A 287,609-nucleotide genomic window follows, 5' to 3' on the forward strand; every position below is an offset into this window, starting at 1 on the left:
GCCGGCCCCATGCGATCTGGAAGCCTCGGCAAGTCCTCCCTTCCCACATCACTCACACCTCAGAAAATGCCTGCTTTGGTCTTCTGAGCATCTCCGATGTAAGATACAAAGCCCCCACCACTCCGAGGGTGACAGCTAAACCGTCTTCCGTTAATGGTTTAATGTGAATTAGTTAATTGCTATCATTCATTTTAATTCATCTCAGCCGGTCTTTCCAGAAGAATCTTCCATAAATCAAGGAGGCGGGTTTTACCTATTGCCCGGATGCCAGCTTGCAAAGACCGGTGAGACCCAGGTCCCGGCCTCCCCAGCAGTCAGGAGGAGGGGGGTGGAGACACAGTGAACCACCGCAGACCCAGGGGACAGTTCCACGCAAAGCGCTGTGGACACCTGAAAGAACATTCCAGAGAGCTGGAGCAGTTGAAAGCTAGGACTTCGGGGAAGCTGAGCAGAGCCCTGAAAATAGAGCACATCCCAGGGACGGGCCCAGCAATGAATGGGCCGGAAGTGGTTGGGAAAGGGTCCAGGAGGTTGATTGAGACCTGGTGATGACAAGTCAGGGCAGGAACACCTTTTCCTTTGTTTTGTTTTGTTTGTTTTGCTACAACAGGCGTAGAGGCTCCAACTGTAAAGAAATCATTGCTCTGTGAACGTATATGCGATTTTTCTTTTTCTGGGAGGAAGGTCCACAGAATTCCTCAGATTTATAAGGCATATATAGAGGCGCCTGGGTGGCTCAGTCCGTTGAGCGTCCGACTTCAGCTCAGGTCGTGATCTCACGGTTTGTGGGTTTGAGCCCCGCGTCGGGCTCCGTGCTGACCGCTGTTTCAGATTCTGTGCCTCCCTCTCTCTCTCTGCTCCTCCCCCCACTAGCACTCTTTCTCTCTCTCTCAAAAAGAAACAAACATTAAAAAAAATTATAAAGCATATATAGTCTGAATAGTTGGGCCCCCTGCCTTCCTCAATGGCAAGACTTGGAGAGCTTTTTAAATTTTATTTCTTTTTAGGGAGAGAGAGAGAGAGAGAGAGAGAGAGACAGAGTGTGAGCTGGGGTGGGGGCAGAGACAGAGGGAGACACAGAATCGGAAGCGGGCTCCAGGCTCCGAGCTGTCAGCACAGAGCCCGACGCGGGGCTCGAACTCGTGAACTGGGGGATCACGACCTGAGCTGAAGTCGGAGGCTCAACCGACTGAGCCACCCAGGTGCCCCAAGACTTTGAGAACTTTTAAGCAGGGGTGTCTCTCCACGGGAACGCAGCTGTGCTCTGGCCCTTCCTCCTTTGGCCACGGGGACCACTGGGCACCTACTTTCTCCACTTGAGAGGAGCCAACATAGAAATGGATTTTTTATAAAGTTGCTGCCACCATCTTCCTAAAGAGAAACATTCAGCAGAGCGCCTGGCTGGCTCGGTCACTACAGCATGCGACTCTTGATCTCAGGGTTGTGGGTTCAAGCCCCACATTAGGGGTAGAGCTTACTTTAAAAAAAAAAAAGAGAGAGAAACATTCATTCTTCATGTAGTTCCTTACGCCTCTTCGATAGACTTGACACTGTTCTGGGCATCGGATGTCCCTGTTCTGAAGGATCTCATGTGCCGGGGGAGAGCCATACAGTGGACATCACACGGAAACAAGAACATTTCAGAAAATGTCATGGAAATAGAAGAGAGGAGGGGCAGGGGCATGAGAGCCATCACAAGAGGCATCTCTGAGGAGGGGACATTTGAGGCTTCTCTGCCAGTGAGGAGGAGGCGGGTCCTTCAGATTGGGGGGCAGAACATTCTAAGCAGCGGAAATGACCAGAGCAGTGGAAGTCAACTTTGTAGCTAAAACGGGCAGCAAAAAAAAAAAAAAAAAAAAGACGGGGCTGGAGGGGCCAGAGTGACTGGGGGCAGCTGGCAAGTGGCAGGGCTGAAGGCGGGGGGCACAGGGACAAAGCCCGGACTGAGCGGGCCCCGGGTGGGAGGGACTAACACTAACAGTATTTCGAAGCCTTTTCAGTGTTTTCGTTTTGTTTTTTATTTATTTATTTAAAAAAAATTTTTTTTCAACGTTTATTTATTTTTGGGACAGAGAGGGACAGAGCATGAACGGGGGAGGGGCAGAGAGAGAGAGAGAGAGACAGAATGTGAAGCAGGCTCCAGGCTCCGAGCCATCAGCCCAGAGCCCGACGCGGGGCTCGAACTCACGGACCGCGAGATCGTGACCTGGCTGAAGTCGGACGCTTAACTGACTGCGCCACCCAGGCGACCCCATTTTGTTTTTTAAAATGTGAAACCTGGGGCGCCTTGGCGGTTCAGTCGGTTGAGCGTCTGACTCTTGATTTTGGCTCAGGTCGTGATCCCAGAGTCGTAGGATCGAGCCCAGCGTCAGCGAGGAGCCCGCTTAAGATTCTCTTTCTCTCCCTCTCTGCCCCTCTCCCCCGGCTCATCCTCTCATCTCTCTAAGATAAAAACAGTAATAAAAAAAAATACAATGTGGAAGTAACCTCATCTGAGGTCTTTTTTTTTTTTTTTTTTTTTAATTTTTTTTTTTTTCAACGTTTATTTATTTTTGGGACAGAAAGAGACAGAGCATGAACGGGGGAGGGGCAGAGAGAGAGGGAGTCACAGAATCGGAAACAGGCTCCAGGCTCCGAGCCATCAGCCCAGAGCCCGACGCGGGGCTCGAACTCACGGACCGCGAGATCGTGACCTGGCTGAAGTCGGACGCTTAACCGACTGCGCCACCCAGGCGCCCCTCTGAGGTCTTTTTTTAAAATTATTTTTTTATTTTGGGGCGCCTGGGTGGCTCAGTCGGTTACGCGTCTATCTCGCGGTTCATGAGTGTGAGCCCCGCGTCGGGATTCTCTGTCTCCCTCTCTCTCCGGCCCTCCCCTGCTCGCTATTTCAAAATCAATCAATCCACTTTACAAAACACTGACATATGGTTTATTTTGAAGCAGCTGAAGACTCACACCAAGAAGTGGCAAAAGTCGTCAATTTCCCATGTACCTTTCACAGGGTTTTGGGGGGACAGATATTTTCCTTTCTCTCGGGCAGGTGCCTTGGGGGTGGAATTGTGGGGTCCCGTGGAAACCCTAGGGCCCAGCGTCGAGGAGGCGCCAGGCTGTTTTCCAAGGCAACTGCGCCACTTCGCATTCCCACCAGCCATGCGTGAGCGTCCCAGTTTTTCCACGTCTTGGCCGACGCCTGTCCTTTCTGTTACAGCCGCCCCGGTGGCTGTCACGTGGAGCCTCATCGTGGCTTCAGTTTGAACTCCCCGCACGATTACTGAGGTTGAGCGGCGTTTCACGAGTGATCTCTTTTTTGAACGTGGCTTTCGCTCTCGGTGGAGACAGCAGTGGAGGAAGGCGATCGTGGACACGAAGAGGCCAGTCTGGGGGGCGGGGGGGGGTGCCGTCCGGCACCAGAGGGCAGGAGCGTGTTCTGGGGCAGCTGAGGAAGACAGGAGCAGCCTGTGACCTGGGATACATCTTGGAGGAGAGAGTAAGGAGAGATGACTCTCAACCACGTGTGGACCACAGGTCAAAAAACAGAGCCTCTGTTTTCCGGGTTCCGTGAACTTGGCTATGGGGCCCCGAGTACTTCACTTACTTAAATCACTTCTTCTTGCCTCGTAACTTGGAGCGCCACTCTGGGCCCCTGGAAGAGTTCCCAGTTGTCGAATATTTGAGGGGCTGTCAGGACAAACGGATTTATCCGCTACCGCTCAGAATCAGGGCCAGCGTTGGGCTCCATATGAAAGAGCTTCTCCTAATAATTTGAACAACCTGCAGCGGGTCGTGCCGCCCCGGCGGCTGGGAATCCGTTCACTGGACGGCAAGCTGCTGGCGCGTCTTAAATCGGCAGCCCTCGAAGACAGTGCGCCCTTGGTGAAGGGTGAGGTCCACTAGGACCCCAAGCCCTGGACGCTTTTGGACTCTAGTTTCACCACGTGTAGAGTGAGAGTTGACACCGGGTAATGTGGAAAGGCATGCGGGTGCTTTCACACCGGTGCTCTCTCCGGGTCTGGAGGCATGGGGTGCCCAGGACAGTTCTGGGTGGCGTGGCGGGGGGGGGGGCGACGCGGGGCTCGAACTCACGCCCCGCGAGATCATGGCCCGAGCTGAAGTCGGACGGTTACCTGACTGAGCCCACCCAGGCGCCCCTCTATTAGCTCTCTTCGACCCTGACACTAACCTTATGAAGCAGGCACTTTTATTATCGCTAATCTACAGGTGAAGAAACGGGAGCACAGAGAGGTTAAGCCACCCGGTCAAACCTCACAGCGCGTGGGTGATGAAGCCAGGGTGTGACTTCCCGCAGCCCCGCCCCCCGAAAGCCCGGTCTCTCAGTCATTACATCACATCACTGTCGCATCAGCAAAGTGTGGCTTCCGGGAGACTTTGAGCCAACTGGGGAAAATCTGATTTTACCAGGTAAAGCTGTTCCGAAAATACGCAAGGCAGCATTAGAGTTCACGATCGTTGTTATGGACAGTGATAGGACACCGAGCTCTGGGAGGTGGGTGCTCCATTCACTCATTGACTGGGGACACCCCGTTTTTAGCAGAGAACTTGCAGAGAAGGGGTTTAGTGCCTTCCCACCATGCAGAGCTCGCACCCCAACGAGCAGCGTCCGTCCCGATGTCCTGCTGGCCTGACCCTGGCGCTCGCTACTCTCAACGGCACGGGAGCTGGCTCACTCTGGGGCACCTGAGGGACACGGTCCCCAGGCAGGCCTGCCTGGGCCGCCCGACAGTATATAAAGCAGCCGGAAGCCCACAGACCCTCAGAGATGCTGAGTCCCTCTGAGGCCGCCACGGGTCCAAGGCCAGGCCAAGAGGTCAACCGTGCTCACCGGAGAACGTGCCACGGGGCTGGTGGATACTGAGAATCCGGTCATAGCCCCGAGGTCACTCTGTGCCGCTGCAGACACGGTATTGACAACAGTCTACCCCAACAGGTGACTCACGCTGAACTGGGCACATTCCTTGGGGGAAGAAGCTTCATGCAGAAAACAACCCCAGCTTTTTTCTTTTTTCTTCCTTCTCTTTTTCCTTAACTTTTTTCTTTTCTCCTCTCTTTTTTCTTTTCTTTCTGTTTTCTTTTTTTTCTTTTCTCTTTTCCTTCTTTTCTTTTTTCCTCTTTTTTCTCTTTTTTCTTCCTTCTCTTTTTTTCTTTCTTTTTTTCTTTTTTTTCTCCTTTCTTTTTTCTTTTCTGTTTTCTTTTTTCTTTTTTCTTCCTTTTCTCTTTTCTTTCTTTCCTCTTTTTCTCTTCTTTTTTCTCTTTTTTCTTCCTTCTCTTTTTTCTTTTTTCTTTCTTTTTTCTCCTCTCTTTTCTTTTTTCTTTTCTTTCTGTTTTCTTTTTTTCTTCCTTTTCTCTTTTCTTTCTTTTCTTTTCTTTCTTCTTTTTTTTTCTTTTTTTTGTTTTTCTTTTCTTTTTTCTTTTTTCTTCCTTCTCTTTTTTCTTTCCTTTTCTTTTTTCTCCTCTCTTCTTTTTTCTTCTGTTTTTTTCTTCCTTTTCTCTTTTCCTTTTTTTTCCTCTTTTCTTTTTTCTCTTTTTTCTTCCTTCTCTTTTTTCTTTCTTTTTTCTTTTCTTTTCTCCTTTCTTTTTTCTTTTCTGTTTTCTTTTTTCTTCCTTTTCTCTTTTCTTTCTTTTTTTCTCTTCTTTTCTCTTTTTTCTTCCTTCTCTTTTTTCTTTCTTTTCTCCTCTCTTTTCTTTTTTCTTTTCTTTCTGTTTTCTTTTTTCTTCCTTTTTTCTTTCTTTTCTTGTTTTTTCCTCTTTTTTCTTTTCTTTCTTTTCTTTTTTCTTCATTTTCTTTTCTTTTTTCCTTTCTTTTTTTTCTTTTCTTCTTTTCCTCTTTTTTTCTTCCTTTCCTCCCTTTCCTCTTCTTTTCTTTTTGTCAAATTGGGAAAATAAAGCCATCAGCCGCTTGGTGTTCCCTGTGAAAGTTCACAGCTCAGGGGCGGGGCCCCGCCTCCAGGGAACAGAGGCTGCAGGAATGGGGGGGCACTGAACTTCTGGGGGTTCGGGCCCTGGGGATGGGTGGTCTCCCGGTCTCCGGGGCACGCTGCCTTCACTCCTCCCCGCACGGCCCTGCCAGCCCTGCAGCCCTTCTCAGCGGTCACGGTCACGTGTCTGCACTTGCAGGGCGGAGGCGGTGTCCCCGTGGGAAGGCCGGCACCTTCCAGCCGGAGGGTGAGGAGGCCCGCGGGGCTCCCGACACTGGGGAGCAGCAGTCAGTGCGGTGGGGGCGCAGCTGGCACGGTGACTCCCTCTCTCAGAACAGCTCATTTGCGAACAGCTTCACCTGCTCCTTCTCTGGGGTTTTTCTGGAGCGGGTACCTCCCTCTGCTGCAACATCACCCCTGAGGGACTCCCAACGTTTCAAAGCCCAGGGGCTCTTGGTTTCTCTTCCTTTCCTCCAGCCGCATGGACACCACGGAAGCCCCCCTTCCCCCTGCTGGCCTCCTTCCAGGATCCCCATCTCCATAGCTCTCTGGCCAGCAACCCTCTCAAGACCAGTGGGCCAAAGGGCACAGGTGGTGAATGTGTCACCCTTCCCTGGGGACACCTTCTCTTTAGTGATGCCCATCAACACACGGTGTCTTTTTTTTTTTTTTTTTTTAAAGTAGGCTTCCACACCCAGTGTGGGGCTTGAACTCACGACCCGGAGATCAAGAGTTGCATGCTCTACCGACTGAGCCAGCTCGGCAAGCGTCCCCAAGACACGATGTCTTAACAGAAGGAGCAGTAGAGAGAACAGTGACCCTCAAAGGTGTCTCTCCCTGGAATCTGTGAATATGCCACCTCACGTGGCAAACGGGAACTTAAGTGGCACACGGAAGTAAGGTTGCTAGGCAGCTCAGCTGGAGACGGCGAGCTGGATTATTCTGGATTATCCCAGTGGGCCGGTGTCATCCCCAGGGTCTTTATAAGTGAGCCCCTTCCCCAAGTGTGTTCACAGGGGAGGAAGAAGGGTAAGAGGTGAGGTGCTGCGGCCGTTGAAGGCGGAAGGGGCTGCACGTCGAGAGGCGTGAACAAGTTCTAGAAGCTGGGGAAGATGTGGCTATGGGATCCTCCCCCAGAGCCTCCAGAAGGGAGCACAGCCCTGCAGACACCTTGGTTTTAGCCCAGCGGACCCCAAGCCAGGCTCGGACCTCCAGACTATAAGACTGAGCCACCAGGTTTGAGGTCACTTGTTTCAGCCCTGGAGAGACCCGAGGGCAGTTGGGACATGGAGGAGTTTCTCGATAAGCACGGCGTGAGCGGCTACCCAGCCTTGCAGGAGCTCCTGGCCTTGCAGGAGAGCAGAGGGGGCCGGTTTTCCTGGAGAGAGTAAGAACCCGGAAAGACAAGAGCATCTGACTCTTGTCCCTTCCGAGTGCACGCGCGGAGGCCAGCCTCGAGACAGACTTCTGTGTTTCTGATCCGTGGGGGCAACGAGCAAGACAAGATTTTAACAGAACTGCCCCAACGGCCAACCCACATGGTCACGGCTGTTGTCTCAGGCGAAGCCCCTGCACGGAGCCCGAGTTTATCGCCACCGAAACCAAGGAAGACTGTAACACAGGCAGGTCAGTTGTAATCGGGCCAGGAAGAGGCCGGGCCCTCAAGTGCCACCTGCCGGGACGGGACGTCACGCCTAGGACAGAGACGCAGCGGGCAGCGTGGAAGGACGTGGAAGGCAGGACCCTCCCACCAGGGGAACACCTCCAGCCCTTTTCCTGTCTCTCCCACCCCGTGTGCCTCAGGCTGACCCTGCGTTTAAGGACAGAGGCAGGACCTGGGCCTCACAGTGACAGGCCACATGCCTACACGAGAGGAGGCAGCTCCCGTGTGGCGGGAAGTGTGGCAACAGAGCCGGGACTCTCGGACTCTCGACTGCATTTTTTAAAGTTGATTTTTGAGAGAGGGAGAGAGAGAGAGAGAGAGAGAGAGAGAGTGAGCGGGGGAAGGGCAGAGAGAGGGGGACAGAGGATCCAAAGCTGGCTACGTGCTGACAGCAGCGAGCCCAACGCGGGGCTCGAACCCACGAACCGTGAGATCGTGACCTGAGCCGAAGTCGGACGCTCAACCGACTGAGCCACCCAGGCGCCCCTTGGGGGGCCATTATTGAACCCACCACCATTCCACACTCTGGCGGCCAGATAGTCACGTCTCTCCCACGTGCAACGTATATTCACCTCATCCCAACATCCCTGAAAGGCTCAACCCACGACAGCTTCAACTCAAGTTGAAAAAAATCTCATCTTTATCTCATCGAAAGTTCCGAATCACATCATCTAAATGGGGTATCGGTGAGACTCTGGATATGGTCCAACCCGGGGAAAATTCCTCTTTCTCTCTCTCTCTCTCTCTGGGCCTATGACACTAGGAAATAATCTATTCCCCAAACACAAGTGGTGGGCAGCCGGAGAATAACAGTTACACGATTCTCATTCTAAAAGGGCAACAGTGAAAGGGAGAGGGGGTCAGCAGTCCCAAGCAATTGGGAAACCCAGCAGGGCAGATTCCCTTAGGTTTCAGGGTCTGGGATCTCTCTCTCTCTCTCTCTCTCTCTCTCTCTCTCAAAAATAAACATTAAAAGAAAAGAACATAATACTTTTGGGGCACCTGGGTGGCTCAGTCCGTTAAGCGTCCGACTTCGGCTCAGGTCACGATCGCGCGCGGTTCGTGAGTTCGAGCCCCACGTCGAACTGGAGCCCGCTTCGGATTCTGGGTCTCCGTCTCTCTCTGCCCCTCCCCCACTTGTGCTCTGTCTCTCTCTACCAAAAAATAAATAAAACGTAAAATAAAATAAAATAAAATAAAAAGAACGTAATACTTTTAAGCACGATTGTATCTTAGGTACAGGGCAAGCCTGCCTCATGACCATCACTCAGGGCACCTGGCCCTTCCTGAACTTTCTTTCCAGGCCCTTCTTTCTTCCTGGCCTGGAGGTCTGGCGGGTGGCCGGCGTGAGTGGGATCATGACGAGGACGGGCACAGCCCGTTCTCCGGGGCACCTGTGCACAGCTGGTCCCTGCCTCGTTTGCATCCCCTCAAACACGGCCGTCTCGGCCACTATCCAGGCGGTGACGCCGGACGGTGACGAGCAGGACAGGGGATAGAGGGCGCCAGCCTTTCCTGAAAATGGGTTTTACCGACTTGCTCACGGCGACACGGGAGGCAAATCGCTTCACGCAAGGTCGGCCGTGCCAGCCGACACGGGCTGCTTCTTCCGTCACCCTGTGCCCTCCAAAGAGCGGGCTTTCCTGAGGGGACACCACGGATTCCTGCGTCAACAGCGTCCCCGCCCGCAGCCTCTCGCTCGGCCTTTCTGCCAAGTCGTCCCACACATCGCGCCGGGAAAGGCCCAGACGTGTATGCGCTTTGGAGACGCCGGCAGGACCGGGAAGAGGCAGGTGGGGACGTGGCCTCGCGGTGCGAAGGTTCCCGGGAGCAGCGGGACCTCCTTCGGAACCACAGATCCGTCTCCTTCCCTCACGAGGACCAGGAGGTCCCCAGGCGGAGGAGGAGGATGGGGCCGCAGTCCGCGGCCCAGCAGCCTGGGTGCCAGCGTGGCGTTTAGGTCAGCCGGGTGTGCGGCGAGAATCCACGTGTTTTCCCATAACACAAAATGTCTTAAGAAAAAAGCACTTAGGGGCGCCTGGGTGGCGCAGTCGGTTGGGCGTCCGACTTCGGCCAGGTCACGATCTCGCGGTCCGTGAGTTCGAGCCCCGCGTCGGGCTCTGGGCTGATGGCTCGGAGCCTGGAGCCTGTTTCCGGTTCTGTGTCTCCCTCTCTCTCTGCCCCTCCCCCGTTCATGCTCTGTCTCTCTCTGTCCCAAAAATAAATAAACGTTGAAAAAAAATTTTTTTAAAAAAGAAAAAAGCACTTAGGAGCTCACTGGAAGGGGCGGGAGGTGCTGGGGGGGCTCTTCGTATCCACAGCGACAGTGGACACAACACAGCCCTGGGCCAGGCTTGGGGAGCACCGGCATTGTGCACCGGCACCTAGAGACCCCCGCTGCCCCGTCTTTATATGGACGGTGGACCTGGCTTCCTCGCAGGCGTCTGCCCCCTCTGGCTGCCCATAAGGCTACCATCGCTCTTCTGGAAAGCTCTGACATCCACGGGACAAACGATTTTAGTGATAGCACGGCAGGTGGTGTGACAGATTGACAGGTGGTGACCGTTTGGAGAAGGGGGGTCTGTTGGACTCTCTCAATCCCATCACCCAGGCAACCTCTCTTCATAATCACTGGTCCCGGACCCCGGCCGCCGGGAGGCAGGCTGTGTCCGTGAACCTTGCCTCCGGCCCTCGCCTCCCCGATGGGGCCCACGGACGTGCCAGAGACCGTCGCTGCTTTAACGGGCTTCTGGACGTGGAGACATCTTCCGCGATTTGGATCTTCTGCCTCTGGGGCTAGAAGGACAGCAGGGCAAGAGAAAGGAGGAAAAGCTGAGCTGTCACCGGCGTGGCTGATGAAATTCGGGTCAGGTATGTGACAGCTGCGGTCCTGAGCAGTTCTTTCCCTGGAAGTGTCATCAGGGAGAGAGACTTTTTTGACAGACAGCAGTGTTGATCACCCTGGCGACTCTGCTCCAGGCCCTGCCTTGGCGGGAGCCACGGGTCCTCTCGGGGACCCCCAGCAGCGGGAGGACACTGTGCGTGTCCCCGGGAGGCAGCGGTGTGCTCACTGCACAAAGCGAGGACTCAAGAACCCGCTCCCCACCCTCCACTTCCCCACCTGCTCCTGGCAGGCAGAAAGGCTGGGACTTTGTCGGAATAACAAAGGGACAGCTTGCGGGGTGGGGGGTGAGGTACAGGCTGCTGCGAGCCTTGCCTCGGGAGTGAGGTGGAGAGATCTGTCACTCACAGGCTCCTGAACCCAAGGATCCCACACCGAAATCGCGAAGTGAGGATCCGTGATGTGAAATCCTTTCGAGCAGCAGGTGCCCGGGGTGGGGATGGCTTTCTGGCAAAGAAGGTCCGGGTAAAGGCCGAGTTGGAGGACCCCACCATCTTGTCCCGGCAACTCTGTTACTATCATATCCCCATTTTTACCGACGAGGGAACAAGAGTACGGAGAGGTGAGAACACTTGATCCAGAATCCTACGACCTGGGTTGGTGTGGGCATTGCCTTTTGCGTTTTTGCTTTTAGCTCCCAAAGGAATGGCAAGATGCAGCCAAGGCTTGAGAATTACGGGTGTCAGACTCAGAGCAGGAGGTCTGGGATGTTGGGAAGCTTGTCATCTGCTGTCACCTTTTCACATTCTAACGTACTGGGGGTTAGCACTGCAGCAAATGAATTGCGGGGGAAGGGCGGACCTAAGTCCTTTGGGGCAGGGATAGAACACCCTGCTTCGTGACTCCCCACACGATGTCTTTCTCATACGCAAAACACATTCACCCCGTCCCAACAGCCCCAAAGGTCTGGACCGACCCCAGCATCCACCACAGGTCCAAAATCTCATCCAAACAGCACCCAAATCAGGCGTGGGTGAGACCAGAGGTAAAGGTGTTCTCGACGGTCTCAAGCTGGGGTCTCAGAGCAGACGACAAGTTGAAAGAGGACTTCATCCACCTCCATTCGGACCTCAGTCGGCACTAATTAAATTCGTTTCAGCTTCTCTCTTCACTCAGGCAAAAGACCCCCCACAGGCACAGCATCCCGTGATGAAACTACCCCCTGGAGAAGCAGGGCTGCTCTGAGCCACAAGACCCCGCGTGCTTGACCCCGAGACAGTGGTCCTCCACCTGACCTTCATGCCGGGGCCACTGACCTTTGTCCCACGTTCTCCAAGTCTTTTCAGCACTTTGGAGAGTCTTTGAGCCGCCAGTCGGCTGTCTTTCCGGTGTTGGCCTCACGGAAATAAATTCCTTGCTCTACCACCGCTCGTGTCTCTGCCTTTGGGTTCTACCAGCGGTGAGAGGCTGAACCTGGTCTGTTTGGGACCCCCCTGCGCCCCGGGTGAAGTTAGTTATCTGCTTCCAAAATAGAACAGTGGATCAGAGGACAGATGTCCCCAAGCCCAAAGGGAGAAATTGGAAAGAAGAAAGGGGTGGCGGTCCCAAGCACGTCTGAAACCTACAGGGCGAGTTCCTCTAGATTTTAAGGCTCAAGAATAACCCTCTGGCTCCAGGCTCTGCCTTTTGGGCCCACCAGGGTGGTGACCCTGACCCTTAGCCCTGACCCCTGTGCCCCTGGGGCTGTGCCCTCGGGCCGGTGTGGCAGTGATAAATGCCTGTGACCTTTGAACTGTCTTCAGGGTCATCCTTCTCTTGGCCTGAAGGGCGAGGCATGCTCACAGCTGGATGGCTGTGCTGTGCTGTCCCGCAGAGTCCCAGAAGTCCGACAGCCTTCCTCCGTTTTGTCCCGTCTCTGGTCCCCTTGGTCTAAGTTGGCATTTCTGCCGGTGTACAATTCTTTCAACACTTGAGATGGGTCTCAGGAGTCCCAGCCCTCAGACAGGAGGCTCGTCACAGACCTGGATAAGCCTGCTTCTATTCCCAGCTTCTGCGGAGATGGCTATTGGGATCCTCGGGTGACAGGCCTATATTCTCTTTAGCAAACTTGGCCCTGCCTCCTGTTGAGAGATCTCTCCAGAACACGCTTTCCCACTTTGGGAAGTGCGGATAGGTGGAGAGTTTTCCATATCTTCAAGTTCTGGTTTTTCTTCCAGTTTGTCTCCTTTCTCTTGCATTTTTACTATAAATAGCAAGAAGAAGCCAGGCTGTACTTGCAACCATTTGCCTGGAAACCTCCCCAGCTCCGTACCCGGCTTGGTCACGTACCAGTTCTACTGTCCACAAAACACTGGGACACGTTTCAGCCAAGGTTGCGGCCACTTTTTGACAAGGTCTGCCTTCCTCCAATTTCCAGTCAATGGTGCCTCACGTCCATCTGAGAACTCTTCGGGAGCATTTCATGGCCTTTAACTTTTTTTCTTTTTTAGTTTTATTTATTTTAAGAGAGAGAGAGAGAGAGAGAGAGAGCGAGCATGTGCAGGAGAGGGGCAGAGAGAGAATCCCAAGCAGGATCTGTGCTGTCAGCAAGGAGCCTGACTTGGGGCTCGATCTCACGCACCATGAGATCATGATCTGAGCCGAAATCAAGCGTCGGACGCTTAATCGCCTGGGCCACCCAGGTGCCCTTTACTGGGAACACCTTTCCCCCATATTCTAGCAGCATTCTGTGATGATATATGCATCTCCCTAAGGCGATGTAAGCCTTTTCTTTTCTTTTTTTTCTTTCTTTTCTTCTCTTTCCTTTTCTTTTCTCTTTTCTCTGTTCTCATTGAGCCTTCAAAAGAATTGCTTTCATGCCTGTATTTCTACCAACTGTTTCTTCAAGGCAATCCAGGCTTTTTCTAACATTCTCTTCAAAACTCTTCCAGCTTCTACATAGTACCTAGTTCTGAAGCCATTTTCATACTTTTTAGGTATTTATTACCCAGCTCCTGGTCCCAAATTCTGCGTGAGTTTGCTAGGGGGGCCAAAAAAAACCCACCACAGACCGGGTGGCTTAATCAATACAGATTTATCTGCTCATAATTCTGAAGGCGCCAAGTCAGAGACAAGGTGTTGGCAGCCTTGACTCTTCCGGAGGCCTCTCTTTGTGTGTCGACAGCCGTCTCCTCCTTGTGTCTTCATCCGGTCTTCCTTACGTGTGTCTGTGTCCTAATGTCTTCTTTTTTTAGAGACACTAGTCATGGGGCACCCAGGTGGCTCAGTCGGTTAGGCATCTGACTCTTGACTGTGGTTTAGGTCATGATCTCACAGTTCGTGAGTTCAAGCCTCACATCGGGCTCTGCGCTGACAGCGCGGAACCTGCTGGGATCCTCTCTCTCTCTCTCTCCTACCCCAATAACCCCACTTTAACTTATTCACTTGTTCCAAGACCTTACCTCCAAATATAGTCACATCCTGAGGTGGTGGGGGGACAGGATCTCAACGTGAATTTTCTGGAGGTGGAGGGAACATAAATGGAGGCTCCATAATGAGTCTTGAACACTTTTTTTTTTAACGTTTATTTATTTTTGAGACAGAGAGAGACAGAGCATGAACGGGGGAGGGTCAGAGAGAGAGAGAGGGAGACACAGAATCTGAAACAGGCTCCAGGCTCTGAGCCGTCAGCACAGAGCCTGACGCGGGGCTTGAACTCACGGACCGCGAGATCATGACCTGAGCTGAAGTCGGACACTTAACCGACTGAGCCACCCAGGCGCCCCAAGCCTCGAACACTTTATTTTCCACTTCCTAAGACCTGACCCACATGGCTTAGCGATGTCGCTCTGTGGCTATGCCCTGCCCACCCCCCACTGTTGCCCCCTACTGGAGAGACGCGGGCCATGCTCTCACCGGGTCTTGCTCCTGGCATGTGGCTGGGGGAGGGGAACACATAGGATCGAGAGGTGCTTAGCTGTCCCTCTTCTGAGGCCCCTGGCGCCACGCCCAGGGTGTGTAATGTGCATGGAGAACTCAGCGTCTCTAGCGCGGATCGCCTCAGTTCCCCTGTTCGGCCGCCTTTCCCTCTGTGGCCCCCACGTGCCCACAAGCCCGCAGCAGAAACCACGCTGGCTGGTGGCTGGTGGCAGGCGCCGCCCCTGCCGGGGAGGGAGGCGCTCTTCACGACTCCCCTCTTCTTGGCAATCATCCCGCGTGAGCCGACTGTGCCCATTTCACGGCCCGGGTTAAATGACGCACCTTGGGTGACACAGGTGGTGTGAGGAACCACGCCCGCCCTCTGTCCCCTCAGCCCCCTCCGGCCACCGCCCTATCCCCCCACGGCTCTGGGCTTGGGCTCCACGCTCCCCTTTAACCACCCGCGGCCCCTGTCTCTTCACTGCTCTTGTGAGCAAACTGGACGAATGGCTTGGCTTATGGGAGCCTCAGTTTCCCCGATGGTGAAACGGGGGTGGCAACTGCTTTGTGGGCGGTGAAGATTAGAGGGGATTCGGAGGGTGGCACTTTGGTTCCAGGGCCTGGCAGGTCACAGCCAGGCTTCTTGGGGTCACCCCCTTCCACTTGCCTTTCTCGCTTCCCCTCAAGCCTTACTCTCTATTCTGAAACTCCCGCCCCGCATGGCACCCGGCAGTGGTGTTCCATCGATCGCACACCTCGCCCCCGTCGAGTGCTGGTGCGGCCCCGGGCAGGCCTGCGGTGAGGAGCTCCGTGGAAGCAGGTGGACCGTCCACGCAAGGCGGGCTTGGGGGTGACGGGCTCCCGGAAGAGGCCGTGCCAGTGGCCGTCGAGAAACCTCTCCATCCCTCTCATCCCGAAGCACTTCTACAACATCCCCATCCTGCTTCCTTGCTCCCTGGACGATCTTCTGCCTCCTGCATTTCCCGTGCGGATCCAAGAGAGCGAGAAGTCGGTCAGAGAACCCCAGGCCCCTTGGCCCACAGGTCATAGGTTCAACAGGCGCTTGGACGTCCTGAGGACGAGGGGGCCTCCCTGCGGCCCTTCCTGGGCTCCCTCCCTCACCCGCCCGAGGCATTTATTACCTATTATTTCTCAACACGAATGCAAATTCAGTGACCGTGAGTCTCGGGTGCGTGGCTCACACAAGTCTGTCCCCAAGGGGCACCTCTTCTCACTTGGCCTTCAGCATCAGGGCGGGGGCCGAGGTCCAAGGTCAACGTCCAATTCACCTATGCTTCACTCTGCCTCACACACTGTTCCCATGTGATGCTGCAGCAAGGAGACGAACCCCCCGAGGCTCAGAGATGGTCCCAGATCGCAGACGTAAGTCGCGAGTGTCATCTACACTGGGGGTCTTAGAATTCAGGGCGTCCGGAAACTTCGGTGGGGCAAAAAATGACATCTTTATTTTCACGAACCTCCAGCTGAATTGGAGAAGTCCAACTGAACCGAGAACTTTGTCACCAGTTAAAAAAAAAAAAAAAAGGAAGAAGAAGAAGAAGATCACAGGGACATCTGGCTGGCTCTGTCGGTAGAGCTCGTGAGTCTTGATCTTGGGTGTTGTAAGTTCGAGCCCCGTGTCGGGTGTCGAGATTACTTAAAAAAATAAAATCTTTAGAAAAAAAGATCACAGGTATTTTCATATTACATTAATTATTGCAGATTTTTGAAAATCCTGCTCATGCCCATCACGACTTTGAAATAACAGTAGCTACGAGAGTAGAAGCCTCGTTATTTAATGCGCTAAGAAGCACATATCACAAAACATTGTGATAATTGTGTCTCCGTCTAATTAGTCGTCTCTGTAATCCCAGGCCACGGGTTTTATTCATTTGAAAACCTCAGAAGAAACCCCACGTTGCCGGCAGACATCAGACACCGGGAGACCCAGAAGCCACCGCTCTCGAGGATGTAGGGACGCTGCGACCACATGGCCGTCCAGCTGTCCACAGGCCCCGCCTGTCCAGCTGCTTCCAGGACTCTTGCAAGGGTGAGCAGTTCTCCCTTCCTGGTCCTCCTTGCCAGCAGAACCCATTTCCACGACTGAGGACAGTGGCCCTGGGATAGGACCGTTGCTGGCTGACTAAGCACCTGAGTGCCCGGTTCTGCAGGGGTGGGGTGGGGTGGGGTGGTCACTGGGAAAGATGTGTCTTCTCCAAGGAGAGAAAGGAAGGGAAAGAGAAGGGAGAAAGGAAGGCAGGCAGGACAAAGAAGAAAGGAGGGAGGAAGGGGGGGTGGGGGAAGAGAGAGAGAGAGAGATAAAGAGAGGGAGAGAAGGAAAGAAGGGGAGAAAGGAGAAAGAGCCTGGGTGGGAGGGGGGAGGCGGGCAGTCAGGCAGAAAGCGGTTCGTTTTGTTCACGACAATGTCAAGCCCCAGGATTGACCTAGAACCCTGTCACCTGTGGATTTCTTGTTATACAAGGTAACAAGTGTCTCTTTTAATCTAATCTGTATGTAACTAGGATTTCTCCCACCCAATCCAAAAAAGTGCTCTAACAGAGAATCTTCTGCAATTCAACAGCAACACGACAGCTCATTTCTGAAAGTCCTTCGGTGAGCCCGCATCGGCCACTCCACGGTCTCACATCTTGACCCTCACCTGGTGACCCCGCCCCCAGGCAGTTGCTCACACAGCGGTGAGGCGGCCCGGCCAATAAAGAGACTCAGTCTTTATTCTCATAACTGTGTTCAAGGTCTGGTTCAAAGTCTGACTCCCCCGTGGGTGGAACCCGGGATGAGGACCACGGTGGTCCTCTTTGCAGCCCTGGCCCAGCAGGGCCCGGACCCCCAGGAGCTCAGGCAGGAGCCGACACGCCAATCTTTCTCATTACTGCTTTGAGACCCTACGGTTTTTTGGAAATGACGTATGTCATTTGCTGGCACACATAATACAGTAAATCAAGCATCTATACGCTGTATTATTGGTAAATTAGTTAGGGATATTGGTAAATTGGTTTCGGGAGAGAATTTTCTTTCTTTCAGGTGCGTCCATAGACGGGAGAGAGCATAAAAGATTTTATTTTGTTGGCTGAAGTTTTTTTAAGGTTTATTTATTTTTGAGCGAGTACAAGTGGGGAAGGGGCAGAGAGAGGGGGACAGAGGATCTGAAGTCGGATGCTCAACGGACTGAACCACCCAGGCGCCCCCTGGCTGAATATATATGTATATTCTTTCAATGTGATTACTGCAGAATCAAATAGCTGGGTCAAGTCACATACTTGATTATAAAAAATGTTGCAGATCTGGTCCTCTTGCTCCAGTCCAGAGCTCATAGAGCTCCCCTCCCCCTGGACCAGCCCAAACTCCTTCCAGAACATTCCAGAGGGCACAGCTGGCTGGACTACCCAGTCTCGGTCTCTGCAACGACCCCAAACAGAGGCTACAAAGCACGCTGTCCTCTTTCCTGGCATTTAATGTTTCCTCCCCTCCTACGTCTTCGGGACTATCGGGACAACATAGTTTCTCAACAAATAACGAATAAGCTTTTCCCTGATGTCAAAGCAAGACCCCCGCCCCCAACCCCACCATCCCTAAAGGACTCTGAGGGATACTGCACAATTATGCTAAGAGCTCTTTTTAAAAGATGGCAGGAGAACCAAGTTTTTGGTTGTCTCGAATAATGGAGAAAGGGGATGCAGAAATGTGGCTTCCGGAACATTAAAAAGACTCATCTGTCCAGCCTTTTCAGTGACGCCCCACACCCCCCAACCGCAATCCAAATTGCTCAACAAAAAATCAGTCATTTCAGTGTTTTCTTGATATGCCGGTGGGGTTTTCCAAAGGTAGGTATTTCATTTTATTGAAAACAATTTTTTTTTTAATTTTTTTTTTTCAACGTTTATTTTTTGGGACAGAGAGAGACAGAGCATGAATGGGGGAGGGGCAGAGAGAGAGGGAGACAGAATTGGAAACAGGCTCCAGGCTCCGAGCCATCAGCCCAGAGCCTGATGCGGGGCTCGAACTCACGGACCGCGAGATCGTGACCTGGCTGAAGTCGGACGCTTAACCGACTGCGCCACCCAGGCGCCCCTATTGAAAACAACTTTTAATGTTTGCTTTTATAATTTATTTTTTTAATTTTTTAATGTTTTAATCTTTGAGACCGAGACAGGGAGACACAGAATCCAAAGCAGGCTCCAGGCTCCGAGCTGTCAGCACAGAGCCCGACCTGGGGGCTCGAACCCACAAATCGTGAGATCATGACCTGAGCCAAAGTTGAACGCTTAACTGGCTGAGCTCCCTGGGTACCCCAATGGTAGCTATGTTAAAAGACAGAAGGGAAAGCACTGAAGAGCCCCAGGAAAATGGTAGGCAGGTATATAGACTTAAAATACTATAGAAGCTGGGGTGCCTGGGTGGTTCAGTTGGTTAAGTGCCAGACTTCGGCTCAGGTCATGATCTCACAGTTCATGGGTTCGAGCCCCGCGTCAGGTTCTGTGCTGACAGTTCAGAGCCTGGAGCCTGCTTCAGATTCCGTGTCTCCCTCTCTCTCCGCCCCTTCTCGGCTTACACTACTCTCTCTCTCTCTCTCTTTCTCAAATAAATAAACATTAAAAAAAATTAAAATGCTAAGAAGCTGTGAAAATATTTGCCCCCTGCCCCCACCCCGGTTTGGCATGCAGGCTCTAAGTGCCCAGGGCAGACTCCAGGTGAGCACTTAGAAGTGGCATGACCTTGAACACGTTATAGCCCTTGACCTTGAGGAGGTTAAGGGCTTCCAGCAGCAGCCTCTCTGCCCAGCTACAAGAGGCAGCCCATCACTCTGTCTCACAGGCTACTGTGAGCGACGAGAGTATGTTCCGAGTATGTTCCGGGGCACGGCTCAGGGCCTGGCAGGCACATCGGGAACGTTGCACAAACAATAACAGTAACAGTAATTATTACAAATAAGAATAAACCCCGCGAGGGCACCGCAGTAAAAAGTGAATGTGTTTTAGAAGTGTGATAGGAAATGGTCACTGAGCGGGGTCCCCAAAGCAGACAGACCGTCTTCCTGGTCCTCCCACACTAGTCCCCTCCATCCTGTAAAGCCCGGGAATGACGTTAGCCACCAGCACAGAGCGTTATCTATAAAGTATCTTCTCTTTATTTAAGTTAAACAATTTTCGAGGATGGTTTCCATCTATAAAATGGACAAAGTACAAGCTCTGTACAGCAGTTCTTTTTAAAAATCAACTGGAAAAAAAATTTACCAAACTATATTTTGAGTTTGCAAAACATACTCACAGATACCATCGTTTTTAGCGTTTATGAGGACATAAGAAAAGACCACCACAGAGAAGACGACTCACTTTGCCACGCTTTGCTCAAAGGGCTCTTAGGAAAAGAATCCGTACTTGTAAAAACGGGAGAGGGTGGGATCGTCCCGATGACTAAAAAAATAACGCAACCACAGTAAGTCACTTTGGCACACTGTGTCATGTAAACATAGCTCACCTGTAGACACTGGTTCCCGCCCCGCCTGCGTCCCACAGCCTCGCGCGGGTACCCGACGCTCTCCCCAGGGGCCCACCTGGAGTCGAGACCAGCCTCTGAGGACACAGGTGTGCCGCGTCGAGCCGGCTAGGGCCTCCCTGCCCGCTGAAAGCACCTCTGGGTGCTTGGCAGGGGGCCAGAAAGGAAGACACAGGACAGTCACCCGGCCACGCCTCTACGCCCGAGCCCAGCGTCCCGGAGCAAACACGCGCAGGGCTTGTGCAGTGGAGAACAAAAGACCGGGAAGATCCCCTTTCCTAGAGGAACAGGCAGGGAAGAGAGTGGCACTTTGCAGAGCGTCAACCCAGCGGAATCTTCTGGGGACGCTTCTCACTCCATGACCTCCCAGTCTCTGCCCAAAGGGGCCCGAGGAGGTGAATTTCTGATGCGCGCCCCACGGTGCCGCAGCTTGTGGGTGGCTGGCCTCTTTGAGACCGGGCCCGGGTGTGGGCAGCGGGCAGGAGAGGGGAGAGGGAGGCAGTGGCCGCGAGAATGACCAAGGAGCCACTCTGTCCCTGCGTGCGGGGCCGCCGCAAAGGCCAGCAGGACTCTGCGGGGACATTGCCGGGTGCCTCTTCCTGTAGTAGCTTTAGTTCCGGTCTCGTGGTTTATACCGACAGCTGCTTCCTAAAGCACAAGCCTTGTGTTCCATGCCCTCCGTGTCAACGGATCAGGCGTCTTTCGGTTTGTACCTTTCCTAACGGTCGACCCAACGCCCATGACCGACAGCAGTCACCTGGGCCCGGGAGGGACAGTGTGGGCAGGCCAGATTCCAGAGCCCAGGGACCGTGGCCAGCCTTGCCAGCTCGCCCAGACTCTCCCGATGAGTCCGGTGCTGGTCCCTGACAGCTTCCTGCCATCACCTACTGAGGGCCGTGGGAAGGGGTGGTTTTTTTTTTTTTTTTTTGTCTGTTTCTGTTTTTGTTTTTTTTTCCCTAAGAGAAAAGAAATTGGAATTTAAAAAGACCCAAAGCAACGTCTGCTAAAATAAGTAACCCATCCACGTTTACAGATTACCGAGGGCACAGAATGTGGATCCCAACATTTGGCGGTGACTTCCGGGCTGAAGCCAACAGAGGCGCCCTGTGTAGGGCAGCACCCCCCCCAGCCCCCCCCCCCCAGCGGCCCCCATAGCACCTGCTCACGAGGATGCTCCAGGGGGCAAAGGAGACCACCTCCTCCCTCCGGGAGAGCCCCGTCCCTCTTCCTTCCGGCTGTGAACTGCTCTGTGGAGAATTTACAAGATGAGAACAACCTACAGAAACCATAGGGAACTGACCGTACGTTCGTTCTATATACTTATATTTAGTGTCCCACTGTAGAAAAGTTCATACTCAGATACAGCAAGTACATCATGTGGAAGAGGGGGGGGGTCTGTGCTGGGAAGACAGCTGGGAATAGAGGAGTGGGGACAGGGGACTACGACGTAAACCTGCAAAGCGACGTGGTTCGCTGCTGTGGAAACCCGACATGATTTCAATGGGATCAAACATGGAGATTTCGAGAGAGTTCTCCTCGTGGTGACGTAGCAACGACACCCCTTCCACCCTCCCTGCCCCCAACTCGTACGCGTTCGGGCCGCTTCTCCGCCGTCCCTGGGGGGGTTGTCCGGGGCTTCCCCGGCCGAAACCGGGGGGTGGGGGGGGCACCGGGGGGGCCGTGGCCTCGGAAAGGGGGCCCGGCTGTCTCCTGTGAGGGGAGGAGAGCCGTTGCTCTCTCCTGGCCTCTTCCGTGTCCGCCCAGGCCCCGCGCCTCGCAGAAGTTCTCCGACTTTCAGACCGTGATGGAATACTGAGGTATATAGTTTCGCGGAAAGTTCAAGAAACATAATCAATAACGTGATCACCAAACTCAGCCCGACGGTGTAGGAGACAGGCCGGCGCGGCCTCCCCGGCTCTCCTACTGCTGCAGGTTGAGCGTGAACTTCCACTGCTGGGACAGGGCCGGGCTGCACACCTCCACGCTCAGGCCCCCGTTCTTGGCCGTGCGGCTGTCCAGGCACAGGTTGCTGCCCACGTGCCGCAGCTTGGAGTTGCCCTCGATCTGTTCCCACTTCTGCAGAAGACAGGAGAATGCCTTACAGTAAGGGCGCGAATGGAACGGCACGAAACAGATCCTTTTGGCGGGGTCTTCTGGCTACATTAAAAACCCAAAGAACCAAGTATCTTTTTTTGGGGGGGGGGTGTGGTCTCTGATCACGATGGACGGGAGTGACCAACGGGCCCCCCACAAAGCAGCCCCAGGTGCTGTGAAGCGCCCAGGAAAGAAACCTCCGCTCTCCGCCTCGGTCTGCAACTCAAAGCCTCCTTTTCCAGGCCGCCGGGGACCGCTTCTCCTGTCCCGCCCTCTCCCTCCTGTGGCTGTGCCCTTGTCCGAGCACCAGCGCCTGGGCACCTGCTATCCTCAGTCATTACAAGGACTTGATGTAGGGACTCTGCATTCGTCCCCAAGAAGGCCTCATCTGATGATCCTTCACCTCAAGGAAGGAGCCCTAGGAAGCTGAGCCAGCTCAGAGGGGACCCCAATCGTGCCCCTGGTTACTGGAAGGCAGCCCTGCCCAGAGGGCATGGCCTGGGCACCTCCACATTCTCACGTAGGCCCTCCTGCTCGGCTGAGCCAGAGGAACTGTGTCAGGTACAGCGAGAGGGAAAGAGATACTTGAGTGGCCAGAATATCATGTTGAGGAACCTGCTTCTGGACTGTCCGTTTTCTCTACTAGTCTGTGGCCTCCTTGGGGGCCGTGTGTGTGAGAAACTTGCCTCAGCCACACTAGAGTCTCCCAGTGCTCTGCCTGGCACAACCGAGTTCCAAATGGGGCACTTGGAGAGCACAGGGCAGAACGTCTTCTTACTCAAGCGTGCGCACCCTCCCCCCTAGCAAAACCAAACCCAGCAGCCAACCCGCCAACCTCATCCCACCAGCTAACCAAAAACTCAATCAGCCAATCAACTCACCAATCAATCAACTCACCAATCAATCAACTCATCAACCAACCAACCAACCAACCAACCAACCAACCAACCAACCAACCGACCAAGTCAGGAGACAAAGCCCACAGCCTAAAGGAAAGGGAAGGAAAGGCAGGAAATCTGAGCCCCCCCCCCACCCTGCTGTTTACCCCCATGTAGAAATCTCCAGTGTTTGTTCTTTAAAAAAAAAAAAAAAAGTATCACACTTTTTTCTCCCCAAAGCTCTCCCTTCATTAACATAGTCTGCGATTCTAATTAATTTTTTACACTGTGTGCGCTAAAGCTCCTTTCCGTAAGTATTTCTGCAAATCCTTTTGACACCGTGGAATTGAATTTTCTTCCTCCTGCCTCCCTTTCCCCTCTGACTCTGCAAATGCACACACAACACGAGCACACAGACGTGCCTGGAAACCAAATGGTCCAACTGGCAGGACGGTGCGGCTTCAAGATAAATTTAGCTGAGAAGCCTCGTCTCAAATGGCAAATGAACGAGGTGGGGAAGGAGGCAGAAGAGGCAGAGGGGAGCCCAGCTCCCTGGGAACCGACCTTCTGCACAGGGACCCCGGGATACACATTCGCACGGCCCGCTAACCTGGAGTTTTTGCCAACAGTGAAATTCAGCGTGATCAGATGAACACGCGGGAGGTCATGGCTACCTGCCTGTCATCTCCTCCTTTCTGGCTCCCTGGCCGTCAGTCATTCCTCACGCAGGTTTCCTCCACTGTCATGGGAAGTGTGTACGCCCTGCCCACATCCCCGTGTCACTCTGAGGGGCCAAGAATCAGGTTTGAAAAAAGAAAACGGAATGAATGGAATCTGATTTCCTTCTCTGGAGGGGCTCTGCCTGTCATGTGTCAGAACATCAGCTAAACGGAAGGTCTTTAAAAAAATAACCCGACCCCAGCTGTGTCTCTGGAAGGCAGCGCCCTCCGCCCGGGCTCACGGGTCAGATTTCTGGGGCATCGAGGCTCTCCTGAAACAGCCCCCACATTTCCACGTGCCACAAAGCCAGAAGAGTCTGCAACAATTTTCCATCTCCTGGTGTGAGCCTCTCGGGGGGTCAGTGACACTTCCTAAGACCTGGGACTACAGCAGGATTACCTGTCAACTCCTGAGATAAGACCAGCTCCCGCTAAAGTAGCTCCTCCACAGGTTACGCGTCTGTTTTGTTCTGTTCTTTTAGGAGGTTTGGTGACCAGATAAAATCATCAGTTTGTCCCTTCTTTGTGCCTCCATGGGCGCCCCTGCCCCGTGACACTCCATGGTAGCGTGGCTGCACCCTGAGCGGGGGGCATCATGGAATCCTGGGTGCATCGATGCCCAACCAGCAGGACTGTGGGCGGCCCGGGTCCAGGGGACAGGGGCCTCCCCGTTGGGCGGCCGCGCTCGCGGACTAGGGGTACCGTGCACTCCTGAGACCGTGCCGTCAACACAGATGAACACTTGAGGACGGCAGACTGTGGGCAGACAGCCGTGCGGGGGAGGCACCCGCTGCTAAACCAGGGATTCCGCTGAGTAGAGGATGCGGGGACACCCAGCGGTCAGGCCAGCGGCGGCCAGAGGCAAGCGTTTCTCCGACAACGGGATCTAAGCAAGGGACCTGGTTTTGGCCTCGGTCCTCCCGGGGGACCCTGGAGAGAAGATGCGGGTCTCAGCCTCCCCTTTTGTGAAGCCGGTGTTGACCTAGAAGCCCACTCAGGCTCCTGGCTCTGTGCCTCAGTTTCCCTACACCCACCTACCTGAGAAGAAGGGACTGTATAAAGACAAGCCTGCTCCACACGTTGGCATGTTGGAAGGTCCTTTTGCGGCTACGTTTCTATTTCTGACACTAGCCATCACCCCAGGCGAGAAAGGGCATGTCTCCATGTTTACCCCCTGGGAGTATGGCAGAGCAAACCCGCTTCAAAGGCAAAAACATTCTAAACTGTTTGGAAACATACATACATACATATGTACATACACGTATATACGTGTGTGTGTATATATACATATACGCGTGTGTGTGTGTATATATATATACACGTATACACTTGAGAGTGTGCGTATAAGGTTTCATCCACTTGAACTTACGTGGCATTTTTGTAAGTTTAAAAAGCAAAGATATTTAACAAATAAGAACGTACGTTTTCTTTAAAATACCCAGCGGCAGGGAGAGAATGAGATTAACACGAGAAATAAGCAACGCCAGACCACTGGCTTAAGAAAGAAATACAGGTGTGTCTGCACAGGTCTTTCCTTCGGGGCTGAGGGTTTGTCAGCACCCCAAAATGCAACAGAACGAAAGCACCCCCCCCTTCGGCGATGTTGTTATGAACCCCTTCCTTTCCTAGCACTTATTTGTGGCTCAGTGTTTCACTAACTTCTCAGCGGGCTCTGAGCCCGGCCCACGCTCCCTCTGCCCGCACGCACGCACACACGCACGCACGTCGCTCCTGCACGCCTGCTCGTCCCACCCCGCGCTTCCGGCCGGCCCTTCCGCTCCTGGGCCCGAGGTCCTGTGCCCCCACGTGCAGGGGGGGGGTCTGACGAGGCGGAAAGTTACGGGGTTGCGGTCATCCCGTCCAGCACTCAGACCTACGCATCCACAGCCGCCACCGTCCGTTATCTCCTTGGTGCTCACCGACGTCACCAGATACTTTCAGGGTGCCCACAAACGAGCAGCTGCTACAGAGAAGCTTCTGGACAGGGGACCACCAGCCCTGCTTCCCTTGCACAGCACGGAGGGGAGGAAATGACCTGCCCCTACCACCGTGCCCGGGCTAGAGAAGGCAAGGCGTTCACAGACCTTCGGAGGAGCCGAGCATACAATCGCGAAACAGATCGGTCAAGGAGTTACGGGGAGCCATAACCCCAGGACGGGGCACTCATGGGAGAGCGGCCCACAGGGGGCCGAGGAGAGAAAGCACCGCCACCCAGAGCCGGTGCCCACGGAGACCGAGGAGCCTTCGCAGCACTCGCCCCCCGCGCCCTGCAGAGACACGACGATCCCACGTTCGCCCAGCACGGGATTCGCGGGCAGCCAGCCACACACGGGGGGCTGCCCGGCAGGGTAGGGGGACGGCCGGCAGATCGCGGGAGCTGGAGTCCGGTAGGGCGGCCGGCACGGCAACAAACACGGCGTAGGCGCTGCCGCCGAGGCCACGGAGGAGGCACCGGGAGGCCAGGCCGAGGGGCACGGGCGCCCTACCTGTCTGCTGTCGTTTTCCCGGCAGCCCTGCAGCTTTATGACCGAGCCCGGCGTCCGGTCCACCACCGTCAGGCACAGGTCCATGTGTTTCACCGACTTCTCCTTCGTCAGGGCCCACTCCTGGAACGCAAAACTGCAGGTCAGGGGCGGGCCACGCGCGGGCCCGCGAGGGGGCGGGGCCCCCAAAGGGAAAGGGTCACGCTGCGGAGCCGGGATGTGGAGCCCCCTGGGCCAACGCAGGGCCCACACGCGACTTTCCGCCTAAGGGCGGGTCTACAGCTGGGGGTGTCCGGGGGTGCCTCCCGGCACAGCACCAAGGTTTTTGCAGACCGTCGTGGCAGCAGGGCTCCGAGGACGCCAGGAACCAAGATACGCAGTATTAACTATGTCAGCCCCAGACGCAAATCAGAGCACCCTGCTCATCTTCCACCCTTAAATGCGAGCTGGAGACACCGTGGCTCGGGCGTGCTTCCCACAAGATGGACGGTGCAGGGCCAACTCTTCCACCCACGTCGTTTTTGGGAAGGCTCTGCGCCCCCTGCAGGCGTGGTCTGGAAACAGCCTTTACGAATGTGGCTTGTAACGTGTGAAAATTATAAACTACACAGGGCCTATTTAAGCAAAACGTACAGCGTGTAGTAGCCTCACTACTGGGCGGTGGGTGATTTAATGCTCACGAAGGTCTGAGATCCCTGTGGCTGGGCCTATGTATTTACACACACACACACACACACACACACACACACACACAGCACAACTAGTTATTCTTTTTTTTTTTTAATTTTTTTTTTCAATGTTTATTTATTTTTGCGACAGAGAGAGACAGAGCATGAACGGGGGAGGGGCAGAGAGAGAGGGAGACACAGAATCGGAAACAGGCTCCAGGCTCCGAGCCATCAGCCCAGAGCCCGACGCGGGGCTCGAACTCACGGACCGCGAGATCGTGACCTGGCTGAAGTCGGACGCTTAACCGACTGCGCCACCCAGGCGCCCCTCGTTATTCTGAGTACTCGATAAGACTGTCTCAAACGGCAGGAAGCCAGAGAATGGGGAAGAAGTGGGAGTGTGGCCATGGGCAGAGGGCTCCCGGCAGGGCAGCGGGTGGGACAGGAGGAAGGTGGCTTCTGACCTCTGCTCTAGGACAGGACCCTTTCGAAGGGGTAAACACCCAAATGAGCGCTCAGGATCCAGAAGCAGCAAGGCGTCTCCCGACGCAGAATTCTATCAGGACAGACTACCCGCGGCGTCATTTCTGCTGCGTGCACGGGAAAGCTGCCACCATACAGCCGTCCTCGCAATGGCCCCACTACGCCCTGCAGCGACCCAGGTGCTCTCGCAGGGCCGGGCCCAGGGCGGTGAACAGACAGGCAGGGCCCCGCCCTCGTGGGGCTGGCTCTCCAGCGGGGAGAACACGTAACACACACATGAATGTACCACGGACACTTAGGCGCTATTAAGCGCTTTGGAGAAATTATTTTCCTTTTCTTCTAAGGGGACAGAGATGAGAGAGGGAATAAATTATCATTTTTCTAAAGTGTATTTATCGAGAGAGAGAGAGAATGAATATCTCAAGCAGGCTCTGTGCAGTCAGTGCAGAGTCCAATGTGCGGCTCAAACTCACGAAGCATGAGACCATGATACAAGCCAAAGTCAAGAGTCAGACGCTTAACTGATTGAGCCACCCAGGCACCCAGGGAATAAATGACCTTTTAAAGAAGCCTCACTATTCAATACCCAGGTCACCCTGGGACAAATGGTGGGCCCCAGACAGGCAGCCCCTGCAGGGACTGGAAAAGCCGTTAGCCTGTTCTCCGGCTTCCTCGCTCCTAACAGGGAGGGCGACTCGGGCCAGTGCCCTCACTCCCCTCGGCTTCAACGTCCTCCCCTTTTAACTAGCATTTCTCAAAGTGTGCTCCATGAGGAATTCTATGAAGTTAGTTCCAGGTCAAGTACATTTGGGAAACGGTGAGTTTGGGCCACGTTTCCCTCTGCAAATTCGGAAAGAAGTCTCTTAAAGGCTCTGAAAGTCCGAGGATAGAAGAGACCGCCCGGGCTGCTTTCCTTTGCGACTCTCAGACTCGGGAGCTCGGAGCCCTGTCCCCACCTGTCCCCACCAGCGCCTCTTGGCAGTGAGCTCTGCAGAGCGCCCTCTGGCAAGGGCCACGTGCCGCCTCTGAGGGGCGACTGCAACCTTCCACGATGCCGTCACTCAATAGTCGGTGCTTCTCAAGTGCCAACAGGTGCCCAACGTCACCGGCACTTGAGGGCGTCACTCACGGCACAAAGGCCCCCGGGAAGGAGGACGCGCATGCGGTCTTTCGTCACGTGTCCAGCGAGGCTTGTGTGAAATAATGGCACTGAGACCCCCCCCCCCCCCCAGCTCCGGGCTAAGATTTTAGATGGTTCCGGGAAGCAGGTGTCGAAAGCCGCTGGAAAGGCTGCAAACAGATACCCAGTTAAAGCTCACGTCTCAATGTTTCTACGAGCTTCTTGCCACTGTGCGCTTAATTATTTTAAAGCCGACTTTAGGCTGAATTTCAGAAAAACTAATTCAGCTGTGCAAACAACACAGCTAGTTGCCACTTTGTTCTTCTGTGTTGCATCTCAATGATCTGGATTTGTCAAATAAAGTTCATAAATATTTAAGGAACGCTTTTTTGAGCCGCTCCTCTTAAAAAAGCCCGGCCATTAATGTTCCCATTTCCTGTGTGTCTGCTGGGGCTCAGCCAGAAACCACATAACAAACCTTACTCTTCCAGAGCACGGGACCCTATTTTCGTGAGGGAATGTTATCTACCCTCAGTTTTCACCCATGTGGCACACTCCTCAAGAAAGCATCACTTTCCGTCAGATCAGATGGGGCTCACTCGTGGCGGGTTTACGAGTCGGGTTCCCTGCAAGCGGCAGCCGTGAGCTCTGCCTTCCAGAACCACACTCCCCAGTACCGTGGGAAAAAGAAATTTTTTTAATCCTTTATTTTTGAGACACACACACACACACACACACACACACACACACACACACAGAGTGAAAGCGGGGGAGGGCAGAGAGAGAGGGAGACACAGAATCCCAAGCAGGCTCCAGGCTGTGGGCTGTCAGCATAGAGCCCAACGTGGGGCTCAAACCCACGAACCACGAGATCGTGACCTGAGCCGGAGTGGGACGCTTAAGGGACCGAGCCACCCAGGCGCCCCGCCTCGGTTCAGTTAACCGGAGCAAATGCCTCGCACCCTCGGTCGCATTAGCTACGTTCTGAGCGCTCTGTCGCTGCAAGTGGTCGGGGAGAACCGCACTGGACAGGGCGGACCAGAACACCGCCCCCACTTTACAAAGCACAGCTGGACGGCGCTGATCTAGAAGGCGGCTCTCTCTGGGCCTCAGGCCGGTCCACGGAGGAACGTGTTCCCAGGTGTGTGGGTGAAAGTACACCACGTCGTCATACTGCCTCCCGGTCCCTCAGTGATGTGGCCTCTCCCTCGAGGAAACTCTTCACTGTGCAGCTGCTCCTTTAGAATCACCCGCCTCGGGAGCTTTCGAAAGCCCCAGTGCTCTGCGGCCCCAGGCCAAGTGAAATCCCAGGCTTTCTGGCCATGGGACCTGGCATCCGCATTTCTTAAAAGCTTTCGGGGCTATTCCAGCACAAAACCACAGGAGGAGTGCTCAGGGCGAGTGGAAACCTGCTCCCTGGAGAGGCGGGGCTGTGTCCTCCCGTCTATGACCCCTGAGGGGGCAGCGCCTGGCACAGCGGGTCCCCCGCAAATATCTGCTGAAAGGGAGGAAAAGTCACCCCATGCGAGAACAGCAATGGTCTCACAACAGGAAAGGGGAAAAAAGAGTGGGAACGGGTTGGCTCCGCACAGGCCGTCACGTGTGTTTGTCACGACAGCCCCAGGCACGGCACCGGGGTCTGCTCTGCGCAGGCTCTGGGACAGGCCAAGGTCGGGGCTGGGCCACGGCACAGCACTGTCGCCTGTGTGCACAGCTGGGAGCAGCCGTGTCTGGGTGGCCTCCTCCACTGTCCCCAACTACTTCCTCCCCCGAAGACGGTGCCCTGAGAGCAGCTCGCCACCAGCGAGCTCCGATGCCTAGACATCAGGGGACTATAACCAGGACACCTCGGACACTGAGAGGGGGAGCAATGAAAAATTTCACGGGGAGAAACAGGTGTAAACCGAGAATGTCCGGGGCAGGCCAGAGGAGTGTTCGTGGGCTGAGATACCAACATGCAGGCGGGATCTGGGGATCCAGAGCCACAGCCACCAGCCGTCACTGGTGGGGGTGATCACATGGGCCACTGAGCGGTCGAGAGCCAAGCACAGAGCCCGGGACAGAAGCTGGTGCCTCAGACGCTGAGGGCAGGGTGGGCGGTGACGGGAAATCCTTCACGGCCGGCCGGCACACTTACTTTTAGAATGCCCTACAGAGGGGCACCCGGCTGGCTCAGCAGGCTAGGCCCCCGACTGGATTTCGGCTCAGGTCATGATCTCACGGTCCGTGAGTTCGAGACCCGTGTCGGGCTCTGTGCTGACGGTGCGGAGCCTACTTGGGATTCTCTCTCTTCCCCGATTATGCTCTCTCTCTCTCTCTCTCTCAAAATAAGTCAAGAAACATTAAAAAAATTACTTTCAGATGTTCTACAGAGTAAGACTTCGCAGCCCCGTAGAGGGAGCCATCCCTGCACGGCCTCCCACAGTCAGACCTGCGCTGGGACAAGGATGGTGGCAACGCCACGCGACCCTGTGTCATCCCCTGTTGTGTGAGGCTGAGTATGTCACAGAGGCCATGCGGTCCCCAGCAAGAGGTGGGATCACATTTCATTTCACTGCCTCGGACTGAAAGGCAGGAACAGTGCCTCCCCGCCCCCCCTCCCACCTCCTGTCCCCAACCAACAAACTGCCCGACTTGTGTCCTCCCTCCTCCTCTCCTTCCTTCCCTCTTTACGGGTCTTCCTTCCAGCTGACCCCTCACATTTGGGGGGCCTGGGAAAGAGTACAAACGGGGACCCACATATCACAGGCTGTGAAATACTTGAAATCCGTAAATCCGGCTGCACCCAGAGGCTGGCCGGGCGCTCACGCAAAGCTCACGGCCTGTCCAGAGGGCAGAGGCTCTGGGGACGGAGGGGAGACCCTGGGAGCCCAGGCGGGGGGCGGTGGGGGCGGCACGCAGGTGCTGGGCCGGCCCTGGCTGCCGCCTGAAGCTGGCTCCCCGCCCCTTGTCTGATTTAGGGTGTCCGGACCACTCCAAGCATCTGCTAAGATGCCATCGCCAAGTGAAGGGAACATTTGGGGATCGCAGTCTGCCTAGATACTCCCTGGGGGTGGCGTCTGGAGCCACCAGCTGTACATGGGAGGAGGGGCCCTCTTTTAAAAATAATCCTTTTTAGGGGGGTGGGAGGGAGGGGAGGGTGGGTGATGGGTATTGAGGAGGGCACCTTTTGGGATGAGCACTGGGTGTTGTATGGAAACCAATTTGACAACAAATTTCATATATTAAAAAAAAAATAATCCTTTTTAAAGAAGGCCCTGGGATCAATAAACCTGTATACACCGAGTTCAACTGCCTCCCGACCCCCGCCTCACCCCATTTAAACTGCAGGCCCTCTGAGAGCTTGGCATATTTTCAGGGAGGTAAGAGTACTTAGCATTGCCCAACCTTTTTTGCGTACAAAGCCCATGGTTTCCCAAATACCTATTATTATCTCATTACAAAATGGCTCTCTAGACCGTTGTCTTCTGGAACACGTAGGCCACGGTTAGGCCCATCAAGGCTTCTTGGTCTCATTTTCAGTGAAGATAGAAGGTGCTGGGGTTTTATGCTTCCTGGAAAAGTTGCGCGCGCGCGCGCGTGTGTGTGTGTGTGTGTGTGTCAGACCGAAGCTAGTAATTATTAATTTTTCTATCTAAGCCGTTGCTGTCTAACAGGCAGGGGGACCAGGAATGACTCTGGCGGCCGCCACAGGGACTGTGGTTAAGTACCCATTTAACGGGGGCATAGGTAGGTGTTGACAAGCACATTCGGAGACGGGACACAGATGGGGACACAGAACAGGTGCTCTGGGGATGAGCACACATCACAGGGAGGAAGGAGGCAGCAGGAAGACAAGGAAGAGGAGGAGGAGGAGGAGGAGATTAAGACTGGCCCAAGGCTGCTGACAGGCTCCACGCCTCTGATCCGGGACACCCCACCCGATCTGGTGGCCGTCTGCTAGCGGGTGACCGGCAGGAACTGGGTGCTACCTCATGGAAAACTGGGGTCACAGGAGAAAGGCAGCAGCTAGGACTTGTAACGTCAGGGCCCCTTCCCCGTTATCTCCGGGTCTCCGGGAGCTAAAGTCCACCCCACGCACATACCTGGTTCCCCCTGCATTGTGGCACTCGTAAACTCCGACGACACCGTCAGCAAAATGTCCCAAAGTGTCCAGGCAGTTGGTTCCCTGCTGCAAGGCCCCAAAAGCTATATCCTGGTGGTCGGGAACCCTGGAAAGCAACGGGAGAATCGTCTGCTTAATTCCCTGGGAGCCCCCAGCTCCCGCCATCCACTTCCTCTACTTGGTGACTTTATCTCAGGCAGCAGGAACCACGCGAGGAAGGCCTCCACTAGGCCCCGTGCCCCTCCCCCACTGGCGGGCGGTCTCAGCGAGGCAGCGTTTCGCCCACGTCCTGGATTTCTAAGCCCGGCTGAAGATCACGTTGGAGGACGAGTCTTTGTATTCCACGTCAGGGAAACGTTTCTGGAAAGGAAAAGCTCCTGTATTCTTCGGTGTTGGTCCGTTGGAAGTTCTTTAGGAAAGCAATGAATGAGGGGTGCCTGGGTGGCTCCGTGGGTTGAGTGTCGGACTTCGGCTCAGCTGATGGTCTCGCAAGTTCGTGAGTTAGAGCCCCACCCTGGGTTCGTTGCTGTGGGCCCAGAGCCTGCTTTGGAGCCTCTGTCCCCCTCTCTCTGCCCCTCCCCCGCCTCGTGCTCTCAAAAATAAACCTTAAAAAAAAAATAAAAAAAAAAAAAGATACGTATTTAAAAATAAAAAAACAGTAAAAGAAAAGCAGTGAGCGTGGTCACGTGCCACTTGAACTTCCCAGAAAAGTTAGGATCTGACCTTCGCCCGGCAGAGGGGAGAACCTGAGTGGGTTTGTCGGGCGGCCGCGTGGGGGGGGGGAGGGGGGGGAACGACACGCCTTGGGATTCGACCCGCATCTGCACCCGGCCTGGGCCCTGCACCAGCTGCGTCGTCTCTCAGACCTCCCGCTCTCTCCACACCTCACCCCCCTCTTCCGCACGGCACCCGAGGAACAGTTCAGCTGCAAGTTATCATGTAAAAATACTGCCTCGTAAGCCAGGCTCTTGGGAAGCACTCGGTAAGTGGCAGTGATTACCACGGCCACAACACAAGTACGAAGTTGGTGTCTCCCTTGCCTGGCGCAGGGCGGGGTCGGGGGCAGCGGAGTCACCTGCCGGCACGGTGCGCGATGCTTCGGACACGGTCCAGTGTCACCTCGGGGTGAAACCGCATTTGATGTCGCTCTTGCCTGGCATCATTACCCACCAAGACCCAGGCCAGCAAATACGAGGTGGGCGCCATTGGGGGGCTACGATCTGCTGCTGGGAGGCCCCGCATGAGCTGAGAGAGACGACGACGACCGGGGGGCTCCCGCTGGTGACCGACACCGTTCCCAATCCCCAGCGAAAGCCATCCTTCACAGAGGGGGCCGAAGGGAGGACACCGTCCCGCTCTGCCCTCTCTTCCGGATGGGGGTGGGCGGGGGGAGGGGGGCAGGACGTCGTACGTTGCTTTAAAAGCCAAGGCAATGGTTCCAGGGGGGCGATGTGCGCGAGTAGCCGCGATGAGGCCCAGCCGCATCATCTAACCTTCCAACGCGTCTCTGTGACGAGGGCTCTGGAGGAGCCGTTAGTGCAAAAGATCACGGTGGGGGCTGTCGCGTTCCCGGTCCCCGGGCTGGGAGACACGGGACTCGCGGTGAAACGCTCTGGGCATACTCAGAATAAGGGATGTGCCGCATTAAAGCCAAGAGCTGTCTGGCAACCCCTTTACGAAGATGAAACGGAGATGGATCCCGAAGGCTGGAGGCCCGCGCGCCCGCCGATGAGGGCATCGGTGCTCCCTCGGGACGCGGGGCTCACGTTAATTTACAACGAGACGCCGGGTGTGGACGGAAGGCGCGGAAGAGTGCTTCTGATGAGCTCTCCTGGAGGGAAGCAGGGCGCTGGCATCATGACTCCCATCTTACGTGGGGTAGAGACCAGCCTGGAGGAGGGAGGCGCCGTGGGCGGGGTCCCGGTCCCCGCACCCCTGCTGGGTGCCACCATCGGCGGTTGCAAAGGCGGGGGCCAAATGGCAAGCGGCAGAGCGGAGGTATTCTTGGATCTGCGCCCGGGTCGGTGCTGGGTCTCAGCTCCCGACTCTCGCCAACTGGGGCGAGACACGCGAGGATGGGGAGGCCCGGGGCGCCAGAACCGGGAGGCCGGACGGAGGCAGCCGGGCAGGGTGGGCACAGCGCACACACCTGGGGCGGGGGGGGGGGGGGGGGGCGGGCGCTGCTCCTCGGGCCGCTTACACGGCCGGTTAGAGCACAGTCCTCGGCCGCTTAGCCCCTGCCCCCCTTGCCAACAGGGAAGGAGTTAGATGAGGGGACACCTGAGACTGTCTCCACCTCTCCGGAGAAGGGCAAGGGAACACGCGGCAGGAGGCCGCCATTCAGGGAGCACATTCTCAGGGCCGCTTGGCGACAGCTTGGGGGGAAGGACACGCAGCTCTCACGGGGGTGGGGGGGGGTCCAGCTCCTGGCCTCCTGTCCGAGGTGCAATCTTCACTTCCTCACCTTCCGAGGCCTCGCCGCCTCTCCGATACTTGCTGCTCCTAAGCCCCGGCGAAGTGAGACCCCACCCACCCCGCAGGTCCCCCCGGGGGGCTTACCTTAACTCTGGGTAGACGTTTTCGAGGTACCATTTGAAAGGCTTGCAGCTAAGCTTCTTCCTAAGCTCCAGGCGGCTCTGAATACTGGAGAAGAGGGAAACAAGATTCCTTTACCAATCTGAAGAACTGACCGGGTCCCTCCATCAAATCTGCTCCTGAGAACGGCACGGAGGCGGCAGTGGACCTTGGACCCCGCACGCTCCTGTCCCCATGACCCCGGGCACCTCCCGCACCCCGCCTGCCCGAGGCCCTCGCCCGGTCCCGAGCAGAGGCCCCTGCTTCGACCCCCGGGCGCCTGTTCTCGACTCTGGAGGCGGTGTGGTTCTTGGGGTGCGGGCTGACCACGGGGCTCCCCCCACCCCCAAGGATCCCGAGCAAAGCAGCACGAGAGGGCGCAAGTTACACTTACTTTCCATAAGGGACGTTTCTGGCAGAAGGCACTGCTGCGTAATAGAAGTTTTTGTATTCATCCATCCAGACCTCTGCTGCCCGGCGGGTGTTACTAGAAACAAAACCAATCTCCTTGAGCTGTGATCTGCTTCCTTTCCATCAGCGTCACGCTGTGTGCACCCGTCCGCTCGGAGTGCCACTCAGGATGGTCCTCCGACGCCGGCCGGCAGCTTGGGCAGCGGTGTAGAGAGCGGGCTGTCCCCGCTCAGCACCCAGGCCCGTGTCTGCGGGTAGCTGGCATTCAGCGGGTGCTTACTGAACAAACAGAGCTCACTTTCTCGGGTTGTGCGAAAACGGATTGTCAAAGAGCAAAAGTCGGAGTCAGAAATGCAGCACAGGAAGGGGCTGGGAAGAAGAGACTGGGGCTGTACCATCGGGAAGGACAAAGCGTCACGGCAACAACCCGCGCGAATGTGTGCGCAGAAGGAAGCACCAGGGAGGACATCCGAGAACCCCTCGGCCTCCACGGCCCTTCTCATCACGGCTCTCACCCTACCAGACGGCCCCGGGCAAAAGTTAAAAATAGATAAGAATTCCTATTAAAAAAGACTTTTTTTTGCCTACAGACCTGAGCTGACAGAGAGTCCTGTTTGGACAAGGAGTCGTCACGTGAAGGGGACAGCAGCTTTACGCCCCACACGTGGGGCTCTAATCAGCTACCCCGTGCTTTTTCTAGAAGGCAGGAAAACCACATGCTTCGGTCTCAAAACCATGATGCGTGATCAATAAGGCCGCTGGAACAAGCTACTTTTGCACACACGGACTGCGTGAAGGGATTCACGCGCACGGACGTCCACATCTGACCCTGCCGGCATTCTTTGCAAAGCAGGTATAGAGCAGCATTCATACAGGGGGCCTCTCTGCTCCCAAGTCCTGGACTCGGTACCAAAGTAGACTCACCCCTCCTTAAGAATCCGTACAGAACACATGACGTTCTTCCACAATAAATTATTAGGGAGGCCGCGTTCACCTTCGAAAGGAATTCCTTTTCTCTACCAAAAAGGTCTCTTTTGAAGCAGGGAGGCTTTCAAATGATGTGAGCTACAATTATGAAGATAATTTCTATGCGGGGCATACATCTTTCCCCTAAAGTGATGCAGAGCCCCTTTTTCTCTTCCTGAGATAGAAGATGAACTGTTCCAAATGCCATCTACTAGACAGACAAGACAATACGAAATAACATGGCTGTCCTCTGACCTGGCAAGTTCCCGCTTCTACAACCTACCTCGTGGAAATTTATCGGCTAGGAAGGAAAACATACATGTGAAAATACGCTCACTTCAGCATTGTTTATAATGGCGAAGAAAATTAGAAACCATACGACCATCGACAGGGAAGTGATCAAATAAATGGACTTCCCTGCAGCCACTGAAAATACTGGTGTGCGTCCTACATGCTGCCGTGGAATGACGCCCTTGACTGGCTGTTGGGTGGAGAGAAAACAGGCTAGGGAACAGCGCGCGCGATAGATATGTGCGTGCAGGGAAGGGAGGGGGTGGGGAGGGGGCTGGAGAGATGGACCTACCACATTAGAAGACTACCATCTTTGTTAATGAAATTGGCGATATTTCATTATTTTCGCTCTGTAAGAAAGACGTTCAACAACGAGCATTTAAAGATCTGAAGTGCCCGGGATGCGGGATCGTAAGTATTATTTCTCAGAAGAGCCATTAAACATGCTTACTGGGATTCGGAGTCTTACTAAGTGGCCCATGCCTCAACTTAACACCCAGTCAATCTCCAACAGGCTGTGTGACGTCAGTCCTCTGGGACCGGGATTGCTCATCAGTTGGATGAAACGGTTAGATTCAAGCATCTCCTAGGTCCCTTTCAGCCCCGAACGCTTCCAAGGTTTTCTGAATTCCAATCACACAGTGGTTTTGAATCACCTAAGTCATTAACCCATTTCGCAATCCCTAAACGCAAAGCAACATCCTTCTGTCTGCTGAATAGAGAAAGATCCATAGGTAAGACTCAACCAATAAGCTTCACGTGCTTCCTCCGCCCCAGTTTCCATTCATGCATTCAAATATTTATTCAGTACCTACTATACGCCAGTCTTCTTGGTGCTATGGATACAGCGGCACCCAGAAGGGTCCACTTTGATTTATCCAGGTTTTCCTTGCCTTTGCTTCCTCTCTGCCCACCCCTACGCTCAGCGCAGACAGGGTAGCTCTCTCAGAAAGCAGGCAGCAAAAGAAGGTGTGAGTCACACGGGCCAGTTCTACTGCACGGTGGGAATAACAGAAAACAGTCCGGTAAGAAAGTAAGTTTACACCGCTGGGTTTCCTGTATTTCATTTCAATCGCATTGGTGAAGTCTCGCCATTAACTCGAAACCTAAAACCCAATACCCCTCTCTAAGGGATGTGCCCCACCGCCGGGCTGCTCTTCTGCCTGGGGCCATCTCTGGCCTCCGGGTAAATTCTAATTCACACATACACTCCAGCACGCACACAACACCCTACAGTCTCTTGAGGGGCCTGCAGGAAGCAAACTGGACACGTCGCGACGTCGCCCAACTGGCCCACTCTCAACTGGTCTTGAGGGATGTGGCTGCCACAACCAGAGCCACGAAGCAAGGATTTGCAGGTGGGTCACAGCCTTACCCTTTCTAAAGTGCCAGTGCCCACATGTGCACACGGGAGGGGTAAAACAAGGCAGGATCCCACTGGGGCTGCTTGCTCCATTCATTCACTCATTCATTCATTCATTCATTCATTCCTCACTCACTCACTCGCTGACAAACTAACCTACATAAATGAGATCATCCTCTGCGTGTTGTTCTATCGCCTCTTTTAGCATCTAGATAAAAAGATCGGTATGTGGTAAGGCCGTGGAGACCGGAGCCCGGCTCCCCGAGTGGCAACCTGGCTCAAGTGCTTTCCGGTTGCGTGAACTTGGCCGGAGGGATGACGCTTCCGCCGCCTCAGCTTCCCTTATCCCTGAAGCGGGGACCAATCAGAGTACTTCGTTCATAAGGTTTTAGGAGAATGATGTAAGCTAATGTTGGTAAAGTACTGAGAAACAGCCCGACGCACACGAATCGCCACATACGTGCTAGCTCTTGTCGTGAAGTCCCAATTGTTAATGGTGAAATACTTACACACTTGATGCCGCATATCAGAGGAAACCAGAGAGAACGCGGAACTGGAAAGGGACCTCAGAAACCATCTAATTCGGCCCCCTTATCTTTTAGATGAGTCAGCTGCGGCAGAGGGCCGCAGAGATGCGCCGAAGGCCAGCAGATCTCTGGGGGCCTGGGTCAGTCTTTTGTCCGGGCCTCTGGTGCGCAGACTTCTCAGGGGCCGTAAGTTACGGCGAAGAAGTTTCCCTTCTAAACAGCTTAAAAACGACACTGCGTAAAGCAATGTTCTGTGTATGTTAACAAATACCTTGCGCTGGTAGCGACCAACGGCTTTAATACGTCCACACGAGAGGCTTTTGGGAGGAATCTCATGTTGTCCCCGGGAAAGAACAAACCCCTCACTGTTTATTTCGTGGAGCTCGCTGTAGAAGAAATACTTCCGTTTCTGGTAAAGAGCAGAAATGACGTCAGACGGCATTCGGGAAAGGACGTACTGTTCAAAGAGGGTAATTTGGCCGGAAGTTTTATTTGATACTTGGCCTCGCTGGAGGCTCCCAGAACTCAGACCCTCCGTGCTGACATTTTCACTTCTGCTGAAATAATTTTCACTTCCGGGTAATAATAACATGTGTGGTGTGCAACCTGCACTTGGAATCTAAGCTGTAAAACAGTGGACCAGAGAGAGGCTGTTTGTTCTCCCGGGCTCACTTCTGCTCTCTCTCCAGCTCTCCGGGTTCGGTGGGGGCACCGGGTTGGCAAAGCTGACCGCAGGCCTGGGGCTCGCTCATAATTCCCAGCTGCCGGTCTCCGGCCACAACCAGGCCACCGTAATCGCTGCCTGTCGGCGCTCCGCTGTCACGGCCACAGCCCCGTCCGCGCCACCTTCTCTCTGCCTGGGCCCCCGCCCCTGCCATCGGTTCCTCCTGAGGTCACCTCCTCGCCACCCTCTGCCCAGAGGCCATGAACACCTCGCTAAAGCTTAAAACAGAGAAGTCAGATACCTGCTCAAGAGTCAGGTGCCTACGGTAACTCCCCCCCACTGGCACCCAAACACCATCCCGAGTTTCCCCCCACCTACAGGGTGCTTGGCTGGGGCTGGTCGAGCTCTCCCACCCTGTCTACCGTCCCCTTATTCCCTAGGCTCCGGGCCCACCTGCTGGCAGACACCGATCTCAGCGCCGAGGACCTGCTCGTCCTGCAGGGAGCGCTGCCCCCCAGGAGCCCAGAGCCCCTCCCTCCCACCTCTGGGTCTGAAACGAGGGCGCAGAGGGTCCCTCCGTGTCCAGTCCGCTCCCGCTCAACCATGTGACCACCGGTGATCCTTCTCTGATCCTTCTGGCAGCATTTATCAGTGGCTGCCGTCTTACTTAGCTATTCAGATGTGGGGCTGACCGCTCCCAGCTCCCTGGGGGCAGGCTGGCCACGGGCCTGCGTGCCGTTTTATCTTTAGCATCTGGAAGAATTCCCCAGAAGACACCCGTAGGCCCACGATGGGTAACTGGCCTGTCTTCTTCAGAAAACTCTTGATCTGGTATCTTCACGTTTGCGAAGATATGTTATCTACCATAAACCATTTCCGTACGCCGCGTCTTTTTGGCGTGAATTTAGCACGGCCTGACTTTCGTGTTGTTCACATACGGTGCCCTGAGTGGTAACATATCAAGTTCCTCTTGTTCACAATAACGTTTTCTCACACATTCTGCCGGCGGGGGCGGGGGGGGGTGTCCAGTTGTCTGAGCTTTCACACGTGTACAGACTGGTGTCATTACTACCACATCAGGATGCAGGGAGGCACGGTCACCCCGGATACCCCTCAGGCTGCCCCTCTGTACTCACGCCTCCGCCCCACCCCTGTCTGCTCCCTGTCACCGTAGCTGTGTCCTTCTGACACCGTCCTAGAAACGGGATTAAACACCATGCCACTTGTCACTCAGCAGAGTGAGTGGCACCCATGCTGCTGTGGGCACAGTCGGTGCCCGTCCTTGCTGAGTGGCACCCCAGGGAAGGACACCTGCTTCCATACAGCCCGAGGTTAAGTCCCGTCTGGGTGGTGGTGGCCACCGGTGTTCCTGTCCCCGCTCAGCCCCTCATAGCCACTCACCGGGCGAAGACGGTGCCGCTGCCACCCGGGAAGGTGTAGGGGTGCTGCTTCCGGAACACGTGTCCCACGCGGCTGCAGGGGACGATCTCCAGGCTGCCGCCGCACTGCCACACGCGGAACGAGATCTCTGAGGCGATGAATGAGACAGGGTGACTGACGGAGCCCTGGACTGTTCTGAGCAGCAGCCACCCCAGACAGGGTACAGACATCCACCCGCCAGTATCCCATCAAAGGGCTCTCGTGCCCTCGTCTCCTGAAGGAGATGTGAGCAGGGAGCCTGCCTCCTTCCAGAACCTGGTCCTGAACATTCTACGGTGGGGACATTGGACACACCCAGTATCTCCTGGCTCCATAGCACAATCAAGAAAGTATGTGCAGGCAGATCAGCCTGACTGTAGCGAATACAAGTTGCGTGTCTTAAATATACACAACGTTAAATCGTCAACGGCGCCTCAATAAAGTTGAAGAGAAAAAAAAAAAGATGGAACGAAAGTTCGTACTGCGGTTCACCAAGAGGGTGTCTCCACAGCGGTGTTTTTTTGCAGAAATGGGAAGTGGTGTAGACAAAAAGAAGAATGTCAAACAAACTCCCTACCCTGGGACATTTACTAGCTTAGATTTGAGCACAGATCCAAATTATGGAGTCAGCTAGATCTGTGCTACCAAATCCCATGTTTGCATTCAAGAATTCGGTTCCAAATTAAAAAAACAAAACAAAACAAAAAACCAACAAAAGAGCATGCAGAAACGTTTTTCAGATTCAGACGAGACACCTGCAGACAAGTGCGATTCTCTGGTCTATTCTGAACATGGAGGGACTCTAGGCACAAGACCTCGCGTATCCGTGCAGCATCACAGGTATTAACTGATGAAATGCTTGCCCTGAATTCTTCACCAGCGGGTTCGTGATCAGGGGCTATTACATTCGCACTTGCTTTGTATCGACACCCTTAGAAAAGGCACCAGGAAGGTGTATAACATCCATGAATTAAAAAGCATGAAACACCCACAATGGACCTTCGATGTCAGATGTAACCGGCCACCGTATAGGCCAACTTCCTCGACAACTTATTTTCAGGGCACTGACCACGAGTAAGCAGCTGGACTTTCTCTCTTCCCCTTAAATTCCAAAATTTACGCTTATCCAGAACTGTGCATTATTAGCAGACTGCAAGTCACCTGGAAAGTTCACAGGTGCCTTTGGACTGTGGTAATGACCAAAGATGCCCGAGTAACACAGAACCCTCAAGAGCTGGCCATGGACTTCATTGGTCAGTAACCAATGGTTCACCTGCTTCGACACAGAATCTACCTACAGGAGTAATGAGATGCTCAGGCCAACTTCAACATACACACTGCCCTGAGCGTCTGTACTGGGGAAAAGCTCGGCGCGTGGCTGGCTTCTGGAACAGCCTGGCACCCTCTGACCAGGCACCTGTCCTCCTCACCAACCATCTCAGTGGCCGCAACAGTCTTCATGGTTTGTATACAAAGGGCACTTCCTCGACATCATTTCACACCCGTAAGAACACGGTGAGGAAGCGAGATAGAATGCACAGAATTAGCAGTCACTGCTGGAAGCATAGAAGGGTCAGAAAGAAGGTGGGATTAGGGCACACCACAAGCGAGCTGCTGGATAAATCCTCCAGGCAGAGCCCTGTCTGTGGCAGCAGGCGCCCAGACCGCACCGCTGAAGGCACGTAACACCCCCTCGGGCATGATGGGAGTTCCTAGGACTGGATCTAGCAAACTCAAGCAGGAAATCCCTCATTGGCTCGAGAGGAGTGATCCATGCAGCTGCCGTGGGCCTCTCATAACCAATTCCCTTGCAGCCTTGAAAAATGCAGGGTCATGACCGACCCAAGTCTCTGCCGTGACGGGTTTCTGACTTTCTCCGTGTCCAACAAAGCTTTGAATAAGAAGTTCTCTGCGTTTCAGGAGAATAAAAATTTAAATATACGCTTGCCTAACTGGAACATTCCATCTGGGGGCTAGGAAGGCCCCGTGGCTTCCGTGGAGGGCGCGTGTTAAGCCAGGAAGGGATCCGTTCAGAGCCCTGGCCACACAGAAGTACGATTACGTTCAACTCTGATTGCACTTGAACTCGGGGACGCTACAACTTGGGAACGATTACGCAGGATAACTTGGTGGCTTTTGGATCAGGCCACTTGTTTGCTTCTCGGCTCTGCTCACAACCGGCCGTGAGGTCTCGGGCAGGACCTTGGTCCTTCAAGAAAGCATGAGACGAGACGCACAGCGCTGGCGAAAATCTCTAGGTTGCGCACCCGAAACTAATGAAACCGTGGCGCCGTGCCTAACTACACCTCAACCGAAAAAAAAAGAAAGCAAGCACAAAATGAGATGATGCACCGGAAGCAGTCAGCATCTGGCTAATGCTGTGGGGACACGGCACAGAGGACAAATCACGTGTCCAAGGAGCCTAACGCCTACGTCTCACGGGGGCCGGGGACCAGGTTCTCCGTCTTTCTTTTTCATTGCTTACGTTAGACTTACGTTGCCAGCTAGGAAAAGCGGAAGGTGCAGTGGTTTTGGCGGGGGGGGTGCACCTCGAGGTGGCCTTGGGTGTCACTCGGAGCACCCCACCTCTCCCGACACACGTCCACACCCACCCGGCGCTCAGAAAAGAAGTCAGAGAGGTGTCAAACAGACTCAGATTGGGGACTTCTCTTGCTGAAGCCCTACGCCTGTTCACCCTCCAGAGCCAGTGGGAGACTCCTCGAGAGCGCCTTTACGGAGCCGGGCAAGGGAAGGGACGATGCCAGACGGCACCCACGCAGGGACTGTTCCAGCCCCTTCCTCCCTGTCCGGCCCCACCCCCACCGAGGCCCCTCGAGCCCTTCTGCGGGACTTCACACATGGCACAGCTACATAAATACAAAAACCAAACCAACAAAAACTCCAGGGCATTTAAGAAAACGGCTTCCCCTCCCTCAGGTCTCTGGTGAAATGTCCCCTTTGGTATTTATATCGACACTCTTCTGTGACACAAAGGCTGGCTGCCACATCATCGGCCTAATCCATGCTTTCAGCCAACAGCACACCTTTTGAAAACCACGGTCACCCAAGTGATGCCCTGTCCTACTGGGTGGTCCCGGCTGGCCAGATTTCCACGAAGCCCATCAGGAGATGTCTGGGGACCGAGGGTGACGCGGAATTCTCTTCAGAAGGTTAATCATTCTTCTGAAGCCTTTCGTGCTCAAACGACTTTCATACAAGTCCTCCCTACCTGTCACCGTGTCATTAAAAAAACAACCAAAAGGAGTTTGACTCATGGTCCTTTGTCCCAGTGTTGTTACTGAGCCCAAAGAAGCTTTCAACATCAAACCGAGGCAGACAAATCTCCACAGAGGAGACGCTATCACTAACTTTAACATCATAAAGTCAGAGAAATAAAACAGGCGCGGCGAGCTTTTTTCTTCTAAACCAACAAAAAATGTCAAAGTTTCTGTTACGGGCAAAAACTCCTAAAACTGACGGTGACATCATTTGTCCTCTCCTTTGTCCCTGCCCTGCTTTCTCCCAGGGTTTGCCCACCCAAGGGCGGATGGTACCGAACAGCGTCAATAGCTGAGGACAATCAGTTCAGGACCCCCAGCAAAAAACGACGACGACAACGACAAAAAACAAAACCAACCGAGCAAAAATCAAACAAAACAAGAAATCTTTTCATCTGAATTCAGTAAGTATGGTGCAGGTACTAACCCAGACCAAAGTCTATAAAATTTCATTGTATAGAATTGGGCGCCGGGGTGGCTCAGTCGGTTCAGCGTCCGACTTCGGCTCAGGTCATGATCTCGCGGTTTGTGAGTTCGAGCCCCGCTTCGGGCTCTGTGCTGACGGCTCGGAGCCCGGAGCCTGCCTCGGATTCTGTGTCTCCCTCTCTCTCTGCCCCTCCCCTGCTCAAACTCTGTCCTCTCTGTCTCTCCAAAATAAACGTTAAAAAATAAAATAAAATTTCACTAAACCTGAGGGAAAACGATTAGCACGGTTAGTAAAAACAAACAAACAAAAAAATCAAACTAAATGAGAACCGTTCACAAAGTAGTCAAGGAGGGATTAAATGCCAAGGCCTCTTCACGCCGTCTGATTTCCGGGACTACGGTCAACCCCACGAGGCTGGCCCGGACTCACTTTCCACTCTACACGGCTGAAAGCAAATCCTACAGCCTGAAGTGCTTCCCCGTGTTTGTTAAGCTCGCTTTCCAAACCCTTGGGTCCACACGACATTGAAAAGTTTGCATTTTCCTTCAAAGACAGTGTCTGCCTTCTAGCATCCCTCATTCTAACTTAGGGCGACGGATTTTAACGCCCAACCCAAGACACCCTGAAGAGAGAAAGGTAGGTTATCGATACTTATTCGGGGACGGACGGGGTCTGATGAACGGTGACTAACGTCTTTATAGCTGGTTGCCAACTGGCCGCCTGTATACCACAAGCTCTTGCCTAACAGCCTCTTCCAAGCTTCCGCTTTTCAGTCGGGCGCCCTTGCTGGGCGGAAGGCCACGGCTTCACCAGGCTCGGAGAGCCAAGACGCAGGCTCACACGTACCCAGGTTCTCTCCTCCCCACACGTCCATCATCATGTCGTACTTCCCCAGCTCTTCAAAATAGAGCTTGTCCATCACGAACAGCCCTCCAGCAATCATAGGGGTTCTGAAAAGGCAGAGAGGGTGGAAGGGAAGAGAGGGAGAGGTCAAAGGTCAAGGACAGCGCTCCTGCATTCTACCGCCAAGGTCAGGTCTATAAGGTGAGCTTAAAAACGAAGCCACAGCCACCGTTCCCCAGTCGGGGCTCAGGATGCTGTCGTGGTTTTTTCCGCTGCTGACTTCAAATGCTTCCCACCTGCCCTGCTCAGACGCTCCCACAGCGCAAGGGGCCGGACCCGGTCCCCTACGAGAGAGTGACCACTGAAGCCGGGGGCACTCACTGACAGGTGGCCTTTCCGTGCCTCCGTTTCCTTAGAAGATTACAAAGAACGATACGTATAAGCTCTCAGGAGATTCTGCAAGCGACCCAGTAATATCAGCTGCCCTTATCCTGGAGCTGGTTCCTCACCAGCTGTGTCTCCTGGTCAGCCTGAGAGGCAGTTAACTGAGCCCCTACTTCCTTCCCAGTAGATGCCCTGAGAACTCAATGTCAAGTGCCGGCAGGAAGAGGAAGAGCTTAACTGAGTGTCTAGAAAACACGGGGCCTGGGGTCTCACCTGTGAGGGGCACCCCAAAGGATGCCCGGCACTTACTTTATGGGGGCGACCGGGTTCCCCTGGCGGGATCTTCTCTGCTCGGGCGTCATGTAATCCCATTTGAATACCAAGTTCCAGTCAAAACCTGCCGGCCACAGAGAAGACACAAAACACAAGGCGCCGATAAGAACGAACTGTGCTCCTGCCCCTCCGTCCCTCACGGCTTAGACGTATTTGTATTTGATGTTTGGACTGGACTCAGTGAAACCACACACAGCAAAAACAAAACAAAACAAAACAAAAAAAAACAAGAAAAGAGCGTGACCACGAAGGCCGCAGCAGGAGGGAGAGGGCGCCCGGGGCACCTGGGCGGGAGACCGGCAGGGAAGGCGCATGCTGGAGAGGCTCCCTCTGAACAGAAAACGCGGGTCAGGCTTTCCTAGGATGAAAATGCCTGAGGGTAACGGACCCAGGGAGAGAAGGGGGGTCCGTGTGGAGACACCCTGCACACCCGAGGGCTGTAGGGAGGCGAGAGAAAAAAGAGGGACAAAGTCAAATCTGCCACCGGGCCTCCAACACTGTCCTGGGGCAAAAGAAGAACCCAGGGGAGGGGACAAGATGACAGGGTCCCTGGGCCTGCCACCTGGGATCCTCTCAGCGTCTCCTGGCTGCAACCAAACCGTATTGGGGTGGGGGTGGGGGCAGAGGGACCACTTTTTGGCGAAAATGAGCCAAATACTTCCTTTGGCCGCCAGCGCAGTGGGCAGCAAGCTGCAATTTCTGAGAAATAACGGCCGCCGTCCCACGTCACTTCTAGAAGCCACAGGCTGCTTGGGACAGCCGAGCGCAGGCCCGGTACCTGCCCGTGGTTTCTGATGTTTGTATTGCCGTGTCTCGCCCTTACTCAGAAGGCACCCCGCACCGAGCCGTGGGTGCCCGCACACCCCACCCGCTGATGCTCCAGAGATGCACGAGGAGACCACTTCTTGGTGACAGGGGGCTCACGATACTGCGTTTCCAAGGGTCTGGCAGCTGAACCTAATGACTCCAGGGCCATCTGTCCTTCAGCTCTGTGCCATGGGGCCTGGGCCGGCAGGGACCGTGCAAGGCCTAGGTTCGGATCTCTCTTCGGGGTGCTCTGAGGTCAAGGTCTGGCTGTCCTGCCAGCCCCCACGTCTGTAGCCTGAACAGGGCAGGGTGGGAGGCGTGAGCCGGGGGTCTCCTGGGCTAGCACGGCACGCCAGATGGCCCCTCCAGAGGCATGGGACCACAAAGGCCCCCCCTGCTGGTACCGCCGAGTGCCACAGTCTAGCAAAGAAGAGGCGAGTGGCTGGGGGGGCCAGGGGGCAGAGACGGGAGCCCAGGGAGGAAACTGAGGCAGGCCCCACACTGGCTTTCCCGAAGAGCCCAGCGCTCCCCGAGGCCTGCCTCAACCAGGGAAACGACAAACGTCCTGCCTGTGTGATCAGCAGACAACGCAGGGGCCCCAGCGGGCCAGGTGACTTTAACACCTGCTTGCGAATGTTCATTCTTATTTTATTAATTTGGTCCAAACAGACAAACTATGTTAGGTTTTGAGAACGTGCTAAAAGTGCCGTCCTTGATTTTTTTCCCCCCTAAAGGGCTCCTGGAGTAAACCTGCTGCCTCTTCTTCTTCCGACCCCGGCAGGAGGCCTGAGCCCTGCCCTGCAGAGCATCTGGGTCCCTGCACTGGCTCTCACACAGGAAGCTGCTCTGGGAGCAAGAGAGCCCATCAAATCTCAGCTCTTGCAAGTCCTCGGGGACGAAGACATTCTGAAGACCGGCGCTTTCTTGGTAACTAAGGATCTGTCCCCTTTAAAGCGGCCAAACCGTCTCGCCGTTTGCGGAGAATCGTTTTTGAACTCCGTGTCTCCTGATGCGCGTAGAGCCCTCCCACGGCGACGGCCCCGCTGCCGATGGCTCGGGACGGGGGACCTGCCTGGCCACATCACGGACCTCGTGCCGGCGAGGCTCATCCCTTCGCTGCCCACGACACTAGCACCCCGCTTCTCAGACGGGCATGCGGAGGAGCAGAGGTCAGCTGGCAGGTGGGGCCAAGAGCCGGAGTTGCCCGGACCGCCCCGGCATTCTGTTTCCTGAGGCTGCGCCCGGTTTGAGAGTTTCACAGTCTTCTTTTCTCCGTGGCAGGCCATCAGTGGCTCCCGTGTCTGTCTGCAACAGTCCGTCCTCCTGGCATCCACCCAAGGTGTTGGAAGACTGGCAAAGCGACCCCTAGGTTCACACAGAGCAACTGGGGTGCCGCTGGGCAGGTAGAAAAGACTTCGTGGACCGTAGGTGGGAAGGGTCAAGAGCGAAGACATTACACAGGCAGAAGGCACAGGCTCTGACGTCTCTTTCAGCTGCTTTGAGCGGTCTCAGCTGACCTCCTGGCTCTCAGCCGGGCTCTGAGAGGCGTGACCGCCAACCGGCCGAGGTTCAGAGCACAGAGCGTTTATGACCGGGCGGTGGCAGAGCCCTGTGTCACCAGCCACCCCCTGCCCCACCCCCACCCCACAGTCCCAGGGACAGAAGGACACTAGTAAGAGCCGCGTGTCACATGACAAGTCCCTTCGAGGGGCCAGTGTGATCCCTACGCTGCCATCAGCACCATGGAGCCCTGCATGAGACCGGCGGGTCCCCAGGCAAGGCCCAGGAGCCCGCGGGGGTCCACAGACCCTTCTGGGGGTCTGCCATGTCAAAACCGCGTTTATATTTACATGAGACCTTATGTAAGTGCCTCTTTCAGGCTCACTCTTTCAAAAGCCCATGATGGAGCTTTCCAGAAGCTGTAGGACGTACGAGATCAGCACTCTGATGGACAACTGGATGTATATTTGCATCGCCTCATGTTTTAACAAGTTCTCGGCTTGAATTTCTAACCCAGCAAATGCTGATACATGCAGCCAGCACGGTATAGTCACACAGGGGTTCTCTGGGGCCTGTGATAATTTCTGGGAACGTGAAGAGCACGAGAAAAGTCACCAACGGGGCCCCAAGGGGGCTGGGTGTGACAGAACACATCCAGAGGCTACGAGGATCAACAGGAAGCTGGTGTGGCCACTTACACTCGAGGTGACCCGAAAGTGAAGCAGGATGTGAATGGTCGGCTGGGGGGGGGGGGGGGGTTGTGTAGGGGGGGACCTGCAACCAAGCCACGCAAAGGGGTAAAATCAGCAGGACTTGGTGATGAGTGGGCTTGGGTGGTCAGCGGGAATTGGGGATGACCCAGGTGACCCGGGCGGCAGGGCAGGTGACCTGGATGGCTCTGCCACCAGGGGGAGGCAGGCTGTCGCTGTCAGAGGAGCTGGCGTCACAGGGGAGGCAAAGCCAGGCCCGATACTGAGCTCTGACGCTCACCGCACACGGCCTGTCGGCTCTGGCGGATCCTCATCCCAGACTCCGACCTGGGAAGGCTTAATCTTCCGATTAAAAATGACACCAGTCGTGTGTACTGAGCCACACGTGTCATAACAGCCACAGAAGGCCAGCGAGATAAGAGAAGAACAGGAAACACAGGAAGTCCTCTAAGGGAAATAAGGCTATTTTTCGCTCTCTTTAGGAGATCCCACTTGTCGAGCACAAAGACACCCTTTGCTCGCGGTGCGTGCACCGGCAGCGTGAAAGCTGCTGTCACTGTCACTCGTGACGCTGAGAAGGAGCGGCGATCAGACACCACACAGACAGCAAGAGCGAGGCGGGGGGGGGGGGGGGGACCAGGAGCCGCGCTTACCGCCTTTCAGGTCAGCGGATGCCCCCACGTACTGAAAGTTGTCCATATTGATGACATCGATGATGGGGGACACGACCCGAGTCCTGTCCTGAAACACAAATGAACAAAAGACAGGAGTAGGCATCACAAACAAAACAAAGGATCCCACCCCACAAAAGGCAGGCATTCGTGGCAGACAGTTTCAGTGAAACCCACCGCCTGCCATCGCTAACCACGCTGTGCTCCAGGGGACCTTGGGGCCCCCCCATCCAACGCGCACGCCCTGCCCTCAGCCGTCCCGTGGACGGGCCCTATTCTGTGCCGAGCAAGGTCGAGGGTGAGCGGGGAGAGAGAATCACTCCCTGAGAGGAGGCAGCCGTGGGCACGGGGTGCCTCAGGCGTGCCAACTCGGCTAGAGAATTCCAGACTCTACGCAGGTCTTACCTGTGATTTCTATCAAACAAGAACATTTTTTCCCTTAGACGGAGGCATTTCTTTATGCCGCGGTTATTATTCTGGTAAGAGTTTGTGAACATAAGGCCTTTTAACCTTCCTGCCCTCTTTCAAACGAGATGCTTGATGCTGGGGAGAGGCGCTGCCCCACGCGGCTAGTTAACGGAAGAGGAAGTGCTGTCCTCCAGCCATTTACAGAACCCGTGTTAACCAGAGGAAAGACTTCGAAAAACAAATTGGTAACAGCATCAGCAGAGCTAAGAGCCTAATACATCAGAGGAACACGTAAAAGAACAGTATAAAGTTCTGACATCACCCAGGAGCGAGTTTACGGGACACAAAACCCCGTGCCTGGGAGAATCAAGTCTTCCCTTGCCGGGCTCGGTCCGGACCTGGGGATGGGCACCAAATAGCATAATTTGCTCTCCTTCTCAGTCCACTTCTTTTGTTTTGACTTCTTTTTTTTTTTTTTTAAGTTTATTTTGAGAGAGAGAGAGCGTGAGCAAGAGAGGGGCAGAGCGAGAAGGAGAGAGAGAGAATCCTAAGCAGGCTCCGAACTGTCAGCGCAGAGCTCAACACAGGGGCTCGAACCCACAAACCGTGAGATCGCGACCCGAGCCGAAATCCAGAGTCAAACGCTCAACTGGTTGAGCCCCCCAGGCGCCCCTTGACCTCTTCTGATAGGACTGGAATTGGTGAGAGTTGCAATTTTCCACTCCTTCTGTCCTTACTTGAGGAGAGAGTATTTGAAAGAATTCTGACAGTTTGATGGCAGAAGCCTGTGGTCTCCACACACGCTAATATCTTGGCTGTGGCCGTGTCCTCTGCGACCAGGGAGGAGTCTGGTTGTGTGAGAACGGGCCTGGAGAGGACGGGATTCCAGAGGGTTCTTCTCTCGGCTAGGTGCGTGTATAGGTGTGAGAGGGCTCAGTGAGAGGGGATGCAGCAGAAACTGCTTTGCAACCCTGGCTGTGTCTCCTGCATGAATTTTGGATGTGTTATTAAACACGTTAACCCCCAGGTTCCTCGTGGGGCAGACGGGGTCAATGTGTAATTTATCTAACACATAGTTAGCGTTCGGTGAACAGTCCCGAATATCGTAGTATCACTAATAACTGGGACACGGAGTCAAGATCATCAATACCGTCATAACATCATCATCGCTGGTAGCTTGTGGTTATTGAGTATTTCATGATTCAGTGTCCCTCAGCCACCCGTGTCACGCGTGACTCGTAAAAGGCCTCACTTGTTCGTTTCCGATTTCTCCAGTACTTCCGTTAGGTTCGCTTTATCACCCCAAAGAAACCCTTTCTCAGTACGGAGAAAAGAAAAGTCAGGAAAGCAAGCAGAAGGCAAGCGAAATGACAAAAGGCCGAAGGTAATACCAGCGATGACGTTTCTAGCGACAGAGGTACACAAATTGCGCCCCGGGGCTCCCTGACAGCCTCTAATGGTCAACTGTGTGCTCACGGGCACCCCGTTCCGCCACGAGCCGGCAGGCTGGGTTCGTCGGCGAGCAGCATGGCTGGAGGTGGCCAGCCTGCCCTCCTGGCCCTCTGGAGGCAGCGATGGCATCAGCCGCTCCGAGTGCACTTGCTGGACGCCGGGCGCTGTCCTCAGCGCTCGGCCCCTCCTGAACTCAGAGAGAAGGCAGACCCTCCTAAGAGGAAAGGGACCGTGGGAAACTGATCAGGCTCTCGCCAGCCTCCGCCGCTCCTCGCCTCTGACTCATCAAAGTGATTTTCTCTCCAGTGATAAGATTCCTACAGTGAACGGAATACTCTTGGAGAGGTTGTGCCAGAGGCACGTTCAACCCCCCCCCCCCCCACCTTCCAGCACGCGGGAGGAGCCCAGCACGAGCCCCGGGCCTCACCTCAGCCACCCTCTCCAGGAGGGGCTCCAGCCAGTGCTCGTTGCATTCACAGTGGCTGTCCAGGAACGTCAGGACCTTGGCCTGGGCCGCATCGGCCCCCCGGACCCGTGAGCGCATCAGGCCTGCGGAAGTGATTTCAAAAGCGCATCAGAGTATCTGAGAGAAAGGCAACAAAACAGCACATACAGCACTGACATCCCCCCGCCGCCCCCCACGGCTCTGTGGCCCTCTTGCCGGGCACAGTCTAGTACAGAGTTGGGGGGCAGGATCGATCCTGCCCCGTGGTTACCGAGACAGGCTTCTGTCAGGATCTCCGTTCCTAAGTTCATCGGAGGACGAGGAAGGCAACTTTCTTAGAACGACTGCCCTCTGAGTCAGGCCCTTAAGAACCTGAAGTCTCCTTTATCAAGCAACTGAAACGTGGAACTTTTCCGACTACCTTCTTCTAACGCAGCAACAGTTTTCTCCTTAACTGGGGCAAGGGAGGTGTTACTCGGACACCTTCAGGCGCTGGTGGTACCGATTTTAATGGCTAAGGGTGCTGCAAATATCTTTGCCTGTCCGAGACCTACCACAGCCAAAGAACATCGGTGGCAAATCCCGGCTGACCGGCTTTTACAGAAAATTAGTTCCACGACAGGTCAAATTTCCACAGTTTACGTACTATGGTCTGTTCATAATATGGATCCTTTACTATCACACCAAGTCTTATCACAAGTCGTATCTCTGTCACTGGATGACGCGGTCGTAAATGGCTTTTGCTGTGCACGCCGGGCTTTCCGCAGTGTCCCCGTCATGATTACCCGTGGTTGTGCATTTCGCAATTTCAGGTACCTGTGGTCAACTGAGGTCCGGAAGCCAGGGGATCCTCCGTCTGACATATCATCAGAAGGTCAGCAGTAGCCTAACGTTATGTCACAAGTCTGTGTCATCTCCCTCCCTTCATCTTATCATGGGGGCATTTTATCACCTCACATCATCACAAGAAGGGTGAGGACGGAACGATAAGATATTTTGAGAGAGAGAGACCACACTCATGTAACTTTTATACAGTACAGTTATAAATGTTCTCTTTTATTATTAGTTATTATGGTTTATCTCTTACTCTGCCTAATTTATAACTTACACCTTGCTGGAGATACGCACGTAGAGGGAAAAAGTTTATTCAGGGTCCCTTACTATCTGTGGTTTTAGGCGTCCACTGGGGGGTCTTAGAACGTATTCCTGTGGATGAGGGGGCACAGCTGTATATGAAGATGATGTGACTATTCACGACCCGTGAGGACAGCGTTTTCAAGTTCCTTTATACAGAGTAGTCAAAATGGGTTTTCAATGATTCTTCTAGATCTGCATGCTATGGGAGGGGGAAAAAAGATAAAGGCTTCTAATTCTGGTAATTGCAAAGTCGAGAGTCTTAGCTTGTATTAGACAAGCTCTTGCTCAGAGAAGAGTTATAAACTCTGACCAAAAGAGAAAAAGCAAGAATCGGAAAGGGCCAGACAGCAGTGAGAAGCAGGCAGAAACTGGAGGGGATTCAATCCCTGAAAGGAGAAAAATCACAGGGAGTGAAGCCCAGGGGTGTGTGGTGTTTCTCCCGAGGTTACGCCACGACCCGCTGCGACACAGCCTTTTTGGCTGGAGGTGTCAGAGCACAGAGTTCAGGGTTTCGAGAGGGGCTAGAAACTGAAAGATGGAGATCCCGGAAAGGAGGTTCGTTCGTCCCAAATCTGGAGATAACCTCCTCATAAATCCTCGGCTGACTCCTGAACTTCAGGCACAAGGGAGACCCCGCGGAGTCCGTGAAAAGAAACAATCAGAAGGCAGAGAGAACTGAGATTTCAGCCGGTAACCACCACGGGACACACAGTTTGGCACAGGGCTCCCACCAAGTTAGAAGGGCTGGGTCATCTTTGAGGCTCCCCAGCCGATTCTAATAAGCAGCCAGATGAAGTCACTGGCACATTAAAACCCCCGCTAAACAAACCGAAGGCCGTTCCTTCGCTGCCATAATGTTTCACGCAACTGATTTTCTCTGACATCTAGTAGCATTATGAAGCACCTGTATAGATGTTCAAGTACATGGGAGACATACACGCACACACGGACACCCAAGCGCACACATACATTCCTGTGTGTGCTTTTTCTCACTCACTACCACCGGCTTCATTTGCTTACAGGTTTCCTTCCCACACTCTGTCTTCCCACAGCGGCCCCTCCCCCTCCCTTTCCAGAACAAAGCATCAGCTCATGTTCTCACCCAAGTGAACATCCTAACTTAAAGCACTCAGAGGCACTGATGTCTAAGGTTAAACTCTGACAAGGCCAGCAAGTGATCTGTTAGTTATAAAATGCCACCATGAAAAATGATTTCTTTCTTTTCTTCCTCTTCTTCTTTTTTTTTCTTTCTTTCTTTCTTTTTTTTTTTTTTTTTTTTCTCCTTGTGCTAGCAGGCACTTTGGGTTTCAGTTCAAAAAGTTATCATGCAGTTTGTCTGGGGGCACATGTAATGAAGATTTCGGTTTGACCTCAAGGTTTTGGCTTATTCTAAGCTTGGGAGATAGATGCGAGCCCAGCAAATAGAGCTTCCCAAGGGCAGGGCTGATGCCACTGTTTACGTATCTTGAACCCGAGGAACGATGATCTTGGTTGGTTAAAACATGGTGCTGATGGCACTGTCCTAATAGGCTCAATCACTTTATCGCTGATGAAATTCCTGCTAAGAAAAGCTGCCCGGATTGGCTCTGACCGGGCTACACGGGAACCGGAAGGAAGAGCATATGCACTGATCAGAGAATACAATCACCACTCCAGGATCAGCGGAGTCATCCTCAAATAACTAAGATGGCATGTTTTAAAGCTGTGCCGTCTTCCTCTGGACCATGGAGGAGCCTAGAATCCAGCCACCAAGCCCTTCAAACAGCATCGATACACTGGATGTTAATTGCGTTGTGGTTTTAGCTTCCTTTCCGGACGCTTCAAAGTAATACTCCACCCCCGCCCCCCCCCACCTCCACCCTTTGGAGTCTCTCTCCTAACTGCCAATAAAGTGGGCTCGATAAGCCCAGTTCCGGCAGACAAGACTGACCGCAGGTTTTGCGGCTGGCCTTTGCAAAATCCAATAAGCATGTAATTGCGGCAACATCTCCCTTTTTGGGATGGTTCACCTTCAGCAGGCTGTCAAACTTGAATCCGTTATTTTATCAGATGCCGGGAGCCTGGCGTCACCAAACTTCTCATTGCTAAATCTTTGTTTTCCTTCTAAACTCTGGTACTCCAGGGACTGATAAGACTTCCTGGGTTGTAAAGGGAAGAGAGACGCCAATTTTCTAAATACATAAATAAAAATGTAATTTGAACTCCTGCCCTAGTATACAAACAATTTCAATTAAGCTTTGAATGTCCTCCCTCGGCTTTGCTGGGAGAGGCTCCCAAGAGGCTCCCGTAGAGAGAGAGAGAGAGAGAGAGAGAGAGAGAGAGACACACACACACACACACACACACGAAGACTAGAAAGTTAATTGTTCTTTTAGCTGAAACATTTCGGGCTCAGGAAAAGTCGGAATTCAACCGTCTTGGTAATTGAATTAAGAAAAAGAGTTTAAAAAAAAAAAAAGAAAAAGAAAAAGAGTCTTACCTTCTCGCCGATCATTTCTGAGAACCCGCACCTTCTCAATTTTCCCCAAGAGAGCCCCGTCCTCAGCTAGGGAAAGAGAGAAGCAGAGAATTTGGAACCTCGTTTGCAAAGGCTCTGTATTCAAGTATTGTGATTCCCAGTCATCGGTGGGCGGATCTCCGGGGGCATCAAAGAGGCACCTGTTTCTTTACACAGCCCAGATTTCTGACCTTTTCGGGCACTAAGGAAGGCCGGCCCCCAGGAGAAGGGCCAGGCAAGGGGCAGGAATCCGTCTTGGTACTTACGGTCATTGCTGTAGTCATCCACCAAGATGATCTCTTTTATGAGGTGGGGTGGGCTTTTCTTAAGCACGCTGAGGAAACAGAAAGACAAAGGTTGGGGCGCCTGGGTGGCTCGGTCGGTGAAGCATCTGACGTCGGCTCAGGTCATGATCTCACGGTTCGTGAGTTCGAGCCCCGTGTCGGGCTCTGTGCTGGGAGCTCAGAGCCCGGTGCCTGCTTCGGGTTCTGTGTCTCCCTCTCTCTCTGCTCTTCCCCTGCTTGTGCTCTCTCTCTCTCTCTCTCTCTCTCTCAAAAATAAATAAACGTTCGGGGCGCCTGGGTGGCGCAGTCGGTTAAGCGTCCGACTCCGGCCAGGTCACCATCTCGCGGTCCGGGAGTTCGAGCCCCGCGTCAGGCTCTGGGCTGATGGCTCGGAGCCGGGAGCCTGTTTCTGATTCTGTGTCTCCCTCTCTCTCTGCCCCTCCCCCGTTCATGCTCTGTCTCTCTCTGTCCCAAAAATAAATAAAAAACGTTGAAAAAAAAAATTTAAAAAAAAATAAATAAATAAACGTTAAAAAAAGAAAGACAAAGTTTGGAGGCCTTGTAGGGGTACCACTTGGGGTGGGGGATTCTCCTGCGACGGTCCCAATCCTTGGCTGGAGAAGCCATCAATCAGCCGCTCCTTGTGCTGGAGTCAGGTGACCCGTCTGAACCCCCAGCAGACAGCTCTGGCCTGGCACGCCGGGGATGCGAGCCGGCTCCAGCAGCCCTGCCGGGGACCACCGCCCGTATGGTGCAGCAGGTGGGCACTGGGTGGCCTCCCCTGCCCTTACCTGACCACTGTCCTCAGCAAGGCCGACCTGGCTTCGTTGTGGAACGTGATCACCACGCTGGTGGCTGGCAGGTCCACCCTCCACTGCTTCCGCTGACATCTGAGGGAAGAGAGACATCGTCCTCTGAACGCACCTGGACCAGCCTCGGAGAGGCCCTGGAGGGCACGAGCCCGAAGACCCGCCGGGATGGGCGTTCTCGGCTGGACCTGCTGTCTGCAGGAGGGGCTGGCCTATTCTGAGGGAAAGTGACAACAGGACATAAGGAAACAGAGAAACACAACCGGAGTTACGCGTTACCAGAGGATTTCGGCGAAAAGTAACATATTGAGAACATCTTTCTAACGCGGAGAGAGGGGAAAAAAAAAAAAAAGCGTGTTTTAAAACAGGGAAGTCCCATTTCTTCCCACATGCAGATACACCTCTAGAGATGTGCTTTTCACAATTCACAGTGGTTATTTCCGAGGGGTGGAACCGACTGCGAGTCGACGTTCTTTTCTCGTCTTTCCGGCAAGCACGTGGGGCCTCTGTGGTTCTCGGCAAAGCTGTATCTGGAACCCGGCTCTGTCCCCCTGACTGCTCGGCCGTCTCCCCATGCCCCCCACCCCACCCCCGCCAAGGGCAGCCGGGACACACGCCTGTCACCCTGTGTTTGGGGGGGGTGGGGACGGGAAATGCAGCCCGTGTCCCAACAAGGTGGGCGGGAGTGGTGCAGGCTAGGGCGGGGCGAGGGGCGGGCCCGTGGGAACCTGAGCCCGGCCGCTCTCACGGGCCATGTGGTCACAGGGACCACAGATAAGCTGCGGGCAGATGGAAACAAGTCACGTCTCGAGTCTGGCCTCCACAGACAGACACAAGGCCGCAAGGACACAGGATGGCTGTGTGAAAAAAAACGGGACCCCGGCAGCTCTAGGTCGAAGATGCTAACGTAGCATATGCTAGAGGCAGAAACGGCCCATCAAGGTAGAGCCCGGCTCAGCAGAAGCCGTCTTCAGGGACCGTCCCTTCAGGGCAGGCTCCACGGACTTGGAGAGCACAGAACACGCCAGCATAAAGGTGATGGTTCCAGAGAGACAGCAATACATCTGGGGTGGGCTCACAGCCTGTCAGGACCGCCGGCAACATTCGGGCAGTTACCAAAACGATGGGACCACTGATAACCCGCTTGGGAAAAAAAGGCTGGGAAGACGGGAGAGCATCTTTGCCCTCAGGGAAACGGAAACAGTTCTCAACATCTTTTTTGTGTGTGGAAGCGTGCAAGCGGGGGAGGCGCAGACAGAGGGTGGGGGGGGGGGACAGAGGATCGGAAGCGGGCTCCGTGCTGACAGGTTGACGGCAGTCAACCCGATGCGGGGCTCGAACGCACGAACTGCAAGACCACGACCTGAGCTGCCATCGGACGCTCAACCGACTGAGCCACCCAGGTGCTCTTTGACCAGCCGTGTTAACACCCCAGGCCCGAAGGGTGCAACAGTTGTGCCATGAGCCTGCACGAGGGTAGGAACCTGTCAGGTGGCCCCCAACGCGGTCCCTCCACCCCGGCCTCTGCGATAGCTGCACAACCTTCCGTGAGGCCAGTGCACTTGACAAACCCTGTTTTTCCCTGTCAGCTCTTCACGGAGGCTACCCCAGCTGTTGAGCGATGGGCTTCCAGAATAAAAGGGGTCTATCTGAAATGGCCAATCAGTGGGAAAGGGAGTCGGGTTAGAAACAAACAAACAAACAAACAAAAAATCTCTGGTGCCCAGCCACGGCTGAAAGCGTGTAAGCAGTGAAGGACTGAAGCCTTCACACTAAATTTCCATGACTGGGAAAGACGACCTCAGAGAAGCAAATTTGGCAAAGGAGCAGAAAAGCGGTGCAATTAAAAAGCGATGAGGTCCAGAATCGCAAAATGGGCTTCCTTTGTTTATTTTGGTTTATCTGGATAGCCTGATTTTAATTGCTCACGAGGACGCCGCATAATATACCGGTCATGTGTTGGGGGGGGGCGGGGAGGGACGGGAAATGCATTCTGGAATTAATAGCGGACCTCGTTACGGCTCCCGACAGCTAAGTCCTTAATGACAAGTAGATAGACAGGCTGGTTTTGTTGTTTTTCCTTTTCTTTCCATTTCAAGAATTAGCTAATTGTTGGATGAAGGAAGGAAGGAAGCCAACTGGTGGATGCCAGGTTCAGCTGTAAACAAATTACCGACGAGTGCTGTTCCCCAGAACTCCATCCGTAATGCCAATGAGCAAGAACTCGCGTTAGGAGGGTAATACCCTCTCCAGTGAGGTCCCACCTAACACAGCGTGAGGTGCTGAGCTAAGCAGGTTGCGCCCTGACTCACGGAGCGGGCGACGCGGCCACGCGAGGATTAAAACTGGGAAGCATTTTTCATGCCCAAATCACAGTCCACTTAACCAATCCGATCACGTCCTATTCTCCCAGTTTGCTGTTCTCCGCGGGAGCCTCATTCTCCGTGAGCGCTGGGAAGTCTCACGTGTTTCAGGACCCAAAAGGGCTGCTGCAGGCACATTATTTTATTAAAACTCTTCTACGTGTCCATAAGGCACCACGTTTTGCCAGGATTTGGCAGTCAGGAAATTTAAAAGGCATCCCGTTATTTTTTTTAAAGGTTATTTTATTTATTCATTTATTTTTGAAAGAGAGAGAGAGAGAGAGAGAGAGAGAGAGAGAGAATCCCAAGCCGGTTCCACACTGGCAACGCAGAGCCCGGCAATGGGGCTCAAGCTCTCGAACTGTGAGATCAGGACCTGAGTCGAAATCAAGGGTCGGACGCTTAACCGGCTGAGCCACCCAGGCGCCCCCAGGTATCCCATTTTTCAAGGCAGAGGGCTAACAAGCAAAAACGGAGAAATATCTTACCCCCCTCCCCACCATGAGTTCAGAGTGGATGTGTGTATGCATGTGGATGAATTCAGATCCAAACTCCTCACGCTGAGCCAAGAGAAGTGGAGGGGGGGGGGGAATGGGTGGCAGGGAGTGAAGAATTTCTTTAAATAGAAACGGAATCAATCTTGCATTTAGAGTTCCATCCTTGCCAAGCAGTCTTCACTACTCCGGAGCCAGCGAAAGGCGGCCCGATTTCGAAGATCACCAGGGGAGCTGGCGGCCGGGGGCACGTTCATACTTGAGCGTTCTTTGGGAAAGGGATACAAACTGCAGATTACTTCAAGTCAGCGCAGGAAGAGTGTGCGGCCAGTCCTGGCCTCCAGCTGATGCGAGCTGGAAGCGGTGTGAGGCCGAGGACACGACACGGGGCTCTGGGTCAGGCGCCGAGGACTGGAGCTCGCCGGAGTCTCCACGGGTCTGCTACTAACCTGGTCATTCTGGTAACTTCCTGTCTGGTCAAACGGACACGTGAACAACTGGAGACAGAAGTTGTGTTTGGGTTTTTTTTTAATGCTTAATTCGGTTTCATACTTCCCTGAGACCACATGGCTCTCATGATCTGAACTCGTGACTGGCTGGAAACGAGAAAAATGGCCCATCTCAATGACAACGTGCTCCTGAGCCCTTCAGGGGGAAGAGGGGATTTGTCTCGGGGACAGACTCGTCTCTGATGCAGGTGTCCTATTTGGGGCTGGTCACAAAGTTGCTCAAAGAACCAAATGCGCTGGGACGCTAGGGGCTCTGGGTAATAGTGCGGACGAATAATAAGGGATGTTTTCTACGCCGCCCCCAGCACGCCACTGCTCACTGTCACCCAGCTGACCTCGTATTTCTGCAAAGGGCCTGCGGTAACCTTGGTCACTGACTGTGTCATCTGTGAAGATGGCCCTCGTAATCTCGCATAGTTGTTGGGAGAATCGAATAAAAACCTATGGGAAAAAAAAAAAAAAAACCTCCGAAAAGGGGAAAGGTCACTACTTGTAATGCAGGGTTGATAACAGGTGTTTGGTGGCTGTGTCATCGGTGCGGGGAGCTCGGCGTGGAGTTTTCTCTAGTAACTTGGAGTTGAGGCCGATGTGATGGGCATGGGACAGACAAGCACACACGATGGTCTATGGGAGGACAGTGTGGTCACTCGGAGGGAGAAGGGTTCTCAGGTCTCCACGAAAAGCGCGGTGGATAGAATGGTAGGGGGATGGAAAAACAGGCTTCGGTAAGAGAGAGAGTTCTAGAACCTCTACAAGATGCAGAGCAAGGTCACGCTTATTCTGAGATGGGCATGATGGCCAAAGGGAGGGTCACGGGAATGAAGACACACTGGGTAAGTTCCATCTCCCTGAAACGTCTGTTCGACTCAGATTTTGTAAGGAAAATACCAAGCAACTTGATCGATGAGTAGTTAATGTAGCAATTAAAGTAGTAATTAAGCATTATTCGATGTTAGCATAAAGACGGGTGTCTATCATGGAGGAGATGGGATATGTATACCCTTTAAAAGAATAAAGCAAAGTTGGGGTGCCTGGGTGGCTTGGTCGGTTAAGCGTCCGACTTCGGCTCAGGTCATGATCTCGCGGTCCATGAGTTCGAGCCCCGCGTCGGGCTCTGTGCTGACAGCTCAGGGCCTGGAGCCTGTTTCAGATTCTGTGTCTCCCTCTCTCTCTGCCCCTCCCCTGTTCATGCTCTGTCTCTCTCTGTCTCAAAAATAAATAAACGTTAAAAAAAAATTAAAAAAAAAAGAATAAAGCAAAGTTAAAAGCCACGTCAAGCTCATGAAGGCATCTTCTGGGTGCCCGGCACTCAGAGGCCGCTTGGCCCCTCTGTGAAGCCAGTAGGGCACTTCCAGCCGGTCCCGCAAGGGGGATGTGCAGACCCCAGGACCCTGAGCATTCGACACACAGCCCGTGACCTGATCACAAGTCGGGATTCTGGCGTAGGTGGAAATGTGCCGGCAACGGGAGCCTTGAATGATTAGTTTCTGCAGCCCAGACCTTACTGTGTGCCCCGCCCCCCCTCCCCCCCCCCCCCCCCCCCCCCCCCCCCCGCCCCGCCAGCCACCTTCCGGCCGCGTCTCTGCTTCCCCGGGAGCAGCTCAAGGGGAAAAAAACACCCGGCTGAGGCAAGGCCATGGTCTCGTTCGAGATTCTGGTTGCTGTCGTATGCATTTCTCTGTATAAATCGTGAAGCTGGCATCCTGGGTTCCTTCAATCTGTGAGCGCAGTTCGAGTCCGCCTCTTAGAGACAAAGCTGGCTCTGGTTTGCGGACAGTGAAACAAAGCGAAGCAGAAGGGTGGGGGGAGCGAAGCTTCCGTTCCTGGGTTTGCAAAGCCAAGGGTCCAGCCTTGGACCACGATGCACTCGCCGGGGCCTCTGGGGAAGAGGGGCAGATGCCGCCTTTTTCCCAGGCCGCCTCAGCACCGGCACCCGCGTCGTGTGTGCGCGGAGAACTTCACACCTACGATCCGGACAGCAACATACAAGCACCCGTGCGCCCCCTGCTCGGCTTTAGTAAATCTTGGTATTTCACGCTCACCGCGCTAAGGCTTTCCACGGCGGGCCAACGCCACGCCTCATCCCTTCCCTGCTGCTGGCTGACTTCTCCCTGTCAGCAATAACACAGTGGTGGGCGAGGTCTTCTTACATAAAGCTTCTCGGCCATTAGGTCCCCGCAAGGGGCCAGTCACAGATGGATGTCCCTCTTCAACTGAACGTGAGACAGTCAACTGCTCTCTATAATGGCTGTTACCAGTTTCGCTCCTGCTCCCAAGGCCCCGAGTTCATGTGGCTCCACGGCCTTCCCGCCCCTTGGTATCGCCGGAGTGTTTTTATTTGGCCAGGCAGACTGGTACGAAACAGCTGTTCGGGGTTCCACTTTTTACTACCTCCTTACTACTTGATGACACGAATTTAGATCTTCTGGACGTCATCCTTCTGTCGGCCAGATGCACTGTAGAAACCTTTTCCGAGTCTGTGGCAGATCCTTTAACTTTGTTCGCGATGTCTTCTGTCAAACATGCGTCTTAAGTCGGACTTTTCAAACTGTGGCCCTGGGGTAACGTTCTGATGACCTAAGGTCGTTAGTATATTCTTTGTAGGTTTTCTTCCAGATGTTTTAACTTTTATTCATTTATTTATTTGAGTGAGAGAGAGAGAGAGAGAGAGAGAGAGAGAGAGAATCCCAAGCAGGCTCTGCACGATCAGCACAGAGCCTAACGCGGGGCTCGAACCCGCGAACCGTGAGATCATGACCGGAGCCGAAACCAACCAGCTGCACGCTCAACCGACTGAGCCGTCCAGGCATCCCTGGATGTTTTAAAACTTTTACAAATACGTTTCGCATTTACATTCTCTAGCTGCCCATGTATATTTTTATGAATGGCAGGACTAAGTGATCTCATTTTTTCTACATGGATGATTCGTGTCTCAGTACCGCTTAACAGCTCATTACTTCACCCCTGGTTTGGAATGTCACTGCTGTCACATTGCATTTTTTGTATGCAGACGTCTACTGCTGGTTCCATTTCTGCTCTGTTCACGTAACCTTGCCATGCTGCCTTAACTGGAGGTAAGACTTCGCCTCCGACAAGGCAGGCTGCCTACGATGTGTAGTTCTTCATTCAAGATACTTTATTGGCTATTCGGGGCCATCTGCCTTTCCTTATGAATTTAAAGATCAGTTCTTGAAGTGCCATGAGAGAGAGCACCATAGGACACTGTACTGAATTCACAGATTAATTTGAAGAGAATCAGTATCTTTATAATACTGAGTGGGTTTGGGTTTTTTTTTTTTTTTTTTGCCCTTCAGTTATGTTTTTTTTTTTTTTAAGTAATCTCTACGCCCAACGTGGGGCTCGAACTCACGACCCCATGATCAAGAGCTGCACACTCCACCAACTAGGCCAGCCAGGCACCCCGCCCCCCCTTCAATTATGTTTTGTACTTTGCTAGTTTTCTCCAGAAAAGTTGTGCACATTTTTTGTTGAATTTATTCCTAGTTACCCCTACATTATGCTCGCTATACACAGTGGGATCTATTTTCCCGTCTTCTAACAGGCCAGGGCTGCTGCTCAGTTTTGCACGTGGCCGCAGTACTGAGCAACCTCACTGAACTCCTTAGTTCTTTTGTTTTAAAAATATTTTTTTAGAAGTTTATTTATTTACTTTGAGAGAGGGAGTACACGAGCCGGAGGAGAGGCAATAAACAGTTTATAGGTTCTCTTGGAGTTTCCACTAATCAATTCATCCACGTTTTGTTTTTTTCTTTCCATTTCTTACAAATCTTACGTTTCTTGTCTTAATAAGGCACCGGTTATATGACCTACAACATAATATGCGATTTAAAAAAGGGGGGGGGGGCAGAAAACATCCTTACCTCCATCTCATCTTTAATGTGCCCACAATTAGATTTCTTTCTTTCTTTTTTTTTTTGAGAGAGAGTGCGAGTAGGGGAGAGGGGCAGAGGGAAGGAGGGATGGAGAGAGGGAGAGAGAGGGAGGGAGGGAGGGAGAGAGGGAGAGGGAGAGGGAGAGGGGGAGAGAGAGAGAGAGAGAGAGAGAGAGAGAGAGAGAGGATCCCAAGCAGGTTCCACGCCCAGCATGGAGCCCAACATGGGGCTCGATAAGATCATGACCTGAGCCGAGATCGAGAGTTGGATTCTTAACTGACGGAGACACCCCCACGCCCCCAGAATTTCATCATTACGCAGAATGCTTCCTGGAGATGTTTTATAGACTGCCTTTAATTAGGTTACGGAAATTCCCTTGTAAGTGCTATATTTTGCTGATTTTTTTTCTCTTCCATCTATTAAAGATGATCATATAGCCTTTCTTCTTTACTGCACTGAGGTGGTAAATTGTATTAATATAGTTTTCTGTTGCTCAGTCAATCCTCTTTTCCTAAAATAAACTCTAACTGGCCATGACTGTTTTTAAATAGAGCTGTGTTAGATTTGCTAGTATTTGGTTGAGATCTTTTGAATCAATAACGTAACTGTGACTGGTCTGCAAGTTTCTGTTCTTATACTTTCCTTTTCCAAACTCTAGCAAGATTCTCCTGCCCTCACGAAAGCATGCACGATAGCTTCCCTCTTTTTCTATTCTTTAAACCAGTCTGTGGTTTATGTAAACCCACCTGAGCCATCAATGCGGGGAAGGCAAACTTTTTATTGCCCAGACGGTCTTTCATGGCTTGTGTTTATTCATATTTTTAATTTCTGGAGTGATTCTGGTAATTTCCATGTTCCTAAAAAACCATCCCATGTAAGTCGCATTTATTTGCATAAAAGTGTACTCACAATTTTCTTATGGTCATTACAAGCTCTACTGTGTTAACAATAATGGCTGTGCTATTTTCCCCAATACTATTTTATCATGGTTTTTCTTTATTTTGGTTAATCAGTATTCTTGGAGATTTCTGTTTTTTGAAGATCAAGTTTTACATGATCCTATTTTGTTGGGTGTGTCTTTCTAGTTCATTAAATTTTTCTTTTTCCTGCATTATGTCCTTCCTTCCGCTGTTGAGGTTTTTTTTTTACCCTGTCTTCTTCTACCTTCCAAGGTCACAGAGTGGGCCGGGGTTAGCCTATGCAACAAACAGGTGGCTTCAAATCCAGTCAAATTCTCTAGACGGAGAGACAAAGGCAGTTCTGTGCTCAGCCAAGAGCAGGGCGGGGTGACGCGGGGAGAGGTGGCCTTAGGTTTCGGAATGACTGGCTGTTTAACTCGGGGAAGGAGCCGCGGGCACAGGTCTTCATCCTCTGCCAAGGTACACACCGAGGGCCGGGCGCCGGGGGAGACAGGGCCACCCTGGGGGCTGCTCTGACCCCAGTCTCTCCAGCAGACCCAGCGTCTGAAAGTGTGCTGGCCCCCTCGCACACCTGTGGGGCCGGGGAGACAAAGGAAGAGAAGCTGTGTGAGGGTCAGGCTCAGACAGCAAAGCCCCGATGTTTCGGAAACCCTGACATAGATGAAAACAGATCCGGTCACTTCCCAGCCCCTTTGCTCTCTGCTTGTGTATGGAGTATGTTTGGGGGGGGGAGGAGGGGAGGTTAACACACAGGCCACTGGGAGGAAGGCCGTCAACAGCAGGTGACCCCAAACAGGCCCTGAACACACATTTGTCCCCTTGCTCTCACCCACAGAGACCACACTTCCACGATTTCCATTCCAAAGGGAAAAAAGGGTGGGTCTATTTGTCCCCGTGGGAGCCACAGAGCCCAGATGGTTAGTGTCAGACTCTCAGAAGGGCCTATTTCTTTTATAAATGTTTACATTCATTTTTGAGACAGACAGAGAGAGAGGGAGAGAGAGAATCCCAAGCAGGCTCTGAGGCCCGATCCGGGGCTCAATCTCAGGAACCATGAGGTCATGACCTGAGCCGAAACCAAGGGTCGGATGCTTAACCGACTGAGCCACCCAGGCGCACCCCCCACCCCCTCAAGAGCCTATTGAAAAGTAGATGCCTTGGCCCTGCCCACCCGAGTAAGTCTGAGTGACGCCTGAGAATCGGATTTCAGAAGCTCCCTCTTCCCCAAGTGATGCTGATGCAGGCTGTTCTCAGGCCTCGTTTTAGGAAAGTTTGCAGAAGACCGAGCGACAATGGTCCTCTACTATGGAGCTGTAACTAGACTCATCTGAGGAGCTCTGGAATTATCCATGGAATTCTGATACAGACCACAGGGCACAGAGGCTAAAAACCACTTCTCTAGAGGACTGTGGTTTCCCATTCCCCCTCCACCTCAACCCGAGTCCCCGTGTCCATCACGTAAGGACCCCGCCTGTGCCGTGTTCCTCACACTCCGGCCAAGGTGAGAAGCCCGACACTTAGAGGGTCAGGTGCGAGGCTTTGGAATAAGGCTCCAACGCATCTGGGCGCTGTGGATCGAGACCCGGCCCACACCTCAGATCGGGACTCACAACAAGAGGTGGGCGGGCCTTGCGACCGATCGTTGTCCCTCTACCTTCAGAGCATGAGGAACATTTACAGGCCAAACTAGGTGGGTGCACCCTTCACCCCCAGGCGCTTCCTCTCTGGCCACCCACGGAGATCAGCCTCCCGTGGCCACGTTCACGGTGCGTTTCGCTACGGAGTTCTAGGAAGGTTGGACAGACCGTGGGGTAGAACGGGTATTAGAAACGGAACAGAAGAGGGGCGCCTGGGTGGCGCAGTCGGTGAAGCGTCCGACTTCGGCCAGGTCACGATCTCACAGGTCCGGGAGTTCGAGCCCCGCGTCGGGCTCTGGGCTGATGGCTCGGAGCCTGGAGCCTGTTTCCGATTCTGTGTCTCCCTCTCTCTCTGCCCCTCGCCCGTTCATGCTCTGTCTCTCTCTGTCCCAAAAATAAATAAACGTTGAAAAAAAAAAAAAAAAAAAGAAATGGAACAGAAGAAAAAATTGAAAAGGCAGAAGAAGAAAAAAAAAAAGAAGCAAGCTAAAGACCTCTCGTATAATGTTCATTTAATTAAAACACACTCTTAGTACTCCTCCAAACAGTGATAACGGCATAATATTCCACCTAATCAACTAATTTCTGGTCAGTCCTAATAGCTAGAGAGCTTAGTCTACAGAGGTCTTTTAAAGCGGAAGAGAACCAAATCCTAAGACATTTGAAAACCTCTACAGGACTCATCTGAAATTAAGCTTCTTAAAAATCTAGTTGGCAGGAGATTTGAATAAGCCCCATTAATCACCATGGGTTTGTCTCGCTTTGAAATTACGAGTCTAAAACAGCCCCCTCGCCTCCCACAGGTTCTCGTATTCCGTACTGCATTGCGAAAGGGAGCACGTTCTAAGACAAAATATTTATCCTCGCTGTGACGCCAGAAGCTCGAGCCGATCTGATCTCCCACACTCCCCGTGGAGTCCTCTAGACGCCCCGGAAAGGCCAGGGTTCCAGAGGTGAGAGCGCACACACGCCCGGGGCGGGCGGAGGCCACGCACGAACACACACTCTTCACGCACCAAACACTCCAGGCTCAGCACCGGCTATAGGAAGGGCCGCCCGGATGCACATGAGTGCTCTCCTCCCGAGCCGGGGGGAACCTCAGGGTTCCCCTGGCCGCCTTCAGCAAGCACGCCGTCTGATGGAACCCAACTAATCTTTCATTCAGAGGGCGTCATCTGCCCTTTACTGCCTCCGGTTTTACAGACACTAAATGGTAACTGAACGCTTCTTCAGGAGTCAAGAGCCGTTGCAAGCTGAGAAAATAACAGCCCTGGACGAAGCCATCTGAACTTCATCAAGCGTCCGAGAGCACTCGAGCCATCAACCTCCTGCCCACCGATCGGGCGGAGGCAGCTCAGAGGCAGAAAAGCGCAGGACTTGAAACGATCCTTCTTCCTGATGCCACGGAAGACGCTGTCCTCTCGGGATAGGAGCCCACGCCGCTTACGAGACACTAAGAACCACGTGTCCCATTTCTCGCCCCTGGTCTGCCCCCAGGGACATGAGGAACCCACTGATTGGCTCAACTCCACCACCTCTGCTCCCAAGGGCGGCCACCTTCCTCCCTGATACGTGAACTCCGGTTTCCGAGCTGCCAAGGGTTTAGTTTTTATCTTCACTGCTCTGCGAAGAGATGTGCGTCTATTTTTATCTGCTCCCCACAGTCTCGAGGCGGCTAATCCTTAGGAGTACGCCCTCTTAGGGATTCCTCGGGCAGTTGGCTTTCTTTTCTTCCCTGTGTCTTTCTCTTTCAGCCGTCGCTGCAACACTCGGGCCAAATGGTGGACTTCGGGTGGCCACTGAGCCGCGGTCTGACCTCTGAAACTTGGCAGGAGAAAGCTACGTCCTGTCAAGGGTGCCGTCTGAAGGGACCGCCCTTTTCAAAGATACCGTTAACTGCTCTACGCTGTTGACTGCTGGAACAAAGATCGACTGTTCGGATAACGATGCTAGGAATCAGAGGTTGTAGTGGACCCATTCTCCCACAAAGCCCAAGGCAAACAGCTCAGTCAGGCCACTGGACAAGCCTAAGAACGTAACCCTGACGTAGCAGGTTCCCTATTCTAACTGCTCCCTTGGTCCTGGACTATCAGCGTTCCATGCAGAGAACAGAACGGAACACCCAGCGTCCGTCTGTCCCGGCATGGCTTGTTCACATTTTTTTCCAACCAACGTCCGGATGATTTGTTTGCTCGTGTCAAACGTTAACAGCAATTTCTGGAATCTTGGGGGAAAAAACATCAGCTTCTAGTTGGTGACAGAATGGTATGCTATGGTGAAGAATGATAAGGTTATTTGACCTATCTGGGCACTGACAGTTACTACGTGGATGTTCAGTCCTGCTGAGGCTACCGATCCGTGGGATGTCTTCTCGGCACACCTGAACGAGGGGGTACATGCTTCCTGGAAATGCAGAGATCACCCTCTCTTGCTCCTTTCGGACAGATTTTGTTTGGGACGAATTGCCAAGTCCTTGAGGCAAGTCCTGATTGGCCCAGGACAAACTCGTTTTTCCCCGCCTCGGTCATGGTCACAAACAGCCGTGACTTAGTTCTGGCCCATGGACTGTAACAGAAGGTCCGCTGGGCAGACTTCCAGAAAAGTAATAAGCTGCTGAAGGAAAGACCACTTCTGACCCCTTTACTTCCTGCCTTCAAAGTGATCACGATGCATGGAGCTATGGCAGCCTTTTTATAATCAGAAGGCAAAAAGGATGGGACTGAAAAAATACTGAATACGGTGGTGAGGAAATCAGAAAGTTCTCAGTCCGCCCGAAGCCTTAGAGGGTCACCCCCACACTTCTTAATTTAATACGCTGTCTTTTTTGCTTAAAGTACCCTAACTGATATGACACGATACATAACAAGCAGAAGGGCTTTGGGCTTCTTGGTGACAACACAAACAGAAAACAATGAAACAACATACACAGAGTTTCAAAATAAGATGTCCCACTCGAATTCTGTGCATTGTGAATCTACCATTCGAATACAAACGGAGTGGAAAGTAATTCTCGGGTGAGCAAGCCCACAACGCATTTCAGTTATCTGAGCTGCCTGAAAACGTATTTGAAGATCTACTTTAAAATAAATACATAAAAAATAAATACATGAAACCAAGACTCCACTTACAGCCTGATGTGGTAGGATGCATGAAGATGACGTCAGCATTAGCGTCTAACAGGCTTACATAAATATGCTTATGCAAATAAAAACTGCTTAAAAGATCGTTATATCAAAGAGAATTTTATTAAGTGATTATACAAAATCATGTTGACAATAATCTGTGTCGAATTCCAGATAAATCAAGCCCATCAGAAAATGAGTGGGAAAAAGTAAAAGCATATTAGTTCCTGACCTGAAGATACATACGGTTTCATTCTTGGCAATAAACCAAAGCTCCTTCAATTTCAGTGGTTTCGTTGAACTTTTTTTTTTTTTTTTAACTTTTTTTTTTTTTTTAACGTTTATTTATTTTTGGGACAGAGAGAGACAGAGCATGAACGGGGGAGGGGCAGAGAGAGAGGGAGACACAGAATCGGAAACAGGCTCCAGGCTCCGAGCCATCAGCCCAGAGCCTGAGGCGGGGCTCGAACTCCCGGACCGCGAGATCGTGACCTGGCTGAAGTCGGACACTTTCGTTGAACTTTTTTAAGTAGGCTGCACACCCATCGCAGAGCCTGAACTTCCACCTGAGATCAAGACCTGAGCTGAGATCAAGAGCTGGAGGCTGAACCGATTCAGCCACCCAGGCGCCCCGTTGAACTTTTATAAACACGTAAAGCGGCAACTAGTGGACTCCCATGTAGGAAACAACTTTCCATGTAGGAGGGAAAAACAACCGACAAAACAAAAAGACCAGCAAAGTCAAGCGTTTTCCACTGGATAGAAGAAAGAAAACGGGGGCAAAAGCACGCATGGAAAAAAACAACAACAACAACAAAAAACCAGAATGACATAAAACATCAGAGAACAGATCTACCGTGAAAATGGCAAAGTGTTCTATTAGACCATCAGGTTGGCCTAAAAATAAAAATACAGTGCTAGGGTTGCTTAGAAAAGACCAACCTCGGGGCGCCTGGGTGGCGCAGTCGGTTAAGCGTCCGACTTCAGCCAGGTCACGATCTCGCGGTCCGGGAGTTCGAGCCCCGCGTCGGGCTCTGGGCTGATGGCTCGGAGCCTGGAGCCTGTTTCTGATTCTGTGTCTCCCTCTCTCTCTGCCCCTCCCCCGTTTATGCTCTGTCTCTCTCTGTCCCAAAAATTTAAAAAAAAAAAAAAAAATGAAAGGACTCGTGAAATTGGTAAATGACCAGAACCCTTACCCTTGCAAGTAAACAACAAAAGGGTCACCCAATGTCTAGGATGCAATGAAAACTCTAAGGCGTTCAGACATTGGAAGGTCAACAAGAAGGAGCCAAGAGAAAGCCATTTAAATAAAATAGCATTTCAAGCTGAAGACCAAGTGGTCTCGTAGTTAACTATAATAGCAAAAGAGGGGGCGCCTGGGTGGCGCAGTCGGTTAAGCGTCCGACTTCAGCCAGGTCACGATCTCGCGGTCCGTGAGTTCGAGCCCCGCCTCAGGCTCTGGGCTGATGGCTCGGAGCCTGGAGCCTGTTTCCGATTCTGTGTCTCCCTCTCTCTCTGCCCCTCCCCCGTTCATGCTCTGTCTCTCTCTGTCCCAAAAATAAATAAAAAAATAAAAAAACCCCAAAAAACCCACACACACAACAACAACAACCCATGAGATATTTATAGAAATGAGAAGTGAAGAACGTAGCCTCCGGAGTCAGGCTGCCGTAGTTTATAGACTCCAGCAACCCTGAGTTATGCAACCTTGTGGATTCTGTTTCCTCACGTATGAAATCGCAGGACCCAGAGGAAAACCGACTTCAGAGCCGTTGCAGGAATGACATGCATAAACGCCTAAAAAGTGCTGAGCATGGCGTCAGGGAACAAAAAACACAACTGCACAGAGTTGCCACTGCTGACACCAATCTCATGCCACAAATAAACCCCCCCCCTCCCCCATATCCGCCAAGTCAAATCACCACTACTGATTTCTTCAAAAAGAAAAGAAAAGAAAAAAAAAACCCACATCGATTTCTTACAATTTTGAAACTCTCTCAGAAAGACGCGTGGTATTAAAAAAGAAACCAAAAGAATTCCAGAAGGGTGAGAAATAACACTTTGGTCATTTAAAAAGTAGGTTTAAACATAACGAAAATTGTAATGCTACATTTTGTAATACGGGGAAATTCAGCCAAAGCTGCCTTCCGGAAACGAATGTAACAGATGTGAAATAAACATTCAATTCTGATGGGGGGGGGGGGAGGAAAGCAGAAGGAAGAAAATATAAATAGATAATATAAAATATAAATATAAATAGCTATGTAAAATATAAATATATAAAAAATATTATATATACTTAATTTAAATATAAATTTATATAAAAATATAAAATATAAATAGCTAAACAGATATTAGAATTTATATAAAACCCAAGCACTAGGTTCCTAAAGGATGTAAAGGAAGAAAGAGTAAAAGGCAAAGAAGAGCCATAAGGAAAAAAAAAAACCCAAAAAACAAAACAAAAAAACACCCAAAAAACAAAAACAACTCCAGAGAGACAAACCCCAGGCATTTCTACACAAAAAGGAAATTTAAGTGCATATGCACACAACGCTATGCCAATAAGTTTGAAAAGTGAAGCTTATGATCTTCTGGGAAGATATAAATTATCAAAATTAATTCAAGCACAACATAGATAAACCGACCATATGTCAACATCCAAGGAAGCATTTTAAAAAGTCATCAAAGGACTACTTTCAATCAAGCAAAAACAGTTCTAGGTTTAGATGACTTTTATAGGTGAATTTCAAGAAACAATTCCTTTGTAAATAAGTTTTTCTTAAGCATCTTTTTAAAAAAAGACAGTTGTTCCAAAATTCATTTTACAAAGTTAGCTTAACCACGAAGCCAAAACCAGATGAAGGGAAGGGAGGAAGGGAGAAGGGGAGAGCGAGCGGGAAACCACAGATCATTTCAATTATGGATCTTAATCCAAAACCTAAAATAAAGTAGTAGCCAAACTCAGCAATATACGGAAGACATTCTGGTAGATTCTCAGAACCGAGTAATACACTGACATTTAAGACAGGACTTCCTTTCAAGTGAGGGGGCAAAAAAGGTTGTTCAAATATACTCACCCCCAACACTGCTGGCATGAAAAATGAAAAGAAACAATCCCCACTTCCGTCCCCAGAGAATCAGCCACATAAACATAAAATGGAATACATAAAGCCACGAGAAATGAAAGCTATATTTAAAATGTTTCCTATGGATCACTGAGTGAAAAAAAGCAGAATGCCAAACAGCAAATATAGTATCGTATTTTTATATAATTACATGCACCTCGCTATCAGGGGATGGAAGAGACACATGAGGAAGGTCACTCCCAAGAATGCTAATGCTTACTCCAGTCTACTGAGGTTTTTTCGATAAGGTTAATCCCTTTTAACCCTTTGGTGTGATTTCCTTTTTTGGAGGGTGGGCTATACAACAAACACGCGTCTGCTTTTTAATAGCTATTAACGAAAGAAAAAGAAAACCGTTTAAGAAACTGGGTGTCTTTTGGGAGGGTCTGATACAAGCTGTCCTACGCAAGGCAGAACAGATCTTCTGGTGGGGATCACTGCGGTGTAGAAGGCACAGGGACAGACTGCAGAGATTTTGAGCTACTATTTGCTTAAGAGGCAGTCTGCCAACAACCGGAGGGGGCGTCACCACCACCACCACCACCATCATCCGTGTCTGACCCTGGGCTCCTTGGGGCTGGTACTGCTTACACCCCAGAATGGACAGATCCTGGGGTCGTTTTCCCCTCAGAAGGCTGTGACAAAGATGTGTTCCGAGGATGACACCACCGAGCGCTGGTGGACACCTCTTTTTTTTTTTTTTTTAATGTTTATTTTTTGAGAGAAAGAGACAGAGACAGAGCATGAGCAGGGGAGGGGGAGGGGCAGAGGCAGAGGGAGACACAGAATCCGAAGCAGGCTCCGGGCTCCGAGCCCGATGTGGGGCTTGAACTCACGCGGTGTTCCGAGATCATGACCTGAGCCCAAGTCAGACTCTTAACCGACTGAGCCACCCAGGTGAGGTGGACACCTCTTTGCAAGTGAGATTCTAGAGCCGACAGTGCCAACGGAGTTATTTCATAAAAGCAGCCGCCAAGGGAGATCCAGGTGAATATACCAAGAGCTATGTATTAGGTGCTAATCTCCAGGGTCACCTCCAGGTGACTCCAGAAGCCTTCCAGGAGGTCGAGTTGGCTGAAGACGACTCCTGGCATCTCTACTCCCCACTACGGCCTCTCCTATCCCACGGAACATACCAGAGCTCATACATCTGGTAACTTGGGTGGTCTTAATCTCAAGCTATGGTAACAGAGGATGAGGCTCTGACCCTCCAGGACGAGCTATGCATCATGTGGCAGCAGAATGACATTTACTTTCCCACTTTTCTTTGTCTACCTAGCAGGACCCCATACTCCCTAATTTACAACTCCGAAATTTGGCACTCTGTACAACAACAACAACAAAAACCCTCCTAACCTATCTGGTGGCAAGACCTGGGCCCACGTGCATTCATTTGGCAGGAAAACCTGACCCGGACTGCTGTCTGTCATCTTTATTCATCTTGCCTCGGGTGAATGTTCATTAAAGTTTTCCTGCAAAAAATACTGGCACTTAATTGCAAGGTATTGCCCCAGAATTAAGGATCTCATGTAATAAAACCGTGAAATGTATGTACCGCGATATCTGTCCGGAGTGGACAAAAAAAAAAAAAAGAATTCCTCAGGAGTTTAAGTGAGGGAATGGGGACTCGTATAATTACAGACAGTCTGTCCCCGAGAAGCTTCCTAATAAGATACCTGGAGAAAGACTATGGGCAGCTCTGGAACAAGGGAATACTTGGAATAATTCTTCCTTCCTTCCTTCCTTCCTTCCTTCCTTCCTTCCTTCCTTTTTTTCTTCCTTCCTTCCTTCCTCCCTCCCTCCCTCCCTCCCTCCCTTCCTCCCTTCCTCCCTTCCTCCCTTCCTCCCTTCCTTCCTTCCTTCCTTCCGGGGACAGTGCAAGTGGGAGAGGGACAGAGAGAGGGGGACAGAGGATCTGAAGGAGGCTCTGCAGTGACAGGGTGAGAGCAGCGAGCCCGATGTGGGGCCCGAACTCACGAACCGCGAGATCATGACCTGACCCAAAGTTGGACGCTCAACGGACCGAGCCACTCAGGCGCCCCAGCACGTGCAGTAATGCTGAGGGGGAGAAGCCAGGGACTGGACTGAGAGGCAAAGAAGGAGTTCACTTGGAAGGCATGCCAGGAGAACAGAGAGGCACTCCGAGCCCCGCGGACGGTTCACAGTCCCACGTTCGACAACCAGAATCAGACAGGCTTTCCTCTAGCTCCCGACAACATACGGGGGCCGTTCCAGGTTCCACACACGGCACCTGCACATCGACATCAGGAACAGGCAGCACCGTGGCCTTTGCACTTAGTGTAAGAGAACATAAAAAGGAATTGCCAGCCATAAAAAGGTGTTGGCTGCAAGGGTCACAGCGTGGATACCGGAGGAAATACAACAATCACCATAAAGGGGAAAAACGCCGCGGAGAACAAACCTGCCAACGCGGAAGCCGTTGTGGCGATCGGAAATCTCTCCGTGCTTAATAACACACATTCAGGGATGGATAATGGAATGGTTTTAAAGACCACGTTGAACTGTTTCCAAATCCCAAATGTCTGGCCTCTATGCAGGCTTGTGCCCTGAACTCTAGATTTTCACGTATCTCCACTGCCCACTTGAGCCTCCCACTTGGATGCAAAGTTCCCTCCTGGGCTTTGTAGCAAGGCTGCCCTACCCACGGCTGACGTTCATGCAGCGCCTACTGTGTGCAGGGCACCGTGCTGAGGGGCGTACAAGTGTTAACCCATTCATTCCTCATCGCGGCCCCATGACATGCCCAACTTATACCTGAGGAAATTGGCGCAGGGGGCTCAGCGCTGTGCCGAAGTCGGGTAGCTCGTAAGGGACACCGGGATTTGAACTTGGGCAGTCGGTAGCAGCACCCGCTAGCCCTCCTGCTCCTCCTCTCAGGAAGGGGCGAGTCCCTTCTTCAGGCTGTTGAGACAAGGCCCTTGGCTTCATCCTTCACCCTCCACACCCAACCATTCAGCATCACCTCGACTCTACCTTTAAGATGCATCCAGAATCCAACCACTTCTCATCAGCTCTTCTGCTAACCCACGGCTCTGAGCCAACGTCAGGGTCCCTTCCGGGGGTTTCTCTGCTTCTGTTCTCACATCTCCCACTCACACCCCCAAAACAAGCCTGGTCCTAACACAGCCACCTTGAAAAGACCGACGCTTTGCACACCTAATTCAGACGATGTTCCTCTGCTCTAAAACCTGCAGCGGCTCCCCTCTCTCAGAGGAATACCCAGCGTCCTTACAAGAAGCCTCCAAGGTTCCCAGGGGTCCTGACCCCTCTCACACCTCCTCCTCCCCCTGCTCAGCCACGCCGGCTTCCCTGCCACCCGGATATGCCTGGCACACTCCCTCTTCGGGGACTTTCCCTTGCCACGTCCCCTAAAGGGAACCCTTTCCCTGCTATCCAGATGGCACTCCCTTGTCCCTCCCTCAGATCTTTGCTACATGCCTTCCTGCCAGTGAGAGCCTTCCCTGATGACCTGTTTACTTTCCCCTGGTTTTACTGAGATATAATTGGTAGAAAGCATTGAATAAGGTGTGCGGCATAACGATTTAACATATACTGTGAAGTAATTACCACAGTAAGTTTAGTTAACATCATCTCATATAGACAGACACAAAGGAACGAAGGGAAGAGAAACTTAGTTTTCCTTGCGATGAGAACTCTTAGGGCCTACTCTCTCAGCGAGTTTCAAACATGCCACACAGCAGTGTTAACGAGAGTCACCGTGCTGCCTAGGACACTCCCAGTACTTATGGATTATTGCCACTGGACGTTTGTGTCTTTCGATCACCTTTCTTCAGATCTCCCTCCCCCACCCCCACCTCTGGCAATCACAAACTTGATCTCTTTTTCTAGAAGTTTGTTCTTTCTCCTTTTTTTTTTTTTTTTTTTGGATTCCGCACATATGGGAGATCGGAGAGTAATATTTGTCTTTTTCTGACTTATTTCACTTAGCATAATGCCCTCAAGGTCCATTCATGTTGTCACAAATGACAGATTTCCTACTTTTTTCGGGCTAATGAATATATCATTGTGTGTGTGTGTGTGTGTGTGTGTGTGTGCATGAGACATTTCTTTATTCATCCACCTATGGACACTTACACTGCTCCATGTGTCGGCTGTTATAAATAGTGCTGCTATAAACATTAAAAAGGATGCTGCTATCTCTTCGAGACGGTGATTTCATTTCCTTTGGATAAATACCCAGGAGCAGAATTGCTGGACCAAAGAGTAGTGCTATTTTTACTTTTTTGAGGAACCTCCATGCTGTTTTCCAGAGTGGCTGCACCAGTTGGCATTCTCACCAACGGCGTGTAACAGTTTCCTCTTCTCCACATTCTCACCAACATTTCTTCTTTCTTGTTTTGATGACAGGCATGCTAAGAGACGTAGTGGTATCTCCTTGTGGTTTTGATGTACATTTCCCTGAAGATTAGTAATTCTGAGTACCTTCTCATGTACTTGTTGGCCACTCATATAATTTCTTTGGAAAAATGTTTATTCAGGTCCTTTGCCCGTTTTACATAAAATTACATATATATATATGTATTTATATGTACATTTATATGTACCTATAATATATATGTATTTAAAATTATATATATTTAAAATTTACATGTATATACAGATATATATACTTAAAAGTATATATTTTAATTATATTAAATATTAATAAAATAGACCAAAAAATACATAAATAAAAATACCCAGAAAGAGCTATCGAGTTGTATGAGCTCCTTATATATTTTTTTATATTAATCAGATACACGATTTGCAAATGTTTTCTCTCATTCTGTTGGTGCCTTTTCATTTTGTTGACTGTTTCTTTTACCGTGCCTTATCACTTATTTAATATTGGACCTCTGACCTTGACTATCATACTCTGTGACCCCACGCTTAGTTTATTTCTCTCTGTTGCATTTAACATCTTATTATCATAGAGTTTAATCACTCGTTTTTGCTGTCTTCCACTCCTACCCCCTCAATCTAAGCTCTAGGCAGCAGAGAAATTTTACAATCAGTTTTGTTCATTATCGTTTCCCTAGTGACCAGAAGAACACCTGTCACACAGGAAGCTCTCGAATGCTTGCTAAGTGAACGCATGAATGCAAGAGTCAAAAAAATACATATATAAAACTTCAAATCTGAGTGCAATTTTCTTATTGGGGTATTCTTTTATCAGATTCAAATTTCCAAAGACGTGGATTTTCTTCTCCCATCATTGCCTGATAGAAGAAATCACAGTTGATCCAGCGTAGTTGAGTGTTAATTTTAAGTCTGTACTTCTATTTTTACAGGTTGGGATAGAGATCGGGGTTCTCAAAGATTCGGCCACACCACTTAGCACTCCAGGGTATGTGGGGACTGGTGAGCTCTACCAGCGAATGGGCAGACGTTCCAAGTGCAAGAACGCAGGTACCATGAGCTGGCAATGCCGCTCCTCTCGAGCTCATCAGAGAAGTCACAAGTGATCTCTGAAATCACAGTGTTCCAGAAAAAGTAAAATATACAGCCTAAGGGGCTGAGAGAGTCGAAACACATTTTACACTGTTTTGACTGTTTCCTAAAATAGACAAAATCCTTCCCATTAAAAAAGAAGAGAAAAAAATTTTAACAGTTACATGGTGGTGGCGAAGCAACGGGTTTAAGACGGTGGCTGAAACAGGATGGTTTGTTCAGACCCAAAGATTCATCGCATTTACCAAGCAACATACTGAGGACCCATTCTTGCTCTACTTTCCTTTTGAAACAGGTGGAAATCGCTATTTCGGTTACTTCCTCAACTGTTTTCGGTCAATGCCAACAAGCTCCAGGGTTGCACTGCACGACAAGACTGAGACCTACAAGACCTCAGCACAACAGAGCCGTTCAGACGAAGAAGGCTGAACGTCTGCCCTCAATGGCACACACGTATCGAGAGCAAAGCTCTCAAAGCTGATTTCACATATACACAAGCTGCTCGTCACACACGGTAACAATACGATAATATTCTGTGGGGCTGTTTGTAGTTTATGAAGCTCTTTCACACATATCTGAGCCTAACGACTATGTGTAAGATGGATAGGGCATGCACTGCTGTGGTTTTGCAGATAAGAAACTCAGGAGTTCAGAGAGATTGTTCCGACCTTAGTCTGGGAGTTAAGTGACAGAGCCATTAACCACTCAAGTCCACAGCTACTTCCTTTTCTCCTTTTTCTTTTTTTAAGTTTATTTATTTTGAGAAAGACAGGGAGAGTGAGCGTTGGAGGGGCAGAGAAAGACGGGGGGCGGAGAGAGAGAATCCCAAGCAGGCTCTGCACTGTCAGTGAGGAGCCCCTTGTGGGGCTGAAACTCACAAATTGTGAGATCGTGACCTGAGCTGAAACCAAGAGTCAGACACTTAATCGACTGGGCCACCCGGGCACCCCCATAGCTATTTCTACTTATTCGGACTGGGGATAGACAGTGCTGCTCAGAGAAAAATTTATGAACCGTCAAGATTCAGACTGAATTTGGATTCCAAACAGAACACTCAGGGTTTTTTTTCCCTGCTTTCAGTAATAGCAAAGTTCCTTGGTATAGACCAATCTGCCCACAAGAAGCAACTAGAAATGTTGGATGAAACACACCAAAAAAATCTATTTGAAGGCACTGGAGAGTTAACAAGGCAGCTGGGTGTTACAGGGCCGGGTTCCCAGAAAGAAGAGAGGCCCCCAGAGTAAGGCCAACATTCTCTGATCCCTCTTCCCCTCACGAGGCGTGAAGCCGATAGACTGGAGAAGCTAAGCAGAAGTGATGGCTTTGCAGGAGGCAAAGCAAGGTAAGTTTCTGCAGGTGTCACGGAGCTGTGGAGGCCAGAACTGCAGTTCAGGTCTCGCCAAGGAAAAAGGGGCTCTAATAACCATCACAGACTTCCAGGTGGAATCCCAAAGGGCTCCCTTCCAATAGCAAAAGAGAACTGGGGACTCATCAGTGTTTTACAAAAGACTGAAACCCAGCTGATGCCAGCTCAGTGCCACACCTGCCCGAGGTGATCTGCCCTTTTTCCCCTGTCACAGAGCAAAACGAAATCCTCTTTGGAGGATGAAAACATCAAGGAGGCCCTTTAAATATCTCTATTATTTGTTCATACACAACAAAATAAAATAACTGAAATTAAGAATTCAGCAGATGGACTTAAAAGCCAAATAGATATGGGAGCACCTGGGTGGCTCAGTCAGTTAAGTGTCTGACTTCCGCTCAGGCTGTGATCTCACAGTTCATGAGTTCGAGCCCTACATGAGGCTCTGTCAGCCCGGAGCCCACTTCGGATCCTCTGTCCCCTCTCTCTCACTGCACCTACCCACCCCCCTCCCACCACTCTCTCTAAAATATGAATAAACGTTAAAAAAAAAAAAGCAAAATAGAGATAGCAAAGAATCAGTAAACCAGAAGGAAAGCCAATAAAATTACACCTAGGTTAAAGCACAAAGAATAGAAAAGGATAAATAAAATGGAAAAGAGCACAAGAGGGACACAGGACATGCTGAAATCTCTAACAAAGATGTATTTAGGGCCCAGAGGGAGACAGGAGAGAAAATGGGGCACAAGAGAAGCTTGCCAAAGACAGGAAGCAACAGATTCAGGAAATCTACAAACCCAAACAGGTTCAATACAAAGAAGACACTTAGGCACATTTCAGTGAAATTTCTGAAAACCAAAGACAAAGAGAAGTATCTTTAAGGAAGCCAGAGGAAGAAGTTAAAATGCCTTCAAAAATGCTACAGTAAGATCAACAGTTGATGTTTTACCAGAAACCATGGAAGCCCGAAGACCACAGAATGACTCTCGAAAAGTTGCCCAAGCTTGGGTCAACCTGGAATTCTAAATTCAATGAAAATACTTTTCAAAAGTAAAAGTGAAGTAAAGGACAAATTTATTTGGAGACAATAAAGGGAGAGAATTCATTGCCAGAAAACTGGCACTAAGGGAAATACTAATAGTTCTCAGACAGATGAAAAATGGTCCCAGGAGGAAAAGTGAAAATTATAAGAAATAAGGAAAAAACATAAATACGTGAATAAATCAAAAGGATATTTACTACACAAAACACCAGAAGATGTCCTGTGGAGTTTACAGATAGAGAGAATTAGACCATAAGGCAATAAAGAGTGTCAAAGAGGGTAGGAGAGCTAATGGGGTCAAGTGCTATGAGGTCTGTGCATTATTCAGGAAATAATAAAATTATTCATTTATATTAGACTCTCATAAGTAAAGAATGCAACAAGTTAACAAAGAGAGAAATACTTAATCTAAAAGAAGCAGGAAAGAGGAGGAAAAGGAACACAAAACGTGGCATAAATAGAACATTGAGAGAGATGCCAGTGTTAAACCCAAATACATCAGAACCTGCACTAAATGTAAATGGAGTAAATATTCTAATTAAAAGACAAGATTGTTGGGGCGCCTGGGTGGCTCGGTTGGTTAGGCGTCCGACTTTGACCCAGGTCATGATTTCTCGGTTCGTGGGATCGAGCCCTGCGTCAGGGCTCTGTGCTGGCAGCTCAGACAGAGCCTGGAGCCTGCTTGAGATTCCGTGTCTCCCTCTTTCTCTGCCCCTCCCCTGCTTGCGCTCTCGCTCTCTAAAAATATGAATAAACACTAAAAAAATTTTTAAAAAGGACAAGATTGCCCTTCCCGGACCACCCAGTGGACTGGACTACGCCACTGTCCATTAGCCACCGCCTCTCCCCCTGCACTGCGAGCTCCTCAAGCACCGAGAGGACCTTCGTGCACACCGCTGTATTCCCAGGATGCTGGCGGAAAGGGGACCGAAGAAGAAAGAAACAAAATCACGTTACTCATTTAGGACCATCCGTCTCTGCCCAAACTATAAGCCAGAGTCCCAGCCGGGGGAAACTGAGCCACACGTGTGCACAGGCACTCAGGGATTGAGCTTTCAAAACGTTTGCTGCTGATCTTTTTACGAGAAGGCCTCCACCAGGCCCCTCGGAGCTGCTCACACAAGGCACAGACAGCGTCCGTCCACTGTCTTCGCCTTATATCATCTCCCAGTCCGGGGCATTCTTTGTTTTAGATGCAGAGGAGGCCTCAAATGGTCAAAAAGGGGAACGGATAAGGGGAAAAAGAAGAGTAGCCTGTTGCCGGAGCTAGTTTTTATAAAAACACTACAAATAAAAGCAAGCAAAACAAACACAGAACACAACAGGCTGGTGAACGGTGGCCAGGCCGTGGCCGGGATTGCGAGCGTCAGGCGCAGGTCAGGCCGTGGGATGGGGCGGCGGGGGGCCCGTGAGAGCAGAGAGCCTGGAGGCTGGCCGCCTGCGACTGTCCAGGTGGCACGCAGGTCCCTCCCCCGCCCCCCGGGGAACAGAAACGGAGCACACTCTTCTATCACGTTCCCGCGGAGAACTGACCCCGGAAAGACAGAAGCAGAAACCTTGCTTCTTCTCAACCTCCCGGGATTCCACCAGCAATGGCAGTGGCCAATCGGGATCGATTGCTTTTTAGGTACTTTCGGGCCTCGTGCCTGAAGACCAGGCGTGGGAAAGCCACCTGCCAAGGGCGAGGGCGAGGCGGCACGCTGTCAGCGACTCTGCTTCCCGTGGGGGCGAGGCTCCTGGGCTCTCTGGAGGCGGGCTCTCCATTCCCCCCCGCTTCTGGAGACTGGCGGATGATGTCATCAGGAGAAGGATCTCCCCACCCACCTCGCAGGAGCGCCAGCAGATTAAATAAAATCAATGCACATAAAAGGCTGAGCGCAGGTCATGACACTGATAAAACGTCCCAATAAATATTTTGTTGCCGTTACTATGCAACAGAGCTTAAAGCCTCGCTGTTGTGCCGCAGCCCAACCCCCTCTGCCCCACCGGCCACAAATGCCCGCGAGGCCACCTGAAACTCAGAGGGAGCTGGGGGGCCCCTGCTTAGAGAAGCACCTGTCTCCTGTCCCAGGACCCTGCCGGTGGGACACAGGAAGGTGACTTGGGTCTGCCAAAGCAGGTCTGAGCCCCGCTGAGCTGCCGAGGGAGCAGATCAGCTCTGTCCCAGAGCAGCCGCCACAAAAGAGGGTCAGCTGCTCATGCATGTTTGTAAGATGCCACTTTTATAAGAAAAATGTGAAATGAAAACAAAGCCCCGGGCCCCAAGAGACCCCCACCCCCCCAGCTCAGGAGAAGCCAGACTCCTCCGGAGCCACACTCCTCTCCTCTTGTTTCCCCGGATCTTCTGCTCTCCTAAAAACCAAACTCTGTGTCCCCCTAACGTAACGGCCCACACCAAAGCCTCACTCCGGGCAGCTGAGTTGACATAGAAAACTTTTTCTTGGCTTTCACGGTGTTTACCCTCACTGAGTAACAATGAAAAGTTGGATTGTATCTTTCCCCACAACCCTTAATCCCGATTAGCTACTCTTAAAACCACTGACATCAAGGAGGACACTCCAGCCAGACTAAACAGCCCAGCCGGTTACTTCAATGCCTGCCCTCGTGTTGAAAGGTTTCTAAAAAATAAAAGCAGGAAAGAAAGAAAAGAATAGCCCCTCAAGAGTCCTCCTCTCTGGGTTTAGGCTGCATTACAGCTAGACGTTTAAGAAACTGGTTCAAAACACAGCCCTTGGGTGATTATCCTGAATGGAACAAAACCAAACCTTACAAGTAACCCCAAATTTACAGACAGAGTGAACACAGTGTTCCCTTGATTTCAAGGCTGCCATGAGGTGTGCACCTTGGACAAACTTCTCTCTTAGAGAGGGATCCTTTGTGGGATGCAGTTGAGACCACCCGTGGTCAGGAGCAGTATTTGAGTTTTAGACGCAAAAATGTTTCAAAACCCTTCATTTTTAATTTAGTGATCAAAAAAAAAGAGGGGGGGTAGCACAGAGAGCAACTTGCTAGAAATTCAACTTTTGACACCTGAACAAAATCTGCCCTTTTATCAAGCGGTTCTCGTTTTTAAGGGACTTGGATAAATAAATGGAAAGGAATGGTGTGTGGCTGACAGGGAAAAGAAGAAAACAAGGGAATAAGGCTTCCCCTCCTAAAGGTTTGTTTGATTTTACTTATATACACAATTTTAAAGCAAACCAGCTCCAGCTTTCCCCAGTAGACAGAACGATACTCTATATAAACTCCTTGGGTTGCACCTGATTCCTGTACTTGACTTTCCCGACAGATGCATTTCTGGGCAAACAAAACAAAATACGCACGCACTAACAAAAAACAGCGCAAAACTCTTCTGAGTTGGACTCGGGAGGGGCTTTAACACACCCCTCCTCACCCCTACTCTAACAGGGTAACAAGAGTACTCCTCCCCTGGGGCCTCAGCACCCAGAGGACACAGTCAGCGGTCGACCATGTTGGACTGTACTCCAAGTGTTGGCCTTGGCGTTAATTCACAGCTGAATTTCAATGGCGGTCTTTGGGCCTCTCCTCCTTTCTATGTTCATTGCCCTGGGGGGTGATGTCCATTTTATAGTTCTAAATGCCATCTGTATACTGACCATTCCCAAGTCTACATTCCCACTAAGACCTTTCTGCGGAACACCAGACACATATCCAATCACAGACAACGTACCTTGGACTTAACATGTCCAAACGTTAACTGCTGATGTGTCCCCTGCACCCGCTCCACTCAGCCCCCTCATCTCAGTTAAGGCGACCCATCTCTTCCCTTGTTTTAGCCATACATCCTAGAGCTCTGCTTCACAGAGATTTCAAATAAAATTAAATGAAGTTGGGGGGGGCACCTGGGTGGCTCAATCGGTTGAGCGTCCGACTTCGGCTCAGGTCATGATCTCGCGGTCTGTGAGTTCGAGCCCCGCGTCGGGCCCTGTGCTGACAGCTCGGAGCCCGGAGCCTGCTTCCGATTCTGCGTCTCCCTCTCTCTCTGCCCCTCCCCTGCTCATGCTTTGTCTCTCTCTCTCTGTCTCTCTCAAAAATAAATAGATATTAAAAAAAATTTAAATGAAGTAGGGGAATTTTTTTTTTTTTGAGTGGGCAACTGTAAAGACTAGGATGGGCTCCTATTTTCTAATTTCTAAGGCTTATTAGAATAAGCCAACATTTCCTGTATGTCAGATCTAGGATTTCACTCCTGACAAGCTTTTCTAGGCTACTTGCTTCTATGTATGTATTTTTTTTTTTTTTGGCGGGGGGCGGGGGGGGGCAGTATATTTTATATACTTAAAAAAGGTAAATAAAACATTGCCCAAATATGTGAAGTTTTGTTTTGGTTTTGGTTTTGCAAGGCTCTGAACACCTGATGCCTTGTATCTATCCCAAAGGACAGGAAATAAAGGGTGGGACGTAACTGCATTGCTTTTCGGTCCTGGAAGAATGTAAACACGTTATGTTTACTTGGGGTTCATCACGGGGTTCCTATGATCTCTACTGCTAAAAATCTCCCTTATTCTTTTTATGACTCTTAGTATCACTGATGACTTAGTAGGCGCTCACCATATGTGCTGAGCAATACATTCACTCAACAAATATTTACTGAATTTCCTGAATGCCGTCAGTCGTCCAGTAACGATCCTGGCGGCAGTATCTCACTATTCTAATGGGTAAAGACAGATGAACATGTAAATAAGTAAGACATATGGTGTGTGGGTGGTGATAAGAATTATGGAGAAAATCAAGGGTGGGGGCCAGGCGACTGCACTCCTCGGGGAGGTGGTCGAGGTCAAGGGCCGCCTCGCTGAGGGTGCCTCTGAACAAAATCTCAAGGGAGGAGAAACCAGCACCTTGTAGACATCGTGTTTCTCCTCATGGTAACCAGAGGTGATCGTGTGCCATCACTGTACAAATGCTACCGGCCACAGGATTAAGGACTGGAGGGTCTGGGATCGCGACCAAGATCTACGTGACTCCAAAAACCTTGTTCTTAATGAACCACGTGCATGGCTTTCAGATTCATCACACAGGAAGGCTGGATTCAAACGTGTCCAATAATCCTAGACGAAGGGAGAGACGGCGAGACGGGGAAAAAAAAAAAACCCAACAAAACAAAACAAAACATTTATATAGAAGGTCAAACGCTTTAATAGTTCTCAATGAGAGGTATGGTGGAGGTCGGGGGAGATTCACAGAGGCAGCTTGATCTCCTTAACCTGACATTCAGTATGAGCTTACGCTCCGAGGACAGCACATTGGCTCAGTTTCAGGCATCTGACTGACTTGGGGAGACATTAATTTAGCCAAAGTCAAACCAACACGGAAGGCATCCCAGCTGTTCCTTTAACACATGCAAATGAAAATGCCACTGTCGCTGGCACTAAAATTAAACTCACCTCTAACACATCCCACCATGGGAGGAATAGTCAAACATCTGCTTGGACAAACTCGTATTTCAAAAAACTGGAAAAAAAAAAGCTATATACGCACATATATTTAATTTGGGGGACTTTGAAGCCCACACACTGATGAGCCATCACAAAGACACTACTTTCTCTCAGCTCTAAGGAAAAGTCACAGCCGAAAAACCACTCACAACCCAACGGTGCACACTCACACCGTCTCATGAGATGTGATTTGAAGCAGTTGATTCAAACCACCAGGTAAGGTTTCTGAGCCAGATTCTGCTGGAACATCAACCACGCTCTTGAGTTTAGGCAAAGCCCCTCTTAAAAGCCACAGTGCCCCTTTCTGGCCTTAAGTCTGCTGCTCCTAATCACTGGGCAGGTTTTTAACAAAGGGGGACCCTCCTCTCCCTCTCCGTGCAATGAAGACAACCTTTGTGTCCAGAGTCTGACTCTCAAGGACCGTCTAAGTGCCCCCGAGGAGCGCTTCGCACAGGCGGGGTGCAGACAGTCTGGTTAGCCTGGGGATGGGGTGGGGCGGGTGGGGACACCGGCACTCGTGACCTCTCCCCAGAGATGCAGGCATGTGCATACACACAGCTCCAGGACTCACAGGGTCCCAGAGCCTCCGTGTGGGCTCCCTGGGGTCCGTGGATCCCAGGTCAGCAAACCTTTTTAGACAGGCTGTTCAACAGCTAACCCTGCTGAATTTAATCGGGAGCACAGCCTAAAGACTGAACAAAGCTGCCTGTGAAAAAAAAAATGAATGGATTATAGGAGACATTAAACAAAGACCATCTCCTGGACTGGATTTAGAATAACGGTAAGATTCTTAATATTATGTATCACATATAATTATATATCAGCCGTATGTTTCATATATTAAATCTCTCTCTCTCTCTCTCTCTCTTTCTCTCTCTGATGCACACACACACACACACACACACACACACACACACACACTGCGCACTTAACTCCTTGGTCCAAAAGTCCTGTAAATTTACCTGCTTATGAGCTGCTGTGGGAGCACAGAGCTGTCTAGAACACGCACACGCAATAAAACAAACCCGCGAAAAGACCGTTAAGCAAAGGGAGTGATAACCTGGCAGCTAAATGGTTAACCGACACGGTTAAGTCAAGTTCCCCTGAAAGCAGGAGAGGAAAACACCCTTTCCGTGCATGCTACTAATTTACAAAATCAAGCCAAACTTGAAGAAGTGTTCACGTGTAAGGTAGCTGACTGTCGTCCCTCGCCAGCTTCCCCTCCTCTCAGTCCCTGGGACACACACGCAGGGCGATCCGATCGCTGATGGGCTCTCTGGAAGCCCAGCGCTGCCTGTCACAGCCTTGCCCCTGTCCTTCTTTCTGGATGCCTCCAGCTCAGGACTCCCCCCTCCTTCGGGCGTTTCCTGACCTTCCCACCTCCTGGGGGCCCTGGCTGCACTGCTTTAGAGCAGACTGTCCAAGCCCTGGGGTACCACCCCCCCCTCGCTTCCTGGTGCACCTGTTACCCGCCCCACCCCACCCCCGCCCCATCCCCAGCCAGAACGGGACTGGGGCCAGAGACTCTTCTGTCTGGAATCCCAGGACCCGAACACAGTGTCTAAGTCGCAGTGGATGTGTCATCCATGACGATGAATGACTCCCTAAGTAACCCGGTGAGCAGGAACGCCTACCAAACAGCCAGGAAACAGCTGTCCTCCAAATACAACTCTTTATTTTTTAACAATCTGCAACAAGCCCAACCCCCGCAATGATCTCCATGCGACCAGCCTCCCAGTCAGAGCTTCTCACCAGCAAGGCTGAGAGGTGCGGCGGCAGTGAGGCCTGACAGTAAGCGGTGACAAACTCACGTTAGAATGCCTGGAGACCTCATCAGCCGAGCCCGATGAACCCCGGAGTGCCCTCCGCCCTCGGGTCCCAGATCCCTGAAGGGTCCGTAGTCCTCCTGTGTCTCTGTGTTTCAGCTCAGTTTCACATCCACCCTGCCGGGGTTGTTCCTTTCGCCTTTCCAGTCTCTAGAACATTTCTGAGCTAAGCTGTCCTAATAGAGCAAGCATTCCGATTTCCTTCCTTCCGACGACGCTACGAACTATGGCAAATTACGCGTGTTGGGGAAGGGGTTTGAGAGATGACGTGCCCTTCTCGTGCTGACCCCCCACCCTCTGGCCAGCCACCCACGGCCTCTCGATACTGCCTTGGGGGATCCGAAAGACTAGAATCCCATCCCCAGCGGGCCTGTCTCTTCCAGGGAGCGGAGCCCCAATGCCGTATGCCTTTTCCGAGTTTTACCGCCCCGTAGAGACACGACGCGCGTTCAGTCTCCCAGAGTGAAAGAAAGATGCTGCGTCGTGGCCAAAGCTACTTACCAGGTGTGGGAAAGCAAGCGGAGGCCCCAGGCCGACACACAGCTTAGTACTTACTGGTCATGTCTGGTGTCCGGGATGGCTCTGTCCATCCGCAGCTTATCACTTTCCACTTGGTTGAATTTGTTGCGGGCGTAGGGGTCCTGCCCGGAGCGGACCATTGTCCCTCCGACGTAGGCTTCCTGGTTGAAGTCCCGCCACCGCACTTTTCCTGGGAGAAAGAGCAGACACAGGGTGTGGGACGAGGGGAAAGTGAGAGCAGAGGCCAGCATCCGCCACGTGAACGGTGTTACCAGAAGCCCACGGCTTCCTCTGATGGCAGTTTTCGTCCGCAAACTAGCTGAAAACAGCCCAAGCGGGCATCGTCACGTGCCCAGATTGGAAAGCCGGATGCTGACAGTTTGCAACGAGACTCGGACCTCCTGTGCTGTCTAGTGAGCGATATTCTGTGCCAGCCAAGGTATCCGTAAGCACGGTTCCACACACACTTGGTAAGAAAGGAGGCTGCTACCTGCTTGTTGCACCTTTCCAGGGATTACGGTGAGGCCCAGAAGCATCCCAGATACGGTGAAAAAGATAATGTCCAAATTAACACGCAAGGTTACCCTGTCGAGCCACATCGGGTGACACGGAAGTGTTTAAACGTGACATGACCAAGAACAGGCGGTCCCCACATCCCTCGGCGAGACGCTTCTCAGGGCTTCTTCTGGAAGCTGCTGCCACGTCTGACCCCACGAGGAGGTGAGAGGAACCAATCCTAGCACGGACACCTTCTAGCACACGTTTCAAGAGGGAATGGGGCCGAGGTGACCCGTCCATGCGTGGGTCAGCCCTGACTCGTGATCAGATTAGCTGCTGCCACTCTGGAAGGCCAAGCATGAGGTTCTCCAAGAACAGGACAGCGGAGTGGGGAGGTTGTACTGGGACCTGGGGTAGGGGCGGTACTGGCTGTAGCTGGATCTAGAGGAAAGGGCACTGCAGGCTGGGGCGAGGCTGGGCAGGCCTGGGCATCATGAAGGCAGACCCAGAGACACAGCAAAGGCATCAGTGCTCAGAGGGAAAGACAGAAGGAAAGACCGACTCCAGGCAGAGGGGATATTCAGGACTTGAAGTTCGCCCTGGCTTTTAGACCCCTGTCTACCCGCTTGCTACCTTTATGATCTTGGGCAGGTTTTTTATTTTTATTTTATTCTTTGAAATAAGAGTTTCCTAAAGATCAATGAACTTAAAACAATGAAAAAAGGTTTTTCGTGAGGACTGAATGGCCTACTATGTGCCAGTTTGGTAGGTGTAGCAAACTTGAACCAAACTCAAAAAAAAAAAAAAGAAAAAAGAAAAAAAAAGAAAAAAGAATAAGAAACCTGTCCCCAGGAAGCTTATGAAATTCCCAATGGTCACAGTGCTCTGAAGAAAAGGCCTTAAGGGGCAAATAGTTCTGGGGTCGTTTTCTGTGGGGTGTCTGATAGGGGCTCTAATGTCCGAGTAGACACCCAGAGAAAGGGAGGGAGTGGGCCACGGAGCCCTCTGGGAACAGCATAGGAAAATGCTCAGGGAACTGCGGTGCAAAGGCCCTGGGGTGGCAGTGAACTACCTTACCCCATTCAGGACCGGCCAGGAAGCCAGTTTAGCAAAGAGTGAGGTGCTGGCCAGAGACGTGAGAGCAGGCCTGTTGACAGCTACCCACAACAGGCACATGTGTGCAGGCCACAGGTCTTCTGCCTCCTGTCAAATGCTGGGCTGTTCAGTTAAACTCAACAATACCTACATGCGTGCTTTTCCAACATGGATCTCTCCGCGTCCAATCAAAGGCACGTCCTGTTTCTTTCTCTAGTTCGGAGATGAGGAAACTGAGATTCGGTTACATGAGATCTGTTCAAGGCCATAGAGTAAATTTTCTATCCACAAGCTCATCTGTTTCTTGCTGCGATTGTCCCGCGAGGTCAGAACCCCCATCTCATCACAGCTGGTTGCCGTGGAAATGATGCTTGGGGTCACAGAGGTCCGGTCTCTCAAATGGAAAAGCAGTTTCAAAACTCACGAGCTCCCTGGCTATGACGACGCCGTGCCCCCGAAAAATGTCTGGTTAGGTTATGGGAGCTGGCCAGAGTGTCAGCGTTTTCTCCCGCCTAAAATAAAACGTTTCCAAAACACCTTTTTGGAAACATGTCTTTCATGCTAGGGCAACCCTGGAAATACTTCTGGATCCTCCTCTCTCCCCACCTTTCTGCCTTCACCCTCACAGACTCTTGAGGATAGGGAAGAAAAAAACCACCCATCTGTGCTTGGACTAACACAAATCAGAGCCTCAGCTAAGATCTATATCTGCAGTACTTACTACGGAATCCAAATGAGCTGGTTCCAACTAATGTGTAAAGGCCGGAATATTCGTTACTACCACGAGGAGCCAGGAACCGTGGAGCCCCAGCCACAACCAGAGAAGGGACCGTCACCCAAGAGAAGTTCTGTCTGTCACTCTGCTTATGCTCTCCGTGACCCTCACCGGGAGCGCTGGGGACAGTAAGAAGGGAGTCAGCTTACTCCTGGCCTGTGTGGGGCAAGGCTTCTGCTGAGTTCCTGGGGCTTCAATCCCACCTATAGATCTCCTTGTAATAGAAAACCTTCCCCCCTTCTAGAAAAGACATGAGGACAGCAGAGGGTTTTACGGGGTTCCTGATGTCGGGTGACTGTGGGGACTTGGCCCCAAGCCATTGGTGTATACGAAGTGTGGACTATATGCTAGGCATCGTGCTGGCTCCTGCAGATACAGTGAGCAAAAACAGACCTGATGCCTGCCCAGTGGAGGTCATGTTCTAGGAGATGGAGGGAGACAATAATAATAAAATGACTATACCAATCACTGTCTCATGAACAACTGAGCTAGGCGTTCTGATACTAAGAAATGTAGTTCTACGGAGGCACCTAACAGAGGAAACTGATGTAGACAGGGGGAGTAGGGAAGGCTTCCCCAGGGGAAGGAATATTTGAACTGAGAATTGAAGAATGAATAGGAGCAATGTAGGAGAAGTCATCCTCCAAAGACTGCAGGAACCCCCTCTGAAGCAGCCCACAGTGACTCCTTCTGACTTGGGAACATCTTCCACAGGACCCCTGTGGACTCTGCCTTGCCTTGGGACAATTTTCCCAAGGCATGCGACCCTATTACTGGAGACAGGTTATAACTGGTTTTTCTGTCATGGAGGTTCAGCAATATGTCAGAATACGGGAGGGACTCTCAAACACGTTTGACTATGACACACATTTTATATCATGTCCCCGACACATGAACACACATACGTAGGCACACAATTGAAATGAAGGTTTCAGCCTTCCTCTGTGTGAACAGATGGATCTATCTGACCTGTTTTTCTTATGTGGGTGCAGCACTACAGAAGTGGCTTCATGCTCGAATAATGGGTCACACCCCATAATCTGAAAACCACTGGGCTAAAGAACCGTTATAGAAATCAGTTCTGTATTATATCGAATTCCTAGGGCTGGAGCCACCCAAAGAGCAGAGGCAGGAAAGAGAGAGCATGGCTCTCAGAGGGCATGCGTGCCCCATCCCAACCCGGGCATTAGAGGAAGCAGCCAGATGCAGAGACAACGGAACAGGCTGGGCCTCAGTTACAGGTTGGAGAGAAACAGTCAAAACAACAGGTACAATGTCTGAAGAGCCTGACTTTCAAAAAATGCCATTCATAAATCATCGTGTACTTCTTTCGCTGTAAAATTTTTAGAAAGTGCATTGGAAATTAAGAGCTTTAGAAAACAAACAAAAAATACACGAACACCTACAGACAGTGAACTTGGCTAGCTAGGCAGAAGCAGAGGCCATGAAATACCCCAAAGATATAAAACTGTACGAGAAAAGGGGGTGCCTGGGTGGCTCTGTCAGTTGAGCGTCTGACTCTTGATTTCAGCTCAGGTCATGATCCCAAAGTCGTGGGATCGAGCCCCGCATCGGGCTCTGTGATGAGTGTGGAGCCTGCTTAAGATTCTCCTTCTCTCTCTCTCTCTCTCTCTCTCTCTCTCCCGCTCCACCCCGTCCCCTGCTAGTGCTTTCTTGCTCTCTCTCTAAAATTAAAAAAACCAATTTTTTTAATTAAAAAAAACAAACAAAAATCTTTGCAGAAGAAGCCAGAAAGCAGCTCCATCACCAAAGACCATAGAAAACCACCTGCGATTAAAGAACACAAGAGGAGAAAGTGGGCATTATCCTAAGAACGCCTGGGAAAATTGTTTGCTTATTAAATGAGTTATGAGAGTATTTAAGAAGAAATCCATTTCTGGACGACAGACAGATTCTCTGAGAAGGAGGAGCCGTGTGGCCCCATGAGTGTGGAAACCGAGGCTTCTGTCAAACAGACTCTTCCCAAAGATTCCTGCGCAGGCGGGACAAGCCACCTGTCTGCGACCTCGTGCTGACTTATGGGGCTGGGTGAGGATCCCCACCCGATTCCAGATTCCAGCCCTCTCTCTGGCAGCCTCCCTGGGTCCCCCGTTCCCCTCTGTGAACAGCACAGCCGGCTCAAGCCTTCCCTGTCCTTCAAGGTCAAGCTCCTCTGAGAAGTAGGATCTTTGGATCTGCCCCACCCCCAATGCCTGCCACAGGCACACCCCCTCCCCTCCCAGCTGGACTGGGAAAGAGTTCCTCACCCGAGGGCCAAACCTCCTGTTTTCTTGCTAGTTCTTACCCACAGACGCCAGCACGGGACGCACACCGCATGCACGAAGACTGGCCAACCCTACAGGTGGTCTCTACCTGGGCCCAAGGCACCTGAGACTGATCCTAAAAAAGCACCCCAAATCCTGCACGCTGCTCGGAGGAACCCAGCCTCATACTGGCTCTCAGGGGTGGCATCGCGGTGCAGACACCCGCATCTGAGAAGCGCTCTCCGCCTGTGCTGGACAGCGGCTTTTCTGTTCGTCTGGCTGACGGCGCTGCCCTCTGGAGCCTGCTGGTCAGATCACGGGTCCCGGTGCAGAGAAGCTGAGGACGTGGGGTTAACAGCGGTCCCATGCCAACTCCCGGGACGGATGGGGCTGGGAGGCCCACAGCCAGCGTTCACGGAACACAGGCTGAGGAGCAGGGGCCCAGGGGTGAGTTAAGCTCACCCACCCTTCCTGACCCTCTAGTCTGTATGCAATCAGAACATTCTGCCTCTGAAGTTGTTACAAAAAATGATAGTGATGACAGCGATAATAATTCCTAAGCCACTGACAACTGACCGTCCAAAATGAACTGGCTTAGTAGGCGGAACCGGCTAAACAGAAACACAATTACCTCCACTTTGCGGGTGTGGCCGCCTCACTTGGGAGGGTCGCCAGGAGCTGCTGAGCCCGTCCAGCCCCTCCAGGGGGGTGTCCCACCTCTGCAGCTGACCCTGAGAAATGAGTGGGAAGCACTGCAGGGGATCCTCGTCTGCCAAGGTTCCCGTGGGCACCTGCCCAGGTGAGCACAGGCCGGAACGTGCAGGCCAACAGAGTCCACACCTCCCTGCTGCCCACGAGCACCTTCTGCCTCTGATCTTAGGGAGAAGGGGGCCCGTGGCCAAGTTCATCTAAGTCGGGGCCTCTATCCTTCCATCCCCATCTGCTGTGCCCAGGAAACACGTGGCAAAAATAATAAACACAATGTCGTTCTCCACTTGCTTCAGGCAGGGGAACCATGTTGATACCATCACATTTCAAAGGTGGGGCAGGGGAGAGGGGAGAGAAGCATGGCTGTTAGTGACAGGAAGAAGAGTCAGGAACACGGAAGTTCTGGCGGCCTATTCTCAGATCATACTTGTTTTACTGTCGGTCACGTCGTGATCGGTGAGGCCCCTCAGTGTCTCACTTGAGTGGCTTCGGAATTTCTTAGGGGGGATATCCCAGGGGCGTAGGCAGGAAGTACAGTGCTGAGCAGCTTATCTTCCATTCCTCAGGGTGCCCCCCCTGTCCTGCCCCCTCCCCACCCTGAGGCCAGCTGCAGACGGACATGCCACCCTTCTTCCCAGAAGGGGAAGGGGAGGGAGGGAGAGGGTCTCCCTGTGAAGGCCATGTGTGCGTGGGACAGGGTGGGGTGGGTTTCCCGTGGAGCCCCAGAACCCATGCTGTCACATCTTATGGCTGGAAGATTCTATTTTTTTTCTTGAGAGAGAGAGAGAGAGAGAGAGAGAGAGAGAGAACACTCGAGTGGGAGAGATGGGCAGAGAGATAGAGAGAGAGAGAATCCCAAGGAGATTCCACACTAAGTGTGGAGCCTGAGGTGGGGCTCGGTCTCATGACCCTGGGAATCGTGACCTGAGCAGAAATCAAGAGTCAGAGGCTTAACCAAGCGAGCCACCCATGGGCCCCACGAAAATTCTCTTTTAAGGGGCATCTCAGCCTTTTGTTCCTGCTAACATGTGCAGTCCTGGGGAACTACTCAGTTCGTAAGACGGCCATTCTATTTTGGGCAAACTCACTGTAAGGAAGTTCTCAATTCTGGAGAAAACATTCACTGCCTTCTGCTTTCCCCAAGCTGGGTGAAACGGGCCAGTACGGAGAAGATGCCAACCCTGAGCGCGTGAGCACACATAAAGGAATGTAGCCTCTGTCCTCGAGCTGTATATGTCATTAGTGGGAAAGGGATGCCAACAAGTGGTGTGGACAAGGAGTCTATAATCCAGGGACAGGGGCTCAGAAAAGTCCCCAGAGAAGGGGCATTTGGGCTGGGTCTTGAGGCACGGGCAGAAGCCTGACGCACGGAAGGGCTGTGTGGGAAGACGCGACAGGATGGAGGGAAGGATGTGTGAAGACAGGGGTGACAGGAGAGGAGAAGGCCAGTCCGTGCCCAGCCCCGAGGCTCACCCCTGGCTCAACTGCTCAAACTATAGTCCACGTTCTGGGGAGCACAGAAGTCTCGAGCAGGTGAGGGCCGACCAAATTTGCACTCCAGGAATACGATTCTGGCCGCAGGAACAAGGATGGACGCTCAGAGGGGGAAACCTCCAAGGTACAGACGTAGATGATCCCCCCAAATCACCTGCTCCCTCAACTCCCTGCTCAGGAAGACCCTGCCTGCACCCGAGGATGAGTCCCGGGTCCCCACAAGCACATCTTTTCTCCTCGAAGCCCAGCCCTCGTGGACCCTGAACCTGTGAGGGTCTCGGCTCACCCAGAGCCAGGTAGGGCTGCTTCTCAACATGGCCACCACCTCCCAGAGGCCCTCGCGTGTGTCCGCAGCTGTGGCCTCGTCCTAGGCCATGCCTCTTCCCTCCTCCTCACACATGACTCCATTCCAGCCACAGCTTTTCCACAGACCTGCTCACAGAGGGCCTTGAAAGTGCTCCCTAACCCTCTAATAATTTAACTCCGAATTCTGCCGAGGACGGGGCCCAAGTCCACCCCTGAAAACAGAGATGACCGCGTATGCCCCGTCCTCCCCCCAGGAATTGCAGACAGCCGTGGGTCCTTGCACACCTCTTCACCCAGATGAGCCCACAATATCCTCCTAATGCATGGGTGCCCTTTTCCGTGTGAATATCAGTGTCTATAGAAAGGCGATGGAAACTGAATGGAAACTGACGAGCTCTGCACTCTCTCCTTGATGCCCTGGCTCTGAGCGCAGAGGGTGGGTGGAATGGGGACTGGCCCTACTCTCCGGCCCATCCCCCAGCCCCGGTGCACCTTGCACCCGCTGTCTTCGCTGCCTGGTTTCTTTGCTCTTTTTTCTCTCCGCTTCTAGGCAGGGGCCTCAAATCTGCCACACGGTGCATGTTGAATAGCGCCAAGCAGTATCCCGCAAATCCCTTCTACAGCCTGGCCATCCCCCGAAGCCTCGGCTTGTCCTGTCGCCCCTCTCACGGATCCGCGGTGCAGCTGGAAACCTGGCCCTCCTCTGCTGCCCGCCTGGCTGCCAGATCCGGTCTCTGCTGGGAGCAGAGGCCAGTCCAGGGAAGGCCCGGCTACTTCCCACCGCCCCCCACTCCCCACACCCTCGGACTGACCTCCGAGGCCTGCCAATGTGGGCTAGCTGAAGGGCACGGTCCCCTTCTTGCCTTCTAGCATAAGAAACAGTGTCTGGAGAGGGGGGAGAGTGAGGCCCGGGGCAACCACCTGCTGGGACAAGAGTCCGGGCCTGAAGGGAAAGATCAGACCCTCATGAGTCTCGGCTCGAGGGCCCCGTGGGGACGGGGTCCCTAGGGTTGGCAGTGAGAAGACACTTCCAGCCACCTGTATGTGCTGGTCCATGCCTCAGACACATACGTGCCCGCTCGGTGCCAGCCGTTACCACAGTGCTTCCCTGGCCACACACACCTCAGCCCCAATGATTTCTTTCGTTTTCTGTTCCCGTCTTTTTAATTTTTTTTTTTTTATTTTTTTTTTTTCAACATTTATTCATTTTTGGGACAGAGAGACAGAGCATGAACGGGGGAGGAGCAGAGAGAGGGAGACACAGAATCGGAAACAGGCTCCAGGCTCCGAGCCATCAGCCCAGAGCCCGACGCGGGGCTCGAACTCATGGACCGCGAGATCGTGACCTGGCTGAAGTCGGACGCCTAACCGACTGCGCCACCCAGGCGCCCCCCGTCTTTTTAATTTTTAAAAATGTTTATTAATTTTTGAGAGGCAGAGAGAGACAGAGCGTGAGCAGCGGAGCGGCAGAGAGAAAGAGGGAGACACAGAATCCGAAGCAGGCGCCAGGCTCCGAGCTGTCAGCACAGAGCCCGACGCGGGGTTCGAACTCACAGAAGGTGAGATCATGACCTGAGCCAAAGTCGGACGCTCAACTGACTGAGCCACCCAGGCGCCCCTGTTCCCATCTTTGACTCACTGACATTCTTCTGTTACACCTGCTTCCTTCACAGGACAAGCTTTGCAGCCTGAAGTTTCTTGAATCCAGAGTTTCTTCTCTCCCTCCTAATCCCCCCCAGTAGCCTCCTGAGCTACTTCTAAAAGCGTTTCCCAATCTTTTTCTTCCTAGTTGAGGATTAGCAGTCCACCCGCCACACACACACACACACGCCCCAATCCAATCCACACGGGAGGACAGCAGGGCACCCCGCGGGCAGAGAGACCAGCTGGTCCTCATAACCATGCATGGTCCACGGGGCCCAGACGGAGGCTGCAGGCGGGACAGGTGCTGAGGTCCATAGCGGGGAGCCCCCTGCTCTGTGGCCTGAGGTCGGGGCCCGTTCCAGCTGGTGCGGGGGTCCTAAGTGCCACCCAGGACAGCATTTCCACGGGAAAGCTCATTCTCCTCTCCTAAATAACCAACCCTACAACTGATCTTTTGGAAAAGACACTTTTAAAGCCAGGGAATTGCTCGCATTTGGAGGACTTGTTCAGTTCGTTTCAGTTTAAAAGAATACATTTCCACACCACGCCATTTCTTTCTTAAAAGTTTTTCCCCTAGGCCTCATCTTTAAGGAAACAACGACCTCCATCTATGCAAATGAACTTCCAAAGGGTTAACCTCACAAAACGTGTGAACACCCAAGTGCTGACATGTGCCCCCAGGCACCGGCCCGTTGTCCACACTCACAGGCCTACGCGGGGAAGGAAAGGGACGAAAGTGACGTGGCTGGTGCGGGTCCCACCGGGCCAGCGGATTCGGGTGGCTGGAGACTTCTGGATGCTGCGGTATCATGGCCGTTCCGCAGTGCCTCACTCAAATCCTCCCTGGGAAGGACGGCTTAAACAAACTGAACGCTAGTCTGTATAAAACAGAGCCGCTTCCTCCCGGAAAGCAGCCAAGAAGGGAAACAATGTATTTTACATCAAAGGACAAAGCTCTCAGATTTATTTTGACCTCCTGGTTGATCTCAAACGGAATGTAGTTTTACTATGCTTCAAAGAAAAAAACAATTCTTCCTATTTTCCCTCTAGAAGGTCATCATGCTACCAGATGAAGGAAGAGAATGGGTCAGGGCTAGGATCACAGACAAACGTGTCCATTTAAATGACGACGACACGTAAATGACACTTTATTTTCATTTGTCACTGGGTAGCTGGTGTGACAGGACATGGTGCTCACTCATGAGAAACGGTCTCCTGGAATAAGAAATCCTACACAACGCATTTTTAAGGATGAAGAAATAGGAAATGCAAAGATTACAAGCACTTTAATCACTTAAAGAGACATCAGAAGAAAAAAATCAGAATCGCTACAGCGTCAATGTTCTTAATTTATTTAAATAATTTATTTAAAATTTATCTAAATTTATTTAAAATGTATTTAAAATTATTTGGTGCCATCAAAATAACTAAAAAACCACACGGGGACACAGTTCTGCTTTGCATTACGACGTCTACACCTGGTTTGGAATCCAGGTATCTTCGTGGATTCCTTTTCCAAACTTGAAATAGGAACTCTTCATTCTCCCTCTATGTGACAGTGTCTAATTATTTTTTTTTTAATTTTTTTTTTCAACGTTTATTTATTTTTGGGACAGAGAGAGACAGAGCATGAACAGGGGAGGGGCAGAGAGAGAGGGAGACAAGATCGGAAACAGGCTCCAGGCTCTGAGCCATCAGCCCAGAGCCCGACGCGGGGCTTGAACTCACGGACCGTGAGATCGTGACCTGGCTGAAGTCGGACGCTCAACCGACTGCGCCACCCAGGCGCCCCGACAGTGTCTAATTATGAATAATTTGGTTTGATGTCCATGGTCTCTCCTGATCATCTCTTCCATCCCGAATATTAGTACAAGTATCAGAGTGAACAGAACCGAAGCTGATACACGGGTGGGAAAGTCTCTTCACCAAGACCCCTGTCCTCTAAGGGGTGCCCAGGCAGCTCAGTCAGTTAAGTGTCTGACCCTTGATTTCGGCTCAGGTGATGATCTATCTCGTGGTTTGCGAGCTCGAGCCCCTCGCGGCGCGCGGACAGGGCAGAGCCTGCTTGGGATTCTCTCTCCCCCTCCCTCTCTCTCTGCCCCTCCCCTGCTCATCTCTCTCTCTCTCTCTCAAAATAAATAAACGCTTAAAAATAATAATAAAAGAGGCATCTGGGTGGTGTTAGTCAGTGAAGTGTCTGATTCGGCTCAGGTCATGATCTCATGGCTTGTGGGCGCGAGCCCCACATCGGGCTCTGTGCTGACAGCTCGGAGCCTGGAGCCTGCTTGGGATTCTCGGTCTCCCTCTCTCTCTGCCCCTCCCCCGCTCACGCTCGGTCTCTTTCAAAAATAAACGTTAAAAAAAATGTTTTTCAATACTACTAAAAAAAAAAAAAAAAACCCTAGCATCTAGCCACCGCTTACAAGTTTCCAATGATGGGGAAATCATGGCTTCAAAAGCAGCCCGTTTCACCAGACAGCTGGGATTGTTGACATCGGCTTCCTTATACCGTAACAAAAATTGCTTGCCTCTGACTTTCACTCTCTGGGAGTCTCAAAAAAAAAAAAAAAAAAAAAAAATTAGTCTTCAGCCTCTTTTGTATGGCTGCCTTCCAAATATTTGGACATCACGATTCCATTTTCCCCTCCTAGGCCCTTCCGTAGAAACATCCAGTTATTTCAAGTGCTCCTCATCAGATGCTGTTTCCGGCCCCCTCACCGTCTGAGTCATCATCATCTGGACGTGCTCTAACTTATGAGCGACTCGGAAAACCCTGTGCCCGGAAGGGAACGGGATACTTCAGGGGTGGCCTGTCAGCACACACGGCACTAGATGCCATCCGGATTGTTCCGGATGCCGTACTTCGACCTATTCAAGCTTAAGCTCATTCTACTTTATTTAAAAAAAAAAAAAAAATTTTTTTTAACGTTTATTTATTTTTGAGACAGAGAGAGACAGAGCATGAACGGGGGAGGGGCAGAGAGAGGGAGACACAGAATCCGAAACAGGCTCCAGGCTCCGAGCCGTCAGCATAGAGCCCGACGCGGGGCTCGAACTCACGGACCGCGAGATCGTGACCTGAGCCGAAGTCGGACGCTTAACCGACTGAGCCACCCAGGCGCCCCAAACTCATTCTACTTTAATAGCTATATCACACTTCTGGCTGCTGACCTGATCTGTGGCCTCGCTTTTGCTTTGCTACGTGTTGGGAGGTGGGGGGGGGAAAGGACGTTAGAAGCTTTGTTTTCCGATGGCGGCTGAGATGCAAGGAAATCGTTCCCCCTGGAAGACCATTTGGCGATTAAGATGAAAAAAATCCTTAAATACACGCACTGCCATTGACCCTGCGGTTTCAGTTTTTGGAATTTATTTCAAGGAAGTAATTAAGGGCATCTCAAGGGTCACCTCAGAAGATGTTCGCTGGAAACCCTCTCTGTGTCCTACAACACAGGACAAGTTCAACGAGCTTATGCTAACGGATACACTGCGGTCATTGAAAATGCTGTCGAGGGGGTATTGACGGACACGAAAAGGTGTTTGTGATGGAAAACGCCAGGAAGAAACGGGTGGAAATACAGTGTGGTGCCACATATGTAAAAATGTTGACAGAACCAGCTGGTAGGGGCTGTCTGTGGCCTGTCCTGAGCCGAACCAGGAGGAAGAGGGAGGAGGGGGGTGGGAGGAGGGAGGAGGGGGGAGGGGGGAGGGAGGTGGCCTCCAGGACAGACGCAGGGAGAACCCTGAGGTGCTACCGCTGGGAGAGAGGGGCATGTGTGGGGACACTTCTCAGGTACTCCTCCAAATCGTCAGCAATGTTACTCACCTCGCAGGCTTGCCTATTTTTTTCCTAAGAACTCACAGAAACGCTGAGAGGCCCAGGAGCTGACTCCGAAATTGTGTCTAGGGCTCCAGGCCTCCTGTCCCTGGGCTCGGCACAGCCGAGGGGAGGCAGACACCGGCTCACCTCAGTCAGGTGGGACACATGCCCAGAACGAGTCCAGAGGAACACTCGGTGGGAGAGTAACAGTGGTTAGTTTGGGGTGGCAGAATTATGTGTGAACAGTTGTCTTATTTTTGCTTATCTGAATTAAACGTTCCACAAAAGTATATTACACTTACGTTTGTGCTTATTTTAACATTTATTTATTTATTTTGAGAGAGAAAGACAGAGAGGGAGAGAGAGAGCACGGGGAAGGGGCAGGGAGAAGGGGGGCAGAGAGAAGCCCAAGCAGGCTCCGCACTGTCAGTGTGGAGTCTGATGTGGGGCTCGATCTCGTGACCGCAAGATCACCACCTGAGCTGACGGCAAGAGTTGGGACGCTCAGCTAACTGAGCCACCCAGGCGCCCCAGGTTGCTTGCTTGTAGGGTATCCTTCAAGGATACTCAGCCACTTACTTTCCTAACAATGACACTGGGCAGACCTCTGGCTCGGGCCCGGGTCACAGCGAGCCACACAGAGTTAGCCGTCCCACGGCTGTCCCACCGCGCTACCCAGGCAATGCGGCTCACCGGGCGCACGGCGCACAGAGATACAGGGGAAGCGGGTTCGGTCGTAAGAAGTGAGGAAACTCTAACACGTGCTACAACATAGATGAGCCTGGGGGACACTGCACGGAGCGAAACATGCCAGTCACCGAAGGACAACCTTCCCTGGGGTATCTGGGGGAGTGGAGTTCAAGGAGACACATAGGAGAGTGGTGGCTACCAGGGGCTGGGGGGGGGGGGCGGCGGTGGTGGGGAGAACGGGGTTTGTGTTTCACGGGGACAGAGTTTCAGCTTGGAAAGGGAGAACGTTCTGGAGACGGATGGGGGTGACGGCCGCACAACGGTGTGAACATACGTGATGCCACTCAGCTGTGCACTTAAAGACGGCGGCCACGGCAAACGTTCCTTATGTGTATCTCACCACGATTTTTTTAAAGAACGCACGACGCCGGAGCCCCGTAAATCCCTCGAAAGGAGAAAAGGTTCAGGAGAGCACTTCTCCCGACTCTGTAGCAATGCAGGATGAACACACAAGTGGCTCATCTCCTGTTTCTTCTGGCAGGTGGGAAGTCGAAACGCTAAAACGTTCCCATTAGCATCAGCGGCAATTTGCACCGGGACTTGGGTTCTATTACGCATTTCGCCATTCCCGTGTCATTCAGCTCTGCGTAAATGCAAGCAATTTCTGTTTTGAGAAGTCAACTGTCTCGGGTAATGAGGCAGCGGCGGGCAGGGGAGGGGCGGGAGGAGACACCCCGAAGGATGGGGGTCCTCCCAGACGACGCACACCGTAATCAGGACTCTCCTCTCCCTACCCGTGTCTCTCCGAGGCCCCGCCCCCTTCCACGAGGTTGTAACGAACACAAGAACGATACCAAGGTTTCGGAAAGGCAAAAACAGAATCTCCTCTCCAAGGACACGTCCCCATCTGAAGGACGAGAGCCCTTCAGATGGCCCCTGTTCCTCGCTGTCCTGGATCATCGGCCATCCTGCCCACTGGTCTCATCAGTCAGACGGAGAGAGGCGGAGGGCACAAGAGGAGAGGACACAGGAGGGCATTTACTGGGAGAGACTCATTTTTCAAACCAGAGAGCTTTTTCTGTACCCAGGGGCGGGAAAGGGGGGGGGGGGGAGATAAAATTCGTCTCCATCAGATAAATTTTCAAAAAACACAAAACCTGACTAACACTCTATTTGCCAGAACACTTTGAAAATCAGCACTGAAGGGTGCCTGGGGGGCTCAGCCGGTTAAGTGTCCCACTTCGGCTCAGGTCACGATCTTGAGGTTTTAGAGTTTTAGCCCCGAGTCCGGCTCTGTGCTGACAGCTTGGAGCCTGGAGCCTGCTTCGGACTCTGTGTCTCCCTCTCTCTCTGCCCCTCCCCCGCTCGCACTCTGTTTCTCTCTCTCTCTCTCTCTCTCTCAAAAATAAACAGACATTTAAAAAAAAAAAAACTTAAAGGAAGAAAGAAAGAAAAAAAGAAAGAAAGAAAGAAAGAAAAGACAGTCAGCACTGAAAAGCAACTTCAGTGACCAAAAGGTAAGAAAGGGGCCCAGAACCTAAGGACCAAAGGCCTTCTGCTCCAGACCTGAAATCTACAAGGAGGGCGATGGGACACGAAGACATATCCTCACCCCGTCTCCAAGACAGTACGATTGGTGGTCCTAATCTGGGGACAGAGACTGGAAGGCAACAGAAAGGTATAGTTTAAACAACAGAGTCGGGGCGCCGGGGTGGCTCAGTCAGTTAAGCGTCTGACTTGGCTCCGGTCATGATCTTGCGGTTTGGGAGTTCGAGCCCCACGTCGGGCTCTGTGCTGACAGCTCGGAGCCTGGAGCCTGCTTCAGATTCTGTGTCTCTCCATCTCTCAGCCCCTCCCCTGCTCATGCTCTGTGTCTCTCTGTCTCTCAGTAATAAATAAACGTTAAAAAAAATTTCTTTTTTTAAAAATAAACAACAGAATCAAGGGATCTCCCCGAAGAAAGTGTGGCCATTTCACAGATAAGGAAAATGAAGCTGTAAAATAGTCACTATCCGTCTAAGGTCAACTACCTGGTGGCAGCGCTGAGCGCCGCGCCCCAGTGCCTAGCTTGGTGGACAAGTGTCCTTGTCCTCGAGCCCCACGCTTCTCGCGGACAGCTCTCACATTCCAGTTCCTATGAGGCCACTATTTCAGAAATGGCCAGAAAAACTGTAAAGTGGACAAGGGCTGGGCTATCCCAGTGCGTTCGGGACGTCAAGAATCTCACAGTTCCTCCTCAACTTCTAGAAAGCAGTCGTCGTAGAAGGACGTGCCAACGTGAGCATGCTGTGCTACCTCCGTGAAGCCAGCGGCCTCCCAGGAGGCAGGACTCTCCCCATGAGCATGACCACAGCCTTCTCTCCAAGGCTCCAGGAAACCGGCCCAGGGAGCAAAGAAAACAAATGACTCCTTCCTTCTTCTTTTTTTTTTGGGGACAGAGAGAGACAGAGCATGAACAGGGGAGGGTCAGAGGGAGACACAGAATCCGAAGCAGACTCCAGGCTCCGAGCTATCAGCACAGAGCCCGACACGGGGCTCGAACTCACGGACTGTGAGATCATGACCTCAGCCGAAGTCGGACGCTTAACCGACTGAGCCACCCACGCGCGCCACGACTCCTTCCTTCTTTAGCCAATTTGTAGGCATCGATCCGGCTTCAAGTGCCTGTGACCCAGACCAGGTGCAGTTCTAACAAGGGAAATGCAGGATTCATTGAGTCACCCTTGACCTTCGGGAGCTTCGACAGAAGGACTCCTGGCCAGAGTGACCTGAGTGAGATGGGAAGCAAACTGCTTCATAACTGCCCCCCACCCCCAGCCTCTCCCAATGACAGTGGGATCCAAATAAACAGAACTGAAAGATGACGCCGACCAGATCTCTCACTCCAATTTTCAGATGTCCTTCACGGACCGGGTTGCGACTCAAGAGCTTGGTGAGGAAATCCTAGGTCTCTAACAGGCAAACGCTAGATCTGGGCTGTTCATAAATCCAGCTGCTGGTGCTCACGTTTGTGGTTCCGTTCCTGCACCCCGGTCACAAAGCCCTTCTAGGCTGCGCTCTGGCTCAGCGTACAGGCTTCTCTGTGCTCCTCAAGCCCCGTGAATCGACTGCTGAGCGTGGACGACTAAGCTTCCACCAGAAAATGAAGGCCAGGACCCCAGCCTCCGGGCCTCCCCTCTGCCACAGCCACTTTGCTGGTTGGCTTTATTAAAAAAAAATCCCAGAGTCTACCGAAAAGCAGCGCGGGCTGGGACGGGAAATCGAGTTGGGAACAATAATCTGGGCTTTTGGAAGCCATGGCGGACCCAAGAGCGGGATCCCCAGAGTGGGGCCATGCAAGGCAATCTTTAGGGGTAAAGCCACAGTGGGTCTTCCCGAATCCTTCATAATATTTTATTTAAAATGTGCTTTGGAACGTATCACTAGATTCGCGTGATAATATGTGTTTAATCTGTAAGTGTTTTAATATAGACGGAGGAAGGAGAGCTATCCTCAAAATATTTTTGCTAATAGGGCGTTTGGTCAAAAAAGCGGGAGCCGTCGCGGGGGGCATCACTGCTATCTTGAATCTGGTTCCTACATCTGTCAGTGGGTTTTGTGGCCACGCTAAAAGACACCAGGCTCCTATATTTGGCTGCGTGCTGCCTCCTCCCACCCATCTGTCTACAACTGCTAGATATCCAACACCTAGAACACAGGAAGCTGGGTTTCTGAACAACCCACTTTACCCAGAGGAAAGAGCTGTGCACAGTGGTTCCTTGCCGACCACAAAATACTGGCAAGCATCCATCATTCTTGCGGAAAATGTGTTTCGCAGCCAGAGCAAAGTAACTTCTTTTTCTTTTTTTTTTTTTAATTTTTTTATGTTTATTCGGTTTTTGAGAGAGACAGAGTGCAAGAGGGGGAGGGGCAAAGAGAGAGGGAGACACAGAATCCCAAGCAGGCTCCAGGCTCTGAGCTGACCGCACAGAGCCCGACGCGGGGCTCGAACCCACGCACCGCGAGATCGTGACCGGGACCAAAGTCGGATCCTTAACCGACTGAGCCACCCAGGCGCCCCAGAGCAAAATAGCTTCTAAAGAAAAAACTCGCGTGTACGTGGGTTTAGCGAGGAAAAAGGTTACAACTAAACAGGTTGAAGTTCTTCGGCAAAATAAAAGGACACGGTGCCTTTAGCAAGTTATCGGTAATAACTCAAAAAAAAAAGGGACCGTCAGTATATTCCTGTCCTGTCTCTGAAGAAAATCAACTGTGTTAACAGCTACAAACGTGACAGCCAGGGTCAATACCACACTGAATTGATTTTTAACTAGAGTATGACTCTTAGTAGTAGCTGGTTTACACCCTGAAGATGGCCTCCCCCTCGCACTCCCGCTCCATATAGGACTTAAAATCCACTAGAACACTTGGTTTTAACGGAAGACAACCCACAGGGAGTCTCTCATTAATCCACACAGTAGAAGCGTATCCTATTATTATAATAAAGAAATCCTTATTAGCGAAGTATTCCGTTCAGATGCTCCCCAGTGCGTGGGAAATGCCTATTTTCCATAGGAAGGAACCTTGGTTCAGAGCTGCATGACTCATCCAGGAGCTGGGGAAGAAGGGAGGGGGCCGGCCTAATAGATACATCTAATGTGCTCACACACGCATGCTCCCGTCTAGCGCAATTGGGACAACGGAAGGGTACAGGCAAACGGTATAGACCTGCACTCCCTGGGGTGATGCGTATCCAACCTCGGTTAGACACATGCATATACAAACCCCCCGTCACCACAAAGTAAAAATTTCGTGAGCCAACTTCTGGTTTTCCGGGCCAGCGTGTGAAGAGTTGGGAAGTTATCACTCCATCCCAAGCTATCAATAACTCTTCTGCGTTCCCTCAGAGAAGTGAGATCATAGAGCAAACCGCTACTCCAAAAACTGGAGACACCCAACGGTGAATACAGAGAATCACAACTTACTGGAGGACCCATCTGTGCAGGAACCTTGTCCGGGTAACGAAATCAGCACGGTGACAGATGAACTGCTGGAGGGAGGTCGCTGTGGACAAGCCTGAGAGCTAAAAACTCCAGGGGCATCAGTCATAGGTGGCCCCCCATACCTCTGTGAGTTTTTACCTCCAGGAGCTTAACTAGGTTTCTGGACGACAGACCCCTTCCTTCATGCTTCCAGCAGGAGAGGAAGAAGGATCATTTGGAAATATGCCAGAGCATTCTGTTCTTGACAAGGCCTGCCCTCAACAGAGGCTATTTTACCACAGCCTAACCCCATGGAAGTTTATCAGAGCCTAACCAACCCGGAGAAAGGAAAATGCTGGGCCCCAGCCTGCCCCTAGCCTTCTGCGTGTTAGAAGGGAAATACTCCTTTCTAATCAACTTTAGCTGCCCTGTCCCACCCATGTGGGAGAGAAACTGGGAAGCAATTGTGAAGTTCACAGCCCAGGGGCACAGGCTCACTAAAGGATGAAACCTAGCAAATGACTATGGAAGGCTTCCCTTGTCCCCACACCTTACTTGAGTTCCTTTTACCCAGCACATCATACTCGGCTTTTAAGAAAAACTTACAAGGCATACTAAAAGGCAAAAAACAAAGTTTGAAGAGACAAAGCAAGCATCAAAACGGGCTTAGATATGGTAGGGATGTAGGAATTACCATACCAGGAATTTAAAACAACTACGACTCGTATGTTAAAAGCTCTAATGGAGGGGCGCCTGGGTGGCTCAGTCGGTTAAGCGGCCGACTTCGGCTCCGGTCATGATCTCGCGGTCCGTGAGATCGAGCCCCGCGTCGGGCCCTGTGCTGACGGCTCAGAGCCTGGAGCCTGCTTTGGATTCTGTGTCTCCCTCTCTCTGACCCTCCCCCATTCATGCTCTGTCTCTCTCTGTCTCAAAAAATAAATAAACGTTAAAAAAAAAATTAAAAAAAAAAAAAAGCTCTAATGGAAAAAGTAGACAACATGGAAGGACAAATGAAGAACAGAGAAACAGAAATGGAAATTCTAGTCAAGAACCATACAGAATTACTAGAGATCAAAACATTGTAACAGAAATGAAGAGTGGCTTTGATGGACTCATCCCACTAAACTGGGCACAGCTGACGGAAGACTCTCTGCGCTTGAGGATATGACAGTAGAAACTTCCGAACTGGAAAGCAGAGATTTAGAAAACAAAGAACAAAAGAACACTGAAAGAAATCAGAATGGAGTTATCCAGGAAATGCTGGATAACCACCAAAATGTACACACACGTATAATGGGACTACCAGAACGACAAGGAAGAGAGGCAGGAATAAAAGATTTATTTGAAGTGGTAATGACTGAGAATTTCCTCACGTTAATGTCAGATGCTGAATCACAGCTGCAGGAAGATCAGAAAATACCAAGTGGGATAAATAACAAAAAGACAGAAAACATAAAAAACCAAAAACTACACCTAGACATAGCATATTCAAACAGCAAAAGTCAACATTTTATTTTTATTTACTTGTATTTATTTATTTTTTTAAGATTTTATTTTTAAGTCATCTCTGCACCCAACATGAGGCTTGAACTCACAACCCCGAGATCGAGAGTTGCATGTCCTACCAAGTGAGCCAGCCAGGTGCCCCTTTAAAAAAGTCTTGAAAGAAGATGGGGAGGAAGGAAACAGAGAAACAAAGATAAGAATTCTACCCAGCTTCTCATAAACCGTGCAAACAAGAGAATGGAATGAAATATCTATAGTTTTGAGAGAAAAAAACTGCCAACCTAGAATTCTATACTCCGTGAAAATAATCTTCCAAAGTGAAGGAGAAATAAAGACTTTCTCAGATAACAGAAATTGAGGCAATCTGTGGCCAGTAGACCTGCCTTGCAAGAAATATTAAAAGGAGCTCTTCAGAGAGAAGGAAAATGATACTGGGCAGAAACTCAAATCTCCATAAAAAAGTAAGAACATCAGAGAAGGAATAAGTGATGGTAAAATGACAACTTTAATTTTTTTTTAAGTTTATTATTTTTGAGAGAGAGAGAGAGAGAGAGAGAGAGAGCACACAGGGGAGGAGCAGAGAGAGAGAGAGAAAGAGAGAGAGAGGGAGGGAGAAAGGATCCCAAGCAGGCTCCGTAAAGTCAGCATAGAGCCCAATTCAGGACTCAAACCCACAAACTAAGATCATGACCTGAGCTGAAACCAAGAGTCAGAGGCTTAACCGACGAAGCCAGCCAGGCGCCCCCAACTTTAATTTTTCTCATCCTCAATTGATCTAACAGGTAAAGGTTTGTTCAAACTAATAATAGCAACAATTTTGCATGCTTATCTATAGTATATATATTTAGGTACACACTATACATATGAAATGAATGACAGTGATGATTCAAGGAACAGGAGGGAAGAATTCTTAATATGTTGTTATAAGATACTTACACTAACTATGAAGCAGTCTAGTGTTATTTGAAATTAGACTTGGATTAGTTCTGAATGCATATTGCAAACACTAGGCCAACCACTAAAACAATGGGAAAAAATAGGAGAGAAAAATGGAATTATGTAAAATGCTCAATGAAAGCTACAAAAGGCAGAAACAGTGTAGAAGACAAAAATAACAGAACAAGGCAAGGAATAGAAAAGGCTAACAAATATGGTACATATCAATACAACTATAGTAATAACCACCTTAAATAGCAATGGTCTAATACACCAATTAAAAGACAGAGTCAGAGAAGATCAGTAAACAAGACCCAACTAGCTGTATGTTGTCCTCAACAAATCTACTTCCAAAACAGAAAGCACTGAGCCTACATGGGTTTACTGATGAAGTCTACCAAACACTTAAGGAAGAAATCATTACTAATTCTCTACAATCTCCTTCAAAAGATGGAAGCAAAGTTAATACTTCCTAACTCATTCTATGGAGCCAACATTACCCTAATAACAAAACCAAAGACATCACAAGAAAATGGCAAACCAATATCTCTTATGAATGTAGATGCAAAAATCTTCAACAAAATATTAGCAAACTGAATCCAAAACCATGACAAAGTAGGATTGATCTTAGGTATGCAAGACTGGTTCAACATGTGAAAGCCGATTAATGTAATCCATTTGACACAATCCAATACTCCTTCATGATAAAAACTCTATTCTAGGAATAAAGGGGAAACTTCTTCAGCTTGATAAAGAACATCTACAAAAAACTTAGAGCTAACTTCATACTTAGTGGTAGGAAACTAGAAGCTTTCCTGCTAAGATCAGAAATATGGCAAGGAAGGACACCTGGGTGACTTGGTTGGTTAAGCATCCACTCTTGATTTCAGCCCAGGTCACGATCCCAGGGTTGTTGGATCGAGCCCTTTGTTGGGCTCTGTGCTGAGTGTGGCGTCGGCTTGCAACTCTCCCTCTCTCTACCCGCCCCACCCCCTGCCACCCCTCTCCCCTGCTCATGCTCACTCTCCAAGATAAGAAATAATATGGCAAGGATGTTGACCACTTTTCAACATCATGCTAGAAGTCCTAGCTAATGCTAGGAAACAAAAAGTACGCTATAGATTAAGAAGGAAGATGTTTGCAAATGATATGACTGTCTATGTAGAAAATCTGAAAGCACTGAAACCTCCTGGGACTAATAAGTAATTACTGCAAGGCTGCAGGACACACGGTTAATATACAAAAACCAACTGCTTTCTTATATACGAACAATGAACAAGTGGAATTTGAAATTAAAAAAACAATACCATTTACGTTAGCACCCCCAAATGTAAATACTTTGATGGAAATTTAACAAGATAGGCATAAAATTTGTATGAGGAAAACTGTAACACTGACAATGGAAAAAGAGAAAGAACTAAACAAATGGAGACAGTCCACGTTCATGAGTAATAAGACTCAATACTGTCAAGATGTCAATTCTTACAGCTTGATCTATAAATTCAACACAAACAAATGAACATCCCAGCAAATTATTTTCTGAGCATCAACCGATTCTCAAGTTTATACAAAAGGCAAAAAAAAAACCAAAAAACAAAACACAAAAAACAGAATAACCAACACAATATTGAAGATGAAGTATGAAGTTGGAGGACTGACGTCACCCAAATTCAAGAACTACTATAAAGTTAAAGTAATCAAGACAATGTGGTATTTGACAAAGGAGCAAAGGCAATACAATGGGGCAAAGGTAGCTTTCTAACAAACGGGGCTGGGACATCGGGACATCCACATGCAACCCATCAACCAGCCCATCTAGACACAGATCTTCCACTCTTCTCAAAAGTAAACTCAAAATGGATCAAAGACCTGATTATAAAGCCAAACTATAAAACTCCTGAAACAAAATGTAGGAAAAAAATCTAGGTGATTTTGGCAATGACTTTTCAGATATAACGTCAAAGGCATGATCCATGAAAGGACTGATAAAGCTCAATCTCATTAAAATTAAAATATCTGCTTTGGGAAAGACATTGTCCAAAGAACAAGAAGACAAGCCAAAGCCTGAGAGAAAGAATTTACAAACGACATATCTGATGGGGGATGGTTATCCAAAATACGGAAAGAACGTTTAAAGTTCGGTAAATGGGCAACCCGCTTAAAAAAAAAAAAAAAAAATGGATGAAAGACCTGAGCAGGTACTTCCCCAAAGAAGACAAATGGAGGGTAAATAAATTTATCAAAAGAAAGTCAGTATCATATATCGTTAGGGAAATGCAGATTTAAATAACCAGATTCCACTTCCAACCTATTAAAACAGCCCAAATCAGAAACACTGACCATACCAGACGCTGCTGAGGAAGCGGGGCAAAAGGAACTCTCATTCGTTGCTGGTGGGAACGCAAAATGGTACAGCCACTTCGGAAGACAGCTTGGTAGTTTCTCGCAAAACCACACGTACTCTTACTATGTGATCCAGCCGTCTGATTCCATGGTCTGCACCCAAATGAACGGAAAACTTACACGTACACACAAACCCGCCCAGAGATGTTTACGGCAGCTTTAGTCACAGCTGCCAAAGCTCAGAAGCAAGCAAGATGTCCTTCAGGAGGTGGATGGATAAACTGGGGTCCACTCAGGCAACACAGTCGTATTCAGTGGTGAGAACAAATACACCACGAAGCCACGAGAAGGCACGGAGGAAGCGTCGATGCACGTTACTAAGTGAAAGAGGCCAATCTGAAAGGCAACGGGCTGTATGATTCTAACTACATGACGTTCTGGAAAAGGCCCAACTATGGAGACAGAAAAAGGATCGGTGGTTGTCAGGGACTGGGGCGGTGGAGGGACGAATAACTGGAACACCAAGGACGTTTAGGGCAGTGAAACTATTCTGTAGGATAACTCAGGGGAGGATTCACGCCACCGTATATTTGTTCAGACCCACAGAACGTACGGCACTAAGAGTGGACCGTAACGTAAACTAGGGACTTTGGGGGATTACAACGTGCCGGCGTTGGTTCCCTGAACGTAGCAAGGGACCACTCTGCAGGGACATGCTGACAGCGGGGGAGGCGCGCATGTGTAGGGGCAGGAGGCATGTATGGGAATCTCCGCACTCTGTGCACAATTTTGCCGTCAAGCCTAAAACTGCTCTAAAAAATAAAGTCTTGTTAAAAAAAAAAAATCTGTGAACCGATATATACCATCCTGTATTTTCTATTTTATTCCTTTTTTTTTTTCCCAACAAATTTTGGTCACCTCCTAAGTACACTTACTTCACCCCCCGGCTAAGGAGCTTGAAGGAAGTCAGCCAAACATGAGTAGAGGGCAGTGTCTCCAGCAGCCCTCTGCAATCCATGCTGTCTACTCCGTGGGCTCCACAGGCGACAGAGGGCCACACGGGACTCATTCGTGGTTTCTGAGCAAGAGGGTTTCCCAGCCCCCAGCCCCCAGCTCCCAGCCCGAGGCTAGATGGGTCCCTGCAGTTACCTGGAGGGAGGGTCTCCATGCTTTGTGCTTTCTCATCCCCGTTGCTGTGATGTAGGTCTTTCTTTTTAATTGGGTCAATTTCATTCCAGTCCTCCTAAGGGGAACAAAGACACGAAATGGGTTGATCGGTTCCTCAAGCACACCTTCACTCACCAGTTCAATAAACACTTGAAGTCTTGGGACGCCAGAGAGCCCTGGGGACGTAACAAGGAGGGAGAGAGAATTCCCATCCCAGAACTTCTCGGAGGGTGGAGGTGTGGGGGGGGGGGGGGGGAGAAAAGCGTGGGAATGACCTTTTCCAAGGAAGGATTTGCAACTTCTCTCTTCATTTTATATTTACACTGCATATCTCGGGGAAGGCAATACTCCGGAAAACCCAGGGCTTTGTGGATTTGTGAAGGTAGGGGAAGGGAGGTAGGGAAAGTAGATTAAATAAAATAATTCAGTAGTAGCTCAATTAAAGCCATTAAAATGATGGTAGCTCTCCAGACATCTTGGATGGTTAAGGACACCTTAGGACCAGATTTCTCCCTCTTGGGTCCCTTTGAGCCCTCCTCTGACGTTGCTAAATGATTTGTTTAATTCTGCTGAGTAACAGTGGAGGGAGGAGGAAGGACCAGCCAAGCTTTTCCTCGGGCTTCACTCTAATAGGACTGCCAATGGAACAGAGCTGTAAATTAAGGGTTTAATGTGAAACCAGAATAAGATATAAGCTCTGGCAGAACTTATTCAGCTCATCTGCACAAACAATTTACTCTAATCCATCAACATTAAATCAAACCAAAAAACAGCTCCATGACCACAGAGCTAAACATATCTTTCAACCACTTGGAATCTGATTTCTCTGAATCAAGGAAGAAAGATTTCTGTAGAAGAACCCAGATCAGAAATGTCCTACGGCTAGTCATTTTCCTCCACAGATTTCCGTGAGCCAAGCCGTGGCGACTGGCCATTCTCTGGAGCAGATGTTGTCGGGATGAGCCCTCCCTGGGGACAGACCAGACCAGTTCTGCACAGGTTTGTCCGCTAGCACTCCTCCAGACCAGCGTGGGCTGCGTGTTGTGCAAAAGGGGGCCACTGGAGACATTCTGGCTCTTTCAAACGTAAAGTGAGATCTGCAAGGAGGGTAATTCTCAGGTGCTGGGCCAAATCAGGCATTTTTCCCAAATGCGACTTGCTTTGCCAATAACCTCCATTTTTACTCAAACAGTACAGTAACGTAAGAGAAACCATGCCTAAGCTTCCCCCCCACCCCCCTCTTGAGGCCAGCTTTTTCTTCAGCTGCTTCTTCAGTGCTATAGCTGGGTTGATCCCACCAGGGCCACCTCGGGAATGATGGGTTGGGGGCACCCGGGAGGTGCAGAACAATGGGCTGGAGACGAACGCTCCTGTGCCTTGGTGGTCCTGCCCCTCCCCACACCTGTCACAAGACCCCTGCCCTTCAAATGCCCCAAGTCCTGTGACCTCTGAAGGGTTTATCCTGCATTTTAACAAAAGTATTAAAATGCACCAGCATCCCAATTTATTTTTTGCGGCAAGCAGTTTTTCAAAGGTATTCATAATTTGGCTTTTGAGACCATTTGGTTAAAAATAAACTTTCAATTTACTATCAGTGATGATTTCGCGGAAAGCTTGGCAAAGGCGTGGGAGGAAGAGAATCTAACCTACTGCCTTTACAATATACGGAAATGTACGAATACTAAATCCAGTGAGTAATGAAGTTACCAGAGTCATGCTGTGCGTACTTTTAATTAAGCATTATTAATTTTTATTTTGTAGCTCGCTTGTAGCCTTTTGTGGCTAATAACTCTCTCCCCCCTGCAGGCATTACAGTGGCGAAATGGATCAAACCATTTAACCTTGTACTTGAATAAAATCAAAAGTGAAGGGTGCTGCTGGGGCCAGTGCCCCAGAACCAAGGCATTGTCTGTACTGTTGACAAAATCAGCATTGAGGCAGGTCAACCATCAGTGCTCTCTCAGAAAATAAATGCTTCCTTCTTCCCGCAGGCAAGACGGACTGGGTCCAGAGGCGACATTCCTTAGCCTCCCTTCCCCCTCCCAAATCCACCATGCCCACCATAAAACCAAAGCTGGGGATGAGAACATGTTGAACGGCCAAGTCCCAAGCAGGTGAAATAACGTTAAGGGCCAATTATGAATGCCTGCGACACATGTGGCGTTGCGCACGGATGCTTCACAGAGAACTCCTAGTTCACAACGGGATGTGGAGCCACCTGGGTCACATAGTGGGTAAGAAGCTAAAGTTGGCCTTTGATGAATCAGGCCTCAGTTCAAACCAAGTTAGAAGAACCCGACTCTCACAATATCATAAAAGTCCAAGGATACGGGGCGCCTGGATGGCTCAGTCGGTTGAGCGTCCGACTTCGGCTCAGGTCACGATCTCGCGGTCCGTGAGTTCGAGCCCCGCGTCGCGCTCTGGGCTGACGGCTCAGAGCCTGGAGCCTGCTTCGGATTCTGTGTCTCCCTCTCTCTCTGCCCCTCCCCCGTTCATACTCTCTCTCTGTCTCAAAAATAAATAAACATTAAAAAAATTAAAAAAAAAAAAAAAAGCCCAAGGATACGGTTCCAGGAGGTCGTTCGCGAAGGACTCGTTCGTTCTGGACTCCCAAGTTAAAAATTGCAAATTACCACGTAAACTACCTGCTCCCAGAGTAACATGAGGAGGAGGAGGAAGAAAAGGGGGAACTGTCTAGGCCACTCAAGCCCCATTCTAGCCACTGCGCACACACTGAACTTCCTTCCAGTGCTATTACTACCCCGATTTTACAGATGAGAAAGCCGGGCACTGGAAGCTTAAGTACATAATGAGGTTGGATGGATTGATTGATTTTGAAATTTTTAATGTTTATTTATTTTTGAGAGAGAGAGAGAGAGAAACAGAGCATGAGCAAGGGGGGGGGGGTGCGGGGAGAAGAGAGAGAGAGGGAGACACAGAATCCAAAGCAGACTCCAGGCTCTGAGCTGTCCGCACAGAGCCCGACGCGGGGCTCGAACTCACAAACTGTGTGATCGTGACCTGGGCCAAAGTCGGACACTTACCCGACTGAGCCACCCAGGTGCCCAAACCCCAGGGGATTCAGTACCGGCGTCCACGGTCTCAATCATTCTACTGTACTGCCTTTAGGTAAAATAACTTCCCCCACTACCAGCTAGATAGACACGAGTAAAGCAAAACAATGTATTAGCCATTCATTCATCTCAGGATATGTCTGATCACTGTAAATTCCTAATTGTTCAGGATGATTGATCGGATTCACTGGCTGAGACAGCCGGTGCCCATGTACAACGCACCCCCTGTCAACAGCTCACCCTTCCAGACGCTTGTCATGTCCCACTCTCCTCCTGTAACCCTGGCCCATGGCCTTTGCTAGATGGAAGAACGTCCCCAGAGATACAGTGAGGAGTGGGCAGGTTCACCTTGGCTGAGCGTGCCCACTCGGGCGCAAACAAGCATCCCACCTGATGGCACAGTGCCACAGACCCTGCAGAGTGTGGGGAAGGCTCCGAGAAGCCTGTGGCCAAGAAGTGACACCTTAGCAGAGATCTGAGGGGTCAAGAATGGACCTGGCAAGGAGAAATGATGGGGCTCTGGGGGAGATGAGGGTTCTGGTGGAGGGAAGAAAATGAAAGGTAGAAAATGGGAAGGCATGGAAGTGGTGAGATACTGAGACTTGAGACTTCCGTTCCAGAAACATCGCGTTGGCTGTAGTGTAGGGAGCAGATGGAGGGGGCAGAAGAGAGGCCAGGGGGCCACGAGGGCAATGCAGCAAGGGACGGCGGGGAGCCGGCTCAAGCCTGGGTCCTAGAGATGCAGGGAGGAGACCGGTGCGACCACAGGGCAAGGATTGGAAGAGGAAAGCAGGAAGGAAGGAAGGAATCCGAGATGGAGAGTTCTGACCTGGGCGTTTCAGACAGGAGGGGCATTCACAGCTAAGGAACACGAGAAAGTTGTCTGGGTGGGGCAAGGAGGGGAGCTGGGAGATACAGACGAGCCTGTTCAGGAAATGTGGAGGTTCCCGCAAGATACCGAGAGGAGGTACCTGGCAGACACAGGAGACACACGGCTGGAGTTCTGGAAAGGCAGGAGGCCATCGAAGCTGCTGGCGGGCATGTGAGACCATCGGCTGGGGGTGGGGGGTATGAGCCAAGTGAGAACGGGTCCCAGGGCAGAGGGAGATGCAGGACACACGACAAATTGGGAAGAGCCCTGGCCCACGAGTTGGAGCCTCGGGGTCTCGCCACAGGGATCTGAGGAAGTCACCAGCCTCCCTCCCTCCACTGGGGCACCGGGCTGAAGGCCTCATGGTCCCTGCCTGCCCTTGGCGTTCCTGGGTACCGGGTATTCTCAGCACTTTTTTATACTTTCCACCCATTTCACATGGTTGGTATGCAAAAGCTCTTCAGGTCCTTGGAGGGCAGGAGGGCTCTGTCACATTTCTGGTGTATCCCATGGCACCAAGTGTGGCACTGGTCTCAGGTTGGTCACATGATAATAAACAGAGTTGGGACCAAACACCCTCACGCTACTTACTCAGATTGATCTGACTGGCTTCGCCCACTTTGCAGTGGAAGTTTTTCATGACAACACCCCCCCCCCCAATACATCTACATACATGATGAAACGCATTTACACCAGCGGGGGGTGGGGAGGGGGTGTGGAGGCTCGTTTCAAAGGGGAAACGTGTGAAATGCAACAGTGTGGAGAAGGCTCCAGTGCCCAGGACCTGCTGACAGGCGGGACGTGTTACCAACTGATCTGTTTGTTTCCTCCCATTTAAGAGAAAATGATGCGGTGACAGGCAGGTCCTCTTTTCAGTGACAAGTAGAAACGGCTAAGATTAGAGGAGTAATGATGCGGTTTGATGCTGGGTCAGAAGTTGCAGAGCATTCCAGGCCTGGGATCCGGTCAGCCTGCTGTTATTCCCCGGGGGCGGCAGCCTCCTCTCTGCTTTGTGTCTCTGGCTTGCAGAGGAGGGATACTGACATGGAACTGACATGCGGAATGACTAACGCAGGCTGAACACGGGACTGCGGATCAGGCTGCAAAGTGGGTTCCCTCAGGGAGGTTTCTTTAGCCAGAGGTCTGCCACCCATATCAACGATCATGGAGCAGGGAGGATGCTGGAAAGACCCGGAGAGAGCCTCACCTCTGGCACTGAGGCTGTCTCTCCCTTGGGAAAGGGCATATGAGCCCAGATAATGCAAAACGCAATCTCCTGTCCTCCCACTTACTCACGTACCTGGGCTCATAGCTATTATTAAGCGTATTTGAATTGGGTGAGTTTTCACAGAGTCTTTAGAAGTTCTAGATACACACTGTGCCCACGCTGTTCTTACGAATGGGTAACAGAAGCAGTCTGTTACCTGAAGCACAAATGGTGATCAAGTCAGGCTGGGACTGAGATCAGACGGAAATAAATGACGGAGGGATGTCTATTTATCTAGCATAATTAGAGAGAGCAGCAGCCAAAATTCATCTCGTTTCTAAGAAGATAAAAGAGCAGTAGGTTTTAATAAAATGACACGTTTTTCAGAAATAGTCAATCCAATAGGTTGGTTTATGGCATAGTTACAAACATTAATTCAGTGTAAATATAGCTTTATTTATTTAAGGAATATTCCCCATCATATTCCCAGTATGATCTGTCTTTGTTTCAAAATAAGAAGAAATAAAAAAAATAAATTAAAAAAATTAGAAGCGGGGGCCTAGGTGGCTCAGTCGGTTACATGTCCGACTTCGGCTCAAGACCTGATCTCAGTTTGTGAGTTCAAGCCTCGGGCCTTCTTGTCAGCACAGAGCCTGCTTTGGATCCTCTGTCCCCACCTCTCTCTGCCCCTCCCCCCCACTCATGCGTGCACTCTCTCTCTCTCACAAAATAAGCATTAAAAAAAAAAAAAAGTAAGAAGAAATAAATAAAAATTGGGCTTGGCTTTTGCCAGAGAGGTGTCAGTGGCTGCGGAGGGAAGGGCTGTGAAAGCTGCTTCTGGGTCACGGGTGTGGAGGCAGAAACTCCTCTGTGGTGGTGTTGGGGCGGGGACAGCGAGGGTCAGCGGGCTGTGCAAGCAGCCTTTTCCCTACTAACAGATCGCCATCGACTTGTTAAGGGCACCGATGGGTCCAACCCTTCTTGTCCCAGATGGGAAAAGCGATCGGCAAGGGCTAAGTGACTTATCAGGTTATCAACCAGCGCAAAACAAGTTCCCTCAAAACCGAGGAGCCTGAAACAAGAAACGTTTATTATCTCACCCAGCTTCTCAGAGTCAGGAATCTGGGTGGTTCCGGCTCACGGTCTCTCATGAGGCCGCCGTGAAGACGGTGGCCAGGGCTGCCAACCATCTGAGGGTCTGACCGCGCTGAGGGGCCGCTCCCAAGGGTGGGTTTACTCACACGGCCGCCGGTGGAGGCCACAGTGCCTTACCACGGACTCCTGCCCAGGGCTGCGCGAGTGCCCTCGCAGCGCGGCAGCTGGCCTCCCCCACGGTGAGAGACCTGACAGGAGGGGAAGGTGGGGGGGGGAGACAGACAGAGGGAGGGAGGCAGACGCCAGGACTCCCTTCACCACTTAGTCTTGGAAACCACACACGGTCACACCGGCCACGTTCTGGTGGCGGGGAGCACATCCCTACGTCCAGCCCACGTTCAAGGGGAGGGGAATCAGAGCCCACGTTCTGGCAGAGGAAGACTGCCAAAGAACTGGTGAACGTGTTCTGAAACCACTACGTTCATTCCATGCCCAAGACCTGAAGGGTGGCGGAGGGGAGGACAGAACACGGCTACAGCCCAGTCAGTTATCCACACATGGGGGCCACGAGGCGATGAGAACCCGAAAGCAGAGTCACAAAAGGGTCAAGCCTGTGCAGTAAAACGTTCCCTCATCTCACGTGGACCTCTTGTCCACAGGCCAACATAAAGACTAATGCCACTTAGGGTAACGTGTTTGGATCCCGAATCACCCCAGAAGCAAACATACCTCCACGCGTAAAACCAAGACGAGAAAGGTGGATGCACATTGTGGGCGCTTCAAAGGCTGCCTTTGTAAATGTTAAGTGGCTAACACTTGTATTTGGTAACAGAGATAAAAATATCACCGTGGGGGGGGGGGGAGGAAGAAAATAAATAGGTTGTTTTTAATCTCCCGTTACTGAAATATAGTTTCTCACTGTTAAATTTTTTCAGCTGACGAGACCATATGCTCGGAGGCAGATTAAGTAACCAAAAATACCTTCTGAATGACTACTTGGCTTTTTTTCTCCTCAATTGTCTACTTTCCACTGTTACTTAATGACTGTTCAGTAGCACCTCGACCACAACCAACCCGTACAAAAACATTCAAGTTCTGGGGGCGGGGGTGGGGGGGAAAGGCCAGATTTGTTGAAAAGATGTGATCATTTATATTTCCATAGCCCAGTGACACTGAAAACTAACTGAATTGTTTACCTGGGGGCAAATTTAAAAAAAAAATTGTTTTTTAAATATTTTGGAGAGAGAGAGGGAGAGAGAGAGAGAGAGAGTCAGAGCGTGAGTGGGGGAGGGGCAGAGAGAGAGGGAGACACAGAATCTGAAGCCGGCTCCAGGCTCTGAGCTGTCAGCACAGAGCCCAATGTGGGGCTCGAACGCATGAACCATGAGATCATGACCTGAGCCGAAGCTGGATTCTTAACTGAGTCACCGAGGCGCCCTGCAAATTTTAAAAAAAAAAATTTTTTTTAACGTTTATTTATTTCTGAGAGAGACACAGCATGAGCAGGGGAGGGGCAGAGAGAGGGAGACACAGAATCTGAAGCCGGATCCAGGCTCTGAGCTGTCAGTGCAGAGCCCGACGTGGGTCTCGAACCCACAAACCGTGAGATCGTGACCTGAGCCGAAGTCGGACGCTTAACCGACTGAGCCACCCAGGGGCCCCCACCTGGAAGCAAATTTTTAAGAGTCGACTTAGTTCCCTGCTAAAGACCAAGAACTCCCACACCCCAGCATTCTCACTATAAAGTGATCTACAGAGGCACCAGAAGGACTATTTATTGTTTCTAATGTTGCCGGGTGGGTATCCTCCCCCCCCCCAGAATAGTGCCAGGAAATAATTCCTAGGTCTTCTTATGAGAGGATGAAAAAAACCTGCTGATGTGAGGTGTCACTATGGAAATTCTTCTTTCCAAATAGGGTGTGTGACCTGTTAATAAATTGGTGAATGGAATTTTAACTCACCGGGAAACAGTCTAAAAATGTTAGAATACCCAAGGAAAGCCCCTTTAGTTAGGCTAGTAGTCAGATCACTTTGAACCCTGACCAAACATCTGTTAAAACCAGAAGCCTGTACCCTACAAACACTATGCATTTATAAAAGAGAGAGCTTCTATAACATCATACAGCAACTACACTTAAATAACATTTTTTTAAATCAAAGCAATGAGACATGACAGTAATTAGAGGGAAAAAAAAAAAAAGATTTCCACTTCTAAATAAGTTCCCACTGAAAGCAATAACTTAAGAGGAAAAGTATTCCCCTACCTCCCAATCAGAATAGAAAGGGAGCATAACATACTGTAGAGACCAGAACTATGCTGGCTCAGTCGCTCAACCATTTCTGAATATTCTCCAAGGGCACCAGTGAGAACTCCCCCACCCCAGGTTTCATTGCTGGGGGAGAGCTGGTCACACAAGCTGGAGGAGTAGAAAATGCTGAGGGTGAGCTTCCAACAGCAACCTCCGGCCAGTTTCCAAAACCTTTATTCAGGTTAGTGTCAAAACACAGGAAGGGCTGAAGAATCGGGACCCGTGTAGAGCAGCGGGGAAGGAAACAAGACAGAAAGCCCAAGTCTCCCAGCTTTCTCCAAGGCCTGGTCCTGCCCCAGCCAACTGAATCACAACCTCTGGGGATGGGATCCAGCTGGACTGTTTTCCAGACGCTCCCCAGGCAGCGCTAATGCACAGTCGGGGTTAAGAGCCACCGGTCTCGCTGATCCACTTACGGTTTTTCCCATTCACGACTCCAACTGAGCTCGTGAAACCCAATGCTGCTAAAATGGAAGGGCCAAGTGTCTACGGTGGGTTCAAGTCACAGGCTGCTTCGTACATGATCGCTTGCTCACAGATGAAAAACACACCATGATAAAGGTCACGGCTTTGTTTGGTTCGCAGCGTCGTCTCAGAGAAATGCAGGCTGCCGAGCAGTACCGTGGGGGCTGCTGGTTATTTGGAAGCTGTACCGATCCCGTGGACCGAAGTCGTGAGTCGGAATAGCACTGCTATTTCTCCCCTGTTATTCAACTTTTCTAACATGCAGAGGGCCAGGGGCATCACCCTGCCCACTCTCTCCGTACACGGCCAATTGCCTTAATTTAGTCATCATCTTCCTGTTTAGATCCCCGTGGCCACGTACAGATGCAAGGTCCATCGGTGCCCCAGCCCGCTCAATCCAGAAACTCTAGAACCTGAGATGCACCGAGGAAAGGTTTTGGGGTGTATCGTGGGCACGGCAAATTGATCCGTCCTAGCCCACGAAATGTTGTCAGGGCTCCGCTAGACTGTAAGGCACCAAACAAGTTAGACATGAAGTCTCATCACTGAGAACATCAAACTTGCCTTCCTCCGATTTGAGGGACCTGCCTTCCCTCATTAGCTCATTCACTGATTGGTTAACAGGTATACGTCTGTTACTTCTGTGGTCTTCTTCCCCAAAACCCTTAACCCCAGTCTCATCAGGAGAAAAACATTAGACAAACCTCAAACACGGGGTAGTTTCTTTTTTTTTTTTTTACCAAATCCTTGACCAGGACTCCTCAAAACCATCCAGGTCACCAAAGGCAAGAAAGGCTGAGGACCGTCATAGCCCAGAGGAGCCTAAAATGATCACTCAAAGAAAAACTCAAGAAATCTGACTAAAGTAGGGATTCCAGTTCATAACAACATATCAGTATTGGTTCTTTCACTATAATACATGTATCATACTCATTTTTTTAATGTTTATTTTGAGAGAGAGAGCGAGCATGTGCACACGCGAGGGAGGGAGGGAGGGAGGGAGAGAGAGAGAGAGAGAGAATCCTAAACAGGCTCCAAGCTGTCAGTGCAGAACCCAACGTGGGGCTTGATCCTATGACCTGTGAGGTCATGATGTGAGTCTAAATCAAGAGTTGGGACGCTTAAGCGACTGAGCCACCCGGGTGCCCAGGTAGGATACCAATTTCAGATGGTCGTAATAGGGAAAACTGGGTGCAGGGTCTATGAGACTCTCTGTACTAAGTTCCCATTTTTTTTTCCTGCAAATCTAAAGCTATTCTAAAAAATAGTTTAAAAAATTTTTAAATTAAATGTGTGCAGAGATCTTATTTACATAAAAGGAAAATAATTACATTAAACACTCCTGGTTCAACGTCTGTCAACTACGTATTTCTAGGGTGTCTTGTCACTTTCTAATAGCAATTTCAATCCCACGCCCTCTCCCGGCAGGGAGCTAAGGTGTGAATCTCTTGATAAATGCTGATTTTAAAGCCAATTTTTGCAATGAGACACAGAGCCCAGGAGCAATCTATTTCACACCACCATTTTCTCTTTTCAAGAGCAATCAATCCACCCTAAACGCCCATGCTCACAGTAGATGACCAAAGCACTAGGTGGCCCAGGGCGGGGGCACGAGGCAGGCTATTAACATGCAGCTTTTCTGCATCCCTGCTCCTAAATAAGATTTTATGAAGCAAGATGGCTCTGGGGCCAAGTCATAAACATTCCCGAAGGCAAGAGCAGCAGTTTTTTAATCCAGAGCCCCCAAGTTAGCTGAGCACCTGCTATTTTGAGTCGTTTACAGCCTCGTTTTTTTAATCGCGTGATCGGATTCCACCTCTTTCTTCCTAGAATCAGAGAAAGAGCGTCTCCGATTTCGGGGAGGGAGGTCTGCGACAAAGCCGCTTTCTAACTGCTGCTTCTTGTTCTGGAATTTTCAACGTTAGCTGAAGCAGGTTCTCTTACTTTAGAGAAATGATGAATTTCCGCAAACTTGACAAGAAAATGGCTTTTTAAGAAATGTTTATTTTGGAGAGAGGGAGCGTGTGCACAGGCATGAGCAGGGGAGGGGCAGAGAGGGGGGGAAGGGAGAGAATTGCAAGCAGGTTCTGCACTGTCAGCGCAGAGCCCGACTCGAGGCCCGATGTCACAAACCGTGAGATCATGACCTGAGCTGAAATCAAGAGTTGGACGCTTAACCAACTGAGCCATGCAGACGCCCCAAGAAAATGTCTTTTTAGGAAAAAAAATGGGTGTTTTAGAAATACCATTTCTCCTGTGACGTGTGCAAAAATCAACTGCGTATTAAAGTGTTAATAAATGATTAATTCCCAACAGAGGAGAAAAAAGGGGTAAGAGAGAGGTTAAGCAGGCAGTCAGCACGACAAGGTATCGAGCAGCCAGCAGGGACAGACAGGTGGCATCCTCACGTCCCCCCCCCCCAACCATTGCCCTCTACCCACGCTGCCCCACCTTCTCCCTCACCCCGATCACCACCAGGATTCCCCTATGCCTGGCAGCAGCCGGACCTCTCTGTCAATACCGTGGCAAAGCTGCGACCCCGCTTTGCTTCAGCTCAGAGGTGTATGGGGTCTCACAGAACTAACCGCGCTGCAATGCTTGCTACCCCGTCAAAAGCAGGTGCCACTAACTCGTACATTTACTGATGAAATCCCTCCCCTGGGCACCTAAGGTCCATACAGTTGGTTCCTTCCTTGCTCGGTTCTGTAACCACTGGCGTCAAGAACTGTCTAAGAGAAAGAGCCTCCCTAGGCATCAGATCTGTTTTCAAGAGCATCTCCGGGAGAAAAGTGAGTTCTAGAATGACACGCCTTAAAGCGCTCCAAGGGGCCCCGGGTTGGGAACTAAATGGAACATTTTCAATTAAGTTTTTGTCCCTCCCTTACGTAATCGCAGAGCGTGAGGGTCAGAAGTTCCTGGTGGCACAGCCCAGGTACAGCTGACCAGGTGCGAGCGGGAGGGGGGATCTCTTACCAAACCCTCGCCCCATACCCAGCACTGGGCCGGAACTGGTGCTTTCTCGCTTGCTCCTCTGCCCACCAAGGCGGATACGGCAATTCTTCCCCACCCTGAGGCTCCCCTCACAGCACCTTACCCGTGCCCCTCAAAGGGGAGACGCTCAGTTCAAGTACAGCTCGGATTTCAATTCCTTTTCCTTTGGGGACAATTAAATTCAGAGAGACCTGGGCGTTGGAAAAAGGAAAGAAACAGAGAAGCGAGGGGGAGAGGAGGTGGCTTCCCCAAAGCTGCCCTGGGATAGAAGGGGAGGGTAGCGGGAGCCCAGCACACCTCCACGGCCAAGGCCAAGGCCGTGCAACCTGAGGGCTGAGGAGGGAGGTGTTGGGAAAATATATGATAATTCGTGGCAAGGTGAGTAGGTAGGACGATGGTGACCCACGTGGGTCTTTTCAGAAAACCAATGAATGTGGCCGGAGGACCGGAAAATAGCACGTGTGAGGCACGCAAAGCAAGGAAAACACACTCAGGAGCATCTCCGTGAGGCGGTGGGGAGAAACCATCTCAAGTTTCTAACAAATGAGCAGCAGCACACGGGATCTATACAGCATTCACCTTGATTAGTTTAAAATTTACATGTTCTCATGAGCATTCTCTTCATTCAGGGCGCGATGGCTCCCTGCCCGCCGTAGGGACGAGGACCCCCCCCCCCCCAGCCCTAGGATGGCTGGCCCAAATCTGTTTTTTCTCACCGGGACTTCCTTTTATTAGTGGCAAATTCTTCTTTCACAAAGGATTTGTGCAAACAGAACACGGTCATACATCGTTAGCCCAACTTTACGGATAAGTAAACAGACGGGGAAAGTAGGTTGCCGTAGTACAGCCTGTCCCCAAACACTGTTTCCTTCCACTGCGCCACGCTCTTTTCTTGGGAGGTTATTTAGATCAGATCAGAGGGGGCCAAGTGGGGCGTTCGCATCCAGCCCCTAGTTTGCGTGGCACGTAGTGGAGCCCTGCACCCCAGAACAGGAAAAGCCCCAGCCCAGCCGGCAATGTCTGGTCCAGGGATGCTGGTTGCCCCGGGAACCTCCCTCCCTCTTGTGTTCTGCCAGGGGACAGGACGGACAGTGCCGGTCGGGGGCAAGCTGTTTGATCCCTCAACCCCTGGCAGGTTTATTTACACGTCCATTCTCTGCCTGCAACAGCTGGGACATTTTCCACACTATTCCAGCACGCGGGATTACAACATGGGTTGCAAACATCCCGCTATCTTATTAAAAAGCAAAAGGAGACAGTGTAGATTAGCTCAACCTGACCGGAACTCAACTGGGCACCACGTATCAAGAGCCGGAAAGACACTTACAACCTTTAAGCTGAGAAATCTCATTTCTGTGAGTTTATCCTAATGCACTAACCCGAGATCAGGAGCAAGTGTTCTGCATGAATGTTGTAGCATTGTTTCCGAGAGAAAAAAAAAAAAAAGAAAGAAAGAAAGAAAAAACTTAAAACAGCCCCCAGGAAGAAGGCTGCTTAAATTGTGTTATAGCCCCTCAAAAGAGTATTATGCAACCATTAAAAATTATAATTATAGGGATCACACAGCCATATGCAAATGCTTATAATGTGTTAAAGGGAAAAGCAGGAAACAAAATTTTATGTACACAATGAAACAACTATATAAAAATACGTAGCCATATGGATTAGCTTGGAATGAAATGCACTAAAATAAAAAAGGGTTGTGTTAGCGTGAAGAATAATGAGTTTTTGTCTCTACTTCTCAAACTTTCTGTCATGTTTTTAAATTACCTTCATGAATAATAAATTTAAACACAGACATGTTTAGGTTGGAACTTCAAACCTATGCACTATTTCATATCATTAAGGCATTATGGCAGTTGGCTTGTATATCTGGCGGCAGGCTGGGAAGACCGCCCAAAGCAGCTGGAGGACCAGGGGCGGCACAGGAGCTGTTTCTAGAAAGAGGTTGTGAGCCTGGCCTCTGCTCTCAAGGCGTTAGGTGAAGACGCTATTCTAGAACCCAGGGAGGTCTCCACCTTCCCTCAGGAATTGGGAAGGTCCCTGCTGTCCCGGACAGGGTTTGGCTCTTCCAGGCCTGCCGAGGGGCCCTTCTTCTCTGTGTCCATCTCCTTCCCTACCGAGCATTCCCTCCAAGAAACTGGTCAACAAAAGACGAAACTGATCTTGTGTGCTTACGGCCACTGCTGGCACTGACCTTCGGAACTAAGAGGTACACTGGACACGAACCTTGAGTTCGCAGGAACCTACGTGCTCAACTGCCCCTGTCCCTCCAATGCAGACCATGGACGGGATGAAGCTAACAATAGCAGTGCCGCCACCTCCACGGAACTGACTATACAGAGAAGTGGGGCCGCTCTGCGCCACGAGTGGTGGGGTAGCTGTAGGACGCTGCCTCTCTCATTCTTCACTGAGATGCGGTATTAATTCCCCCATTCAAAGACAAGAAAACTGAGAACCAAAAAGAGGATCAAAGGCACGCAGCCGCGTCCAGCGTCACACCCCGCTCTGAGTGGTCCAGGGTCCGTGCTCTATCCACAACGCCCAGCCAGTTCAGGGACGGACTGGCTGACCCAGTGCCTGCTCGGATGGTTAGAATAGCTAAATCCGGCTCATCAAAGTGAAGTGTCTGGCTCACAGTTTGTTAGACAGTAAGTGGGGGCCGCCCATCCTTCCTCTTACCGTCTCTGATTCCATTTCAGAAAAATTGTAAGTTACGCTAATGTGGCGTTTCAAACGTTGTTCTCCTTACTCACACACTTTATCTCGTTTAAGCATAATGGGAAAGATGGGGAGAAGGTGATTTGCTGCAAAGAGCTCAGGCCTTGCAGGCAGATTCAGATTTCCTGAGCCGGAGCTCACGGCAACAGGAATCATGTCTTCCATCCACGGTGAGGTTGCAAGAATTAAATGAGGTAACATGCATCGTGATGATGCTGGCAAGGACCGACAGTAGGTTCTCGATAAAAAGTGAGCCCCTGTCCTACACAATCACCTTATAAGTCATACGGCACTCCATTTTGTCGCAGAGAAAACTAAGGCACAAGAAATCACCTGAGTTACCCAAGACCCCATAGTTACTGATAACCAGTCACAAGCCTTCGTTCCACTGCAGACCCACAGAGTCTATGGAATTCAGGAATCACCACCAAGAAGTGCGGACTCCACAGAATCTGTCCAAGTGGTGCTTGTATCTCATCTCTGCACTGAGGTCTGAGAAATTAACACTCTCTTTCAACGTAGGGTTCTGTTTTTTTAATGCTGCATTCCAAAGAGCCTATTTACATGCTAATTTACTCCCTACAGGCCAAAGATTGATGTGTCCATTGGCTTTGGAACAAGAAAGAACTAGATGCAAATCCAGGTTCCAGAACTTTATAAATGATCCATCTAATACTTTTTTTGTTTAATGGTTCTTGTTTGTTTGTTTTTGAGAAAGAGTGAATATGTATGAGCAGGGGAGTGGCACAGAGAGAGGAAGAGAGAATCCCAACCGGGCTCCGTGCTATCCGCGTGGAGCCCGACACGGGGCTTGAACCCACAAACCGTGAGATTAGGACATAAGCTGAAACCGACAGTCAGACGCCCAACCCAGAGCGAGCCACCCAATCACCCCACAGTCTCTCTAATTCTTGGCTGCATTATCCAGAAGGCTAGACTCTGAGAGGATTAGAGTAGGTGTATGGGAACACCGCATATGCTCCGATATCCAAGCCGCATCGTAACAACCTTGACGATGTGTCCGACCAGATATAGTAAGTGCTGGGAGGAATGCACTAGAGAGCTGGCTGGCTTACATGGTTGTGAAAAACGGCAAAGTTCATCTGAGTCCAATCAAGCAGGACATGCAAACTCACTTTCATTCCTGTGTACACGGGCTTATGCAATAGCACTATAACCCTGAATCTTCCCAGCACAACTTCCCAATGAACTAGGAGTGCCGGGAAGTTTTCAGTTTTTAGGAAATTTTGCTAGTGGGTCTTACCCAAGGTTTATACCCGATCTGCTTCCAAAAGGGATTGGGTAGCTTAAAACCAAAGACCTAAATAGCAATGTAAAAGAGATGAGACACCGAGACTGAGGAAATGAGGAAGCAAAATGCTGTGGTCGCCTTGAATTTTAATTCTGAGCTTCCCAGGGACAGAAGTAAAAACGGAGTAAGAGGAACGAGAATTAGGATATAATGAGACTCCGTCATAAGCCAGAATATATGGATGCAAGTAACCGGCCAAAGACAAAATGGTACGTGATCAAGTCGGAATCTCAATTCAGACCAGACTCCGAAGGCTATGTATGCTGCAACTAACTGCGTTTTCGGCTCCCAAGTGAAGTCATAAGTACCTCAAGAGAGGCTGAATTTCTGGTGGAAAATCCGCAATTTGTCCTGAAAGTAACGGATTGATTGCAGTGGATTAAACAGGGTCACGTTTCTCGGCTCCTCCTCCCACGGGCGCTGGAGTAAAAGGGCCCTCCCCTCGCGGATGCTAGGCTTGGCCACGTGACCTCCTCTGGCCAATCAGAAGCCTGGGACCACCAGTCAAGGCGGGGCTTGTAACCGGACTTGCCCTCTCGGAACACAGCCCCAGGGACCAGGCCACCACGTTCAGGGTGACTTGCCAGGCAGCACCAGATGACGACAAGGATGGGGAATGAAATAATACAGGAAATCCTCAAGAGCAGCTTACACAAAACAGGAAGCGATCTTCCGTGGCCGTCGCCCATAAAAACCCTGGGAGCGCGAGGTGAAAGGCCAATCAGTCAACGGATTCTGCATGAAGCAAAACCAGTACCGTCCACACAGTCGGAGCCAACAGCCCCCATTTTAGATATTATACCTCCCCCTGAGTAAATAGAAAAAAGGATCCAGGAGAGCCTGTGTATCAGCCGGGCTGAGTTTCTGCGCTTCAGAAGCCATCTCTGATATAGTTATGCATTTAACAAGTTTTGGGGGTTTTTTCTTGCTTAATGCTTACTATACGCCAGGTCCTTTGCTAGCTAGCTGGCAGAGAGGCAGAGATAACTGTGCATGGTCAGGCCCTGTCGCCGAGAATATCACAGGTGTAGTGAGTATAAGGTGTGTGCTGTGCTCTTGGGCACGACGACCTAAGGCTCAGCTCTCGTCCGTAGAGTGCGGACAGCAGTCGCTGGTCACCGCACGGGATTTCCTGCTAGAGTGCCTGACGGATACTATATATTCAGTAACATCGGCACTGCTATTAAAACTACAACCCTGAAACTCGTGAAGTATCCCTTCCCTATGATACGGACGACGGGCTGGGGAAGTCATCGGTGGGAGGAAGTGAGGAGGGACTTTGAGACGACAGTGGTCATCCTGCAGAAAAGAGAGGAAGGTCTGACCAGTGAGCAGAGACTTACGACACTGGCCCAGAAGCCAGGGAGGAAGCACCCGGGTGGGTGGCTCCTGGAGAACACGCCGCACGAGGTTATGACTTCAGCCTCCTTGTCCTACCCTCCAACGCTCTCGGGAGTCATTCTGGGTCACAAGGCAGGAACGGAAGGCCTGTGGGCTAACTCCTCCAGAGCTAGAAACAAACTGGCAAACAGGGCTTGGCCAAGGGCTTGAGAAAGCTGGCACTCCCCCAGGATTCCGGCTCCCGAGAGGCATCTTGGTCTACCAGGTGCCAAGAGAAAAGGGACGAAGGGAAGAGGGGGAGCACTGTGGCCTGAGCCAGCCTGCCTACAGGTGGTGGGGAAACACTGTTTCCCTCTCGGAGCCGACCAATTTTCACCTGGCCCTGCCCCACTTGAGACATCCAATTCGGTCTCCACTGCGTTTAGTGGTACAGCTACCCAGTCGGAACCAAGATGGCCCTGGGTGATCTGGCACCCCGAGGCCACCGCACACCCCACGGTTGCACCCCGAGGCCACCGCACACCCCACGGTTGCACCCCGAGGCCACCGCACACGCCACGGTTCCCTGTGGGCGCGGTGTGTGGTCCTCCGGCTGGCCATGGCAGCGTCCAGCCCTGGGGCCGAGCACAGAGCAAAGTGACCACCCTTTTCCCACTGAGAAAAGTCTGGCTCGTGTGGTCCCAAACGAGACTTCAGTTTTCAATGTTTTGCTCAGCTCCGGCTAACACGCCGAGCGGGGATCCATGGAAAGAAACAAAATAATTAGGCGAACGTTTCTCGTTGACCCCAGTCTCACATGAGTATCTCCTTTCTTGAGACCCTTCTAATAAACTCCAGGGATTACTGAACACGGGAGAGAAAGCAGCAGGACAACTTGGCTTCAGGGGCAAATACAAGTCACGCGCATATAACATTTCTGTGGAGGCAGGAGCAACCAGGAGGAGAAGGGAAGACAGCTCCCTGGGTAAATAAAATATCACATCGATTGCAGCCCAGAGTGCAGGGCGGCTGGTGTTCTCCCCGGGGCTGGGCAAGCTCGCGTGTTTACAGACGACGGGTGAGACAGCACGCTTGTGATATGGCTCTATTTCAACCCCGGATTTTTGTCTCATCAAAAGACAGTGTCGGCGTCCTCAGCAGACACGTGGGGTCTGCCCCTTCACCCACTTCAGGCACGTGATGCAAGAATCAACAGACCGCTGCACAGGCGCCGGCCAAGCCAGCGGCAGGGGCCGGGGCGCCGTGTGGAAACACTGCCTCGGAGGCTGGCGGTCCACAGCTCTGCGGATACGGGGGCAAAGCCGTCAGACAGCATTCGTCCAACCGACTGTCGGTGCACAACTTTTAGCTGTGCTAGGATGGCAAAAGGCATGAGCTCCCGAGGGAGAGTGAACCTGACTTGATCGGCCTCCAGGGAGAGAGGGTAGGGACTCTCACCATAGGCCAGGCCGGCTGTCTCATGGGATGTTTCAAGAACTGCCCGCCTACTGGCCAATCCTGCTCTCAGGGGAAGAGGGGGCCCTCTGGCTAAAAACGTTCTGCAGACCAGCCACCGGTCCAGTATGCAAAGTCTGGCAGTGTCACAGGACGCCTGAGCTTTCGCCCCAATATCAGGCATTTTTCCAAAGAAAAGCCTAGGGACTTTGCATCTTAGTGTCCCCATCTCCAGAAAGGGGAGCATACGTTAGCAATGGCCTCAACCCCCCCACCCCTCCACACTGTCCTCAACAGATCTGCTGCATGCAGGCTTGACCCACAAGCTGGAGAAACGCACTGGCCCCTGGCTGGGCCCTTATCTGTCCCCTGTGCGACATGAAATGCCACCATCACCCTGCCGCCCACTGGCTGGGTGGTCCTGAGGGCTCACTGTTTTATGTTCCCTCAGGTACAGACACTTCCAATCCCCCTGCAACCAGGCTCCACCCGACCCACTCGGGATCATTTCTTTCTTTAAAAAAAAAAAATTTTTTTTAACGTTTATTTATTTTGAGAGAGACAGAATGCGAGCAGGGGAGGGGACAGAGAGAGAGAGTGGGAGACACGGAATCCAAAGCAGGTTCAGGCTCTGAGCTGTCAGCACAGAGCCCAACGTGGGGCTTGAACCCACGAGCTGGGAGATCGAGACCTGAGCTGAAGTCGGACCTTCAACCGACTGAGCCACCTGGGCGCCCCATTTTTTTTAATATTTATTTTTGAGAAAGAGAGAGAGAGAGAGAGAGAGAGAGAGAGAGAATGAGCATGAGCGGGGGAGGGGCAGAGAGAGAGGGAGACACAGAATCCGAAGCAGGCTCCAGGCTCTGAGTTGTCAGCACAGAGCCCGACCCGGAGCCGAAACCCACCAACCGTGAGACTGTGACCTGAGCCGAAGTCGGACGCTTAACCAACTGAGCCACCCAGGCGCCCCACCACCCGAGCTGACTTCTTACTGACCCTCCCAACTGCCCGCTCCCGGGCCTGTTCCAGCAGGTTCCCCACATACGATGCGCTCCTTCTCGGTTCCTTCACTTGGCTCATGATCGGTTTTGAATTAAGGTATGCTTTACATGCGGTGAAATCCACTCTCGTGTGCGGCTCTGTGAGTTTTGACAACTGCGCACATTCATGAAACCGCCTCCACAAGCAAGACGTAGAGCAGTTCCCCCACTCAAAAAATTCTCCCGCATACCTTAACTCGGCCTCGGGCATCCCCTGAGCAGCCTTCTGTCTGTCTCTATAGCTGCGCCTTTTCCAGAACGTCACGTGAGTGAAATAATACGGTAAGTGACCTTTTGATGTCAGCTTATTCCCCGCACCTTGCGCATGGAGATCCGTCCACCAGCACTTGCTCTCCTTCTGCCGCGCGGTGGTAACCCACCGTGTACCTGCCACGCTCCTCGTGGGGGTACCACAGCTCGTGCGTCCGATCTCCGGCTGGGGACAGCCAAGGGACTTCCAGTTTGGGGCAAATGTGAACGAGGTCGTCATGAATTCCGTGAGCACACGCACTGCCACTGCTCTTGGAGAAACGTCGAAGCCGGACTCCTGGGTGGTACGGGAGTGTATGTTTCACTTGACAAGCCGCCCAACTCTTTTCCAAGCCAGCCGCGCCATTTTGCCTCCCCACCGGTAACACGAGAGTTCCAGCCGCCCTGTATCCTTGCCAGTACTTGGTATTATCGTTTGGGTTTTTTGTTTTTTTTTTTAATTAGGTCATTCTGTATAGGTATATAGTGACACAGGGCAACTTATTTGCTGGAATTATGCTTACGACACGCTGGGCGCTGTGCTCAGTGGCTCATTCCCTTTCAATTAATGCCCATTCCAAATCGCCACAGTGAGTTCCGGTATTTTCTCTGCTTTTAAATGAGGAAACGGAGGTGGCGTTCGATCCGAGGTCAAACGACCACAACGTTCGCGGCCTTAAGTAAGATCTCTCCGAGGATGGCCTTCCTTACACCTTCACGGATTCTCTATAGGCATTTGGGCTCTTGCTCAAATTTCGCCGCCTGTGTGACGGTTTCTCCAAATCGTAGCGTAATACAGCCCAGTCTGACCCCTTGCCTTTTAGGGCCCTTGATCAATTCCCTAATTATTTCCTTTCTCTCCAATTAGAGAACCAAAGCATTCTTCAAGTAACTCACGTGTCTGGTCTCCCCAACACTGCTTTTCATCTTCTCCATTTTAGGCACTGACTGAAACGAATCAGAACACGTAGAAAGTGTCTGGAAATTGAGGGAGAAGGCGTGCTATAAAAAACAGAGGCTACAACTTGCGTGTCAGGGCCCAGAGTTCCACAGGGCTTTATGCAGCCACAACCTGCGGGTCGTATTCTGCCCCACCAGGGGGATCAGAAAGTTCAGGCGGTTTAGTTAGAGAAACTGTGGCAGGTTATGGGTCACTGTAAAGCACCCCCGTCCCCAGTTGCCACAAACTGCTCCACGACCCATGATAATAAAAGAGCCAGTCTCTGGAAAACAGGGTGAAAACAGCTGGTGACATCACAAAGGACGAACCAGTTTTAGGAAACAACCTTGAAAGCAAAAGAGGCACAAGACGGACTACCGGGGACAAGGCAGACTTCTTAGGACGACAGTGCAAACCAGTGCTAAAGCCAGACCACATCCCAAAACAACACAGCAGACCTCAGCCATGTAACCGGAAGCTGCTGGAAAGCAGTCACACCTGGAGGCCAATTAGCACACGCAACCAATTCGTCATGTGCTTGACCCCACCATGTTCCTTTCCCTACAGGATTCAGAAGCCAAGACTTTGCTACAAATCTCCGTACTCTGCTCCCTCCTCTTCCCCAACCTCAGCCCCACATCATCGAACCAGCTAGGCCTACGTGCTGTCCTGTCCGGTGAGCATTTCAGATCAATGACCCCACATCCTAGAGAACGAAAGCCTTTCCCCCTATTTCTATGCATCGCCCACAGAAAGCTCCCAGTCACCTTCACCTCCTCCCTCCCCTCACCCCATCTTCTGTGTTCCAAGGGTCCTACCAAAGTGTCTCTCACACCGCGCCGGCCATCCACAGGGCCAGTGCGCCCAAGTCCGTGGCACGGACTCCACGGTGTCTCCTGACCGGACGCAACGCCTCCCTCTTCTGTCCACGTGGAAGCCACCGAGGAATCTGCCCTTTTAAATTTTTCTTACGTTTGCTGATTTTCGAGAGACAGAGAGAGACAGAGCACAAGCAGGGGAGGGGCAGAGACAGAAGGAGACACCGAATCCGAAGCAGGCTCCAGGCTCCAGGCTCCGAGCTGTCGGCACAGAGCCCGACGCGGGGCTCGAACTCAGGAACCGCGAGGATCGTGACCTGAGCCTCAGTCGGGACGCTTAACCGACTGAGCCTCCCAGGTGGGGAATCTGCCCTTTTAAAGCAACACTTCCATCCTCTGTTCAGAGCCCTGGAACAAACCGTGTGGGCCTCGATGTTTCATTTCTTAGAACTCGCGGGGCCTTCTCTTGACCTGGCCCCTTATCTCGGCTCTCTTGGTCAGCACTCCCTCCTCCTGTCAGCCTGGGTGATTCTTGACCTTCTGTGACTTCCTCCCTCTGCACTTCTCACTTGGAAACCCCGTTTGGGGTTTATAATCACTCTTCCTCTTGGAAATGGTCTTCAGATTATAAAAGCTTTAGACCCACAAAGCCTGGATCTGCCCGTGGGACTGTGCCCGGAGGGTCTCGAGCCGTTGCTACCGGCTCTCCCAGGGACCAGACGCCATTCGGCCACACACACCCGACGCTTTACCCCCCCTCGTGGCACCTGGGGTGGAGGGAACTTAATGACCTACGCCCAAACACTTCAATTTCTGATCTGTTTTTGAAGGTTCTGGAAGAAGCCAGAATTTCTTTATCGTAAACATCTGAAGTAAAGGCCATCCTGAAAGAGCTCCCGGTTGAGTTGTATGCCGCTTCTCGGTCCGCGGACAGCCCAGCTGAAGCACCGAGTGGGAAAGAGAGGTGGGCTGTGATGGGTCAGAGGCAGCGGGCCCATCTTCGGGAGCAGACAGAGATTCGAGACAGAGAACCAGAGGCAGGCGGGGCAGAGAGAGCCAGAGCTCAGCACGCATGGCTTCGACAACCCTCGGGCAAAGCACAGTGGGTGAGTGCCCTCTGATTTCTGCTCTACAGATGTGGGGGAACGTGACGCCCTTTGACAGGTTGGAACCCACAAATCCGGGAAACTGCTCGGAGGCCAGACACAGGCTCCGCACCTAAACTCAAGTGCTTTCTCTTTTCTTCCTCCAAATTTGTTAGTGAACATGTAGTGTAATATTGGCTTCGGGAGCAGAATTTAGTGATTCGTCACTTCCATACAACGCCCAGTGCTCATATGTTCATCCGTTTTGTTTCCTAAATTCCACGTGTAAACTTCAGTACTTAAAATCGAGCGGGGGGGCCGCCCTACCTGGGAGTGCTCCGAGGTCTGGAAAACAAAGTCCCAAACCTAGACCCTCCCACCCCCCCGCCCCGCCCCAGCAAAGTCTCAGTCCAAATTTCCCCATTTTCTAAGGACACCAGCCATGTTGGAATAGGGCCCACCGTAATATAATAACCTTAGCTTCATCTGACGACCTCTGTAAAGACGTTGCCTCAAAATGAGGTCACATTCTGAGGCCACGGGGGTTAGGTTCCATCAGATCTTTTTTGAGGGGACACCTATAAATAGCACCTCTCTCCCCGAGATTTCGCAGTGGGGGGCAGAGTATAGAGATAGAAGGGCCCAGACACCTCTCACTCAGCGGCTGGTTTTCACACTGACCTGTGCGTATTCGTTGGCATTCCATCTGGCTCAAGGCTGTTTCTTAAAAAGGCAGAAGGCACAGCTCTGGCCCAGCGGGGGAAAGCGGGTACAGAGGTCAGTGAGCTAACGGCCTGTGGCCCGTCTCTATTAAGCATCCGCCCCACGTGGAGAAAAGCTCATCCATCGTGGGACGAAGGGCACACATCTTGATTCCAAGCACAGGGTGTTAGGGCAGCTTGATTTCTGACAGGACTGAACAGTGCACTATTCAAAACGTACAAAATATACATTCCCCTTGCACAATGGGGAAAAGTTCTTGGCATAACAGCTCAACAGACACTCTGATTATGCGAGCTCTTTTCAAAAAGCGTCGGGCCTCCAAGAAGCTAATCTGACAGAGACTTATTGTTCTCTCCAAATAATGGGTGAAAAAAGACACCATTTCTGAGTCTTGAGAAGACAGACACCCAGGCAGACAGGCCCACACCATCAATCTGTGCACAAGTTGGTAAGAGGCCGGGGCACCAGTCGCTTTTAGGAACGTATCAATTCCACCAGACTCCAGGGAAGGAAAGACAGTGAATGTTGAGGGCCACCGGCTGGAGGCCCCCAGGCCCCACGGCCTCCTGCGGGCTGCGGGCGTGCCAGGAGGGCCGGAGACCAGAACAATGGCTGCAATCCGTTTTGCAGGAGTGGGGAGCAGGGCCACAGCCAGACGGGCTGAGCTCACCGTGTCTGACAAAAGGAACTTTTCACAACCGAGACCTTTGGGTTAGAATTATGAAAAGAGAGCAGGGGTGGGGGTGGGGGGTCAGGAGGGCACTTGGGGAGACGGGTGACTGGTGAGTTGAGAAGGCGTCCTCAGACAAAACTGGACGTTCTCTAGGACTTATTTTTCAAGAGGACTGGGGTAAATTAACACCAAGGTCACTGTAATGCTTGTTTCAACGCATTACCGGTATGTTTTCTGTTTTTCTAATATACTCAAATGTGCTTATTGTGAAAGAAAGAAAGAAAGAAAGAAAGAAAGAAAGAAAGAAAGAAAGAAAGAAAGAAAAGAAAGAAAAAAGGAAAGAAAAGAAAAGAAAAGAAGAAAGAAAAGAAAAAAGAAAAAAGAAAAGAAAAAAAAAGAAAAGGAAAAAAGATCTTTAAAATGTTAACTAAGGCTGAGCCCTCATAAATTGCTTTTTAGGGTGTCTGTCGAATCTGACCACAGAAATACTCTCATATGTAAGAAAAACTGAACTGACGATCCGTGTGTGTCTGCTGCATCCCAGGCATGGCACCAAGCAGATTTGTTTTCATTATCTCTTTTCGTTTTCTCTCCTTTAAATGTACTTAGAAGGGCTGAATGCACTTTAGTCACGTCACCAGGTATTAAGTTTTACTCACAGTGGTGGACAGGAAAACCCAAGGCTCAGGGAGACGCGAATGATTTTCTGTCCCGAACCAGAGCCAGGCACAAGGCAATAAAACAGGTGACAGGGTAAGAAGGCAAAGCCTGAGAATGCGAACGAGGGTGGGCCAATCACTATCCGGGCAGGTGCACCGGGGAGCCGGGGCCGGGGATGGGGCCGGGGTGGGAAATGAAGGGAGATATGGGGAACGGCCGTGGAGGAAGATGGACCCTTCCTCATGACAAGTGATGTGAAGGAACCATCTGAAGGGCGGACCAAGGCTGCACATGACGATGACGGTCATCTTGTCACACACAAAACATAAAATACACGTCCTTTTTTTTTTTTTTGTAATTTTATTTATTTGAGAGAGAGAGAGACAGAAACAGAGACAGAGACAGAGACAGAGACAGAGACAGAGAGCACGCTAGCAGGGGAGGGACAGAGAGAGGGAGAGAATCCCAAGCAGGCTCTGCACTGCAGAGCCCAGTGAACCGTGAGATCATGACCTGAGCAGGAACCAAGGGCACTTAAGCAAGTGAGCCACCCAGGCGCCCCAAGTATGTGTTCTAAACCAGCTGAGCTACTTATCCTGCTCCCCAGTCTCTCCCTTTATTCCTCTCCCGGCCATGCACTAGCCCAGCAGCTTTCAAATTTTTTTGACAAAACCCACAGTAAGAAATCAATTCAATGTAGAGACCCAGTACTCAATTCATACGTCAGTATATATACTATATATATATAGTACATATACCTGTACACATATGCACACACGTCCCTATATATGTGACGAGCCTTATAAAATAGACCTCTTTTTACCATGTGTGATGTGCCCCAATATCTTCTACTTAATTTTTCTTTTAAATACGGATGCCATCCCTCCTAAATGAGTTTCACGACCTACTTTGTGGGTTGTGACTTAAAATCTGAAAAACCTTGCTCTAGCCTTTGGAAGAGTCACGGTCAAGGTTCCAGACTGGTATCAGGTACACTTACCGGCCACGGGTTCGAGCCTGAGTCGAAGAAGTAAAAGGGAGCCCGACACCCGGACCCTCCGAGGGCCTTCCTTTTGTTCACCTGTAGCTGAGGACCCAGATGAACACCAGGGGCTGTGCTGTCCTTCTTCACACCTGCGTGGCAGGGGCCTGGCCCAGGAGGGAAGGTGCCCCAGGGAAGGCAATCCTGAGATCGGAGAACTGGAAATTCTCCTCCCGGGGCCATGCTGGGGAGGAAGGGCAGTCAGGGTCTCAGTGCCCTACTAAGGAAACATGGGCCATGCACTACCTCCTTAGGATCCTGTGCTCTGAGGACATTACATTTCTGGCTGGGCCGTCACCACTGGCTGCCTGGAGGCACGCAGAGGGACAAGCCCACCTTTGTCCTACCCTCGTCTGGATCTAACCGTGCCGTGCTGTGTCTCAATGGGAACGGTCAAATCAAGAGATCCAAGCACGAGGCTCCTCCGGAACCTGTCCTCAAGGCTCCTCCCTCCCAGAGGATGCAGGGACTCGAGGCACAAGGAGGGAGAAGGCGACCACAGGGACCATCAAGCCACTATGCTGACGAAGCTACAAAATCTGATCCAGGAGGCCACACAAAACCTGACCGTATTTCCCCAACAGGAAGAATGTCATGTTCCGGGAAGGAAACAACTCAGGTAGTGGAATTTAAACAGAAAAGAGCAGGGGCGCCTGGGTGGCTCAGTCGGTTAAGCGTCCGACTTCGGTTCAGGTCATGGTCTCACGGTTTGTGAGTTCGAGCCCCGCGTCGGGCTCTGTGCTGACAGCTCGGAGCCCGGGACCTGCTTCGGATTCTGTATCTCCTTCTTTCTCTGCCCCTTCCCCACTTGTGCGTGCTCTCGCTCTGTCTCTCCCTCCCTCTCTCAAAAATAAATAAATGTAAAAAAAAAAATCTCTTTAAAGAGAAAAGCACTGAGTCAAGTCACACAAAAGCACGAAATACACCTGCACCCCAGCCCGAGAGTTGCATACAGTGGCCCTAACTGGGGGTTATGGGAGTTGCTTTGAGACTCTAGGAACAGACCCCTCAGGGAAGGAAAGGCAAAGGCGAGCTCCTCTGTGCTCAGAAGACGGCAGGCTTCCATCCGGGAAACTCATCAGAGACGAGCAACGGAGCAGCCCCCATTCAGAAGGCTGACTCCACTCCCTGGATGGGAAGGCGGCAGTTTCTGTGCCTCCTGCCATCTTGCAAGGGTGAGGGGAGGGCCGGGTGGTCCAGCACAGCCTCTATCGGAAGAACAGACACTGCAGAAAACTCTACAGAGGTGCCCTGGACAGGATTTACCAGCAGCGCTTTAAGTTTCAAAACAAGACCAAAAAAAGAAGAAAAACAAAACCAAGCAACCCAGAAGAACCCTGAAACCGCGGCACGGGGAGGAAAGACATCTCTAGAAGAAAGGTTTATGCGACAGAAGAGAGGAAACGTTCCTTTCAGAATAAGAGCAGACACGCAACCCCCCCCCGCCAACTCCCAACTCCAATGGAGACATTCACTTCTGGGCGCTGGGGGGGGGGGGGGGGGAAGCTATTGACTAAAACAAAAGCAGAAGAAAAGAGGAAGCTCGAGGTAGCTGTTTTAGCACAGCTTCCTAAAGTAGCTTTCAGAAAGAGGTTCAAAAGTTTTTTTTCACAAAAAGGATTTTTGTCCGTTTTATCCCAACAGAAGTCTCTGGGAGCGCGTATGCCACCTCGGGAGACGTATGCAATCCCGTCTCTTATTTCAAGCCTGTCAACTGTCTTCTGGGTGCTCTATCTCTGGCGTCCTTTGGCGGAAAAAAGGAGCGAGTCCCCTGCGCAGAGAGAGAGGAGCACAGGGAGGCAGGCAGCTGCCCAGACACCAAATCACCTGACGGCTCCCTGAGTGAAGCCCGAGGGTGGACGGCAACCTAGCGGGTGTCGGGCGGCCCAGTGGCTCCCCAAGCCCGTGCAGCCATCCCCACCCTGGAGGCTGTCACACTGGGGGGCTGTCACTCTGAATTGCAGGGTAACTAGGGAAGGCGGCGGCAGGACATGAAGGGTCCGTAAGGATTAAATCAGAGCGGGAGGCCCGCAGGGGCACCCCCACACGTGCTCTGATGTCCCCCCAGGGAAGCCCTGCCACACTCGTTCGACAGCCCGCCCAGCCCCCCCGGAGACGAGAGCCCAGAAGCAGTGTCGCGGGTGTCCTGTCACGCCACACCCTTTTAAGAGCGAAGGGAACTCGGCTGCAAGTTTTCCGCTCTGGACACAGAACCGTTCGATAGATCTGTCTGTTTGTATTCACACGGCTGAGATGTGAAACAACAAAACCAAAGTGGAGCCCGTCGCCCACCTCGTTAGGCCGGTCTAGGCGCCACCCCCCCCCCCCCCCCCGCCAGAGAGGGACGACACCTCGAGCAGGTGGAGCTTTCAATCCCCTAAGTACAAGGATCCCCACACTTGTGTTGTACTCCCGTGTGCCACAGGAGTCCTGCGTGTCCCTGTCACGACCGTGGCCTGTCCCGGAGCCACTGCAGAGGAGAAGGGACGCGTTCAGCTCGGGAACCTCCCTCCCCGCAACACCAGACCCGAGAGCCACCACAATCACAGAGCGCCCCAACCACTAACGCTGCACACACGCTGTGGGCCCCAGAAGCCTGCAATTAGGCAGCAACCACGGCCGATGCTCCTAAACCCTAAGTGGCCCTGCACTGCCTCCCTGCCGGGAGACACGAGATCTGGGCCACAAGACAACCTCAGGAGCTGGAAAACGGCGGCAGCAGCTGTTGCAACCAGACGACCAAAAATCCGACGAGGAAAACCCTGGAGGAGGCTGCACGCCCCAGAAGTGACTTCGAGGGAGCGAGACATCTAGCCATCTCTGCAGCAGGGCGGGGCACAAGGGGCTTCTCCAGTCTGGCAGGCCCTACGGAACACCTGACTCACAGGTTGAGAACAGGGTTCCGCCGTCACAGAGACTGTACTGAAGTATTCCAGAAGGCCCCTGGCGGGTATCACGTTTCCCGATTGCAGTCTGGGAGAACAGGAGCTCGTTGCCGTGTGCTCGCCCCGAGTGAGCACTGGGTAGGTACAGGGCTCTCTCGGGTGATCTCGCTGTCCTGGGGGACAGCCCTCATCTGTGGGCCACTGCCTCTGTCAGCTGGGTCAGCGCCTCGGTCTTTTAAGACTCAGAGCCTAAACACAGGGGCGGGGGAGGGGGAGGGGCGGCCTGTGTCCCCTGGGCTGGGCACCGACACGGGCATGGCGAAGGCTAGCACCTATACTTGTTACCGACGACAATGGTCTTAAGGGCCGGCAAGCGTAAGAGTTTCAGAAGTAAGCTGGATGGCGCACGGGGTGGTGTTTGCCACGAAGATCCGGGACAAGTGCCTTCATCTGAGCCCTCTGATCTAGGGCCTCCAGTGAACAAACATCCTTCGGGATACTGCTCAGCCAGAGGTCCCAGGCTGCAAACCACGACACCCTCCAGGTGACACTGACAGAGAAGCTTCCCATGCAAAGGAGAGGATGGCAGGGGCAGGGTCACCCCCCCCCCCACACACCAACCGCGGGAGGAGGCAGCCTCTATCAACAGTGACCCCAGACCCTTAGCCCCGGCCGGGCAGCCTGGTGAGGTCATCAGCCAGCAAATGCTCCTAAATGGAGACAGGATCCGCTGAAAGCGCCCTGGCCTGAGATCCCACAAGAGGGGAGGGAGGGAGGGATGAGGGACCACAGGGCCAGGAAAAGGGAACCAGCCCCGGATGTGTCTGCTGCTTCTCTCCCAGGGGAGAGGCGCTCGCCCGCCCGACTCCGCAGTAGTCCCAACTCAGAGCCTGACCAGCTCTCCAGCACTTTCTGACGGGAGTCAGGACAGGCAGAGTGAACCCCGGGCAACACCACACCTTCGCCAGGAAGGAGGCTGTCGTCTGAGACAAGTTTTCAACCATAAGAATGTTTTTCACGAAATGAAAGTCACTACAACTCGCGATCAGTGGAAACCAGGCAGTGACAGAGGAAAAGGCTTGTGGGGCGCGTTTCCTTTTCTTTATCCTTTGTATGGGTCAGGGGGCAACAGGCTGAAAGGAATACAAAAGCAATTTCTCCCAACCGAGGATTGTGTCAAATCACAGAACGGCATGGGACTGTCCTCGTGGGCCATCTCCCGGGACTCAGTGATGCCACCCCCCACCCCCCCCCAATTCTCCAGACTCAGCCTCCATTTCTCCAACTCCATCCCTCCTTCCCGATCCCCTCAGAGAGACCCTCCTCATGGCCCACGTGCCTCGAGTCTGGCTTCTCCCTCCTCCCACACATGCTGCCAGGGGAACATCCCATGCACTTGCAGGGCCCTACGCGACTCTCACCTTCTGCCTTCTCACAGGTGCATTTCCAAACACCCCCCCACCCCACCCCACCCCTGCCCCAAGCATCCGAGGCAACAGGAGCCACGCCAACTCCCTGACATGCCCTCACACTTCTTAGACAAGACCCCCTGCCCCACCCCAGCACGGACCACACCTCCGGCTCAGTCCCGATCACGCTGCACTGAAATCAAATGATTTGTTCGGGGTGCCTTTCCTTCCCCTAAAGACATCAGCCCCCTGACCGCGGGGTGGGCTCCCTGCTCTGACAGCCAGCGTGTGGTGCCCGCGCAGTGACAGGCGGCCCGGCAGTTAGGGCATTCCTGAGTGCTTCCCCAGCAAGGTTCCCAGGGCCGCACCTGCCTCCCCCCAGCCTGGCAGGGAAGGGAGAGACGCAACGGCCCGCACGCAACACTCAAACAGAAAAGGGAGAATATCCTTCTTGGAATGAGGACAGATTCCGAAACATGATTGAATCATTGACAAAAAAACGCTGGAGGCGGAAGGGTGGTCGAGCTCTCGGCCCGGTGGGGGGGGGGGGGGGGGTGCTGGGGACGGGACTCGGGACCCTCCAGCCCTGCTCCTCCAGGGCCCCATAACCAGTCACATGAAAAGGGACGGGCAAGAATTAACCAGTCGGCCTTTATCCGCTTCTCGTGTCCGACTCCAAAGAACGGAAGTCCGACGGCTGTCTTTTTAATTCCCGGCTCAGGAGGAATGAGGAAAAAGTGCTTATTTTTAGCCAAGCCAAAAAAACGTAAGCGTCCACAGATCAATAAGGAGCCAAGGCCAAGAGAGAAATCTCACAAGAGATCAGAACTGCCAAGAGAACCCCCCCTCCCCGGGCAGCACGGGAGACGTGTGCAGGGACCGCCTGAAGCAGCCTGGACAAGGCGGGGGCCGTCCTCTCTCTCTCTTCTCTGGATAATTAATCTCAGGATGATGAAAGCGCCTGCGACAAGCTTCTCGAAAACACACACGCTTCCCAGAGGAGCTGGGCAAGTGGGTAAGTTGTTTACAGAGACCTCGTTTCACATGTGATCTTTCCCAGTCCAGACGGAACCACTGCCACCAAGAGGACAGCCGGTTCTCAGCGGGGCGTCCGAGCTGGGCCTGGAGACACCACTCGGCTTCCTCCTGTGCCCGCTGCTCGGAGGCGGGACCCAACACCCACACGGCCAAGCACACCAAGGGGGGCGGCTTTCAACACCAGCTATGAAGCGGAATTTTATTTTTTTTAACGTTTACGTATTCATTTTTGAGGAAGAGAGAGAGAGAGAGAGAGAGAGAGAGAGAACGCCCCAGGAGGGGCAGAGAGAGAGGGAGAAGGAGGATCCCGAGCAGGCTAAGAGCCAGATGTGGGGCTCGAACTCACGAACCGTGAGATCGTGCCCTGAGCCGGAGTCACAAGCTCAACCCACTGAGCCACCTAGGTGCCCCCCAGAAATTTTTAACACAGAGGTGCCTAAGCCCCGGCTTCAGCAACTAAATAGCGGCGTCCAAGCATCCCCAGGTGATCTGGCGGGCTGAGAGCCACTGACTCGGCTGCATTGCCTCACCCACCCACGAAGTGTTTCAAAAACAAAATACAAAGGGAACTGGAGACTGGCTTCAAATACTAGACACACAGGGGGCCAGTGGTTTCCACGACAAGCCACCTTTCGAGGCCGAGGCCTGACCCAGAGGCTCCCAAGCCTTGGGTGCCCAGGGCAGGGACTTAAAATGTGGATTTTGGTGCTTCTACCCTCAGGGATTCGGATTCAGAGGGTCTGGACTGAAATCGGCCTGCTCTCAAGCAACACAGGGGCACTCTGGGCAACGGGGGTCTGAGGACAGTCTTGGCAGGAAGGTGGAAGAAGGGGGATAATGAGTGAGAAAGTCCGCGGACCGCACAGCAGAGCACATACCCTGGCCCGGGAGGGGCCGCCGGGGAGCTGCTGGGGCGCTCGGCCTCTGCTCCCCCTGCTTCTGCAGGTTATCAAGCAGGGAGGGTCCGACTTCTCTCAGAGAACTTTCCCGAAGGCCTGAGGAGAGATCCCTGAGGGTCGCCAGAGGCAAACTGCGTGGCCACCCTCCCTGCGATGTTTGGCAGCCACGATTTCAGAAATGCTCGCCATAACCTCTACGCCCATCAGCCACCATCTCTCGGGGGTTCTGGCACTTCCTGAAGGCAGCTCGTCCCCAGTCTTCCAGTCTCTTCCTGCCCTTGTGAGAATACAGACACAGGCCAGCGAGGCTTCCTTTGAAGTAGGCATCGCAGGCAGAAAAACAATGCCTGGGATTTGCTTGAAACTACAGTGGGGGGGGGGGGGGGGGAAGCACAAATAGGAAAAGACAAACCAAGCACAGCAAAATCCCCATGACTACTGACGGGGTGGTTGGCACACAGGAGTTCACCGCTTCCACTCCTGCGGGTTTTGCAAAATAAGAAAATAAAAAAAACACTGTTGAGAAAAATTACTAAAAGCCTATATATTTATTACAATCAATAATCGTAATTCTAGTAGCAAGGAACAGAGGCCACATGGAAGCCACTAGATCTGTGGTCTTTTGGATAGAGACAAGTGACCCCAATCGCCCTGATCTGGAGCTACCCCCCCACCCCAGTAATCATTAACACTCCCCAAAGCACCCTGGACCCTAAATTGCACAGTCCCTCTAGACACAGGGAACAATGAGCCTGTAATAACAGGGTTGGCTCTTTGAAACGCGGCCCCAAAGCAGCAGAGTAACATTTACTCCCCTGACCTGCTCTACATCATGATCTAGGTCAAAATACTGACCCAGATCTGCTTTCACACACCTCCTCGCTAAAGACACCAGGCTGTAAAGCGTTCACGACTGGGTGATGCTTTTGGAAGCTGAGTGTATTTCAGCAGACTTCAGACGCATGGTTGTGTTCGAAAGGGTGCTATTTTAAAACTGATTAAGATTCAAAGGTTAGCAATTAAAGCCATTAAAAACAAAACTCCTGGTATCTGACAAATGCCCAAATGACAGGAGGAACATCATCTGGGAGAAACAAAACGAGCTATTTAACGCCGAACGCGGTGACAGTCAAAGGCTGCCCGAAAGAAACGTCAACAAACAGCTGTTACAGCTGGAAAGCCTGGCCGTCTTATGAATGTCACCCACTTGGTGTCACAGATAAAGACAGGCCCAACCCCCTCTGAATTATCAGAGCAGCAACAGAGGCCTGGGAAAACCAGGGGCTTCTATAAGGGCGTGGGACTGACATTTTCCCAGGCGAAAAACAATATGCTGCATAAAGCCAAGAAAAAAAAAAAAGTGTTCAGGGGCAGTCGGATGATCCCTTTCTCCTTGGTCCCTTCTGCATCTGTCACGTCTCTTTACAGAGCAACAGCGGCATTCACAGAAAAGGCAGCTGGTCTCCGAGGTGGGTTCCTCCCGGAATGTCAGGGTCACCTGCAGGGTGGGAGCCGGCACAGTGTGCTAACGTGCCCACCTGCGCACACCCACGCTGCTGCCCCTCCCGTTTCCCCGAACGATCCAGTTTCTGGGTTTCATTCCCGCGGCCGCTGCAAGCGGTGGACAGATGGACAGAGTGCCCCGTTCATCTCTTGCCAGAAAACAACTACTCGCGCCACAGAGCCAGTCACGTGGTGTCTTCCCTGGGGTGCTCAGATGTGGACGCCGAGAGCCAGAGAGTAGGGACCCTGTCCAGGTCGCGATGCCCACTGGTGACCGGGCAGAGAGTGCCCCAGGGCCCTGATTCCTAGAGTCCACTGCTAGAAAGGACTCCTGGGTCCTGCCTCTGGGGTCAGGCTCCAGAAACCCCAGAAGCCAAGCCGATCAAGTACCATCACCTCTGCCAGCTGCTCACCCAAAATCAGCCCTCCAGCCCACTCCTCAAAGACCAGCTGGGCCCAGGGGCTGACCTGCTTACACACTGGGGCTCTCAGTGGTAGCCAGTGCGAGGACCCGGTGGGAGGGGGGTACTCCCCACCTTTTCCTGGTATGGATACAGGCCAATCCCCGCTTTGGGTTTAAAATGAACATTAGAATAATAGAAGTGAGTATTCAGGGGAAGGAAGGAAGGAAGGAAGGAAGGAAGGAAGGAAGGAAGGAAGGAAGGACCCATGAAAACCAGCCTACCCAGGCTGAGAAGTACCCAGAGAGCATTTAGCAAATAAACAATGTATTTTATTAAGGAACTGAACAGAACCGGCAATGCCCAGTTTATAAAAGACTCACCAGCAGCCTGGCCTGTCTTCACACTGCATCTCCACCTCATCTTCCCCACCCTCCCTTGTCCCTGCAGGGGGGCGGGTGGAGGTTCTTGATCCTGAAACGGCCCAGCCCTTTGGACTGACACAAACACCAAGTGCGATGATTTTTCAAGTTCCAAATTATCAACTCACAGAAAACTTAAAAAACAATTGTTTTAACGTTTATTTTTGAGAGACAGAGCGACAGAGCATGAGGGGGAGAGGGGTGGAGAGAGAGGGAGACACAGAATTCAGAGCGGGCTCCAGGCCCTGAGCTGTCAGCGCAGAGCCCGACACGGGGCTTGAATTCACGAACTGTGAGATCGTGACCTGGGCCCAAGGTGGACGCTTAACCGGCTGGGCCACCCAGGAGCCCCCCTAAAAATGTTTTATAGTCCCTTTGAAATCACTTGCCAAAACCAGGAGGCAGCCCGTGAGGACGCCAGGAAATAGAAGAAAGAGAAGACTTTTCCCATCCCCCATCCTGACGTGGCCCCATGGTGACTCTGGTGCCACCCCTGACCTTCAGCAGGTGGCCCTGAGGAAGGGCGTGTGTGGCTGTAGTCGGGGTCTCGCCTCAGCTCCCCTAGCCACAAACACACTTGCCACGAATCGCTCAGCCAGGCTTGCGGAGAATTTCCTAGGCTCTGTGTTCTTTACACGTGTCACCTCCTCTAACTCTCTTAGCTGCCCGAGGTCAAGAAGCCAAGTAAGCCCATCCAAAAACACATTAAATACATAAAAACAGAAAACAACCAGTGCTGGCCAGGATGCGGAGAAATCAGAACCCTTGTGTGCTATTGGTGGGAAGGCCAAACGGCACAGCCACTGGGGAAAACCGTATGGAGGTTCCTCAAAAAAATTAGTTGGGGCGCCTGGGTGGCGCAGTCGGTTAAGCGTCCGACTTCAGCCAGGTCACGATCTCGCGGTCCGGGAGTTTGAGCCCCGCATCGGGCTCTGGGCTGATGGCTCAGAGCCTGGAGCCTGTTTCCGATGCTGTGTCTCCCTCTCTCTCTGCCCCTCCCCCGTTCATGCTCTATCTCTCTCTGTCCCAAAAATAAATAAACGTTGAAAAAAACATTAAAAAAAAAAATTAGGTAAAAGCGGAATTACCCTACGACCCAGCAATCCCACTTCTGAGCACAGACCCAAAGCAACGGGAAGCAGCGACTTGAACAGACACACGCAGACCCGTGGTCACGGCAGCTTCTTCCCAAGAGCCGAATGGTGGAAGCAATGCCGAGCGTCCATCTGCAGGTGAACGGATAAACCAATCCTGATACGTACGTACGATGAAATACTACTCAGCCTTAAAAGGGAGACCGATTCTGGCCCAGGCCACGACGCAGAAGAACCCTCGGGACATTACGCACGTGACGCAGGCCGGTCATAAAAGGGCGAATACTGCGTGACTCCACTCGTATGACGTACCCAACAGCAGTCAAATTCACAGAGACAGGAAGTGGCCTGATGGGGGCCGGGCGCTGGGGGAGGCGGAGGGGGGAATGAACGGGGGGGGGGGGGGGGGAGTCAGTGTTGAATGGGTTCAGAATCGTGGTTGGGGGAAGGTGAAAACGTTCTGGAGGTGGACGGTGGCGAGGGACGCACGACAGCGTGACTGTTCTTAATGCCGCTCAACTGCACACTTAAAAAATGGTTACGTGGGGGGCGCCTGGGTGGCGCAGTCGGTTAAGCGTCCGACTTCAGCCAGGTCACGATCTCGCGGTCCGTGAGTTCGAGCCCCGCGTCGGGCTCTGGGCTGATGGCTCAGAGCCTGGAGCCTGTTTCCGATTCTGTGTCTCCCTCTCTCTCTGCCCCTCCCCCATTCATGCTCTGTCTCTCTCTGTCCCAAAAATAAACATTGAAAAAAAAATTAAAAAAAAAATGGTTACGTGGAAATTTTTATGTTATACATATTTTACTACAATTAAAAAAAAAAAATTCGTTTTTTAAGCCAAGTAGGGAGCACAGCCAGCGTCTGAGGCCGGCGTCTGGACTCGGAGCCTGTGCCTATCTTAAATGACGGGTAAGGCTCCTTCTTTCAGTGGTAATATTAAGACTCACTCTTGAAAATAGGGTGAACATTTCTGAAATAGATCAGCTCCCACCGCTCTCCCGTAGGGTGACCGGATTCATATGTGGAAAAAACAACCAAAAAAAAAAAAACAAACAAAACGTCATCCGTTTTCATGTTTTTAAGAATCTTGTTATCACTGGCTATGCATTCTTATTCAGTTTGCGGGTTACTCCCGAAACACACACCTTTGTAAGGAATGCTGATGTTTTCCCACGAAGGCACAAAACCAGAGAAATGAGGATACAGCTCTTCCCAAACCACAAAGGATGCGGGAAAGCAGAAGTCTCGTTTTTAATTCCCTTTAACACCATTGTTCGGTAATCAGAGAGGAGAACCTCCGCATATATTTAAATACTGTGTAAATGGGTTGTATAAAGGCACACGCTATGGGCATCACCTTATTTTGCGTTATGCTAAACGATTCAGACAATTCATTTACCAGGGAGATACACACAAGCCTCTCCCTGAGGAAAAAGGGAAGGGGGGGGCTGGGGAGGAGGGTTTGTAAACAAGATGATATCTAAACACTGACACAGACAGAATCAGGCGTAGGAGGGGAAAGGATGAAACTGTAATACATTTGCAAAAAAGCCCTCCCGCGGTGGAAGTTAGCCACTCTAGGAAAAGCAGACACAGACGGATGCACCTGTCATCAGAAGAACGCACAGGGAGAAGAAAAAGCACTCGGGCTTCCACACTGAAACCATGACTCTTCCGATCTACCAGTCAGACCTTGGTGTGCCGAAACTTTCTAAATATAACATATGCCCACGCTTAAATTTCACCTGATTTCCTCCTGCAAATATAAAATTTCCTAAGTTCTCCTCTCAATTTCTGAAATTTCCTCATTTAAACATATAAACTCAGAGAAGGGGAGTCTGTTTTAGAAAGCAAGGAAAGGGAAGCTTAGGGATGTGGTGACTGCCAGCGGTCGATGGTCCAACAGTGGCTAGAAAAAGCCAGAAGCTTCTACTGGTCTCAGAAGACTGTAACTCCCTGAAGGCGCTCTCCGCCTGGGTCCCCAGCAGGTGCTTGGGCATCAACGGGTGAAGCAGGAGGGCGGGGCCGCAACCGGAGAGCTGCAGACAATGACCTTCGAGGTCACTTTTTTTCTATCAAGCTGTGCTGGGACAAAACCCAAGGAGAAAAAGGTAAAAGGGATGGGTGAGAGAGATCAGGATGAGGCAAAGCTCCCTGTAAAAGAAATCACAACTTAAAAGCTAAGGAGTAACCACAACATCGAAAGACTTGGAAGGAAATCTTTTTCTCCAACATCAAGTCAATCGAAATCCAAGAAGGGTGCGTTCCAGTGTTCATTAACGAAGCAAAATACAAGCGACGCCACATACAATGGCAATCCTGCGCCACATCCTACTTTATCTCTGTTCTCCCTTCTTTTCAGTGTGTCCAGTTAACTCGAGCTGGGCACATCCAGAGAGCCCAGCAGACCCCATGGGGGTGGCAGGCGAGGGAGTCTGCAGCAGCGGGCCCCCACCCCGGAGCCAGGAGAATTCAAATGACGGCAAGACCCTTCTGCAAAGAAGCCAGTGATTCACGTCCACTCCTCAGCCTTGGAAGACAAAGAAAGAGATGCTCCCCTCGCGGCTAGAACAGCCTCGGGCCGGCGGCCCAGCTGAAGGTCACCAGCAAGCGGCCTTTCGGGTGGCGGCAGGTGAGGAGGCGCAAGGCCCAGCCTCCGCGCCTGATCACGCGCACTGCTGGGCGACAGCGCTGAGCACAGTATGAGTCAGAAATGGACTTGGCTCCCGGCGACATCCTCCTGCTGCGTCTGCCATGCAGCACAGGCCCAGCCTACACTCCGTTCCACCATGGGGCCCACGTGACTCCTCTCCACAAAGCACCTGTGCCTCCTGGCACCCATTCATGCTGGAGTTAGGGATACCATCTGGCTCCACCCAGTCAACCCTGGAGAAGCCCCCTTGCTCCCCTCAGGAAACGGGTATTAAACAGAAGCTCCTGGTGGGGAAGGATTCGCCTTTGTCTCAACAAAATGGTCTCTCCGCGGGGGCGCCCGGGAGGCTCAGTCAGGTAAGCGTCCGACTCTTGATTCAGGCTCAGGTCACGATCTCACGGTCTGTGAGTTCGAGCCCCACGTCGGGCTCTGCACTGACAGTGCAGAGCTTGCTTGGGATTCTCTCTCTTGCCCTCTCTCTCTGCTCCTCCCCTACTTGTGCTCTCTCTCAAAATAAATCAAGAAGCTTAAAAAATAAATCAATAAACTTAAAAAAAAAAAGGGTCTCTTAATGTAGGGACAACCCACCGACCACTGGAAGCTGCTGTCATTCCCAGGCCCCCGTCTATCTGACTCACTTCCCCGTGCACGAAGCCTGATGGTGAAGGAATCCAGGTCAAGAGCTGGGCTAGGCTGTGGGAAAAGTAAGCCGATCTCAGCTCTCAGGTCGAGGATGTTCTTGCTGAATGACCTTGGACTAGATAAACGACATTTTACTTTCCTGGAAAATGGCATTACCAGAATCTCCTCCCTCTTGCCCCTCTCCAAGTCCTGTAAGGCTACAGACAAGCAGTGGTTGGAAGCGTCTAATAATAGCATCAAAGCAGAACACTGCCTCCAGGATTTCTCAAGTTACCCTGTCACGCCCGGTGCTCCAGAAGCAAAGCCCTAGACACTGGCGATCCGAAGAAAACACCTTCCTCTTTAGGGCTGAATGTACTGTGACAGGGAAGGTTGTGGGTCTGGGTCAGCAGGAGGTCAGGAGGCCGCTCTGTGCTAGAAATCACAGCCGGAAGAGAACACGAGACAGGCCTTACGGACTTCACTGTATTTGGAAATGCGAGGCTAAATGTCAAAAGTACAGTTCACCGACTCGGGCCACAGGGTAGGGACCTTAACTCTCTCTCGGGAGCTCTGTGCCGGGGTCATCCGTAGACAGCTGACAGCCAGACCCAGCGGCTCGAGGGGACGCTGGACAGAGAGACGAGAAGGAACGTGGTGTCGATGGAGTGTCTACGATGCGCCTAAGAAACGCTGCCAGGGCTTTACACACATCAGCTCATTTCACTCTCTTGACAAGGCTCCAGAAAACATCCTTTTCACCCTTATTTGTTAGAAGAAAAAAACCGAGGACTGCAAATATGGCACGGGTCTCAGACCCCTCAGACGATAAACGGCAGACACAGAATTCAAATTCAAAGCCAGACCGCGGAGGGTCCTCCCCGCCCCCCGCCCCCCAATCTCTGCAAGGGGACAGGATAGAGGGGCCGACTTCCCCCTACAAGGCAGAGGCTGACGGCTTCTGTGGCTTACGCCGGACAATTCAAAGAAAGACCGGAGGAAGACACCTGGGCCGAACTCAGTTTCTCGGTCAGCACGGTGGAAATTTGGAGACACCCGGGCCGAACTCAGAGTTCGGAATTCGGAGACTAGCGTCCTCTCCGAGAAAAGCATCACAACGTGAAGTTCCGAAGAGGAAACACAAGCCTCAGGAATCGGCGCGAGAGGAAAATTCTGTATTGGAGGAAAAACTGTGGGTGTCTCAGTGACCGCCTTCCTCTGCGGCCCTTACAGGTGCACCCAAAATCCACGCTGGCGCCTAAGACTTGCATTTCCAACTCTCCCCCCTCAGCAGAGTCAGGCCCACACATCGAATGTCACCTGCTCAAAGATGCACGGTCTTTCCCATCGCGACGTCTCTGAAATGGAGAGGCGCCCTAAAACCGATGGCGAAACACGCTGGTCACAGCTTTCTTTTCTCTTAGGGGTAACGAAATAAATGATGGCGCCTCTTACAATCCGTAGCGCCTAAGGGCGAATTTTTGTCTTGTTTTGTTTCGTTTTTCTAAGATTGAGTTTAACGTTAGAACGCTTTGAAGTTCTGTAACATTTCATCGTTTAACATTTAGATGATTCAAAACACTCTAAAGTGTCTCGTTGGAGCTTCGCAAGAGGTAGTAAGCCAGATAGGTTTTTTTTTTTTTTAATTCCCATCCTTCTTTATTTAAATAAAAATGGAGAAACCGAGGCAGACCGCCCGGTGATTTGCTCAAGCAAGTGACAATACCAAGCCTGGGCTTGAATCTTCCTCAAGCTGGGCCCGTGGGGAGGAGCCTGGAAGTCAAGTGCAGAGGACAAAGGTCAGGATGCCCTGACGCCCTGTGAACTCACTGTGTTCTTCCCCAGCCCCGCCATAACTCTCCCTCCGGTAGCGAGAAGGGTGAAGATTCCAATCAAGAGAGGTCCCTTAAGCGGATGTCGGGGGAAGAGCTTTATCAATACAGATCATCACTGGCGTCAAAAGAGGCTGAGCCAAGGCAGCTAGTCCTCCCCACCCATCCTGGGACTCCTTCCACCTGGCCCCAACCCAGAAGGAGGGCAGGACAAAAGAGGGACACTTAGAAGCTGCTCCCCTGTAAACGAAGAAATAGTGACTGGCTGTGGAGCCTGGACCACTGGTTAGCTTCCTGCAGGGGAGGGGGAAATCAACTCACTTTCACTTCTCAAAAATACTCAAAAAAAGGGGCACTGGGGTGGCTCAGAGGCATCTGACTCTTGATCTCGGCTCAAGTCTTGATCTCAGGGTTGTGAGTTCAAGCCCCTCATTGGGCTCCGTGCTGGGCACGAAGCCTACTTAGAAAAAATAATAAGTATAGGGGCACCTGGGTGGCTCAGCTGGTTAAGCCTCCAACTTGGTTTCAGCTCAGGTCGTGATCTCACGGTTCATGAGTTTGAGCCCCGCATCGGGCTCTGTGCTGACAGTGCAAAGCCTGCTTGAGATTCTTCCTCCACCCCTCCCCTGCTCACGCACATTCTCTTTCTCTCTCTCGAAAATAAACAAACATGTAAAAATAAATAAATAAATGCATACGTACATACTTGGGGCACATGGGTGGCTCAGTTGGTCGAGCATCTGACTTCGGCTCACGTCATGAGCTCATGGTTCCTGAGTTCGAGCCCCACCTCGGGCTCTCTGCTGTCGGTGCAGAGGCCACCTCAGATCCTCTGTCCCCCTCTCTCTTTGCCCCTCCCCTGCCCATGTTCTCAGTCTCTCAAAAATAAATAAATAAAATTTAAAAAATAAAAAAAAAATTTAAATACCAAATAAATTCAGATAAAGAGTTAAACACAGAAATCAAGCCAACACGCCGAACACCAGAGTAATATGTAAGTAAATATTTATCTGAGTTCTAGATGAGAAGGGCATTTCTGAGGTTAAAATCAATGGAAGAAACCATGGAAAAAAGACTGGGAATCTGCATACAGCAATGTCTCCCTGTTTAAAAAAGAAAAGAAAAAAGGGGAAAATACTACCCCTAGAAATAGACAAAGGGATGTAATCTGTAACCTCTATTACAAGGCGCATACAAAGTGATGGGAAAAAAACGGGCTACAGAATCAGTTAATACACGCGGGAAGCTGTTCAATTCAATAGAATTAAAGTATTGAAAATGGCAATGTCTGTCTCCCCTAGGCTACGAACAAAGACTCTATTTGCAAACGTTAACATTTCCATTGGCAAAGGTATAAAAGAGGCTTCTGGTCCAAGTATAGACTGGTTCGACCTTTCTGGAAAGGAGCGGACAACACCTATCAAAAGCCTTAGAAAGGTTCGAAAGTCTCTGACCCTGTAATTCCACTCCCAGGAATTTATTTGAAGGAAACGGTGAAAAATGCAGCCAAGGTTTGTGTAAAAATGTGTTCGTTGCTAAGTTAAATGACCAGCAGGGAATTAGCCAGGTAGACATATCCATGCAATCTTAATAAAAAAAAAAAAACTTGTCAGATCATGTAAAAACACTTACGAGGTAGGGTTAAAATTTTCAAGTGAGGGGGAGAAAAAAAAGGGAATAGGCTATTATTACCTCTAGTATATTTTTTTTTAAATTTTTTTTTAACGTTTATTTATTTTGGGGACAGAGAGAGACAGAGCATGAACGGGGGAGGAGCAGAGAGAGAGGGAGACACAGAATCGGAAGCAAGCTCCAGGCTCTGAGCCATCAGCCCAGAGCCCGACGCGGGGCTCGAACTCACGGACCGCGAGATCGTGACCTGAGCTGAAGTCGGACGCCCAACCGACTGAGCCACCTAGGCGCCCCAACCTCTAGTATATTAAGAAAAAAGAAAATCAAGCTTAGAGGGAACCATGGCCATGGTGTTTATACCTATGGATGATGTATTACTCCTTTCCGCTTCCCATGGTCTTCTGGAGTTTTATCATTAACGTGTGGCCATTCTATAATGGGGGAGGGGGTGTAAGCACCCTCTCACCCCACGCTCAAGAAACACAATTCCAGAGCAAAGGGAGGCCGGCACAACAGCTACTGGAATATTCCTAGAGGTATTCAGAAAGAAACATCTAATACGGCAGGCCTTTATTCTGCAACAAAATGCTCAAAGCATGTTTTATTTTTTATTTTTTTTTCTTTAACATTTATTTATTATTGAGGGACAGAGAGACACAGAGCGTGAGCAGGGGAGAGGTAGAGAGTGGGGGAGACACAGAATCCGAAGCAGGCTCCAGGCTCTGAGTTGTCAGCCCAGAGCCCGACGCCGGGCTCAGACTCACAAACTGTGAGATCATGACCTGAGCCGAAGTCGGTTGCTTAATCAACTGAGCCACCCAGGCGCCCCTCAAAGCGTGTTTTTAATCACCCGTTTAATTCTTTCAACCACTGGCTTGTACAGGATTCAGGAAACGTACGAAAATTGCCCGTGTTCATTGGAACGTTGTCGTCCCATACTTCTTTTTTTCCCAAGTCAGCTCCAAGACAGTTGGCAGGTCACCGTGGCTCACTGTGGTGGTCCCTTCCTTAAGCCTCCTAATTTCATATTTACCAGCGAGACCCAGCCCTGAGACAAAACCAGAGGAGGGGCCCCGGCAAGCTGACAGACAACTCTGCTGTCTGTCCCACGGACCCCCTGGGGGGTCAGGCAGAAGGGGCCCAGGACCCAGAGGTCCCACGGGCTTTCCGGGCAATCCATGTAAACCAGGTACCCACGCCACAGGCCCAGCCAGATGGCCACCAAACCCCTCCTAGGAAAGGAGTCGAGGATGTTCTTTCCCCAGAAATCTGGTGAGCTGGTGGGTTCCTGGGTCAGAGGTCCTGACGTCCCCATCTCTGTCATACAAACTGGCTCAGAAGACGGTTACCCCAGGGACCCCACACCTGGACCAGCCAAGTCCCTGCGTTCCTAGATCTCTGGGGCTCACCCCCCATGTTTCCACTCCCATGAGAAACAGAAAACAGAAAGCAGTCGGGTGTGGAGGGAGCATGGGGCTGCCCCCCCCCCCCCCGCTGCCTCGGCCCGATCCACCCAGAGCTCATCCTCCCCCCCCAAGGTCCACCCATCCCCCCAGCCGCCATCCTGACCCAGTTTGCTGCTTTGCTGGTGGCCCACAAACTCATTAAAGCGATTTAGCCATCATCAGCCAAGCGTGACTCTGAACACACGGAGCTGTCTCAGAGACTATCAAACCTGTCTAAGTGGAAATTCCAGACACTCTGCGGGGCACAGCAGGCAGGGGCTCCCTGCTTGGGCAAGGAGACAGGGTCAGCGGAGGCCCCAGCGGGCTCCAGATACAGCGTGGCTGGTGCCGGCTGGCTCCCCCCTGAGCCCCAAACTGCCTCTATGTGCAACCGGTGTTCCTTTAGGCAACCCAGCCAACAGCGGGGGTAAACACAGGGCTCCTACCCCTCCCAGCTGGGCTCCCAGCACAGTGGAGCCTCTGCGTAAGTTAGCGAGAGCACGCACAGCAGCATCTAGAAAGGAGCATTTAATGAGTGCTTTCCAACTGCCAGACCCCGTGTTAAGTGCTTTTCCAAAGCCACTTAATTTACCTAACAAGGAAAGCAATAGTGGCCTCTGCTCCGCGCTGACAGTAACTACAACGGACGGAGAGATCACACACAAAGCGGAACACCGCTCTGGTGGAAGGAACTTCTCAAAATCCTAACATGTGAAGGATCCGGAGAGGATTCTTGCACTTGCGGGTGGTAAGAGAAGGTGGTAGGAGAGTAGTTTTCAAATATTTGGGAGATTTTCAGGTGCAAGACGTGGGAGGGCCAGGAAGTTCCAAAGTGGTGGATGTCAACTAACCGGAAGTTTCAGAGGCACAGAGGACTTCAGGGGTTGTCTACCCGACCCCCCGCACTTCACCAATCAGGAAAATGAGGTGGCCCAGGCCTTTCTGCATGGCTCAGACAACATCCTGAGGCTGCTGGGCTGCCTGCTCGGAGTGTTCCAGCAGGAAGGTGGTGCCCGTCCTCAGGGATGCTGCAGAGGAAGCATCTGGACCAGACCAACTGTGGTCCCTTTCGGTTCTAAGACTCTGACGCCAAGTGAATTGCAGGACGCAGGCACCTTTTCAGGACCAGGGCGCGTGGCCACTCCTGAAGGACACTCGGGTATCCTGTCTGTCCTGTCTCCTCTCAAAAGGTTCCGATTTGTGGATTTTCTCCCCAAATAGCACACGGGCTATAGGATAGGAAAGACAGAAGTATTAAGAAATAGCAAAATTCACAGCCTATCTGCAGTCAGAATTTGGCTTTAAATCCTGGCAACATGATCTATTTTGAGCATGAGACAAGTTTGCTAATTCCTAATGAGCCAGATTAGAAACAGACTACAAACGAACAGCACACTCATCACAAAAGTATGAGAGTACCCAAAATACACCGCATTACTTATGCACCGCTAACAGCGGCATGTGGCCACCGAGCAAAAACAGTGTCACAGTGCTGCAGGAAGAAAGGGCTTGCGGAAGTATGACAGATCATCCAGAAAATCCTCTCTGCCGACTCTTAAGTATCCAGAACACGCCGGGCTGAGCTGCCCCGAAGGATGCTGAGGCGCAGGAAGTCCCGGACGGGGCAAGCACAAGGGGCTCTGGGACAGAGTTTAGGGGCGCGGACCCAGATTTGGAAAGACGGAGGTTCAAGAAGCCTCTTCTCGGCTGGGCCCTTCATGGAAGGGGGCTCTGGCACAGGCGAGGGGGAATTTCAGGAGAACGGGGGTCTGGGACGCAGAAGGGGCTGGGAGATGCTTCCCTGTCCCAAACTCAGGTCCTCTGACCGTTCAGGCAAGACACATCCAGAAAAGAGAAAGGTCTCACGTGGATGCCCCAAAGTCCCTTCTCAAAGATAGTTCCTGCTTTTCTCTGTCCCCTCCCCACCAGAGAAGCGGTGAGTCTACGGAGACAAACCTGGAAACCAGTGGTTCCAACCGCACTACAAGAACCAACTGAGGATCGTTATTGAATAAATGGGAAGGACCACAGATGCCTGGGCTCCACGCCTTCCGACCGACGGGCACTCTGGGGGACAGGTGGGGCTCCACCAGCTCCCAGGGACTGAGGAGCCCAGAGCCAGTCAGCCTGTGGCACCACAGCACCCACGTGACCCTGTCGATGCCAGGACAGCGAAAGGTTCTGCAGACACCGCTCCTCTCTATGACCCCACGGACGCAATTCTCAAGTGCACCTGCATTTAGAACTAGCTGCATATGGTGAGTGGGGTGTGAGAGAGCAGCTATAACAGGAGGCCCGTTGGAAGGCAGGACAGATGGCCTCACGTGGGCTGGGAGGGCACTAAGTCACAGCCCAGCCGCACAGTGGCCTCTCGGGGGCCCAAATGCCGCCCCGCCCCCACAGGCACTAGAAAGGACCCAGAGACCATTCCTGCGACCATCAGGCTTGCAGTGAGAAACTCCAGGGAAGAAAAATGACATCTGAGGCAAACGGCCCAGCTCTGTTTGTTCCGGCACCCCACAAGGGCCACGGGGTTAATGAGTCCTCAGCGAGCACAGAGGGCCGCAGTCGCCCGCATTCAGGGCAGGACCACGAGGACACTCTGTCTTCGCCTGCAAAGACGCTCTATATTACACACCCTGGAAGCAACACTCTGGCAACAAGGAGTGAGTTATAGCACAATTAATTCACACCTGGAAAGAGTTCACGCAGCCAGCGGTATGCACGGGGTGGCAGACAAACAGCACTGATGAATGGAGAGCATGGGCACGTCGCTGGGGACAATTAAGGCACATAGCGAGGGGCGTCGATGCATTCGGTTCTTTCCAAAAGCGGCTTCTCGCGAATTTTAAAGCAAACGATTCAGACAGTTCTCCAAAGCAGGCGAATACGGAAAGCCACCGAAATGAGCAAGGGCGGGGGGGGGGGGGGGGGGGGGGGCGGTGCCACCAACGCCAGGCTTGAGGAGGGGTCTCTGACCCTGTCCCTCTTTCCAAACAAAACACGGCGCGGCACCCAATGTGGGGGGGGTGGGGAGCGTTTGCTTTATGGATCTTTCTCAGGCTCTGGTGCTCTGCAAAATATTACCATCCATCCCGTTAACCCACCACTGGGAATATAAAACCCCCAGACTGAGCAATTAGGTTGGAAGTTTACAACCTCGCGGCTTAGGTCTGGAAACCGAAGTCAGCCACGTCAATCCTCCCCCGCTCACTCCCAGCCCCGAGGGGGAGAGCCATCAATCGGTGGGTGCCACATGTCATCACCCCCGGTGCGCCCTGGCTGGCCTCAGGAAAGCAGACGGCCTCTGCCCCCCTCTGCCCCGCGGCCCTCCCCTCCCCTCCCCCCCACCCCAAAGCCGATGGCCCAAGGCCCTGGTACAACTCAAGAGACGGGCCTTTTTGGGGCTGGCCCAGAGCGTGGCCACTGACGGGTCCCCTGCGTTCTGGCTCTTTGGCCTAGTGGTGCTGGCATTTTTCTACTCGCCTCGGGGTGGGGTGGGGTGGGGTTTGGTGGGGGAGGGGCCCTCTCAAAGCATCCGCATCCATGAGGCCTCAGCCAAGGGCCCCTATAAACTAAGGTGAAGAGTCACGTGGTCCCGGGGTTGGCAGGCTCCTTCCTCATCCCGTTCACGCCCATTTCCTCACAGCACCCCAGGAGCCCTCGAAGCCCACCCTGACCTCCCCCTCTGGACTATACACCTCATCGGGCACCTCTCTGCCTGCCCCACAAGATCTGGCCCTGTCGGTGCCCCCACTCCAGGCTTCGGACTATCCCCGCACCCACCCCTCCAGGCACCCCGCTCCACTTAGTTCCCCATCTCGGGGTCTCTGCTTGGGCCGTCCTGTGCACACCCACTCTCGTCTGTGTAACTTGCCTCAGGCTTTAGGTACGGCTCAGGGGTCCCCCGCTCCAAAAGGCCTTCCAGCGTCCTCCCTCCCCATCGATCCAGTAAGGGTCCTTCCTCTTTCCCCTTGACCCCCAGCCTTCCCACACCGCAGGGCCGCTATCCATTTACACGTGGCCTCCACCTACACCCCGTCCTACCCCTCTCTGGCGTATCTGGCCAGTGAAAACACAGACTTGACGGAAAGAAGGACAGACAGGAGGGGGAAATAAGAACTCTGCCGAAAATCCGTTTTAGAGGGATTGGCATACGTGCTCCAGTTCTGAAGAAATGATGATATAAAGCATGACGAGAGGTTTAAAAACAGCTTAACTTTTCACTTAAACGGAAGACTGGAATATCACTGGAAGAGCTCTCAGGATCTGGCCATCCGACACAGAGTTGCCTTGTTACCCTTCACACCCCAGTATACCTTGCTCGTGGCCTGGAGGCAGCTATTGGCCTGCCCAGAAGGCCCAGCTCTGCAGCCTACCCAAATCCAGGACCCCTGAGAAGACAGTCCCACGATCCCGCCACTCAACTCTGGATTTTTTTTTTTTTTTTTAATGTTACTGACCTTTCCATGGGTGCGATACCGCACAAAATTTAAGACACAATCTTGGCTGAAAGGCTCACGGTCCAAACACACAAAGTAAACCTTTCATCTCACATTATTCAATCTGCCTTTAATTTAAGCCGCGTGATGCTATCAAACTCCAGCCCGGCCTGGCGTGACATCCTCAGGGAGGGGCGCCCAGCAAATTGCAGAATCTGGAGAACACAGAGACCTCTTATCAGCTGCTCTTTCTTTCTTTCTCCACGGCCCCCCACTACCCTGTACAACTTCCTTCGCCCCATCTCGGTTAGTTTGCTTTGGGGAAACCGACGCTACGTTGGAGCTGGGTGACGGGTTACCGCATCTCTGTTTACAAATGCTCTAATCTGGTCCTGACTTCAAACTCTGGCAGTCTCCTTTGGAAGTCTACTGACTTCAAACATTTTTCCGCCAACAAGGCATAAGCAGGCTTGGGAAGAATTCACATGTCACAAGAGTAAAGGATAACAGCGTGGTGGGGATCAGCGTACACAACACGTCAAGTCTTTTCGACCTCATCAACAAATAAAGCAGCTCTGAAGGTAGGGCTGTGGTCTGTTTGGGAGAGGAGGAGGCCCGTGAAAACAGACGGGGGTGCAAATGAATGCTATGATCTTCCAGTATTCGTACGATCGATTAGAGCACAGCAACCTAGATTTAATAACCACACGGTTTGGTTCTCAGAGGGAAAGACCACGGTCCGAATGGACCCTAACCTGTCACGGGGGGAACTGGGTGGGGCTGTCGGAGGAGGTCCTGCCCACCCTGAACACCCTCATTTGGGTTGCTGGGTTCACGGAAAGGACTCAGCCCAAAAATCAGTAGGAGGTTCCAAGATCCCGTCCATGCTTTCTCCAAGGACCTGAAGAAATTCTGTGTATTCCTGAACACAGGGCAAGCACTTTCCAGTCCCTCTAAGGGGAACTGGCTCCTGCTTCCTTGAAGCACCAGGAGCCCTGCGATTACTCCCAGTATGTGACACTCACAGCTACTTCCCGACAGTACAACCAGAGGGACGTCTCATGCCATTGGCAGACCTGGGGAGAACTTCTAATTATATTTTCTTTGCTTTTTAATAAACGTAAACATTCCACTGGTGACAAGACGACACGGTAGCTTGGCCCAAGCCCAGTATGACCACAGCTTGGGTCAGGAGGGCTCTTCTCGTGGAGGGACAGCTCTCTCCGTGATGCTTACCAACAAACCAACACACCGAATTCTCAAGACCAAGTGCGTTCCCCTCTCCTAGTCTCTGCGTCTGCATCAACATTAAAGAGAAAAATATGATAAAAATTTACTGCGCGAAAGTACCTACCAAAACTTGTACTTAATCTAAGTCCATCTAACTCTATGCTGGATATTTCTGACATCATGCAGATCTGAGAACACCTGTGTCTCTTTTTAAATCGGAGCTAGACGTGTGAATTGTTTACGTCCCACTGGAAGTCCAAAGGGCAGGGACAAAATCTTTAGCTCATCTACATGTCACTGTGGGCATGCTTTAATTACATGGTGAGAGCTGTGCTTTGGGGCCTACAAAGTTCACCACCAAACAGAATGACTAAGAAAGTATTTTTATGGCATGCTCACACTTTCAGAGTGCTTGCACAGTGTGGGTTTGTGGTTTGGTTTCTAGATCACATCTGCTCAGAGTGCAAGTCATTTTCAAAGCTGCAGATGCTAAGAAACAAACAAACAAGGGTTACGATCACGGGGCTAGAGTAGACAAAAGAAGGTCATTAAAATATTCTGTTTCCCGAGGCGCCTGGGTGGCTCAGTCAGTTAGGGGTCGGACTCTTGATTTCAGCTCAGGTCATGATCTCACGGTTCGTGGGTTCAAGCCCAGCGTCAGGCTCTGCACTGACAGTGTGGAGCCTGCTTGGGATTCTCTCTCTCTGCCCCTGCCCTGCTCACTCTCTCTCTGTCTCTCAAAATAAATATTTCTTTAAAAAAACATTCTGTTTCCCACAGTACAGAAAGGCTTAAACACACCTGCTGCCTTATAAATACACACACACACACACACACACACACACACACACACACTTCCCCTTTTCACGTTAGCAGAGAGCTAGGAAGCAAAAAAAAAAAAAAGCCTCTAAGAAATGACATAAAGGTCTGTCACAATATGGGCTTAGGCAGGACAGTCTCAAATGGGTACAAAACTGAAAAGAGGTAAGGGGGCCCGCTCCCAGAAGCCTAAAACACCTAAGAGTCTAAACTTAACTGTGGAGGCAACACAAATACGGGCGTCACTGGGTACAGAGGGGCTGTTTTCAGATCCTGGAACTCATACAGTGGGACTATAGGCCACCCTTCAAAACAGTCCCCTTGGCAGGACTGGCTTCCCCCAGAGCCAACGGCATACTTTTCATCCTTTAAGGCACACCTGATTTTTGGAAACAGCTAATAATCACTCAGAGCCAAGAGTAAAATAAATAGGGCAAACGATCAAGTTCAGTAATTTCATTCTTGCTCAGAAACTCACAGTGTGTCCCAAAGAGCAAGTGCGATTTTCTCATGCAAGCCCGTGAACTAGGTGTTGGTGGCAATGCCAGAAGCAGAGCTCCAACAATGCTCTGAACAATGACAGTGTCGGGAAAGTGAGTGGGTAGCCCCTTCCCGAAACAACATCTTTGAAGATGGCCCCTCCTCCGAATGCACACATCCTGATGAGTCTATGACATCCAGTCTCGTGATTTTACAGCCATCCCTTGAAACAGCAATTCGACACGTTCCCCAATTCAACGTAACCCCAAATAAGTTATGCTTAACGAAGGGACACTGGGCGCTTCAACAGCTAATCAAGAAAATCATGAACCACAACCCTGCAGAGACATTAGCACCCCCGTAGGTATGTGCCAAAGCCCAGAAGCGTGTACATGCATTACACATGTGCGCACACACATACACACACACACACACACACACATACACACACACAGGCTGACAGTGCATCCCCCAATCATCTTTAGCGGGTTTATCATAAATACAGATAATAAATTCAGTGTTAATAATAGCTGAGACCTTTAGGATCCTCCGGAAGAAGACACACACTCATCCCCCTCCATTGACTGATCGACTGCGGTTTTCTGCAAGAAAACAATGCATTAAAAAGATACAACTAAGAAACAAGATCAAGGGCAAGCACGCACACTAACACGGGACTTCCCCAGGACACCTGCTTCCCAATATTATGACTTGATAAAGTGTGGGTTTCACTGAGAGATCAGGTTGGGGGAGAGGTAGGATCAGTGTGCAGTCACTGATTTGGGGGTCTCGAGGCTTGGGACTCTCAGGGTTTTTTTTTTGTTTTTTTTTTAATGTTTATTTATTTTTGAGACAGAGAGAGACAGAGCATGAATGGGGGAGGGTCAGAGAGAGAGGGAGACACAGAATCTGAAACAGGCTCCAGGCTCTGAGCTGTCAGCCCAGAGCCCGACGCGGGGCTCGAACTCACGGACCGTGAGATCATGACCTGAGCTGAAGTCAGACGCTTAACCGACCGAGCCACCCAGGTGCCCCTGGGACTCCCAGTTTTTAAACCCGGATCTAACGGGGAACAATTTTTTTTTTTTTTTAAGGCAGAGGGACGCCACTTTTCTTTTCCCGCCAACTATGAATGAGTCGGTCTATCAACCTCTAGTTAAACAAACACACCTGCGGGAAGTGACAACAGCCAACCGACACTTGTGGGGCAAAGGCTCATGAGGACAGAGGCCCTCTGCCAAGCCCTGGCAACTGGGCTGTTTACAAGAGGCAGGGCTGCCCAGGGGTTCAGGGCAAACATTAGGATCAGAGAGACCTGGGCTCAAATTCTAAGTCTCCCCTCTGCTCTTCTAGCCGTGTGACCCAGAGCCAAGCTGCTATCCTCCCAATGTCCCCTTTACAGGAGCTACATGAAATGCATTCTGTCATAGCGTGTGTCCACCCAGGGCCACCGGGAGGACTGGATCTGTACGTTAAGTGCCTGGTGCAGTGACTGGGAAAATATCCAGCTGTTGTTCCTTATGGTGAGGTCACCAAGCCTCCTCCAGTGTAACTTTCCTCCACAGGGGACACGCACACAGCAGTAGTGGGTTCCAAAGGTGACACCGTCCACCTTCAACAGGATCAGGGCGAAGGGCACCTGAGTGGCTCGGTCAATTAAGTGTCCGACTTCAGCTTGGGTCGTGATCTCACAGATCATGAGTTCGAGCCCCACGCTGGGCTTTCTGCTGCCAGCACGCAGCCTGCTTTGGATCCTCTCTCCCCCTCTCTCTCTGCCCCTCCCCTGCTTGGTCGGTCAGACTCCCTCCCTCCCTCCTTCCCTCCCTCTCAAAAATAAAACTAAAAGAGGATCAGACTGAGACAGGACACTTGCCCAGAACCAAAACGGATACAAGTGCTCTCCTGCCTGGCAAAGCGCATCCTTGCCCAAACCTGGAGAATGCAGAAACAGTGCTGGAGCTCTCCCCGCTAACCACGTAGCCCATCAGAAAAACGGATGAACGAAAGGAAGGAGAGATCCAGGGAGCTGAAACAGGGATGGAGGCAGAAGCAGAGAACACAAGAGAGAGGGAAACAAGGAACGGAGGAGGTGAGGACAGGGAAGCAGAACGGAGTTGCCTGTTGCTGCGCGAACACCCTGCTGGTGCTTCTTCCGGGGTTGGGAGCTGTTCTCCAAGAGCGGTTCGGGGACTCCTCACGTCCTCACGGGCCTCTGCCGGCACACGGCAGGCACGCGGAGGGCTGCCTCTCCAGCAGAAAAGAGGGAAGAGCGGGAAGCAGACATCCAGATCCGGAAGCGGATCCAGACCCGGGTGGCGTCAGGGGAGGTGGCTGCAGCCCACCTGGACACAGGCTCGAGCTCACTCACTGCTCTAGGATCACGGCTCCACGGGGAGCACCAGAGAAGGGCCGTGGCGCTGGCACGACACAGCACCGTGGAGAAGCACCTGGTGTAAACCCACCCCAGGCAGTGCTTTCAATAAACCTGGAGAGAGATGAGGCAGGGGAGGCAGGGGGGAGTCCAAACAAAGTCAACCAATTTCTAGCCTAGTGTCCACATCAAAGTTTGCTTACGAGCCATTCCACCTATCAAAGAGTTAAGGAAGTCACTGGAAGTTTTCTCTTAAACAAGCGGTGGTAGGTGTGCCAGCACGACCCAGCCGGAGGCTCCGCCGTGTCTGGGCACGTCTGATGACCGGGGGCCATGGGCACCGGAGAGAAAATCTCCTGGAAGGTGTGTGTATAAGAGAGAAACTCTCTCTCCCAGGCAGCCTGCAGAAGACGAGAACAGTGACTCCTGCAGAGGGAAGGGCAGAAAAGGAGCTGAAGGAGCATTTCAACATCCAGCTCTGAGCCCCCGGGGTCTAGACGGTGGCGTCCCGTTGGCACAGCGACACTGGAAGAGAAGAGGCGTGCGGGTTCCATTTAAACATAGAACACAGCGTTCTGCAAAGCAAAGACTCCAGGGACACAGTGATAGGGCTGGGCACCGGGGGGGAGGGGGGGGTTTGCAGCTGGGCAGCCCCAAGAGACGCACCCTTGGCAGGGACCTCGTTGTTCTCGGGAACAGTCCTGGCCAGGGCCGATTAGGGCGTAGGCAACATCCACAGGGCGGACCAAGACGTACAACGTCAAAAGGCTCTTCCTGAGCAGCACGCCCTGGACCGCTTAGAGCCAAATGGAGGGGCTCCGGCAGGAGACGGGGGTTACCCTTACTATATAATAACCTCCTCCTAATCCCGGCTGGGAGTGGGGACCCGGAGAAACTCAGGTGTAGCCTTTAGAAACCTCTTGCAAACCTGATGGAAGATTGAGGCAGCAGGTGTGGTAAGACGCGCGCTGGAGGCAAAGCATCCAGAGACGGCTGAGCCAGATACCGGCCCCGGGACACTTACAGCCTCGGTCACAGAGGGGATGGCGGGGATAACAGATCATTGCAACCCGCGGTGGCTGTACCTGCAGAAGGACCCGCCAGGTATCGAGAGAATGTAGGGGAGGAGCATGAGAAGTCGGCTGCCCCAGGGCCCGAGAGCAGCGGTAAACATCACTTTCTGATGAAAGGAACCAAGGCTCCCTGGGAAAATGGCGGATTCCGGGTCGGGGGTGAGAAATGCACAACGTGACCCCAGCAATCTTTTCATGCCAGGTAGCAAGACAGTGATCAAAGGTGACCAGGAGCCACCTAGAGAAGGGCTCACTGACTGAGGCTGCGATAACTGGAACATCAAAAAGAATAAAAACTGTAATAAACTGAAACACCTATTTAAATTTTTTTTAGGTTTTTTTTTTTTGAGAGAGCATGAGCAGGGGAGGGGTGGAGGCGGGGAGGGAGAGAGAGAGAGAGAGAGAGAGAGAGAGAGAGAGAGAGAGAGAATCACAAGCAGGCTCCACACCGTCAGCCCAGAGCCTGATGTTGGGCTTGAACTCACGAACTGTGAGATCACGGCCTGGGCCGAAGTTGGAGGCTTAACTGACTGTGTTCTCCGTGGCGAGATCCAGGTCACGTCTTGCAGGGTCAGGGCCACAGGTTGGCACGGTGTGGCCACAAAGATGACAGGAGCAGAGGATCCGAGGTAAGGAGGAGCCACGTAAGAGGCAAGCTCCCCACCGGTCTGCTATGGTCCAAACGTTTGTGTCGCCCCAAGTTCACGTTTAAACACCAACACCCAATATGGTGGCATCAGGAGGCGGGGCCTCGGGGGGTGGTTAGGTCACGAGGGTGGAGCCCTCCTGCCTGGGAGCAGTGCCCTCACAGAAGAGACCTCCCTTCCCCAGGTCCCCTCCACCAGGTGAGGACGCAGCGAGAAAGCGATCTGAGAGACAGCTCTCGCCAGGGCCCGACCGTGCGGGCACCTGACGTTAGCCTTCCAGCCTCCAGGACTGCGAGAAGCGAATGCCTGCTGTTGCCCCACTGTGTGGTGTCGTGTGGCTGAGACACACACAGTCCGTGCGGGTGTGACGGAGAAAAGCCGAGACTGGAGCCAGGTGGGGGAAGCTCGCTCACGCACAGCCCTTCCCCCACCCCGCCGCCAAACGGAGACTCTGATGAGGAGCCTGGCCGCACTTGTGGTTCAAATCCTACAGGTCACGCTGATGACCCAGCAGACGGTGGCGCCGAAGGGGACAAAAATGGAGGGGGGACCACCCCGGAAGGCAGGCCAACGGTCCCGGTCACTACGCGTGACCGACCGCCCTCGCCGATGTTCAGGCCTGCACAAAGGAAGTGGTGACGTGACACACGACCGGCCCCGCCTGTCATTACTGATGCCGCACCACATGTGTACCGTGAGCAGGAGACCAAGCCAACGTTCCGGACTGGATGAAAAGGTGAGCTGGGGACACGTTCCCTGGGCCCCGGTGCCGCTTCCATCCCAGAGAGCCAGCTCACTGGGTCACATCAGGACGCACCAGGTCAGCGGGACTCTGACCCACGATCGGCCCAACCCTATTTCCGGCGTTCGGGTCACCGCAGGGCCTACTTGAGGCCAATCACCCTCCTCCGGCTGAGGAACCCCTCCCACCTCACTACCACCTAAAAATGACTCTTTCCAAGATAAAGAGCTAATCAGAGGGAAAATGTCAACTTATTAACCTCAAACCTCACCCCGCATTTCACTGAGAAACAGTCACGTGGGCGGATCCCTCCGCGAGTCAGTCTGAAGCGACCAAGTGACGGCAGAGAAAGGGCAGGAGAGAGGACTGGAAACGAGGCATGCAATCATCAGGAAGCTAAACTGAAAACCTGATATTCTGTGGCCAGAAAGGAATCGTGGCGGCCCAGCTCCCAAAACCTGGGATCGCTGGGCACATGGTGAAGCGACTGGGAGGCTCCCACTCCAACTGGAGCCGGCTCCGAACCTGAACGGAATATACGTCAAAACTGGCTTCCCTCAGGATGCGAATCTGCCACCCAAGGCTTCTAACACAACGACTCTCGCTCTGTCACACGGAGCGCCGCACAGAGACGAAGTCCTCCTTCCGCGGCCTCACGCTGTACGTCAGACACATGGCACAGGCTGGCACATGCCGCGAAGAAAGGAACCGGTGACTTGCCCTCAGTCGCGGCGATGGGTCAGGGCAGCACCGGAAAGACAACGCCCCCCTCCCCATCTCCCAAATCGGCGCCCCGTCCGCAGGCCCAGGAGCACCCCTGACCCCCCTCCCCTAAAGGCACCTTCACAGGGAACACGGTCTTTTGTCTCACCGGGTACCGACAAGCTCACGTCACTCCCTGGGCTCCGAAGGCCACGAGGGGAGAATCGGAACCCCCCACGTGCCGGCTGCGGTGGCGAAGTCCCGATGGGCACCACCAGCCACGACACATTCGGAGCTGCTAACTAACCCCCCCCCTTGGCCACGGTCCGCGCCATCCACTCCCCTGCACGCCGTCCGGGATGCCGCACTGTGATTTCGTTGCGAGATTTTCAACTCTTGCCCAAGACCGTCGGGGGCTGTTCCGCGCACGGAACGGCTTGCCCTCGAGGGAAGGTCACGCCTCCTGGCCCTCACATAGCTGCCACGGTCCCTTCCCCGGACGACTGCTCGGAAACAGGCCCCTGCTGAGAGCGGCCGAGCCCTGTGGCTCCACGTACAGACCGGACACAACCGCCAGGCCGACTACGCTGCAAAGGAAGGAGAGGAAAACAGCAAGGAACTTGGCGTGAGGAAGACTGGGGAGGCCAAGAGGAGAACGGGGCTCACCCTCTCTCCGGGGCCCCCGCCTCTCCAAGCTGGACAGACGCGGCCCGGAGCCAAGCGTCTCAGCGGGGTGGACGCTCTCGGCCCTGGGGTGCTCCCCCTCCGCCAGACGCCGTGCTCCGTGCGCGGTGACCCCGCAGGCCGCTCTCTGAAGAAGAGATGCCAAGTGCTGCCCAGACAAGCACCGCCCGGTCCTTCCGTCCAGCTGCCACCCAGGCAGCGCCTCATCAGCAGGCCCCACGGCGCTGGAAGAGAGCCCCACAAACGTGTGCGTGGAAGGGCAGGCACGGGGGTGCCGAGGCCACCCATCGGTCTCCCCAGAGCCCCTCGCCCCCTCCCACAGCTATCGGGGAGGCCTCGGTGGCAGGACAGGATGCGGTCACGCTGGACGTCTTGTGAGCGCACGAAGACACCGGGCCGTAGCGGGAGAGACGCCTGCTCCGGGTCTGCTTCTGTCCTGCCTGACAGCCCCAAGCAGACGGCGGCCAGACCGGGGCCTCAGGGCACTCCCCGCCCCCTCCCTGGGCAGGCCCACGGGGGACGAGTCGCTGGGCGAGAACCCAAACCAGCAGCCCTGCTCCCGCGCACCTCGCCCCCCCCTCTTCTCCGGTCACCACCCCCACCCCACAGACAGGAGGAATGGCTCGTGCTGAGACCCCCGGGAGAGGACGTGACAGACGGTGCAGACCCTGGGCCTGTGCTGCCACCCTCTCCCCTCCTCTCCACCTGCCTGTTGGCGCAGGCCAGGGAACGTCTCTGACAGACCTGGAAGCAAAATGCTTTCAGAGCCTTCGGGCTCCCAGGCGCCAAGGGCAACCTACGTGCCTCGGACACACACTTGAAATGCAGGCACTCAGAGCATCTTCAGAGGGAGCACCTCCTTTCTTTGAGAGGTGTCCCGGCCCGTGCACCGGCACCATGACGACCCCCCCACTCCCACCCCGCCACTGCCGGAGGCACCAGGATCAGGCATTGGTGCTAAGTGAAGCCAATCAGTTCCTCCACGGAGGTGGTGGCCTATAGTCCACGCTGGGAGGCTGAATCCAGGATGAACAGGCGGAGGATTCCCAAGCCGGCGACAAGCCCTCTGCAGAGAGGAGAGCGCAGTGACCCAGCGTGGCTGCTGCGGTCTGGGCCGTGACCCAGTCCGTGCCCTGGGCTGCTTCCCCGTCCCGCTTCACCCTGGCCTTCTGAGGCCAGGCAGCCTTCCTACGCTCAGTGATATGAGATACCCCCACATCCCCGTAAGAAATTCCCTTCTCCGCATAAGATAGCCCTCAGCAGGCTCCTCTTACTTGTAACCAAGAGGATCGTTTAAAACGGGATACATTAGGGGTGCCTGGGTGGCTCAGTCGGTTAAGCGTCCGACTTCAGCTCAGGTCACGATCTCGGGGTCCGTGAGTTCGAACCCCGCGTCGGGCTCTGGGCTGATGGCTCAGAGCCTGGAGCCTGCTTCCGATTCTGTGTCTCCCTCTCTCTCTGCCCCTCCCCCGTTCATGCTCTGTCTCTGTCTCAAAAATAAATAAACGTTAAAAAAAAAATTTTTTTTAAATAAATAAAACGGGAAACATTAAAAATCAAAGAACAACAAATACAGGCAGCTGGCATGCGAATCCAGCGGCCCTTCCCAGGTAACGCAGGAAAAGAACAAGAAGCATTTTGCACCCAAATTTCAGGTCCTGAGCTCCAGACTCCGCGTTCAGGGTACTTTTCTCTTTCCGCGGGAAGACCATCTTCCATTTCGATCCTGCATAAATTTCCAGAGGGAAACAGTTTTCATTTTAAGAAGCTTTGGTTCCAGGCAACCCGACAGTTAATTTAATGTAACAAGCTAATCACGACGAGAGGCAGAACAGCAAACGTATTTCCATTCAAGGGCTGGCTCTGGGGTTTATGGGGAAAATCAGAAGCCAAAAGTTTCAAGCAATCCCTGACGATCTCAGCTGGCTAGAGGAAGCCGACCTGGGTCCCTGGGGGCAGGGCTTTCCACAGGACGGTGTCTTGGGCAGCCCAAGAGCACCATCGGTCGGAACTGAGTGGGGGAAGATTCCCCGTGGAACGAACACACACACACACACACACACACACACACACACGTGTGCACATACATAGGTGCTCACACAAATAGACACCCACCCACACACACACATTATCAAAACGCCTTCAACTCTTCCTTTATCCGCTTCTTCCTGGTAGCCACATTTCTTGTATTCAAAAGCCCTGTGGTCTGCGCCCATGACCTGCCCAAAGAAAACTATATACCGTGGCCTCTTCCGCTTCTCCACGAAGGCCAGGCTCATGTCCAAACCCCTCTGAACTCATACTCAGTGCATCTGCATTCCTGGTCTCACTTAAACCGGAAAAGTCCCTAGAAAAATATGTTGGAGACAGAAACAAAACAAAAACAGAAAAGCCCAAGTCGGGGGGAGGGGGGGACCCTCAGGGCTCAGGCAGAGAGGTCTAGAAACCAAATAAAGGACAACAGCAACGTGTGCAGTTTCTTGCGTTATGACTACATCCAACACCCTGTTACACTCACTCATCCGGTCCTCACACGAGCCCTTGGTTACCCCCACTGTGTAAGAGGAGAAACTGAGGCCAGGTAACAGGGCGGGGGACAGACCCCAGTGAGCTATCCTGGGGTCACTCCGTGTCCTGCCCCAGGACGCCCTGTTCCCTGGAGTTCATGGCAGCCCAGTGACTCAGACAAGAACAGCCCAGAATATTCTCTGCTCCATCCTCAGAGCATGCACGGAGTCAAGACGGAGATCCTTTCCTCCCCCTAAAATGTCCCTACCACACAGGAACACCGCAAAGGAGAGGTGAAGGAGGCAGTCACAGGGCTTAAAAACCACCAGAGCATTTAAACAACGAGCTACAGGCCAGACGGACAACCACAGGGGCCACTCAGTTTGGAAGCCATCCAGGAACCCACAGGTCAGGGTTCACTGGCAGCACTCACCAGCTGCTCGGCACTGGCATTCTGAGCAGGAGAGCCGCCCCCGGCCAGGGGGGCACCATCGCCCCCCAGTGCCTGCCAGAAGGCAAGGGGGCAGGCGAAGGGGGCACAGGCCTCCCAGGCGGTGCTCCGCCTCGGACCCCGCTGCAGAAACAGAAACAGACCTGGGACGATCGGTAACCCACGTCCAAAATGAGGTAGGGGTCAGCACGCTTATGACACGGAGTCTTTCGGCCTTCTGACTTGGGGGCTCACCGCCTGGCTCGCCCGAAGGCTCCTCCCTACGTGCGCCCGCATCCCACCACCCTGCGTCCCACGGCTGACCCTGTGCCCCGAGGCCTCCTGCCCCAAGAAGCGCCCTCAACCGGCCGGCCCCGGCCAGCCCGCCTCTGCGCTCCCAAACCTGGGCTTCTCCTGCTCCCGTCCCAACACCGCGCAGCCTCTGAGGCCCTTCCTCCTGCGAGCGCCGTTCCTCCCCGCTGGTCTCCACCGCGCTGGCCCCTGCGAACCGCACGGCTCACGCTTCGCCAGGAGGCTTCTTTGCTCGCTCCTGTCTCTTGTGATTACACAGGGGGAATGGCCCACGGTGTGAAATCGTAGCCACCAGGGCCACCCCGGCTTTGGGAGCCAAGTGGCAGTGTCGACGTGTGGCCTCCACCACACCCTGAAGACAACGTCCTTCTCTTTTGTTTCGAGTGTCCTCCCGGGACACTGGGCAGAGTAGCCGAGAGGCTCGGGGGGAGCTTTGCACACCGCCTCAGGGCGCTCTCTTCCCGGCTCTCCAAGCCAACTCCCCGTCTTAAAAGTCTGGACCTCGCTGCTTGTTGTGTTCCCGCCTCCACCCATCACCTCTTGCCACACCTGCTGGGGGGCACCCACAATCCTCCCACCATGGTTGTGGGTCACTTTTCCACGGACCCCAACTTCAGAACCATGAAGCGCTAAGATTCGCCGGCATGTTCTGCCAGTTGAAAGATACTTGCTGAGCAGATGCCCTGTGCTGGGCGTGGGGGGCTGAGTGGGAGACGGGGAAGGTCATCTGGGGAAGAAAGAGGTCTTCTCACAGTAGCAAGAGCCCTCCTGCCTCTCCCTGGGTGCTCTGTGGTCTAGGAGTCTGGGGGTCTGGAGGCCCTGGGTTGGGGGAGGCAGGGGGCACCAAGAAAAACAGTAACATTCACTGTGCTTGGTCAAGACCAGCACTGGGCCTTTGCATGCACCATCCAAGGTGGATTTTTCTATTTTCCTCCCTTCCTAAACAAGGAAACCGAGCAAAGCAGGTCAGACTCCCAAGTCCACCTGCAGGCCAGACGCCTGCCCCCCTCCCTCCCCTCCCCGGAAGAAGGCGATGGGCGAGGCGGGGCCAAGCCAGCCCCCAACCGCAAGAAGGTGGTCAGATCTAGTCACACTAGTTACCTAGCAATCTAGCTGCGTCAAAATATCCAGATGGGCCCCAGGTGGGTGGCATGAACTTGAAGCAAGAGGTGTGGGCTCCCGCCTGGGCAAGAGAATTCAAGGGGAGCTCTCCCGCCGCCCACCCCGGCCAGTGTGAAGGCAGCGGTGACTGAGAGGGGGCCCCAAGGGGGTGTGAACCTGGAAGGACCATGTGGGGCTTCCTGCCCCCACCGCCCATGCCCACTTGGCAGATGCCCCTCCACACGCTCAGATACTGGCCTTACAAATTCCCAGGGTGGAAATAAACAGGCAAACAACTCTGCCAAGGAGAAAGTAACCAAGTGTCCTCAGAGATACAGGAAAAGGCTCTGGTAGCAGCAACGGGGCGATTTATTTTAGGACGATGGTTCTTAACCTTGGCTGCTGATGTCCATGACTGCGAGCCTGAATGAGGGCTGATCTGGCACCAGGCCTTCCGTACAAGCTGCCTCTGGGTTGCTCATAGCCTGGGTCACTCCTTGCTCCCTGCAGGTGAGTACGGTCTTGGCATATGTTACGCCTCTCTTGCATTCCACGGGGCCTAGGACAGTCTCTGAAGAAACACTGGTTGGTTTCTGATGAATCCTGATGAATGATCTGCCAGTCAAAAGCACATCTCTAGGGGCGCCTGGGGGGCTCAGTCGGCTGAGCGCCCGACTTCGGCTCGGGTCATGATCTCGCGGTCCGTGAGTTCGAGCCCCGCGTTGGGCTCTGTGCTCACAGCTCAGAGCCTGGAGCCTGCTTCAGATTCTGTGTCTCCCTCTCTCTCTGTCCCTCCTCCCTCATGCTCTGTCTCTCTCTCTCTGTGTCAAAAATAAATAAACATTAAAAAAAAAAAGCACATCTCTAAAAGAAGAGAGCTATCTTTTAATAAGCAGGGTCCATTTGGGGCATCTGGGTGGCTCAGTCGGTTAAGGGTCTGACTCTTGATTTCGGCTCAGGTCATGGTCTCATGGTTTGTGAGATCGAGCCCCAAGTCCGGCTCCTTGCGCTGATGTGTATGGAACCTGCTTGGGAATTCTCTCTTCCTCTCTCTCTGACTGACCCTCCCCCGCTCATGGGCGTGTACACACACACACACACACACACACACACACACGTTCTCTCTCAAAATAAATAAAGAAACTAAAAAATAAAATAAAAAATAAGAAGGGTCCACTTATCAGTTTAATGTTAAAACTCTGGTATCTAACCTGAGCGGTTTTCGCCTGCCTCATTTCACCACTGTCTCTAAATGTCAGTAGGTCTAAATTTTATAGATGCTGGAATTTCACAATGTCGCAGCCAGAGTCGTGACCTAAATGGTAAGCAAGCCACAAGGCGTACATGGGAGCCAGTCCCAGCCGGGCCAGAGGATCCAGGTGCAACCCCTGGTGGTTCCAGACACAGATACGTGTCGCAGAGAGGCTGACCGTGCAACCCCATGCACGCGGCAGGGGCGCCGGCCCTCCTCCCGCTGACCCCTGATGGGTCCCCTGCCGCAACCCACAGGGAGCCTGTGTGGCCCCACGCCCGCTGCTGTAGTGGACCGCCCACCTGCTCCTCCCACACTGTGCCTGCAGCAGGAACACCTGGGTGTGCTCCCTAAGCATCTGGCCCCAATTCACCCCTCTGAGAAAGCCTCCCTCCGCAGCCAGATCCCGTTTACAGGACTGCTGCGGCCACTTCTCTTGGGGAGACACGGGTCTCAGAGCAGTGCTTTTCAACTGCCGGGGGAGGCCGGCAGTGGCGTGTGAAGTCAGTTCAGTGGGTTGAACAATTCCATGTGGCTCAGAGTGAGAGCTCCGGGTGGCAGTGAGCTTGTCTTCTCCTGCTGTGCTTCCCCCAAGCCCACATCCTGTGCGATGCAAGCCAGTGAGCCCGATGAATGAGCCTGTCCAGACCGCAGCCATACTCAGCAACACCCTTCGCAGCACTCGACGCTTTACACAGAGAACATCCACCTGTCCGCACCTGCGCGAAGAACGGCGGCCCACGACCCGCCCGAGGCCACAGAGCCGGCAGGGCAGCCGAGTCCAGGAATCCCGGCTCACAACACAGCTCGTCCCAAGAGGCCACCTCACCCTCGACCACCACAGCTCCCCCGGGGGACTGCTCAGGCTCTGCTTCTCTCCGCCCTGATCTCTGACTCTGCTTTCCAACACCTCAAGTCTAACGAACATCTTCTGGGAAGACTTTTTGCCTCGATTCTTCATATAAACCAAACCACCTTCCGAAATTCCTGCTCTGGCAGCAAATGGAAAACCTATTTGGAAGTCTAAAGACCTCTGTGATTCTCTTTAATCAACAGCTTAAGATACAGGTGCACACAGGGCTGTGTGCATACACACACACACGCGTGCTTACATGCATCGCGCACACACACGTGTGCTTGTACCCATGTGCGCACACACACGCATGCACACAACCTGTGAGAAGGCACTACAATCCCTCTTTTCCTGACTACGGTCGCCTCTCAGTCTGTGCAGGTAGCTGACCGCCTCCCCCCCCCCCCCGCCCCCGCCGAGGAAGCAACCACCTGCATTTATCAGCCGCTGTCTGTGCCACCGCCACCCCTTATCTCCACCCCTGCCAGTCTTCTCACCACGACAGTTAGGTCTCTATACTCCCAGAGCACCCGTTCTGCTGACAGGGTGCAACCTGCCGAAGAGAATGCCCGAGGAGCCCAGGCTTCCTGGCACTGAGGTCTAGTTTCCAGAAGCAGCTTCTTCTTGTGCAGGCCTGAGCACTGCGTTCGGGGCTCAGCCCACATGGATCCACGGGGTGACCCCCGCGCATCGCTGCCACGTGCCCACCAGCAAGCCTCACAGACGCGGGGCCTCCGTTTTATCACCGAAATTAGCGGGAGAATAATATTGCCTTTTCCGCGGCGCCGTTATAAGGATCAAATGAGACGGGGCGCGTGACCAGGATGAACACGCATGCATTGCATCCACTCGGGAACACTTGTGCAAGTGAAAGGGAGTGTGTTAATCGCCACGCCGGGGCAACAGAGCATCCTGGGACGGCCCCGGACACTGGCACGCGGCCAACCTACTGACTTAGCGAGAGGGACTGTTTAAATGAGGGCTGATGAGAAGTATCACCGATGCCTGGCTTACAGAAAGCGCCCGATCCTTGTTCATTACTGTTACGTCATCCGATACCCCTCTCGAGCCCCAAAGCCCACGATGTAAAATTCTCAAGAACAGGCATTAGACACAAAAGGCCAGCACTGAGGCCACAACCTCCGTGGCCGGGTCCCCAGACCGTGGGCCAATCACCGCTGGCTTCTGCAACTGCACGGACACGGAGGCTCAGGCGTCCAGGGACCCGCCCCAGGGCCATAAGGACGCACCAGGTCCCCGAAGCAGGCACTGGGCCATTATCTCCACCCACGGCCATTCCTCGTGCTGAAACCTTTGGGTGATGGAACACCCTCCCCGCCAGGCCTGGCCAAGTTCACAGAGAGGAATAGACTTGCTGCCCGGAGATACGCGGCTCATCCACGCGGAGAACACAGAACGCTGCTATCACTCAAAGTCCAGGAAACGGAGGAGACGGTGCCTGGCAATTCTCCGGTGCGGAGCCCTGAGCAACAAAAGCTTGCATACCCAAGTTCGTGGAGTCTCCAAGTGGTTAGTGGACAACTCTTGCACAAGACTGGCTTCTAAGAAGTCAGGCTGGAAGACCGGACGAAAGGAATCAATCGTCTCTGCTGCGTTCACCCGAACCGCTATCGGGAAACGAAAAGGGCCGCCAACAAAGGTGAGCGGGAAAGGCTGGAAGGACGCGGTGCGTGCTGACACCGGCCACTGGGTTCGGTGGCAGAGCTACATCTGCCACTTAACTAGCAGTCCGCCTTGAACACGTTGTCCAGTCACTCCTGGGGGGGGGGGGGCGGGGAGCAGCGCCCAGCGTGTAAAATGGGCATCGTCATCCTCACGAGCCAGTAGGACATCGATCCCAAAGCAGAGTAAAACACAGGTACCAGTCTCCCGTAAAGCCACAGTGTGACGACGGGAACCGAAGCCCTCACGGTCGTACGCCGCCGTTTACGCAGCTTAGGCGCTTCGCCTGCGCCGACCACCAGGAGTTACGTAGGAGGCGGGTCAGAAAGAACATGCTGCCACGGGAGCTTAAGCGAAAGCAACACGGGGGTCATTGAATCGAGACACCATCAACTGTGGGGCACACCATTACTTTTCCATACCGCTTAGGAGGAAAAATTGTATCAATTCAACCACGAAACACTGTCCATCGTGAGCATCCTGGTCTCAGAGATGTTAAAACACGGGGGGGGGGGGGGGTGCATTTTAGAATTAATGAGACACAGTGTAACGAGGACCCCAGGGTGGCCTCGGACCCAAGGTCTAGTCCTCACTGGACAAGGTTCGAGGCCAGTTTGAGCCCACTGAGCAGTGGGTGTCCGGTGGAGAATGCAATTTAATCACCCCTGGGAGCTCGCATGCATTCCAGACTCCCGGCGCCTCCTGCAGCGTCTGACTCAGTGGATCTGGAATGGGGCCTGGGGATCCTTTTCTCAAAGCTCCTCGGACGATGTGTCATACAGGCCCTGGAAGGGTTCCTGCCGCCCTCCAGCTGGCCCTCGCCAGCCGCCACACTGCCATGCCCTGGGCTGAGAAAGTGAAGAGATGTTCCCGTGCCTAGGGCGCCCTGTGCCAGCCAGGGAAAAAGCCCGGCGAAACGAACAGAACAGGATCTGCTCGCACAGCGGGCCCCCTCCCTCCCCCTTCCGCTCTAACCTCTGGCATCGGGACACATCTTCCGCGAGGGACGAGCCAGACCGAAGGTGTGGGTCTGTATCTGCAGTGCCATTCTGTGGCCCTCCCACACTCCCATTTCTGTTGCGTTTCTCATGCACGCTTTCCCCCGACTCTGATTCATTTTCTGACTATGCAGTTGCAAACCTCCATTTAGAACGGGGGGGGGGGGAACTGAAGGCGTCCTGTGTGGCATTTCCCTAAGTCAGCTGTGACTCAGCCTGGCAAAGCCCCAAGTGCCTTTACAGAGGCTTCCTTCTGCCCCTTTATTAGCTCAGCGAGCAGCCAGGACTGGTAATAACAGGCCAATCGCTGCTCAGGGGCGCATTTGCCGCCCCCCCTGGGACCCTGGGAGAGAGCAGGAATGCGGGGCCCCTTCCTCCCAGCTCTGCAAACTTCATTTACATTCTGAAGCGTCAGGGGACACGGGTATAGCACTCCAGGATTCCTGAAGCCTATTAAGAAAGGAGAGCCGAAGTGGGTGGCGAGGGCACGAAGCAGCTCCAGCCACCTGTTCCCGCCTCCCACCCCTACTCGGCACACATTTTTTTATGACTCAAGGTATCCGACGAGGCAGGGGTTTCAAAGCTTCCCATGTCTGATGCTAGAGCAGCAGGGGGTTGAGAACCCGGATCATCAAGCTACAACGACAGCTACAGCCCTCTGACGGCCACCAGCTGGTTCTGACAACCCAATGTACCATGCATGGGAGGCGAGGGATTCCCCGGCCGGCCATGCCGCCCGATTCCCCACAAGACAGGATTTCAGCTTTTTTTTAAGAGAGCGGTTCCATTAACGAAGCTTTGGGGAAAGGAGCCAGGGTGACGCTGGGTGAGAGGGCCCTGTGCCAAACGGAGGCCAAGCCCATCTGCCCTGCCTCCCGCAGCACCTCCCGGCCGCCCCGGGGCCACCGGCTGCAAGGGGTCTAGCTTCCCCATCCCCCATCGCAGGGGAACGAGAGAAGCCAAGGGTGCTGGGGTCAGAGGGAAATGCAGCTCTGTACCGAACAGGAACGCAGGGCGGGGCCCGCGTGGGGAGCGCGCAGTGAGCACGGATCGAGTCGATTCGTTCATTAAACCCAACGCCTGGCTCTTTGGGGCAAGCGCTGGCACCCTGAGTAAGGAATCGTGCTGGAGAAGCACGGCGTCACTCCGGGAGACGCTGGCCAGAAATCAGCACAAGGGCAGGTAGGAGCGACTCTCGCGGAGGAAATGACCAGGGAAGGAAAGGAATAAATAACGAGCCATTACCTAATAAGGGGTTTGTCTACACCAGCGAACTTGTTCCAGAACCGAGGCCAAAATCAGGGTTAACTACCACAGTGCCTACAGGATCATTACGCGTTTGGGGGTTTTGGTGTTTTATTTTGTTTTCTTTGTTTTTTTTTTTTTCTTTCTTTTTTTTTTTTTTTTTCTTAAGCCACCTACTCTTCTCCTTAGAGCCACAGAGAAAATCCTGCAAGAATCTTTTTCCTGGAAGCAGACACGGCCTTGAGAGCCCCAGGGATATAGACGGCCCCTGCAGTCCACCCACCTCTGCCCCAAACCCCACAGGAGGGAAGCCCACTTGTATTTCTTCTCAGCCCAGCGGCGGAAGACGGAGGCCTGCTCGTGGCTGTCGACGGTCGTCCAGGGGAAAGGCGGCGGCTGCCAGAGAGCACCTCCGGGCTCAGCCCAATTCTCACTCCACAGAAAGTGATCACCTTTGCACAAAGGCAGCACAGTCACTCATATCCACAGGCAAGAACAAGACAAACCAAGGTGAAGGGAGTAAAAGCCCCATTAGGTCCCGCGACGTGCAAAGGGAGATTCCGCCACTGTTATCAACATCCATTAAGGGGATCTGGGACTCCTTGAAATCTAAGGAATGATTACTAAAACATGAAGGACCACAACCCTCTGCCTCTGTAAATAGCTCTTTCTAGCAACGGCTTTTCTGGACAGCCTCGCCCAGGAGGAAGCAGAGGCTGTTAACAGTTTCTCTAAAAATGGACTTGACTAGCGTTGTGAGAACCCCTTGCGGCCGAGTGCTGTGTCCCAGGCACCGCCTCAGGGAGACCGAGGTCCCAGCCTCAGCGTGACCTGCGGAAAGCAAAGTGTCACTACTGATCCCACGGAGGGAGGCCTCAAATACTAGCCCTCCCCATGCCACTTCTGAGTAGTCCCCACCCTCCTCCTGGGCCCCCCCCCTCACCCCTGCCCCCCTAAGACAGTCCCTTGGCGCTTGCACCGTCACGGCTGCTGTGATGTCAACCAGGCCTCTCTCTGCCACCTGCCCAACGAATCTGCGTTTCCCTCCGCGCCCACGACAACAGCTGGCAGTGACTCAGTTTGCTCTTTAAAAAAGAAGAGCCACACGCCGCCCCGAGTCCTCGCGCCAAGCGCCTGTCAGTCCGACCAAGAAGCCCGCGTAGCCCTGTGTCAGATCGACGAGGAATTTCCACCTCGCTCTTCCAAGATCCCGAACTGGGTCCAAACGCTCCCCCACAAAACCGCATCGGTCACAAGCTCTTCCGGAAAATAACCTGGGAGTTCCCAAACCGGAATGCGCCCACTCGGGCTTATAATTTCAGAGAGCCACTGCTTCACTCTCTGAGACCAAAGTCACGGATTTATCTTGAAGCTGGAGTTACCGTCTCCAGCAGGAGCTCCCCGGAGCATGCCCCACCCCTGCGTTTAGAGCACGAAACCCGCGCTGCCAGCCAGGGGCTCCCGGCTGCCCAGCGTGCCCAGCCCCAGTCGCTCTAGGGAAAGTAAACAAGCACATCTGCCCTCAAGGGGCTTCGCCGGGTCTCCCCTTTCCTGACGTTAAAACAGAGTCAGGCTTGTTTTCCAGGCAGGAAAAGTGCTTCCTCTAAAAGAGGAGGAAAAGTTTTAGAACTTACTAGCACCTAAAATTCGCTCCCCTCCCCGATAGGCAATCTGTCTTTGCACTTGAACGCAATGCGGACGGCTCACCAAGAAGGGCAAGCAGCGCAGTAAGAGCGTTCCGGAACCGAAGACAAGAGAGGCTAATTTAGGAGGCAGCAATCCACTCTCCAACCACTTCCGGTGCTCCCGTCTGGCAAAGGGAGGAACAGGTGAACCGTCCCCCAAATCTCCCCTATGAACCTCTCCCTACGCATCAACCCTTTACCCCAGGCCAACCGGCCCCCAAGTGCCAGGAGAGGAGTCCACATCATAGAGCTTCTTGAGGGAAGAGAGGGAGCTTCTCAGGAAGAACACACACAAAAAAAGCGGGAACGATAATCCATCACAGATTCGCAGAACCCAGAGTTTGACTTGAGACTCGTGCTCTCCCTCCGTCACCCTTACGTTGTTTATTAAACATTTACTCCTGTTTATGAAGCACGTACTCCAGAGTCTGGCTGACCAGGACCTGAAAACCTATGAAAACACCCTCAGGATTGTGTCAAGAATCTTTTAAGTCATCTGAAAAGCACCTGTTTTATCTGTCTTGACAAACTGGGGACATACTCTGCAGGCTTAAGAATTTCAGCTCAACACACACACGCTGGCACCTGACAGACTCAACAGCAGGCAGACGTGTCTGGGAAAATGGGTGTGTGAGTGACCGGACCCAGGGAGCACCTGATAGGGGCTGACCACAAGGGCCAAAGGGTCACAGCCACTCAGAGAAGGAAAGGCTGGTGGACGTGATGGTGCAACATTTATTACGAAAGTCAGAATTACAGTGAAGCGCCCTTGGCGTTCAGCACGTTCAGGAAGTGTCGGGGGAAATACACACAAACATACAGCTGACCCTTGAACCACACAGGGGTTAAGGGCACCAACCCCCTACAGAGTCGAAAATCGGAGTCTAACTTCGGACTCCCCCCAGATTTAACTATTAATAGCCTACTGGTGACTGGAAGCCTCACAGAGAACATAAACAGTTGATGAACACATCTTGTCTACAGTTTAGGTATCACGTGCTGTATTCTTTTTTTTTTAATTTTTTTAAATGTTTTTATTTTGAGACAGAGAGAGACAGAGCATGAGCAGGGGAGGGGCAGAGAGAGGGAGACACAGAATCTGAATCAGGCTCCAGGCTCTGAGCTGTCAGCACAGAGCCTGACGCGGGGCTCGAACTCACGGACCGTGAGATCATGACCTGAGCCGAAGTCGGACGCTTAACCAACCGAGCCACCCAGGCGCCCCCAGATTTAACTATTAATAGCCTACTGGTGACTGGAAGCCTCACAGAGAATGTAAACAGTTGATGAACACATTTTGTCTACAGTTTAGGTATCACGTGCTGTATTCTTTTTTGTTAATTTTTTTTTAAGTGTTTTTATTTTTGAGACAGAGAGAGACAGAGCATGAGCAGGGGAGGGGCAGAGAGAGAGAGAGAGACACAGAATCCGAAGGAGGCTCCAGGCTCCAAGCTGTCGGCACAGAGCCCGACACGGGGCTCGAACTCACGGAGTGTGAGATCACGACCTGAGCTGAAGTCGGACGCTTAAACCGGCCGAGCCACCGAGGTGCCCTGCACGTGCTGTATCCTTACAATAAAGTAAGTTAAAGAAAGTGTTATTAAGAGAATCAGAAGGAAGAGAAAATACATTTACATACTACACTGTATTTATCGGGAAAGATCTGTGTTATCAGTGGACCTGAACAATTCAAACCTGTGTTGTTGTAGGGTCAACGGTACATACATATGGAATGTGTGTGTATGTGTGTGTGTGTGTGTGTGGGTGCATAGTTCCCCACACTTCCTAAACCCCTGGGGTGTGTGTGTGTGTACATTATGCATGCATACATGTATATTCCCCCACTTCCTAAATGTGTGTACATATATACATAGGAGTATGTGTGTATGCAGACTTACACGTACACGAACACACACACACACCCACACACACACACACACGCACAGATTCTGGAGTGAGGCAGCCTTGCATGTTAATTACACCTGTCGAAATGAAGAGCACTGTGACTTTGGGGAAGTTATTCAGCTCCCTGTGCCCGTCCATTTGCGGAAGCAGGTCAATGATACCTACACCTCACAGGATTTGCGATGACAGAAACCCTGGACGCCCCCCTGTGCACGGCAGCAGGCGCACAGCAGGTGCAGAACTAAGGAAGTTTCTCCAATGTCCTTTGCAGCTATTTGAGGAATATGAGCTACCCCTTAGAATTTGGAAAACTGAGGCACGGAGTCATGGGGCAAGTTGCCTGGAATTGTAGCAAATGAAAGCCGCTTCCCGGGGCACCTGGGTAGCTCAGCCGGTTAAGCGCCGACTTCGGCCCAGGTCATGATCTCACGGGTTCGTGAGTTCGAGCCCCACATCCGGCCTCTGTGCTGACAGCTCAGAGCCTGGAGCCTGCTTCGGATTCTGGGTCACCCTCTCTCTCTGCCCCTCCCCTGTGCGCTCTCTCTCTCAAAAATAAACATTAAAAAAAAATTTTTTTTTAATTACTTCCAGAACTTGACCTTTCATTTTGTAATCACTGATTTAGCAAACAGTATGTTGAACTCCTACTCTTCACCACAGACTGCATGAGAAACTGGGAGAAACCATGGGCCGTGCCCTCCGCACACCTAGGTCCTAGTGGACAGGAAAGAAATGCTATTACCTAAACATCCACAGTGTCTGGGACGCCAGGCCATGGAGAAAGCAGTTCCTTAGGGTCGGACATCTCCTAACCCTGGAACAGAAAGAAGCTGAGAGGGGCGCCTGGGTGGCTCAGTCGGCTGAGCGTCCGACTTCGGCTCCGGTCACGATCCCGCAGTTTGCGAGTTCGAGCCCCGCGTCGGGCTCTGTGCTGGCAGCTCGGAGCCTGGAGCCTCTGTCTGGATCCTGGATCCTGTGTCTCCCTCTCTCTCTGCCCCTCCCCTGCTCACGCTCTGTTTCTCTCTCTCTCTCTCAAAAAGAAATAAACGTTAAAAAAAAGAAAAAGAAAGAAAGCAGCTGAGAATGACAGCAGCAACCGGCCCCTGGCAGGCACCTGGCCCAAAGGAAGGACGATGGAGCCCTCTTGCCCGGGTTTGCAAAGCCATCTGCAGAGCCAGATGGAGGGAGACTCCAGGAACTCCTGGCTGGCAGCCTCACAACATGGGGGAAGAAGAAGTGTCCTTCTAGGAACGAAGGCCAAAATGCCATTAAGCTATCCACAGTGCACCCTCCGAGCGCAGGGGCAGTTGCCAAGAGACAGGCAGGGCCCGTGGCCGTATAACATATGGTACCCCCAAACAGGGTTTCCCTGCTGGCATCTTTAGGGCGTCCCAGCTTGGGACACGTGAAGAGCCCTATCAAGGGGAGAGACGTCTTCCTGGTGAGAGCTACCGAGCCGCACGGACTTGCTGTAGAGTCACGAAACATACTGATGGATTAGCGCGTTCGAGAAACTTGCAACAAAGAATGTGTCTTAACTCTGTCTGTTGTCCTAGACTCCCAAGACATACGACGTGACGCGCCCCTGCCCCGCACCCCCCGTCTGGGGCTTGGAGAACTCCGGCATCGCTGTGGTAGGACGATGCGATAGCCTTTGTACGCGACTGGGAATTAGCAAAAGGGGCAAAATGGTGCCAGTAAAGAAAACAAACCTGGGCCAGGGGACGCGAAGACTGCTCTGGGTCCACCAGCAGGCCCAGAGCACAACGTGGTGGGCGGCTTGTGCTTTGCAGAAACGTCAACATCAAAGATGCCCAGGAGGATACGGCAGGATAAGGAAGGCCAGCTCTTCCGAGAAAGCAAGTGCAAGTCTACGGTGGGATGGCGACGCTGAACATGAAAACTCAAGGAGTGACGGATGCGTGACACCGTATCAGTTAGACTTTCTAGCCAATCTCCCAGACTCACCGAGGAGTGAATTCCCCCAAGCCTCATGCCACATCTCGGGCAGTCCATGGCATGCAGTGAATAAATAAATATATCCTAGAAAGGGATACAGCAAATCCACAAGACGTCTGGGTGGCGGCCTCAATGCCTATCATCCCGGATTAATTTTTGTGACCCTGGGAGAGTCTTTCCGGCTAGGGCCAGCCCCCAGAGATCCCAGCAGCCTCCAGGAGCCTGCAACCCTCACAATGGCTCAAATATGGTATGTTGTGGGAACTTCTCACTTCGGGTCAGGCTGGGCTACCAACAGGGTCAGGTGGTCCAACCCGGCTAATCACTGGGAGGAAGGACAACCGAGGCATAAGGTAGACACCCAAGTTTGGAGAGGGACGGGGTTAGCCCAGTCCCCTAACACTCCTACCCTGAGCTGGGCTGTCGAGGTGTGTGGTGAGCGGAAGCCAAGTGGCCGAGGACAGGACGTGGCCCACGTCCCTTCTCAGAGCTGCTCCCCTCCCCCGCGTCGTGAGGGACCCTCCTGACTGGGAACCTATTCTTCAGAGGATGCCAGGCCCAATACTCCCAGCAGGACACCGGTATGCTATGGGGGTCTGGAACCTCCTGCCACATTAACTCTGGAGAAAATACACAGTATTTAGATATGCCTTCGAACCTCATCATCCCACAAGTAACCCCTTATAGTTCAACTCTCTGCTGAAAAGTGTAAAGGGCTGGAAGTTTCTAGAAAAATGCAATTATAAATGGCCACTTACCCAGAATGCAAACAAGGAAATTCAGAATTTATTGTGGTGTTGACTACTAACATTTATATACTCTTTTAAACAAGGGATACTCCTAGATATTAACTCGTATTTTTAAATCTCTAAAACCAAAGTAGAATTTGCAGTGTTACTGGTTTTATAAAGCCCGATCTAAAGACTCAGATGCATGCATTGCCGTAAGCTGCCCATCAGGTAAGTGCCATACATGTTACCATAATTCTCTACTAGTTAAAGACAGTGCAAAGTTCCACAATGCCAAAAATAGATGATTAGTTCATTTTTAAGCTTAAAAATGTAAGGAACGTCATTTACGACAGCCAAAAGGTAAAAGCCACCCAAGCGTCCACTGACAGATGAACCGAAAACGTGGCCTATATCCACGCGACGGGGTATTATTCAGCCTTACAACGGAAGGGAACTCTGACCCCCGCTACGATGTGTGTGGACCTCGAAGACACTAAGCTAAGTGAAACACACCAATGGCCAAAGGACAAACACTACACAATCCCACTCATACGGGGTTCCTAAAGGAGTCAAACTCATAGAGACACAAAGCAGAAAGGTGGTGGCCGGGGGCTGGTAAGGGGGCGGGAGACCGGGAGTTAGTGTTTCATGGGGACAGAGTTTCACTTTTACAAGACGAAAGAGTTCTGGAGGCCGATGGTGGTAAGGGACGCATGACAACGTGAGTGTACTTAGTGCCACTGAAATGTACACTTAAAAACGGTGGGAGAGGAAATACACTTGGTTTGCCAAAGAATGGTAATCTCGACAGGATAAAAATTGTATCTCCCGAGCGAAGTACCTGGTGTTTCAACAATCTGGGTGAAGCGTTCGTTAAATTCGGAGTCTGGCGGGGAAAGCTCCTGAGGTCCCCTGTGATCCCGGGTCTGAGCTGTGCAATCTCAGACATGCCCTTTCTCTCACTCTCCATTCCCTCCTCCCAGACGTGGGTTTGGACAGTAACTCAGTATGATCCTGATGTTCTCCGAACAAATTTAATAGGAGGAGGGAATCATTCTGTTTGCTTCTAAACAAACCATTCAGACAGAAGTGAAGGAATTACTCATTCCGCAGAATCTTTTTACCATCTGTTGCTGAAGGGACGTCTTCACTGAATGGGAGCCTGAGCTGGAGGACCTCAGAGTGAATTAAACCCAAGGAGGAAACGTGCCTTCCAGGTTTCGGGTCCCGCTGATTCTATGCTTATACAGAATTCAGGCCAAATGGGTTTCGAGAAGAAATAAATGAAAGGACTACTCCTAAGGAGATTCGACCTGGACAGCAGTTCCCAACCTGGTACCCCCGCCCCCACCCCCACCCTGGGGCTGCTAAGGATTACAAGGAAGAGGCTGGAAAATGGAATTAATTATGGATCAAGAAAGACTTTTTTGCTTAATGGATTAAAAAAAAAAATCTCTTAAATAAGATGAGGGTCAAACGCAGAAACATTTAAGAGATCCTGGAAAGGAGGACGGAGGGCAGGAAGGCCGAAGTGGGGCCCTCAGGACATCCTTTGGCCCCCTCAGTGATAAGCAGCCAGCATTTTCTCCTCATCACCCTGCCCCTCCTGATTCCCTTCGACAAGACATGCATATTAACAACTATCACGTTTGAATCGCTTAAGCAAATGACTAAGCTGCATTGATAAGGAATCCTTTAGTCATAATTATCACAGATAAGCACATATTTAATATGCTCGGTTTCAGTAATTAAAATCCGAGGGGAAAATCTTCTATCGTGGCTCAAGCTGCACTGGCAGGTTCTAGAATGAGAAGAGCCACAAACTGGAGCTGGCCTGGCTCAGCGAGAAGAATCGTGACGGCAAATATGGAGCGCGCGGCTCCCCGCTCCCCAGCCTGGGGTGGCTCCAATTACCTTCCTGCACAAAAAGTCCTCCTCAAGTGCAGTGGCTCAGACGACGACGACTGATGGCATCTCGGGGCGTGCTGGGTCGCCTGGGCAGCTCTCGTAGCCCACCAGTGTCACCAGGGTGAGGCCACAGGTACCTGGCGTAAGGGGTGGGTGGCCTCTCTCACCTGAGGCCTAGGCCCGGGGTTCTCCTGCATGCGGCCTCCCCCACCCCGGCCCCCCAGAGTCTCCTGTCCTCCTGACAGCTCCCCAGGGCCTCCTGCATACCTACCACAGGTTAGCTTCCACTTCTGAATCGGTTTCATCTATGTGGGGAGATCGCCAGCCCCCTGCAGACCTTGTGGGGACGATTCACAATCACCTAACGGTGACTGGTTAGTCCCCACCCGCCTGGCTCTTTATCATCTCCTTTCCCTAAACTGTTTGGCTCTCTTTCTCGTTTGGTAGTTTTTAGGTCCACTACACATATGCCTTTTAACATCAGATGTTTTGGGAAAGTGTATTTAAGTCAAAAGTAACACTGTTATTACCTGCCGCTCCCCCCATCTACTAAGTGATGGAACTAAAGCTCTATAACAGGTGGATTAGATCACCCGAGTTTACACGGCCGATAAACGGTAGAGGGTGGGTTCGAACCCATTTATCAAGACTGCCTTCTTGGCACCCCCTTCGTGCTGCCTCTCAGGAGTGAAAGGATACACAGGATGAGGCGTGTGGCCAGTGGCGCCCCCCCACCCCCACCCCCACAGGTCTCACCCTGGACCGGGTCAGAGCTGTAGGAGACGGGGCTCTCTCAGAGAATGCCTTTACCCAGCAACGAACTCCGGGCCCTTGCTTCAGCTTTAGGTGTTGACCTAAACAAACGGCTCCATGTGAATCCCTGCATTTGGTTTCTGATATTCTTTTCCCCAACCAACACTATCCATTAGGATGTTCAGTGACCTTTAAAGTCCAGCAGATTCTTACCAAGTGTAAAGGCTACGAACATGTTGGTCGCTCACAAGGAAGTGCTTCGTTCTATTGGAAAATGAGGACTATATAACCCAACATGCTTCCTCTGGCTACCGAGATACAACTCTGTGTTCCACTGAAGGAGCTTCCCTCGGTTCAGTGTCAGGAGATGTGCTAAAAAAGTGCATGGGACTGCTCTCTAAATGGGGATAATAATGCCTGCCAGGTAGGATTCTGTTGGGGGTTAAACCCAACACAGACGGGCAACATCTAACCAGAATCTGGCCCAACCGAGACGCTCGATGTTCATTCCCCTATTCTCCGCGCTCTTCTGTTTTCTTCCCCTTCTTCTCCTCACCCTATGCCACCACCCCCCCCACCCCTGCCGATTTTTAAACTGTCGTTTTGATGAGTCTGTGTTTACACATAACATACATGCTTTTTCTTCTGAGCTGCCTCAAATCTTTTTACAAGTGCGTACAGCTTAAATACACAACAGCCATCATCTAGAAGTTGAAGGAAATTTCAGGGTTGTTGCATAAGGGACGTGGAATTTGGAGATAAGGTTGGAAAATGTCACCCTCCGAAAATAAAGCCAAAAAGAACCAAGAGAATGAATGGCATTAGCCATCTGGGGCCATCTTTCCAGGAAATAGCTCAGTCGAGCTGATGATTTAGAAGTGTAGTTGATGAGAAGCGAGTATGTCTCCAATCTCACAGAGGAATCAAAAACAAAATCTCATCAGGATAACTTGAGCACAAAATCTGAGGAACGTAACATAAACTGTAATCTAATTAAGTACAATATGTCTCAGGAAATGATTCTGCCGGCTGAATACTGAATACTGAAGAACGCTGAAAACAAAGTCAGATTTATCAGCCAGGATCCAACTGGAAGTCAGGCACCACACAAGCTTCTGGAACAGAGGGGCTTTAATATAAATCGTTAACTAGGTGTAAAGTTGTTAACTAGGTAACTGAAAGGAAGAAAATCCTGCCGTATCAGGGAGGCAGCAACCACAGCAGCAGCCGCTGCCCCTAGGATCGAGGGAACAAAGGCCAGAAGTGGCAAGGGCTGAACCTTACACACTCAGGGAAGGGGCCCTGGCACCCAGACTGCTGAGGAGGGGGCGCGAAGGCGGGTGGGGACCGTGATGGTGGTTTCTCCGGCACTGGGAAAACCAGACGCAGCTGGTGCAGGTGAGGGGGACAAGCGTCCCTGAGGGCCGCTCGCTCGTGGGAAGAGGGAGCCGAGGGGAAGGACCAAGTCCCCGGACTGCCCCTCCCCCAACTCCCCCGGGGCCTCCAGGGGAGCCGCTGGCAGAGCAGAAATGGGCTGATGGGCAGAGTCCTAGCTCAGGCAACACAGAGCAGAGTCCAGAAGGATTTGGGGCTGAGATAATAATAGTTTAATAAATTGCACATTGGGTTTTTGTGAAAAATGAGTCTCCACTGCTACCCTAGGGAGACAGTATTGATTCTATACACAGAAATATCCCCAGAATGGTGAAGTCCAATTCATCAGGCTTCACAGGCAGAGGGAAATAAGCCTACAGAAAACATAGCTGCTCACCCAGCTCTGTTGTGGCTTCCTGAGTACATGAGCCCCCTGGAGCCTGCTCCCAAAGGCATGGTTCTCGCCAGGAACGAATGAACCACCATTCTTATTCACCAACACTTTACAACTCTGGTTCATGGAAACCCCAATCTTTGATAACTTCCTAGATGAGCTAATAAAATTGAGTTTCCAAACCTGTGAGATCCTGGGCCCGTGGCAATTCACTCTCTCAAAGCTCTGTCTGAAACAGCTTAGTGGCTGCTCTTATGTGACCACATGTCACTGACGTGTATTTGACCACATGTGACTGACGTGTATTTGACCACATGTGATTGACCACATGTGATGCACACACTGGATAATTCATCAGGTGTTCTGAAGAAAGTGATCGTGCAAGTTTCAACTGTTTCTACAAATGTATTACGCACACACACACACACACACACACACAAACTGTGCAGAATAAAGAATAGAGACGCAAAACTTCAACCTCCCCATGAATAAACCTACTCATGGCATTCATATATTCTCACCAGTTTATCCTCCAATAGAGAATCAGCCCAAGTCCGTGGACTCCAGAAACCTCAGAAGCACAGGACCTCCAGCCCTTTCCTCCTCACTGTATTTCACAACGTACATAAGGTGATCCATCCTAAGAGTTGACAAAGGACAGATATGCTACTGGAGGGTCTCCTACCTTCAATTCAAATGGGCAAGGGCAAGGCCGTGGAGGGGAAGCAGCCAGGCTGCTGGGCAGAGCTCTTAGAACCACCAGTCAATTCCAGGAGAAACAGCTTTGTTTATTTCCACCCAGAAGATAGTGGCTCACAGGCAGTCTGACGACAAATGTCATGAAAAAGTTCCCAACACTCCCAATCAGATGGTACATGATCCAGAATAGGCTGTCTGGAATTATTTTTTTCTGGAGATTTAGAACCACACGGTCACTGATATTCAAAAGTATGGGGTCAAACCTCCATCCTCAAAAGAACAACAAAGCCCCCCAGATTTAAAAAATACAGAGAAATAAAATCCATGGACTGCTCAACTCCTGAATACCCTACTCCCTATATTCATTCAGTCCAGAACCTATAAGAAAAGTCGTATTTTCTTTAAGCTCTAAACTGTCATTTTGGTATCTTTTGATTATTATTTTTATTGCAGACAGCAAGATGCTTAGAGATTCCAGAATAACTCCTATGACTAAGAGCCTCATTCACTAATCCAATGGGCAATCCATTATACGCTCATCCATATTCAACTCTGAATATAAAAGCAAGCACCCAAAGAGAAGACCCAACTCAAACTCAAAGCCCACAAATCTGACCGAACATAACGTGCAGGGACCCCATGATGTTCAGCAGTTACAGCCAAAAGATGGAAACTCTCAATAACGCCCCCCGGACCAATTGTTTCCAAATCTGACTTCATGAGAATCGCGTGTGGGGAGCTTTTTCTAAAACATGCCTCGGCCTAATGGCCCAACATTCCAACTTAATTGGGCTGGGGTAGGTTCTAGGCACCTGTACTTTTAAGTCTCCCCAGGTGTTTCTACTGTGCGGTCAGACTGAGGAACACTGGACGACAGCGAGGGGGATGGGCAGGGATGAAAGGTGTAAACTGTAAGGAAAACCAATTAAGACACGGGGAAGAATCAAGTGGGGAGAAGCGGGAAGATGACAGCACACAGAGTCTGAGGCTACTGCAGTCCTTGACGTTTCATTTCAACGCAGCAAATCGAGCGCAAACAATGGGCAAATTCCTTCAGTCTGTGTATATTGCATTTGTGAAATTCACTAATGAGCACTGGTCATCAGATGCGGCAGCTCATACAATATGGAAACTACGCACGTCCTACAGGCCACGTCCCCTTCTGTCCGGGGACAGTGTGCACAGATTGTCAAGGAGCTGTGTCAGATGCTAGCTTGGCGCCCGCCCCACGAAAAAAGGGCGCAGAAGCCCTCCGGACCAGGATCTTCATTCCCACCTCCGCAGACACCTTCCCTGGTGCAATTTCTTCCCTGGTGCAATTTCTCCCTGGTGCAATTTCTTTTCTGCCTGTGGAAGAAAAGCATGCTGACCTCCACAAAGTAACTTCACATTTCTGCTGAAATGACATATGCACCTTTTCAGCCAGGAAGACGCAAAGGTGTGGGAGCGCATGCCTCTATGTGCGTGTACATCCACGTGCACAAGTACATGTGTCAGTAGCTGCAGACAGGGACTTTCCAGCTGAGTTAAGTACCACACACACACACACACACACACACACACACACACATTATACTGAGCACTTTCGACCTACATGCTCGGCACAGGGTTGTACTAAGTGCTTGACAGACGACTATCATTCCATCCTCATAACAAAGGAGGGTCTGTTATTTCCATCTTACAGGGGAGGTGACAGACTTAGGGGAGACTGGACCCAGGCAATGCCTCCAGAGCTCAAAGCCGCTCAAGCCACCTCTCCACCCCCACTCCCAGGGTTCTCCAAAAGCACCAGGAGCGCGGCAAACATACAGCTGGGGAGAAGGTGCTATGCCCTAAACGCAGTCTATCAATAGTAGGTCATTAACTGCGTCAAGAGATCCAACCCAGGAGATTGAGCCTGCAACTGAATCCTCACTCTGCAAAAGTGAGGTCCTGTGTTGGAGGTGAAACAGAAGAGGAGGAACAAGGAGTGAAAAGGCAGATCAATGCCCTTGGCACACAAAGGACTCATTTTACAGCTGTTTTCCTCCCCAGCCAACAATACCACCCTCTCCCCCCCCCCCCCGCCCCCCGCAAAATGTAAAAGACAGAAAGCTCCAACCTCCAGAGGGGGAGGTAGTCAGGCTGCAGATTTTCCCTCCAGGCCTGCCACTTCCCCTGTTCTCCCTTCTCCCTTGACTTACGCGTTCTTCCAGCCACCTGCACCCCATTTACCCACCAGGAGGTTCTCTGCTAGTTGTCGAAGGCTGAACTAACCACTTCTCAGCGCAGGGCAGAGCGATGTGCCGTTATCACTAATCGCCACCATCCACTCTAAATTCTTGCTCAAGGGACTCCAGACGCCATCCCCCAGGGTCTCATTATTCGGTACCTCCAAACTCTCCAAAAGAATGGAGGACAGAATTTTCTCGGCTCCTACGGATGCCAGGTCCTGGAATCAAATCCTATGGCTGGGCCTCTGCATTCCACGACGGCGGACAGAACGCTCCCCTGTTGCTCCGCACATGTCCCGTGGCACCTGCGTCCCGACCTGGACTCGGCGGGTTGACTACAAACACTTCATGGGTTGCTGGAGGCATTCCAACATGCGCTACCGCTCCCCTGGCGAGCAGTGTCAAATTACTTCAGGGGGGCGCCGACCAAAGTGTGAACAGACCGCACGCCCACCCAGTGGCCCTCCAGAAGGACCGCCTGGAGGCGCCCCCGCATTTCACAACATAAATCCTCCTCCGTCCCATCTAATGCCCTAAACCTCCCATCCTCTGCATCAGAGGTCAGTGGTGTGTCAAAACTTCTTACCCCAGTGGCCACTGAAGGCACAGAGCTTTAAAACAGCCAATCACAGGCAGCTCCAAAAGCTCAGGAACGTAACGTGCAAGAGAACGTCAGATGCCTAATCCGGAGCCCAGCGGTGTGTCTACACAGCCAGGCAGCCTAGAGACCACTTTAACCTAGGTGCTTGCCTAAAGATTACCATCTAAATGCACAGCAGTTTTACGATGATGGATTGGTGGAAGGGGAGTTCATAATGAAAAACTCTTTGCTAAATACAGCTGGAAGGAACGAAGACGGTTTAAAAACAACTGATAATTCTATCGCTCAGTATGTCTCTCTCTTCTGCCTCAGCATCCTGCATGGTCTCCCTGCACTCCTCGGGAGAGGTGAAGCGGCACCCCGCTGATTAAGGCGCGATGATTTAACAGCATACATACAAATACAGCTGGGGCCCGTTGGGCCGCAACAGCAATGCAGCATTTCTGGAGGAAAGAAACGCTCAGGGATGCACTGCGCTTGGGGGAAAGCCAGAATTGCACCCAGAAACGATAACGGCTCCCTACCTTGACCGCTTCTGCCAGACCACAGCTGTTTCAGACCGGAGACAGTGCAAAAAGGGGCAAATGGCTTGAAACTCAAGGCTAGGGCACGCAGCAGGGGGTTAAAGCTCAGGGGAGAGTGGAAGGCAGAGGCCAGGATGTGTTCTAATAGTATGACGTGGTTCACCAAGCAGCAGACCCTCCACTGAGTCTGGGCTCACAGCCATTCTCACCACGGTGGCTCCCACCAGTCTGAATTGCATCTCACTGCCCAATGTTTACAGAGCACCAACAGTGTGTGGGGTGCTGAGCTACACTGGGGGAACCCAATGACACACACGAATAAATTCCTAAATGCTTACTGACCCGGTGCCTCCTTTGCCCACCGTGCTTCTATTCGCAAGCCTTCTTTTGCTTTTCGTTGCCCAAGCACACCAAATCCAGTCTGGCCTCAGGACCTTTGCACATGATCCTCTCCATGACTGGACGGTCTTCCACCACGTCTTCGTGGCTGGATCCTTCCAGTCACCAGATCTTCCCCAAATGTCCCCTCCTCGGTCCTTTCTGCTGATTATCTGAGCCCCCTTGGAGCTCCATGTGGGGCTGTCCAGTACCGGTCTGGTGGGCCTTCAACCTGCACCCCTCCAGGAATGCAGATTCCCAGATCCTCGGTGGCTTCGTTCCCCAAGGTCAGACACACCACGGCTGCTAGTGCAGTTCTACAGGAGGGAGAAAGGCGGGAAGGGGAGGAGCTAAGCACACGCCAGGCCTCAAGATGCTCACAGGCTAGTGGGATGCAGGCGATTAGAACTCACACCACACTGCTCACCGGTGCAAGAGCATCAACGCTGTCACGCGGCGGGGGACCCAGGGATGACGGAAGGCTGCGTCCTACCATCAGGATCTGGAGACGCACCCCTCCCTCCCCGAGGGCACGCAGCCCAGTGTCTGCGGCTGGCGGAGAAGGGCTCGGGCCAACCCACAGCTCCGGGTCCTCTCCTCCTTTGTGCCTCTGCTCGCACACAGATCGGAGGACGGGACGGAGCAGTAGGGCCCCCTCCCCGGGGAAGGCGCTAAGAGACACGCACGGGGATCTTCAACGCTTCACACACACCCAGGTATGGTTGATCCCAATCATTCCAGAGACGCCGAGCACAAACATACTGCCCCCATCGTTACCACGCAGGGGAAACTAAATGCTGAACATTGTCCGTCTCTTGAACTCTCTGGGCACCACTCCACAGTCCCGACAGCCTTTATTTTTTTTTTAATTTTTTTTTTTAATGTTTATTTATTTTTTTTTTTTTGAGACAGAGAGAGACAGAGCATGAATGGGGGAGGGTCAGAGAGAGGGAGACACAGAATCCGAAACGGGCTCCAGGCTCCGAGCTGTCAGCACAGAGCCCGACGCGGGGCTCGAACCCACGGACCGCGAGATCATGACCTGAGCCAAAGTCGGCCGCCCAACCGACTGAGCCACCCAGGCGCCCCCCGACAGCCTTTTTAAAGGAAAGAGCAACGCCTTAAAACAGGGATTCTCCATCTTGATACGTTTCTTCGTGCCGCCAAGTACCGGAGGGCTGCCGACAACCTTTAAAGGTCATCTCTTAGCCCGGCTCCCCCCACCTCCCGTTGCCTAATTAACGCTTAAATGCGTTATGTTCTGTGCGGACGGCTTCCTGACCAGCACGCCAGGCAAAGGCCAGATCGCTAGGCCTTGTCCGCCACTTCTCTGTGTGCAGACCTCCCAGGCCAGGATTGTTCTTCTCACGGCGCGACATTCCCTTCCTGGAGCAGACAAATAGCCCAGACACAGGAGGGAAGGCTCCCAAGCCAGACTCTCCCCCAGCTCTGACGGGGGAGGGATGAACAGAGCTCGCCACAGGGGGCGAGGGAGCACGCTGGATCTCCTAGGGTGGGCCAGCTCCTGAGGCCTCGGGAGGAGGTGACCAGCCTAAACGTCTGGGGGCCGGGAAGGCAGGACGTGAAGCCAGACAGCCACGCAACTGCCGTCGCATCAGCTCGCTCCCCCGCGCCATTAATCCAGTAGGTCTGCTTTGTTCTGGTGCCTCTGGGGACCACACCGCACTCTGACCAACTACAGTAGCTTCAAAACGTAACCCAAACGTGACACTGCTGGCCTCGCTCGGTGCCACAGCTTCCCCTTAAAAACAGGGACCTCCCCAGGGCCATGCGATTCCATGTGGCCCAAGAAAGGGAGACAGACCGCAAAGGAAGCGGGCTGCACCTGATTTCAGGTGCTGGCTAACCCGTGTCAGTAAGGCCGCCGTCATCTCGTGAATTTCCAGCCACCCCCAGTTTACAGATGAGGAAATGGAGGCCAGTAAGGGTGACGGCAACACCTGAACCAGGCTCTTCGAGTGGGCACAACCAAACATCCGGGCTTTCGCACGGAGTGTTCTTCTCGACATCATCGCACGGTTCATCTATGAATCTGCAATCCAGTTGTACGTTGTCTTAATTAGAGGCATCAGAGAAACCACACGAACACCCTGCTAATTGACAGAACTAGTCCTCAGCCCTCACTGGGGGGGCTCTGTCGCGTTGCCACGGATTATTAATTTGTCTCCCACTTGTCACTCACCTACAGTTTCAAAAGCAAGCCAGAAACCGTACTGATGAAACCAAAAGAACGTTTCCTAATTAAAACCTTGTGGAAAAGTTTCCAAATAACACGCCGCATTCAGATAATAACAGCTCAAGATATTGAAAAAGCCAATTGCCTATTAGAGTTAAAAAATTAATCACACAGTCACGGAGTTAAAAACCACATCCTGGGGCAGTTTCAAAGACGAGAGCTTACGGGGTAAAACCGGGAAATGTGCTCCCGGGAACCTCACGCTGGAGGAGAGGGCTCGGGCCTGAGCTTCCTGCCTCCGGTCTGCCAGACCACGCCCCCCCCATCAACTCAGCGCTCACACCGCTCACACCGGGGCCCCTGCCCAGGTCACCCACCACCTCTGGGGCTCGGCTTCCTCACTGAAGAAGGAGCAAAGGCTGCAGGAATCCCTTGTGTCCTTACCCTCCTTCTAAAACGAAGGTCCCAGGCAAGCTCCACGGAGGTGCAGGTACTTTCCCGGAGAGCAGGCTCGTCTGCTTAAACACGGCAGAGGGCGGCTGGCTCCAGTGAGCACAGGAGCCCTGGGCTCGTGAACACCTGCCACGGAGGGCAGCCCCACCCGGCGCGGGGGGCCAGCACCTGTCACTCTAACATGAGAGTTTTCCGTCGGCACCGGCAGGTGTCAGAGGCACTCGCTACAGAAGTACCAGGCCCCATTCCGCCTCGTTCTTCACTGAACCACCCGAGGAGATACATAAATGAGGAAACTGAGGAACAGAGGAGTTAAGGGACTTGCCTGGGTTTACACAGCCACCTGGAGAAGCCAGGCCCACGGCTCCCATGTATGCATCCCCTCAGCCCCGTGTCGCCAGGGCCAGCTGTGCTGTCCGGAGTGCCCCTGCACTGCACAATCGCCCTTGGCTCTGCAAGACGGTTTCCAAATGCCCCAAGGTGGATTTACCGAGTTGCCCTGGCAACCCCCTGAGACCCGGGCTCCCCACTGGACACCGGCTCTTAGGCGGCCACTGGCCAGAAGTCACGCCGCATCGCGCACGGAGCCCGGGTCATCGAGGACTCCGCTCTGCGGGCAGCTCAGACCCTGAACACACACCGGCCCTCCACAGGCCCCTCTTTCCCTCTGCCGAAACCCACATAAAATCTCAAAGTACTGAGGAGAGCTTTGCTTTCAGAGACCGATGGTGCAGGTGATAAGGACACCAGCACTTTGCGATGCTTGCGTGAAGCACCAGGCGGATTAGATCATCAGAGGCTCCACCTGCCTCTGTGAACCCGTCGGCGAGACCCGGTGGAACACAGCGAGGCTCCTTCTGTGATGCCCGCCCTCAGGCCACCTAAGAACCCAGAACACACCCCCCCCCCAGCTCACTGCTAGCTCACCCACATCCACAGCACGCAGTGATAAAGGTCACGGAGACGATCACCAGCCCCAGCAATCAGCACCTTCCAGGTCTGAAGCTGCAGGTCTGCATTAACGAGACAGAAACCTGCCGTTTGGCACGGCACACTCTTGAGTCAGGACGGCAGCTCTAAGATCAGGACGGCCACAGCCGACTCTCTCCAAAGCCGTATTTTAAGTAGTTGGGGAGCCATTACAATTCTAGCCCCAACACTGCCACTGCATGACCTGTGGGGCAAGTTCATAACCTTGGGGCCCGCTGGAAACTGCACGCATGAGTGCAGGAAGAAAACCAGTTCCTGACATTCTTCCGGGCATGCAGAAACGAAAGATAAATGAGCAATGCCTCCAAAGTGCTTCGGGCAGCTCGGTGACAAGGCTGACATAAATTGGAAGTATCGGGAATTATACCTTACAGAAAACATGCGTTATGAGGAGCGCCTGGCCGGCTCAGCGGGAAGAGCATTTGACTCGTGATCTCGGGGTTGTGAGTTCAAGTCCCACGTTGGGGGTAGGGATTACGTAAATAAAACTTACAAAAAAACACATGCATTATCATACGTTTGTCACAAATGTCTCATTCACAAATCCAATGTAAAATATGAGGTGTTACCAATGATATCCTGCTGGGGAAGAAAGGAATAATATATATTTATTAAGGGTCTCCCACCCTGGCTTCCCAAATCATCCATGGCTCCTAATGGATTGTTTATGACAGCAAGCAGACCGCCCAGGATGAGTGGAAAAGCTAGCAGGACTAAACATACATATTTTCTGCCCACTCGCACCTGTCAAATGAGAAGGATACAGTCAATGTAACAACATCCAAGTCAAACGCAGGTAGGTGACAGGGTCTCTGGGCCACGGAGGAGGCTGGTTAGGTGTAAGCGATCTCACAGAACACCTTAAACTAACAAACACTCTCCCACCAAAACATTCACCAAGGTTAGTAATTTCCTGAGAGTTTACACAGATAATTCTTATAGAAGAAATGGTACCAAATATAAGAATATTTTCCTGGTGATACAAGTGACAGTTCGAGATCTTAGGCAACCTCCGAAGCATCCTTTGAAAAGAATCACCACTGGGGGCACCTGGGTGGCTCAGTCGGTTAAGCGGCCAACTTCAGCTCAGGTCATGATCTCACGGTCAGTGAGTTCGAGCCCCGTGTCGGGCTCTGTGCTGACAGCTCAGAGCCTGGAGCCTGTTTCAGATTCTGTGTCTCCCTCTCTCTGACCCTCCCCCGTTCATGCTCTGTCTCAAAAATAAATAAATGTTAAAAAAAAAAAAATTTAATCACCACTGGGTATTCCTAAATTACTGAAGACACACAAGACTGATGTATGTCTTTACTAACGGTGATGCTGATTTATGAGAAATAGATATTCGCTCTTCCTCCATAGGTCCTGGCTTACAACTCCCCAAACCCTTGAACTGCCTGCTGTCCTCAGTTCCTGAACACCCTTTAGAGCCATAAAGGTGAAATGGTGTCTCATGAATCTTAACAAGCCCCCTTTCACAACTGGGTTTATGTTAATGAGGTGACTTTGGAGAAGCTCTCAAGATGGGGGCTGGTTGCCAGGGGACCCAACCATGTGATCAGAGGGCTGGAACTTTCAGTCCCACCTCCCCAGTTTCTGGGGGGGGGGGGGGGGTGGAGAGCAAAACATGGAATCCATCACCCATGGCCAATGATTTGGTCAGTTATGCCTATGTAATGAAACCTCCACAAAAACCCAAAAGGAGGGGGTTCGGAGAGCTTCTAGGAGAACCAGAACGCTTCTGTGTGCCACCACGCCAGGCCTCAAACTCCATGAGGACAGAAGCTTCTTTGTTTGGGACTTCGCCTTATGTATTTCTTAATCTGGCTATTCATTCATATCCTTTGATATCCTTTGTAATAAATCAGTAATCTAGTCAGGAAACAGGTTCCCTGAGTTTTTGAGCCGTTCTAGCAAAGTAACTTTTTACCCAAGAAAAGGGCCTTGGGAACCTCTAATTTTTAGCCAGCCCGTCAGAAGCACAGGGAACAGTCTGGGCTCGTGATTGGCAGCAGAAGTGGAGGACGATCTTGTAGGACTGAGCCCTTAACCCGTGGAAGCGGGCACCGTCTCCAGGCAGACACTATTAGAATTGGATTGAACTCGTAAGGTGTTCAGCTGGTGTAGAAGCATTGTTTGCTAGAAACCTCCCTACAACAGACATGTTGGAAACTGGAACCAGAAACCTTTTACTGACTCTATCCCTAAGCCTTCAAGTTGCTTTTTGAAAAATTTCGGTTTTCAGGGGCGCCTGGGTGGCTCAATCAGTTAAGCATCCGACTCTTGATTGTGGCCCAGGTCATGATTTGCACCCATAAATACTCTAGTTTGTACCTACAAAAGATAAGGATTTTCAAAAAACAACCCCAAGACCATTACTGCCACTAAGAAAATTGATGATGATGCTTAACTCCCTCTTTCTTTCTTTCTTTCTTTCTTTCTTTCTTTCTTTCTTTTTTTCTTTCTTTCTTTCTTTCTTTCGTCTTTCTCTAGTTGGCTTGTTCAGTGATTCTGAGCTCCCTGAAGGAAGACAGAGTGCCTTGCTCACCCCTGCAGATCCCAGCATTCGGCAGGGTTAACCTGTAGATAGAAAACGCCCCAAAGTGTTTCGGAAAGGGTCCATGCTCATCACTGCTCACCGCTCAAAAATAAAAGCCAAGAGGTACTTCTGCTTCCATGGATCCTGGGGATTGGGAGTGAACAGATACAGACGTACACGTTCCAATGGGGGCTACCATTTCCCTTTATCAAGCACAGTTCCCTTTATCAAGCACAGTTCCCTTTATCAAGCACAGAAGGCGTGGAGCCGAGTTCTCATAAAGGGGAGTAATCGCACACGTGAGAAAAAGAAGACCGTAACTCATCAGTTCTAAGATGCACTATTTTTCACAGCTTAACATGAAATTGGGACGCGTCCCACAATGAATGAGCCTGATGACGCTGCGGGCCAGGAAAAGGGCCACAATGCACCTGTCGTCACAGCACCTGCTCAAACATACAACACACCAGTGGCAAAGTCCACATGATGCACGTCAAGTGGCCTGGAAGAAAACCCCAGAAACAACAGTAAAGCACTCGTAATCCTTAGAAACCAAACCAAGTAGGATAGAAATGAATGGGGAATTGGGGAATTAGGGAAAATTCCCAAATGAGTTAAAATCGGGCTAACTCGACATAACTGCCATGCTATGTTAAGAGCCCAGAACCAAGAGCTTTTAGAGCTTTCATTGATTTTTTTTTTTTAATGCTGCATCACCAAAGGTCTTGGCAGTGCAGATGACTTTGAGGAAAACAGGCACAAATATCTCGGAGTCAAAAAGTAGACACTGAGAAAGTTTTAGGAACACCTTACCCAATCTATTTCATGTGTATTTTCCTTTTTATCTATGCACAAGCGTGATGTATGGAAAAATCAATGTCTCATTAAGTCCAAAAGAGCTCTTTAAATAAGTAGAAAATAAAAACGTTAACTGATAAAGAAACCATTGTGTCACAGTTCAATGAACAGTGGCTTTTTTTTTTTTCTTGCCCAGTGCTACATAAAATAATGGTTTTATGGATTATGGCATCTTAGACTTGATAAAAAGAGGTATATTCCAGATGAAGGGGAAAATCGGTGATTATCAAAAGTGAGCAGTGCCTGGGTGGCTCAGTCGGGTTGGTTGAGCGTCCGACTTCGGCTTAGGTCATGATCTCATGGTTCGCGGGTTCGAGCCCCGCATCGGGCTCGCTGGTGTCAGCACGCGGCCCGCCCCCCTCTCTCCCTGCCCCTCCCCCTCATGCGCTCTCTCTCTCTCTCTCTCTCTCAAAAATAACAAATAAGCATTAAAAAGAAGTGAGCAGCAAGAAAAACAAGTGGGTGGGTTCTCAGCACAAGGGAACAGGGAAGGGCCAGAAGGGGGCACGGGGGGTGAAAAGAGGGTAAGCCTTGTGAAGGTTACAGAGCAAAAGCTCAAAATCTAGGTCGAGGGGAGAGCCCTTGAGGTGGGAAGCGCCAAGACAAGGAGAGTTGAAGGCATCCCACGCAGGACCAGCCAGCTCATCATCCAGGACAGGCCCGTGCATCCCCCCCGCCCCACGCAAGAGTCACCGCCTGATAACAGGGTACCTAGTTTATGGGCATCTCCTAAATGCAGACCTCTAATTTACATCAGCTCCTCCAGCTGTCCCTGTGATTCAGCTGAGACAGGCAGACCCTGCCACTCACGTGTGTCTGCCTCCTAGAGCAGCCCCCTTCCACGAAGAAGGCCCCCGGGGCAGAGCTAAAGAAACCTCCACAACTGCTCCAAAGTCTGAAGGTCTTTAAAAGGACCTTTCCTTTGCCGCCACGCAAATGCTCCAGTTGTTTTTTCCGGAAACACGCCGGGGGGCGCTGCGCGGAACCCCATAACGTATCTAATGACTCCTCGTAAGTGCCCACAGTTTCCCTGAAAAGCAGCTGGGTAATCCCACACGAGAACCGGGAGGATGTGCAATTTCCCACCATTCCCCTCCCTACCACGGCTGTGGGCAATGAAGTCACATGTCCATTTTATTTTCCACAAATACTACAGACCACGGAGCCTCAGTGTGACCCACTTTGCCAAGAACCACCTCTCCAAAGCCCGGGTGCCAGGCCAGCTTCTGCCTGCCCTCTGGTTTCCTACAGACTGGTTTTCCCGCAGGAATCAACAACCCCCATCACCCAGAGCAGCTCACAGAGATGACGTCACAGTGGGAATCCCGTGCCGCAGCAGGTGCACAGGGACCCGCGAGGATTCCTCATGAAATGAGAATACGCCTGGAAAGCGCTCCGCCAACGTGCAATGTCATTTAACAGTGTACTCAACAATGGCCCATGGACGCCGACCGGGTCCAACTTAGCATTTCGCACAGATCGGCTCAGAAATCAAGCGACGGGATCGTTCCACAAGCACGTTCTACCGAGTCGATGCGCGTTATTAACCTGCAGGCGCCTAGAGCGGTCTCAAGCCCGAAGCGGGAGACGGGGGCGCGGGAGTATGCACACCGTGGTCACTACGGTGGGTACACGCATCACCCGAGACAGCCCTGCGACAAGAAGACCCAAGATTTCCACGTCACCGAGGAAATTCCACCACTGACAGACCAAAGGCGACAACCTTCGGGAAAGAAAACCAGCTCTCTTGTTTAGCAAAAGCAAGCGAGAAGACAGGACACAGCTGGAACCAGGGGCTGTGTGCGAAGCCAAGGGAGCCACAGAGATTCACCTGCTTCCACAGCCTGGGCTCAAACCTGCTCAAACCTCACTTCCCCGCTGAGCCTAAGGGACCACTGAGGCACCACAACAACCCCCACCCAGCTCCTAATCCCCTGACGCTGCTATTTCTCCCTTGGCACTTAGCACCTTTCTCCACCCAACACCATTTACTAACCTCTCCTGTTTCTGTCTGGCTCCCCCCCCCTCCCCGAGAATGAAAGTTCCATGAGAACGGGGATTCTGTCTGTTACATTCACCGCCGTATTCCCAAGTACCCAAACAGTGTCTGTCACGTAGTAGGTGCTGGAGAAATACTCACTGAAAGAAGGAACGGAAGGGAGTAGAACCTGTTTTCATTTCTGCTCCTGCGGGAGGGGCAGCTGACGACTATGGTCTTCAGGACCGGCAGATGAGCAACAGATGAGAACACGTAAAATGTAATCACATAGCGCAAAAAGGTGAAAATGAAGAAAAGAGCCACACAGACCTGATACTACCATCGAAGCATTATGTGTGCGCTCCAAAATGCCTTCCGGGAATGTTCTGACGGGGCGCAGCAGGGCGAGGGCGCTGTCACAAGGCACGGAAGGGGCACGGACAGACCAGCTACCCAGAGGGAGCCACATCCCACACCGCGGGCAGGCGGAAACCCTCCAGGCCTCGAGCTGTAGGCAAACCCCACCGCCTCCGGAGGCCCAGGGATTCCTCCCATCAGACAATGCTGGGTCGGCCATCCGCCAGCTCTGCGACGTTGGGCAAGTTGCTCACCCTCTCTGTGCTTCAGTCTTCATCGGAAAAATGAGAGGACTAAAAGGGCTGCTACGAGGAGCCACCGACTTGACATCGATAAAGCATCAGGCCTGGGCCTGGCACACAGTGGGTGTGCACCCCGGGGTCCACCCTGACCGCACAAAGAGGCCATCCTGTTCGGCAGGGGTCTAACCATAAAGGTCGCACGGGAAAAAAAAAAAATCTAAGTTTACACAGACACTGCAGCGGTCCTTAATCAGGGGCGATCCTGTCCCCCAGGCGGTACCTGGCAGGGCCCGAAGACATTGCCGGTTGTCACACACGAGGCGGAGGCCAGGGAAGCCACTAAACGTCCGACAACGCACAGGGCAGCCCCACACAACAAAGATGAACTGGCTCCAAACGTCCGCCCGGCCAAGACTAAGCAACTTCTGATCCGGAGTGACCGCTGCCCCAAGGGCACCGTTGACCCTGACAATACACGTGTCCTGATGTGGGCTCTGGAAATACAGTAACCCTGTCCCGGCCATGCTGACCATACCTCCTCCCAGAGTCACCGGGCAGGAAAGTGCCCACCCTGGCAGGACCGGGCGGCCCACCCTCAGGGCCTGAGGGACTCTGGGGAGGGCAGAGGCAGGTGGCACGTCCCCAGGCGGCCACCCCTGAGCCGCTCACTGCTTCCCGACAGCCAGCTCCCGTAAGGCGTGGCACCCAGGGCCCGTAATCCCCAAAGCCCAGGAAATCTGCTTCCATGTAAGCCCAGGAGTGAACGGCACTGTGTGGGGCCTTTTTGGTTTTTCCAAATCCAGCCTTCTGGATGAATCACTGCCTTCTCCATTCCAACACGCGAAGAAACCCAACCCGTATAAGATGACACGTTCCCCGGGCCCATTATACTGGACATGACAGAATGCAGAAACACCGAGGCAGAGTGAGGGCAGGGGACCAACGGGGAGGAGGAGGGGCTCCACCAGGGAAGGCCCGGTTGGCTCGAGTCTGGTTTTTCATCTCCTAGAAACGGGCACACGGTCAAAAAGGAGAAAGGCAGGGGAGGCTCTCCTGACCGGACAGGTAAACCAGACGGGCATTCACCTGGCGTTGATCCTGAAGGTCAGGCACGTGGCCAAAGGCTAGAGAAGCCCCACACCGGCTAAGAGACAGGGTCAAGTTCCACTCTGAGGACCTGAGTGTCCACCGGAGTGCTCCCTCCAACCCATTCGATCTAATTCTGAAAGGAGGAGAGGCCCTCGCCGGACCCAGCCTCTCCTGAAACCCCACTCAGGAGGGTTTGCTTGTGGAAGAACCAGAAGTCCTCCCGAAAACGCTTCACCAACAAGGCAGTCTGGAGACAAGGATCTGAGACAGGAGGAGTGAACACGGATCCCCAGCAGCAACTGAGAATCGAACACTCCCGCCTCAAGGGGAAAGGTGACCTTTCGGGTCAGGGGGGGTGACACCAGGCCAACACTTCCTTGGCTCTGAGTGGCACGCCGACGGGGGTGGCACCCCACCTGTGTAAGTCCCACTGCGACGTGGACACAGAAGCGGGGTCCAAAAGGCCCCTGCAGTGGCAGGTTTTCAGTTCTCTGGTTGCTGAACACGGAGAAGGGATCCCAAGGGAGGACCAGGGCGGCCAGCGTCTCGGGGGCATTCGGGGTCTTGAGGGTGGCATTTATTTCACAAGCAGAACGGAAGCCTCCCCCCTATTTTAACCTGTGTGGCATCGCTGTGCAGGTGCATTTCCACTTGGGCATCCACCCAGCTCGTGCATCGCAGCATCGCCCAGGCAGACCTTCCAGAACAGGATTCACAAGGGGCACAGCGGAAGAACTAAACGAGGGGAGCGGATCTGGCCGGGTTTGGCAATTTTCTCATCCCATGAATTCGGCTGGGCCGGCTAGGAGACTTCATAGGTTTGGTCTGGTTTCGTTATTTCCGCAGGAATACCCCACCTCCTTCCCCGGGATCTCAGCCAGCATCTCAAAGTCAGCTCCTGCCTTTGCCTGCGTCTCTGCCCCAGGCAGCCTCACCGGCACCACCACCCCCCCCCTCCTCTCCCTCTTCCCCCTTCTCCTCCCTCTCCTCCCCCTCCTCCTCCCCCCTCCTCCTTCCACTAAGCCAACTGTCTCTGGATTTGCTAGAAGGCAGACAGCACAGCATTGCCTGCTTTGAGGTCGACATCTTCCCAAACGTGACTTCCAGCTCCGGCAGAAACAAGATACTATGTGTCCACATAGCTACCGATCCGAATATAAAATGTATCAATATCCCTGGCTAGTCATTTCCCCCCCAACCACCTCTCCATTTACCTCTCCCCCTGGTTCCAAACAGGAAACCCACCATTCACCAGGAGGTGGGGTAGAGGGATTTACAGAGGGCCTGAAGCCCACGCACAGCCTTTACCAGCCAGGTCTCCCCACCCCTACCTCGAGGTCTGACAGCCTGAGCCAGCCGACCCCTGGGGACAGCAGCTTCTTGCTCGTTTCTGCTAGAGGGTTAAGGGAAGCGCCCGTTACTTCTGCACAGCTTATCAGCCACAACCTGCTTCCCTCATGTTCGAGCACCCAGAGCCAGCCACGACATAGCTCCGCAACAGGGACCCTGGACTTGCCTTGGAGAAAAGTTGGTATCACGGTGCCATGTGTCGGATTCTCTGGCTGCAGCCTTCTCCCCCCACCACTGCCCTGCCTACCCTCGGCTTCACACTCCCATCTCAAACAGAATTTCCTTCGACTCTACCCTGCTCATAGGGGTGGCTAGGTGTCTTCTGGGCACCCTCCTTGGCCTCCGCCCACAGACAGGCTCACAGACCCCCATCGTAACACATGGCAGCCTCACGTTCAACCTCACACCACTCACACTGGAGGAAATACCAGCCACCTCCCCTCCTGCCGGGGGATGCAAGGCCGAGGAGGGCCGCCCGGATCCCAGGTGGGGACCCCCGCTCTGACACCACAGCTGGGCACGAGAGAGCTGGCGCATCCTGACCCCTTCCCAGGAAGGCGGTCCTTAATGTCACTCTTTGATACAAGCCCAAATGAACCAAACCAATCAATCTTGGAGGAACAGGTGAAGGATGAAAGCACAAAACAAAAGCATCAACGGTTTCCCAGACGACAAGAAGACACTTGAGATTCCTGGTTCACTGTATTTTCAAGGAGTCATTTGGGGGGCGCCTGGGTGGCTCAGTCGGTTAAGCGGCCGACTTCGGCTCAGGTCACGATCTCACGGTCCGTGAGTTCGAGCCCCGCATCGGGCTCTGTGCTGACCGCTCGGAGCCTGGAGCCTGTTTCAGATTCTGTGTCTCCCTCTCTCTGCCCCTCCCCCGTTCGTGCTCTGTCTCTCTCTCAAAAATAAATAAACGTTAAAAAAAAAAAATTTGTTTTTCAAGGAGTCATTTGGGGTTTTTACTTTTTCTTTATTCCCCCTACCGCCCCAAAACCATTCATCCGGTGTCTACTCTTTCTCAACACCTTACTAATGGCATCTAGCGCTCTGCCACGAGGTGAAAATGGTTATCCCCGCTGCAAAGATGAGAAACGGACGGTCGGAGAGGTTCAGTTAAATTAGTAGAGGTCACTAAGCAGAAGCGGGTAGAGAGCTAGGGTCGCTCAGTGCCAATAAATGGACTCATTGCCATGCCTCTTCTTGTGAACGTCCACTACCCAGCTCAAAACGCATTACTGTCTCCCTGTGATCAACCAAATTAAGAACCAGCCAGTCAGCCCGGCACACGAGGCCCTCTAGAGCCTAGTCCCAAAGTCCAGTTTCACACCTTACTGTTGCCCTACGTGCAACAGTGTACCACACTCCCCCACCACTCCCTCCATCCCCCACATGCCTCCGACAGGACCACCCCCGAAGCCCCTCAAGGAAGGGTGGTGGAAAGCGAACGGGCTGCCCGGGCCCGGGGTCATGTCCTTCAGCTAACACCTCTTCCCTCCCGAGGACGTGAGCAGCGCAGACCAGGGGTCTCAGGTTGACGGACTCTTTTTTTTTTTTTTTAATGTTTATTCATTTTTGAGAGACAGAGTATGAGCAGGGGAGGGGCAGAGAGAGGGGGAGACACAGAATCCGAAGCAGGCTCCAGGCTCTGAGCCGTCAGCACAGGGCCCGACGCGGGGCTCGAACTCGCAAACCGAGAGATCACGACCGGAGCCGAAGTCGGACGCTTAACCTACTGAGCTCCCCAGGTGCCCCTCGGGTTGACACAGCCGTCAACTTTACATCCCGGGAAACCCTTCCCTTTCTGTCCTCCACGGCCACCCTTAACCCTTAGGCAAGTGCGCTTCAACAGATATCCCTTCTTCTCTCCTTACAGCCTCACCCACGGCCAACCTGCCAAGACCTGGGGGAGACTTAACGTGATTAAAATTGTACAGCATTTAAGATGCTCAAAGGAGAGACATCCTTGAAGTGCAAATTATTAATTCAGGGGGACAGAGCCAACTATGGGAGGGGTGATCTACATAAATGTAAAGGAAATACTTTTAAACAATATTACACGTAAACCGAATGACCTCACACCTGACGCCTCAGCACTGAGTCCCGAACGGTGTGGCAATGCCCACGATGCTTCTGAGCACCTGCTCCTCCCGTTCGCCTTATTAGATCTGCAATCCGAGGCGCGGCGGCTTTCTGGGTTTCGCCAAACGGGAGAGTAACGGTCCTGGGATGAGTTATTTAACAGGCAGGGCACACAGTGACAAGCCCGGGCGGGGGTGCTGAAGCAGCAGAAATACCAGGCGGGCTCCCATCAGACAATCCCCCGAAGTCTAATACTGAAGCCTGGTACCCCGTGAAAAACATCAGGGCCGAGAGACACAGGCTAAGCATTGACTTGCATACTATGAAACAAGAGAAGAAACATTAATTCCACTTGCACCTAAAAAACTATAGCTAGTATTTAAATTCTGCCTTTCGTCCCACATTATCTTTTTTATGTCCATACTTTACAAGCTAAAAAAAAAAAAAAAAACTACATATTTCCTTTCATCATAAGGATGAACTAAATCTGAAGAGAGGCTGTTTAGTCTTTAAATCCCTGGAAACAGTTCAGGAGTACACAGTTTTATACTCTAGATTAGGAAATTCAAGACGGCGGGGTTTTCTATTCAGGTCCTCCAGAATGGTCTCAGGGCTTCGACTTTCATACCAGGGTCCACAACACTAAGTTAATGAGTCTTTTACTGCGATTTCAAAAGCTATTGCATTTACACACCTCTTCCTCAACTGACAAATCACTAAACCATTCTAAGGGCCGGGATTAAATTTTATGGTTCGTTGACAGAAAGAATAGAATCCCAAATCACCAATCCATGTATAATTGTTCATTTCCCACACATTTTTTCCTACCTGATCTCTTATCTCCCACTAGGTCACAAAGTGTTCTGAGATTTTTTTTTTTTTTTAATCAAGGACACCACTTCAGAGGCCAACACAGGAGACCCCCTCAAAACCCTGCAGCTGAAGCCCACAGGGGAGAAGTCAGCTTCTCTGGATGCTAAGGCCACACCGTTGCTGTTTCTAATCACACGTGTCTCATGAAAGCGACAAACCAAGGAAAAGAGCTCTACCAGTGTGGTTTATTTGTTTTTCTTTTGCATGAAAGGCAGAAGGCTCTGCCAGGTCCCACCAGCACACCAAGCCATGCAGCCCTGCCAAGGCCCGGTTTACTGCACAGCAAAAGTTTTGAAAATAATTCCAGGTTAACGCGAGCACAGTTTTCAAAGGGCCACACTGCTCCTGCTGCTCGCCGGGCTCTTTACCATCCAAGAACAAACAAAAGCCTTCAGGTACATATACAGCACTTCCCTGCATTACAAAAAGAACGGGGCTAAGGGCACACTGTTAGCTCAGAACTCAGCTAGGCCATTTCAGCACACGGAACGACTTCATTTCTGCTCCCTCCAGACAAAGCAACTCCACACGATTCCCCAAGATTAAAACAAGATACCTATCTTATCTAATACCTTCAGGTGAGAATGAATGAATGAATTGAAACAAACAAACAAACGAGGGAAACCTCTGAAGCGGCCAAACCCCATCACGGACTTCCCAGGTCTGACTGTATGGCTAAAAAAAGTCCGTTCATAGACACTCAGTCCCGTTTGGCTTGTTCCCGAATACCATTCCCTGCTTCCTGCCCAACCCGCGGTCCACCTCCATGAACTCAGAATTTCCTGGGTTTGCGGTGACACTAAACATCACAGCGATGAGGGTTCCAGGATTGTGGAAAAGATAACGCTGCTTTCAAAGCCTATTAGCCACCGAACACCACAGGCCAGCCGGCAGCAGGTCCACGGCCAAAGCCCTCCTCTCCCAGCACGGCCGCAGGACCGCACCGTCGGGGCTCCTCCGGCCGCTCGATTTCCTCCCGGATACGCCCGGCTGTCCAGACTGGCTTACACGGTCCCCACGGCCTAACCGCCCGACCCTTGGGAGCCTGCTCAGGGCGCCCACAGAAAAGGGACCATCCCCGCGTAACGGCGAGCGGGGCTGGGGAAGACAAGCGCAGGCGGCCACGTCCGGGCCGCGCCGGGGCCGAGAGGGAAAGGTCGGGGGAGGGTGGGGGCGGAGATGTCCGTGGCCGGCCTCACTCGGGGCGCAGAGGCGCGCTGGCCCTCCGCTGACAACCGCCCAGGGAGTCTCTTTTACCCGGCACGGGGCCGGCTGCGCCCCCCCGCCCCCAGAGTTAAACGGCAGATAAAGGGGCAGAGACCCCCGACATGCACCCCCCCCACACACACTCCCCGCCGCGGGGTGACAAGGGGGAAACGGGTGAGGATTTGCAGCGGCTCGTATCAAACGCAAGGGAAGAAACTTGGACTCCCCTCTCCCGTACATGACACTTTGGAAAGGCAGCCGCCTCTCCCTCCTCTCCTCCCCACCCCCTTTTGTGTGTCCCACACCCCCACCGCTTAAACTTCCCACCGCAGGGGATGGGGCTCCCGGCGGCCGGACAGGACTCAACTTCAATTACGTGTGGCAGAGGGAGGGGGCCGGGCGGAGGGGGGGGGCGACGAGAAAGGCGTCCGGGGCCCCCAGTCCTGCGGGGCCGCGCCGGGTCGCCCTCGCCCGAGTCGGACCAGCGCAGAGGGGCTGGGTGCGCCCCCTGCCCTGGGGACTCGGCCGGGAGGCCCGGGGCGGGGAGCGGGGACCCGCGAGGAGATCGGGACGGAGGAGAGCGGGAAGGGAGGGAGCCCCCCTCGTTGCCCCGCGGCCACGTCCGAACAGGGGGGTCCGCGGCCGGGCGGGGGGCGCGTCGGCGCGGGAGGGGCCGGCGGGGGAAGGGGAGTCGGGGGCTTGGGCGGGGGGGAGCCGGGCCCGGGCAGGGCGCCCCACTCACCTTCCTGCCGGCGCCGCCGCCCGCGCCCGCGGCCAGCGCGGAGCCGCCCCCCGAGTACATGTAGTAGGCGATGCCCAGCACCCACAGGAAGGCGAAGCAGAGCAGCATCCGCGAGCGCCGCCGCATTCTCCCCTCTCGGCCGCCGGCCGCGGCCGCCGCTGCTCGCGAGTGCTGCCTGGGGCCGGCGCGGGCGGGGAGCGGGCCGGGGGAGGAGCGGAGGAAGGGGAAGGGCGCGGCGGCGGCTCCTCCTCCGGCGCGGGCTGCTGCTCGGCGGCGGCGAAGGCGGCGCGCGCTCGGCGCCCGAGCTCCGCCCCGGGCCGGGAGCGCGGCGCGGCGCCCGAGCAGGAAGCGGCGGCCTCGGAGGCGGCGAGCGGGTCAGGGAGCAAAGGGCGACCAATCGGCGGCGGCTGCGGGGGCCGGGGCGCGGGCCGGAGGAGGGGATTACCGCGTCTCCATGGCTGCAGCACGCGGGGCTCCGCCGGGAGGGCCTCCGCGGGGCCGGCCTCGGCGCCGCCCCCGCTCGGGCCGCCGCCCCGCCTCCTCTGCGTCCTCCCCGCCGCTGCCCTCTCCGCCCCCCGTGAGTGACAGGTGGCTGCCCGGGACCGGGCGGAGCGCGCGCACACGTGCGCACACACACGTGCACACGCACCGGGGACGCCGTCGGTCACGGCTGCCTGGCGCCGCCCCGCCGAGGCTGTCATCTCCTCGGTCCTGGGTCTTTGGGACCGCCTCAGACCCTTAACAGGCTCGCTCTTACCACTGGCCGGCCCACCTGAGGTTTTTTTTGCTGCAAACCCGCCTCCTGGCCCCGACTTAGCGGCTGCTCGCTGCAGTTTTCTTACTAATTTTACAGCAAAACATCCCCGATCCCCAGGTGTCAATTTTATGTATCCATTTAGTCAGAGGTGGGCGGGGGGGGGGGGGGGGGGAGGGTCTAGAGGTCGAATAAGAGAGGTCAAGGGAACATTTTTCCGAGGGTGCACAGCACTTGAATAACAGGATTATTTTGTTTTATATTGTTTTTAATAACCATGAAAGAGGAAGAAGGGAAGCAATATATATTTTTTAAATCTTTTCCTTTCCGTTTGCTGCTTTCTTAAAAGAAGAAAGGAGAGTTGCGACATAAGCACCTTAGGAAAACACTTCTGTCTTGTAACAGAGTCGCTGTCACCTTGAGGATGCCCTTGCAACACGCGAACTTTCCCGTGCTCCTAGGAAAGAAAGAAATGTTACGTGGCACTCGATACATCAAAAGTGATATCGGGGGCTTCCGGGTCTGGAGGATCATGGCAACTGCCTGAGTCTGAATCCCTACTCACATCTTCAGCAAATACAAACACAAACAAACAAGCCTTCAGCGCGACTAGGCGAGGGAATGCCGTGATCTGAACTTCTAATTGCTTCTTAAGTAGAAGAAAGAAAAGACATCAAATTCCGGCACAGCTCCCTCCACTGTTGCCAAGGACTTAAGTGAAGTCCAGGCTTAAATCCTCTACAAAGAGAAAGTCCAACACCAAGCGCTAAAAACTGAACGCAGGTCGGGTACTTAACAGGGAAGAGGCTTGAAAGAGAATGGGACAGGAGGTGGCCGCCTTGAAGAAGCCTTGCTTCTGGGAAAAGTCAAATAAATAAAGAAAGGGTAATGCCCTTTGGAGGCCTGGCAGTAAAGGGAAAGAAGGAAGTAAAAAGGGCAAATTAAAGACCCTGCGGAAATAAAAGACAGCCAGGCCCTCCCCCGCCACTGTTATCTATTAAAAACGGCACTTCGCTGTGCAGATAGAAGAGAACATTCCTGAACTAGGAACCCTGTGTCAAAATTCCTAGTAACAGAATAACATCAAATCGACTGCAGACCCAGCCACCTCAAAAAGACAGCAAAAAATTATTTGCATTTCCTATGATGAAAAAATGAATCCTAACGTTTTCAGCTGATGAAAATACACACACACACACACACACACACACACACGAAACCACGAAGCAGGAGAAATTGTAACACCACACATCAAACTACCAAATTGAGCAAAGTATCGTGTATTTGGACACACGTGTGTGCACGTATGCCTACATATCTACAACCACAATCCGAAATTCGAAAACTAAGAACAGACTAGACAAAAATTAGGAAGAAACGCAGCAAAAGCTGACCAAATGCAGGAAAGCAATTGAAAATAAGACAAAACTGTCCGAGAAACAAAGAGAAATTACAAAATGTCTGAGGGAGAATAGAGTCAAATAAAAATATGTAAAAGGACCCTGAGGAATGGCAAGAAAATAATCAAGAAGTTGAAAATGAGATAAAGAAGTAAAAAGTGTTCAGAGATAAGTGGTTGAAATGAAAGACAGTAAAGAAGAACCAAAATACATATAACCGGAGCCCTCAAAGTAGAAACACAGTGAAACTGAGTGAATATTAAAACTGTAATCCCAGATGTCACGTTCAACATGATAACTCTATTATGAAAGATACATGGTAACATGTATGATATATTTGAAGGTGATTAAGAGAGTAGGTCCTAAGAGTCCTCTTACAAGGAAAAACCATTTGTTGTCTTTTTTGTATCTATATCTCATTTGGATACATACGACGGAGATTAACTAAACTTGAAAGTGGTAATCATTTCACAGTATATGTTAGTCAAATCATTATGCTGTGCCATTGATACAGTGCTTATGCAGTATGCCAATTATAAAATTAAAAATGGGGGAAAGCTATAATCCCAGGAAAGAATTCGGAAATAAAAGAAAATTTGAATTACATATCAAAAGTAACTTCCGTGTACCTTGGAAAACTGTTCTGGAATAATCAGCTCCAAACGTATCTTAGTCAAATGATTAGATTTTAAAGGCAACAAGATCAAATTACTCGTAGAGTAATACAACGCAAGGCAACAGGGGAGCAGCATTTACAAGAAACTCAACGCGAGAAAATACCAGCCAAGGACTTTTGTGTCCAGCTCCAGACAGACAGATCGGAACTGGGTGCAAAATATCAGAGACCGTTATATGCCTTTCCTGGAGAATGAGCTTCCCCCAACCAAGAGAAAACTGAGGAAACAGCAAAGTGACTGATGGAGAGCATTTATATATTTAATTGAGAATAGTATGTACATATTATACTTTCTGATTAAATAAGATGGGTGCCACTCAAGCAACTGAAGGAGAAGGGGAAGAGAAAAGGGAAAACAGAATCCTATCGTTGTCTATTAAATAGGTAATAGATAAAAGTCACATAATGGTAGTCACCTAATGATCTCATCTATGTGAGACCACATAAAATGGATAGATCGACCAGATGTTAAAAGGTTCACAAACAGGGGTGCCTGGGTGGCTCTATCAGTTAAGCGTCGTGAGTTCAAGCCCCGCATCCGGGCTCTCTGCTATCGGCTTGGAGGCTGCTTTGTTTCCTCTGTCCTCCTCTCTCTGCCCCTCCTCTGCTTATTCACTCTCTCTCAAAATAAATAAATAAACTTAAAAAATGATTAAGAAACGAAGGAACTAAAGGTGATATAAAAATGTAAAACGTAAAGACAAAGCAAAATGCAAATATCCCCAAATATTGGAAACCCTATTCTAAAATCCTAAGAGAAAAAAATTTTAGAACAGCAAAGAACAGGGGTGCCTGGGTGGTTCAGTCGGTTGAGCGTCCGACTTCAGCTCAGGTCCTGATCTCACAGTTCGTGGGTTTGAGACCCGTGTCAGGCTCTGTGCTGACAGCTCAGAGCCTGGAGACTGCCTCGGATTCTGTCTTCCTCTCTCTCCGCCCCTCCACCACTTGTGTTCTGTCTCTCTCTATCTATCAAAAATAAATAAAAATTTTTTTAAAGTAGCAAAGAATACATACTAGATAATGGGGGGGGGGACCACAGTAAGTATGGCATAATACATGTAGTAATTATAAAAGAAAATAATATGACAGAGTTGAGACTAAACCATATCACTATATCGTTTACAAATGGGCTTAATTTGCCTACGAAAAGATTTTCAAATTTGTTCATAAAAGAAAACCCAAATCTACAAAAAGCAGGAGCTGTGATCCTAATATCAAGGTAGAACAGACCAAAGAAGACCAAATGAAGCAAAGAAGGACACTTTATAGCCCAAACTTCAAGTCCCAATGAAGGTGTATCAACTACCTATCAGTTAGGATGTACAGTTATTGATCAGAGAAGTAAAACCATTATTAACGCTATAGAGTAAGGGACCTATGGTAGGGTTTAAACTTTGTACAATGTTGAGGGCAGAAAAGAAGTCAGTGGAAGTCTGTTTCCATTGTGTGTGGTAACAGGTCTAAAATCACTATAATGCGCACACGTGGCATTCAAAAAAAAAAAAAAAACCAACAGAAACAAACCTAGATGTGGCGGTCTGGAGTCACGGAAGTCACAGAATCTTGAACATGTGGGGTCAAGGAAATAAACAAGTCACATAAACACAAACACTGTATGATTCCGCTGATATGAGGTACCCAGAGTAGTAAAAATTCATAAGTACACGGTTTCGGTTGGGGAAGATGAAAAAATCCTGGAGGTGGGTGGGGGTGATGCGTAGCATGACAGTGTGAATGTCCTTCGTGTCACTCAACTGCACACTTGAAAACGGTTCAAGTGGGAAATTTCACGTTATGTGTAGTTTCCCTCGATTAAGAACATGACGTGGCAATTGGTTTCGCACACATCGTAGATGTGGGGATAAAGGAGTAAGATCCAGTATATAAAGAACTTAAATATGGGGATGGGCCAAGCACATAGTAAGACAACGCGTGGCAAAGATCTCAAGGGTCTGTAAACGTATGAAAAAATATGTTAAATTTCACTCATAATAGAATTGCAAATTAAAACTACAGAGAAACTGTGAAACCAGCCCCCCCCACCCCCTGCCCCGAGACATTGGCAAAAATTCAAAAGCTTGAGAAAACGGACTATAAGAAAGACTAAGGAAGGCTTCTGAGAACAGATATGGATGCATTATATTTAATGATGTATTATAGGGGCCCCCGGGTGGCTCAGTTGGTTAAGCGTCTGACTCTTGGTTTTGGCTCAGGTCATGATCTCACGGTTTGGGAGTTTGAGCCCCTCATCAGGCTCTGCATTGACAGTGCAGATCCTGCTTGGGAATCTCTCTCTCCCTCTCTCTCTTCCCCTTCCCTACTCTCTTTCTCTCTCTCTCAAAATAATAAACTTTGAAAAGTAATATCTTACATATTATATTTAATAATATATCCGTATCCGTTTATAGAAGTCTTCCATAATATGTCCATATCTGCTCACAGAAGCCTTCCTTCTTTGTGCTATTATTAAATTAAAGGGTATTCTTTTTTGTTTTTTTACAAATTTTACACATTTTTTAATGAGTATATGCATATTTTGCCAACAGACACACACATACTCAGACGCATACGATAATGATATACCAGAAAACAATGAAATTAGTTACCTATAAAGGGCGAGAGGATAAGGTAGAGGGGATAAAAGGAGTTACACCTCCCTCGGTATACCTTTTCCCTGGCTTTGACTTTTGGAAACATGTTCAAATAAAATCAACAAAGACGGCAGGACGGGGGAACCTAAAAATGGAATCCAAAGAGAAAGACCTGAACCTAACTATGTTACAAATGAATAACGTACCTAGACTGCATGGACTTTGCAAAGAACGAATATGCATACCTTTTAAACAAAGTACTTGGGCTACATTACCTCAGCCTAGAGAATGAAAGAACTTCAAACAATTTTTGAACTCTCCTTTATGGTTTTTTTTCCCCATAGTGTTATGATGTGGCAATTAAGCTGTTTTATGCATATTGTGTGATTGAGCGTAAAAGAAAATGTATTGCTTGGAGAGCTAGGGTTTTCACTGTGGAAGAAGGGAGATATGAGATGGACTGATGTGTAATGAAAGACAAGGAAAGGGTGAGGAAGGCAAGGAAGATTCCTGTAGAGTAAACCTGGAATCAGTATGAACTGTAAATGTATACATATAGATATACGTACACACATATACATATACCTATATGTACATATTTCCTGGATCTGTCCACTGAAAAGATCCCAGAGCAATGGGACCTCAGTGGCAACGAGCACATCTTGCAACCAGATCTTGGTTTCTAACACCATTCTCCACCATAAGTTTTCCTTGGAGAGATGACTGATTGAACGACTAGAGCCTAGAAGGTACTAGATGAGCCTAGAAGATCTTGTTGTAATGAAAAGTAAGAAATAGCGGGGGAGGGATGTTAGAACATCGCAGGTGCCAGCTGGAAGGGTCCCCACTGGCTAAATCTAGCCAGTGTATATGTATCAAAATAAATATTAAATAAAACAGTAATCTATGAGTACATGCTGATAATAAATAGATAACCAAATGAAGGAAATCTTTTCCCTAGCATGCCAACTGATAAATGTGAAGGGAAGGGTGAAATTGAGGAATCACCATCTTGCGACCATCACAGTAAAGATTGGTTGGTGGAGACCCGTCAATAGACACTAAAATGTGTGTGTTTGGGGGGGGGGGGCACATGGGAAAGGGGAATTTGATGAGAAAGAGGATATTCACAATGACTTCAAATTATCTTTCAACAGAGTACTTATTCATCGCAGAGGGAACTTAGTAACTGTATAGTGGGAAAATTGGACAACACCTTGGCCTGGTGATCCAAATTAACATCACACATGAGGGTCAGATAGATACGCTGTGTCTGCAGATACCCCAAGAAGGACACATCACTCTTTGGGTATTCTGGCCAAGGATTCCTCACTTGAATCTAATCGTGAATCAATATCAGAAAGAAAAAAACCACCAACCTGAGGAACATTCTGTAAAATAACTAGCTTGTCTTCTGCAGAAATGTCACCGTCATGAAAGACAAGGAAAGGGGGGCGCCTGGGTGGTGCAGTCGGTTAAGCGTCCGACTTCAGCTCAGGTCACGATCTCGCGGTCCGTGAGTTCGAGCCCCGCGTCGGGCTCTGGGCTGATGGCTCAGAGCCTGGAGCCTGCTTCCGGTTCTGTGTCTCCCTCTCTCTCTGCCCCTCCCCCATTCATGCTCTGTCTCTCTCTGTCTCAAAAATAAATAAACGTTAAAAAAAAATTAAAAAAAAAAGAAAGACAAGGAAAGGGTGAAGATCTGTTCCAGATTAGTGGACCTAAAGAGACATGCTAACTAAATGCAATACGCGATCCTGTGTGAGGGGCCAAAGAAGCCTGTGGAGGACATGAATGGGACAATTAACAAAATTGGACCGCGGACTGCAGAGTAGGAAACGGTAGATAGCATTACGTACCCTAGCACGCCTTAGCCTATCGTATGGCGTTGTACTTTCTGATGTTGATAACCGCGTTCTGGTTACCCAGGAGATTCTTGTTCTCAGGAAATGTGAACTGAAATCCAAAGTTAAAGGGGCGAGACATACACGAGTTACTCCCAAAATTTCTGAAGAAATATAGACAGAGAATAATAAAACATGTGGCCAAAATACTAGAAAGTCGTGAGTCTGGGTAAAGAACGTGTGGGAATTCTCTTTGCAACTTTTCTGGAAGGGCGATATTATTTGATATCGATATTGGTTTCTTTATATTTTTAAATTTTTTTTAATGTTTATTTTTGAAAGAGAGAGACAGAGAGACAGAGCATGAACGGGGAAGGGGCAGAGAGAGAGGGAGACAGGATCCGAAGCAGGCTCCAGGCTCTGAGCCATCAGCACAGAGCCCGACGCGGGGCTCGAACTCATGCACCGTGAGTTCATGACCTGAGCCGAAGTCGGACACTTAACCGACGGAGCCACCCAGGCTTGAAGTCACTTGAAAAAGTGATTTAACTTCCAGTGTGTGGACCCTGATTATTAGTTTCATTTTGCAGACTAGGAAAGAGGCGAATCCCGAAATCATTTAGCTGAGGCTACGCAACCGGGAGCTCAAAACTCCACCACATCGGTCTCCCCAGGCCTACTGTCGTCAGAAGTGTGAAGGGCCCTGTACAACTTCACAATCCTTGTGTCTTTATACAACAGAACCTCTATTAGAAGCTCAATTTGCCTTTGCCTCCAGTATTTAAATGAGGGCAAAACACCCAACTAAGAGAGGGCAGGAAAACAAAATTACAACAGCTTACGTAGGACCAAAATACTGAACACTAAGATCATATTATCAGGACTTCTTTTATCCCCCCCCCCCAAAATTTGAAGTGTGTTTCTACAGAGGCTTTTGTAAAAAAGGGAATATTAAAGTGAGCTGCTCAGGTCCCATCGGAGTCACAGGACATACCACAGGCTGGCTTTCAGGGGAAGGGACATTTTGGACTATGAAAGTTCCATCCATAACGAGTCAAGGACTACCGCCCCCAAAAGTGCCACTCTTTTCTTTTTTTAATTTTATTTTTTTTAATGTTTATTTATTTTTTGAGAGAGAGACACACACACACACACAGAGTGTGAGCGAGGGAGGGACAGGGAGAGGGAGACACAGAATTTGAAGCAGGATCCGGGCTCTGAGCTGTCAGCACAGAGCCTGCTGAGGGGCTCGAACCCGCGAACCGCGAGATCAAGATCATGCCCTGAGCCGAAGTCAGTCGCTTAACTGAGCCACCCAGGCATTCCTCAAAAGAGCCACTCTCAGGGACAGACGCTCACAACTCCCATACCCCGTGGATACGTGTGGCGTCCACCTGCCACAGGCTTCCCAGAAATGTCCTGACTTGCATCGTGACTGAGAAATAAGAACTCATCAATGTGATTTAAGTTAAGGAATCCAGTGGCCCTAAAAATATAAACATTAATGATGTGCTTACTGTATGCCAGGCACTGTTCCAACACCGCCGGAAACGTCCCCAGCAACCTGCACGCAGCCTCCTGGGCTCGTGGACACGGAGCCCCTCAGCCCGCGTTAGGGGAACATCAAGCCGTTAAGGATGGTGAACCTTGGTGCTCACGCGCCTGGTTCTCGCTTGTCAGCTCCTGGATCATTCTGCCTGGGACCTCACCCCAGCCTCACGGTCCAGAAGTGTGGAGAGGAGCTCCAGATAAGAGTCAGAACGGCGGCCCCGTAGTCCGTCAATCCCCATAGCTCTTGTCCCCCCGTCCCCACTCCCCGAAATGCTTGGGTCATAGACCACATGGGCCTGGGGAAAAGAAGAGCATCACCACAACAGCCCTAAAAAGGAATTCTGGTTGATGGCTTCGAAGTGACCGCCTCCCCCCACCGCCCACCCCCCCCCCCCCCCCGCCCCACCAGCGCCTCCAAGTCCTCCGTAGTAATTCACGTTCTCTCCAGGCAATGTCATGTTGCCGGATGAAAGGCCTGGGCTGCCTGTGCGCTTGAGAGCTGGCCCAGGAAGTAGGAGTCCAGTGTCGGGACCCCTGAAGGACGCTTGGCACCTTGCCCCGGCCGCATTCCACAGAGATGACGGAGAACTGGTTCCTTTAGTTTTTGCACGCTCTTGTGTGGTCGCCCTTCTCTCCCTGGGCCCTGGGCGTCAAGCAGAAGAAGGAGCAGAAGCTTCCCCGACCTTCGATGCTCCTCCCCTTCCTCCCCTGCAGCCTGGGGAAGAGCTTCTAACCAGGGGGCCCCTCAGTTCATCGGGTGAATGAACTCCCAGTGCACCTGCCCCCACAGTCCCCCGGAGAGATCTGGGATCCCTGGTGAATAGATCTCCAACTCAACTAGACTCTTGCTCCGTATTTCGTGTTCCCCACACACCATCCCATCGAGTGCCTCACGAGGTACGTATTACTCTGCTCATCTAGGAAGCCCGGAGAATTCGGGTAAGCTCTCCCAAACCCTTCGCGCAGCTAGAGGACAGCAGCACCAAGGGCAGAGCCCGGTCACCTCACTGTAAACCCGAAGCCTCCGCCCCCACCCCCTGGCCGCGCCAGCTGCAGAGTCCCAAGACCGGCTCCGGTACGCGTGGATGTTCTGAGGAAGTCTCTGGCTTATTTATAGTTTATACTCCACTCACTCCCAAAGATAATTGGAACCATCTTACGAAACCCACAAACACACATACATAAGATGTTCAGAGAAGTGTTGTGTAGGCAGACCATGTAATGGGGGATTTTCCATTCCCCCCCTCCCCCTGCCAGATTTCTAATCCTGGAGAGCTTTGTAAAAATATAATTTCCTGAGATTCCCATCCCAGACCTACTGAATCAGAATTGCCAAGAGAGGAGCTGACTTGTAGATACTGTTTTTATTCCACAATACAAGGAGATACAGGAGACTAGGGACAGATTTAAGAGAGAGAGAGAGAGAGAGAGAGAGAGAGAGAGATCATACATCGTATAGCTGCATGGACTGAGAAACTCTTACGGGCCCAGGGCAGCTCCCCATGTCCCAAAACAACACTTGCCCTGCGCCTGCTTGAGGGTGGACGTGGTCTATTCCAGAAACAACCCATCTTTGGGGCCCAAACAACCTTTCATCACCCAAGGACCAGAGAACACAACGACGCCCTGTGAACCACAGGTCTTTACCGCACCTGCAAAACCCTGAATCTACAAGGAACAAAGCCTAGAATTCGGTCCGGGAAAGCACAATCGTTATGTGGTCCAAAAGCAAACATCTCCGACTCGAGAATAAACGAAACGATACTAGACTCTGGTTTGAAGTGATCATTAATTGTTTAGCTGTGAGAATGCTGTTGTGGCCGTAGAGAAAATGTTCTCATTCTTGGGAGGTACAGGCTGAAGTATTTGGAAGGTGAAGTGTCATGACGTCTGCAACATCAAATGACCGTGCAACCAAGTTCTTATATTTATCCAGGGTTATAAAAATATAAGCCTGGATAGATCTATGGTATAGAGAGAGAAAGAGAGAGAGAGAGAAAGCAAAGGAAGAGAAGAGTTCATTGTTGAATCCAAGTGGAGAGCATTAGGGGAGCTACTGTTCTATTCTTTCAGCTTTGTCTATATTTCCAATTTTTCAAGATGAAAAATTGGGAGAAAAAGAAAGAATAGAGAACAAATGAGGGGAATCTGGTGAATAATTACAGTGAAAAGAACCACAATGTTTTCCTGAAAAAATAAACAAAAACACAGACATTGCAGCCAGACAGAAACATCCGGCATGCTTGGCTGGCTGTCGGGCAATCAATTATTCAACAGGTGTTTATTACAGGCCTGTGCTGGGTCTAGAACTTCTCTAAACAGTAAAAAGGAAACACAATTGTACACTATGGAGTTCCCGTCCCCGAGCCCCTGATGATTAAATTCCGTTTCGGGAAACTTTTTTGCTCCGGATCTAACTCCTTGGGAGAGTCTAAAACGGCACCTAAGCTATACCTCTGTCCCAGGAAGACTGTCTTTGTCAGAAATTTAACCGGGAAGAGAAATAATACAGGACGTGCCAGGATGTCAGAAAGGAGAGGTTATGCTAAGAAAATCCCTGAATTCCCCCCAAAGGGCCAGATGTTCTGGAAACGTGACATGCTGTGTCTGGACGGCCTAGGAAGGGAGGTGAGAACAGAGCTGGGTCAACAGCAAGGGTGAGCGGAAGTAAGGTCTGACCTCCGCCAGGATGAGGGATGCGGGGAGCCCTGGAGACAAGAGAGCTCAAGAGTGAGGCCTAAAGAGCCTGTAGACGCGATGAAGAAGGTTCCTGAGAGAGGGACACAGCCAAATCCCGTCCTCCTCCAGGGACCAGCAAGGAACAGGGAAGGAGGGGAGGGGAGGGGGTGAGGAAGTCTCTGGGAATCACGTCCCCCCCGGGGCCGGTCAGGCCAGCTGTCAGGCCAGGGATCAGGTTAACAAGCCTAGTGGTAATTTCAGGGGGCATTTTGGCTTACCAGGGCGTAGAAGAACATTTCTCCCCATGAAGATAATTGATCATTCCCGAACATTTCGTGGAATAATCGGGGATAAAGGGTTCAGAGTACCAACTCCTACAGAGATCACAGTCACCCGTTCCGCAAAGACGTTTTTGAGTATGTGCTTTGTGGCCAGGCTCTGCTCTAGATTCCTGGAGCACACTGATGGAGAGAAAAGTCTCTGCCTTCAGAAAAACCTCATAGCATCTAGGGTAGCGTGCACAACAATTCATGGGTGAACAAGTAAGACAGCCTCCCCAACCCATCTACTCTAGACGGGGCTATGGGAGCAGGGACCTGGGGGGTACGTCCTCAAGAGTAGCCTGAGGGGCCTAAAGATGGTGATGCAGAGACGCCAGGCTCGGGGACAAATCTTCTAGGCTGCTGACACCCCCCCCCCCGCCCCCGCGGTGACGGGCCTGTTGCCTTCAGCGTCCGCGGAGACAAACAGAAATTGCGTTGAAGTATTTCTGACACGCAGCTGTAAGCAGGCGGCTCTGCTTAGAATGATTTATGAAGATGCTTTGTTTTTCTTTTTTGCACGTAGTTGACTTTGAGTAAATGAGCCTTGTTCCTGAGGCATTTCTAATCAAGGTATCGCTGTATAAAACAGCCTTTGCCCTCAAGGAACTTACGGCCTTGCTTGAAAGACGGAGCACACACCCGTGGAGTAGGCAGGAAGGCAGTAAATAAAGCGACACAGGGCCGGGTACGGACAATTAAGGGGGCAGTGGAAAAGTTAAAATGCAATATACATGATAGAGAGCAAGCCAGGTTGCTTTCGGAGTCTCTTTGGAATTTCCGAGTGAAAAAAGGTTTAATGTGCTTAATCTCCTGCTGTATTGATCGGGCTCTAAATCAGAGGCTGCCCTGGATGGCGGCTATGAGAAGTCAGAGAAGGGACAGCCACGTCAGGGTGACCGCGACACCAAATTTGACCCAACAGGCCATGGGGGAGCGAGATAGACCACAGGCAGCGTTTTACAAAAGATGGAATAATGGGTCATTCCAGGACGCCCTGGGATGGTCGGCTGCACCGAGGGGGTAGGAATCTTGAAGAGGGGAAGGAGGCTCGGGGTGAGAGAGGCTTCCAAAGCCTCAGAGTTCAGGAAATAGGAGGACATAAGGGAGAGTTCTATTTCTTCCTTCAACAGAAACCTGTTAGGCAGGGGGTCCTGGCTGGCTCTGTTGGGTAAGCGTCCGACTCTTGGTTTCAGCTCCGGTCATGATCTCACAGGTCGTGGGTTCAAGCCCCGCATCGGGCTCCACGCTGACAATGTGGAGCCTGCTTGGGATTCTCTCTCTCTCTCTCTCTCTCTCTCTCTCTCTCTTTCTCTCCGTCTCTCCCTCTCTGCCGCTGGCATGCACGTGCTCTCTCTCGTTCTCTCTCAAAATAAATAAACTGAAGCAAAAAAAGCCCATTAGGCACATGCTCAGTGCCAGGCACTGTGCCAGCAACTTGGGTTCCACCAGGGACAAACACACTTAGGTTCCTTCTGGAGTTTCTAGTCTAACAGAGCGATGAGACGAGGGAGGGGAGGGGTTGGCCCCAAGCATTGTGTATAATCAGGAAGTAAACAGCATGCCGGGAGCTAGAAGGTGCACTGGACAGGGGACCAGCAGAACCAGGGAGGGGTGGGCCATGTGCGTGCGTGGTCAGGCAGGCCCCGTGGAGCAGGTGAGATCCAAGCCTGGATTGGTGTGGGGGGTGGGGGGAGGCGTGAGAAAACTAGCCAAGCAGGTACCTAGGAGAAGGGCCTCCCCAAGCAGGAGCCAGAGTGGCCAGTGCAAAGGCCCTGGGGCGGAAGCTTGTCTGGCGTGTGAGATGAACCTAGGGAGGCCAGTGTTGCTGGAGCAAAATGACGGTGAGGCAAAAGAGGTCAGAGATGGGCCAAAGGCGCAGTTGAGAATGTGGGCTACCCTAAGGACTTTGGCTTCTATTCTGAGCGAAGCAAAAAGCCTCCAGGGGTGGGGCTTGGGGCAGCAGAGTGACCCGGTGTGGCAATGACTGCTGGGTTGAGATTTGATCGGAGGAGGCGGGGACGGAAGCAGGAAGATCCTTCCGGAAGGGACCCAGACGGGATGCTAGTTCAGACCAAGGTGGGAAGAGTGGAGGAAGCGCTCTAGGGGGGCGGCCTCTGGATGTTTTGAAGGTAGAGCCCACAAGATTTCCTGCGGGGAAGGAGGTGGGACACAGGGGGGAAGGAGCAGCTAAGGTTGATCCCGAGGATTTGGCCCCGAGACCCCGCCAGTCGGGAGCTGCCTCAGCTGAGAAGGGAAGGGGCAGGCAGGGCTGGCTCTTGACGGCTGGTCAGGAGTTCACGGTGGGATGTGTGGAGTCTGAGACGTGTCCGAGAGTCCCCAGGGAGCAAGTCAAGAGACCGTTGGATGCACACGACTGGAGCGGGGAAGAGAGACCTCTGGGGGTCTGGCTGTAGAGGGGGCGTAGAAGGCAAGAGATGACAGAAAACCCCATGAGGCAGGCCAAGGACTGAGCTCTCTCTAACATTACTTAAAAGTTAAATACGTCAGGGGCGCCCGGGGGGCTCTGTTGGCTAAGCATCCGACTCTAAATTTCAGCTCAGGTCCTGATCTCGGGCTCATGGGATTGAGCCCCCATGTTAGGCTTCATGCTCAGCATTCTCTCTCTCTCTCTCTCTGCCTCTCCCCTGCTTATGCACGCACGCTCAAAATCAAGAAGTAAACATTTTTTGGAAAAAGTTAAATACAGTCAACTCCACTGTAAGCCTAGGATGCAAATGAAGAGAATGGAGGAGGGGCATCGGAGGGAGAGAACTGAACGGACCCTGGCGTTTGGCTGCAAACAGGAGCAAAGCAATGGGGCGATCGGTGAGACGGGGATCCAAAAACGAGCGTGGCATTTAATGACGGGGAGTCTGTGAACCAGATTGAACAGTGAGATGACTTTGAGTCTGAGGAGATGGCAGGCCATCTGGTGCAAATGCCAGTCACCGTCAGCAGTGTGACGGCCCCCTGAGAATGGCCATCGTACGGGCGGGGCCACCGGTGCCCTACTCAGCTGGGTCTTAGCCTTGCTCAACTGTGGATCCCAACAGTTGAAGTCGGAAATAGACGAGACCGCTTAACTCCTTCTCTACCTAAACCCATGGTGCTTATTTCTTATCGTACTTACTTGAGGCGTTGATGAAGGTGTTTTGCGATGACCGGAACATCCCAACCTCTGGAGCAAAAGAGCCGAGATGGCAACAGAATGCCTGGAAGACCACCCCGCCCCCCGCCCAAACATCTCCTTCCCTGCTCGTCATCGTGGGCTGAACATGTGCTCTCTGCCTGCTCGCTCGCACATGCCCCCTGAACCTCTCCCATAAAACTCTGGTGTTTTATGAGGTCAGTTAAGGCTTGAGCCGGCCACTTCCCCGGGCTGCTGGCCCCGGAATGAATTTCCCCCTTTCTCTCACCCCAACCCTTGTGTTATGGCCTTCTCTGGCGACAAGTTTATCCGAGTTTGTTCTGCAACAGGGTTGGCGAACCCAGCCGGGAGCTACCCTTCTGATTTGTCCAGCTCCCTGGGGTCCCCGGGATGGAGCAGTTGGCCCCAGCAGTGCCCTGGGGCTCCCCCATTCATTTCCTCAGTTAGCCGCCATGATGGATTGGTCTCTGACGTGAAGGAGGGGGCAGAAGGGAGTTTAAAATGGAGAGAAAGTGGAAAGGACCCCTCTACGTGGGCTGTCGAAGGAAGGAAAGGGGTGACACGGGGCCGGGGGAGCCTCAGCAAGAGACATCAGCCTTGTGCGTTGAAGGGCAGGGGCGGACTCCTTGGAAGGGTAGAGACTGGCCTCGTGAGGAATGGTGAGAGCGGGCCCCAGACAAGGGCAATGGAGGTCTACAGTGATCAGTCTGCTGGGGCCGCCATGACAAACGATCACCGAGTCAGGCCTTCAACAAGTCATTCAACAACAGCTCTGGAGGCTGGAGGTCCGAGGTCAAGGTGTCGGTGGCCCTGGCTCCTCCTGAGGCCTCTCTCCTTGGCTTGTCGATGGCCGTCTTCTCTCTGCGTATTCACATGGCCATCCCGGGGGGTGTCTGTGCCCCAATGGCCTCTTATAAAGACACCAGGCAGATTGGATTAGGGCCCACCCTCACGACCTCATTGTACCCTCTTTAAAAGCCCCGTCTCCCCACAGTCACACTCTGAAGAACTGGGAATCAAGACTTCAGCATAAGAGTTTGGGGGGTGGCACAATTTAGCCCATAACACATAGAGATTAGATGAGGACCACATTTCCTCCCGAGATGGCAAAGCCCGTGTCAGAATAAAGCGGCGGTGGAGCGAGGGGTGGACGCCGTCAGCGAAATCTCCCCACCAAATTAAAAGTGAGGTCAAGAGCAGCCACGGTTAGGGGTCCAATAAACAGAATTCTCTCCGCTGAAGCAGCAAACGGGGGGGACAGGAAATGTGGCCGGGCTCCAGAGGAACTGATTCTCGGAACTGAGAATCCCACGAATCGCGTAACCCCCAGTCCCGCTCACGGCTTCGTTCTTCTCTCTCAAGCATCTGTTTTCTCTTTCTTGCTTTCTTTCTTATTCACTTATTTTAGAGAGAACATGCAGGGGAGAGGGACAGGTGGAGAGAGAAAGAGAGAGAGAGAGAGAAAATCCCAAGCAGCTGCCACACCGAGTGCAGAGCCTGACCCGAGGCTCCATCTCACGACCCTGAGCTCATGACCTGAACCAACATCAAGAGCCGGAAGCTCAACCAACTGAGCCACCCGGGCGCCCCTCAAGCACCTGCTTTCTGCACTTCAGGGCTGACGAGACCAGGCGTGGCCCTCTTCCGCCTGGCCTCACGTGACTTCCCAGCCCTCCCACCTGCAGATTGTAGGGATGCTCTCTGAGGCTCAACTGTGAGGAACTGAAGATTTGGCTGGTTTGAGTAACACGCATCCCCCTCTCCGCGTGGGAGAGGCACCACGGACAACAAATCCAAGCGAGGGTCCGTTGTAGGCTGCTGGTGGAGAGGGGCACGGGCAGGTGAATTCAGGCGTCTCCTGGGGCAGGGAAGGAGTGGGGCGGGTGGGGTGGAATGAATCCGAGCCGGGGGCTTGCAGAAAGCCAGAGGAGCCTGCGGACAGATCAGAGGAGAGCAAGGAAAGCCAAGACGGGGTCTGAATGGCTATGGGAGTGTGCGACTCAGGAACACGCAAGAAAGAAAGTGACATTTCCCCAGAGAAGGACAATTTAGGCTAGGTAATGCTTTGCCAAGTGTGATTGCGTATAATGAGGCAGAACAATAGAGAAATGAGTGAGGCCTCAGACACTTTGCAGGGGCTGCAACAAATATCTTGGTGTCGTTCCTTTCATGGGCTTAAAATACAGGCAACTTAATTCAGGCAACTTAATTTTTTTCTGGATGGAAAGAAGGGGGGGTGGGCAATGCCACGGAGAACGGGTTTATCGAGTAGTTCAGCCCCAGGGCAGAAACCCTTCCACTCTAGAATGAAATGAATCTGCCTGAACCGCCAACAGGGGCTTCGCCTCGGGCGTGGCTACAGCTGGCTGGCTGCCTGGACCGGCTGGGGACTTGTCATGTCATGTGTATTTCAGCAGCAACTGTCGGTGACGTTGACCAGAACTCCACGCGCCGAATGCTACGGTGCAGGTTTATAGAAACGATTAGTTGAGACCACGTCTCCCACGCCCTCATTTGCCCATTCAGCCCTTCGCAGAGATGTATAGTCAGGGTCTCCTGGGTGGCCTTTACTGCTTTGTGGTCTGGACCTGGGGGCCGGGGTCCAAATGCCACATTCGCAGAAAGGTAGCGCGGCTCTCTGTCCCCAAGGGTTCGCACACTAAACCCATTTTGTTTTTCACCTAACGAGTAAAATACATTCTGTTACTCCCCCTTCTGTGTATTCAGCTCTGGTTCTCTTCCTTTGGCCCCCGCACCCCAAGGGAGAATGTGCCAGATCCGCAATCCTATGCGGAGGGCCCGGGACGTACGGCCCCGCACCCGTGTGGATAACACTAGGGCATGGTCTCCCAGGTCAGCACAAGGGGTCTCACACCGAAGCTGCTACAAGCCTCCCGGATCCGGCTGGAATCTCTGGTTGCCGGTCCCGTGAGAAGTGGTGAATGACGTTGTTCGCGGACCCGGAAAGTCTGGCGATGGTTTACTGGATGCCTGTCTAGCATGGCGCCTCAAAACCCTTTAAAACGTCCTCCCTGAAGTTTGATTGCCGGCCGCGTTGTGACTGCCGCTTTCTCGATGCGGAGCCTCGGCCCCCCTCAGCTGCCGGGGGACCTGAGTTCCACCCACCGGTTGTGTTCTCCTGGAGCCTCGATTGGGAATTAGGGTGACCAGCCATCCTGGTTTTTGGCCTGGCACTGAGGACACGTGACACCGTCGATGCTAAAATCGGCCGAGGCCCCGGGGCACACCCCGCCAAGTTGGTCACCCCATCTGAGGCTACCTACGTGTGGCAACAGGCGGGGCTGGGGCATCCCGTTTGTTGGCCTGGGGCACAGGGTGATGGCGGTAGAAGCTTCCTCTCGTGCCGGTTCTGTTTGCGTGCGTGTGTGTGTGTGTGTGCGTGTGTGTGCACGCGCGTGTCTATAAGCCGCCTAGAGCCTATTTTCAGCCATGCTCTGGGCTTCCGAATGTTCTCTGTGGTATCACTTGCCCTGAGCTGGCTAGAGGGAGCTCGGTGGCTGACAAGACCGTGGCTTCTGGTTTAGTTCATCCGAGACTCAATGGCATCAGAGACCATCGCCGTTTCTCCGCTCAGTTGTCCAGCTTAGGGGACTCCCCTTGCGACTGTAGGATGGCCGTCGCATGCAACACGAGCTGTGGGTTTTCCTCATTGGTGTCTACTGGGCGAGAGAGTGCGTTTCTACCCCAGGATCCCGAGCAGGACTCTAGAAGTTCACCCTGCTTGGACGGATTCGGGCCATAGCCCCTCCTCCCCGCCAAACATTGACGTGGCTCCGTGAATGGAAGGTGCCAATGGGCTTTAGGTGAGTTAACCGTTTGCCAAAGGACGTGGACTGTGCTGGCACGGAGGAGATAACCAGAATTAAAATCAGCTTTCTGTGAGGAAGCGGAAGGGTGGGCGGGAGTGGGGACCGGGGAGGCAACGAGGGTCATCACATGTGGCTCTTGCCCCTGCGGCCCATGAGAACTGGAGGTTCAGCTCAAATGTGACCTCGTGCATGAAGCCTTCCGCAGACCCGACATGCAGGGACTCCCTCTCCCCTGGGCTCTGATTCTCTGCTTATTGGGTACGGCACGCTCACGTATATCGGACGTTCGTATCCGCAGGTGATGATTCTTGTACCTGTTCATCTCCCCGCGTGCCCTGCAAGCTGCAAAGAGGCCAGGGCTCCATCTCAAAACACCTCCGTGGCTTCTCCCAGCAGTCCACGCTTGCACGCTGCCTTGCGCCCAACGCCAGAGGGTGAATGAATGAACGAGTGGATGAATGAAGAGCCCCCTCAAAGTCCTGGACTCGTGCCGTGCGAAGTCTCTGCTCAGAGAGAGAACTTGCGCTATGAAACCAGGAAGAGCTCAACTTTGTATTGACTTAGGCATCTGTTAGTTGCACGGCGCGGGGACTCAGGCCTCGGCTGTCTCCAAATACCCTTTGTCTCATTGCTACGGCTTCGTTAATCGATCATCTTGGAACATCTGCCTCCCGGGAGGTCTAGGCCCTTCCCTGCTCGTGCAAGACTGAGTGAGGTGGGGTGAAAGAGCGGTCAAGAGCTGGCTTTGATGTGGAAAGGGGCTCTCCAGTCGGCTCCACAAAGTAAGCGGTTTGAAGTCAAGGTGAGGGCTCATTATCGCCGAGCCTCCCCGTCACTTTCCCTCCTCGGTGGGGTAGGGAGGAGAGAGGAGAAGACGACTTCTTTTTTTTTTAAGACACCTCTAATCAAAGAGAGCTCAGTAGAAGGGCTGAAAAAGAAAAACCTGTCATTTTTAAATGAGCAGACCAGTTGTTTCAAAGGAAATTATTAGCATATTTCCAGAACAGCATTGTTAAAGCGGGCTGGAGAAGGCGAAAGCAGGAAAATCAAATGCCGGATGTTAAGCGGAGATCAATCAGGTCTCAGTACCGAAGGGGCTGGATTCAGAGACGTCATCAGCCGGCGTTGTCCGTAATTATTTCTTAGTTTCACATGCAGCTAACGTGACTGCAGAGGGGCCGAGGCCTTTCCTCCTCACCTGAGGAGAGCCCACAGTCCCTCTTGAAAATCCCAGAGGAAGCAACCGCGGGAAACGGGAGAGACAAAACTCCACACACCCACTTCCCCCAAGACTGTTCCAGGGCAGCACTTGGATCATGAGATGCTCTATAATCATCTAAGGTTGGGAAATGCTCCTTACTCTGAATCCCCTCCAGGTATACTACGGACATCGATATAGTAAAAGCCCTGAGAAGTCCTGCGGACAAAGGAAATCCGTTTCACTGCCGCTAATCCCGGGCTTCTCCAGACGGTTTTTTTTTTTTTTTTTTTCCCTTCACTCGTAATATGGCCGCGGAACTAGAGTTTCAATTTGAGAGATACTGCCTTGGCCCATTTTCCGGCCACATTTTGGCCATCAGCTTCAGACCCTTCTCCTAGCAAAACTTTCTCAGAGAACCACTTTCCAGTTTGAAATTGGACTTTCGTGTGTTAATGCTACCCATGCTCTACGAGCAGCAGAGGATCCCAAATACTGAGGTCGGGAGAACGCCCAGACCCCACCTGCAATGAAGTCCTTACTAAGAAGATCCTGGCCGGGGGGCGGGGGTCAGGAGCAAGTCTGGTAGCAACCAGGTGTGGGGTCCAAACCAAACCCCAGATTATGAGCTTAGAGTTTGAATGGCATGGCCCAGGCTCTACAGGAAAGGAGCAGGGACATGCAGGGATAGAAGGCCTGGCTGGTCCTGTAGATTAGACAGCCTTTGGTGGGGTGGGTGGGAAGCCATAGCCGTGTTCCCACAAGGGGCTCCGGGAACTCAGATCACCTTAAGCAACCTGCATAGCAGACATTAGCCCTAGATTCCATACGCCCCAATAGAGAGGTAGTTTCTCCTAATTCATTCCTTGTCTTGAACTTCATTGATTCAGGGGTTAGCAGTATAGAACAAATAGCTTTACGGGCAGGCCTAGGAATGGGGCTGGAAATGTAACCCTAATGGAGTTTAAGCTCTGGGGTGTCAGTCTTTGCTTGGGCTTCCGGTGGCTGAGGGAGCGTCTGGCAGTGACGTTCAACAAGGGTCAACGCAGGCAGACGAACCTTGGGTGGTGACCAGTGGTCTCGTGGCCAAGGGTTTTAGATGGGCTTTACTCCTGCCATTCAAGTTCCCTTTCGTTCGCCACCGTTACGAACGTATGGGTCCCCTAATCTGGTCACCCATACTTTTTTTTCTCCCCCTCATTCGAGCCTGCTTTACCCTCCTTGCCTCCGGCAGTTATTCTTTAATTTCTTTTAATTTGTTTAATATTTGTTTATGAGAGCCAGAGAGCATGAGTGGGGGAGGGGCAGAACGAGGGAGACCCCAGGATCCGAAGCCGAGGCTCCAGGCTCCGAGCCGTCAGCCCAGAGCCCGACGCGGGGCTCGAACTCACGGACCGCGAGATCGTGACCTGAGCCGAAGTCGGACGCTCAACCGACTGAGCCACCCAGGCGCCCCAAATCTTTCCATTTTCTAAGTCTGAAGCCATCTTTACCGGATTGCTGTGTTTCCCACATTTCAGAGAAAATAAATGTCCCCAGAAATAAGCTCCTCGAAACTTCCTACCCCAGTCTTGCTGTGACATTGTGATATAATTAGAAACACATGGGTTTTTTAAAAAATGTTTATTTCAGAGAGAGAGAGAGAGAGAGGGAGGGAGTTCACGCATGAGTGAGGAAGCGGCAGAGAAAGAGGAAAGAGAGAATCCCAAGCAGGCTTCTCGCTGCCAGCACAGAGCCCAGCGCGGGGCTCAATCTCACGACCGCGAGATCATGATCTGAGCTGAAATCAAAAGTCAGACCCTCAACTGACTGAGCCACCCAGGTGCCCCTAGAAATACGGATTTTGTCTGTGGTTCCTGGCCAGAGCCCCTAAAACCATTGTAATTTCCTAAGTGATGAGAGTAATTGGGGGGGGGGGGGGCGCCTGGGTGGCTCAGTCGGTTGAGCGACCGACTTCGGCTCAGGTCACGATCTCCCGGTTTATGTCGAGCCCCACAGGCTGACAGCGCAGAGCCTGGAGCTGCTTTGGATTCTCTGTGCCTCCCTCTCTCTCTGCCCTTCCCCCACCCATGCTCTGTCTCTCTTTCTCTCTCAAAAATAAATAAACATTAATTAAAAAAAAAGAGTAATAGGGACATATTTCCATGATTATATATTTTTTTAATGTTTATTTATTTTTGGGGGGGAGAGAGAGAGAGAGAGAGAGCTGGGGAAGGGTAGACAGAGAGGGAGAGAGAGCATCCCAAGCAGGCTCCGCACTGTCAGCACAGAGCCCAGTGTGGGGCTCGTTCTCACGAATCGTAAAATCATGACCTGAGCCGAAATCAAGAGTTGGATGCTTAAGTGACTGAGCCACCCAGGTGCCCTGATAATATTTGGTTTTTGTCCAAGCTCAAGAGTGGGGTGAGTATCTTCTGTTGTTCTTGACAAATCCCATCGTCCACACGAGTTTATGTTAATGAAGTGGATTTCTGAAAGCTTCGAAGGATGGGAGACCGTTTTCCAGGGCAGCCAAGCTTATGACTAGAGGGTTGGAAGTTTCAGCCCCACTCCCTACCTCCATGGAAGGGAGGGAGGCGGGAGGGAGAGTTAATCATTAACAGCCAGTGAGTTGATCAGTCGTTTCATGTCATGACACCTCCCTAAACATTTAACCCAAGGGGATCAGAGAGCTGCCAGGTTCATGACCACATTGAGGTGTTAGGAGGGTGGTGCAGATGGAGACGGTGTGGAAGCTCTGAGCACCCCCACTCCCAGACCTTGCCCTATGGCTCTTCCTGAGTTGGGTCTTCTACAATATATGAAATATAAGTAAGCGTTTCTCTGAGTTCTGTGAGCCATTCTAGCAAGTTATTAAACACAAGGAGGGAGCCGTGGGGACCGTGATTTACGGGCAATCAGTCAGAAGTAGAGATCACAGCCTGGGACCTGAGGTTAGTGTCTAACGTAGGGGACAACCTTGTGGGACTGAGCCCTTAACCTGTGGGGTCTGCGCTAACTCTAGGTAGTTATTGTAAGAATTGTCTCATGTGGGAACAAAACCGCCACGCATTTGGTATCAGAGATACTGTGAGAGTACAGAAAAACAGTTGTTTTGTCTTTTAATTGCAAACTTGACCTCTAATGGTGTTTATCCTTTGCTCATTTTCTCTTGTGTGCAGGAGGTGATATCTTTTCCAGCCCAAAGAAAAAGATTCCCCTGATTCTGTCTAAGCTTTCAGTTAGTGTTTCCCCCGCTGTCTCCCCACCTCACCGCAAAACTGAAAAGAATATCATAGAAATCTGCTTTTCCCATGATCGAGGACAGGAACTGAATGTTCCTCCCTACCTTAAACGAAGTGTCATAGAAAGTTGGAACGAATTATAACAGGCAATTCTTCAGACACAGGCAGTACATGACTGAATTGCTGAGAGAAGGGAAGTAAACATGGTTAAGTCCTACAAGTGACCCGGCTTAGGGTCTGGAGAGACTTTCCTGGCTGTCTTGCAGGGATGGGGCTCCCAAACAGTCTGATGATCACGCTGAGTTGAAAAGAAAGAAATGTGAATTATGGGGCAAGGTGGTTAGAATTCACAAGACGTAACACGGTGGGCGGGGGGAGGGGGAAGATCTTCACAGAGAACGAGGCCTGGGTATCTGTAGAGGTAACCAATCAAGTCTCTAGGTACCTACTGCTATGCCCAGGTGGGAAAGGAAATTACTGGAATCTTGGTGGGGGTGGGGGGAGAACCCTGTAAAACGGAAGGCCCCACATTCTTAGAGCTCACATGTGGGTAGGAATAATTTGTGTTCCCACCAGCCAGAGTGAAGGGACATTGTAATGCACAGGACATCAGGTTTAGCCCTCAGGAAGATACTGTCTTAGTCATTGGGATAAATTAGCCTCAACTAAAGACTTCTGAAGACTTGTCCTAAAACACTTAACAGCAAGCCTTGAAAGGAGGAGAGACTCCAAGCGACTTAACGGCCTTTTAAAACTAAGCCCAACACTTTTTAAAGGACCACACAAAAAACCCCCCAGCTCCCCCAAAATGTAAAATTCACAATGTCCCCTATCCAATCAAAATTCCTTGCAAAAGCAAGAAAATATGAACTCTGATTAGGGGAAAAGTCGATAGAAACAGGTACAGAAATGATAGAAGTAATAGAAATAGCAGAAAAATATACTAATAGTTATTGTAAATATGATTCACTGTGCAATAAAGTACAGAAAAAGTAAATATGATGAGGCAAGAAATGGAAAATATAAAAATACCTGAATAGAACTTCTAAGGATGGCAAATACAATGTCTGAAATAAAAAATATATATACACTATAACTAATAGTAGATTAAATACAACAAGAGGAAATATCAATGAAAGTAAAGACATAGCGATAGAAACTCTTTAAAATTGAGTACAGACAGAAAAAAAAGAAAAGAAATAGGAATATCAGTGGTGTGTAAGAAAATATCCAGCAGTCTGATACACATGTAATTAGGGTTTCAGAAGGAGTGGGAAAGAGAGAGAAAAAAATACAATCGAAGAAATAATGGCCACACGTTTCCAAATTTGATGAAATCTACAAAGCACCAATTTAAGAATTTCAACAAAATCCAAGCAAAAGAAATATAAGGAAAATGACACCAAGGACCATCATAATCAAACTGCTGAAAACCAACGATACAGGGAAAATTTTGCAAGCAACCAAAAAACAAACAAACAAACAAAAAAACCCCACAGAGGAACTAAAATAAGAATATCAGAGGAATTCTTGCCAGAAACCATGTAATCCAGATGACAATGGTTTCTTTTTATGGTTTTGTCCAAATAAAACCTAAAGTTTTGACAAAAAACCCTGACAATCTAGAACTTCACACCTTTCAAAATAGCTTTCAAAAATGAAATACAAATAAATTTTTTTCCAGATACACAAAAGCCGAGCTCTTTATCACCGGCAAACCTGCACCATAAGAAACATTACAGGCAGTTAGTTCTTCAGGGAGAAGAAAAATGATATTTGATGGAAATTTGGATCAATTTCCAGTAAAGTATTTGGAAATATTTGGAAATCAGACAACATTCTTGTAAATAACCCATGGGTCAAAGAAGTCACAGGGGAGTTACAAAATATTTGAACAACAAAAAAAGGAAGTATATCACATTTTTTTTTGGTTTCAGCTAAAGCAGTACTTGGAGGGAAATTTATAGCATTCTATGCTTATATGGTATAGGTGGACAGTTCCAAAACTCAATGAACTAGGCTTCCTTCTGAGTTAACTGTAAAAGGAAGAGAAAATTAAGGCCACGATAATCAGGAAAAAAAGGAAATAGTAAAGACAAAAGACATGAATAGAAGAGAAAATATAATAATAGAGAACAATGATTCTGTAAGAAGATCCAGAAGCTGATTCTGTAAGAAGATCCATAACATTTATAATTCTCCCCAAGCCGGACTGATAAATAAGCACTAAAAAAGATAAGAGATGAGGGGCGCCTGGGTGGCGCAGTCGGTTAAGCGTCCGACTTCAGCCAGGTCACGATCTCGCGGTCCGTGAGTTCGAGCCCCGCGTCGGGCTCTGGGCTGATGGCTCAGAGCCTGGAGCCTGTTTCCGATTCTGTGTCTCCCTCTCTCTCTGCCCCTCCCCCGTTCATACTCTGTCTCTCTCTGTCCCCCCAAAAATAAAAAAGATAAGGGATGAAAAGAAAAATAAAGAATAAAATGAGAAAAGACACAAATTACTAATATTAGGTACGAGAGAGGAGCACTATTCCAGATTCGACAAACATTACGAGGATATAATGGAATAGTACGAATAATTTATATCAAGAAACTCAACTCAACTCAATTCAATACAATGTCAATTCAATAAAATGGGCAAAGACCTTGAGAAAACAAACCTCACTTGAGAAGAAATAAGTTATGGGGCACCTGGGTGGCTCAGTTGGTTAAGCGTCCGACTCTTGATTTCAGCTCAAGTCATGATCTCATGGTTTGTGAGTTCAAGCCCCACACTGGGCTCCACACTGTCAGTGCAAAGTCTGCTTGGGATTCTCTCTCTCCCTCTTTCTCTGCCCCTCCCCTGCTTGTGCACTCTCTCTCTCTCTCTCTCTTAAAAGAAATAAACTAAAAAAAGAAAAAAGAAGAAGAAGTAAGTTATGGATAACCCTATACCTATTAATGAAATTAGATTTATACTTTAAAATTCTCTAAGAACAAAAAAAAAAAGAAAATTTAGGGTAGAGAACCCTGCAAAGCACTATCTCAGCTAGGTGGTCAAAGTTAGTATCCACAGTGATGTTATGTTACTAGCATGTACCCTTGGTACGATGTGTTAAGAATAGTACTTTACCTCTGTGGTCTTCCTCCCCCAAACTCAACACCACCGTCTAATCAGGAGAACACGGTAAAAAACAAAAAACAAAAAAACCCAATTCCAACTGAGAGACACTCTACAAAATACCTAACCAGTATTTCTCAAAACCATCGAGGCCACCAAAAACGAGGAAAGTCTGAAACTGTCACAGCCCAGAGGATCCTAGATGACTAGATGCTCCTGTGGTACCTTAGACGGGATTCTGGAACCAAAACAAAAACAAAAAGAAAAACAACAACAACAACAACAACAACAAAAAACCCAAAGGCAAAAACCAGTGTCAGCTAATAGTTGTGACAAAAGTACCATATCAATGCAAACCTCTTAATGGAGTATATGGAAGGTGTCTGAACTATCATCATAGCTTCTCTGTAAGTCTACAACCTTCCTAAAATGGAAAGCGTGTTAAAAAAAGAAAAATTAAAAAACCTTCTTACAAAGAAAACGCAGACCCAGGAGGCTTCACTGGTGAATTCAATAAAACATTTTAGAGGAATAACACCAGGACACCTGGGTGGCTCTGTTGGTTGAGCATCCAGCTCCTGATTTTGGCTCAGGTCATGCTCTCAGGGTCATTGGATCGAGTCCTGTGTCAGGCTCCATGCTGACCGTGGAGACTGCCTACGATTCTCTCTCTGGGGCGCCTGGGTGGCTCAGTTGGTTAAGTGCCCGACTTCAGCTCAGGTCATGATCTCGTGGTTTGTGGGTTCAAGCACCACGTTGGTTCTATGTTGACAGCTCAGAGACTGGAGCCTGCTTTGGTTTCTGTGTCTCCCTCTCTCTCTCTCTGCCCCTGCCCCACTCGCTTGCTCTCTCTCTCTCTCTCTCTCTCAAAAATAAGTAAACATCAAAAAAAGATCTCTCTCTCTCCCCAACTCGTGTGCACGCTCTGTCTTTAAAATAAATAAACAAGCAAACAAATAAATAAAATAATACGAATTTTATACCAGCTCTTCAAGAAAATAAGAAGAAAGAACATTTTCCAACTTTTTCTGTGAGACCAGTGTTGCCCTGATATCAAAACCATACAAAGACATCACAAGGAAAGAAAATTGCAGACTGAGATCCTTTGGGGACATAGAAACAATTCCTAGCAAAAGTTTAGTAAATAAAGTCTAGTAACATAATCCAGGATACGTCATTACCAAGTATAGCTTAAACCAGGAACGCAAGTTTGGTTCACCATGTGAAAAATCAATGTAAGTCATCATGTTAACATTTAGAAAGAAAAACCATGTGATGATCGCAACAGAGGCAGACACAGTCTTTGGCAGAATTGAATATCATTTATAATTCCATCAAAAACTATTTAGTGTTATAGTCCACAAAATAGGGGCAAGGCCTGCTCATTGAAAATTACAAACTGGGGGCGCCTGGGGGGCTCAGTCGGTTGAGCGCCGACTTCGGCTCAGGTCACGATCTCGCGGTCCGTGAGTTCGAGCCCCGCATGGGGCCCCTGTGCTGACAGCTCAGAGCCCGGAGCCTGTTTCAGATTCTGTGTCTCCCTCTCTCTGATCCTCCCCCATTCATGCTCTGCCTCTCTCTGTCTCAAAAATAAATAAATGTTAAAAAAAAAAAAAAAAGAAAAGAAAATTACAAACTGGTGTTGAGAAAAATTAGAGAAGACCTAAATAAATGGGGTGATATATCATGTTCGTAACCGGAAGCCTCAATATTTTTTAGTGTCGCTTTCCCCAGAATTGATTTATAGATTTAGAGAATTCCAATCAAGATCCCAGCAGTTCATTGGGTAAACACTGGAAAGCCATACCGAAATTTTCTATGTAAACGCAAATGACCTAGAAAAAGCCAAAATAATGTTGAAAACTAAGATCCACGTTGGAATACTCACACTGCCTGACTTTAAGATTTACTATAAGGACACACGATTTGAGAGAGTGTGGCATTTGTGTTTCGGTAGAAGGTCAAGGGTACAGGATTTCAGCAAGAACGACAGATTAAGGACCTCTAAAAAGCCCTTCTTTCATTAGGGCTATGAGACCCCTGAAAAAAATGGGTCGGGTTCAACTTTTTCTGATCTGTGGAAATTGCCCAAAAGCTTGCAGTAAACTGGGGAGTCTCTATTCAAGAAAAACAGCTGACTATCAGTAAGAACACTGAGTTTTGTGGTGTTGTAACTTGCCCTGTTCCCATCCCCATTTCCCAGCTCTGCAATAGCTTTGAAAAGCAAACAGCTCGCCATCCCATGAAAACCGGCAGCCTGGTAGCCGCTAGAGGGGGCAGAACAAGGCTGGAACTCTTTGAAGCCCCTTTCCCAGAGAATTGTCATCATTTGACCCATTCGGTGGTTCTTTAAAAAGAGGCCACTCTCGAGATTTTTCTTTATTTGATCTGACTAGGAGCTTGCCAAGTGTGAAAAGCCTTTTCTCAAGGGGTGTTTGTTAGAAACAGCCAGGGGTAATTGCTTAACCTTGCAGCTGTCTGAAGCAGTGGATTAGCATTTGGGGAAAACAAAAGGTTACCCAGAAGCTTAGAAGTGAAAGCTGGGGAATGAGATGTCTATAAGGAGCTTTGAAAAGCTCGGAGATATTCCTGGGAATTTAGAAGTTCACATGCACCTGTAGGGCTAGGCGCATGCACAGGCCTATGAGAATCCTCAGAAACGACCTGAGAAGGCTCTATACTCTCACCTCTGGCTGACCTTGAGGCTGTGTGACCTTGGGGCAAGCAATCAGTGAAGGCCAGAGCAGAAATGTAGGCTGCCTGGCTGCGGGTCGAATATATTCCTCGACAGAGATACACAAAGCCCACAGCAAAGACTGGGACACTTACTGGTTCCAAGCGTTTAAGGAACTTTCTGATGAGCTGACCATTAAGCTGTTCACACGGAGACTTCAGAGGCCACACATGACAAAAACTGCAGCCTCAACAGAATTCGTTCAGAAAAGTCACGAAACAAATAACAGCAGCGATAGCCATCGACCCTAGAAAGGGGTAGATTCTGACTTCCAGAATTGCCCCACTACATTAACGAAAAAGAATGAGACAAGCAAAGGAACAAGAAAGTCTGGGACATGGACAGGGAAAAAAAGGAGTCAGCAAAACTATCTCTAATGGATTATAGACATTGGACTTACTAGACGAGATTGTAAGTCAGGTAGTTTGAGTAGGTTCAAAGAACGCCTGAGCAAGAGAAAGAAAAATGAAGAAAACAAAACAGAGCCTCAGAGAACTGTGGGATACTATCAAACATATCAATATATGCATAATAAGACTTCTAGAAAGAGAGGAGAAAACAAATCAGCAGAAAGAATATTTGAAGAAATAATGGCTTAAAACTTCCCAAATCTGATGCAAAACATTAATCTGCATACTCAAGAACTCGGTGAAGTCCAAGTAGGATAAATTCAAAGAGATCCACACCTAGACACATCGTAATCACACTGTTGAAAGTTGAAGACAAAGAGAGAGCCATGAAAGCGGGAAGAAAGAAACAATTCTATTGAACCTCAAGAATGTTAACCGTGAGCTTCTCATCGGAAACCATGGAGGCCAGAAGGATGGGATGACATATTCAAAGAGCTGAAAGAAAAAGAATGTGAATTAAGAATCCTACATCCTGGGGCACCTGGGTGGCTCCGTCAGTTAAGCGTCCGACTTCAGCTCAGGTCATGATCTCACGGTTTGTGAGCTCGAGCTCTGCATCAGGCTCTGTGCTGATGGCTCGGAGCCTGGAGCCTGCTTCGGATTCTGTGTCTCCTCCTCTTTCTGCCCTCCCATGCTCATGCTCTGTCTCTCAATAATAAATAAATGTTAACAACAACAACAAAAAGAATCCTATATCCAGCAAAACAATCTTTCAAAAATGAAGAAGAAATTATGACATGCCTATACAAACAAAAGCTAAGAGAATTGCTTTCTAGCCAACAAGCTCTCCAAGAAATATCGATGGGAATATTTCAGCCTAAGTGAAAGGGCAAACAGTAATGTGAATCCACATGAAAAAATAAAGAGTTCTAGTAGGGGTAACTTCATGGGCAAATATAAATATAAATATAAAATAGGGGGTGCCTGGTGGCCCAGTTGGTTGAGCATCTGACTCTTGATTTCAGCTCAGGTCATGATCCCAGGGTTGTGGGATTGAGCGTTGCGTCGGGCTCCCATGCTTTGTGGAGCTTGCTTAAGATTCTTTCTCTCTCTCCCTTTATCCCTCTCCTCTGCTCATGCTCTCTCTCTCTCTATAAAATAAAAATAAATAAATAAATAAATATGAATTTTAGACCATGTTCAATATTAATTCAAATTGGATAATAAACCTGACTTAAGAATAAACTTATAGAGGAAACTCGGAACAAAATAGGAAAACTTTTGACTTACGTTGAGCAAAAATTTCTTAGGACACAAGAATCGTCGACAAGGAAGAATAAATATATTGGGCATCGTCGAAATTAAAGATTTTGCTATTCGAAAAATGCTGATAAGAAAATGAGAAGGCAAGCTGCAGCCAGGGAAATGATATTTGCGAAACATGTATGAGATAAAGAGTTTGAATCCGGAATATATAAATCACTTCTACAGCTCAAAAAGAAGACAACTTAATTGAAAAGTAGATGACATTAAAAAAAAATTTTTTTAACATTTCTTTATTTTTGAGAGACAGAGCAAGACAGAGCATAAGTGGGGGAGGGGCCAAGGGGGGTGGGGGCACAGAATCCAAAGCAGGCTCCAGGCTCTGAGCTGCAAGCACAGAGCCTGACGCGGGGCTTGAACTCACGGACCATGAGATGGCCTGAGCCGAAGTTGGATGCTTAACCTACTGAGCCACCCAGGCGCCCCCCAAAATAGATGACATTTGGAATAGACGCTTCGCCAAATTAGATACGTAAATAAGCCTCTGAAAAAATGTTCAACATTATTTGTCATTAGGGCAATATAAATTGCTATCCCAAGGATACTCTACCACATACCCAGTAGGACAGTTAAATTTAACGAGATTGCTAAAATCAAGCTTTTTGGTAAAGATGCGTGGCACCTTTGCCTAAATTTGCCACTTTGGGGGGCACCTCTCACCCATTGCTGGTGGGAATGCAAAATGGTATGGCCACTTTAATGAACAGTTTAGCAATTTCTTCTAAAGTTAAGTGCAAACTTACCTTATGCCTAGAAAGCTTTTTTTTTTTTTTTTTTTTTTAACGAGGTGTTTGCAAAAGAGAAATGAAAATATGGTCCACATGGCCTCGTATGTTCCCGGAAGCTTTATTCATAATAGTCCCAAACTGGTAACAACCAAATGTCCGTTGGCTAATGAATGGATCAACACCTTGCGGGATATTAGAAATGTAATATATTGTTTGGCATGTTAGGGAAGGGTATTCAGCAAGAAAAATGAGCAAACTGCCCCGACACACAGTAACATGGATGTATCTTCACAGCATCATGCTAAGTGGAGAAAACCAGAAACAGAACACGACATAATGAGTATTTCCATGTAAATGAAATTCTAAAAAAAGGCAACACTATAGGGACAGAAAGTAATAGTTTGATCCGTGTTTGCCAGGGGCCAGGAGTGGAAACAGAGGATTGACTGAAAAGAACACGAGAATTTTCTGGTATCATGAGATTGTTCCATAGCTTGGCAGTTATACTGCTATATATATTTGCTGGAAGTCATCAAAATGTGCGCATAAAATGGGTGAGTGTTATTGGCTATAACATTACACCTCAGTAAAGCTGAGTAAAAAACACATCCACAGGGGCGCCTGGGTGGCTCAGTCGGTTAAGCGGCCGACTTCGGCCCAGGTCGTGATCTCACGGTTCGTGAGTTCGAGCCCCGTGTGGGGCTCTGTGCTGACAGCTCGGAGCCTGGAGCCTGCTTCGGATTCTGTGTCTCCCTCTGTCTCTGACCCTCCCCTGTTCGTGCTCTGTCTCTCTCTGTCTCAAAAATAAATAAACATTAAAAAAAAATAAAATGAAATAAAATGAATACACGTTAAAAAATAAAAGAAAATAAATAAAATAAAAAACACATCCACAGAGCAAGTAACTTGACATTTGTTCTACTTTGCTCCCTACCACGGCTCAGCCCACACAGTCATCGGCTCTGTCCCCACCTTTCTACGGAGACTTCTCCGGGTTCATTAGCTGCCTCTGCCTTCATTCGCCAGCTACGTGTTTTTGATCACTCCCTCCTTGCCGATGTTTTCTCTGCTGGCTTTCGTAACCGCCCTGTCTCCTGGGTTGTTCTCACCTCTTGCTCCATGTTGGTCTTCTTTCCGAGCTTCTTCTCCGTCTGCCCCTCAGAGGTTGGTCTTCGCTGAGATGCTTCTGTTTTCAGTCCTCCGCTCTCCTCTAAATGCTGGGCATGACTGATCTCATCCCCACATGACCTCGCTCGTCGTTTCCAAACATAACAACCCAGACCAACTCAGTCTTGGCATCCAGCGTGTCTTAAATCATGTCAAGGGATATAAAGAAAGCCTGAGACGAAATGGACTCAAGTTCGCTTCAATTAAACCCAGCCTATACCCACAACTGGAAGAGATCTGTGAGCAAAATCCAATGAACGCTAGTGTTGCAACTCCAGGGAAAGGTTTATAATCGTGGCTTCGAGCTAGGTGAAGTCTGAAGTTCAGCCACACAGATGAGACCCCCACCTGCCATTGAATGATGGCGGAAGCCCCCCCAACTCCTTCTGCCCCCTCCCCCCGTACGCACAATGTAATTCATCACGACAATTCTATTCCTTCTTAGGCTGAGTCCTCAGCTCACCTGCATAGCTAACTGTGAGATGAGCTGCCCACTGGGACTCTTTTCCAGACGGGAGAACTCCCCTTTTGCTGTTCCTTCTCCTTTTGGTTCCAGGGCATTTTTTTCAACCAGGAGACTACCTCATAAAGCAATGTGCCTGCCACCCTCCGTGAGTCAAAGGAGCATGTCACCGTGAATTTCGGAAAATAAAATCACCAGTCCACAGGGAAATGGATTTAACACAGTGGTGTCCATAAAGCACCTCTCCTCAGCTTCTTAAGCCCGGACTTTAATAATTTAATGTTTTTTTCTGCCATGACGCTAAGATTTTTCTGAAACAGAAAGTCAGCTGTAAGACGAAGCCTACATCCTCCCCCATTACCAAGGCCGCGGAACTAATGCCTCTTCTGTAAACTTGTGCCATGACCACGTGGAAATCTTCCCACCAGTGTGCCGATTTCGGACGCCCGTCACCTCCCTGACTCACTGGGATTAAAGCCCTGGTTCGCAAAAGGTAGGCAGGGGCGCCTGGGTGGCGCAGTCGGTTAAGCGTCCGACTTCAGCCAGGTCATGATCTCGCGGTCCGGGAGTTCGAGCCCCGCATCAGGCTCTGGGCTGACGGCTCAGAGCCTGGAGCCTGTTTCCGATTCTGTGTCTCACTCTCTCTCTGCACCTCCCCCGTTCATGCTCTGTCTCTCTCTGTCCCAAAAATAAATTAAAAAATTTAAAAAATTAAAAAAAAAAAGGTAGGCAAAGAAAAAAGATTTCGGTATATGCACATGGTCGGACTTCTTTTAAGTCATTTCAAATCATGAGCCTTTGCCCTGAACCCCAAAACACATAGCCCATAACAGGGTAAAAACAGGGGTGCCTCCCTGGCTCAGTTGGTAGAACATGCAACTCTTGATCTTGGGGGTTGTAAGTTCGAGCCCCGTGTTGGGGGTTGAGATTGCTTAAATAAAATAAAATCTTAAAAAAATAAATCAATAAAAACAAAAACAAAACAAATCACCTGGTAACCTGCCATATTGGCCAGACAGATGTTTCGGAATTGGTTTCCTTCTTATGGGCTTATTATTAGTAGTAAACATTTCTTGGGGCTTCTGGGGTGGCTCAGTCAGTTAAGCACCTGACTCTTGATTTCAGCTCAGGTCATGATCTCACAGTTAGTGGGATTGAGCCCCAAGTCGGGCTCCGCGCTGACAGCAAGGAGCTTTCTTGGGATTGTCTCTCTCCCTCTCTCTCTGCCTCTCCCCTACTCACGCATGCTCTCTCTCTCGCTCTCTAAATAAACTTAAAAAAATTTTTTCTAATTAAAGCTGTATATCCAAGGTTTTAAAAATATACAAAAACTATGTAAACACTTCTTAAAACATAAAAAGTAATAAATGTTCCCTCTGAAATTTGGGGAAATGGAGAAAATACAAAGAAGAAAGCTAAAATTACTCATAATTCCACCGGTAAAGGACTACTGTTAACATTGTTTTATAGCTTTCCAGTTTTTTTATGGACATGTACAACTGATTTGCAAGGATTTATGTGGTCGTGCTATATCTACTGTTTTATAACCTTCTCCTTTTAATAATTCACATTTAGTGGACTTAGTCTTCATATACTCTTCCAAAATAGTGTTTTTAATATCTATGGTGGCATTCCATCATATGCCTTGTATCGTTTCTGTAACTAGATGTTATAGTTAAAAAAAAAGTTTCAGTGGTTTCTATTTGCTTATAAATATCATGTCCTTGCATAGTGATCTTTCATACACATGTATGATATGCCTACAGTTTTTGACGAGATGAACCTAGGAGTCGGAAATTCCCTTAAGGTCTGGAACATTCCAATTAAGAGCCTGTGCCTCTAATACACTCTTCCAAATGAGTCTTCTTAGAGCTCAGCTCTAACCCTGCCTCTTGTGGAAGGGCTTCAAGGGCATGTACTGAATTAGCTGTTTATTCCTTAACCTGGCGTTCCAAGACCCTTTCTCTAGTTATGTACCAGGCACTTTACACACATTATCTCTAATCCTCACAAGTGGTCGGAGGCAGATATCATTTTATGGTATGGAAATTGATATTGAGAGAAGTCTGATACCTTGCCCAAGGTCATATCCCTAATTAATGGGTATTTGAATCCAGATCTGCAAAGCCTGTATTCTTTTCCTCGGTGACTGTCACTAATGCTCACCCAACCTCCACGGGAGAGAGGAACCTGTCATACGTGTGGGAGCCATTCTGCCAGGATTCGAACCCTGGGCTGACATCTAGCCTTGTGACCTCACGCGAGTTACCGTCTCTGTCTGTATTTGTGTCCTCATCTCTAAGATGTGGGTAATAACAATAGCCACCCCATAGGGGTGTGTTAAAGATTAAATTAGTGACTACACATAAAGTGTGCAGACTTATGCCTGGAGCATTGGAATATTAATTACTTTTATTATCATTACCATCACCGTCATCATCGTCGTGGTTCTTACTGTTTTTTTTTTTTAATTTTTTTTTCAACGTTTATTTATTTTTGGGACAGAGAGAGACAGAGCATGAACGGGGGAGGGGCAGAGAGAGAGGGAGACACAGAATCGGAAACAGGCTCCAGGCTCTGAGCCATCAGCCCAGAGCCTGACGCGGGGCTCGAACTCACGGACCGCGAGATCATGACCTGGCTGAAGTCGGACGCTTAACCGACTGCGCCACCCAGGCACCTCCTTACTGTTTTATTTTAAACAGGTGAAAAATGTTCAACCTCCCGGGTAAGCTCGAGAAATGCAAATTAGGCAATATATTACATTTTTTTCTTTACATATTAACGCAAGAAATCGTTCAAACCGCTGTAACACTCACTGCCGGTGACGGGGCAGCAGGACAGGCATCATTTACTCTACTGCTGAAGGTGTAAGTGGGCATAAAGTTCTTAAAGGCATTTTTTTCAACATATGGGGGAAGATTTTTTTAATTGTTATTTAAAAAACTCGTTTCTTATTTGAGTGTAGTTGACACACAATGTTACATTGGTCTCAGGTGTACAACAAAGTGATTTGACGAGTTCATACATTATGCCGTCCTCAGCACAAGGATAGTTCCCATCTGTCACCATACAAGGCTATGACAATGTCATCGACAATATTCCTTATGCTGGGCCTTTTCTCCCCCGTGACTTATTCATTCCATAATGGGAAGCCTGCGTCTCCCTTTCCCCTTCACCCGTTTTGGCCAAGCCCCCACTCCCTTCGTCCATGGCCACCGTCAGTTTGTTCTCTGTGCTTCCAGGTCTGATTCTGCTTTTTGTTTGTTTGCTTATTCATTTGTTTAATTCCACAGAGGAGTGAAGCCATTTGGTATTCGTGTTTCTCAGTCAGACTGCCGGTTGCCATGGGGGCAGGAGGTGGAGGGACCGGCAAAATGGCGGAAGGGGAGTGGGAGATACAGGCTTCCAGTCCAGCGAGCGCTTGTGTTGTTTCCGACGCCTGGCCGTTGTGAACAATGCTGCAATAAACATAGGGGTGCACGTATCTTTTCGAACCCGTGTTTTCACCTTCTTTGGGTAAATACCCAAAATGGAATTATTGGATCATGTGGCATTTCCATTTTTAATTTTTTGAGGAAACTCCACACTGTTTTCCACAGTGGTTGCACCGTTCCCACCAGCAGTCTCTCCGCATCCTCACCAACACTTGTTATTTCTTGTCCTCTTGATTTTCGCCATTCGAACAGGTGTACGAGGGTATGTCATTGCGGTTTTGATCTGCATTGCCCTAATGATGAGCGATGTTGGGCATCTTTTCAGGTGTCTGTTGGCCATCTGGATGTCTTCTTTGGAAAAATACCTATCCAGGTCCTCTGTCCTTTTTGTAATTGGATCATTCGGTTGTGGTTTTTTTTGTTTGTTTGTTTTTGCTGTTGAGTTGTAGAAGTTCTTTATATACGTTGGCTATTAACCCCTTACTGGATATATTATGTGCAAATACCTTCTCCCATTCAGTAGGTCGCCTTTCTGTTTTGCCTATGGTTTCCTTCATTGTGCAAAATGGCGTTCCGACTATTCCATTCCAGGAAAACCAGCCTTGCTGGCCATTTCCCAGACATAAACTGATTCCTTGATCCACGCCTTTGCTCACACTGTTTTCTGCCCCTGGCATGCCTGTCTCATCTCTTCTTAAGACTAAACTTTATGGCTAGTATTTATTGATGAGGCTGGTAGAACTGAATCCTCCTTATCTTTACAAAGCTACTCTCTTTCTTATTGTTGCATAATCCCTCCCTTTTTCTTACCCCACCTGTGACTCTATTTTGCATCCCGTCTGTCCGCTTTCAGAGCTGTGCATGCGCCTGCTTACTTTCTTACTTCACCGAAAGCTTGCTGAGACGTTCCCAGAGACGGTTCTGGGAACCGTCACACACGTAGCGTGGAGAACAGTATGAAATTGAGCCAGGCAGTCTGCGTTTAATTCCCAAGTTTGCCCTTTACTACCTCGCACATTGTTGAACTTCTCCATGCCTCAGGCTTTTTTTCCTCTGTGAAACGGACATGACAATGGGACCTACTTTGGGGGGTTGGCAGGGGGATCAAATGCGTATATATGTGTAATATGCTTGGAATCATGTCTGAGGCATAGCGAGTGCTCAGTAAACGCTTGTTAATGTAATTTTACGCGATAAGCCCTGAGTAGGTGCTAGTGGAGTGACTGGAGGCCCTCAGGAATCATGATTAGTCGCTAGACATTTGTCTGAGCTGTGCGGGCTCCCTCTGGCTATTATTTGCTATCGTCAGGAATTATTTCCTAGAATTACTCTTGGTGGTGGTGGGGGGGTGGTGTTAATGGGATTCAGAGGAGTCGTGGTAATTATTGAACTCTAATCTCTGGGTCAAAAAGTGAAGGCGTAAGTAAATCTTGGAGGCGTAAGAAAGAAAACAGCCTTTGGCAGATGACTCTTCAAACTGTCTCCAGAGGCCAAACTGCTTATTTTCTCTTCATGTGTATTTGTTTTTGAGGGAGAGGGCGAGCAGGAGAGGGGCAGAGAGAGAGAGGGGAACGGAGGATCCCAAGCGGGCTCTGTGCTGACCGCAGAGAGCCCCATGCGGGGCTCGAACTCATGAACTGTGAGATCGTGACCGAACTGTGAGATCGTGACCTGAGCTGAAGCGGGATGTTTAACAAGCTGAGCCACCCAGGCGCCCCAGTCAAACTGTTTCTGAGAGCACAGGCCCCCCGCTGATGCCGACCGTGAACCCTTCCCCTGCTGAGGGCGTCCTGGGGCTACAGCAATAGTATTGTTTGGCTTGTAGTGCTGTGTATAAAAAGGTGATCAAATATAAGCAGGTATGAGACAAGCTGCAGTTGTCCAGTACATTTTGTTCCCCTAGAACTTTTGCTCCCATCGGAAAGAGTAACATGGCCACCCATCCCACGGGCTCGTTTACCTGCTGGTGCTCTGACCTCTCACTTTCGAGCTCCTGCCCAGTTGGAGCTCCGTCTCCAGCTCTCAGGATTTTCCAGCTGCCCCCTCTTGGCGGGGGAGTTATGCAGGATGTTTCTACGCTTTCAGTGGTTACCCCAGGAATTACAACCTACGTTCTTAATGTATCATGAACGAACATTAATCTGTACCGTTACCCTCCTTCACTGCCCAAATTATTGTATTGTATCACCCGGTACCAAAATCCTCTTCTCTGGACTAGCGACGAGCCCTTCTGCCATTAAAGGGGCTATGCCAAGGAAGAACAGCTTTCGGTTTTCGTGCCAACATCAATCAGTTAAGTAAGAACCAGAGTTCTGAAGCCATCTTCAAGGTCAGAGGGGAATATAAGCCCTGGAGAGTGTTAGGAGACCAGGAGGAGACCAGTAGGCATCAGAGACTAGATAAGAGAGTAACCAGAAATAAGATCGTGTTAGAAAAATACAACCCACCAAGATCAAATCACGAAAATTGAAAATATGAGCGGACCGGTTATTGTAAGGAGATTGAATCAGTGATCAAAGGAATTCCCAACAAACAAAAGTCCATGGCCAGATGGCTTCAGTGGTGAAATTCTCCCAAACGTTTACAGAAAAGTTCGTTCCAAACCTTCCCTAACTTGTGCCTGCTTAAGGTTCTCTCTCTCCTTCTGCCCCTCTCCCCCTTTGTGACTGCATCAAAGAGAATAAAATCCCTAGGGTGAAATTTAATCGGAGCAGTGAAAGAGAGGTATGCTGAAAACTATCAGATGTTGATGAAAGAAATTGAAGAAGATACAAATAAATGGAAAGATATTCTGTGTTAATGGACTGGAAGAATTGATATTGTTAAAATGTACTACTATAGAAAGCCACCTACAGAGTCAATGCACTCCCTATTAAAATTCCAATGGCACATTTCCCAGAAATAGAAGAAAAACCATTCCAAAATGTGTATGGAACCACAAAAGACTGAATAGCCAAAGAAACCTGGAGAAAGAAGAATACAATTGGAAGTATCATATTTCCTGATTTCAAACTATATTACCAAGCTATAGTAATGAAACAATACGCATTGTCATAAAAGCAGACACATAGATGAATGGAACAGAATTGGGAGTATAGAACCAGGCCCACACATACGTGGTCAATTACTTTATGTCGAAGGAGCCAAGAATATTTAATGGGAAAGGGACAGTGTCTTCAATGAAGGATGTTGGGAAAACTGGACAGCCACCCATAAAAGATGAAACTCGACCCCTATCTCACGCCATCCACAGAAATCAACTCAAAATGGATTAAAGACTAGAACCTAACACCTAAAACTATAAAACTCCTCAGAGAAAACGTAGAGGGTAAACTCCTTGACACCAGGCTTAATAGTGGTTTGTTGTTGTTGTTTTGAATTTTATAGCAAAAGCCAAGTCAACAAAAGAAAAAACAAACAAATGGGACTACACCAAACTAAGAAGCTTCTGCACAACGGAGGAAACCACCAACAAAATGAAAGAGCGATGGTACAGAGTGGGAGAATGTTTCTGCAAATCATCTATCTGGCAAGGGGGTAATACTCCCCAAATGTAAAGAACTCCTACAACTCAATAGCAAAAAACCAACCTGATTAAAAAACGGGCAGAGGAACTGAGTGGACATCTTTCCAACGAACACGTATAGATACATGAAAAGGTGCTCGACATCACTGATCCTTAGGGAAATGCAAACCAAAACCTGAGTGAGATAGCACCTCACAGTTGTCACAATGACTGCCATTCACAAGACAAGAATGTTGTCTTCGCGTTGGCCAGAACGTGGAGAAAAGGGAGCCTTCGTGCATGGTTGGTGGGAATGCAAACTAGGGCCGCCACTATGGAAAATAGTAGAGAAGCGTCTCCAAAGATTAAAAATAGAACTACCGTGTGATCCAGTAATTCAACTTCTGGGTATTTATTTATTTGTTTTTAAAGTCTATTTATTTATTTGGAGAGGGAGAGAGAGCCAGCATGAGCAGGAGAGGGGCAGAGAGAGAGAGGGAGAGAGAGAAAATCCCACGCAGGCTCCGCACTGTCAGCACAGAGCCCGACGCGGGGCTTGAGCTCGCCAACCGTGAGATCTAGACCTGAGCCTAGATCAAGAGTCAGATGCTTAGCCGACTGAGCCATCCAGGTGCCCCTCCACGTCTGGGTATTTAAATGAAGGAAAGGAAATCACTGTCTTGAAAAGATACCTGTACCACTGTGTTCACGGCAGCGTTAGGCAACCAATGAATTAGGTAATTAACCAAAACATGAAAACAACCTAATGTGTGTGTATATGTAGTGAAATAAGTCAGAGAAAGACAAATACTGTATCATATCCCTTATATGTGGAATCTCAAAACAAAACAAAACAAAATCATAGATACAGAGAATGGCCTGATGCAGAGGCGGAGTGGGCACGTGTTAGGCGAGCAAAGGATATAAACATCCAGGGCAAGATAACTAAGTCATAGAGGTGTAAGTTACAGCACGGAGGGTAGAGTTAACGATCCTGTATTGGCATATTTGAAAGTTGCGAAGAGAGTAGACCTGACGAGTTCTCAGCATCACCGGAAAAAATAATTACAACGCAAGAAAAACTAATTATACGTAGATGTTACCTAAAAGTGTCGTGATCATCTCACACGACATACATATAGCAAATCGTTCTGTGGTACACCTTGGACTGACTCCCTGTTTTATGTCAATTGCATCCCCATAAAACTGTTGGGGAAAAAAGGATCTGGCTCATGAGAGACCTTAGCAGCTCAAAGGCTTCCCTGGGGTTCGTTTTAGGGTTTCCTGGATTACTGGCGACTCAGTGCAATATAAAAGCGTGCGCCGTCTAGGGGAAGGGGCTGTCGGAGGGGCACGACAACACATGGAGACCTGTGAGTGACGTCCTCAGGCTGGTTGCCGTCACACTGGGGGAACTAAGACGCAGAACAAGGAGCTAACAAACAGGGAAGTGACGGAAAATACCGGAGCGGGATGGAAGGCCGTTCATCCTGGGTGGTGCTTTGCATCTGCGAATAAAAGGCGGGACAGCGGCTAAGTGGACGGGGTGGGAGTGGGGCTCAGCCTTGAGGCGGCCTTTGGAGGACTGGTTCTGTGTCTTCTGTTGCTCGACATGCCACAGATTTCCTTAAATTACTGTCGTGTCAGGTGGAGAGGCAACAGTGTTAGCCACGTGTGTGGAAAAAGATAAATCCCCTGCTGGATGTGAGCCTCTGAAACTTGAGGCCCCAGGTTTCCAGACCCTCCTGGGGAAGCACCTGAGAGTTCCCAGGGGATTCTTCTTCCATTCAGTTGGTTTGCTCACAGGATAATCAGACATCCAAGAACAGGGCTGAACTAGGCTCTTGTCCCTGCTCCCCATCTCAGCGTCTGGGGCGGGGGTGCGGGGGGCAGGCTTTGAAATCACAGGGGGCAGACAGTTAAATAGAACACATGAAATCTAGAGAAGTAGGCTTTGTCCAGAGAAAGATCCAGCACGCTGAGGCTTGCAAACATAAAGCTCCAGGAAGTCATTGGGTAAATACAAATTGAGAAAGCCAAGCCCTTCTTTAAATTGCTTTTGGAAGAGAAGTAACCACAGGATGACATTGTCCCCCACCCGCCCCCCCAACTCGCCCTGCCCTCACTGCCTCCCTAGGCATAAAATGAACACATGAAGGAGAAGCTTGACCCGAAAAAATATTAAACTTAATCGGTGTCTGGTTCTTAATCTTTCTAGGGTGCAAGCTGGGTACCACTGAGAATTGGCGTCTAACTGGACTGATATGCAAAATTAAGGTTGTTCTGGGCCTCTGTCCCACCCCCCACCGGGTACTCTCAAAGAAAAACCAAGATTGCCAATAATACCTTAAGGTGTGAGCTGCCCCCACGGACATTTGCATTTAAATGTACCAGGGCCCCTCGGTGGCTCTGACAGTTAAGCTTCTGACTCTTGGTTTCAGCTCAAGTCGTGATCTCACCGTTTGTGGGTTCGAGCCCCACAATGGGCTCCATGCTGGCAGCGCGGAGCCTGCTTGGGATTCTCTCTTTCCCTCTCTCTCTCTCTCTCTCTCTGCCCCTCCCTCACTCACTCTCTCTGTCTCTCTCTCAAAAACAAATAAATAAACTTAAAAAAATAAATAAAAATAAATGTACCAAACCTTCAGGGGCACCTAGGTGGCTCAGTGGGTTAAACATCCCAACTTCAGCTCAGGACATAAACTCGCTGTTTGTGAGTTCAAGCCCTGCATCAGGCTCTGTGCTGACAGCTTAGAACCTGAAGCCTGCTTTGGATTCTGTATGTCCTCTCTTCCTGCCCTCCCCCCCCCCCCCCTCACGCTCTCTCTCTCTCTCTCTCTCGAGAAATAAATAAACATTAAAATAATAATAATAATAATAAACAAATGTACCAAACCTTCAACCTGAAGGACATGTCCAAAAAAAAAGAGTTCTTTGGGCACCCAGAGTCTGGGGCTCTACCTGTGACCCAGGATGGTTCTAGAGAAAAATGATTGGGAGCCCCTTTTTTGAGTGGCTCACTTGAAGCCAATATAAATGAACCCCATTTGGGGCGCCTAGGTGGCGCAGTCGGTTAAGCGTCCGACTTCAGCCAGGTCACGATCTCGCGGTCCGTGAGTTCGAGCCCCGCGTCGGGCTCTGGGCTGATGGCTCAGAGCCTGGAGCCTGTTTCCGATTCTGTGTCTCCCTCTCTCTCTGCCCCCCCCCCCCCCGTTCATGCTCTGTCTCTCTCTGTCCCAAAAATAAATAAACGTTGAAAAAAAAAATTAAAAAAAAAAAAAAAATAAATGAACCCCATTTTTGTGTTCTTTTATTCCTTCTGTTCTCCACCCGGCTGTCCTCCAGCCTGATCATCCTAAGTATTCATGCATCAGCCAATTTATTTCTGCATTTCATCTGACTAGGGTAAAAGTTAATCTAATTAAAAACTTAATCCAGGATTTCTACCCTTTGCATAATGTACAAACAAGGAAAAAATATATTTACCTGAATAATTAGCAGTTCCAAAGTGTCTAATAATTACCACTTGCTGGGAACAAACTCTTGGAGAAGAGGGAAGGTGGAATTAATTTAGGGGGCTGATCAAGAATGTGTTGTGGATTCCCTGTTTTAAAAAACAAAGTCAACTAAAAAAATGTGAAGATCTAATTGTCTTTATTAATCGATTCACGAATCCGGCAGCATCCCATCTAGCTAATAGAGAGGAGCTCTGTGGAGTTGTACCAAATGGAAGGTTTCTATAGGAAGGAGGATGGGCCAAGGAGTTATCAGCAAAAGGAAAGAAAGGATTGTTTACCAGCAAAACAAACAAACAAAAGGCTTGTTTCAGGCAAGGTCACTTTCCCTGGTCAGAAAATTCCTGACCAGTTAGAATTACATTTCTGGGGGAAGTTGAAACTTGTCTTCAGTGACGCCATTTTGGGCCCGTGGTTTTCTTTTTAACACCTGGTTATTGGGGAATAATGAGGCGCCCACCTACTGAACCAGAACCCCTGGCCCAGGCAGACCAGGAAAACCAGCGAAAATTCAAGGACAAGCAAGGACATCAAGAATGGGCTAGGACGACCATCTGTTTGTAACAGCCTGTGGGGCCAGTGGAAGGGGGAGTGAATTTTGCCTCTGGAAGATCTGTCTCAATCTCTACAACTCCCTGCAGGATCCTCGGTTTTCTTATCTGGCCAATGGGGACCCAATCCCTACCCATCTTGTTCTAGGCACTGCCTGGGGGAATGAAAGGATGTCCGAGAGCCTGATAAGCTCTAAAGCACTACAGCGATGTTAGATATTTTTAATAACTGACACTGCTTATATAGTAAACAGGCATAGGAAGCAGTTGAATAATCAACAAAGTGTATTGGAACCTTGCGATGGCAGATCACAGGGAACGCAATGGCACCCAAGGACATAATACCCAGCATGCCTAGCAGCCTTGAAAAGAGTCAACCAGGGGCTACCTGGGTGGCTCGGTTAAGCATCTTACTTCGGCTTAGGTCACGATCTCGCGGTCGGTGAGTTCGAGACCCGCACCGGGCTCTGTGCTAACAGCTCAGAGCCTGGCGCCTGCCTCCGTTTCTGTGTGTCTCTCTCTCTGCCCCTCCCCTGCTCTCACTCTGTCTCTCTCTCTCTCTATCTCAAGAGTTATAAATATTAAAAAAATATTTTTCTTAAAAAAACCCAAAGGGTTCAACCAGGAAGTTTGGGCAACGGGTGTTGGATTAGTTCTGACAAGTAGGTAAAGTTTGAAGAGCATGAGGGTTTTAAATCCATGAGGCCAAGGAAGGCGCTCTTCTGGGCAGATGAAAATCACAGTATTCATTCACTCATTTAAAAAATTATTTGCTCAACAAATGTCTATTGTGTGTTTGATCTGTATCAGGCAGAGGAGCAAATGCCTCAAGGCAAGAAATGTGCAGTGCATACTTAAACCTTCCGAGCCAGCTCTGAAAGCATCCAAAAGAAAGAGACAGAGCGGCCGAGAGAGGAGGGGAGAGAGTGGAAGAGCCAACAGGCAGGTTGTGGCCCGATCAAGGAGTCCGAATGAGTGTGCGGCTTTGATTCAGTGGGTGCGGAGCCGCTGCCCTTGAAGACAGACCCAAGGAGAATGAATAAATCTTTCCTTGTGCTGTGGCGGACGTTCACCTCCCTAACAGCCATATGTGGGGAGCAGATTAAGAGGCATGTGAACGGCAGAGCGCCCAGCTCGGGGGCGCTTCTGAGAGCTCCTGGAGGGAACCCAGGAGAAGTTCCAGAGCTGTGCCAGTTCAGGCGGCCAGATTACAGATCACGTGGCTGCCTTGAGCCTGACAAGAGTCTGTGACCGCGCCCCCCCCCCCCCCCCCGGCTCCTTCTCCCGGTGGAAACCCTAGTTTCATCTCCCCAGAGCCTTTGACTTTTTGAAGCTTCTTAAGATCGAGACGATTCCAGGGAATAAAACGCGTCAGTCTGGGCAGAGGGCTGCACAAGGGCAAAACCCAAGGCACTTTTGAATAGCCCCCGTCAGCCCAGATCGGCTAGTAAGAGGCACCTGCCTCGAACGGGTGGGCAGAGAGGCTTAAACTGGCTCACTGGCTCTCAGTTTGGAAACAAGATGGAAACTCGTCCTCTTTGTTTCCTTATCCCCCACGTATGCTACTGGGTGGAAGCAAGGGGCAGAGAGAGAGGGGGACACAGAATCGGAAGCGGGCTCCAGGCTCCGAGCCGTCAGCACAGAGCCCGACACGGGGCTCGAACCCACGCCCCGCGAGATCATGACCTGAGCTGAAGTCGGACGCTCGACTGACTGAGCCACCCAGGCGCCCCTGCAGGTGCCTCTTACTCCACAGGGGAAATGGAGCCCATCTGGAAGCGGCATTCTCCTGTCCCCGTGCTCCCCAAGCCAGCCAGCCCCCCTCCTGTGCCTCAAGGTCTCCACCCTGGACCCTCCCCCTCAGCCACCTCCATCTGGGAACCAACCCACTTCTCCCTTTCCTGCCGGTTCATAAGTACCCCATCCATACGTAGCATGAAGAGGAAAGGCTGCCTTTCCTTAACGGAAAAATAATCAAACTCCCTGCTTGGCCATCGGGTGATCCTTAACCATAGAAGGGGCCTCTTTCCACCTTCCCCGTAGTCACTCCCACCAGCACCTCCCACTTGGAGAAGTGAACCCATCAGCAGGCTGTCGGTGGTCTCTTGCTCACTCTCAGCGGCCGGCCAGCCCATGACACCTCGCCTTAGCATTTCTCTCAAATGGCCCCACCCACGTTTCCCAGTGCCCGGTGGTTCGATTCAGTGCAGAGTCTTCGATTATGTTTGTTGCCGTTTGACTCTTGCAGAAGACATCCCCTCTTCCAGTGCCCAGGCCATAGGGATCCTCCGTTTCCTTCCATCTGTAAGCAGATCCTTCCCCGAAGTCTCTGTGTCTCAGTATTGCTTGTCTCTGCTCATGGCTCTACCCTGCCATCTCTTCCCTTACAATTTTCACACCTCAGTGTGTGACTTGGAACCTGCCCACGGAGCTCTGGGCCCCCAACTCTCCATACCTATCAAATCTCCTGTCAAATGTCCCTCGGGCACTTCAGGGTTGATCTCTCCCCAATCGAACTCGTTGCCCTCTTTTCTAAATATTCTCCTAATGTTTCTTCTCTTTGACGAATGCCGCCGCGATTCGTGATGGCACCCAAACTCACCTCCCAGTTGTCTGGTCACCTCCTCTTCATCCACGCCACACCTGCATTCTGTGGGGCCTTCTCGTTCCCCTGTAACAGATGACAATTTCTCTCCTCCAGACACTCTCCGTGCTGCTGCCAAGATAACCTTTGTAAAACCACTCCTGGGATTTAGACCTCTCTATGGCTCTCTATTGACTTATGCCAATACAAAATCCAAATGTCTGGGCAAGGCCAAGAGGCTGTTTATGATCTGAACAAGGTGAAAAGCCAGAAGACCCAATGATAGGTGAGCCAAATAGTCACCCTCTGATCTAAGCTGTCTGGGAGCAAACTCAAAAGCCTAAGGAACTTGGTTTTGTTTCTTAAACAAAGGAGACCTGTAGAGATACGAAGGTGCATAAAAACCAGAGGGTCAACCTGGGCTGGTCGGAACACCAGAGCGACCAGGACGCAAGCAGGGCAGACCGTCAGCTACTCAGGCACACTCCCATCTTCCTCCCAAGTGTCTGCTCCAACAGCGTCTTGTAGTGTGGTTACCATTCTCCCTTCCAGTCGCTCCTTCGAATTCAACTGTTTGTTTTCTTTCTCCTGGAATGTCTTCGGGTGCCTTGTAGTTGTGCAATACAGCTCTCCCATAACACGCGTTCAATAGGTATGTTACCCACTCTTTGAATAAATGGATGAATGTGTCTTCTAGACCAGGGAGCTCCTAGTAACCCACTTGTACCCAACAATAAATTAGGCTGGATGAATTTACCCTAAAAATCAGGGATCAAGTGGTCGGGCAAAGATCACAGAGCTTTTATGGGGAGGAAAGGGGGGCAGTGGGTTCAGGTAGAGAGGAGGAAGATTCATAACAGGGTGTGATTCTCAAGGAACGGGTTGGGATAGGCCCAGTGTAGGGGTTCTGGAAAGCACGAAGTCGCAAGGGGACTGGGGAGAAGCACTGTGTGGTACAGTTAATGAGGAAATAAAAGAAAAGGGCATCAGGCCCTTCCTGGTCCCATCTGCCCCTGGCCCTTGCCAGTGCACCAGGGACAGGCCCACAAGACCTTGTGTTCCTGCTCCAGCCACACTGGCCTTGGTAGTTTCTGGAGCTCACCAGGGTCTTTGACGTTAGTGCTCCTGGAATCAGGAGTGCTCTTCTCCCTTTGTTTTCAAATACAGATTTTATCACTCTTCAGCTATCGTGAGGCCCACAGATCAGGAGATGATGCCATGGAGAAGAGAGTTTCTTACTGCCATGGACTGAACTGAATGTTTGTGTGCTCCCCCCGGCCCCATTCCTGTCTTGAAAACCTAATGCCCAGTGTGATGGCATTTGGAGATGGGGCCTCTGGGATTCAGAGCCCTCATGAATGAGACCAGCATCCTTATAGGAGAGGCCCAGAGAGTGTCACCGGTGGGAGAGTCTGTGTTGTGCGAATGGAGGTCTCCATTCTCGGGTTTCCCAAGAGAGGAGAAGATTTACATGAGGATCCACGCTTGACAAAAGACAGCCGGGAGGAAGGTAGCGAGCACAAAGCAGTTTATTAAGGACAGCACACTCTCAAGATGGGAGAAGAGGCAGGCCCAGAGGTGGCAACCGCCCTGAGGCCACAGGGGATTTTTCTTTTCTGGGGTCCTGGCCACGGTGGTCTCTAGTGGAGGCTGCTTCCAATCATTTGAGGGACTCCTCCCATAGGTCAGGAAGAGGGAGGTTTTGACCCTACAAGGTTTGTACCAACCTGTCATGGCAGCCTTCCCCCATGGTGGGGGGCCCATGACCACAGTGCAACGGAATTATAATGAGTCTAGGGGTTACTCTGGGGCAGGGGTGGAAGAGGAGAGAGCATGTCCTGCACCTGTGACTCTTGATATCTTAGCCCCGGAGTCTTAGAAGCCACAAAGTCAGGATGTTGTGCCCTTAGGCTTCTAATGCATAGTTTATGTATCACTACCCTTGCCTCCAGCTCACTGCCTACTCTGTCATAAGCTTCTTTGCTTCTTCTGCTCTGTAAGGACACAGTGAGAAGATGGCTATCGATGAACCAGGAAGGGGGGACCTCTCCCGACATTGGATCTGTTGGCATCATGATGTTGGACCTCCAGCCTCCAGAGCTAGGAGGCATAAGACGCTCATTGTTTATGAGCCACCTGATCCTTGGAATTTTGTATCAAGGCAGATACACAGAGTCGTACTCACAGCTTTCAAGAGGAGGGGGATGCCACCCTATGTGGGACACCAGCACCAGGGTCGGTCAGGAGGCAGACAGAGCGGGGGGAAATGTGAACCTTGACCGTAGTTTCCATGGGAAAGAACAGTAGGGGAAGAAGGCTCAGGACTGGCTGATTTGAGGGCTCTGGTTCCCTTAATCGTCTGGTACCTCAGTTGGGGCGATTAGGGCAAGAGCCCAGCCTGTGATAGAGAAATGCCCAGCAACATCAAGAAAAGCAAATCGGCATGTGGATCATCAGATTGAACCTACGGAATACCCGACCTAAAGACCTTAAAAGCAACCACAGAAAATGAGACAGTAAACAAAGTAAACACCATTAGAGCGACAGCACAGTCCTCAACAGCGACAACAGAGCATGGACTCCACTGGACTTTCATTTTAAAGTGGATTAAATAAGCGATAGCCTGGAAATCTACGTCCATGTAAACGTTATTTATGAGTCGGGGAAAACAAAGGTGTTTTCGTACAAACAGGGATTACAATAATTTTCTGCCAAGAGAAGCTCACCGAAAGAATGACTAAGTGTATGTGTCAGGAGTAAGGAAACTGAACCGGGAAGGAAAGAGTAGGTTACAGGGCGCACAAAGGCAAAGTAGGAGATTCGTAAACAAAGGAATAAATCTACCCAAACATTCGACGTAAAACAGGTAGACCTTGAGCCACATTCTCAACGTGCTTTCCTCCAACAAATATTTATTGAGCACGTAACATGTGCCGGCCATTGTTTTAGATGTTGATAAGATAATGGCGAATAAAACAGACCAAAATGCCTGCCCCGGGTGCGGGTTATAAATAAATAAGCAGAACATTTAGCATGCTGCAGGAGGATGTGTGCAAAGGAGAAAAATTAAGCAGGGGCAGGGGATAAGGAATGTTGGAAAGAAGGGCAGGCATAAATAAAACTTCATCCTCACGGTTGGAGGTTGGTCAAAGAAACGGGTAAGTGTGCACAGTTGGCTGTGAAGAAATCTGGAGCTTGGGTGTGTGAAACACACACACACACACACACACACACACACAGAAAAACTAACCCACAGGCCCAAAATGGCGTCACTCAGGTCAAGTCATCAAAGCCGGGTCTTAGCCTCATTGCAATTTCAACCTCCCCCAGAAATTTAAGTCTTAACTGGCCAGTCAGGAATTTTCTGAGCAGCACCAACGAGGTAACCTGTTGTCTTGGCCCTCTCCATCCGCCAAAGGAAGATGAGGCGACCCACCTGACAAGACCCCCTTGTCCGTTCAGGCAAGGCGAACTTGCCTGAAAACAATCTTTTCTTTTCTTTTGCTGATAACTCCTTGCTCACCCTCCTTCCTATCAAAACCTTCTACTTTGTACTGCTCCTGGGAGCAGCCCTCTACTTGCCGGACGGGATGCTGTCCGATTCCTGAATCATTTAGTAAAGCCGCTTAGATCTTCCAATTTACTTGGTTGAACTTTGGTATTTTAACAGGTGTAAGAACCTTTGGTTCTCTCTCTCGGCCTTCACCATCGTAGAGGCAGGACTGCCTTTTTTCCCAACGAATCCAAAGTGACTTAAAAAAAAAATAAGAAGAAGGGGACATTAGGAGCGGCCATCCCTGACCCTTGAAAGGGACAATCTGTGAAGATGAGTGCAAGGTCATGGGCAGTGAGGGAACTTGCCATCAGGCAGTGTGGGAGTGGAGAACTGTCGGGAGCCAACCCTGTACTTCCCAGCGTTAGAGAAAAAGTAACAACCCAACTGCGCGGGGGGCCCATGGACCTGAGAGGGTCTTGGTAAGTTGGAGTGTTATTAGAATTTAACGTTCGGAAGGGTTTGAGAAGAAGTGTGCTTAAATCAAAGCCTTTTTGAGGGGAAGTAAGAAACAGATTTTGTGGGTTGTGGCCAGTCGTAAATTCGTTTTAGTGCCAGAGTTTTTAAAAAGTGGATTTTACCACCTATAAATCAGTTTTATTTATGAACTTCAACTTGATCCATTTCCTAACGGTTCCTTTGCATAAAATGGGCTCTGCCAGCCTGATGTTACTTGGACTGTGAGGCAGCACAATTGTGAAATACGAGAGACCCCCAACTTCTAAAACTCGAATTTGTCTAATTTAGAAACAATATTGATGAACAGTTTCCAGGACGGGAGCTCCTGTCCTCTGCCTTCCTGGCCGCTTCTGGGAACTTCCCTCCCTGTCCTGGTCCTGCCGCGTTGAGCCAGGTGGGGAGCACCTCCCATGCTCCAAGCTGAATCAAGAGCCAGAGTAATGAGGGGGGACACTCTGCCCTGTTCACGTGGCCCCTTGGAACTGATGTCCATCTACTCCGTGGGTGAAATGGTTAGAAGCTAGATCTCACGACAGTGAGACCATGACCTGAGCCAAAATCGAGAGTCTGATGCTGAACCGACCGAGCCACCCAGGCGCTCGGCCCCTAGACTCATTATAATGTATTTGCATTGAGGATACAGCTCCTCCTCCCATCTCATGAAGAAAGGCTGCCATGACAGTTGGCAACCTTGAGGGGTCAAAAAGTCCCCCTCCCAACCTATGGAAGAAGTTTCCCAAATGATTGCAAGCAGCCTCCATTAGAGACCACCCCACTGTAGGTCAAAGCTCCTCCCAGCCTAGAGGGACCCAATACTGTCTAATCCCAGAACAACCCAAGGGCCAGTTCCACCTAGACGAACCTGCTCGCTCTCCCATCTGGAGAGTATACTTTCCCTCGAATCAACCGCTTTGTGCTTGCTACTTTCCTTCTGGCTGTCTTTATTCGAGCACAGATCCCCACGTAAATCTTCTCTCGGGGAATCCAAGGACCTAGACCTCCGTTCACACAACGTGGACTCTCCCACCGCTGGCAAAATGGACTTCATTAAACACCGTGCTGGCAGTTAACTTTCATCCAGGTAAGGGCTCCGTGGGAAAATGAATTCTGAGTTGCAAACAGCTGAATTTAATCAATGTTTGCAGCTCACACTCACGGAAGGCGTGCAAAACCTGATGACAGTGATGTAAGAACAGGAAGAAAGATTCCTTGCTTGATGGGAGGAAACATGCCTTGCTCTCCAGCCCCAGAATACTTGGTCGAATCTTGGAGAGCTGAACTTGGCTCTGGGTCGGGGGTGGGAAGAAGCTCATATCCATCAAGCTGAAGAGAATGAGTCGCTCCCTAACAGGAGGGCAAGCAGCGGGTGCCTTAAGGAAACCAGCTAATCAAACACAGTGTGCCGCACCCTAATTCTCCCCTAAGCAGGTGACCACTCACTTCCTTTTTAGGAGGGAGTGGGCCCGGGGCTGGCAGGGGTCGTCCCCTGAGCCACCTGGCCAGGGGTGGGGATCTGGGCTGCCCGCTGCCCCTCCTAGACTTGGGCAATGCTCTCCTAGAGGGGTTCAGGTCGACTGCGGGTCAGGGTCAGCTGTGCGGAGTCTCCCCTCTCTTGTCGTCTGAGCCTTTGTGAGAACACACCTGGGAAGGGCCACCGCTGGCGGAACCAGGGACCTGAGACCTGAAGTCTCTTCTGGCGTAAGGAGATGCGAACCTGCCTGATGAAAGGGAGACCTGAGCAAAATAAATCCTGCTGTCTTCATGCCAGATACCGAGCGATCTGATCGTCAGCATCACGTGGGGAGCTTTAGAAAAAAAAGAAGCATGCAGCTATTTGGACCCCACCCGGGACACACTGGATCCGGAATTCTGGGGGTGGAGCCCAGGAATGTGTAGTCTATCAAACTTCCCAGGTGATTCAGATTACAAACCAGGCTCGCAAAAATCTAATATAATGAATCCAAATAGAATTCTCACACTGGTGAGTCAATCACTGACACCCTAGGGACGTACAAAGAACTCTTTGGAATCAATAAGAAAACTACGGCCAATACCACGGAAATAAAGACGACAGCGGTTTGACTTAAAAAAAAAAAAAATGCAAACCGTCAATAGTCCCGTGGAGAGATGTTCATCCTTACTATCAAAGAGATGAAGCAGCCAGAGGTAATGGTGTTTACCCAATAAATTGGTGACAGTGAAAACACTAGATTATTCTTAGCATGGCAGGGTATGAGGAAGCCCATACTTCTGCAGCCTGTTAGCGGGAATGTGAATTGATACAATGTGTCTACAGATCCATTTAGCCATTTCTGCCAAGATTATAAATGAATGGCAAGATTTTAAATAAACATGGCTTTCATGAGACAAAGCTCTTATTCTACAGGTATATTTGAGGAAGCACGCAAAACAAATAATGGTCCTTGCAGCCTTGTTTATAATCGCCAATTCCGGCAACAACCTAAACGTCCATTAGTGGAAGACGGTACGTATATTAAGGGACAGCCACGTGATGGATTCCTGGTCAACTGTCAAGAATGAGCTAGATCTCTGTGTGCCGATAAAGGCACAATCTCTGGGAGATGCTATTTCATGAAAACCGTGTGGTTGGAATTCATTTTGGGGAAAGGCAACATGGGTGGAAATAGGTACTTGTGTTTATACGTGCACAGAATATGGAGGAGGGAACGTGAGAAACTGTAACATGAAGTTCCTTCTAGAGACTGGGAATCAAGGGTCAGAGAGGTCCTTTTATTTACTTTGCCTCTGACAACTTTATAAATGGCTTGAATTTTACCATGAGCATGTGTTACGTTTGTAAAACAAAAGAAGGCAAATAAACGGAAATAAAGAAGTGAAGGGGCCCCTGGGTGGTTCAGTCTGGTAAGCGTCCGACCAGCTCAGGTCATGATCTCGTGGTTCATGAGTTTGAGCCCCGCATCAGGCTCTGCGCTGACAGCTGGGAGCCTGGAGCCTGCTTCGGATTCTGTGTTTCCCTCTCTCTGCCCCTCTCCCGCTCCCGCTCTCTCCTTCTCTTTCTCTGTCTCTCAATAATAAATAAACATTAAAAAAAAAAAAACCAATTGCATAAACTTACAGTAATCCAGATATCGAAGATCAATCTTTCCTTGAGGTAGAATTAAATATGCATCACCGAGTTGTTCCCATGGAAACTGGATGGCCAAAGGAAGATTTGAGGGTTGAGAACCAAAAACTAGTTCAGGTGCTTAATTATTCTCACGAGCAGTATCACAAGATCCAAATAAGTATGGAAGAGAAAGAAAAAACACTATAGTTAAATTAATAACATATATATAATCTATAATATAATATAATTTATTATATTATATGTCAATATATAATTATTATATATTAATATATTGATATCATATATTATATATAAATATAAATATTATATAATATTATATATATATAAAACCAGACACGCCAGGGATTTTTGGATGGCTACAACGTGTCTTCCCTTCCTAATGGTGTGGCCTCCTCCCTAGGTGGCCTTGCCTTTGGAATATTAATGCTTGTTGGTCTAATACTCTTTGTATGTCATTCGTAGAAGCTGTTGCATATTCCAGAGAGATAAGATGTGCAAGAAAATTCTGCTAGCCCAGACGCTCCAAACACCCTCCCATTCTACGGGACCTCTGAGTGACCTCTGAACCTGCCCTGACTGCCCTTCCCCTGTCATTGTCCCCCTTCAGCAGGAAGCAGTCAAGATCGGTCGTCGTCCCCACTTCCTAATGGCAGTTGGGAGTCACGTGTTCAGAGGGGGGAATATGATAGGAGAAAATAGGCAGAGAGGGAAGGGATAGGACCTGAGGTCCCTGGGTGGGGACAAACACAGATTTTGGAACGAGGCTGGGAATGTGTGACCATAGCAAACCCCCTCGGGTATAAGGTCCCTGTTAAGAATGTAATAGGCCCCACCTACTCCCCTTCAGGTCCCTCCTCAGGAATTTGACAAAAGACCTAATCTCACCCCTCACACACTGGAAACGAGCCAGTCAGGAACGGACAACCCAGCACTTAGAGGTAGCAGGCCAATGAGGGGGAAAGGAAGAGGGAGGATTGACCAGAACCTTCTAAAACCAGGACTCTCGCCTATAGTCCTTGGGCATTCGCTTTCGAATGTCCCCTCTCTGCAAAGAGAGCTTTCGTATTAACCTTCCTTTCTAATTTTATACTCTAATAAACTTTTGCCTGCTGGAAAAAAAAAAGCAAAAACAAGAAAAGAAGTGAAGACTGACACATACACAAACACACAGCCTCCGTGGGTACGGCGGCCTCACTTTCTGGTCTTGTTCCCTGTAGCAGACGCCCCTGGAGGGCCCATCGCACCTCCTGGCCCACCCCTGAGTTTTGCTACCATGAGTTTAGACTTACTTCCAGCAATTAGCATCTGCCACAAGACTATGTCCTTCCTCTTTCTACCCCAGGACCTTTACTGATGCCCCGAGTCTGACCCCTAAGAAGTCCCAGTGGCATTCTTCTCAAATGGCCTGACATAGTCAAGCCTTGAGAACCTACCCTTCCTCCCCAACTCCCTCTCTCTGCTCCCTCACGCCTCCTGCTTTGGGATCAATGCCCGAATAAACCACTCACCCACGTACTGGGCACAGGATCTGCCTTGCAGGGAGCCCTGAGGAAATCGCTCCCACAAGAACGGTTGGTCCTCGGAAGCCACTGTTCCTTAAGGCTGGGGCACGGCTGGGCGGAGGTGACCGCTGACGGTGGTGGTCACATTAACCGTGACCATGATTCAGCGACACGGTAGGCCATCGGCTGTGCGGACAGCTGTGTATCATCACCCCAGTGACGTGAAGTGGAAACTATTTGGATCCCCATTCTATTGGGAAAACGGGGGTGACTGGGGTCACTGGGTCTGAGTCTCAGAGAGCCGGGGTGGACAGGCAGGCGGTGCCCCAGCTTTAGATGGGCCAGCTCGTGCTTCTGGGGCCCTCGCCTGCAGAGTCTGATGGGTGCAGGACACATCCTGTGGGGCCCCCGGTCAGCGGAAGTAAGAGACTGAGTGCAAATCTGAACTGGACCGGGGCACCCGGGTGGCTCAGGCGTTTAAGTGTCCAACCTCAGCTCAGGTCATGATCTCACGGTTCGTGAGTTCGAACCCTGTGCCGGGCTCTCCGTGCTGACAGCTTAGAGCCTGGAACCTGCTTCGGATTCTGTGACTCCCTCCCTCTCTCTCTGCCCCTCCTCTGCTCTCTCTCTCAAAAATAAATGAAACCATTTAAAGACAAACAAACAAATCTCAACTGGACAAAACTAGGCCAAGAGATTATGATGCAAGAATCAAGCAGGGTGGGAGCTGAGTTGTAAAGATGTAGAAAGCATATCCTCTCAGGACGGAGGAATCCCTTCAGCTAGGATCCAGGGAATCCTCCCTTTATGCCCCCACCCCGAATTCCCCGCTTCCCATCGATAATTTGGAGCTCCCTTTGGAGAAGGCGGGGAAGGGGGCTCAGCGAACTTGTCTTACCCTGTTTAGAAACTTCCAACAAGGCCCAGGTGGCAAGCGCTCCGGGGCCGGGGCCAAACTGGGGGCGGCCCCGTGGGGGTGGCGCCATGGCGACGGGCATCACACACCTGGTCGTGACTCCTCTTGGCGGTGGCCTCCCTGCGGGCATCACGCGTGGCACGTCTCTACAGATTAGCCCTCCGGGAGTCTAGGAGGACAAACCACTGTCAGACACGACAAGTCCCTTGGCCTGAACCACAGGGTGTCCTTCCAAAATCTCATGGATGAGGGGTCCAAGAAGGGTGCCAAGCAGGAAGGCAATTCAGAAGGACAAAGGAAAACAATTTTATTAGCAGCCAGCGCCAAGAACAGAGTATTTGTTCTTTTACACGGACCAAAGCTCCAAGTGTTCTTTGAGTAATATTTAATCAAAGGATTGTTTTAGGTGGGTAGAGAAGCAAACATCCGAACCCAGGATTGACTAAAATTCCCTCCCAGGAAAATATCCTGGGCATGAAAAGCATCTATTCTCAGGGGGGGTTTCCTGTCTCCACGGGCTTCAGAGAAAGAAAGAATAATGAGCCTATGAGCCGTTGGCCCAGCCAGGGCAGCGGGCCGCGATCTGGGAACTGGGGCTTTGTGGCAAGGTTTTGAAAGAGAGACGGGAGGGATGTTGTGGGTTGGATTGGGTCACCCCCAAATTCCCAGGTTGGAGGCACAGCCCCCGGTCCCTCAGAGTGCGACCTTAACTGGGAATAGGGTCAATCGGACGGAATTCGTGAGGTTGAGGTCACCCTGGAGGAGGCTGGGCCCTAACCCGGGATGATTGGTGTCCTTTTTAAGAGGGGAAATTTGGACACAGACACGGACACAGAGAGCGCGCCATGGGCAGATCAAGACGGGGGTGAGGATGATGCTTCCGCGAGCCCACGGGCGCCCCAAATTGCCAGCAAGCTGCCGGAGGCTGGCAGAGGGGCCTGGAACACAGCCCTCGGGAGAAACCAGCCCTGCCTATACCCTGGCTTTGGGTTTCTATCCCCCAGACCTGGGAGACAATGAACTTCTGTGGTTCGAGTCACCCAGGCTCTGGTACATTTTTCCCCGCGGCATGAACAGACTAACAGGGGCCACAGTGGGGACAGTGGGAGGACAGAGGCCACCCGAGGAAGCTGCCCAGGGGGCCCGGCAACCAACAAGAATGAGCAGTCCCGAGGGCAAGTCCCGGCTTCTCCAAGGGAGTGGGGCCCTTCCCCTATCTGCACGTGTGCCCCAGATAGAAAAGCAAGCTAGGTTCCGGCCATCTCCCGCCGGCAATCTGCTCACACCGTGAAGGAGGAAGTAAAGATGATTCATATTGTTATCTGAGGCCGGAGGGAGACAAACACACTCTGGGTGAGACCCAGCCACTGGAAAGAAATAGAAACGCCCATCACGCCTCGCCCGCTGCTGGCAGAACTCAGTATTTTCTCTGCCCCCAACCTGCCTTCTTTTAGGATTTTAGGATTTGCGGGTGGGTCTTGTCTCATGCCATGTGGAAAAACCCTTGTGAGAATTCACTCTTCTTCCCCAGAGTCTCCCTGAAAGGAGTTCCATTATCTAGAGTGGCAGTTTCACGGAGGCGTAGGGAGGAAAATCCCAGAACACTGGATACGACTATCTGGAGGACGGAGATCTCTGATGAACAGCAGTGATTTTCGTCTGAGAACACAGCACATCGGAGCGCCCTTTACTGACACCGGGACTGCCCTGAGAATTGCCCTCATGGGTGGTGGGTACAGGGAGGGTCTGGCCGAGCCGGGCTGCTGTCCACTGCCGTTTCTGGGGCCCCGTGACGTTGGTCTCTCCCCCTTCTCCCTCCCCAGCCTGTGGTTTGACCTCGTGCCAAGTGTTGTGACCCAGTGGCCCCAGGCTGGCTGTCCCGCCTTGTCAACCTCTGCTACTGTGGGAGCAGAGACCTGTTCTTTTTTTTTTCTTTTTTTTTTCAACGTTTTATTTATTTTTGGGACAGAGAGAGACAGAGCATGAACGGGGGAGGGGCAGAGAGAGAGGGAGACACAGAATCAGAAACAGGCTCCAGGCTCCGAGCCATCAGCCCAGAGCCCGACGCGGGGCTCGAACTCACGGACCGCGAGATCGTGACCTGGCTGAAGTCGGACGCTTAACCGACTGCGCCACCCAGGCGCCCCAGCAGAGACCTGTTCTAACGCAATGGTGCCCATCTAAACGTGTCTGTCCCCTTGGCCATCTCCCCAACACGCACAGACACGCGCACCCACGAATGCCTCCTCTTTCCTTCCTTACTCGGTGAATGGCACCGACGTCCTCCTGGTCGCCCAGTCTCAAAATCTGTAATCTTGCTTCACCCGAATCTGCCCCGTGCAAGCCATTGGCAGTCAATCCCTGGCAGTCTACCTCCCGCGTGTCTTCACGCCTTTCGCATTCCATTTGGCTTTTCCAGGGCCAAGGTCTTCACCGTGTCTCCCTTAGACAATGCAACGGCCTCCAGATTTCACCGCTGCCCACCCCCAGCCTTCCCGACCCTGATCCATCCGTCCTGGACCCCAGAGGCATCTTCAGAAAGCACAGCTGCCCAGCCCAGATCCCTTCCTTCAATGGCTCCTCACTGTCGTATGTGAGACGCTCTGCAGTCTGGGGAGGGGAATCGGCACGGCAGGTGCAGGTGCGTGAGCAGAGAGTTTTCCCCTCCCTGCCCCGTGTTGCTGGGTGGTTAGCAAAAGAAAAGAAGGAAACTTGCTAGTCCCTTCGCATAACGCTGCCCCAGCATGATGCTCTAAGGAAAGCAGAACCATCTAGTACCCTTTCCACTCTGAGACACCTGAGGGAACATGGCAGGGGGAGAAGCAAAGGGGGCCCAGGCAGGCCAGGGTGGGAGTGAGGACAGAACTAGGGGCACCCACGTGGGCCCTCAGTTTCCAGGTCCGTATCGATGCCAAGTCAGGTCCGAGCCTATAGTGAGAGCCCAGAGAAAGGGGCACTGTGCCCCAGGTCCCCCGCCTGCCACGGGTGACGATGGGCGGAGGGCAGTGCTAATGGTTGGGGCTGGTGATTCCCTTCTTCCCCTCTTGCTTCCGGTGGAACCAGGGCAGGGCTGCAACTTGGCCAAGAGAGATGGTGAGTCCAGCTGGGGGACTCGAGGATGCGGACCTGGGGCCACCCGAGAACCCTGAGCAGGGACCAGCTCTTGTCTTAGCACCTCTCCCACCCCGAGACAGGCACCCGGCCACCCTGGGGCCACTCGGGACCCTCCTGACCCATGGCTGCGTTCGCAATTCCCTCTGTGAGGCTCCTCGCCACCTCCAAGTGCTAAGGGTCCAGCCACCACGTAAGACCAGCTCAAGCGTGGCCTCCTCCAGGAAGTTTTCTCTGATCTCCTGAGTCAGGATTAACTTTCCCTTCTCTCGCCTCCCTTGGGGCTTTGTTCATCTGGCAAGCCACTCATCACGTTTATGTATTTTTGTATCGGAGCGTGCAACTCCCCAGCACTTGGCGCGGTGCTCGACAGTCGGTACCGAAAAGATGCTTATTGACCGAATAAAGGAAAGAACGAACGGATGAATGTAGTGAGAGCTGCCTTTATCTGGACTCCTCTGCAGTAACCAGCATGGCCTTACGTCTCATTGCTTCTCAACAAACGGCTAACTTGTTCGTTTCACGGAGCTTGTGATTAGCATCCTCTTATCTCATGTTATGATTTGTTTTTTGGTCCCCACCTCCTATGGGGGAGAACAAAGGGAAATGCCCAGGGCTTCCCACAAATACGCCTTCTGAATATTCCCAGCAGCATCGACCACTTGGGGCTCTGTGCCCTGCGCTGGGGTGCGTGGGGAAGGCTGGCTGGCCGGGCTGCCTTCTTGGAGGATGCCCAAACACCTGCTAACCTGAGCGGCATGGGCTCTGGGCAGTACCTTTTGGCTATTTTCCAAACTCTGAGCACATCCTTGATCTTATTGAGTCCGCCTGACCCTGGAGGGGGAGGCAATGCTGACCATGGCCGCCTTGCTTTCTAGACGAGGAGAGGCACTTCTGAGGAGTGAAATAAAGGGCCTGCCCCGGGCCGTGGACGCCATTAGCTAAAGATCTGGCCCTGCCCAGAGCCCAGGATGCTTCTTGTCCTGGCTGGGGCAGCGCAGGCTCCCATCAGCTACCCAGTCCTCGGTGACAGGATTCCTGGGGCCGCCTCGCTCTCTTCCGTGGATCAGAGGCTTGTCCCTGCTCCTGAGATCCGGAGGCGAGAGACCGGGATTAGTCTGGCTCCAGGCCAAGGCAATCTTGCTGTCCCCTCAGAGCGGCAGCAGGGCCCGGACACAGCCTGGGCCGCCTGGGGCTTTGTCTAGAAACTTGCACCGACCTCCCCCATCCCCACCCCATGGCCCGTTACCCGCCCTCCTCCCCCAAAGTCTGACTTTCTTTTCAAACCCACAGCTTTTGCAAAGCACTGGAGAGAAGAAATCGGTCTGGAATTTTAAGCCTCTCAGCATAGTTGGCTCTGCCTGCAACCCCGGGGGTGGGGGTGGGGGGCGCGGAGGGGGGAGGCTGAAAGCAGGGATGGGTCGCCCTCCAGTCTCCTCGCTCCCGCTCCGGGGTGGCGGTGGGGCTGGTGGTTCCGACTGAGGTCCGAGGCCGCTGCCCGATGCCACTTCCTTGCAGACAGGGCATGGCCGCCCTCCCAGCTCCTCCTGCCACACCCCTGGAGGGGGGCTCACACTCAGGACAGCCCGCCATGTGCCAGGCACTGTGCAAAGCACCTGCAATGCGCGTTCCCTCATGTCACGTGCACAGTCAGCCTCGTGCAGCCTCCTCCCCTGATGGGACGAAGGCTCAGAGTGTTCAAGGTGCACGTATAAACCCACCCTGTCTGATGCCAGGCCTGAGCTCTTAACGGGGCCGGGCTTTAGGATCTGGCTATGGCGGCCCCAGGGGAGGAGTCTGACCCAGGGAGTTTGCCTTCTGGAAGCCTCTTTCCTTCCTGCAGACTTAGATCAGACCCTTCTCCTGATGTACCTTTTTTCCTTGCCTTGGATATAGCGTGCTGACGTTAGCCTCTACCAGCTCTCGTGAGACCCTCATTTGTCAACACCCACTGTCACGGCCTCAAGACAAAGGAATGGGGTGACCCAGCGTGAGAGGCTGGGAACCAGGGTGGGATAGAGGTTCACAGTAGGACCTGGCAACTGGCCTGCCCGGGTCCAAGGGCTGGTCCTGCTTTCTGTACGACTTAACCTAGCTCTGTGCCTCGGTTTCCTCATCTGCGACATGGCGGTGCTATTTTTTTTTTTTTTCATAAACCGTATCTCCCTGGTCAATCAAAAGCGAACGGTTGTGAAATGCACAGACAAGAGTGAAACTCTTGAGTGTCACTCCCAGGCGGGACTTGACTTTTCTTTGGCCCCCGAGTTAGAGGAGGGAGGGTCTCTGTGGCCACCTGCCTGCCCGCTTCAGCTTTCCGCCTCTCCCCCTTCCTCCGCCGGCTCAGCCTCCCTCTGCCCACCAACCAGCACCGGGCCCAGGGCTTCCAGAGAACATAGCTGGAAACCCCCAGGATAACCAGTAGTGATTTACCTCATGTCAGGCAAACACTGAACGTGGGACCAAAAGTAGCACGGGCCGCTGTTCATCAGTCAAACGGAAGCAGCATTTTCTCTTGTGAGTTTTTGCAAGTTGTGTTAACTCTTCCAGACCCTTCTGATGGAGCTTTCCAGGGGCGCCTGACCTGGGCAGGCTGGGCGGGTCCCGTCCCCAGCGCAGGCACTGGGCCAGGTGAGCGGACTTCCCGAGAACCGAGCTGGGCTCTTTTAGCGCAGGTTGCCGGGGTTCCCGTGCCCATCCTGAGACCCCAGGGCAAGCCCTTGTGCAGAAGTACATCCCGACGTGTTGGGCCAGGGAGAAACGAGGGAATCGGCACAACCCAGGTCTTCTTCTCCCGGCCAGGCAGGTCTCGCCAAGGGGGAACTGACATCCAGGTGTGGAGATGGGGCTTCTCCTGGGCCCAAGGACATGTGGCCTCAGGCACATCCTGGCACGTCGCTGCTCCTCGCTGGCCGCATCACATGGACCCCACTCGCACAAATACCTGTTGGTTCTAGCTGTACTGTAGGGAGATTTCTAAAAGAGACCCACGCTTTCTGTTTCCCAGATGCAAAAGTACACTGCAATGCACATCCTCTTCCATTCTTATTGCTCCCGACGGGGCCGAACCCTCCTCGCTTTCTCCTACCTCCGTGCCAAATAAATAATTCACCGCAGGCGGAAATCAAAGATGTAGTCAAAAGAGAGAGAAAACCGGGGGGGCGGAAATCAGGCAAACTGGATGGTGGTGTTCGCTTCCACGAAGCCCGTCACAGCGTCTGCGGGGGGCGGGCGTCCTCGTCTGGCGGGTCGCCAGGATGCCCGCCGCCCGAGGTCTTTTCGCGTTTGCTCGGCTGCCTCATTTCAGCAAGGACGGTTCAGCTTCTGAGGGGCAGGCAGGTATCTCTGGAGGCAGCTCGACCGCCAGGCTCGAGGGTGAGGAGACAAAAAATAAGCCACCAGGGGAAAGAGGGAGCAGGAGAAGGGACGTCTCAGCGCGGCATCTCCTTTTCTCCCTTTGGCAGGACTAACGCGGAGGAAGGATCGCCAGGATTATAGCATCTGCTCGAGGGAGGCCGCTGAGTACAAATTCCCCATTTCCTTTCCCCTTCCTCCCCGCCTGCCCCATCACGGGAACGTCTGGATTTTCCCTTCACGAGTCACGGCGCGGGGCCTGTCCTTGGCCGGCGGTCAGAGCGGCTTCTGACAAGGTTCTGGGATTTCTTCGAGACCACTTCTCAGAGCTTCCGAAAAAGGCACATAATCCAAGTGACTCAGGTTCTCCCCGTGAAAGTGCTCTGTCTTCATTTTCCCATTTCACAGCTCAAAACGAGGGGCAGCGAGGGGTTGCAGGCCTCTTCCAGCCGGTCTGGCCCGCACCTCCTGCGATCGGGAGCCGCGCCAGGGGGGCACCTGAGGAAAGGCCGAGAAGAGACGCTGGCTTGACATGTCCTCTCCTAAAAATTGTTATTCCAGCTGCTCAAACCCCAGGGAAGCCATCATCCGTGGGAAGCGACTGGGCAGAGACCTGCTGCCTGTTGGGCACCCGCTCCTGCCACTGATGGCATGGGATGGACCACTGGATCCGAAACCAGGAGACCCTGCTTGGCCCCCCGCCACCACCTACACTCTACGGTCCCAGAGTGACTAGTCAGTCACTGCCCTCTCCGGACCCTTGCTCTGACATGATTTCTCAGCAGGGGGGGCCCAGAAGTTGCACACAGATGTCACCGGGTTAGCGTAGCATCCCCACCCCCAGCTCGGCACTTTCTATTCATTTATTTTGGACCAGGTCACAATAGCAAATACCTGCATGGCATTTACTCTGTGCCGGACCCTCCTCGAAACGTTAAAAATTTTTTTTCTAATGTTTATTTATTCTTTTTTTAAATATTTTATTTTTTTTCAACGTTTATTTATTTTTGGGACAGAGAGAGACAGAGCATGAACGGGGGAGGGGCAGAGAGAGAAGGAGACACAGAATCGGAAACAGGCTCCAGGCTCTGAGCCATCAGCCCAGAGCCCGACGCGGGGCTCGAACTCACGGACCGCGAGATCGTGACCTGGCTGAAGTCGGACGCTTAACCGACTGCACCACCCAGGCGCCCCGAAATGTTTATTTATTCTTGAGGGAGAGAGAGGCAGAGCGTGAGTGGGGAAAGGGCAGAGAGAGAGAGACACACACACACACACACACACACACAGAATCCGAAGCAGGCTCCAGGCTCCCGGCTGTCAGCACCGAGCCCGACGCGGGGCTCGAACTCACGAGCCATGAGATTACGACCTGAGCTGAAGTCCGACACTTGACCTACTGAGCCACCCAGGCGCCCCCTCAAAACCTTTGCGTATATTAATTCATTTAAACCTTACAATGAAAGCTGCTACCGTTACCATTTCCATTTACAGATGTGAGGCACAGAGAGGTTAAGGTTTAAAAAAAAACAAAACACACAACCGGACAGGTTAAGAGATTAAGCACAGAGAGATTACCTTCTCAAACTCAGTTAACGACAGGGGGCAGAGCTGGGATGGGAAGGCAGCCTCAGCCCAGCTCAGTGCCCTCACCCTGCCGTCCTCACAGCTCTGTCCTCCAGTCCTGACTCTTCTCTCTGGAGGCTACTACTCTCAATAAATGTATGTATCTTTTTAAAAAATCTTGCCTCACGTTTTTACATTTATACACACACACACAGGCTCATAAATAGTATATTTATATATAAAACATAGGGGTATATCCTTTCTTTCTTCAGACGAATAGTAACATTTATACTCCCTCTCTCTCTCTCTCTCTCTTTTTTTTTTTTTTGCACAAAATACAAGAATGCGATCTTTCCCTAACAATTTATTCTCTTTAACACCTGCATGGTATATTTCATTGTATCGGCCGTAACTTATAAACTACCACCTGCTGATTCACATTTAGGCTGTTTCCATTATTTTACTATTGCAACAATGCCGCGATGAACATTTTTGCAGATAATAGCATTTCGTGCAAATGAGGCCAGTGGTGAGTAGACTGGCTCTCCCCTCAAGCCGTTCATGCTCTCCCTAATCCCTGTAACTTGTGAAAATGCCGTGTTTCCTGGCAAAAGGGACTTTGCAGATGTGATTACAATGATGGCCCTTAAGGAAGAAAGACTGTGGTGGCTGGGTGGCTCAGGTGGTTGAGCATCCGACTCTTGGTTTCAGCCCGGGTCATGATCTCATGGTTTGTGAGGTCAAGTCCCACGCCGGGCTCTGCGCTGACCGCGTGGAGCCTGCTTGGGATTCTCTCTCCCTTTCTCTCTGCTCTTTTCCTGCTCACAACACACACACTCTCTCTCAAAATAAGTAAATAAAGATTTAAAAAAAAAAAAAAAAAGAAAGGTTGTCTTGGTTCCTCTGGGTGTACCGTTCAATCGCATGAGCCATTAAAAACACAGAATTTTTTTTTTCCCAGCCGGAGGCAGGAGAGATGAGGGGATGCCAGAAAGATTTGAATCACGAGAAAGACTCCGTCCCCCATTGCTGGCTTTAAAGATGGAGGGGACCAGCAAAGGGAATGTGGACAGCTTCTAGAAACCAAGAATGAGCCCTGGCCAACAGCCAGCAAGGAAAGGGGGACCTCAGTGCTACGATCACGTGGCACTGAATTCTGCCAACAGTCACCGTGAGGCTGGGGCTAAATTCTCCCCCAGGATCTGTACATAAGAGCACAGGCCACCAACCCCTTGGTTTCAGCCTTGTGGGACCTGGAAGAGAGAAACCAGCGGAATCTTCTTCTTTTTTTTTTTTTTTTAATGTGTATTTATTTTTGAAAGACAGAGAGAGAGGGAGAGAGAGAGAGAGAGAGAGAGAGATTTTGTGCAAGCAGGGGAGGGGCAGAGAGAGAGGGAGACACAGAATCTGAAGCAGGCTCCGGGCTCCGAACTGTCGGTGCAGAGACTGACATGGGGCTCGAACTCACGAACCGCGAGATCACGACCTGAGCCGAAGTCGGACCCTTAGCCGACTGAGCCGCCCAGGTACCCCCAGCTGAGCCTTCTAACTCTCCAACCACGAGATCATAAACCTGTGTTATTTTAAACACTACGTTTGTGGTAGTCAATTACAGAAGTAATAAACACACTGCGGGTGTGGGTCAGAGCTGGGTCAGAGACTATACGCATTTAACATTTCGATAGATACCGTGACACTGCTCTCCCTGGAAGTGTAACCAATTTACAACTTCACCACTTCTATCGGAGGAGCTGTCCCCCACTCTTCACTCAGTATGTAATCAAGCTTTCAGAACTTTGTCAATTAGATATAGGAGATTGCCCTGAATTTGTGCTTAGGACAGCAAGACCATTGCTTCAATTTAGATTCCACGTCCACCTGGAGTCGTTTTGGGTGCAGAGAGATGCCTGATGGACAATGCCAGGGCTCTCCTGGGGCACGTCACTGTCAAACAGGCATAGAGGGACGGCTCAGTTTCTCCTCCTGTGTAATGAGAGGCAGGTAGGGAGGGTGCTGGGATTGGCCCCCGCTTGGGTAGGGGAGCTTGGGGCCCTGGGGTGTCAAGTCAAGGAAGACTGAAGTCGGTGGCCAAGCGCAGCTGGGCACAAAAGAGGAGTCCGGACGTTGTCTCCTAGGGAGTAAGGACAAAGGCGGTCTGAAGCCAGCTGCAAAAACTGGGGTTCAGGGCGCGTGTCTGTCAAGCGCATGGGACAGCAGTGTGCAGAGGGCAGAGCTTTCGGAAGAGCCCCGAGACCCTGCTTGGGCTTGGAGCCAGCAGTGAAATGGCTGTGATCTCTGCAAGAGATCTGAGAGGGAGGGGAGTCTGGGGCAGGCTGAGAAACAGGAGCTCGGCCCCAGACCCGGTGGGGTCAGTTCAAGATGGGAATCTGGGGCCTCCGTCCTTCTCTGTCTGGCCAATTCCAGAGGGAGGAGCAGACGGGAAGGTTGGGAGAGTGAGCAGCCAAGTGAGGGTCCAAGGGAGGGAAGCAAGCCTAAACATCCAGAGGGGGACGCTGCTGTCGGGGACCCCGGAGAGAAGGCAGTCCCGCGGGCTGCTTGCCTGGGTGACAGGAAGTCCCCTACGCAGAGCCAGCCTGCCCTGGTGGCACACAGCCTCGTAGGAAGCTCCTTCCCCAGAGCCTCCCTTCCCCCTCTACCTGCCGCCGGTTCCACATGCTTTCCAGAAAAGTCAAAGTGGACACTTTCAACATGACAGCCTTTCAAGGGTTCAGTGTCAAGGAGGCAAGTCTAGTCTTTGTTGCTCCCCAAACTCCTCCTGGGGTCCCAGGGCCTCTTTCCGCGTCTCAGCGGCTGTCACAGCGATGCTCACCCAGGCCTCCTTCCATTCAGGCTCTGTTTCCTTCTATGCTGGAGTTAACTAAGGTATTCTGCTGTCACCTTGCTCATGCACTCGAGAGTGCCGGCCCCTCAGTGTGTCGCTTTGGGTCCACGTGTGTTAATGGGAGTCTTCTGCAGACGTGGGCTCGATCCCGTGGCTGCTGTGGTGTGGGAATGTCAGTGTCAGGCGGGAGGAGGGCTGCTGGGCCAGGGAGGGTCTCTGCAGTTCTGTTACGTCATCTACGTCTGTGGTTAAGCCCTGAATCTGAGACGACGGTGACACATGCCACCGTGTCGTCATTCGAATATTCCAGTCGTCTTGATTCCCGCCCCGTTCTGGCCACTTTTTGCCGGTGCTAAGTTGCGTTTCCTCTCATCTCCATTTTTATCTGTAGGACCAGATGCGGCCCTGGCTCTTAACTATCAATGTCCCTCTCCACCCTGCGGTTACATGGTGGGGATGTCCCACGGAGATGTGGGTTACGGATCACGTTCTCCGGAAGCTTCTGTGCTCTCAGACACCAGGCCTACAATTCAGGTGGCAGGTGGAGTGTGGGATTCTTCTGGGATGTCTTCATGCCGATGTAAGAAAGTAGAAGCGTGTGTTATGATTTTCTACCCTTTTTTTTTTTTTTTGCCCCAAAGGTAGCATATTGAATATACTACTCTATTTTGTTTTCTCACTCCAGGAAATCCTGGAGAGCTTACGATCATCATTGTTATTTTTCACAGTAGCACTGTATGCAATCCTTTCTATGCATGTACCATCGCATCTTCTAACAGTTTTGTGGAGATATAAGTCATCAGCCATACGATCTAGCTATTTAGAGTGTATACTTCCATTTTTAGTATGTTCGGAGATGTACAACTTTGCGCGGCACTGTAGCTTTTCAGCCAGTCCCCAGTGAAGAAAGAACTGGGGTTATTTCTAATCTGTTACTATTAAAAAGAAAAGAGGCGGGGAACATTCTAGTTTCTGCCTCTTCGCATAGATCGTGGGTCCTCCTGTAGGATGAAATGGCTTCGAATAAAAGTGCAGCGGGACTGGGGGTGTGCGCATCCGAATGTTGGTGTCTACACGTTCTCCGGGTCGATCGTAATACTTTCCCACTGACCACGAGGGAGGGGGCTCTGCCTCCCCGTTCCCTCTGTCCCCCCACCCCTCACAGGCCGATGTGGGATATTATTATTCTTTAATATTTTTACTTATCTGAAGAATAAAAAAAAAATGGCATCTCTTTGCAGTTTCAATGAGTCGTCAATTATACTTTTATTCTAAAAGTAGATTTTCCGTTGTGGTAGCCAGCCTCCAGGATGACTCCCAATGACCCCAGCCTGCTTTGGATATTTCCGCCCACAGTCAGGGCCGGCCCGTGTGCCGCGTAGAAAGGAGCAGGGGTATGACTTCTCCGGCACGGTCATCAAGTGCCCCTTCACCTGCCCTCCCGGATCGCATGCTCTGGGGGAAGCCGGCTGCACTACGGTGAGGGCATGCTGTCGAGGCGCGTGTGGAAAACCCACCAGCCAGCACCAACATGCCAGTCGTGTGAGCGAGCCACCTTCGGAGCAACTCTCTAGCCCCAGTCGAGCCTCCGGATGACTGTGGCCCCAGCTGGCATCTCACCGCAACCTCGAACCAGAATTGTCCACCTGAGCCACCTCTGCATCCCTGCCTTCAGAAGCGGGATAGATAATGAATGATGGTTGTGGTCTTAAGCCCCTGGAGTGATTTGTCGTGCAGTGACAGAGAGCCACTCTATCCACTGCAGGTGCAAAGCGTAACTGTGATGTCTTAGCATGTTCTAAAAGGTGGCTTAATACCAAATGAGGTGTAAATTCACACGCCTTGACATAAACCAGTACTTTCTATCTCAGCTTTAATTGTCACTGATGATTGCTTGCGCCTGTATTCTGCTTTAAAGAGAAACTGTTAGCATGTGTATTTACAGTCTTTAAGGGACGCACGGTGTCACATTTCATTCCTGCCTCCTGGACTGTCCATTCCAGCCTGACCCAACTTTGCAAGGCTTCCCAGGAGTTTGGGGTCAAAACTATTAACTTCTATTAAAAACTCTTTTCTTTCTTTTTTTTTTTTTTCTTTTTTTAATCCACTCGGAGGGTTCTTGCCATCTGTTCCATGGTACTCGCATTTCTAGTACAAGCGTTTCTGGTCTTGCCTCCTGGCCGGGGCCCAAATTGCTTGTGATGGTTTCCTTTGCGAACCAGACAATGACTTTGTTTTGTTTTGTTTCTACCTGACCCACTTCTCCAGCCCAAGACCTGCCGTTTCCGGACAGGACCTGTTCACGGAGCCGTCGTCTGAATTTTGCACTTACGCATACAGCTTCATAACGAATCAGTAGCAAACAAGACCAACGGTTGGAACTGGCAGAAACATTATTAATTTACAGCCACATTCGACAGTTAAAAAAAGCAACTTGGTTATAAAAGAGCCTGGTGAAGAAAGGGAACGTTCACAGGGGGTTTCCTCATCAACTCGAGGCAGCCTGCTTGTCAATAAATCCACTCTCTTCACTTGAACACAACCTAGAGACGGAGGTAACTTTGCACAGAGCATTAAAGATTGATCATGCATGAACCGCCCTGCCCGGGGTTCCAGTGGTTCTAAGCCTGACGTTTCTAGAGACTCTTCAGAGTGTCCAGATATGTCTATTCTAAAGATCTAAGAACTCATTTTGAAAGCCAAGTTTTACCTGGGTGGCTCAGTCAGTTGAGCGTCCGACTTCGGCTCAGGGCATGATCTCGCGGTTCATGAGTTCGAGCCCCACATCGGGCGTGTTGCCGTCGGGGAAGAGCCCGCTTCGGAGCCTCTGTCCCTCCCTCTCCCTGACCCTCCCCTGCTTGCGCTCTCTCAAAAATAAACAATCATTAAAAAAACAATAATACAATTAAAGACCAGTTTTAAAATAGGGATGTACCAATACTTTCCTTTTGGCTTCAATACCTCTTCTGTATGGAGGGGACTTATTCCTGAGGTGCCAAGGCTGTGCTGTCCCATAGGGTAGCCACTGGCTACATGTGGCTATTTAAATCTAAATTCAAGGGGCTCCTGGGTGGCGCAGTCGGTTAAGCGTCCGACTTCAGCCAGGTCACGATCTCGCGGTCCGTGAGTTCGAGCCCCGCGTCGGGCTCTGGGCTGATGGCTCAGAGCCTGGAGCCTGTTTCCGATTCCGTGTCTCCCTCTCTCTCTGCCCCTTCCCCGTTCACGCTCTGTCTCTCTCTGTCCCCTAGAAAATAAATAAACGTTGAAAAAAAAATTAAAAAAAATAAATCTAAATTCAAAATAATTCATATTAAGCTAAATTAAAAATTGAGCCCTTCAGTCACACTAGCCACATTTCAAGCGCTCAGTAGCCACGTGTGGCTCGTGGTTGCTGCCCTCAAGACTGCAGATTATAGTTTGGAAATCTATAGTTCCAGAGTTTGGAAAGTTCTATTGGTCAGCTCTGGTTTAGCGTTTTGCCTGGTCCCTTTTGTGTGAAAACAAACAGAACAAAGCTTCCCTCCCCCCAACCCCGCAAAGGCACAGGACTGCTAGAGTCAGAATTTTCTGCCTCAGATTTAGCTAACATTTCCTGAGTAGGGAGACTCCATGGTTAAAAATAATCAAGTTTTGATTATTGAATATATGAAAGCCAAGACATAATTCTCTCCCTTCCCTGTTAAAAACAAATAACAACAAGAAAGAACTCGAAGAAAACATGGGGTTCTCTTCCTGGGTGTTTGTGATATTTTGACACACGGAGGAGAGATAATGCTTTCCGACCTTACAGAAGCAATGCTTGCGAGAGCTAGTTAATGTTTGCAAATCCTTCTGAAGATCGAAAGCACAGTTACATAAGTGCCAACTGCTATTCATTATTTATTAGCATCCGTATTAATAACAGGAAAGCGAATGCTTTGTTATGACGGATTTTCTCCAGATACGTGAACTTCAAAAATATATTTTGTACATCCAACTCTTCTGGAATTTAAAAGGGGAAATAAAACAAACTCAAAAAAAAAAAAAAAAAGAATGCCTGGAAAATCTGCTACGTTTCATAAGTTACAGTCAAGAATATTCTTCAGGGAATACGGGTCCCCTTAGGAACCTTTGTGAGTTTCCCCTGCTTAACAGGAACAAGCCTATATGGGTGACATGTCCCTAGCCAACGCCAGTTATGAGCACACAGCCACTAACACAAGTAATAATGAACGTTCATTGAAAACTAATGTCAAGCTTTGGCTAAGAGCTTCACATGCATTAAGGCATTTACCCCTCACTAGATCCACAAGTCAGGAAGTATCATAAGCTAACTATCCCTATTCTATAGATACTTCCAAATGAGACAACAGCGGGTTTCCCGAGAGTACTAGGTGGCCAGGGACCGTAAAGTCTGGACAGGTGGAGTGCGGCATTCTGTGGAGGGATTTGAGTCTGGTCGTTTCTGGAGGAACAAGCCCTGAGTGGAAGTGGGTTCACATTTTATGCCCTCCAAGAGGGGAAACAATCCATCTGAAGCCCCCAAATTCAATGCCGGTTGAGACTGGGGTGGGTGATCTAGACAAGACAGAATGCTTTACAAATGAAAAAAATATATATCAGTGTATCCAGGGGTTCCGATCCATTAGAAAGGAGGACATTTGGAAAACTGGAATTCTACTGAAGAATCCTACTGAGGGATCCTACTGTCCCACAGTTCATAGGAAAAGGAAGACAGTGCTGACAAAGTCAGAAGATTAAATAACTCTTAATTACTATCCCTCTAGGTGATCTGAAGGTGAAACACTTATGAAACCCTTTCCTGTGATGGAATACTTAAACAGATTTAGCGACTCACCCCTACCACCTTCACGATGCTTAAGGAGGCTAAACTTTCCATTAAAATGTCACAAAGCCAGAAGTTCCCTTCCCACCCTGCCCTGATACATAAATTGGTGAATATTTGAGAAGTAAGGTTCTAATGACCTCACCACTAGCAGTTTGCCTGGGGTGCGGGTGGGGGTCCACGCACAAAATCTCTGAGTGTTTTTTTATGTGTTTTTTAAAAGATGGTTATTTATTTTTGAGAGACACACAGAGAAAGAGACAGAGCTCAAGTGGAGAAGGGGCAGAGACAGGGAGATAGAATCTGAAGCAGGCTCCAAGCTGTCGGCACAGAGCCCCATGTGGGGCTTGAACTCACGAACCATGAGATGATGCCCTGAGCTGAAGCTGGATGCTTAATGGACTGAGCCACCCAGGCGCCCCTCTGAGTGTTTTTTTTTTGAACAACATATGCCAAGGACAGTCTGGAAGGGTCTGTCTGTGGTGATGGTGAGGGCTCTATGGTTCCTACAGACAGAAGAGTCTAGCAGAATCCCAAAGGGAACGCCCCCTGGTTTTATGGAGGAAGGCTTCTAAGAAGAGGGGACTCCTGGGGGTCTCTGGTTGTCCCTGAGGGACTCCAGTGCTGTGCCAGTGGAAACTTCTGGGTCCATCTTTCTTCCTTCTTCTCTGGAGAGCAGGGGCTTGGATCTGAAAGGAACCGAACAAAGCATAACAAGGCAAATATTTAGGAAGCAAAACCTAAAACCGCCCCTACATTTGTCTCCCCATCTTAAAAAAAATTTTTTAATGTTTTTATTTCTTTTTGAAGGAAAGAGAGATAGAGCCTGAGCGGGGTAAGGGCAGAGAGGGAGACACAGAATCCCAAAACGGGCTCCAGGCTCCAACACTCGGAACTCAAGAGCTCTGAGATCATGACCTGAGCCCCATTTTGGACGCTTAACCGACGGAGCCACCCAGGCGCCCCTAGCTCCCCGTCTTAATCATGGGGCTGTGAGTTGCCACCCAGCTTGGGGTCACTTTCCCAGACTTGTACACAGCTGGTTGGGACCAGCTCCGTTATCGGTGAAAACCTGAACAGACTGGAAATTGACAAAGACGGGAGGGAGGGGGTGCGTTTTACTGTAGGTGCCTAAGAGAGGAGGTGACAACACTTGGGCACATTTAAGCTCATTGATATTCACCCTAAGCCTTAATTATTTTCATGTAAATCACAGGAAGATTTTCGATATGGTCCGTGAACCAAATTACTTCTACATTCCACAGCTCCGTACTCTCTGACCTGTTATCTTCGTCTTCGATGTTCCCCTCTTGGAGCAACTGATCAGCGTAGGTGCTGGGAAAGGCCCAGACTGCCCGGTGCCTGTGCAGTTTCAGTCCTGGGATGAGTAATGGGATGTGGGCACAAGGTCTCCTCGGCTGCTAGAGCTTGCATATTTCACCAGAAAAGCAATCCGTATATTAGGAGCCAACCTTGCAAAGACTTTTCTATTACTTGGTTCTTTTTGGCTTCTTCAGAAGTGGTTTCCCACCCTCGAGAAGCTTGCGGTCCCCTGGGGCAGAGGAAACAGACCCTCGGATCTGTCTCCTGTGAGTCTCTTCATTGCAGTGTGAGTTCCGAGAGGGCAGCAGTCGCCAGATCCGTCCCCTGCAAGTATGGTCAGCACCCGGAACAGGGTCAGCAGTAACAGGGGTTCACTGTGCAGTTGCTGAATAAATCTAAGGGGAAAGACAGGGGGACACAAGAAAGATACCTAGGGGTATAGAACTTAGCAAGAGAGCCTCTTAACTACCACCGCGAAGACGGAGCAAAGATTTACAAAGAAGGTGGTATTTAGTGTTCTCATTGTTATCGAGTTTTGACTGAACCCAACGGTTAACTGAGCAGTAACCCATCAACCTGCCAAATGTGAAGTTTCCAATTAGCAACGGAGCCCGTACTGCAACTCACCCCGGTATTTTATTTCAATTTAAAAGCATAATCTCGGGGCGCCTGGGTGGCTCGGTTGGTTCAGCATCCGACTCTTCATTTCGGCTCAGGTCCTGATCTCACCATTCGTGGGTTCGAGCCCCACACTGGGCTCTGTGCTGACAGCAAGGAGCCTGCTTGGAATTCTTTCTCTCTTTCTCTCTCTCTCTGTCCCACCCCTGCACTCTCTCTCTCTCTCTCTCTCTCAAAATAAAGAAATAAACATTAAAAAAGATAAATAAATAAACGCATAATCTCTCTGAAGGCACATTTCCCAAAATGCATGTATAGTTCCTTTAATACTCAGTTCCAGGTACTTTTATTTTATGCTTGCATTTTACGGATTGAAAGGTTGCGGAACGGCATATGTTTACTAGAATCAAGCGTTACCTGTGTCACAGTTATCGGCAAGTCAGGACATGAGGCGCGATGCTTGATTTTGAACCAGAAGATTGCAGCAGGCTGGGCAGCATGGATCATTCATTCAGGAAGGTCTGTGGGTGAATACCGTGTGGGGAGACAGAGCTCTGATAAAATACGGGGCGTCCTCGTTGAAGGCCGAAGTGAATCATCTTTGTGAGGCCGCCTGAAGGCGAGGAGATGGGCGAGGTGAATTCTCAATGTGATGCTGTCCACTTGTGAATCATGACAACTGACAAGCCACAGATATTTATTTACCGATCGCCGCGTGCAAGGCCCGTGCTGTTTATTAAAGAATACACATAATGGGTTGTGAGAAATGGTCCCTGCCTCTGAGGACCTCACGCTCCGTAGAAACACATCATCGGAAGGACAGATCATACGAGGCAGTGAGAAGTGCCAAGAATGTGTTGGTTCCTACCCACCACTCGGCCTTGCCTTCCTCAGTGCTCTGCTGCCCCTCAGCCCCAGCCCAGACCCAGGGCCAGTTATGACAGACAGGAAGTGTATAAAGAGTCCTGGCCCCACACCTGGGCGGCTCAGTCGGTTAAGCGTCCGGCTTCGGCTCAGGTCATGATCTCACGGTCCGTGCCGTGTGTGCAGTGCATTCATACGTGTTTGCGATATTGCGTATTCTTTTTCTCAAAGTAGTCTCTCCAGTCGTACCAGCCTGAGGCCCCCCCTTACAAACTCCTGGCTCTGCCCCTGCCTGCGAGCGGGGTCTGGACTGTCTTCAATCTGGGGCATCCAGGTGGCCTGGGTCCTGCTGGCCGGGATGAGGGCTGGCTTCCCACCCCGGTCCCTCCCTAGGTCCAGCCGGCCGTGCTGACCATGAGGCTCCAGGCGGGTCTCTGTAAGGACCAGACGTGTGCTCCGAATTGCTAGCCCGTCCCTGGGCTGCGGGAGACCGGGACCGAGGCCATGAAGAACGGGCCGGTGAAGAGGCAAGAAGATGGAGCAAAGGCAGGAGGCAGGGAGCACAGAGCGGCTTCGCGGGGGTGGCAGCTGGTTCCCGGCTGGGCTGAGGGGGGACGCAGAGGGGAGCGGGGACGGGGGGCTTCTGCCAAGCGTGAGCTCTCCAAATTGCAGGGTAGTAACGGGGGGCAAAGCCTCCCAACGTGCAATTCTGGCGTGTGAATAAATTCGCGGGAGCAAGCAGCACTCGCTGGGCCGTTTATAGAGCGGTTCGGTGCCACGCTTTCCAGCTATGGAAAGGATGATCGGAGACCTTTACGGAAATGCT

The 287,609-nt window shown here is 51.2% G+C and overlaps 1 protein-coding gene across 3 annotated transcripts; it reads right to left on the bottom strand.

Annotated features, from left to right (window-relative positions):
- Positions 1-19,458: 19,458 nt before the first annotated feature.
- Positions 19,459-212,619, bottom strand: GALNT2 (polypeptide N-acetylgalactosaminyltransferase 2). Of its 3 annotated transcripts, none has more exons than XR_006299761.1 (16): positions 212,079-212,619; positions 112,530-112,623; positions 88,380-88,533; positions 56,582-56,680; positions 55,773-55,840; positions 55,489-55,554; positions 51,855-51,976; positions 49,550-49,637; positions 45,856-45,943; positions 45,166-45,269; positions 40,597-40,723; positions 35,368-35,460; positions 34,959-35,042; positions 32,380-32,505; positions 26,027-26,146; positions 19,459-21,925 (listed from the first exon to the last, which is right to left on the bottom strand). XR_006299761.1 is itself a non-coding variant. In XM_043596342.1 (16 exons), exons 1-16 carry the CDS (start codon positions 212,202-212,204, stop codon positions 21,770-21,772), a joined length of 1,716 nt encoding a protein of 571 aa, XP_043452277.1. In that variant the 5' UTR covers positions 212,205-212,405; the 3' UTR covers positions 19,459-21,769. The 3 variants fall into 3 exon arrangements, 2 of the variants coding, with proteins under 2 accessions (XP_043452277.1, XP_043452276.1); XM_043596342.1 differs by having other exon boundaries at positions 26,027-26,143; positions 32,376-32,505; positions 212,079-212,405; XM_043596341.1 differs by lacking the exons at positions 19,459-21,925; positions 26,027-26,146 and adding an exon at positions 32,303-32,326 and having other exon boundaries at positions 32,376-32,505; positions 212,079-212,405.
- Positions 212,620-287,609: the final 74,990 nt, after the last annotated feature.

Source organism: Prionailurus bengalensis, chromosome D2 (assembly GCF_016509475.1).
Source record: "Prionailurus bengalensis isolate Pbe53 chromosome D2, Fcat_Pben_1.1_paternal_pri, whole genome shotgun sequence".
Lineage (NCBI taxonomy): Eukaryota > Metazoa > Chordata > Mammalia > Carnivora > Felidae > Prionailurus > Prionailurus bengalensis.

Excerpts from the sequence above, each read along its gene's own strand:
- GALNT2 (XM_043596342.1), bottom strand. The coding sequence starts at position 212,204 with ATGCGGCGGCGCTCGCGGATGCTGCTCTGCTTCGCCTTCCTGTGGGTG. Across the intron at positions 55,841-56,581 it reads TTGCTGAGGACAGTGGTCAG|CGTGCTTAAGAAAAGCCCAC; the intron begins GTAAGGGCAGGG and ends CTGTTTCCTCAG. Across the intron at positions 45,270-45,855 it reads AACCCGGTCGCCCCCATAAA|AACCCCTATGATTGCTGGAG; the intron begins GTAAGTGCCGGG and ends CTGCCTTTTCAG.